The sequence below is a fragment of the Lathamus discolor genome, chromosome 4 (genome assembly GCF_037157495.1).
Source record: "Lathamus discolor isolate bLatDis1 chromosome 4, bLatDis1.hap1, whole genome shotgun sequence".
NCBI classification, from domain to species: domain Eukaryota; kingdom Metazoa; phylum Chordata; class Aves; order Psittaciformes; family Psittacidae; genus Lathamus; species Lathamus discolor.
The window spans coordinates 98,881,066-99,124,858 of NC_088887.1; the positions used below are offsets into that span (position 1 = coordinate 98,881,066).

The following is a 243,793-nucleotide window of genomic DNA, read 5'->3' on the forward strand; positions in this document are numbered from 1 at the left end:
ACAGGAACAGAGTTTTATTTTTGATGCTAAAGATGCTCCCCAGGCTTCTGGCTTGAAGCATGTTGGCAAGGTCTACCAACCTGCGTGCTACAGGGGTGCCAGTAGAGAAGATAAAAATTCATGAAGTGGCTAAGTGGAAAAGGCTCTGTTTTAAGAGGAAATAAAGAAGCTGGTCTAGAAGAATAACTTCAGCTCTGCTGGTGACTGCGTTTTTGCTGCATTAAAAACAAAAAAAAAAAAAACAAAAAAACCCAGATTTAAGAGATTTTAGACATTATTTCCAGCTATCAGGAAAATAACACTGTAAATGCAAAGACTTTACTGAATGTGAATGGGACAGGTGGCAGAAGGAGGTAGAAGAGGGACAAAAGGGAGAAATAGATGTAGAAGTGAATATGATGTTTTCTTGTCCTGGGCGCAGAAGGCTCCATGCATAAGCACCCACATGAACACGTATTGAAGCAAAAAGCTTTTCTCCAGCTCTGGCAAACCCAACACCTGATGCAGTCCACAGTGCCTTTGTGCTTCTCCACAGACACCAATGGCCCATAATTTGGGATGGAAGAGCTGTAGTTCTTTGAACCATGTTATTTAACTATTGCATGACTCCACTTAAAGAAAAACTCAGCCTGGAGGAGCACACAGCCTCACAGTCCTAACCCCATACCTTGTAGTATTTCACTGCATTATTCATGAGTAACAACCTCCTGCAGTGTGGTCAAGAACAGAGCTGTACAGGCAACACTGGCATGTGCCATGACGATGCAGCAAGGCTTCAGCACCAAGGGCCTTTGAAAAATCTTTAAGAGGTGAAGTGACACTTTGTTGATGGACAAAACTGGTGGTAAAAAGAATAGGAGGAGTTCTAGGAAGCAAGATAACCATGAAGGTGATGAATTAAAGCTCATTTAACCTGATAGGAATTTGATCCCCCATATCTGACTATTTTTTCCTTTCCCAGAAACTAGAGATTTTTCATTTCTGTTATTAATTGTGACTCTTTTACCACTTGAGTGAAAATTACATTGACTTTATACACAAGACCCCAGAAACCCTGTGTGTCATGCAACTCTAGCAGAGCAGGGCAGAAATCCTCCAATAACACTAAGCACATTAAGAACTGAGTTTTTACTGAATAAAACGTGAGAATGAATAATGTGGTCAGCACAGTATTCCTTGTGTTATTAATTTGACAGTAATTTTAATTAACTTAATGCTGCCCTAAATTTTCCTTTTCCTTATTCTGCAGAATCTCAGGGTCGAAATTCCAAAGGGCATTATAAGGGTTTCAGAGAAATCACCAGGTACTGGTGCAGGAGAAGAGGAGACTGCTGGGCTTGTTGGGAATGTAAGGCACAGGCAACTGTGCAGGAGAGCGGAGGACAGACTTTGGTACCTTGATCTTCCAAAACCATCAGCAACGAAACAACACACAAGGCTGGCAGGGGAAGCGATTGAGCTGATTTATTCCATGAGCTGAGGTCAGCTGAGGTAGATTGGGAGGATGTGAAGTGCCCTGTGAGCCTGTGCTTAAGGAGTGTTGCTGATGGAGATGTATGTCATTGGAGTCACACAATGATTATTGTTCCAATGAAAACTTACACTTCTGAACCCAGTTCAGTGGCTGATTCATCACAGAGTCCAGAAAGCTGCCAGGTGCCAGCAGGCAGCATGAGGCGCATTCTTTGTGAGGAGGATCTCCAGAAGAAAGCATGCTCCAGCAGCAAGGGCCATCATTAATACAATGGCATCCTGCCAGTTGCTTGGATGTGAGTGTCCTGCTGATGCTGCCTCTGAGATCTCAACAATGCCACGATCTGACAGGTTTCTTCTCCCAAACAATTTGCCCACAGGGCTGCAATTGTCCTCCTGCAGCTGGCACTGGCAGCTTTGTGTGCTTACATCCAGGCACTAAAGATCTGCTGAAAGGAACATTTTTCACTTTCTCTCCAGGCACAGATGCATTCCAGAAGGAGACATTCAGGAACTCCCCTTTGATCTATGTATTTATTTGGCAGGGCTTCAGATATAGTGGGCTAGAACCAGTCCACCCTTATACAAAGGGCAAGAGCCTGATTGCCTTAAAGCCATGGAGGTCCAAGGTAGTTCCAAGGTTGTCAGTCATGGACAAAAGCACTCAGGGGAGAAGGGACCATGCAGACTTACACTGCATACTTCAGCTATTCTAGCAGCTAGATCTTGTATGGCCAGTAAATCTGGGTACACAAAATTTCTCTCTGTGGTCCTTCACATTTTTTGTGGATTTTCTGTGGCAAGCACAGTGTGCTGCATTGCAGACCTGCTTTCTAGCAAACTTCACCCATTTCCTCAAAGTTTGCATTGGTAAGCTGAGTAGCTATGCTGCTGGCTGGCTGCCAAACAGCTCTTTTCATTGCACCTACAAAACAGGATCGTCCTAAATAGGAGCTGTCACTGACACCCAGAAAATTACTTTTGTCCAGAAAACAGCACATTCATCTCTTTGAGGAGCCAGCCTCAGGCCCATGGAGCACAATTCCAGCATCCTCATGCACATCTGCATCAGTGGGTTTTGATTCCCAGCCTTCTTCCTTCCAGCATCACAACAAGGGAAGTTGATCCTCATCTGCAGTCAGATGGTGGGTCTCCTTCACTGCGAAGGAGAAAAGACACCACAGTGCTCTCCTTCTTTCCCTTCAACAATGTATACAACCCTCTGCAACAGAGATAGCCTGGCAAGAAGTTGCTTTCCCAAGGCTGGTTGATACTTCTATGAGGCAAGAGGGTACCAACATGCCTGGTCTCAGCCAGAAACTAGCAATAAACCTCTCACATTAATTCCTTGTATCAGTATGACTGATATATAACTTGCACAGTAGTAGGAAACATAAGGTTCAGAGCTAAGAGGTGTTTCACTTTGCTATTTCCTTTGCTATTTTCACCTTACCTTCTCAGGAACAGAAGAACCTTTCAGCTCTTGGTGGATTAATGATTTGTTCATTATCTCTTCGAGAACCTAAGAGGACACCTGATCTGCCACAGGAGAATGAGTGCTTCCCATATGGAGAAGGCATGACCTTCATCATGGGTTAAAGACCTATCAGAAGCAGGTGTGAAAGAGGCAACTGGGGAAGACTTAAATCTAAACCACATTCCATGAAGACCTCGAGAAAGGCTTAAATATGAGCATATTTAATCAGTCTTGAAATGCAAAGCGTGAGCTGGGCAAGCAAGCAAGACTGAGTGCAGAGTAAGCAGACACGATCTTGGAATAAATCAGCAAAATGTAATTTTCTTCCATTTTCTTAAGATAGTTTTACAAATCTGCATGACAAGACTGCTCTAGTTTATGTCCATCAACTAACTACTTCATTTGCTTTAACTGGAACGTGGCTTGACTTTTAGGGGATTTCGTTCAGTTTCCACCAGCAGAGGGACTGGTGTTTTGAGGGTATTCGTGCAAAGCCCCTGAGGTCTCTCCCAGGCAGCCAAGGGCACCACATTACATCTCCACCTGACTAGCCAATCTGGAGGACTTACCTCTGCTCCTGGCATTTGGTATTCCCCACTCCCAGTAAGTACCAGACACTTCTTCAGTAACTGGGTGGCATTCACAGTGAAACCGAAAGAGAGCAAAGGGCAGTTACCCAGCTAAGCTGCCAAGCACTGGTAGCTTCTGAAATCCAAGAGAGGCGTTAAGCCTAATCCTGACAGTCTCTCATACCATGAGTAGAGACAGGCTCCTCCTAAGCACAGTCTTAGGACAGGGAGGGGCTGACTTGAGATCTCAGGCACCTTTGGAAAACCTGGAGTGAGGCTGCTGCTCCTCTTCATCAACCTCAATTTTACCCTTTGGTTATCAAAGAACTGGCCTCCTGCCACTGAAATTAGCTTTTAATCCCTTCCTCCTCCTAGTAGAGCATCCACTTGCAGCTATATGGCCTGCAGTTCTGTGCAAAAAGCCCTCACATCCTGAAAGCAGACTTTCAAAATCTATAATGATGTATTTTAACTCACTAATGTTTAGGTTCACTCCAGTATTAACTCCAGCATAAACAAGAGAGGATCTACACACAGCACAGCTTTATGTATTTCAAACAACTCTATTTGCAGTTATAACAGCAGCGGTTTCCCTTAAAACAAATCATAGAATCATAGAATCATAGAATAGTTAGGGTTGGAAAGGACCTCAAGATCATCTAGTTCCAACCCCCCTGCCATGGGCAGGGACACCTCACAATAAAACATCTCACCCAAGGCTTCGTCCAACCTGGCCTTGAACACTGCCAGGGATGGAGCACTCACAACCTCCCTGGGCAACCCATTCCAGTGCCTCACCACTCTCACAGGAAAGAATTTCTTCCTTATATCCAAACTTCCCCTGTTTAAGTTTTAAACCATTACCCCTTGTCCTGTCACTACAGTCCCTGATGAAGAGTCCCTCCACAGCATCCCTATGGGCCCCCTTCAGGTACTGGAAGGCTGCTATGAGGTCTCCACGCAGCCTTCTCTTCTCCAGGCTGAACAGCCCCAACTTTCTCAGCCTATCTTCATACGGGAGGTGCCCCAGTCCCCTGGTCATCCTCGTGGCCCTCCTCTGGACTTGTTCCAACAGTTCCATGTCCTTTTTATGTTGAGGACACCAGAACTGCACACAATACTCCAGGTGAGGTCTCACAAGAGCACTTCTTTTAAAATTTATTCTTTACGTTTAGTTCCTTTTGCTAGAGGGTGGTGGATATTCCTTCTCTTCACTGCTTCCACGGGAAGGTGAATAGCTCCCTCAAGTGCCCCATTTATTCCTTCATCTATTGGAAAAGCAGAGCTGACACCTCCCTTAGGAACCCCTCTGCCTCTTTTACAATTCAAACTGCTTCTTATGACACAGCAGCTGGAATATGAATCAAAAAAAATACATAGCCCAGGAGAGAAATTACCATACAAGCTGAAGCCTTTCTCTCCCTCCCTCCTGTTTAAGTGCAATAGAAATGGGAGAAATGCTCATCCAAAAATCTGGAAGTTTGGAGAAGGAGGGGAAAAAAAAAAAAAAAAACACAAAACCAAAAAAGCCTAAGAACATGTTTAAAATAATTTCTTCATTGCAAGTAATTTTTCTGTATCTCATTTTATAAGCTTTCATTCAGCGAAAAGTGACATTACAGACATCAGTGGTGTGAGAATCCACACTTCAAGCTAACCTTTCTTTGTCTGGTAGGAAACACTGTTAAAATAGATATGATGAGCAATCAATACTGCTAAAAAAACCCAAAGCATTTGTCTCAATGAAACAGTATTCTTCGCTTCAAGCTGAATTTTCCACAAAGAATCCTTTCACCCACCAACCCTAGATGTTACTCAGGGCCATGTCCTGGCAGGTTTTGAATACCTCCAGGGATGGAGACTCAACAACCTCTCTGGGCAATTTACACGAGTGTCTGACCATGCTCACGGTAAAAGAGTCTTATGTTTAAACTTCATCCCTTTTACGGGAGACAGCATCGAAAGCCTTGCTAAAGTCAAGGTCTTACGCACCACTCCACCCCTCTTCTCTAAGCTAGTAATTTCATCACAGAAGGCAACATTTGGTCAGGCCTGATTTCTCAACCCTGTCCTCTCCATTTTGGAGGGTAAGAAGTGGTAAACAGCATGTTACAGCCACACCACTCAGCCTCAGAGCCAGAGAGAGGTCCCAGGCATGTTTCATTGACTGTGTGTATGTGGCCGTAGTTTAGGCAGGCTGTAGGGGAGTTTTCCTGGAGCAGGCATAGCTATGTGCTGTACTTGAATGCTGTTCAAATACTGCAAACAAGGGGACAAAACGTGTCTCTACTTTTTCAGCTGCTGCCTAGCAGCTGCATGAACCTGGAGCATTTGGTTCATTTTCACGATCACTCCCAGAATAGCCCATTTGATCAGTACGCATATGTGCATGAACATCTCTGTGTATGAGAAAAAATGTATAACCAAGAAAAGGCAGTTGCTGACAACTGCAATATGATCAGAAGCTCAGTCCTGAATTTAGTCAGGGATTCAGTTATTTGAACAAGACAAAAAGATGCAAAGAGGAAGGCAAGTGTCAAAACTTCACTGCTTCTGGCCTTAATCAGTTTGAACATTTATATTTGCTAACAGATTCAAAAATCATTTAGGCAGCGTTGTGTTTTGATTCACTCAGCGTCATCTCATCTCAATTCTAGTTTTGGGGGCAGAGACTCTTTTCACAGCCTTCTCCATTCCTTCAGAATGAACTTCTAGTTCCTGAAGGTGCCCAGGAGAGCTTGGCCATGCTACCCTGGCCTGCAGGGTGCATGGGACCTTTGTGCGCAGGAGGTGTGGGACCGCAGAACACAGGACCTGCAGGACAGCCACCTTTCCAGCAGGCTGGTGCAGCAAACAGAAGCGGTTCAATTGCACAAACCTCCTACAAGATGCAGGCTGGGACTGCCAAAACAGTTCTCCACAGCCTGGTTTCTATCTGCCAAATACTCTGTTACCTTTGCAGGCTGTAGTCAGATGAAAAGCAAGACAGATCTACTTATTCCAAGGAACCATTGCCATACAGTTGGTATTGGCTCATGCTCAGGGCAGGAGGTACCGCCCAAAGCTACTAGAAGCTCCACTTGGCCAAGTCCTTACTAACCAGCCACCACCAAGTCCTGCATCCCCTGCAGCTCTCGAAATGGGTAAAATTCCTCAGAATGGTCAAATACGGACTTGTCCAAATTAAAAGAGGACATGAAAAGTTGGTGAAGCTGGAAGAAAATTAACTCTGAAAATACATAACAGCTGCAAGTGAAGGTGTGTCTGTGTATCAGTCTAATGGGTGAGGTAATTATAAGGTGCTTGTGAATGTTAACACAAAGTCACACTGCTCCCAGCAGATTTGGGCTGACTTTACTCCTCAGTGTGCATGTCAACTGGTAAGACTCCTTCAATGCAGAAAACTACAGATTTGGTAAGAGAAGCTATTCTAACACTAATAATAACTGATGAAGTTGCATAATTACAGGCAAGGACTAGTAAAACCTGGATACTTTCAACTGACTTGCACTTTTTGGAGCAGTGAAAACGGGGAGACCTGCCAAGAAGCCACATTAGCCTCTGTGGAGTATGAGAATCACTGAGACAGCAAATGGGTAACACAGGTGAATGCAATATAGACTGTATAAAAGGGGAGGCAAACAGCTTTTGGACTGTTAGGTGATAGGAAATGATGTAATGTTCTCCCTGCCCCTTCTCCTGCTTGCATTCAACATGCCCACCTTCTGCTGCCAAGTGCACTACTTGAATGAGGGAAACCTGAGCCCTGCAGCCATGCTGTCCGGGGCACGTACGTGGCCAGAAAGAGCTGACAGCAGAGTGCTAGGGCAGAGCCATCCATCTGACAAGGTCACAGCTTCCCACACTGAAGGACAGCAGAGCAATGCAAGCTGGGAAAACAGGAAAGACTTTAGTAAAACATTTGGAGAATACAAGCCAAATACGACGCAGCTAAACCCAAAGGTCACCCAGCTGCAGTTCCAGCACACTCTCATCCATTTTTTCTGCACTATTTTTACATCACAATGGTGTTCTCTCCCTCTAAATCCTCTGTAATTAGGGAGTGCAGACTGAGTGTTTGAAGGCAGCAGTCTCAGAGGACTTGAAGGAATTTAATTCCTGCTGTCAAGAGACTGAAAATTTCAGGGATGGAATGGTTTTCCCTAAGAACAAGAAAGCATGTTCAAACAAGGAATATGCTTCAGCAGAGAAGCAAGACTGGCTCTGCTAAACCAAATCAAGCTGAGGACTCCTCATTGCCAACCCTGATTACTTTTTCAATCACTGCCTTTTCGGTTCAGACTGCTCTAACCAGCTTTCTACAAGACATATCTGACCTAGAGAAAGGTAACCCACAGAAGGGTCAATGTGAACCTATCGCTGACTTTTAATTATGAGCATAGACATAACCAGACAGAAGAGCAGTCTTCAGCCATGCCCATCCTGGAAAACAAAGCTAATGAAATTTCTTCTTGTCTTCAGGTGCACATACAGCCTCTCCCAGCTCTATGCTATCTACACATCTAATGAGCATACTCTCCCATCACAAATGGAAAACAACAGCTGCAGTAAGACCTCAGACAAGACTACTGCACAGCCTAGGTCTCTGGGTCCTTCCACACTGCAGTGAACTGCTATGCCCTTGACTCTAGGCCTGTTCAGCTGCTCTTGGTTTCCATCAAACCAAACTCCCTGGCTTGCATTGGAAAATACCGCACTGGACAGTGCCAGATGCCTCACAAAAGTTAGGCAATGCGACATCTACAGTTTCCCTTTTATCTATAAAGCCTATTACTCTGCTACAGAGGAAACTGGATGGTTTGATGCAAGTCGCCCAAGGCTATCAAAAGCCATCAGTACTTGTTTTCCAGCGTGTTTCACTGTGTTACTACATTCACATGCCATTAAAGCAGATCCAGGCTTTCCCTGAGCTGGGGGAGCATTTGTTTAATCACAGGATCAACGAGGTTGGAAAAACCCTGGGCTGATGGGGGTAGCAGCTCTTCAAGGGGGTGTCTTCTGTAAAGACACCACAACTACTTGGAGCAGCTACTCACTATGAAAGGAGGCCAGGCATACCCAATACCTGGTATGACTCCTTTTGGTGAAAAGATTTGGTATTGCCTAGTACAGCAAAGATCAGAAGTGTGGAAAACGAAAAGAGCTTTTTTAGTGCTGACTCACAGGACTGAGGGCCCCCAAGTCCAGGTTTTGTCCCTCAGGTATGCTGTTATTTTTTAGTGAACACAACTCCATCTTCTCCACAGCCTGAACTTCTCAAGTGCTGAGTGCACGGCTCACTCCCAAAGCTACTGACAGCTCTGCTGACCCAGACCTTCTGCAAGCAGCACTTAAACAGGTAACAAAGATAGTAGTAACAGAGATGGCTAGTGCAACAACAGCACATCACCCTTTCTCTTAAGCGATGCTCAAAACAAGAGGCAATACTGGCTCTTTTCCCCCAACTAATATATCTTTCCTGTTTAAATGTGCAATGAATAATGAGAAAACTTACTGCAGTACAAAGTAACACTGTTAGTGGTAAGTTGATAAACACTGTTCCCAAATTCATATATAGTATGCATATGCATACGTCTAGACACACATGCACATATATACATACACAGAGATGCATACATGTAGAACTACTGTCATGATCAGTCTCTCAGAATCTGGGTGAACTATAAAAGCATTGCAAATAGTTTCACACTATTTTCAGTGAAGTCTTTTATTCAGGCTGTACCCATTCAGATCCCTTCTCGTTTCCCTCCGCATGTTGCCCCTCAACATCTGCAGAAATCAGCCATCATTGCAAAGGAAAGGACAAACAGGTGAAGATTTCAAGCAGCAGCAGAAGCTGCAACAGGAGAAACTGTAGGAAACAGGAACACGAAGGCCCCTCACAGTGCTTTTGAACTTCAGAGCAGATGGAGACCAAATATCATTAGTCCAGAGCGTGATACAAGTTCAGAAGAAAGTGAGAGGGGAAAGAAAAAACAGAAGAACCCCATAACCCAAAACAACCCTCCCAAAACCTTACTGAATTCCCCTTAAGGAAACTCAATTACCAGAAATGGTGGAAAGTTCAATTCACACCACCTCAGGCTCTCCTCCCGCACTTTCAATTTCTGCTTTCCTAGAACCAATGAGCTAATCAGTGCCTGTGAAAACAAAAACAGTGTTCCAGAAGTTATCTGCCCTGCAGACACAAAAGACAATTCTGTATTAGGGATAAACCATCCCTATTGCTGTGTATCTATTGCTCACACACCATTCCCTGTCTCTGTAGACAGCTGTGGAGTTCCTTGTATTTTCCCACATGAAATTTGGAGTAAGGTAGAAACCAAAAACCAAGCAGTGGAACACCTGTGTATACATGCCCTTCATTAGGCTTCTTGCACTTCAACACACACTTGAAGAAAATCTTTCATTACATTTTAAGGATTGATTATGACGTACCATCTTACAAACTAATTATTTTAATTAACTAAAAGAAAAAAATGTGGTTTAGTTTGCAGGGTATTTCAGCTATTTGCCTCAAATGAACACACCTGATGTGCTATAGCAACTCCGGAGTTGCTTTGCCTCAGTTGTATCTACCTCCAACTAACAATACTTCAGATCCCAAATCACTGCTGACTGGGATAGCATGTATGTGAGGCATTATTCCTCATCCAGATCGAGTATTTTAACTAGGCATCCTTTAGTTGTTTTAACCAAATCAGAATACATCCACCAACAGGATCTGTATTAATGCTACTTAGAATTTTATTGTCTGCTTTTTCATGGAGGTCAATTATTTCACTGGAATATCAGTAGAAAGTGATTTAATAATACACTAAATAGAAACTGGGTCAGTAGATAACACAGGAAAAAAAAAAACCCAAACAAAATAATAACAGAATTAATCTTTTTAAATAATTACAGAGTAAGATCCAGCCTTAATGTCCACCCGAGGTATCTTCAAGCACACTGGCCACAATGTACCCCCAAGTCTAACACTGGAGATATCTATGGAACATGAAAACAGTCAATTTCTGAATTTGAAGGCTGGCAGCAGTTACAATATTATTACAAAAATGCACTTGCTTTTACGGCATCTCAAAACAGCTACAAAACTGCACCAATGACGACTGCATCAAAAGGCAGCAAGTCATCTACATACAAATTCCTTTTACTGTCATTAAAATCCCTGCTCCTTTGAAGCTCTTATCTGTAAGAAGCTGTTTACACATTTTTCATGTTTTGTTTACTTTCTTAGAAATCCTGCTTTTGGCCATATTGACTAATTTTAGTAAGTTTCCATTCTTACACATCTTTGATTATTAACATTGCAATACAGTATGGGTAAGGAAGTTTTTTATATGGCTCTAAGTTGATTAAGGCAGTTTCTACATCAGCTTCGGGCCCTTAAATTACCAACTACACACCAAATGGATCAACACTGCTTGGCTGCAACATACTTTGATTTAGGCAAAACACTAAAACACAGCACTGTGGTACCTAGGTAATTAAAGCAATCTCCGTATGCCTAATTAGTTTCAAGATACCTAACACAAATCAACCACTAATTCTGTTTCTTGAAGAAGTGAAATAACAAGAAATAAATGTTTCCAGACCCCCATCTTTGGAAAGGGGCATGCCTGCCACTTACACCACCTATATATGCCATCCTGGCCACAGTCCTTCATGTCGCTGTTCACACTCTTCCCACCCTATCTGTGACACCATATTCGGCCCCTTATGTGGATTTCTCTTTTCAAAGAAACTACATTTTTTCCAGCTGGGAAGTATCTGGATTACAAAGCCATAAGCATTGCTTAAGTAACTTAAAGCAACTCCCTGCCACTCTACAGATTGCTGCTGTACACTCTGCAGAAATTGGATGCAGCCACCCTCCTATCCCACACCTATTCTTCATCCTTAGTTAAAGGAATACTATGGGCTTTAGAATTACCCTAATGGCAAACCACTGCTTTCTGTCACATTACTTATGAATACATCCAAGAAAATCAGTATTTTACATTCCTCTCAAAGATGAAAACTATTTTGCTTTGTCTCCATCCCCTACTGAACTACACTTAACATTTCAAATAGGGTATAAAGGAAACACTGGTCTAACAGCACGATCTAGTTTTGCCTCCATTCCAGTCCAGTATCTGTACTCAATACCATCTCCATTTTTCATTTTTGACAACATCGAGCCACTTTTGTCTTACTGTTCCTACTGATTTTAGAGTTAGGCTGGTTAAAAAAAATCCTCTGTATGAACCTGGAACATTATCATTCCACACAGACTTTAAAAGTTAAAAAATACGATTAGAAGAAAACCCACAGGCTAGAAATGAATTATATTATCCAAATTATTCAGTGCTTAACAAATCTATTCAAACTGGTTACCTCTGCAAATCCATTCATGCCAATGAGTAAAAACAATTCCAAGCATACCCACAAGCCCAATTTGGCATGCTGGATCAACAGCACACAGTACTCAGTTATGTGATACCGCATAGGATTGAAAATAATCCTATTTAAATTCAGAGTGACCTTAATTTCTGATTTTTCTTAGTACTGCCAAAAGACTGCTGTAACACACAATGCTAGTTTAAAGTTTCTTCATTTATTACCCTAACTACCTCAAAACTGCCTATGATTGTTTCCCCACATTTCATACAATCCTTTTAAGTCCTTAGTTCATGTTTATACGATATCACATTTTGAAATCCCACCAGACACGTGTTCATTATTTCCTGATAAAACTACATTATCATTAGCCGAGAAAATAGCATCTTCAACAACAACAAAAAATCAACAGGCCTACAAAACACAAACAAAAAATGAGTAAGAGTAATTAACAGCATTTGGAAATTGAGTGGAAAATGGACCATCATCCAAGTTCTGTGTAATTACAAAATCAACAGCATTGTAAGGTGACAAAAATAAATATTGTTAGTAGAAGCACTATTTCCCAAAAAAATGTGATGTTTCTTGCATATTTGTTTGTGCAGAGATCAGTTACGGCCACTTCAGTAAGATGTTATATGCATGGTATCTGTCCAAGCTTCTCACCACAGTGAGAGTTCATGTGTTTTTAATCATGCAATGAAATTCAAGGAGGGAAAAAAAACAACATATATGCTATTGTAAATTGACTCCTAAGAAGCTTTTACATTGCTATCCTACATTATGGTTTAGTCCATGAGTACATGTAATTTATCAAAATGGTGACATATACAGAAAAAGACTATACAAGTTTTGGGAGACATTTTATTAGTGTACAATTTCATTAGCGATGTACAATAGACTATTTCATTCTCTATGTATTCCGTTTCCTTGAAGTTTGGTAAACACTTGTTCATATATAAAACTACACGATGCTTTTTTTGCAAGGACCAGAAATTGCGAAATTCTAAGTGCTACAGTATATTTTGTAGTGAATAAACACGTTGTCCAGAAGAGTTACCAGCCACTTCAGTGAAGCACTTCTAAAAATGTTTCTGATCAAGTTCAAATGCACCTGTTCATAAATAATGATTGGTGGGCTCATCTCCATTATATTGCTAAGGACAACTGTCTCCAACATAAAATACCGTTTCAATACATTTCTCCATATGGACAACTAGATAATCTAGTCATATTTACTTTTAACCAAATTTACAAGTAAAATAACTTCAGAATTTATTCAGAATAATTATTTTTCAACCAGAAGCTTTACTTCGGACAACGCAGAAATATATTGCAAGTGACATTCTGCAGCAGAAGCTGGAGGCTTGAAAACAACTAAGAAGGACTAAAAGATCAGCAATACACGCTTTTACAAGAACTCTGACCATTCTGAATGTTAACATCAAAAACAGGTACTTCAGTTTGTGCGCCTGTCAAACAGTCAAAACCTCCACAAGAAAATGAAAGCTATCCCACAGAACACAGTATTTCAGAGAACATGTTAGACACCAGCATGACATTCCTCATTTCAAATTGGCAGCTGAAATTTAACATCCACATGAGCTTGTTTTGCTAAGCTTACTATTTCGGAGAGTTTCACCACCTGAAAAACAGAAAATAAAGACTGACTTGAAAGCTATCCTAACTTGAATGAGCTGGACCAACCTTTTTAAACAAAGTAATGCCAGAGAATCACCAGCAAAATCCAGGGCGGGGGAATTATTACTTAGTCCAGTGCTTCTTAATCACTTTCAAATGAAAGATCAGTCAAGTCTATTAGAAAACATCTCAACAGTTATATAACGTCTGGTTCTCATTTACAACCCAGTATCTTGATGAAATAATACAAGTTTATGTGTCTTTATGTGAACTTTATGTACCACCCCATTTTCTTGGGAGGTGCTGGGGTACCCACTCACAAGAGATTCCATATATTTAAAAGGTAGTTCTCTTGAGTTCTTGTTGCAAACATTTCTGGATCTTATTTTGATAACTCACGGAGCCTCAACTTGTCTTGCGTAACAACTTAAAAAGTCTATGAATTATTTCCTGCTTAGAAATTTCTGGGGTATAATGGCTTCTGATAGCTTCTGACTACACAGTAGTTCTCCTTACAAAACATGTACTTACGAATTTGTAAAACATTTTCTTCAGGCCCCGATAATAACCAACACTGACATATGCTAAGCTACATTTAGTTAACTGAATGGAGTTTTAACTTCTTAATATTCTGCAACAGATGCTATGTTCTGAAAATATTCTTAACTAGCTAACTTACCATTTTTGCAGCTTCATCCAAGTCATCACACGCAAGGATTTTGAGGCCACTAGCTGTTATTAAAGCTTTGGCATCATCAACTCGTGTACCTTAGAAAGGGATAAAATACCACTTTTAATGAACAGGAAACTACTACCACCAGAGCATTCTCCTATTTTCTAGGAAGCCTGTTCCAAAAGTAAGTTAGTGAATAAACCAAAAAACAACAACTTCAGCAGTTATAAAAGCAAGAAATGTCTTTTTATTAACTTGCCAATCTCACCATCTAAATTCAAGGTTTGCCTTACTTACCCATAATCTTCAGATAACTGGCTGCACAATATATAAGCTCATTTGATAATATGGACAGAATATATTTAACATGTATTGAAGCACACTCACCTTGCAACCGTACCACAATAGGTATTTTTAGGTCCAAATCCTTTACTGCCATAACAATGCCTTGTGCTATCACATCACATCGCATAATGCCACCAAAAATATTTACCAGTATGGCCAGTACCTACAGAAACAATGATAATATTCACATTAAAAATGGCCACAGGCACATCAGATTAAAGTACCACTCAGCCTTTCAGTGTAAGGAAAAGTCGAACTTCTTAAGTGTAGCAAGGGCCTCTGCAAGACAGGGAACATTTCTGTTCTAGAGAACATCAGCAACAGAAGTGCAGTTCTGTCAAGTCACATACAGCAGAACTGTTACTTGCGGGAAAATGCCTGTCCCAGGAAACTTCCACATTGTCCTTCAATCCAGCATGTGTTGCAGGCACTCACCATTTCGCTTAATAGTGTTTATTCTTTGTACATGCTTGAAAAGGCATACACTCATTTTCTGTATAAAACCAACACTGTACATTATTAATTGTTTTTAGAATATTGTGCAGAGAGCTGATTGATTTTCTTCAAGCAAATCAGACAGATGAAACTCCAGCAAAGTTATTTAACAACTTAGTCTGTCGACTGTTTATCTCTCCATTTCTAACACTACTCCAGCAGAGGTACTTCCCACACTAGTACCTCCACATACTGAAGAAGACAGGCAAAAGAATGCAGAAAACTTATAAAACTCATGCGTGAGAAACTGATTACACAATTTAAAAGCTAGCATGCTTAGAGGTAAACTCTCTGAAATATGTTTCATTCGGGACGGAGCCTGAGGTTAAGGGAAAGTATCTTCCTACTGACGTAGCGGAAAGGAGCAGTAAAGAGATCATGGTCAATGGTGAGGGACTGAATAAAGGAGGAGCAAAAATGCACAGATAACACTGAAGGACAGAATAAACTTAACAAGACAAAATATTCATGTGCAATTGCTTAAGAAACAATATCTTGGTTCTCATTATCCTGCAATTAGACTAGCTCATCTATGCGAGATAGTTCTTGCTCCTGCTACTAATGGGTGGAAGCAACTTAGACTGGCACTCTAGAAAGCTATTCCAAACAATCCCTGAACTGAACCCAGAGCGGCAGCCAGAGTGCAGTCCATGAGACGACTGGTCTGCGCTGCTCTCTGACTTTCAGCAGCAGGAATCCCAGCTATAGTCACCAGGTTTTGATAAAACAGTGAGCACCTGAAGGAAGGGAGAAAGGGAAAGATATATTAACAAGTCTGTTTGGACACATTCTGTTCTTGCATCAGCAGAGAACTGGCATTGTAAGAACTTGTCCCAGATCAACAACTCCCATATTCTTCCTTGTTTCTTCTGTCTGTAATTCAGGTACTCTGTGCCTATGTCCCTCAGTTTCCCATCGGTTTGCTGAAAGAAGGTGAAGAAAGAACAAGCCTTATGAGGAGCAGCTGAGGGAACTGGGGTTGTTTAGCCTTGAAAAAGGAGGCTGAGGGGAGACCTTATCGCTCTCTACAACTACCTGAAAGGAGGTTGTAGCAAGGTGGGTGTGGGTCTTTTCTCCCAAGTAACAGGTGACAGGACAAAAGGAAACTGCCTCAAGTTGTACCACGGGAGGTTTAGACTAGATATTCAAAAAATTTCTTCACCAAAAGAGTTGTCAAGCACTGGAACAGGCTGCCCAGGAAAGTGGTGGGGTCACTATCCCTGGGGGTATTTAAAAAGAAATATATGTGATGCATAGGCACATGGGTTAGTGGTGGACTTGGCAGTGCTGGGTTCATGGTTGAACTCAATTATCTTAAAAGTCTTTTCCAACATATGTAATTCTATAACACCCATGGAGAGTGTGTCAGCCCCTGCATTTGGTAACAAAAATCTTTCCAATGGCAAAGAGACTAAGCTTCTCTGTAACATCACTCATCATTTGTTCCTGGCCCTTTCCAAAGATGAGCAAGTGGGGGATGAAATTCTGGTGCAAAAGTAGCATATCATTATCAGATCCTGCAAGTCACTCCTGCCTTTTTGAGTTACCATTTTTTCATATTTTTCTTTCTTTTTGAGAACTCTCAAACTACCATTCAGTCCCTACTGGGATAAGCATTTCTATGTAGACCAGCAATCCAGTCCTTGCATTGTCTTTTTGGGATGGTAAAGCTCTTCCTTAAGTTTCAACTACTTTATTATTTTAATAATATTCAAACACTTCTGATAAGCTTTCGATAGGATAAAACATTAATTTTGTAATGACCTTGGAAGGACATTATTTTATCTTACATTACATATAATTGTACCTTAGATACTTGTTTGTGCACAGCACAATGAATATTCATCTCTACAACTCTATGCACAAAACAGAACCAGCTGCAAAACAGGCCCAAAAGACAAAAAGAAAAAGAAAGGAGAAACCCAAGTGAATACTGCTTTCGGTTTAAACAGCAGGCAGGAGGAATTTCTCACTCAAAGATTTCTAAAAAGATTCAAATACAGCCATAACTTCAACCAGAGGATACAAAACTGCTTACTCAGTACACAGCCAAAGAATCTATTTTTTAAAAAAGGGGAAAAATTAAAAAATATTTTCAGGCCTTTTTCATTTGCACCAAAATTAAGCTAACATCTCACTTTCCTTTCCTTTTTTAATTTTATGCTCCTAAAAACATGTGCTCTGGAGAACATGCACTAATCATTGTCTTTCAAATCACAGCCTGGACCTTGATACGCCAACTCTTCCCTCACCTTTTTATCAGAGGTAATAAGCTTAAAGGCTTCTGTCACTTGCTGCACTGTAGCACCACCACCAACATCAAGGAAGTTTGCTGGAGTTCCGCCGTGAAGTTTAATTATATCCATTGTGGCCATAGCTAAACCAGCACCATTGACTATATAAGAATAAAGATAACATTTAGGAATTCAGTTTATAAATCCATTAGGTCATTTAAATTTCATTAATTAGAACATACCTAAGCAGCCTATGTTTCCATCCAATCCTATATAGTTGAGATCTGCTTTTGCAGCATCCCTGTCTCTTTGATCTTCCTGTGTCCAGTCCTGCATGTCAAAGATCTTCTTCTGACGATAGGCTGAATTACTGTCAAAGTTTATCTTTGCATCCATACACATCACTGAAAGGAAAAAAAACAAACCATCATTTAATGTTAAAATAATAGCTCAACTTCTACATAAACATGTTAAAGTACGTCAAGTCAAACTTGGCAGCTGGCTCACGCAGTCCAAACTTACACTTTTACTGGAAAGACAGACTTAGAACTGCATGTAAAGACACGATTCTCTTAAATTTACCCACAAAAACAGTTAAACCCTTTAACTGCAGGGAAGATAAATGAAGTTCTTGAGACACCTTAAAAGCAAAGAAGCTTACAATAAGCAGTTTGATAAATCTGGGTAATTTATGCTTCAATAATTAGCATTAAATTAATCCCTACAGAAGATCTCTGGTTTGGGTTTTTCTAATCCCTCTTAGTTTTCTGGTTTTAGATTAAATGTGTTTGTGCCTGTAAGCACACAGAAACAGAATGAAAAAACATCCAAAACTGAAGAAACGTTGTCAGAAGAATACACACAAAAGTAAATTTCACTTAGATATAGCAGGTGCTGTGGAAAACCTAGAGTATTCTTTACATCAGAACTAAGTTTCTGTCTGTACAATCGTAAGACTTCATCTCTATTCCTCACTACATATGATATAAAAATGACAAGGCATGAGAAACAGATGGGAGAGACTGCTCCATAACTGTTCATTTAAGCAGCATTATTTAAAACACAGCCTAACACAATAACAGTAGAGTAATAACAGTATAACAGTAGAGTAAATGTAAACTTTGATAAGGGAGCTATTTTCATATTCATGTTTAAATTTAAACCTGCTGTACTTGAGTTCAAGTACAAACATTCTCCATAGATTTGTTTTTTGGTGAGAGGGGAACTGGTTCTAATTGAATATTAACTATTCTGCAACTGGATGTGCTAAAAACATTATAAACATTACCACTTAAACACCTACAGTCTTTCAATACATCAAGTATCAAATTCCATCAGTCATTCTGATGCCTGAGTAGTAAAGGCAGGAGCTTTCTAGAAGGTGCTACTATTCTGGTTACTTTTTCAGTACCAACTTTGAATACACAATACAGCTCAAGCTTCACTTCAAGCCTTTTGAAAAGATCCAGCTTGCAAAAATGCTTTATGCTAGGTAGCCAAACACTCAAAAGTAGAAGATGTGTTATTTTTAAATAAATAAAAAAGAAAACTTAAAAGGAAGTTATTTAAACTTAAGATCCTACTTAGCAATTCAGGGCAGATACCTACTATGCTTAGATTTTCAAATGTATATGCTTTATTAAATTTGTGTTTGATCATGCCATGTTAACACTAAGTCCTTTTACTGTATATAGCCGAAGTTTTAGCAGTGCAAAGCAACTAAGATTTATAAAAAAATGTCAAGCTGGTACATGAAGAATATAAAGAAGAAAATTACCAACTCCTGATGAATCTTCCACCATAGGATTTATTTCTATCATGGTAGCATCGTATTTCAGAAAGAGATTATATAGTTTGATCATATTTTCAGCTGCTTCATCCACCAGATTAGGAGGAAATCCCATTTTTTGGGCAAGCTGAAAGTACAAGATCCATTATCAGTTAACTGATACTCAGAATTTGATTTAGTTACGAATTACACATGTTCCAGTTTAGCTACTATTACAGTGTCAAATGAATTTCTAAATGCAGACCCTCTCCTGTCCTCCTGGAAACAAAGTAACCCTTGGGTTTTAAGACATTGTTTTCAACACAAAACATCGCACCCTAAAAAGGGGCTAGCAAGAAGTCATTATCATATACCTTTACAAGCTACACAAATGCTAGATAAAGCACTGCCATGCAGAGTTGGATTTGCATTGTCTGTCACTTGAAAATACTTAAATACCTAGTTCAAATCCATTTCAAAATGTCAAAAGGGTTTAAGACAACTCAGCAGGTTGAATGCATGCACACTTTAAAAAAATGTAAAAGCAACCTCCCCCGCATCCTCCGTAATGTGTACTTGTCCACATTAACAATTACCCTAACAGTTTGCTCCTTTTTTATGCCTTCCACTATATCAATGGGCTCCTTAATTATTGCGTCAGGATTCTCTGCAGCAACATCTTCAATATTAACACCGCCCTGAGAACTGCCTATCAGCACAGGACCCTGGAACAAAAAGGAAAGGAGAAAAAAGCATAAGTACTTTTTATTACACAATCGGAATTTATTCTTCCCATAAGATACCTCATAGTAGCAAAATCTTCTTGTTAGCTGGAAAATGTGGGCATTTACTTCTCTGAGAATGTTACTATCTATTCAATACATCTATGTAATAACATAATTTTAATAACAACTATGTAATAACAACATTTTAATAACACTTCCCAAATTTTAAGGTGTATGTTTCATCCAATTTCTCTTAACAGGGAAAACTTTCCTTTGTATACACTGTGGTAACAATTAACACAGATATACTAGTTTTAAATTTTGATAGACAATTCAACTTAGCAATCATATGCATTTCATCTTCTAGGCTATCACCAGAAAAAAAACATCTCCCCTTTCTCCACTCACCACTACACAAACACACATCAGATGTCAGGCACTCATGTCATTCTGCCATAATCAAAGGACAAATCCAGTTCTGCAGACCTAGTGACAAGCTATTGCACACTACTCCTGTTCAACAGAACAACACTGAAAGTAAGTCATGGAGTTCTGACAAAACAGAACTCAATTATTCAGTAATAAAAGGAATTAAGAACCACTGTAGCAGGTTTGGCTTTGTTTGGTTAAAAAAAAAAAAAAATGCTATCTCAATAAAAACCTCAAAGACTCACTACTGGAACCTAAAAATCTCTCCCCATGGGAACAGTCCTCCAGTTTATAGTAAAGATACTTGTATCATCTCAACTTGCTGTCCCTCATCACCACCCGCACATGGATTATGACAGATGGTGTACTAAGGCAGCATTTCCTACCAGCACAGGTCTTTAACATTAAAAAGCCTTATTAACAGTTAACAATTAATTACAGAAAGCATGACATTGGTTCAGAGAACACGCTCAGTAACCACACCACTCTTATCACCATCCTTCCAAATGAAACATATAGATGGTAAATTATTCTACGTCTAATAGCAAGGTTCAACACAATAAACATTTCTGGATATTCATTTCCTGAACCATCAGAAAGCTACAAAACGTTATAAAAATAACTCATCATTCCATAGATTTGACCAAAGTGAATAATTTTGCTTAAAACATAAGAAATCTTGCTCCTACTGGCAAATAACACCCAAGAAATCAAGTTCCACTTTCAACAGATTATTTTACAGACTCTTTTCCCTTTAAAGGAAGAAAACAGTGTGTTACTCAACCTTCACACTTTCTTCTTTTGAAAGCCATTTCCTCATCATAAGCATCCTAGACAAGATACAGCAATTACAAGCACATCTAAAAACATGACTTCAAAAGGCAGCAGTAAAACCAAAGCACATCCCTATCAAAAGACAATAAATAACCCACACGCTTATGCTCAATATAAACTAATAAGATTGGGGTTTTTTATGCGAGATCAAGAACAAGTCAGGAAAATATGTTTCCCTTCTTTATCTGATTTTCTTAAATCAGTTACAGCAAATTCTGTTTCCATTAAGGATGCTTACTGCTTACACAATTTTAAGATCATAAAATCCAGCCATTTACAGTATTTTAATGCCACCTTGTGGTAAGTCTGGGGTGTGTACTGTAACCATTGGATCTTCTGTGCAATATTACAGAGTAGAATCATAGAATCATAGAATGGTTTGGGTTGGAAAGGGCCTCAAGATCATCAGGTTCCAACCCCCCTGCCATGGGCAGGGACACCTCACACTAAACCATCCCACACAAGGCTTCATCCAAACTAGCCTTGAACACCGCCAGGGATGGAACACTCACAACCTCCCCGGGCAACCGATTCCAGTGTCTCACCACCCTCACAGGAAAGAATTTCCTCCTTATATCCAATTAAACTTCCCCTGTTGAAGTTTTAACTAGTTACCCCTTGTCCTGTCACTACAGACCCTGATGAAGAGTCCCTCCCCAGCATCCCTATAGGCCCCCTTCAGATCCTGGAAGGCTGCTATGAGGTCCCCACGCAGCCTTCTCTTCTCCAGGCTGAACAGCCCCAACTTCTCAGCATGTCTTCATACGGGAGGTGCTCCAGTCCCCTGATCATCCTCGTGGCCCCCCTCTGGACTTGTTCCAGCAGTTCCATGTCCTTTTTCTGTTGACACCAGAACTGCACACAATACTCCAGGTGAGGTCCCACGAGAGCAGAGCAGAGGGGCAGGATCACCTCCTTTGACCCCCTGGTCACGCTCCTTTTGATGCAGCCCAGGGTACGATTGGCTTTCTGGGCTGCGAGCGCACACTGCCGGCTCATGTTCGTTTTCTCATCGACCAGCACCCCCAAGTCCTTCTCTGCAGGGCAGCTCTGAATCTCTTCTTTGCCCAGTCTGCAGCTGTGCCTGGGATTGCTCCCACCCAGGTGTAGGACCTTGCACTTGGCATGGTTGAACTTCATAAGACTGGCATCAGCCCACCCCTTACAAGTATGTCAAGGTCCCTCTGGATGGCATCCCTTCCCTCCAGCGTATCAACCGGACCACACAGCTTGGTGTCATCGGCAAACTTGCTGAGGGCGCACTCAATCCCACTGTCCATGTCAGCGACGAAGATGTTAAACAAGACCGGTCCCAACACCGATCCCTGAGGGACACCACTCGTTACCAGTCTCCAGCCGGACATCGAGCCATTGACCACAACTCTTTGTGTGTGGCCATCCAGCCAGTTCTTTATCCACCGAGTGGTCCATCCATCAAATTGATATCTCTCCAATTTAGAGAGAAGGATGTCGTGTGGGACAGTGTCAAACGCTTGGTACAAGTCCAGGCAGATGACGTCAACTGCTTTACCCTTATCCATCAATTCTGTAGCCCCATCATAGAAGGCCACCAAATTGGTCAGGCACGATTTCCCCTTAGTGAAGCCATGCTGGCTGTCACCAAGCACCTTGTTGTCTTTCATGTGCCTTAGCATGCCTTCCAGGAGAATGTGCTCCAAGGTGAGACTGACTGGTCTGTAATTCCCTGAGTCATCCATTTTCCCCTTCTTGAAAATGGGGGTTATATTTCCCTTTTTCCAGTTGTCGGGAACTTCACCTGACTGCCATGATTTTTCAAATACGATGGCCAGTGGCTTAGCAACTTCATTCGCCAACTCCTTCAGGACCCGCGGATGGATTCCATCAGGTCCCACGGACTTGTGTGCGTTCAGATTTTGAAGATGGTCTCGAACCAGATCCTCTCCTACAGTGGGCCCAAGGTCTTCATTCTCACAGTCCCTGCATCTACTTTCTAAGAACTGGGTGGTGCAGTCAGAGCCTTTGCCAGTGAAGACCGAGGCAAAGAAGTCATTCAGAACCTCGGCCTTCTCCAAATCCAGGGTAGCCAGTTCTCCCGAAAGCTTCCTCAGGGGGCCTATTTTGTCCCTAGTCTGGTTTTTGTTTGCTACGTACCTGTAGAATCCCTTCCTATTATCCTTAACATCCCTGGCTAGGTTTAATTCTCTGGGCCTTAGCCTTCCTAACCTGGTCCCTAGCTTCCCGGACAACATCCCTTTACTCTACCCAGGCCACCTGTCCTTGCTTCCATTTTTTATAAGCCTCTTTTTTCCTTTGAATTTTCCTCAGCAGCTCCTTATCCATCCAAGGAGGTCTCCTGGCCCTCCTGCTGCACTTCCTTCTAGTTGGGATGCAGCACTCCTGAGCTTGTAGCAGGTGATCCTTGAATATCAGCCAACAGTCTTGGGCCCCCCTGCCCTCCAGGGCTATATCCCATGGAACCTTACTAAGCAGGCTCCTGAAGAGGCACAACAGAATATAAGTGCCTAAGTCACATAACTGTACTAAAACACAACACAACTGATATTTTCCTGTCACAAAGTACACTACAGAGAAGGAAAGAGGAACAAATACAAAATTTAACTCTTAATTTTGCATCAAAAAATAAAAATGAAAGACTAGTTTCCTCATTACTCCACAGAAAATTATTTCATACTGATGCTGGAGATACTCCTCTAATCACCAAGAATAGCACCTGTGCAAGCTCTTAAGCATTGGAAAGACCAAACTCAGTTTTTGTTAAGCTTCAGAAAATAAAGTTCCAAGATCTGCTTTACTTTGGCTTTACTAAAGTTACCAATTTGTTCTTTGTGCTCCATAACAGAACACTAGTCTGTCAGAAAACACACTCACATTTCAGTAACTGGGTTTGAATTGTAGCCTAAAAAACTACACACCCACACATACAGAACATACACATGGAGTAAACTACAGCTTTCGTCTTCCTGAGAGTTCTGAAAACCGACCTCTAGGCCCAAATCTCTTACCAGTTCCTGAAGAGTACTGGCATATGAAAGCTATCAGCACTCTCAAAATTGAGGGACACATTTGTGCACCTCTGGGAACCTCCACATACTGGAGAAAAAGAATGTCCAATTTATCCAGGACCACTGGCTCTTCTAAAAGGCTTTTACTTATGCTCCTGACATGCTTAAATAGTGTGTACATGTACGTGCACACACATACTTGTCCTTTTAAACTAAATTCTAGTATGAGCATCTGATAGGTAAGTGCAAACTCAAACAAAAATTAAAATAAACCCCTCGTTCCACCCACCTCCCCTTCAGCTATATGACTCTGAACTTCAGCTGGAGCTACTTATAGTCAAATATTATTCCTTAGCTTTAAATTGTATCATTACATCTTTAAAGCATTTAAACACTGAGGCAATCATGTTGTTAGAGAAACAAAATTTAGCTTATGCACATTCCTGATTTTCAACAGCAAGTGACTAGTACAGTAAACTGTTTTGGTATTTGTGGTTTTTATTTCAGCTATAACAACTAGTTTACATCTATTTCTAATATTACTCACTTGAAAAGACCTTTCCATTGTTATTGCAAAATAGTATTCTCTCCTGGGATATCTGCGCTCACAGATAAATACTTGATTGCATATCCTGCCTTTTTCTCCTGTCTGCTTGGTAAACAACTTCTTTCCAATCATTTTGGAGGAGATGTCTTTTGCTTCTTCTGGACTAGAATAAAAGAAGCTCAGAATGTGACAAACTGCTGTGAAAAAAAACAGAAGTAGCATTTAAAAAAAAAAAAAATCTTACCTAATTTTTGTTACTTTGAGGTTAATAATTAAAACACTGATTTTAAACTAAGCAATAGGTTCAATTGATAATATGAAACTTTCAAGTTTTCCTACTTGGCTGGACAATTTAGAAACAACTTACGAAAAAACTATTTTCACTCCTCCTTTGAGGCCACCTTCAAACGTTCCTTTTCCTCTACCACCAGCTAAAACCTGCGCTTTTACCACCAGATCCTTTGAACCTAGAATGAAAGAAAACCCAAAATTTGTCATCTGTGACTACGAAAACAAATTGCTCCAGGTAGAACAATAAAGGCCACTTTCATTTTATCACCCCTTTTCCACACTCCCTTCCCTCCTTCCCATCCTGTCCCCCCGATTCAAAACACAGGTGTGTGAACCAAAGATGCTATTGTAACTCACACAGGTTTTTCCAAAAGTCTCAAACCACCCACCAATTTCAGCTTTAGGATGTTCTGTGAACAAGCCTTGGTGAGCTAGTGTCCTGGTTGGTCCAAGAATGTTGATGTTTTGATATATCTTTAAACCATGTTTAAATCACAAATGATTAAGCACCCAGTAACAACTGGTTAGTATCTCACAGACTATTAATAAGATGCCACTGAGTATCTGACATACTAAAATTCAAGATTTTTCTCAATTAAATACTCTGTAACTGTAACCACTATCTTCTCAGCAATGATATGTAACTGTGGCACTTACCCAAGTCAACTTGCAGGTCCATTATGGCTTCCATTCTGCAGTGCACTGATGCATAAGCTTGAGTGCTTTGCAGAAGTCAGAGGCCTAAGCATATCTGCTATTTTTCCCAGAGTAGGCAGAGTAAGCCCTTTAGTTAGCTTCAACTGTTTAAAAATCCGTAACAAAATATCATTCTAAGCAGGGAAGACTATGCGTTTGGGTTTAAAAAGTAGAGGGTATCATCAAAAAAGACCAGGATGTTCAAGACATAAAGCAATGAAGTAAGTTCAGTTCATCAGGTCATTTAAGGTGATAAAGGAAGAAAAACAAAGACCTGAGTAGTTACTCAAGTTCAATTACAATGAATACGCTGCAAACAGCAACTAGACTGCAAGATGCTAAGAGTTGCCCCAGTCACTTTTGTGCGGCACATCCCATCTTTTCTCATGCCGCCATTAGCTGAACCATTCCGGTCTCTTTGAGCAAAGGAAGAACCTGCTGTTCTCTTGGATATGAAAAGGCAACCACAGGAAAGCCTAAGAAAACCACAGTACTCCAGCAAAACTAGCAACTATGCATACTGAAGGTTATGGCAGATACAAATATGTTATTTCCTATTTTGACCTGCATCCTTCCTGGCCAGATAAATTAAACTTGCATAATATCACAAGCTAGGGTGGCTATAAGCAAAGAGAATGTTCAAGTTACTACTCCCAACCAGCTACTTGTACATTTTCCTTCTTGGCTATCTACCTAACAACAGATCTCTGAATTCACAACTGATACAAAATCTGTCGACACAAGAAGCATGAAAGTTATAAACATGCAAGTATATGTTGACTTACTATTTAACAACTATTTATATATAGTCTATTATCTAATATTTAATTCAGTTCCTGAAGACAACTCTTTCTTGTGGCTACTAGGTACCAGCAATCGAGTAAGTCAACATGGTTTATAGAAGATTAACTTTTACGCAATTACTTTGAGTACACAGCTTGCTTTAGAAAACACTAAGCCTCATGTGTGAATAAGATTATCAATAGTAGCTTCCTGGGTAAATGAAGCCACATACTCCAACACAGGAGCTTAAAAACAAAGTTCCATCCATTTGAAAACAATTTACCTTGGGCATACACACAAACACAAAATGTGGAGAAGCATGACTTCCTAGTGTTAGCATAAAGAAAGAGAGCAAAATATTTTATTATCTGAGTTAGGGAAAAAAAAATAAAATAACACCCCTTTCTCCCTGACAATCTACCTAGGTTTTTTCGCAGGGCTCTGAAGTAACTCAAATATTTAAGATTTAAAATATTCACAGCATTATTTCATTATTTTGAGCTTTCTATGGAAGTCTGGTATCTGACAGTGATTCAGAACAGATATATTTAGTAATCAAGACTAAGAGATTTAATTTACAGTACACTAGGAAGCTCAGAAGAGAGGGTCCCGTTTCTCCACCTTACTTTACATCTCCTACACTAAATCCAGAAAGTAAAAGCTATTTCTACAGAGAAATTTTCAAGAAGGCTGTAAAATTCACCCACAGGCACCTTCTTTGTAGATTTTACTTCTCCTGGCAATAAAAACCAGTATCTAAACAAGTCAGAACCAGATGTCAACTAAAGCTCTGTTAAGATCTCAACTGGAACATGACATTTAGCTCTGCGCACGATTATAAAAGTAATTTACGATGGGAAAGACTGGTTACCAGGATTATCGCTGAAATTAAGACCTTCCCATACAGGAAGGGACTAAAAGAGCTTGGTGCTTCTTTAAATCTATCAAAAGAGAACAAAGCAAGAAAATGATCCTGGTCTTTAGCCATACCTAGTGAGGCACAGAGCAAGAACACTCCACTACATCTACACCATACACTCAATTTCCTGTTCTACACCAGCCAAAAGCAAAAGCCACCTACCAAGAAAAGTCAGCTCTAAAAAGGGGCACTATCTCTTTTACACAGAAGATAGTGAAGCCTGCCAGAATACATGAAGGAAGAATGCAAGAGGCAAAAGTAATTGGGCAGAGTTGTTCCCTCTGATATTCCTAAGGCAACAATTATTAAAATGCCAGCAAGAAACGACAGGTATGGCCTGCAGAAAATAGCCAGGCTAACACTTTTCCCTTAACAGGATGTCCTTTTGCCAGTATAAAAGGCAAAATACTGGGCTAAATAAATCGTTGCCCTCATCACATACAGTATTTCTTAAGAATTTAACTATTATGCATGAATAAGCTTTGGCAAAACATACAGACTGAAAAAAAGGTGTGAAAAACAATCTCAACCTTTTTTGCAATCAGTTTTGGTCACAACAAAGTCATTGCAACAGAATGGAGCAATTTTGGCATTAAATGAGCATGATAGTAATGACTTGTAATTTGTTTTCCTACAGCACTGCAAGCAAACTAGCAGCTTGATTGCATAAACATGTAACACTTTAAGAACTATTTGGCCAGCCATGCTTACAAATAATTAAGCTGCACAGACGTACCTGAAACTAAATTCAAAATAAGATGTCCCAAGAAAACCTTAACTTAACCCATGCAGAAAGGTTATTGTTCAATAAACTTCATTTGTTTTTCCCTACAGCTCCTATTTAAAGTTACCCTGAAACTAAAGAGCAGAAATTTTTGCTCACACACCTCATCTGCAGCCACAGCACTACCACAGAGAACTGCTGATACACAGTAATCCAAGAAAAAGATTTGGAAACCAGCAGCTAACATTTTTCTACTCAGTATCAACAGTTGTGCCCTTCTGGTTTGCTTACACTGTTCTGAAATACTGCTGGGCTTCTCTTTCAATGAGAAATAGTAGTTTCTGCCCTAGAGCAGGTACTCGCATACAAAGTCAGGACAGTTTGCACCAGCCAACACTACACCATAACAGCAGTCCTACCCTGCCTCCTGTCCTCAGCTTTTCACTCCAGCCTCCTTTCTTGTGCCAGCATAAGCGTTTGCACGATCACACCCCTGGAGCCTATCAGAAGAGTGAAACTGCCGGCACAAGGCACTGAAGGAAAAAGCTAACCCAGTGGACAGTATTTTTGTGAGTCTGTACTGTGTGACAAGCACAGTGACAGGAACACTGACGGGAGCAGGACAGAAATCAGGACATTTGCTCTCGGCCACAGTAACAAATTGTAAAGCCTGAACACGGGGCACTAGAACTACATAGCAAACCTTTAGTACAGCTGTCTCAGGGAAACAAGCTATAGACCAATACACAAAGCTCAAAACAAGCATTTGTTAAGAGCTGCATTTCCATATTAATGGCAGTTAGCACTAAAAGCCTGTGGAAGTAAAAACAGTCTGAAAAGAACCAGGAAATGTTTAGAAAATTAAGAGTAGGTACCAATGAGAACAGGTGCCTGAAATCATCAGAACACTGAGTCAGCAACGAAAAAATTTACACAGTACTAACACTATAGGTTTCACCTTCATCATTTATTAACTAGACAGCAAAAGAATAACAGAGCCAGGAAACAGCCAGATCTTCATTTCTAGTAGGGCTGATATCACTTTATTGGAAGGAATAATTTCTGATTCCATAACCTAAGCCTTCAGGGTGGGAGAAAGGTCCCTTTCTCCTTAGATACTCTCATAGATAACACGTGCATGCATGGGTTATCTATGTAAATTACAATTTTATGATAACCTTAAGAAGCAAGGTTTATTGTTCCATTGTATCTTTGGAGTTTTCTACCTAAGTAGAAAGTTTCATGATTAGGGCAGACAAACTTTACGAAAATATTCTGCTTTGCAAATTTCCATTCTGACTTCTGATAAATATTGACTGCAGTGGCAGTACTGCTTTCCACATATCATAAACACCTTGATAATAATTGTGCAAGCCTAATGTGTTCTGACAAAGCAAACAACAGTAAAAGGCAGCGATGGTTAATAACATAGTGCCAATCAAATTCTCAACTACCATTCAACTGCAAACTTACCCTGGGAGAGAGATGGAGACCCATAACTTTTGCCTCAGTTACTCTATTTAAAAGCTTTTAGTTCCAGGAAGACTCTCCATTTAAAACACAAACCAATTTTTTTCTTGTTGCACAGATATAATAAAAACTCTAAGTTTAAACAATACAGTTGTATTTACTGGAATTAGGGAGGGGAAGAAAGATGAGCATGTAAGTAACAATGTACTATCAACAGAAGTCTCAACAAAGAGTGTGTCAACCTTAACTCTGCCAACACAGGCAGAGAATCTCTTCAGAGTATGCAGAGAATCTCTTTAGAGTATACAGTCTGTGTTTTGTTAGGTACAACTATTTAGAATTTAACTGACCATTACAGCAGATATTTTTTTAATGTAAGGCCTGCGGCACTTCTGTGCGTTTACCACCTTAGGTCGTCATCCGTATCCTACAGCATATGAATAAATGCTCTGGAGCTTCAGACTACAGATAACCTAAAAGACATCAGTTAACATAGTCTAGGAGATAATTGGAAAACAGGGAAAAGAGATAATGGCAAAACAACCAAAAACTGTTACGAAGAGAAAAACTTAAATGTGAGCTTTCAGTGTGACACAAAGGAAAAAAAATATAAACACAAAACAAATAAAAAAATAAAACCACCAGCTTAATCAGAGACTACCAAGGAAAGCGTGGCATACACAGGGAGGAAACCACCCCAGCTTTGGTGCTACAGAGCCTAAAATACCTGTTCTTTTGAAGAGCTAGTAAAGAAAAACCTATTACTTAACCTAAGAAAAACACTGCAGTGTTGTACTAAACTTTGGTTTCTGATTAAATCAAGCCTGAGATGAAAAAATCCATAAATCTACCCAAGTTTATTCTTTACTCCTTTTTTTTTTTTCTTTAACAGATACAGTTTGTATGCTTAGGCAATAAACAGAAAAACAAAGTAACAACACAGAAAAGAACCCAAAAGTCAGAAAAGAAACATCTGACAGAACTGTCTGCAGGCATAGAGCCAAGCCAATTACTTGACTCACTCTGTAGAAAGCATACCAAATGAGATCATTCTTTATAATCCACACTGATAAGGAGATGGACTAGATCTCTTAAACTGCAACACCAAAAGTAGCAGCAAATGCAAAAACTTTGATACAGAAAGCTGAAATGTTATGCACCCAGTTTCTCAACACCTCCTATTCTGAACAGCTTTTTATTTTACTGTAATTTGACAATCTGCCATGAGCATAAACCTGTGGGATTCACTATTTCAAAATCCTATAAAACTACCAGAATGCAAAACCTGCTTCAAGATAATAATCACTTCAGAAATCTTAGCTCTCAAATCATCATGTATAGAAGCATATGCTATAAAAGAAAAGCAGACTTTTCTATAGGCATACAATATGTGACTCTCTTCCACCCAACTGTTAACAGAGGGAGGCATCATGAAGCATCAAGTCTTCTGTTACAGCAATACATACACTTTCATAGGTGCTACCTTAACGAACAGCAGTACATTTCAAAGAGAGTGTTCTGCTGAGCTACCTGATATCACACTGACAAAGCATCTGTTCTTCAAGAAATAAGCCTTTAGGTTTATTAGTTGTGTTATTGACAACAAATTCATATCACATTCTAAACCAGCACCAGTCACAGTGCTAGCTGGAATACATGCATAGGCTGAGAGTACACCATACACTTACAGAGCCTACCGCCAAGACACACTGCTGCTGCTTCTTACCAACACTGTGGAACCGAATTTACTCAGCTCACTTTTTCATTTATGTAACACATGAAGAACCACATATTCCAAAGCCCACAAATAACCAAAAATATTGTTGGGGTGGGGTTTTTTTAAATCAATAAAAGTCTTTAAAAGACTTCAGATGCACATCTTCTCAGCTCTCAGTAGAATGCATTCTTTCAAGTGGTACAAGTAAGATCTATAGGTCATGAATGGAGACAGTGAACTACTGGAGAAAAAGTGAGCAGTGAGATTTACAGGAGGTCCAAACCTACTCTCAGAGCCTGAATTACTCAACAGTAGTTATTTTAAAAGGGTCATAGCTGCACGAATCAGCATACAGTAATAATTTACATAAAATGAGATGGAAGACTCTTTACAGAGAAAAGCTGCTTGGGCAAGTAACAAATTCCAGTGATGACTCTCAACAGCCACATATGGAAAGAAAAAGCTATATGCAAACCAATGCTGTAATAATTACAAAAGACAACCTTCCCATGACACAACAGAAAGGATTCTTAAAAAACAGAAGCAAAGAAATAATCATTTGCAGAATCCAGCTAGAACAGAAATCTGAGTTGAAAGCAGCCCTGTAAGAAATATGATAGCTGCAGCAGAAACCAGATTTCTAAAAAATATCAAGAATATATATACCTTTTTTTCCCCTTAAGACTCAAACCAGGTTTAAGTGAGCTGTCACCATGGCTAAGAAGTTGCTCATGGAATCTAATTTCATCTCAGTTTCCTTAACAAAAAATATTAGAAAAATGTTAGAGAACACTCCAAGCTCAAAAACTGTTTTTTACTCCACATACATTTCAAAATTACTCTACATGTAGGCAAACAATCTGCTCCCTTTAGGATATTTTAGTCTTTAGCAGAAAAAGTATTTAGTACAAGAAAACTGAGGGAGTGGAGAGGAAGCAACCTTTCTGGCTTCCAGACTATTTCATCTAACTTCAGACCTTAAGATAACTTTGGATAAAATTCTAACAAATTTCATCATTTTTGTTATTTAAAGAATATTTAGCGCACTATTCTCACTAGGCTGTAAGACAATCTACAACATTCCTATGCCTCAGCTTGATTCTACTACAACCAGCTACCTCACAGTGATAGTAATCATCAGCATGGTTAAGCTTTGGCTTTATTCATGCAACGGGCTTACACTGATTTCGCTACAGCCACAGCTAAACTACAATAATCTCTGTTAATAAGAGGGTTGTGTTTGCAAGGAATTGGATAAAAAGTTACCCATTTCTAACTGAAGCGAGGCATTTGCAAAAGGAAAGAAATTCAATGCCAAAACTCAAGTTTACAGAGAGCAGGTTTCTGACTAAAGGTTATCAGAAGCATGTGGATCACCACTAGGAAAACAGAGCAAACAGTGTTACCTACTGCCTTAGGGAGGGTTTAGACAAACATGTGAAAAAACAGTTTAACACCTAAAAAGAAGCAAAAGATTATCTACTGGCAACAGCTCTTACATAACAAAAATAAACAATGAGCAGGTGGACCAAAAAAAGTGAGATTTTTTTCATTATGCTAGAGATTGGGTTTGTTTTTAAAGTACCTACTAGAGGTACTAGTAAAAAAAAAAAGGGGGGGGGTGGCAAATGGTTACAATAACAAAGAAATCCAAAACACTGGAGCAAAGGATAATGTGTCACCATTCAGAATGAGTTCTGGACAATGTTTCAGCAATGCCTCAAAAATCAAGCTCCTTCACTGTGTTCTCCTTTCGGGAATTCATCCCTTCCTCTAGTACCAAAGAAAGCCACAGCACCATAGTCAAGTATATGGCTGAAACTGACAGCCTGGAATTTCTTTATTCCAGCTTATGAAGGAAGGCAAACTCATGTCCTTAACTTCATTTTTCTGATCCCCAATAACCTGCACAGGGTCACATACTCCTTTATCTGGAGGCATACCTACGACATCACATCACATGGATGAGACAGTTATAAGCCAGCAATCAGACACACCTGCTTTGCTACAGGAACCCTCTCTGAACAATACAAAGGAATCATGACCTTTGAGTTTCCCTGCTCGCTACTAAGAGCCACAGGCAAAGGCTGCCTCATTTGCCACAAAAGTAGTAGTTCTGTGCAACATATTAATGTAAGCAAAGGGGTATGTCCGATTTGTGAAGTTTAGATTACGCTACAATGCAACCTGAACACAAGGAGCAGGTCCGAATTTTAAAGCATTCCCAGAAGTATTTTAACACCTTTCTTTAATACTAATGAAGTTACAATTTTGTGTCAATTATTCTCTAGTGGGAACAAGAGAAAGAAGGCATGCAGGCAATACCTGAATTTCTGGGACATCATATCTGAAAGAAAAGCAGCTTTTCCATTCCTTTCTACATTACAAAGCAGCCTACCTTTTTTTTCTAGAGCAAGTTATCTTTTCCAGACTTGATTTCTTGCCTTGAAATACATATGAAGCTGAAATTAATCTTACAAAACCTGTAACCCTATGAATCACTACAACTGTAACCATTTGGAGGTGCAAGAGATTTAGGCATTTGCTTATGAGAATGGAGTACAAGTAATATCCTTTATTAAAGCTGTGTGACAACCCTACTCATTTTTTCCAGGGAAGGGGAGCTTTAAGCCAAAAAAAAAAAAAAACAAACAAACAAAAAAACAGTATTAATGGCTCTAACAACAGAAGCAACTTCTATATCACATCCTAATTAAAACAAAATTTTACTAAGACACACAGTAGGTAAAGTAGCAAATTAATAATAGGCAGTCAAGACCAAAATTAAAGCTCAACTCTGAATACAGTATTTAAGCACCAGGCAAAGGAGACTGGATTCTCTTCCATCAACAAGCCAGGAATTTAGCATATTAACTACAAGCCATTAAAGTTCTCCCCTCCTGCATGAGGCAGCTGCATTTTGCCAGAACAGCACATTCACAAAGGTATAGGATTTTACTTCCACAGCCTGAAGGCAAGTATGCTTTGCATCTTCTGTTCTATACGAAATCTTGGACTACAGAAACCTTACCTGCCACCACCACTGAAGCTCTTCATACAAGATCTCCTCTAAATTTGTTTGAGAGCAAAAAGACATCAGGATCTGTAGCAGAGTCTACTGCTCATCTCAAAGAGGTCTGTGCAGCTGTATTAGTCTAGGCTAACACAATTTATACCTGCCCCATTCCTTCTAAGTGAGACTCACAAGTTACTGGAAAAGTATCTGCAGCATTCAGGATATGGCAATGATAATGCTCAAAATACATGTTCACAGCCTTTAATGGAAGTAAGAACAAGTTCTTCCCCATTTCAGGGTCACAGTTTAGCTTTGTAAACAAGTCTGAATAAAGACACTCTCACAGTTAAGTAAAACTAGGTCACTTAACTGATTTCACTGTGTGAAAGCACACTGCTTGTTCTCTGAGCAATCCTAAGCATTAGAAAACATCAGATTAAGATAACGTCAGCTCCAAAGTAAATACTCAAATATACAAGAAAGTTGCTTCAGAGGAGAGGTTCTCTTTAAGAGATGTTCAGAACTCCAATAAATGTCTTACCAGGAAAGACAGGAAAAAGTAGTTACACCTTGTATCAATCCCATGCCTAAATTGTGTATGTTCTATACCTATTTCTTTTGCTATTTTGTAAGCTTCGTCTGGTGTCTTGGCAACTAGTCCATGTGGAACAGCAATGCCAGCCTCCTGCAACAGTCCCATGCTCATGTACTCGTGTAGCGACAGACTCCTCTGTTGCTGTTGTTGCACCTGAAATCCATGATTATTGAGTATTCCTGGACTTCCACCAAGTACCTGAAGGAAGAGAAAAACAGAAAACAGAAAAACAAAACGAACAAAGAACATGACTCTGTTGGGGAAAATTGCCATCTTAACTTAGGTTAAAAACCCTATATATTAAACAAGTACAGTTTAGTGTATTAATGAAAACACCTGAACACCTAATCCTAAACTTGTTGTACATTACCCTTCCACATTAGTCATTCATGTCAGGTTTGGTACTGGGGTTTGTGAGGGTTTACTAAGGCAGTGGGAAACAGCCAGTGAGGCTGCTAGCACTGACAGGATTAAAACACCCTTGCGTATTTAGCTACCATTTAAGTACTTAAAGGAATATATCTGTAGGGAAAAGAACCCTGAGGAATTTTGGAAGTATAAGAGAACAGAAAAAAAACACACAGAATAGGTAACTCAAAAGTTCTGGTAGACTGCCTCTGTCTGTCAAACTTGGGAAGCCTTGGGCAAGAGGGGCAGCAGAAACAAAAAGAAACTTGCATCCATTCTGGGGATTGGTTTGGGGTTTTTTGGTTGGTTGGTTGGTTGGTGGGGTTTTTTTTTTTAATATGTACCACTGGCACAAGTACCACAGAAATCAGTCTGTACTGGGACAGTTTTAACAGACTGGATGTTTAAGGTTTCATTTTAAATAAAGTAAGCATGCAGACAACACAAAAGCTTTACTATGACATTTCAAGCTAGCAAATCGACAGAGCCTATTTAGCCTCTAAAGCATTCTTTCTGCAAACAGGAGGCCCCTTCTTTGGCATGAAACCCAAGTGAGAAGTGCTGACTGCTGTAGCTGCTGCTCCTGGCACTGACTGACCAGTCGGGCCTTGAGGCTGTGCGTAACACGAGAGGGGAACTCGAAGCGACCTTCCCCCATGTGTGGAAGGAGAAGAGAGTCGTACGGAGCATATGTTACACACTTCAGCCTCCCTCGTTCTTTGGTTTGCACTGTTTTTCTGGTATTCTTCAGCCAAAAACATGACCATACCCATAAGCCATTCACAGGAAACAAGGGCAGAGACTGGGGAATTGCGAGCTGGAAGAAGAGTCTGCTGACACAGCCCTATTCATCCTACGAGTAAGGTGACAGCGGAGATGGCAACGTCGGGATTTCTAAGCCAAGTTAGGTAGGCGGAGTTTGAAAAGGAAGGAAAAGGGGACCACGCACTCAAGACCTGCCACAAGCAAAAACAGCGGCTAGCGTGGAACAGCACGTACACCAAAGGCAAGCGCCAGCCCCGCCGCCACGACAGGGCGAGGCAGGGCAGGACAGGACAGGACGGCGGCAGTGGGACGAGACGGCCGCTCCTCCCGCCATCGCTTCGCAGCCTAGGCCGGGCCCGACCCTGCCCACTCCGTCCCACCCCCGCTCCCGAGCGGCCGCTACCTTCGCCGTGGCGGTGCCCAGCGCGGCGCGGAAACCGCTGCCCCTCAGCCCAGCCGCCGCCCGCCTGCAGATCATGGAAGCCGCCATGGCTGAGCCCCTTCACTCTCAGGTGCCCCTCCCTAAGCGCATGCGCCACCACCGAGATGGGGTGGAGGGTACAGAGGGAATGGGGTGGAGCAGGAAACGATGGCGCGACTCCCCTTCCTCAATGACAAGCGCCGGCGGCGCAGGAGAGCAGCGACTCTATGGTCTCCGAGGGCCCCGCCCGTGCCCGATCGATTGTGCCGCCCCCTGCCGGGGCGGACTGAGGCAGGGCGGGCAGTTAAGCGGCTTCCCGATCTCTTGTTTTCCAACGACGTTGGTTTTAAAAAAGCGTTGTTTTCTGACAGGGCTCCTAAAACCAGTCTGTAATTCACCCACAGCCGTCCCACCCACGTCAGTTTCAGCTGGCACTGTGTGTGGCAGATGGGAGCAGAGGGTCCCTTCTGCCACCATCCTCCCCCCCCCCAGTTCTGCTTCAAAATGGAAAAAATATCAACATTTTTACTCAGATTTTTATTTCCTTTTTTAATTATCATTATTTCAGGGTGTCTTCACGCAACAACTCAGACACATCCATTATGAATTGAACTGAAGACCCAGTATTTCTGGGCATGCACTGGCGACCTGCCTTCCCTCCCCCTGTACCAGCCTGTTCTCCCCATGACACAAAGCCCACGTGTGCCTCACACAGCTCGAAGCTGTGTCTCTGCTGTCACAGTTTGGTATGTGTACATTCAACACGGTGGCCTTGAGTCACAGCGGTAATGAACCCAAGCAGGGGACAGTCGTCTCTGCAGAAACCAGGGAACAGGCCGTGTGACTCATGAACAAGGAAAGCTTCTTCCTCTAAAAAAAAAACAAAACACAGCAGGAAAAGGGTAGTGGCCTGGGCAACCGGAACGAGAACTGTCCTCTACCAATAATGAGGAAAAGTGCAGTTATTTCCGTACATCATGTGTGTCAAAGCTAGATCTGATGTGAAGGAAAGACATGCTGGAGCTGTAATTCTCCTGAGTTTTGTAACTGGAATTATCCAATAACCAGAGGGTTTGCATTTTTTTGTTCTGAAACTGAAAGTGCACTATCATAGCTTCTCCTTGGGCTAGTATTGCAAAAGAGTTACCATGGTTCAGTTACTTTGCTTCAGGTCTTCTGATTTCGTAGTGTTATCCCTACCCCTCAGCACAGTGCTTAGCTTAGCTCTGTACCTCTTACATTCAGTCATGCAAGGGAGGACTTCGTGTCACTGAACCAATAACCAGCTGCAACATTTTGACAGACCATCCAAAATTTTCTGGTACAGCTGACAAAAGACTTCCTTCTGCCAAAAAGGGCACTTACACTTTGTGCTGTTTCTCTCTTCTGTACACACAGTGGCTCTTTGCTAGTGTGTTGGTTTTGGCTGGGGTAGAGTTAATTTTCTTCACAGTAGCTGGTATGGGGCTGTGGTTTAGCTCTGTCCTGAACACAGTGTCCTGGGTTCACCTGTAGCAGTTATTTTTATCCTTCCTAGATGTTTTCATTATTGCTGACCAGTGCTTACACAGAGCCAAGGCCTTTTCTGCTCCTCTCCCTACAGTACCAGTGAGTAGGCTGGGTGTGCACAAGGAGTTGGGAGGGGACACAGCCGGGAACAGCTGACCCCAACTGACCCAAGTGATACGCTGTATGATATGGCATCATGCTTATCATATACAGCTGGTAGAAGAAGAAGGAAGCAGGGAGACATTCGGAATTAAGGTGTTTGTCTTCCCGTGTAACCATTATGTGTGATGGAGCCGTGCTTTCCTGGAGATGACTGAATACCTGCCTGACCATGGGAAGCGGTGAATGAATTCCTTGGTTTTCTTTGCTTGCATGCATGAATTTTGCTTTACCTCTTAAACTGTCTTAACCTAAGCCCATGAGTTATCTCAGTTTTACCCTTTTGATTCTCTCCCCCATCCCAGTACAGGGGGGAAATTAGAGAGAGGTTGCTTGGTCCTTAGTTGCCAACTGGGTTTAAAGCATGACAGTGCTTTTTTGGCGCCCAGCATGGAGCTCAAAGGGTTTGAGATAACAACAGATTTGGTTGGAATGTGCTAGAACGAATATATAGCCGTTACTGCTGTTTAGCTATTAATTGGCAGGCTCCTATGCTTGGCATGGGACTTAGTTGCCATACTGTATATAGACTACTGCTTGTTTGTGGCTGCTTATTGCTTTTGCTGCTTGCTGTACTGCTTATCATACTGTGCTGTGCCTGGGAACATTCTGATAACAGCAGTGGCCATGTGCCTGGGCTGGCTGATGGCCATGGCACCGCCACTGCTTCTGTACTGCGGAACTGGCTGGAACTCCAGTGTGAACTTGAGTCAAAGGGACAGTGAACTGTGGATGAGTCCACAGGTGTGGAACAAGTGTGCCTCAAAGTGGTGATGGCCGTGGATAAGTCCATGCCACAGAAGGTATATCCCTGGAGAGACTGTGGCTCATAGATAAGGCTCTACGTGGAAGGTTGGTTAAGTGTAAGATTCAATGTGAGGAAAAATATTTTGTTTACAAAAGTGACACTTCACACAGCTAACCTGTGGAGAACCTTGCCATGCATGCTGCAAATGATGGAAATCTATATAGGCTTGAGTAGAATCTTGTAGGTTTAAAAAAGAGAAACCAGAAGAGGGTTAGTAAATACACAGAAGTCACCTCTGCCTTAAGAAGTCACTGAGCCACAGATGGCTGGAGTAGTGAAAAGCCCTGCCATGATTTCTTGCTTATTCTAATCCAGACATCCACTCTGGACTGCCAGATACTGTCCTAGATGGATTTTTGTCCTCAGCAAATGGACACTTTTATATTCTTCTGTCTCAGTCTTCCCTGGGATTAAATACACCTGGAAGTTTCATAGAAGTTGGAGTACAATCCACCTCTGCCAGGCTATGACTTGTCCAAGGTCATTTAAACTGTTAATGGTAGCGCTACAGATAAAACAGAATTGTCTCACATATACTCATTCTGATGACTTAATCTTGTCTGTACACAGCAGAGCAAAGAGATAATTAACAACCAATGAAGACAGTAGAACTCTCCACAGGACAGCTGTAATTTGTCCTATTGCTCTTGCACACCATTATCCTCTATGAATCATTGTGAAGGCAGTGACCACTTTTGGGTTGACAGCATATCTTGATGACAGACAGTACTCTTAATGGAACCAGGCATGAATGATAATTCCATCACTGATATAAAAATGAATATTCCAGTATTTAAAAATACAGGAGTTCATGATAGTCAGTGAAGATTATAGGAAACAACATTTGGGGTTTTTGCTCAGCTAGGCACTTTCTGAAGTACAATATTAAAAGCAAGGATTTTCTGTTCTATGATAAGAAGCTATGTAATGTAGAAAATGTCATAGGTCTTGTAAATTCTTATATGAAAATGTAATGAAGAATTGTTTGGAGTTCATTGTGAAGCCAGGATTGTGCAGGATGATGCAGACTGTAAATTTATAATAAAGGTAGGGTCAGGGCATAGGCAAAGTTAAAGTAAGCTAATTTCTTCAGTATTTCCCTTCTGTCATTTGGAAACAACTCTTTCTTAAGTAGAATAATTTGTGGAAAGTCCAGTGTTTCAGCTACAAGTGAGCAGTCTTTATTTTTCTTTACTCAGTATCGTCCATAGCTTCATTGTTGGTCACTTCATCAAATCACTAAATACGCTGACAGACAGGCCAATGACACACTGGGGATGCTGTGAACTCTTGCCTACTTTTTATCCGCAAATAGAAGTTTTCTAGCAGTATACTATTTGACTGTGAGAGCCGTGGAAAAAGAAGAGACCAAGTTTAGATGCAAAGCCTGGAAAGGAAGTCAGGCCACATGAGACTTGACCACTGACCCCATCACATCAACCCTTCTTTCTTTTTCCTCCACTTCCCAAGAAGTTCAGACAGGAAGGTCAAATTAATTTCTTCTTCTGCAGTGAAATTTGGATAAATATTGTGGCACTGAACTATGAAATTGGTCTTTATCATCGTAATACACTGACTGCATCTTTAGGTCTGAATCCTATCTAAGCTTTGGAAATCAGATCAGAGGTACATAGCTCAGGGTTAGTGTTCAACAGCTTATTGTTCATGCTAAACTAAACTGTCTATTTGCAGGTAAGAATCAGTGCAAGATTACTACCACATAGGACCTACACAAGTACTAAAAATTAAAGGTATTACTTATTAGTGTTTTGTTGGGGATTTTAAAGAGTTGGAACAAAACCTGTTTTCTCACCCATCTTTCATTTTTCTTTATTACTATGAAAATGCATTTTGTAGACTTAAGGAAATTCCAGATGAACACATACAAAATTTCAAATCTGTTATAAACAGATAGGAAAAATTATTTTACAATTAATATTAATTATTAGTATGAAAGTGTATTTGCAATTGCAAAGAACAAATATCAAGGAAATTAAGTGAAAAATCTCAAATTATAAGGCGGCAAACTAAAGCAGAATAGTTGAATTGTCAAAAATGTAAAGATCACAAGAGTTGTTTGCCACATGTGTAGATGGGAGGGGGGGAAAGCCTGGATTTAGGGATCAAAAGATAATACATTTTTACATCTTGGCTTAACAAATTGCGTGACAACCTATTGAACAAGAAACTCTTGACAGCTATTCTGTGATGTTTTACACAAGTACTGATAAGAATATATAAAATACTCAGACATATCTTGCAAGGATCTGAGTTCTCAAATTTATGTGAGAGCAAAAACAGTCTGGTTTACTGTAAGTGGGCCAGACTTGATTGGATAAGCCTGTTTTCTCTAAAAAATCCAAAACACTCATTGCACAACATCCTAGTAGAAGATACAGCTACCAACTTCATGCAAGACTCAGTTTATAAGCATGTTGGTATTTATTCCTGTTGAATCAGGAAAATTTAGTGATTCAATCTAAATCATAGAGCCTAAAAAAATTGCATTTGGTTTCTCTCCTTGTTTTGCCTAAAGCAGCTACTCTTTACATTTGGACTGAATATCAAAAAAAAACAACCAAAAATTAAACGTGTGCTTAACATTTGCATTGGCACTTCCAAGTGTAAATCTTCGCACCCTTATTAGTATATGTATCTTTAGTGTAACGTCATACAAGCTTTAGGAGAAAAAAAAGTCTCAGTCATGGAATCAGAATCAAAGAATCAAAGAATTATAGAATCATAGAATAGTTAGGGTTGAAAAGGACCTTAAGATCATGTAGTTCCAACCCCCCTGCCATGGGCAAGGTCACCTCGCACTAAACAATGTCACCCAAGACTCCATCCAACTATCCCATAGGAAAAAGCTGTAGTTTATCAACCTTTCCTAATTACCACCTTTCCTACTGTTGAAAGTGGCATAGCTAGAGTGATGCTCTAGCTATATTTACCTGGTCAATGCAGAACCACAGCTGCATAAAGCATCATCATAAAAAAGATTCTGGCACATGACTGAAGTCAAGTATCAATAGTACAGCCTAGCACGGAAAGGGGACAAGAGCTTCTGTCTTAGAGAAGAGGGTGCAGCATCCTACCATGGCAAAAAAGGCCAGGATTTTCACCCAGAAATGCAGAGACTATAACCTCTCTTTCCATCATTGCACCTCAGAGGCAGCAGATGCCAGCTCATTAGATCGTGTCTTGACTTTACTATGGTTTTGACTGAACAGTCATTTCTGGTGACTTAACTCCCTTGCTGATACTGAACATGACAACAGCAGATAGTCCTGATTTCTCAGCTGTGAGGCAAAACTACCTCCCAATTCTATCTGACAGCATCTTAAGGAAAAGTAAGAAGGTAATTTAAGCTGAAGGGACTGGAATATGCCATGTGAGGGGAAATACTCAGGTTGTAACAGCAAGCCTTTAAAAAGCTCCGTGCACAAAATGGCACGTGGATTTACTGACACTAATTTGAATATATTTTCATCCTTTGATCACTGACCATCTTTTTACTCCTGAAAGGCCTTTTTTTCTCAAACCTAAATTATATTCTTCCAATGTATCTCCTAGAAAGAAATGAATAGGTTTTGCTGAAATTACCATCAAAAGTTGATACACAAAGATGACATGCTGGAAATTTATGGCATTAATATTTATGCTTTAGTATATTTGCAAAAACTAAACCGAAGGAATCAGAAACTGCTAAGCAACTTCAACTATAGCTGGTATCTCCACAGGAAATACAAATCATCCACACATACTTAGATTTCTGTAGCACTGTATGTGCCAGGAGATCCCAAAGGACTTTACAGCTCCAGGTCTCTCTAATTTTGCAAGCTTTGTCATCCTTTCTTGGCTTTAAGGACATGAGTGGTCTTTAAATTAGCCTAATTTCTGATACTAATTTCTATCAAGCAGTAACATTACAGCAAGAGATGATTTATGGCAAGAGATCTGATGATTTAATGGAAGCATAAGTATCACAGAAATATTTCTGCTAAAATAGAAGTGAGGAAACAGTTAACAATGTTAAATTTTAGATTTTCAGTATTAGGATTCAGGGTAACAACCAGCTGCTTGAATGCAAGTGAGGGAAAATCCATCTTCCAAACTCACGTTTCAGTCCGCCTGCCAGCAGGACTTCAATGCCATGCACTGCTGTCCTGCATGACAGCTTTGCAATGCAAAATATTTAAACTTAATCCTTATATCTTCCAGTTCATACTTGTGCTAAGCAAATGTGAATATGCAGTAAATTCCACAGCCAGGGAACCACGTGTGAGATTCTCAGAAAGATGAATGTTTTCTGGTTGTGTAGTTGCTTTTCAAGCAGCTTTTGTACATTGTGTTCTTTCCTGGTCTTGTTTCTCTCTGTGTTCTTCTTAAGGAATGGCTGTATAGTCATTTTAATCTGACATAAATCTGGCCTATTCATAACATGGTTAGTCCTGTCACTCTTGTTCCCAGATGCTCTTACTTGCTGCCTCCTTTGTGCCAATTCAATCACTCACGTACTTGAGCTGTAAATGGTATCAGGGAACCCATCCTGCCAATAAATTAGATCTTTTCCCAGTTTGCTGAGTCAGGTTTGGCTTTGTGCTGTTTAATCTGATCTAATTCTGTCCCATCCCCTCCCTGTGCTGCCTACAGCACCCTAGAAAACAAATCCATGAAAAAAAAGTGGGGCATTTTTTGAAGCTGGATGAGTTTACTCATCCAGTTCACTGCACAGTCACTTCAATAGCAGCAGCAGTATGAGTAACCTTGGGCCTGAAAAGTAGATGCCTCTGCTTCCATAGCAGCCTGGACACATGCTGGTTTGAATACACTGCTTTAGCTGTTCACCTCACAGAAGTACTTTTCTTCAGTATGTGTCTGTTCACTATCAAACTCATAAATACTGGCCTATACTTAGTTCATAGTCTGTGCAAAACCTAGTGTATGCCTAAATAATTCCTAAAGTGAAACAGAAGAGATTCAGTCAACAAAATGCATTTTCATTTTATTTTCATAAGTATTCTTTACATTAATGACCACAAAAGTAAGATGAAAAAACCCTGAAACTATTAAATACAAACATCTGTATAAAAGCATTATTTGAAAATCTTCCTTACAAAAAACCCCCAACAAACCTATTTTCAAGTCCTGTGTGTACTTCACATCCTTGTGATCAATAGGATGGTAGAGAGAAAGGGAAAACCTTAGCCTACTGAAAAGTGTTAGTTGTTCATAAAAATGGGTTTATATTCTACATGATTATATATTTGTAACAAATTGTATACTGCTACCATTTTAACAAGCATAATGACTGCATATTTACAGTCATAAATATTTTTGTATTTAAAAAGATGGGTAGAATGACTGGCCACCCTCAGACTCGTTTGTAGGTGCCATTTGGTACAAGGTACCGGAAAATGGCATACACAGAAAGCAGAATGTTTTCATTGTTCGGATAAACAGTCTCACAGTGTTTTAATGCATTCAACCAGAATGAGTTTAGTGGGTGAGAAGCCTTTGATAAGGCTTTCGTAGGATCACTGACATCTTAAAATGTAAATACAGAAGTGACATAACTGACTGATGCTTAACCTGGAGATAAGGTACTCCAGCTGTACAGCAGGGCAGATATAAAGGAACAAGCTCGGTTTACAAAAAAATCAGTTGGGCAATTTGCCCAAGATTCTGTTTATTTACTGATGTCAGTAATTCAGGGTGTGGGCTGACACTGCAGCTAAAGAGTGCAGCCAACTACCACCAAAGGGCAGCCTTGCTCCCAGCCTGCCCATGCATGGCCTCCTGCTTCCTTCATGCCCACACTGGGACTCGTCTGATGCCGCACTGAGCCCATTCAGGCAGAAAAATAATCCCACAAAATAAGTACTGATTAATCTTCAGCCAGTTTGGCCCCGTGGCTTTCATAAGGAAATGAAAACAGCCGTACATGCACATTTTAAAATCTTACAAAAGAAGAACCTCTATTTGAAAGTCCTGCAAAGGAGTAATAGTTCATACCTGCATTGTGATCAACAGGCTGGGGAAGGTCTGACAAACTTTACAGTTGTTGCAAGGAACATGAAAGTTTGTACCTTGTATTCTACGTATTTGTGTAATTAAAATAAATGTGAAAACGAAGGGATTATTTGGTGGCTGAAATTTGGTTTCTTGTCAGTCAGGAACTGTCATTCTGCCTCTGGAGCTCTGCTTAGCCAGGGTTGTAGCTTCTTTAACAGTTTCAGAGGGGACTCCCCGGTACCAGACTCTACCCGCAGATACTGCGGGCTAACTCAAGAAGGGGCACTTCTTAAGAGGAACACATTCACAGTCAGAGACCCAGCGGCACCCTGACCTCCAAGGAACTGAGCTGCGTCTTCTCCGGCTCTAGCTGCCCCTCATTCGCACAAACGCTTTTCCAGACCTCAGGGGCCGGTCCGTGCGTTCCGAGGACGAGCCCGCCTGGCGCAGGGCCCTGCTCCGCTCACAGCGCAGCCTCCCTGGGCACAGCGCCCCCTAGCGCCCCGGCTCTGATCGTTCGCTCCCCCGCGGCAGGCCCGGCCCTCAGTGCCCCGCGGGGCGCGGGCTCCCCCCAGCGGCTCCGCCGCCGTCCCCTCCCCAGGCACCGGCCACCCAGAACCGGACGCTGCCCGGTTGGCGGAGCCGCGCCCCGCCCGCCGGGCCTGAGCGGGGAGGAGCCTCCCGAGCGCCCACGGCTACCACGGGCGAGCCGGCGCGGCCGCCGAGGCCAGGAGTCGGCGTGGGGGTGGTGATCACCAGCGCCGCGCAGCCCGGCTGCGTCCTCCTGGGCAAGAGAAAAAGCCGGCACCTATGAGCTCCCCGGAGGCCACCCGGAGTTCGGGTAGGAGCCCCGAGCTCCCGTCGCACGCGCTCCGCGTGGCCCCGCCGGTAGGCGGCCGGGCCGTGCCGGGCCGGGCCTTTCTTTTCCCGCAGGGAGAGCCTGGCCGAGTGCGCGGCCCGGTAAACGCTGGAGGCGGCGGCGCTGCGGCTGCGGAACGTGCGCTCCGCCTCCGCCGTCAACGCGCTCTGCAGCGGCGCGCCACCAGCACGTCACAGTCCTCATGAAGGGCGAGGCGGAGCCGGGCGCCGAGCCGCGCAACCGCGAGCCCGAGAAGAGCGAGGGTGAGGGGCGGCACCGGGGGGCGAGCCCGTTGTAGCAAAGCACGGCTCGGAGCGCGGTCTGCGGTTGGCCTGCGTGGGCACCCGCTGTGAGCGACCGAGGGCAGGGGGGGGCTGCAGGCACCTTTATTCCGCAGAGCTCAGCAAACGCTCCCTTATGGTAGGGTCAAGACTTAGGAAAGTAACGGATTTAAAGTAACCGTGTTGGTAATTTCTGTGCAGTCTACCCAGACTTGCAGAGGCGGAACCGTTACATCACAGAATAGTTCGGGTTGGAAGGGACCTTAAAGCTCATCCAGTTCCAACCCCCCCTGCCCTGGGCAGGGTCACCTTCCACTAGACCAGGTTGTTCCAAGCCCCATCCAACCTGGCCTTGGACACTGCCAGGGATGGGGCAGCCACAGCTTCTCCTGTTCCAGTGCCTCACCACTCTACCAGTGAAGAATTTCCTCCTTACATCTAAGCTAAATTCTAAATCTCCCCTCTGCCAGTTTAAAGCCTTTCCTCCTTATCATATCTCTACATGCCCTTCTAAAAGGTCCCTCTCTAGATTATTTGTAGGCCCCGTTTAGTCATTGGAAGCTGCTCTAAAGTCTCCCTGGAGCTTTCTCTTCTCCAGGCTGAACAAGCCAAACTCTCTCAACCTGTCTCCATAGGAGAGGTGCTCCAGCCCTGAATATCTTCATGGCCCTCCTCTATACTCGCTCCAGCAGGTCCACATACTTCTTATGTTGGGGACCGCAGAGCTGGAAACAATACTGCAGGTGGGGTCTCAGGACAGCAGAGGGAGAGCCACCTCCCTTGACCTGCTGGTCACACTCCTTTTGAATCAGTCCAGGATATTGTTGGTTTTCTGTGTTACAAGTGCACATTATTTCATTCTCTGGCTTTTGCTTTTTTTTACCTTTTTTTTTTTATTTTTTCCCTGCAGGTTGGGAATGGGTTAAGTGGGATGAATTTCCTCCAGCAGATGAGCTGTTCTGGGCCTTACTCTGTTTAACAGAGCAAGGTTACAATCCCTTTACAGAAGAGCTTGATCATCTGAAGGGGTACGTGGGAAGTCACCAACTGGGGTAAAAAATAATGGCACATGATGTAACAAGCAAAATGAAAGACCTGCTTTTTGGTGTAAAAGAGAAAAGGACACCTCATGTTCTCTCTGCCCATCTGAATATACCACCCTTTCCAAAGCCAAAAAGTTGCCAGATGTTTCAGTGCTTTGACCGTATTTCATGTGACAATTGTCTCTCATTCTGCAGCTATTTCTAGCTGTTGTGGTTAACAGTGAATGTTTTATATAAATCTCAGAGTGTTTTATTTGGTTAATCTTTATATGGATGAGCAGCAGAAGTCAGAGAAACATACTCCCTTGGTAACAGTTGCAGCATCAGGCTCAAGAGAACTTTTATAAGACAGTGTCCTGCTTTTTATGTAAAACTTCCTTGTGTATCATGCTGCTTTCCTTATAATTGTAAATACATAAATAAATAATTATAAATCCTGGACCAATTTTTAAACTTAGCCGTGTCTTGTAGCTTCAGTTAAGATACTGTCATGAACAAAAGTCATGTTCTACAGACAATGGCCTCATTCTGCAGACAGCAGTATATACTTGAAAGAGTACTACAAACATGAAAAGCATTGTCAACATTAATGATGAAAGGTTTATTGCAGGGGGTGAAAATTCCCCTGTGCTTCTTGCCACCCTCTTTCCTCAGAGTTGTTTGCAGCCTCAGTTACATTAAAATTTACCTGAAGAAGTGTTCCAGATCTCTACGGTTGATCTTAATTTCTGATCAGGTTACTAAACTCTTAATAGTTCAATTAGAACTATTAGAACTGGAGAGGTGCCTAAAGCGTTCTGCTAGGCTGAACACAAATAGGCTGACACAAATAACATTGCACAAACCAATCTTGATTGATGGGTGTAGCTCTACAGTAGACAGCCATACTTTGGGGCTAAAGAGGGTTGCAGGTGCTAAATAGCACAGGAGGTGTAATTCTGTATGGCTACTGGATTTGACAGAATTGTTCATTTTCAATTTGATGTGATGAAATGATTGAACGTAGGCAATGAAATGGTATACAAAAATTTGTGCAAAACCAATGATTTTCATTTTTCTAGCATCTGTAACCAGATTTGATTCTTTTCCAGCTGTAGTTCACTAGAACATCAGCAGTTCATTTTAGGATATGACTTTAAAAAAAAAGAAAAAAATCACTAATTGCCTCATTTTTTTCTCTTTGGGTTTCTTTTAAAACACAGGTTTTGTCTGTTTCCAACATAACTGTTGTACAAAATGTTCTGAGATACCTTTAATTTCTTTTGAATAAAACGTAAGCACAATATTAAAGATTAAAATTGTCTAAAATTATGAAGTGACTTGTCAGTTCTTAAAATAAATGAGCTTGAATGGTTTAGAGCTCAGAGATGGCTCTTTTTCCTAAGAAGCAGACAGAGTGACACGAGGTGTAAGGATGCTGCTTAATTACTGCAAGCCTCCTGCTTAGAATGTGAAGTATTAACTACATGCTACTTAGGACATATTCTTTCTCTGAAGTGAATAAAGAAGATAATGTTATAAAGCAGTTTTGAAATGGCAAATATCACTGAAAATTCCTTTACCGCTGTATCGTTATAGAAAGCTTATTGTTTTCTATTCAAAAGTGGAGGTTTTCTTCTTGAAAGCAACTTTATGTACACTGAAAATTATTCCATTCAGCTGTCAACAAAGAGGCTGTAGGAAGAGTTGACAGATGTCCTGCCCATCTGTCTCAAAGAATAAAGGGGGGAAAAATGAAAAAGATATTACAATTATTTAAGATGATCTAGTGCAATTTTAAATTTTAGAAGGCATCTAGCTCCTGATGGGGAAACAGGGGTCACTGTAGAATGGTTTGTCATGCAATAAATATTTTGATACGATTAATGGTTATATTCATTCTATCTGTTGTAAATACACAAGCAGTTACTGAAATGAGGACATGAACAGTATCACCATATGTCAGGGCTTCTGCATCCTTTCTAAGTGGACTAATGAAACAACTACAGTGCACTACTGCAATCAGCTGTCAGCAATCCCTAACTTAAGTAACTTGGTTTGTATGTATCATGCATTTGTACTAATTTTTTTCCCCAGGAAGTTTGATTCTCAGTAATTTTTAGCTGCTAAGGCTCAGTGTTTTCAACTAAATGTTATGTTTACTTTGATTTTTGGTACATTTGCTAAATAGGAAAATCTACTGGGTACACATTTAAGCCACTGAATAACAAAACACAAAAAAACTTTATAGTTTGCTTAACTTACTGTAATAGACAAAATTCACCTAAAATAGCATTATGGTTATCCAGTATTAAGATAAATACTCCTGAAAAGCATATGGTTTGGAGCACGGATGTAAAGAAACTCATCAGGATGCATCTTATACCCAGAGTCTGATTTTATGCTAAGTGAACTGTGGGCAGAGTTGTTGTCTTACCTGTTTCTTAGGTGTAACACATTGGTCCCATTTGGTCACTTTTAATCCTTCAACAGACTAACAAGCAACCGAGGAGAAAGAAAAAAAGTGTTCATTGCTTCTGTTCATCCTTATGTCTGGAAACAATCACCCACCTCCACAGTGAATCACATGATAAAGCCATGTAAGAGTTTTTGGTAGACTGTACATTACACTTCCCATCACTATTAATTATCTCTATTTGTATTTCATGCCAAGAAAAGTATGTTTTTACAAATGAGAAGACAGACTAGTGAGCTGTGGCTATGTCGTAAGATGTGTTGAGAGAGGGGCACTTAGGGAAGACAATACTAATTCCACGGTACAAAGCATTGAGAAGCTGCATTTTGCAATACTGTGTATGATTCTGGTCACACATGTTTAAGAAAAAACAATGTGAACTAGAACAGGGGTAGCCAAGATTAACTAGAATGATTGAGATGGGGCAGATGTATTTGAGTTAACATGAATTAAAAATTCATGTTAATACAGTCCTCTATGAAGACATTGGGAATAAACTCCAAAGAGGAAAACAGGATACTAAACAAAAGTCAAAATATATATTTATATGAAAAACTTCAGACTGCAGAACAGAAGTGAAATTTTAGTAATTCTAAAAATACTTCCAAAAGGAACAGCTCAGACAAAAGCTCCCAATTTCTCTTAAAACAAAAAAGCACTGCACCATATTATGCAACTGAACCTGACTGAAGTCCTTTTCATGTCTACATCCTTATGGGATTTGTATGTATGCTGGTCATATGTGGCAGCATTACTGACAGCAATACTTCGAAGATTCTCCGAACAAATGACGAAGTACCTGATTTATCAGATACTTCCTGTGAGGAATCTACAAAATGGCAGCGTGGAGTAAATTTGTCATCTGTCCTTCAGGAAGCCTCACTGCAGGGCAGAAACCTGTAATTGCCATGAGCAACAGTTCACATTAGTTTTTGATCTTACCAGAGATTTACTTAAGAGAAAAGTAGCCATCGTAAAATAACTCCTTGAGTGAAACAGACCAAGGAAAGCAAAGCCAAGTGCCTTTGGAAACATGAAAGAACATTGTTGCTGAGGCAGGAAATGCAACTGCTGGAGTAAACAAATCAGCAGGTTCAAAGAACTGAAAAATTATAGACAAGAATCTATGAGTACTTTGAACTGGAAGGAGCTGAACCTGCAGTGTGCCCCAAAGCATGTCATCTCCAGGGGCCCAGGATGCTTAACCAGAAGCCTTGCAAATGGATGGGCAGTCTACATGGCTGCCTCAGGGTCTTCCCAGTTATGCATGTACCTGGCAAAGCTCAGCTGAAAAGGGCAGGCTCTCAGATCCTGATGACTCAGCTGCTTCTAATACTGACTTGGCATTTTGCAAAGGGGAAAAATGAGCACAAGCTTCTGCAACTCCAATCAGAATTCAACCACATACTGGGATAAAATGTGATAAGTACTGAAGTTACACAGTAACTCATCGAAGATTTAAGTTTGCAAAAAGAAACGCAAAGTTACATCAAAGCTCAGTTTATTTATGACAAATCATTATATATTACAATAATTACAAACTTTTTCCTTACACCTTATTCCCATGTTTTTTGTTCTCAGCTCAAAAACATGGATTTAGGCAGTGACAAAAAAAGGTATTAAAATTATAAATGTCATGTCTCATTTCTGTGCCATAGAAAAGTCTATCATCAAAAGAGTAAAGTTAATAACAAACATACATGGGGATTCCCCTTACACCTTTTTTCCCAGGAACTTTTGTCATCTAATGTATAGTAAATATATATATATACACCGTGTCTCTTGCAAACATACACATTCACACATTTACGTAATCGCTGGAAATGTGACATCTCTCCTCCAGCAGAAAGCTCCCAGTCATTTTACTTGAGTATCTAATGCAAAAAAAAATTCTGAAGTCCATGGTTTATAAATTAGTCACCCTATTTCCGAGACAGCTGTTTTCTCCCTACACAGGGCCACCAGTGTAATAAAAGGATATTGTGTCTTATGATGAACAGCACCCAACCTACCTTTACCACAGGAAAGGTCTACTAGGGATACTGTCCCTCTTGTACCTAGTCTGAGTCACTACTGCTGCTTGAGGAGTCTGTTGACATAACTTCTACATCATCTTCATTCTCTTTATTGTGTCCTGGAGGCTCCAACATGAAGTCATTACTATGATTAGGAGGTAGCATGTTCATTGACATATCACTTGACTGCCAAGGATACTGAGGAGCCAGCACATCTGGAAAAAAGGGGCATTATCAAACACTCAGCTTTGTGTATCAACAAACACAACAAGACAGCTCAGCCAGAACTCCAGTTTTAAAATTAATCTTAAAATCCTTCCTGAATCCTGGACAGCTGAAATCCTCCATCACTGCAAAAGCCTACACTACCTGAGAGGCCCATTTATGTAGATGGCTCTTGATCTCTCATTACTCCTATTCAAAAGTGTATATGCATACAGAGCTTTTCACCTTCAAAGCACAGTTTGAACTGCCTTAACATTCACAACCACTGGCAGTAATGAAAATGATCACCCTCTGTCAGTATGAAAAAATAGATGAAAACATTGGATTAAAAAAACCCTAAAACCTTAAGGTAGACTATGGAAATTCAAAGTAAAAGGTTTTATCCAAATTTCACTGTAAATACTTTGGTGTGCCATATTTGCTGTTGGAAAAACAATAACCAGGAGCAAAACCAGGGCCTCAGAGATACTTGAAGTGGGAATGGCCCACTGTCCCCCAGCCAGGCCAGCTTCAGTTACCTTTGACTTCTCTCCCCTCTCGCTGTTTCTTCTCTTCTACAACTCGCAAAACCATTACGCACTGTATTCCCTACCAACCCACCCTCCTCCCACACTTCTTAATCTCTCCCTTCCTTGCCCCCCCCCCAAACAGTTCCCATTTCAAAGCTGCACTATGCATCTATATGCCATTTCTTCTCCCTTCCTTTTAATTTATGCTCCTACTGCTGTGCTTCAAATCTTCTCCACTTACTATCAGGCACCACAGCTAAGACTATCATAGAGAAGAAACCAGCTGTCTCCCACTTACATCAAGAATTAAAAATAATTGGGTAGTCAGAAGTGAACAAAAACCAAAGCACATGTCATTCTGAGTACAGAAAAAATGTACTCTCTAAGCAGGGGGGTCATCTATGGGAGATGTATTCTCACTCAGGTGCTATCTAACTCAGAAGCACTGTCTCCTCACACATAGTAGCTTCTGATCTTCAAGTTCTCCACATATGAACTACAGTTACAGTTCCCTAATATGAGATGCATTACCTAGCTGTACAAATCTGACCCACCAGCAGATACCAGGGCAGAATGCAGCCTTTGTGCTAGTTCTGTGCCAGCTTTAGGAAGGCCAACAACAGTACAAGGTGGTCTCATCCCACCTTTGGTGAAGTTAAACAACTTTATTTGAACCAGCTGAGAATAAAAGCCAGTGTTCTACATTCTGTGGCCATACTTCAATGCTGGAACCAGTCCATTACTAAACCAGGCTGAATGTATGTGCTAAGCAGCCTCCAAGTTTTGAGGCTACCAAGCAGCACAGTGGCTGGCTTGCACACTCACTAAGGACTCAGTAACCTGGTATCTCCCTGCAAAAGTCTCTAGAAGGGCTAAATCCCATAATGAGCATTCTCAGGACATGCCTCCACACACCAACAGATGCAGGATCCCTATACAAAATGCCAAAAAGTAGGGCAAAAGAAAGTAGGGCAGCCTCTACATTCTTTTAAATGAAGTTTTGATGTTTCCCTTTTACCTGTTAGTCTAGTAATTAAGAGGATTTCCCCTGATATAGGAGATACAGATTCAATTAACAACTTTACTTAGGTGTATAAGTCTTCAGCTTCTCAAGGAAATGTCCTGAAGAGTGGGCTTTCGGTTCTTACACAGACACAACTCAAAAGTAAAAGGAGCAAATATGCATCCTCTAAGGCAGAGGAGCCAGCCCGAATGGCCTCTACTGAAACTTAAGCAAATAAATGCTCAAACTCCGTGAGGAAGACACAACCTTAACTCGTACTCTGACCATGTTTGAGAAGAACAGAAAAGGTAGTACATGGGCCCATCCTCAGCATTTTCCTAGTGGGTTGCTATAGACAGATGTCAGGGTCCCACTCCTATTAGCTCACTGACCCATTTTATCCAAGGCCAGAGGTTTAGAAAGCAAGATGGTGCAGAACTTCAAGGCACTTCCTAAGAGGTGATAATAGGAAGATTAGAGAGATAATGAGAAGCACTAAATCCAAGTTTACTATTTCTCCAATAGAGTCATAGTACAGAGGCTTTTAATGTATTTAGTACAATTTTTGAAAACAAGCTTTCCAGACCACCTGAAAGTGGCTTAATAGTCAGGTAAGAACTGTTACAGATCTATGAAACTAAACTAAGAAACATCCACAATTTAGTCTAACCATGGTAGATTAATGCTGCACAGGTACAGAACCACTAGATTCTTGATTCAGTTACTATATTTTAGTGCTAAATTCTATTTTAGCATGTATCAATGAATCCCACTACAGTCAATGGAAGTGCCCATTTCACTAAGCAATTAAGGTAATGCACTATAAAGCTCAATTCCTACACTCAAGGTACTACCTCACAAGCTGTCTTTCGCAACATCTTTTCAATCCAGAACTTCTAAGCAAAGAGTCTTGCTATATGCGGCACAGACTTAAAGGAAATTAGCGGGTGACAATGAACTTTTCTTCCAAATACAGCTTTCACAATCCCATACTTTGTCATCACTACTAAGAAAAGATTGCTTTGAAAATGTTGCTTTCTAATGCCATTTAATATCACTTAATTTACAGCAATTTAAGTGAACTGAAGGGTAATTCAGTGACTTTTGCTTACAGTTAGTTGTAGTGTCTGCAGTATGATTTAGCATGAAGTAAAATTTATGCAATTTCTAAATGTTAACTCTATTTACTACATGATCGCTGCTAGGGAACAACACTGGCCATAATTTTCATTATTTTTACTCTGATTTGCCTTTGCAAATGTATAATTGCTATGACTGTACAAGGAATAAGGAAAAGCAAACAAAACAGTTTCTCTCACCTGGCAGTCTGCCCGCAGCAAGTGCATCCCCTGGTAAGTGTCCATTAACTCCATTGGTGGATGGGTTGTTCATCTGACCCAAGAGACCACTCCTCATTTCCAGATCTGTAGGATATGGCCTACGTGGGTCTCCTTTAAAACAAAAAAAGGAATGTTTTTAAATATTTAGCAACTGTCTTGCAGACATTAACTTCTTCTTCAGTGCCTAGTTTCCTGACCAAAGAAACCATACTCTGATTGCTTAGATCAGCAATGAGCATCACATCTGTTTTGTTAAAATCCAAGTCTGTGCCTTTCACTTAGACTTTCTTTGTTCATTCAGACCTGGCAGATAAGTACATTAAAAAGCCACAACAATAAAAAAACAAAAACAAAACATCCAAAAATCCCCATGTTTAGAGGATATCTTTGCTCTCCCTGCTACTTCAAAGCTAAACAGCAAGGGCAGGAATTGGAAAAAAAAAAAAAAACAAAAAAACAAAAAACCCTCACTTTCTCATTTTGGACAAGAAGGATAGTTCTTAAAATTGAAACCCGACATGATGGAAGCCCTGCTTCTGACTCTACTGATCTACTAACATTCTCTGAAAAGAGTATTATAAGGGGCAGGAGGGAAAATAACTAAGCACATGGAAAAGCCTTCACCATACTTGGTTCTAACTTACAACTGGGGCCAACATTCCAGGGAAAAAAGCAAACAAAGAGCAGAGGAGGACAGTCAGTTAATGGAATGTGAAGTTTTGTAGCCTGTTGAAGATGTACATAATAAAGTCTACAGGACTTTGGATATCTATTTTTCATTGAAAATATAAGCTAGAAGGGGTGAAAACAATGTTATTCCAATAAACCCCAGTGTTTATCACTGTATAAAAGCATTGTAAGAAAAGGTACTGAACACGCTTCATTATAAAAAAATCTGCTGCCATAAACATGATGGTTACCTGGTACCCATGTGAGAGGGGCACACACAGCATTGCTAGCACTGATCCTATGGGCATATTTAATTATTTCTTCAGAGGAAATGGCACCTGGAAGAATGGAAGAGAAGTTACTATATTCACAAGAGGCTGCATCATTCAATTATTTCAGAATACTGGGCATTAATAGCTAGAATACTGGAATGTAATTTTGTCGAACATTAAGAGCATGTTTCAAATGCAGTGACTACTTAGAGGATTCACAGACTATGCAAGGCCAACCTTTACAGTGAACTGACTTTACAGCCACAAATTCACTACACCTTCAATGGCAACAAATCTTTAACGCTGTGAAAAACACAAACCAATCTCGTAAGCAGTGTACTTGACAAGCACAATTTGTAAGAAACTTTTAGCGCCTGCTTTATTATGGAATTTTCTGTAGTAAAGAATTTTTTTGTTGGTTTAATAATTGTAGGGCATACATGTAGCAGCCCTTCTAAATATGTGCATGTATTACAGTAACATAAGCTTAATGAAATTCCTTGGGGTTTTTTTTTTTATATAAAAGAGGTGTAACAAGATGATAAAAGACACGTAAAAAAAACCCAACCAAACCCAAACATTAAGAAAATGCCTCCCCCCCCCCAAAAAAAAAAAAAAGAAGTAAGTTTCACTTGGTAAGTGCCATAATGTCAGAAATTGTTACAGGTACAAACCAGTACGAATAGCTAGCCAGTCTTTCAAATACAGTGCATACATACAAAAAGCATTCTCTTCCTTTCCTCAGCAGACTTGCTGAGGCAACTTGGTGAGAGGCAGCTGGGTAACCAGGTAGACTATTATCAGTCCAAGAAGAGTATTGAGACAGTTGAATTCAAGTTTAATATTAAAGACATGTTTGCCACAAAAAAAAAAAAATACTAATTCCTGCCTTTATTCTGTTTATAGGTTCATAATGAAATGGAAATTTGCTTACACACAAAGCATTTGTAATAGTAGATGAAAATAAATATCACTAACTCAAGCTCACGAGCAACTTTCTTTACAACTGCATTTACGTAGTACGTATAATCATGGATACCCACCTTTTCTTGCTTTTTCAATTGATTTCAGCTTTTCCTTTGCTTGATAAACAGCTGTTGCCTAGTTGTAAAAAAAAGAATAATAATAAAAAATGAAACAAACCAAACCTTCAAAGCATCTTTAACTTGTAAACTACACAAAGTCAGCTTCATGAATAAACCCTTGCATTTAATTGCATTTTAACAAAGAAACTGTTCAGTGAACATTTTCAAAATATACAGAAATAAAGTAGGTTTGGAAGAAAATTAGCATTATAAAACAAAACTGAATACCATGATAACTAAAAAGTATTTGACTACTGAAAAATAAAGACAAACCACTAAGCTTTTATGAAGTTTTAAATATTTAAATCTTCTCAAACACAACACCACTTCCTCCACAGCCACCTTTTCAAAAGTAGATGCTCAAAAGCAAACACATCATTATGAACTTACCAGTATGTGCTCTGCTTCTTTTAGTTGTTTCTGCAGCTGCTGAATATCATTATCCCTCTTTTCTACTACCTTTTCTAAAAGCTGCATTTCATGATGGATTTTCCCCTGATCAACTGCCAACTTCATTAGCTCTTGAAACTCTCCATCTCTCTGAATCAGCAGTTCCAGGATCTATTGAACAAGAGTTTTGCAGAACTTTTAATTTAGCTGGAGTAACAATACACCCTCAATCATGCTGTAAAGAAGAGCCACTGACATTCATAGAGTATTTCTGTTTGAATGAAAATGAAACAAAATTTCTTCCCTCTGTTTGCAAAAGCAGCCTAAGAAGCATACATCAAAATGAACAAACAAACAAGCAAACAACATGAGGACCAAGAATGCCTTTGTAGTGGGGCCAAAACCTAATAATCACCATTAGCTATGCTCAGCACGGACAAGAATAGAGGGAGAAAGAGGCTGGTAGTGGGGATATAGAAGCATTGTGCTTACACAAAGAAATACAGTTTAGAAAGTTAGCTTACCTGGCTCTCCTCTCCTGGTTGTGGAAGCTTCTGGTTTCTTGAAATTGCCAAAATTTCAATTAGCTCCCTGAAAGGAAATCTCAAAATTGGTGTTTGCGTAATTTTCTACATCATTATCTGTAAATCACAAGTCATCCCCAAATTGTCAGTGTACTGATATTACAAAACTATGCATGGACTTGAGTATTTTATAGTACAGTGTTGGCAAGGATTTCTCAGCTAAGAGTAATTCTATGAATAGTCTCATGATTGAAGCACATCTTTGTTCTTAGAGCTCACGAAGCACTTGTACATTTATACTCAATAAATGTGCTGAGTTCCTGCCAAACTACATAAGACAAACAGAAGCTGAAAGAAGAAACAGCACAATAAGCCACATTCATATCCTACTTATACTGCCTTTGTCTGTTGTAAGAGGGTGTAAAAATTGTCCTCACCATTTTGCTTCCCTACTTTTGCTCCATTTTTTTCCAAACAGAGCAAGTTTCAAACTTGGGCTTAGAGCAATTAAGTCTACACTTTCAAGCACTCAAAGAGTTTGCTATGAAACTACTTTTGCTACAAGTATTTCTACAATAGTGTATTAGTTGTATATCAAACACATAGAAATACAATTAAAAAAAAACTAATAATCTTCAGGTGCTTGGTTAGAAGTGCTTCTCAAACAAACCTCTTGATCACACTTCCAGGTACCCATTTACTTCACCACCATTCTGAAAAGCCATCAAGAACCTTGGAGGGAACTTACTAAGCAACAAGCCCACGATATAAAAAGGCATTTCTGTAAATTCAGCAAACTTATTTGGCTTCTAATGGCATGAGTAATTGTCTATCTGAGGACACTGTCCTTGGAACAGATTCTCTGTTTGTGTCAGTGCAAACAGCTGAGTGGGATGTATGACTCATTCAGCAGTGGGGCCAGAACCTTACAATGAAAATAGGTGCTTTTTAGAATGTCTGAAAATGCCCCTCACCAATAAAGCTCTGAGTAACTTCTTGGTCTATGTCTCCTGGTCACTCCTAAACACTAAAATGATTTTACACAACTAGAAAATAAAGAAAGTTGTCATTACCACTAAAGCTTTATTCTACCTTACCAACCACTGAGCAGTAGCAAACAAAATGTTACGAGTAGATCAGCTACCACCACCAAAGCTGGTGGCATTGAGGGCTGTAATTCTGCTATGTGTTAGCCTGAAAACACACAGACACAGATTCAAAACTATGCAAAGGCTACAGACTGTTGCTTAATGTTTGCCCATACCAGCAAACCAGTATCACGACTGGGAAAGGCCTAGATCCACAGTGCTGCAACAGTTTGCTGGTCAATAGGCAGATTCACTAAATGTTTTTGAGGAGTGCTCCAGATTCATTATTGTAGATGGCCCAAATGGTCTACACGGTCCCAAGGTTAAAAAGAAAACCAGGAAAAAACCCCACAAAAACCACAACAAATAAAGAGCAATGGGATTTTGATTTATTTCTATCTCCACAAACACGTGTTCTCTAGCAACCTGTATGTCACAGTAAAACCTAAACCTCAAAATAAAACCTAGTAACAAAAATCAAGATCAACTGACCAATGTATTTTCCTTGTTGTACCGGGGGTAATCACAAAAGAGTGAGCCAGCCGCATAAACAGCATGGGTTATTCCACGTCAAAAAGTTTTCCTAAGCTCCTGCTCTCTCGAGAGGAGGGAAATGACAAGGAACCAGTTTACCCGCGCACATGGTGGCCAGCCAGGGTGAGGGTCATGGGACCAGCCCCAAAGAGCACGGAAAAAGTATCTGAGAATTGCTATCACTCCAAAGGCAGACGCTGCAGCCTACTTTAACACTAATACTGGCAATGGCCAGAACGGCTTGAGTCATGCAACACCATCTACAGATTTCTGAGTTAAACGTAATTTTTAGTGACTAATAAAAAGCCTAAAATCTAAGGGGGAAGGGGAGGGAGATGTGTGTATGCATTTCCCAGGAAACGCAGGTTGCCAAGCAAGAAAGCAAATTAGGTGGTAGAATGCTCTAAGGATAACAGCATGCTCTCCTGCTCTAAGAATGAGAACTAAGGCACCTCTGGGGTCAAGGCTGCGCAGGGGAGCGCAGGCCGGACCAACTCTCTCCCCTTCCGTAGGAGCCGGCCCGAGGACGGCCGGAGAGCCGGGAAACGCGCGCATACGGGCCTGCCCCGGCTACCGCCCCGCCCACCAGCGAGAAGTCGGGTCGGGTCAGGCCGGGCCGGGCCGATGCGATGCGAATTCTACCCGATCCCCTCGCAGCCCACCCCCAGGGACACCCGCTCCTCCAACCACCCTCAGCGCAAGCTCCGCGCACGTTCAGCGCCGAGCTCCGTCACCCCACCCCCGGCGCCCAGCCGCCACCCTGGGCCCTCCCATCCGAGCACCGGCGGCAGAGCGCGGTACCTGGCCAAGAGCTCGAGATCCTCCAGCGCCGCCAGGAGCTGCTCCCGGGTGCTGCTGCGCTCCCCTCCGCCACCCGCGGCCGCCGGAGCCGAGGCCGCCGCCGCCGCCATTACGACCCCTGTCGCGGAGCCGGCCCAGAACCACTTCCCAGCACCGGCGCCGGGCCCGCGAGGGCGCCAGGCAGGGCAGTGCCCCCGTGCGGCGAGACTGCGAGCGGCAGCCGGGCGGCGGGCGCATGCGCAGGGCGGCCCGGCTGTTGCAGGGGGGTTCCTCCCTCTGCCCGGGCGGGACGGGCAAAGGCTGCCCTGAGGCGCCGGAGGAGGAGAGGGGGGCGGCAGTGGGGCAGGGGACGTGTCTGTCGCCGAGCCGTGGGTGTGAGGGAAAGGGGGTCACGTCTCCCTCAGTGAGGCCAGATGCGTTCTTGCAGAAACCCCTCCTGGAGCCGGGTCGTTACGCAGCAGGAGTCCGCGCTTGTGCTGTTCTCAATGCATTTCCAGTCCCCGGATTTCAACAGAAGAGCCTCTAAATGGGATTCAGATGTACGCTAAAAACACAGAAAACAAACGGCAGAAAAAAGGGCTTGCGACTGAATTGAGTCTGAAGTTTTTTAACTCAAATTTTGACAGCCGTGATAGACCAATGTCCCTTAGGTGCTTTTTATCAAATGGAAGATGAACCAATGGCTAAAGAAAGTTAGTGAAAATGTAACAAAACCCCAGAGCTTTAAATGAGCACCAGTAGCTGTGACCTGCGCTGTCTCTCACACTGGTGGCAGGAGCCATGACCTGCTTGACACACTGATGCTGTGCGTGCAGACATGTCCAGCTGTGGAGGCTAAAGGCAGCTTTGCATCCACTACAGAGGCCTGCACATGGTGATGGGGCAGGTAACAGATGCAAATCCTGCCAGAGTTTCAGCTTCAGCTAAAAAATGCCATGTTTCTCTTGTTAATGTTGCTGTCTATGGGCTGGCGCTGTAAACAGGCCTCTAACCCTGGGTGGGGTCACAGAAAAGCCAGTGGAATTTTTTATGTTCGTGGAGGTTTCAGTAATGTGAAGAGACTCGGAGAGAAGCCAGGGTGAGGTCAGATGAGGGTGCACACAGTGAAAGCTAAGCTGGGGCCAGGGTTTATAACCAGGGCAATCACTTCCACAAAGGGGCAGTGAGTCCCCAGACCCCATGTCCTGCTGCCAGCAGACAGCAATTCTCTCCTGATTAGAGCAAGCACTAGATGAATGGTAACACCCCGGGTGTGATGGTATTTACCCTGATTATCTTTTTACCCTCTGCAAAGTATGTCCCTGAGAAATTTAGACTTATTAAAATAAAAAATTAAAAAAAAAAAACAGGCAAGAAACTCATTAGCTGGCGATTCTTTTAATTGTGGTTTAAAGAAATGGTTCAGCGCAATGAGATTTATAGTAAAGCAATGAGATTTGGCAACCCTGAAGAGAAGATAACTCTGCCAACAGGAGTTACTTAAAATTCATTTACAACAACCCTCAGCGTTCTGATTGTAGATAGTTTGGGAATTCTCTTTACATAGCAGATAACATATAATCAAATAATTCTGCCCTTTAAATAACATTTGGTTGCTTTTTTGTTTCTTTTTCCCCTATGTTTCCCTGATTTCGTTCAAAGAAAGATGTAATTGGTGATGCTGTTTGGTTGTGCATCCAGTTCACTGATTTGTAAGTGTCTGTATGGGTGCATAAACAGAAAGAAATAGCAACTTTGAAAACAAAGTAATCCTTCGGTTATATCATTTTCTTCCTCATATCCATGTTGACATCTGAATTATTTAGACCTGCAAGTACTTATGATATATTTTGGGGCCGTAATACTAGTTTTGCTAGAGCTAAAATCTTGTGGTGTTAATAGCACACCCAGACTTGACTGGCCAAGGAGTGAATATCGGATGTGGAAGGGTCCTGTAGGCTGATTTTTCCCTCTTACTGTGCCCAGGGGCCTGTTCCCTCCCTTCTTAGTGACAGCAGTACTGCTACCACCCAACTAGGCCAATACTGCCAGTCCTTCACTGGAGCAGCCACCCTTCTCTCCCCACTCGTCAAAGTGCTGCCCCTCTTCCAATCAATCTGCTTGGTACTGCCCAGTCATAGAATCACAGAATCATGGAATCACAGAATGGTTTGAATTGGAAAGCACCTTAAAGAACATCCAGTTCCAACCCCCCTGCCATGGGCAGGGACACCTTCCACTAGACCAGGTTGCTCAAAGCCCTATCCAGCCTGGTCTAGAACATTTCCAGGGATGGGGCATCCACAGCTTCTCTGGGCAACCTGTGCCTGTGTCTCACCACCCTCACAATAAAGAACTTCTTCCATTCATCTAGTCTGAATCTATGTTTTTTAGTTTAAAAACATTGTCCCTTGTCCTGTCACTACAGGCCCTCACAAGAAGTCTGTCATCTTTCTTTTAAGCCCCCCTTTAAGTACTGAAAGCCTGTTACAAGGTCTCCCTGAAGCCTTCTCTTCTCCAGGCTGAGCAAGCCCAGCTCTCTCAGCCTGTCTTCATAGGAGAGGTGCTGCATCCCTCTGAGCATCTTCTTGGCCTCCCCTGGACCCTCTCCAACAGGTCCATGTCCCTCTTGTGTTCTGGACTCCAGAGCTGAACACAGTACTCCAGGTGGGGTTTACCAGAGCAGAGTAGAGGGTGAGAATCACCTCCCTCGACCTGTTTGCCACGTTTCTTTTGATTTAGTCCAGGATATTGGGTTTCTGGGCTGCAAGTGCATACTGCCGGCTCATGTTGAGCTTCTTGCCAGCCAACACCCCCAAGTCCTTCTCCTGAGGGCTTCTCTCAGTCCAGTCTCCACCAGCCTTTATTTGTGCTTGGGACTGCCACAACTCAGGTGTGGGACTTTGCATTTGAACTCTCCTCCTTGTCAAACTCCCCTCCCCTTACCATGGGAATGCAGCAGTGGCTGGGAAGTGCAAGTCAATAGGCAGAGACTTCTGCTCTGGCCTCTTTGTGGGAGGACAGGGTGAGACCAGAGACAGAGGGAATGCCAAGTACTCTCTGCCAAGATGCAGAAAGTCATTCAGACTGTCAGAGGGGTCATCTCCTTTGGGACAAAGGGAAAAGCTGGGTGAAATGGGCTCATGCCCCACAGTTGCCCTGTGGGTCCATTGCTTTAAGACTGAGAGAATAATTGCTGAATAGACTTCTGAGATTTGCTCAGACAAAACAACAGAGCCTCTGTTTCCCCGGTGTTGGTTCCTCTGTTTCCTCAGTTCTTAGTACTTTTGGCCTTCTTTCCCCTGAGTAAACTTTTTTCATACTTCTATTGGTTTGAAGCCAGATCTGCTTCTTTAAAGCTCATGCCCCTCCTGAATAACTAAGTTCTCAGTAGTCTGAGAACATTTTAGTTGTGCGGCCATGAATGTATCTTTCTGTCCGCAGTGATACTATTAGATGTTTCAGAGCTCTTTCAGATTCTTTTCAATGGCATACTGAATGTGTTAGTAAGAACCTGCTAACACAAGCAAAAGAAGCTTATTATATCATGTTCATTTGAGTCTTGTCTCTTCCAGAATGGCTCTTAATGTGATGATCTGCAAAACAAAATGATTCCTTTAGACAGATCCATGAGCAGCTGAGCTAATAGTTTACCAACACTGAGAAGCTGAGATGTTGCTGACTCCTCATCTCCCAACCACAGATTTTCACTGTCCTTTCGCTCCTCATTGGTGTTTGCCATGTGCTTCTGTGAGACACTTCAACTCAATAACAAGACTGAGGAATATTTAATTTGGGAGGGGATGTTCATTTTCTTTTGGGTTAGTGAGTGAAACCTAGCCTCATCATATTGAACTTCAGCGTGTAGTTTTATGTTACAACTAATTTAGGATGACTGCTGGCTAGTGCTGAAAAGTGCAGTCTACTCCATCTCTCTCCCGCCATGTATCTCGTTCCCTCTTACATGAGGTCCAGTGATTGTGAGACTGCAGAATGAACCATGTGAGCAAACGAGTTCAATGGAAAACTATCATTTTTGGACTTGATTTCTGTCAGATGAGCTCATTGAAGTACTTAACTTCGGGGCTGCCATTGCTAGGTCACTAGACACAAGGGAATATGTGGCCAGGGAAGGGAGCTAGGGATGCTACTTTTAGTCCTAGCTAAGTGAAATTCAGGCCTAGGATTCCTCTGGTGCAAAGCCTTTCCTTCCAGTACGCTATTGTGGTTTCTTAACTCCTGGTGTGCCTACCTTACTTTTCATGTACAAGAAGATCACTCTGGAACTTGGGAGTTGAGTTGTAGATAATCTTATATAAGAAGCCCAAAGCAGGTATATTTTCAGTTGCTATCTTTTCCAGGCTACAGTGCTTTTCAACTGTCTTTTATTTATACATTCCAGATGCTAAACATCAAGAGTTCAGTTGGTAAGTGTTCAGTAAGCCACACCTTAAAATACTAATGGAAAACAATGACTACAGAAGATACGTAACTCCCAAAGGCTCTCAGGTGTCTGGCCACGTGTAATAAAATATTGCAAACAGTATAAATGAAAAGGCAGGAGGATAAGCAAGGAGAGCAAGTAGGGGAAAGGACAGAATAAATACTCGTTTCCACTTCCCCTAGATAATGTATAAATAAAATCCTTTCTGTCAAATATCAACTAGAGTGTAAATCAAACAGCTTGGAAGGATGCCACAGCTGTACTTCGGCTTGTGGAGATGAGAATAATCATCCCTTATTTGTCAGGCTGTCTTTACACCATTAATATTTTTAAATGTCCCTGATAAATCCTCCATTTCTTATTGCTATTTAAAAAGAAATCTTTGTTTCCCTGCTCACTTATGTTAGATAGCTATTTTAGACAAATGAGATGAGAAAGAAAAAAAAAGTGGTTTTGCTTAGCTGGTGTAATTCTAGAATAGGTTAAAGATGAGGTAAAAATAGATAATACTATAAGACAAAGCTTATTTTTTTTTTTTTTTTGTGGAATGTAGAAGGGGTGTGAAACACTACTACATACAGCCAAACCCAGAGTTTGGTAGGCCATTCCAAACTGTTCCAGCACAAAATTAGATCTGCTTTGAGCTATATTAAACCTGAGTTACACTAGTGTAAATTTGGGCACAGAGCCCTCAAGAGAGGAAGTCACCCAGGCAGAAAGCAGTCGTGGTTTTCAGTCTGCTGGAGGGCTTCTTGGGACCAGTGCTGCTTATGAAGTAGGAGGTGTTGAGTGGGAGAAAGAATCAAAACTGGCCCTGGATAGTGAGGGGAAGGAAAGAAAAAAAGGAGAAAAAAAAACCACCAAAGAATGTCCTTTGAAAAGGGAGAGCTTGTTTGACAGCTTGGCCACTAGAGATACTCACAATCCTGCCAAATGTTCCCAGGAATAAAGGAAAATTTGGGGGCAGTTAAATATGAGTTCTTTCCCCTCACCAAGCTAAAAGTTGACACTGACTACTTCATGAAATTAAACATCCAATTAGGGATAATGAGACTCCAGGGGTAACCCCCCAACATATATTAATTTTGAGTCTTCACTAAGTTAAACTTGTTTATTTGGAAAAGAAAAATCTTATTTTCCTTGCGGCTCCTGCTGTAACCCCTTAACCAAACACTACTGGGACACCCACACAAGCTTTTATAGAAGCCAGGCTGAAATTTAGAGTTGTTTACTTCCCCTCACAAAAAAAATCCAAGGGCAGCAATGACAGCCGCCATCCCTGCTCTCCCACATGCTGAATTCCAGCTAGACTGATAGAAGCTGTCATTTACTGGGGATAAATCTTTTCCCACACCTCCCTCACCCTTTTATTGTGGCCCATTGCCTGCTAAAGATAAAGCTGTTACCTCTTCTCATTTAGATTAGGTCACCTGTCTTTTAACTGGGTGAGTTCATCTTCTCACCTCCAAGATGCACAAAGATTTTCACCTGCTTCACAGTAATGCACCTTCCAGACAGGTTTTCAAATACCTGCAACTGACATCAGCTTCTGCCCGTGGAATTCAGAAAGAGCAGAACACAGGCCAGAAATAGATGCAGCTGACTTAAATTAGCTGCAAGGACTCAGGTCTAGGGTGAAGATAAAAAGGAAGATTTATTTAGAAACATACAAGAGCAAAAATTATTAAAAAAAGGGTTTCTCTCCAAGCAATTGGAGATGCGTAGAAGTAAAACTTCTTGTGAAAGATGAGTCTTGGGAGAAGTGAGACAAGCTTTTATTGGCAGCTGAGGAAACAGTATGATAAACTATTCCAAAAACAATTACAGAATGACTTGTACTCAGCAGCCAAGCAGGATCCCATGGGAGATTCTGAAATCTAACAAAGTATTGACAGTGCTGGTTCCATGTGCAAATGAGGGGAGAGTTCATAGCTATTAAGCCTGGGAAAGACTATTATGATCAGTAGTAGTCTATCCTGTCTGAAGTGGGCCTTCACAATTACATTCATGGATTCTCTACTTCAGGACTGTGTCATTTCTTTGGACATTAACGTATCAGGCAGAAAAAAAACCCACTCTTCATTGAAGTGCTGGCAGATTTTTAATGTCTTTAGATGTCTGTAGATGATGGGGGGGAGTTGCTATTTGTGTTGGGGATAGGCTGGAGAGTATGGAACTCTGGGGACAGGTGATCGGTCAACAGAGGGTTTGTGGGTCAGGGTTAAAAGGAGAACAGTGATGGGAGACATTACTGTGGGGATCTGTTAAAGACCACCTGATCAAGAGGACTCTGTGAATGAAGTGCGCTATAGACAAATAGGAACAGCCTCACGCTCACAGGCCCTTGTCTTCATGGGGGACTTCAACAACACTGATATCTGTTGGAAGGATGGTACGGCCCAGCACAAGCAATCCAGGAGGTTCCTTGATTGTGTGGGACAGCTTCCTTCTTCAAGTAACAGAGGAGCCAACAAGGAGAGGTGCCATGCTTGACCTCATGCTCACCAACAGGGAAGGGCTGGTTGGAAATGTGACGCTCCAGGGCAGCCTTGGTTGCAGATGGTTGAACTTGAGATCCTCAGGACAGTGAGAAGAGCGTGCAGCAAGCTCACTGCCCTAGACTTCAAGAGAGCAGACTTCGGCCTCTTTAGGAACCTGCTTAGTAAGGTTCCATGGGATATAGCCCTAGAGGGCAGGGGGGCCCAAGACTGTTGGTTGATATTCAAGGTTCACCTGCTACAAGCTCGGGAGTGTTGTGTCCCAGCTAGAAGGAAGTGCAGCAGGAGGGCCAGGAGACCTCCTTGGGTGGATAAGGAGCTGCTGAGGAAACTTTGAAGGAAAAAAGAGGCTTAGAAAAGGTGGAAGCAAGGACAGGCTTTCTTCTGGGAAGAATACAGGGATGTTGTCTGTAAAGCTAGGGACAGTTAGGAAAGCTAAGGCCCAGTTAGAATTAAACTTGGCTAGGGATGTTAAGGATAACAGGAAGGGATTCCATAGGTACATTGCAAATAAAAGACACACTAGGGACAATGTGAGCCCTTTCCAGTAGCTATCAGGAGAACTGGCTACCCTGGATTTGGAGAAGGCTGAGGTTCTTCATGACTTCTTTGCCTCAGTCTTCACTGGCAACTGCTCTGACCACACTACCCAAGTCTTGGAAGGCAGACGCAGGGACTGTGAGAATGAAGACCCTAGGCCCACTGTAGGAGAGGATCTGGTTTGAGATCATCTTAAGAACCTGAAGGTGCACAAGTCCATGGGTCCTGAAGGAGCTGGGAAATGAAGTTGCTAAGCCACTGGCCATCATATTTGAAAAATAATGGTAGTCAGGTGAAGTTCCCGACGACTGGAAAAAGGGAAATATAACCCCCATTTTCAAGAAGGGGAAAATGGGTGACCCAGGGAATTACAGACCAGTCAGTCTCACCTCTGTGCCTGGCAAAAACTTGAGCACATTCTCCTGGAAGGCATGCTAAGGCACATGAAAAACAACAAGGTGCTTGGTGACAGCCAGCATGGCTTCACTAAGGGGAAATCCTGCCTGACCTATCTGATGGCCTTCTATGATGGGGCTACGGAACTGATGGACAGCGGTAAAGCAGTTGATGTCATCTACCTGGACTTGTGCAAAGCATTTGACACTGTCCCACACCACATCCTTGTCTCTAAATTAGAGAGACATCAATTTGATGGATGAACCACTCAGTGGATAAAGAACTGGCTGGATGGCTGCACACAAAGAGTTGTGGTCAATGGCTCGATGTCCGGCTGGAGACCAGTAACGAGTGGTGTCCCTCAGGGATCGTTGTTGGGACCGGTCTTGTTCAACACCTTTGTCAGTGACATGGACAGTGGGATTGAGTGCACCCTTGGCAAGTTTGCCAATGACACCAAGCTGTGTGGTTTGGTTGATACACTGGAGGGAAGGGATGCCATCCAGAGGGACCTTGACACGCTTGTGAGGTGGGCTGATGCCAACCTTATGAAGTTCAACCATGACAAGTGCCAGCTCCAGCACCTGGGTCTGAGCAATCCCAGGCACAGCTACAGGATGGGCAGAGAAGAGATTCAGAGCAGCCCTGTGGAGAAGGACTTGGGGGTGTTGGTCGATGAGAAAATGAACATGAGCTGGCTTCAGTGTGCACTCACAGCCCAGAAAGCCAACTGTATCCTGGGCTGCATCAAAAGGAGCGTGACCAGCAGGTCGAAGGAGTTGATCCTGCCCCTCTAATCTGCTCTTGTGAGACCTCACCTGGAGTATTGTGTGCAGTTCTGGTGTCCTCAACATAAAAAGGACATGGAACTGCTGGAACAAGTCCAGAGGGGGGCCACGAGGATGATCAGGGGACTGGAGCACCTCCCGTATGAAGATAGGCTGAGAAAGCTGGGGCTGTTCAGCCTGGAGAACAGAAGGCTGCGTGGAGACCTCATAGCAGCCTTCCAGGGTTTGATGGGGGCCCATAAGGATGCTGGGGAGGGACTCTTCATTAGGGACTATAGTGATAGGACAAGGGGTAACGGGTTAAAACTTAAACAGGGGAAGTTTAGATTGGATATAAGAAAGAAGTTCTTTCCTGTAAGAGTGGTGAGGCACTGGAATGGGTTGCCCAAGGAAGTTGTGAATGCTCCATCCCTGGTGTTGGTCAAGGCCAGGTTGGACAGAGCCTTGGGTGAGATGGTTTAGTGTGAGGTGTCCCTGCCCATGGCAGAGGGTTGGAACTAGGTGATCTTAAGGTCCTTTCCAACCCTAACTGTTCTATGATTATATGTGTTGCTGAAGGGTTGGTGGTAGGGCCAGTTGAGGTGTTATTTCCATAGTTTCGATCATCCACAAACTTAGATACTGAAAACCCATTGAACTGTCATTCTTCATTCGTGACTTACTTGAGTGCTTGCAGGTGGCCAACAGAGACCTTTAGAGAGTCACCTCATCTGCTTCTGAAACGGATGAAGCCATTCAGCAGCATTGCCAATGCAGAATCAAAGACTGCCTTTCAAATTCACACCACCCGTCCCTCCAGAAGACAAATCCTAACTACAGTTCACATTTACTGGTGTATGTCTCCTTTTTAGCTCAAACTGCAATACAGTATTGACATGAGGTCATGAAAAGCTATGTAGTCTTACCATGCCACCTTGTGCTAGATAGGTGGCAGGCAACAAAAAAATATGCTAAGAGTTCATACATAATTAAAATAAATGTATCATAGAATTATAGAATAGATCACACAAGACCAATAGATATAGTATCACTGATATCTAGGGCATTTTGAAATCCTGAATGTTTTTCCTGTTTAATCTAAGCTTCTAGTGGAAAGTGTCCCTGCCCGTGGCAGGGGTGTTGGAACTAGATGATCTTTAAGGTCCCTTTCAACACAAACCATTCTGTGATTCTATGATATAAATTATCTCTCGTGTCTCGTAAGAACACAGAATCTTGCTCAGGTCCAAGATGTTAATCAGAATTTCATATGTTATGTATATGGCAACACTGGCATTGGAAAATCCTGTGTTAAGAGCCACTTTGTAGGCATGAACTTGGGCACATAAAGCATATATGCAAAATGTCCTGTGGAATACAGGATATGAAAAGTAACCAGCACAATCTGTCACATTAACAGACCCTGAAAAATGTCATGACAGGAGAATAATTTACATGTCATTGTTTCCTAAACCTCACCAAAGTCCTTTCATAATCCCTCACCTGCCCTGCCTGCAGTAAGAAATATATACTCATTTACAATAGGAGGGAAGATAGCCAGGCTGGGATCAGAAGTAATTCTTGTCGCCAGGTGCTTCATAAATCACACTTAGGTAATCTGGTAATAAAGATGGTAATGGAAATGATGCTGTGGCAGTGAGTTATAGGCATTTGCAGGTGGTGTGACAAGGGGTTCACCCCAGGAACCCTCTTACTCTGTTGTCTGCTTCTTCCCCCACAGTATCCCTTGTGCTTCTAATTCTCCTTTGCCTCTGATTTTGTTCTGGTTACTCAGGCCTGAGTCATACACCTTGAAATAACAGTCACCCTCATTTCCAAATTCAAGCTTCAAAGACGCATGAGCAATTATGGTACTTCAAGAAATTAAGGTTCAATTTTGCCAAGGGTTGACTTTGTGAAGTGCTGAGCAATTTTGCCCTCAGTTCAATAACTTGTCTCTCCCTGTGTTTAGCTTTAAGTTTTGGACTTGGTTGCTTGCAATTAAGCACATGTTTAAGCTGTTTGGTAGATTGTGGTCTGAGTATACAGTGCCTGGCAGATTCCAGTCGTGCAGGACAGAGTACTCAGGGATGTGTTTGTGCTAGGGCTGCACAAGTACATTTATTCTAGATGCTGATAATTCTGCCAAATGCTTCTATAGACCGTGCCTTCCAAGCCCTGACATTTTGTCCTGTAAAATATATATAAAGTGTATATATTTTATATATATAGGGCATAATTCCACTGCTCCTGGAGCATCTCCACAAGCATGGGATTGTATCCAGCACAGATTCAGGAAGGATACTTATAGAGTTGTGGGCAGTTGAATGAACTTACTGGGTGGCTTCTTATATGACCACTCCACTGTCACAGAATAGTATCCTTCCACATTCGCCCAACAGCTCAAACTCCCTATACTACCAGTATGGGTTAGATATTAGTGCTGGAGAGGGCACTATATGGTACTCTCCCCACCAGCACTGACTGTACTTTTCTGTTACTTGCAGCTGCAAGCAAAATCAAAGGATCTGATGGAGTATGTCTAAACTTCAGAAGTCAGGAGTACTTCCACAATAGTCCCAAGTCCAGGCACATACATCTCTCTGGTATGTCAGGGTGATGCATAGATGTGCACCAGCCTATCCTTTTGCCTAACCCACTTCTTCACCCCTTTGTTTCATGGGAAATAAGCTCAGAACAAAAGACAACCATGACACATTCTTCCAGACCCCCAAGCAAGCAACACATGTCAGTTATTCCAGACCTATGGCATTATGCATGTAGCCACATGTCCTGTGGTGTTTTAGGGACTTCAGTTGTTCTCTTTCTGTTAAGTCTCACCACCCATTTTGGAATACAGTTTTCAAAATACACTTTTCATGAAGCATAGGTATTTCATAAACAAGGTTGCTTTTGTTTTTGTGAAAAGGCTGTCCCATCCCTATGGGATTTCTCCTTCTCTGGCTATCTGATGTCCTCTGCTCATTAGGACCCACATAAAACTCCTGTCTAGTGAATTCAGACCTGCCTTTGGTTCTGTCATCCTCCTAGACAAACAGCTGCCTCTGTCTCACCGAAACACACAATCCGGGTACCAAGGTGCAGCCTCACTGGAGAGGACCATGCCAGACTCTGTAGAAATAAAATCCTAAATCCATAACCCTCCTTCTCACCCAGCTCTTCTTCCTGGCCTGAACATAGGTGCCAAGAAAACAAGAAATGTGGAATTAGAAGGACAGAATAGTGTTTTTCTAAACAGTAGCCTAATACTACAGAGTTGGTAAAAAAGAGGAGTACTCAGTACTTAAGGCTTTTAAGATTATTCATGCAAGGAAATGATATAGAAATTCTGTCTGACATAAGCAGTTAGAAGAAGGTTCTGCCCGTAAAACTTAAAAATCTTTAAACTTGAAAAAATTTGCAGAGACTTTTGTTTTGCCTTTTCACATTATTTTAGTGCCTGTTGCAGACCTCGTACAAGTATTTGCTGTTAATCCTATGTGCCCGATTACCTCAAGGCTTGTTTTTATCAAAACAAAAAGCTGTGGTTTGTTTCAACATCTGAACATCAGCAGCAGGTTAGCCATGCAATGTCCCCAGTTTCAGACTGACCTCTGGCAATCCTGCTTCCTGGTGGAATAACAACACCATGTGTTAACTTCCTAACACCTGACATGCACTCGTATTCCAGAAGTAACAGTATGTAGGAAGGGAATCTAACCTTCAGTCAAACCCATTGTCTTTATCTTTCGGAGAGATGACAAATTTCTGTTAGCAGAAGTGGAATTGAAACAAGTCCTTTCCAACTAGAAGTTTCACACATTTTCAGGAATATGCTAACCAAAGTTTGCTGAAAATAAAATGGCAAGTGATGCGGAAGCTAAAGTAACTTCACGTGCTATATTCAAAGCCAGACTGTGAATGGATTTCTTGAAATACCAAATTCTAACTGTAAAAAACCTGTCAGAATGCATCACGTATGAACACAGAAAGACATTATGGACCATAGGGAGATGAATATCTGTGATGAGAAAAACAACCCAACTGGCATGTAGGGAAGTGCTTGAAGCTTCCTTTGTTATGACTACAGTAAAAATACACATGTATTTTCTTAGAATAACAAAGCATTCATTCTCTTTCCTGCTTGGAGCTGTTGGGCATTTACAGTGTGTTATTAGCAACTGTACAAATGTCTTGTGTCTTGAAAAATCAAAGGCATTAGTGAGTAAGGAGAATTAATACCTTCCCTATAGCCTGGTCCTGGATTTCCTTATGTGTTTTGCTTCAAGGACTTACTGGATAAAAAACCCCATAATCTATGCTGGAATCAAGGACTGGTGCTCAGGACCTCCGTCTCTCAAGGGAGCACCTTGAGAGCTGAGAGTACAGAGTTGGGCTTCCTATTATTGCTTGTGCTTTTCCTGGCTTTGTGATCCTTTGGTGCTTTTTTGTCCAGTAGTCTCTACGGTGAGAAGGAAGGCTCATGCATCTTAGCCTTCTAGCTCTGGTCTAAGAAGTTCCCGTTTGAGAAGCGGGAGTTGCAGGTTTGAACACTGTCCCTCCGAGGAGAACCCTGATCTCTTTTCTCCTTGGGTGGATATTCAAACCATTGCATGTTTCTCCTCAGAGGCCATTTTTCAGCACGACACATTTGTTCCCAGGGCAAGAGCTAGTTACCTAAATCTAGAGGTGATTGAAAAGAAAGAAGGTTCAAAATATGTTCTGGTGTCACACATGCAGAAGTCTAAGACTGAGAAGTGGAAGAATCTCAGCTCTCCTCTGCCTTCTCATTTCCTACTGGTTGGTTTTGTTACTAGGAAAAGGATGCACCACAGACTAACTCCCTCTGTGCCTGGAAGGGGAGAGAGATGCCTAAATGAAGCTCATGAATCACAGTCTTTGAGTACCTGCCTAGAGATAAAAAACTCAGCTTGAGTCCCTTGTGAATCTTTTCCTTTTGTTCCTAGTGTCTGAGCCTGAAAACATGCCTACCATGCATATGAATAAACTAAAAGGTTGTTAAAAGGGCAAAATATCTTTATTTCCTTTCTTTATGACATCAGCTAAATGTTTGTGCCCCTTCCCTTGCATAAGACGCACTTGTGCAGTGGTCCGATTCAGAAAACAGATTCCTGAGGAAACAAACCACTTTCTGACAGGTCTTTTTTTTCTCTAGCTACATTAGCTCCCTGAGCTCGCTCAGTCTTCTGGTTCCATGGCACCGACGCCATACAAAACACAAGGCCAAAACGTGCCGGAAAGGAAGAAATGTGTGAGTGAGGAAGGAGGGGAATCAGGCAGCAGTAGCCCAAATATAGAGCAGCTTATGCTGTGTTGGAATCGTACTCTGAGGTACAGTTTGGGCTGTTATGTGCCCAGCGGGTTGCTATCATCCATACCTCCTGTAAAATAAATCTGTTTGAACTGCACACAGGGTCCCAAAATAGATTAGATATCACCCACTGTAGGGGGTTGTGATTAAAAAGAAAAGGAAAAAAAAGACTTGGCAGGGAGCAAGGCCCAAGGGTGGGTTTCATGTGATGCTGAATGCAATTTAGCAGCTTGCTGCTGCTGAAAGGGGGCTGATCATCTTCTTTTCTCCTGCATTTCCTCCCCCACAGGCACATGCCATTAATGCCTGCCTTGCAGCAACTCCAGCATTTATCTTTCACTTATTTTAAGAGCGTGTCTGTTTGTCTTGCTAACCACATCAGAAAACAGAGCCAGCAAAAGAGTGAGTGGTCTGCTGGGTTTAGGAGTTGAGTCAGCTTTCTTGCTCACCTGCGTTGGTCAGATGAGCACCACACGGAGCAATGCCAGGGAAGGGGCAGGAGGCCCGGCTGGGAGCAGGAGGGTGCCGGGGGAGGCAGGAGTAGTATCGCAGCATGCTGGCAACACCAAGCTGCTAGGTTGGCTCAGTTTCCTATCGCCCCAGATCTTCTTGGACTTTGCTATCCAAAGCACATTATTAAACGCATGCAACTCCTGCGTCAGAGCCCTGCCAGCCTTTTAGTGCTATATATTATGGGCCAAATGAGTTTGCAGATCCTTGCAGATTCAAGAACCAGCTTTGTTCTTGGCTCTTGCTGGCAGCTTGGGTAAGTTGTGGAACAGTGGTGCAATGTGCTTCCCCTCCAGGAAATTCTGCTTACTAAGGGAGCAGTCTAATTCCCTTCTTGAAGCTTTTGGAGAATCTGTATCACCAGCCTCCTGGAGGGGAATTGCAGTAATCCAGATGCTAGGCAACAATAGTAGGAAACGCTGTGATGAAGCCTGCTTTCAGTAGGGAAGTATGTCTCCTAAATGACAGAATACCTACTTGAGAACTTCCCCTCTTTGAGCAGCAGTCTAGCGACTCCTTTGTTAAGAGGAGTTAACATTTTGTTCGCTGTCAGGTCACTTTTTACAGGCCCTTGTTAGAATGGGCCCAGCCTCTCTCTGCTGGCATTTATAAGCCAAGAGATTCACAGATCTGTTTCGTAGGTCACAGCTCTGGCCCTTCCCTGTTCCACAAACAAAAGTGATTTCAGTTGGCCAATAGTCAAGCAGTAAAGGGAGCTCTTTTGCCCCTGAGGAGCAGGAGGATCCCATTTTGAGTGATTACAATCTACAAAATCATCCACATTCATTGGACAGAGAAACCATTAACTCTGTCCCTGACCCCCAGGCACCCAGGCAATAGGATCTACTCAGAGCAGTTTGAGTCCCACTGTGAGTTGGTAGAAGCTGTGGTGGAAACGTGGGAACCTTTCTTCTCCTCCCACACAAGTTAAAACATGAGCTTTCCAACATCCTTCACACTGAAGTCGATTTGCCTCAGTGAAAATTCCTCTGTGCTGTACATCTGCTGAATTCCTCCCTGCAGCATCTGTTGCTGAGCTATTGTTGAGTATGTAATGGAGCCATAGGAACCCTGGACTACAGATTATTCCTCACAGAATCATTCCATTTCTGTGTTTTTATGCTGCCAATATCTGTAAAGAGGATGTGTGCACTTACTGACAGAATTTGGGAAGTTTCAGTAACACTGCTACGGATTTCTAAAGAGGAGGTGTCCTGAGTTTTTCGGCAGGGTTGAAAGAAGCAGGCCTGAGTCACCAGTGGTGCAGCAGAGCTTCCGTGTCTTCATTTGGCATAGTGGCTGCATTTTCTGCTTTTCCACACTCATGCCACAGTGTGCATGGCCTTTGCACCCCACTGCAGGTTCTAGTTGTGCAAAAGAAATGATTTGTTGTGGCTGCAGTCAGTGCCTGGTGTGGAGCCTGCTTTCTGAGAACACACTTGCCTTAGGCTTCCTGCATGAGTCTTCGGATATGTTTAGCATTAAAATGTGGTTAACTCGGTTTCTAGCCCAGCTGAACTTTTACAATTAAGAAAGACATTCTGCAGTGAAATCAGCCTTTTTTGTTTGTTTATTTTTAGCGTCAGTGCAAATTACAGTGATGCAGTCATGCTCTGAGCATATGTGTGCTCTGAGCGTATGTGTGCTCTTGGGCGTCTGTCCTCCCTTTGCAAATAACTCCTGGCCATTCTGAGCCCAGTTTCACTTAACAGCTAGCAGTTTCAAACATACTGGGTCCCTACATATTTCATGAAAGAAGACACTTGAATATAGCAGAGGGAAAGTCTACAGCCTTATACGGAAGAAAATGTATACAACCAGCTCAAGCCAGGTTAGGCATAAAAGAATCTACACAGGAGAGCAATATGCTATGTCCCAGCCTCATGAAAAGTTTTAATCAGAGGTGGCACCACCAGAGAATCCCACCATCAGACGAAAATGAGCCAGAAACCAGGTTTCATTTGCTGTGTCACATATGGAAATACGCGATTACTTAGGAGAGTAAAAAACAAATACTCATTTTGTCTCCCTGCCTTCTTGCTTTTCTTCTTTGCTGCAGGCCTGTAATATAGAACCAGGTCCTGTGTCACCAGGAAGTGGGGTTGATAGCTATGCATACAAGGCTTAATTTTAAGAGAATGTTCATGGCAGGGGGGTTGGAACTAGATGATTTTAAGGTCCTTTCCAACCCTAACTATTCTATGGTTCTATGATTCTATGAAATGTATCCTTTGAATTTGAAGACGGAACATTTTACTTCCCGTGGTCTTGTATGTCTTTTCCTTAACCCCATGTTTGTTAGGTCTTAGCAGGTCACTGCGTGTTTGGTATGTCCATTACTGAAACTATAAAATAAGTGAATTAAAAGGCTTTATTGGAGAAAAGCACAATAAAACCATGCTAGATTTAAAATACTGGTAGGCTCCTAGCTACTTTCAACAATCCACACATCTCCTGTCTTGTGGTGAAGGCCTCATCTTCCCAAAACTGAATGGTCCATACTATGAATTTTCTGAATCGAGGCATAGCAAAGTGCAAACAGAAATATAATATAAATTTCAGTTGCCAAAAGAAATGAACTAAACGTTTTAATGTGCATTCCTGGTGGCTTTTACTGTCTCTCTTTGTCTCAGCCACAGTGTATAAATAGCCACCAGATCTTCTCAAGTATTTGGAAGTCTGTGGCTTCACAGAACAAATACATATGAGTATGCAGAGACTGATGTTGTAATAATTACTAATCATATTGTAGTTTTGCATATATAGTACAACATACGCTATACCTTCATTATTATGAGTTATTCTGTTGACTTTGGCACATTTATTCATGTTAGTAGACAAATGCACTGTCCTCCCTATACTGGTGAAGTAAACAGTGCATGTGCCCTGGAACTAGAATTTGAGTGTCCAGACTATTAAACTAGAAGAAGGATCCCTGGTAAGAAGGATCTTCCGACACTTGATCTAGGGTGTGCAGACTTTCCCCACACAGTTCCTAGATGCAATATGGTAATCAGCCAGCAATCAGCCACCCTGTTCGGGGAGATAAGATAGTTTAACAGAATGGGTACTCACAGTGGGACTCAGGGGGATCATAAGCACATTTAATTTACTAGCATAGGCATACACTTACTATCTTGCAGTTTGTCCTGGGCTGAGCAGCAGCAGTCATTTTTCTCCTTCTTAGGAGCTAGTACAGTGCTGTGTTTTGATCTTTTGGCCTGGGAACAGTGCTGATAACGCCGATGTTTTCAGTTTCTGCTCGAATGTTTGGTCTGGCCAAAGACTTTCTGAGCCTCATGCTCTGCTAGGAAGGAGGGGAAGCTGGGAGGAAGCAGAGACAGGACACCTGACCCAAACTGACCAAAGAGGTATTCCATACCACAGCACGTCATGCCCAGGATGTAACTGAGAGTTACCCGGAAGGGTTGGGATTGCAGGACTGGATGAGGTATCGGTCAGTGCTCTGCTGGGGGGAGTGGGGCGAGTTATTGGTCAGCTGGTGTTGAGTTGTTGTATTCTTTCCTCTTGTTATTTCCTTTATCATTGTTATCATTGGTGGTAGCAGTAGTGATCTGTGTTATACCTTAGTTACTAAACTGTTCTTTTCTCAACCCGTGGGAGTTGCATTCTTTTCAGTTCTCCATCCCTCCAGGAGCAGGGGGAGGGCAAGAAGTGGGGGAGTGAGTGAACGAGGTTTGTGGTTGGGTTTAAACCATGACACAGTTGCTAACATGGATACAGCTAATGTGAATTTGTGAATATAGGAAGACTCTCCTTTGAAGTCTGACTGATTATTTGCTGCTTTTGCTTATCCATTTTGTTCTTTTAAAGGCTTTTTTAACATCAGTTCCTCATTCACCCTTGAAGCCCAGCCCATTTCCACAGCTCACCCTTAAAGTAGGGTAGACTACTTATGCTCCCCTAAGTAGCAGCAATGTCAGCAAGTATTGCAGAAGCAATGCAGAGCTGGAAAGAAAGACCTGAACTCATCTTTGGCAGGCTTAAAAACCTGTCATTTCTCAGTGTAAGACCAAGCCTGTGTAAGAGAGCATTAGCTCAGAACGCATTTTACATTAAAATTCAAACACTGTCATAGGAAAAAGATGCTTTTCTTCTTTTTTCTTTTTCTTTTTTCTTCTTTTTTTCCCCAAAGGAAAACATTCCAGTGCATGTTTTGATCATTGTTTGTTCTGCTTCTTACAGAAGTCTGTGAGGAAAGAGTCAAAATAAGAAAATATTGTTTGAACAAGGCAAAACTTGAGTAATTGAGAAGTCAATATATGCTTTTTATTAGTCATAGATGTATATTAGTCAACAGTTTCAAACATGTTACAACCTGCTGTTCAGTCCTTAATTACTTTCTATTCCTTATCCTTATTGCTACTTTTTTATACTGTCAAAGCATCTGGAGGCCCAGTCCTGACGGAGGACTAAGGTCATCATTTTGCTCACACAAAGAACTTAGGCTTGGTGGGTTTATCTTTCTTCCAAAATGTTTGTTCAACTATAGGTATTACTCAAATGATGCAATACTATGAATGTATATTTATGATTATCATGAACAGATGGTCTTGAATCAGCCCACTGTGTTTTGTTGTTTTAATAAATGACATGCTTTAATTAACAAAAATCTCAGCCAGACATTTACCTATCAATTTTCCATAGGCTTCCTTTGCCCTTTTACTTGTAACAGGAGCTATTTCACATTTAGGTGTGCAGAATATATATATTAACACAACTTTTTGTTGGTAATTTTGAAGCCACCTGTGAATCAAGTGCTTACAGGCAAATAATTATTCTCTTGGTGTACTGATATGATCATGAAAAGAGCTGACGTTGTCAGCATTCCTTGCTTTGCTGTAAGTATCATTCCCATTTTACAGAGGAGGGCAGTAAGAAACAGTTTAGTCCCTAAGTTTTGAAAGCTGTTATCAAGCAACTTGCACCCTCTGGGTGAGTCTAAAGTGGTGGGACAGAGACTTTTCAGTTCCTAAAAGGTACCCTGACCATGTTATAACTGCGTAAGGGAATAAGATTCTGATGTACAGTTTTTGCTCCTTCCTGCATCATGGTTTCCACTGGAAAGAAATTCGCATATATGGGAAAAGAAGGCTCTAGTGTCCTCCAACTGGTATCCACTTGGACAGGCACAGGATCATGACAGGAGTGAGGGCAATGAAGGGGAACGACAGAGGAGGGACACATCCCCGCAGTACCCCACACATTGCTGAAAAACTTCCATTAAGGCTGGCATCCAGATAAAAGAACTTCCAGGCAAATATGGCGCTAGGGCACATTTTTTTGATTGGGGGTTTTGGTCTTATTCCAGGATCATTCCTTCCCTCATTTCTGTTTGTTTGCTGCTACAGAACCAATGTGGATACTATGATATTACATATTCATATTACAGTTGCAAAATAATACTCTCCTTTTTAGAAAGCAACTTTTGATAGCAAATCTGAGAAAGCAGCAAATTTCCTTCCTATGGTCGGTTCATCTATAACCTCTCTCTACAGCCACATTTTCCTGTCCCTGATACTCACGTACAGATCACAGGAGGTTTTTTTCTGTTTGTATTTCCTTTATTACTCTTCATCTATGACAAGCATTTCAGTTTCCCTGCAGCAGACTGGCATTTGTTCTGGGATGTTTCAAGGGGAGCTAATTTACATCAGGAAATTGCTTCAAGGTGATCCATCTGGGACAGTCAAAAAGCCTGCATACTTTGTATGTGCTATGTAGATGCATTTTGTTATTTGTTTTGTACTTCACACATCACCTCTGGCTCACAAGCATCTTCCCACCATGACCAGTCTTTGTCCTTTTCATAGCAAGTGGGCAACAAACACATGGTTGCCAATTGTGGCATCCCAAAACAACGGGGAGAGAAGAGTCCATCCCAGCTTTATCAACAGCTGGAGACTAAAGAGGACTCCCATGGGTCAAGGCTGTCTTCTAGCACTGAGGAAGAGTACTAAGGGACAGAAACAGGTCCCTTTGTTTCTGGAGATACTGTGAAAGGACTGCTCAGAATATCCTTCCCTCCTGCACAAGGTTACTTTTTTTTGTGCCATGTCCCAAGTTGGAAATGCAGAATGCTTCATTTACCACTCAGCACCAAGTCAATGGGCGCCATGCAAGAACTTCAAATGGATTAAATAAAAGCAGTTCCAGCAGGGAATTTACGGACACATCCTACTTTGTTGACTGACACTAGTCAGATTCAGAGCTACATATGTTCCTAGTCACAGGTGAAACAAAACACTGTATTTCTGCAAAGGTCCATTTCCCGCTCCCTGTCCATCTTTGATCTCAGCCAGAGAGGGAAAAAAAATGGGATTGCTTCAAAGTGGGAAGTAGCATGTACTTGAAGTACACTGCCACATTTCCAACCACCCCATGGCATGGCTGTCATTACACAGCAGATGAGGCTTCTCTTCTCTTTCCTCCCTCTCCCCTCCATCCAACCCCTTTTTTGATCAGTTGAACTGATCAGGCCAACAAAAGCAGTCCTCCAAAGAGGCTACACAGCACTAACAAACATATGCACTGAATCTGCTAATGCCATGGCTCACGTAGACAGAGATCTCCATTCTTTGTGCCCCTGCATCTTTCTCCAGAAACATCAGTAAGCTTGTCATCTTACACTGCCCCTCAGGTATTCCATTACATTCCTTAAAACTACCTTTTTCAGAAACTCTGACAACAGTTGTAGCTGTCTGTATGCTGTAGACTGTCATGCAGGTCTGTCATGATCATAGACTCACAGAATCAACCAGGTTGGAAAAAACCTTTAGGATCAAGTCCAGCCGTTACCACATGACTGCCAAGTCCACCAGTAAATCTTGTCACTAAGGGCCTCATCTACGTGGTTTTTGATACCTGAGTTGTTGTCTGGCTTGTCTGTTCTGTTGTCTTCAGTTTGAAGTTTAACTGCTCAGTCCTGAGAGGTAGGGATCTTCTGTCTTGTGTCTGCACAGCACACAGCACTGTGGTGTCCTGTGTCCATCGCTTCAGGTTTCTAAAAAATGCGTGCAATCTGATTGATCCTGATTGCTCTTCTCCATTTTTAATGCTTAATCATATTTTGTGTAATCCTACTCCCCCTGCCTAAATAAGTATGAAATTATACTCACACCAGAAAAATCCGTAGGGATAGGAAACAAAAACTACTTCCTTGACTTCTCTTTAATTTTTGGGACTGTAGTGTGTCTCCTCAAGGGCTCCTACACAGGCCTTTTGTGTCCTGCGTCTATGGCAGTGTTACAGCCACACTGTAACAGGCTACTCAAACCCACCATCCCTACAGATTTCTACTGCTTCACCCCAAAACAGGCAGCCTCTGCCTGTAGCACATTCAGGGAGTGGAATTTCCCAGCCAGATTTGCCTTTCCTGTATCTCTCCCCAAGCAGAAAACAGCCAGCTTGAGACAGTATTGAGAGCATAGCCTTGCTAATGTGCTGATGCTTCCTGAGGCAGATACGAACCTGATAGATGAACGCCGTGGTTATAACCACAGTGTTAAAAAAAGGCTGTGTGTCACTGAGTATTTGGTGGTTGCTCTGTGGTGAAAAGAAAGCTGTCTGAAACAGTGCAGTTCAGGATGTGCTTTAGTAACAGTGCAAGTATATACCCAAACAATGTGTTAGATTAGAAAAATACACAAACTGTTGTGTGACAATAATGCAAAAGAATCTTGTAAAGGTACTAATGCCTCTATGGAGAGAGAAAAATAGGGCATACTGGAGTATGGATGGGCAAGCCATATGTGCAGGGTTACTGGTTTGGTGGAGTTATGAGAAATGGCATCCTGAAAACTGTCTTTTCAGCATCTGTTCTTTCTTTATGCTGTTGTGTGAATGCACTCCCAAAGCACTGGACAGACTGAACACAACTTGCCATCACTCATAAAATATTGCTGTTCAGGCCATGAGGATGTGCTGCCCTTGCAGAGCCCATCCTCACTCAACCTCCTCCAGAGTGACACATGGCTCCCCAGAGGAGATGGACAGCTGCGAGGGAAGCTCATGTTTGTGGGGGCTGTGGAAGTGGCTAGGATTAACTGTCCTACAGGAGGGTCTGCCTGAAGACTGTTCCCAGAGCCTTTTGTGGACAGCAAGTTCATGTCCCCAGGCACCTTAAGGCAATGTGGGAGAATTTACAGCAAAGCAAAGGGTCTCAGGGGATCTGGTTCCTGGAAACTACCAGTTCGACTGGATCCCCACTCCATGAATCTGTAAAATTTGTCCTTTCTAAAGCCACATTTCATACTGTAAACAAAAAATGCTTCCCTATGTGACACTTCCCATTTCAGCCCCATGTTTCATAGCTAAGGCATCACGAGGTCATTTTTACTACCTTGCTGGTGGCTCAGTGTCCCTCTTCACCTACTCCCTACTTAAAAGGTACCATAATCACTCCCACCTCCCATTCTCCATAGAGACACACCAGTGTACCCCAATTTTTCCACTAGGATCTCAGTTCCCTTCCTGTGCCAGGGGCATTCTGTCCATACCATTTTCCCTTGCCAGCTACCCTCCTACCCAGTGAAAAGATTTTGTCTTCCTCTCATTTTTCCTGAGGCCATGGTTTAGCTGACCCTAATTTTCTTACGCTAAAGACTTCATGCTCTTCTCTTCTTTTCAATCCAGGCTCCCCCCACCTTCTTCCCTCCCTACCTCCTGGGATGGGTTGATACCTATTCCCCCACTGTTGTTGTGGGGTTTTTCTTTTGTCTGGGAGAAGAATTATTCAGAGTGTGGGTGTGTTCCAGCTGTATTGAAAGGATAAACAGAGAGGATGGATGGGCACTGTTATCTTGGAAGGTGTTAATGGATTTTTAGTTCACTATACACTTAGAGAAGTGCCTGAGACTGCAGTTCTGATAAACACAGGGGAAAGGCTCTGAACCCTCTTCACTCTTTCTTCTTTCTTCATTATTAAATATTTACTAAAATCAAGAGGTTTCTCCCAATCCACTCGTGCCAAGAATACTTCCTGAAACTCAAGAAATAAATAGGAAGTGTTCAGAAGTTACTGCTTTAAAGAAGACAGAGGTACCATGAAGCTGAGTGGAGGGCTCAAATACTCAGTCCATAACCCATACAAAACACAGGGTGCAGCAAATATGATAATGTAATGTATTCAAAGATGTCTTCACACTAAAGAACATCTTTTTAGGCCTCCTAAACCAAAACAAGCCGGCAGCCCCCATGCATACTGAGAAAAGCATAATATGCCAAAACATGTCTACCCACTATTTTTTCTTTTATAATACTTACCACTTTCCTCTTAATTTGGGTTTAAAACTAGCATGAAAATTGCCTTAACCTCCACACTCACAGTCTCACTAAATCGTCTATTTCTCTTTCTCTTTTTCCTCTGGTTTATTTATTTTTGGCTCCTTCTCCTTCACTCCTGGTTTGTATTTATTTGTGTTTGTTCTTGTTTTTCAAATATGAGACCTGCTTCTATTGTCTTTCCTCAGGCAATTCTTTATTGAAAGCAAATGGCAGTCTTACTGGAGAAAAGGCAACAGAAATGATCCATGGTTTTCATATTAGGATCTTGCTTCTGTGGCAAGTTGCATGCTGGTAGAGATATTTACCAATATACAAGTAGGCTCAAATTTGATCACAGTTGACTGGCTAAATACTATGTTTCCATTTACAATCTATGTCAGGAATTTATTGCTCATAAAGTTTTCTATTTTTAATCTATTTCTAAATGGTTTCCACTCAAAAGGGCCCGTAGTATTTTAGGGATCTAATTCTTGTGCTATGAATTATTGAAGACTGAAGGAAAACTAACTGGTGTGCTGGCAAGGTACATACATTGAACCATGCCTTTGACTAATGATGGCTTCTTATAAATCATCTGAGTGATGCAATTTGTGCAGAACCCTCTGTATTCTGCTGTCACTTCCAGAAATGGCCAGGTGTTTCTTGCCATGTAGATTCTGGTAATTTTAACAGGGGATTGCAAGATCCTTTTTTAGGGGAGTGAAGATGGATGATTTATCTCTAAGGCAGTCAAGACTCATAACTGCACATCTTCGTTCCATGGGAATATTGCTCTTGACTTCAGTAACTACAGAACAAAGTCACAGGCAGGATGACAGATCTTCTTTGTTTGTCTAAGGCTCCCCAGAGCAGATAGTTGAGATTTTTTCTTAGACTGAGACTACAGTTTTCTCTCTGGGTCTTCGTGTTTCTTTACAAGTTGCCATTACTTTTATTTTTTCCTGCGTAATTTATCTCCCTAGTGAGAGTCTGAGCCATCCTGAACAAGTAGGTAGTCACCTTGCCACAGCTTGGTTTACCCTGTGCTGGTGCACTCAATGCTGCATTATACTGGATACAGAGAAGTTCTTACCAACAGACCACAGGGATTTCCTGTGGAAATATTTCTTCCATGTCTTTCAGCTTCTTCAGTGTTTGATTTCTGTAATCACTACTCCAACAACAAGCCTCAAAAATATAAAGGAAACTTGATTTATTATCTCTGTAGCTTTAAATAATCTTGGAGAGAAAAATATTGGGGAGAGATCGCTTTTATTTCATTTTTTTTTTTTTCCCTCTATAACCAGGCAAAAGTTGAGGCTTGCTGGGGAGTAAACATCTTTCCACAAATCCACTGGGATTTGAGAAGGTGATCTTGCAAACGTTATTGAAGGAAGTTTTAAAACAGGTTTAAATTACTGCCAGATACCTGTTTTTTTTGGCCCAGAGAGAATACTTACAAGCAGTATGCTACAGCCCACTCCACATTCTGTTGTCGTTATAACCATGGTTTTAACTTCTCTCCTCTTCTTGAAATTGTGAGCAATACTGGGAAGTCTGAGCTGTATGATGTGAACAAGCCACTGTCTGGGGATGCATGCTTATTGCTCTACTAGAATTACCATATCACAAAGGAAACCTCCATCATGCCAAGCATTCCTTGGGAAATCTTTCCTCGTTCCTATTAAACCAGGTGATCTTTTTGAACTTACAAATGTTTTAAAATATATATATTTAAAAGATATAAAAGGGGCTGGGCTATTACACAAGTCTGTAAATTGAGTAGAAAGGGAACTAAATGTCCTAGCATCTTCATCTTACCTCAGATGCAAAGGTAGGGATACTCCTGACTACTGGTGGATCCCATCCCCTCTTACCAGTATTCTCCCTTAGCCCCTCTTAATTTATGTTGTTGTTCCTGTTGTCTTTCCAGCGTGCCCTGTCTATCAAGAGAATAAAGGAGAAAAAGAATGTATGAACACAGAGATCTCAGCATTTGGGCCATTTTACACCTCCACCACCTCCAACATGTTCATTACCGGGCTGACAGTGTCAGTTGTTCAGGCATCAAGAGCAAGGTTTTGTATTACATCTGAATCAAAGTAACTGTGCGCTGCTGCTGCTGCAAAGAGCCCTTTCACTGCTCTTTCCCCTTTCTGCCCCACCAGCTAGCTCCGGCTGCTTCCCTGGAGGCAACTCTAGGGATTGTGCAGCTAAAGAAGTGAGTTAGCGGCTCAGAGCTGATCCAATGCAAGCTCATGAACCAAGCCAGTGCAGTAACAAAGAGAAGCATTTTACTCTTGGATCCAGCTTATCGTGACCACACCAAGGAAACAACTCATAGGAAACAACTGGGGTGCAAGCAATAGGGGTAGCAGATACATGCAGTTGTCCAAAATCAGGTGTAACATGAAGCTTTTGAAGATATCAGGTGATGCTTTAAACATGCACATCCCGGTGCAGCCTCTGACTCCTGCTGTTTGGGAAGGTTTGTCCTAGGTGTGGCAGAGAGCTAACAGAGAAATTGACCCTTCAGTGCAAACCACATTGAAACCTGTTTAAACAAGATAGAGCCTTTCATGCTTTCTATTGTGTAACTCATGCAGCTTTGCAGAAGTTTATACTAAAACCCACCAGTTGCTAGGTAGAATTAATCTTACAGCATCAGGCTGGAAAGGTGAGTTCCTTACTTTTTTTGTTTTTTAACCAAATGCTGGTAAGCATAGAAGAGATTTAAAAATCAACAAAGCCAACAAATGCTTTAGGGAACAACAAAGAAACAAAAAAGACCTTGACAAACAGAAATTTTGACAAATTTGGCAAACAAGAATTTTGCTTCAATCCCACCGCTGACATTCCACCCCCCCTGCTTGCTTCAAACCCCCAAACGAACAGCAAGGATGCTGTCTGAATGGTTTGTACTACAAGACTGCCTATGGCACAAGGCTAGTTAGCTTGTGTCACACAGCAGTGTGCACGCTCACACACAGGGACAATCACAGGTCCAGACAAAGACATGAGAACACAGCAATATACAGAAAACTGGGGAGGAAAGGAGTGAAAACAACGGTGCAGAACAATGTTAAGATGATTGGACTAGTGAGGTGAGCAGCCTATTGCTTCAGCCTTAGCAGAGCAATCATTTTACTTGCCTGATGGGGCACAGAAGGCTGCATCCCGAGTCGCAGGACTGCGGAGGAACAGTAGCAGTAGGGTCTCACAAATGTAGGGGTCCATCCAGCAGACTCAGTGCTTCAGGCATGGCCTCGTCTTCTCCTCTCTATAGACATCATTTGTGCCAAGGAAGAGCAATGGTATAGCATTAAGTGCAAATATGTGAGATCCTAGTGATCTGTCTGGGAACCATGAGATAAGGGCAACTTTACAAATCTGTGGTGACCCAGCTGCCACAGAGGTGATTCTTCTTTTGAGCTATGAACACACATAACTTCAGCAATGTTATTGTTTTTGACGAACACAACAGCTCCTTCCATGTGAGGGTGACCCAGGGACAAAGAAAGGAAAGTTTGCACCAGTAATGATCTGCCGTGAGATCTCATGACCAACATGGATGGGGCCACTTGCCAGCTGGGGAAGGCCTGGGAGGCCAAATGAGGAAGTTTGTGTTTGATGCAGCACAAAAGGAGAGAAAAGGACAGGTACAAAAAACTCCTGAGGCTTAAACAGAAATTTGAGACTATGACACTCTATGCTAGGATATATTGCAATGGAGTAAGGTGAATTTGTCCTTAACCTCTTAAAGCAGGTGTCCTGGCGTAAATGAACCAGCAGTGCTGGAAGTCTTGGGTGCTAACGGACAAAGCAAGAAGGAATGATAATATCAGCTCAATAAAGCCTAAAAGACAAAATATATTAGCAGTGCGGATTTAATGTATAAAAAGGTGGAAAATTTAATTTGTTGGGCCAGTAAGGAGAAGGCAGCTGCTACAATACTAGAGGACAAGGGCTTGCACACATTTTTTATTTCTGTGAATGGAAATGGGAGAAGGAAAAGAACTTGAAGGAAAAGAGCTTGAGGAAAAAGAGAGGGAGCCTTCAAAGACTACTCCATGCCCTTAACTTCCCTGAGAATTTTTTCTTTCTGTATCTGATTTGGATTATAAAATCCCTGGGGCAGCAGTAGTCTTTAATTCGAGTCTTCCTCAGTGCTGGCCAAATCACTGATGCTTAATGAGCAAATACAATGTCAATAAATTAATATAAAGGTTGCCTTCTTGCAGTCTGGCGCTTTATAGATGACACCCAGTTAGAACTGAAGTAAAAACATTTGTATTGAACCTGAGCACAGCATCAGCTTTAAGAGGAGCACATGAGTCTTTTCGCTGCTTTCAAATGAGGAAGGGTTTAGCTCATGTTGCAAACAATTCTTTGAAATTAAGACTGTGCAACTGAGTTCTGTACACACAGGTACATTTCTGCATATTGCATATGGTAATTTCCTACCAAACTACAGACCCAGCCAGCCAAGCTGCTGTGGACCCTGGGGTTCCATGTGGGTGCAGGAGACGGTCATGCAAAGCAGTTTGCTAGATTATGGCATAATTCATTGCTGTGGTGCCACTTAAGCACTCTAATGGGCTTTCAGCAGGGATGACTGAGGTGCAGGGAGGCACAAGCCAAGTTGAAATAGATTTGTCAAGCTTATTTCATGCTTTGTTATTGTAGCTACATTTTAGACAGATTGTGAAAATGACATTATTTTTTTTAAGATTTAGATTACGATACTGCCTAGAGACTAATAAAAATTGGGGATTCTGCTGTAATGGTTGGGTCCCAAAATATGCAAGTCTGCAATCTGAACCATCTGCAAGCTAAAGAATCACAAAGATTTATGTATTGTGGGCAGTTCTGGTGTCCTCAACATAAAAAGGACATGGAACTGTTGGAACAAGTCCAGAGGAGGGCCACGAGGATGATCAGGGGACTGGAGCACCTCCCGTATGAAGATAGGCTGAGGAAGTTGGGGCTGTTCAGCCTGGAGAAGAGAAGGCTGCGTGGAGACCTCATAGCAGCCTTCCAGTACCTGAAGGGGGGATATAGGGATGCTGGGGAGGGGCTCTTCATCACGGACTGTAGTGACAGGACAAGGGGTAACGGGTTAAAACTTAAACAGGGGAAGTTTAGATTGGATATAAGGAAGAAGTTCTGTATTGTGAGGGTGGTGAGGCACTGGAATGGGTTGCCCAGGGGGGTTGTGAATGCTCCATCCCTGGCGGTACTCAAGGCCAGGTTGGACAAAGCCTTGGGTGGGATGGTTTAGTGTGAGGTGTCCCTGCCCATGGCAGGGGGGTTGGAACTAGATGATCTTAAGGTCCTTTCCAATTGATTTCATATGCCTTTTGATGTGTTTTCTTTCCTATCCTGTTTACAATAGTAAGTGCCATCTTTTCCCTTCTGCTCTAGCCATCAGGAATTTCTGTTGTTCTTTTTGAGTTGTTACAGGAAAGGTAGATTTGGAGGTGGTGGGAAGTTTAAATCGGGACAAAGGTAAAAAAATGCTGCCATGGCCATTTCCCTCCCATCTAACCAAAACAACAATCTGGAAAAAATTTCCCAGATCAATTCATCAAGCAATGGGGAAAAGAAAAATCCTTTTGCTGATAAAGTGGCATTCCCAGCACAGAGTTCTGTCACTGGAACTGTACAGGTAAAACTGGGAGTCTTACCTGTGTATTAACGTATCTTAAGATTGTCTACTCTCAGAACAATTCCTTGTGAATGAATTCAGGGATCGCACAAAAGGGACAGCACAACAGCAAGGGGGTTTGGAGCCATTTGGGTAGCAATCTGGTAGGTGAGACTTCTCCAGGTGGAGCTGTGGGGGCTGTGCAGAGAAGAAGTGGGGTGGAAGGCAGAACAGGGCAGAGAGGAAGAGCCAGCCATGGTGTGAAAAGCCTTCAAAGGATGTAAATGGATTTCAACTTCTAGATAAGAAGACAAGCTGAAGAAATGTCTGTCACAGAAACAATTTTTGCTTGTCTGCTCTCTCTCCTTGCCCAAGAAATTAGAATTATATATATAGTTAGACAGATATATTTATATATATATATATACACATGAAAATGGGAAGAGGGGTTGAAGGAAAAGCAAGACACACCGTAGCAAAATGTCATGCAGTTAACAAGAAATGATGAGTAGAGGAAACAATTAAAACATACCGTGACACCATATGGAACTTACCACATTCAGTTGCATTTAAAAGCTTTCTAAAAGAAACTTTAAAAACAAATACATCCTCCTCACCTCAAAATAGTGTCCTTTGTTGGAAGACAATATCATTACTTACCTACCCCTTGCCCCCTGCAGTTTTACATGTTTGAATCCACAGATTGTCTAGTACAGGCATTAGAAACGCATGATCCCAGTGTAAGAGACAGCATGTAGGCTGATTTTGAATTGTAGATGGGCAAGCAGAGATATGGCTTGGAGCATTGTGGCATTTTAAGAGAGACATGAGAAACAGAAAGTGACTCCCAGTCCTGATGGATGCAATAGCCATTTTCACTCAGGGTAAACAAGGAATCAATGAGATGCCTCGTTTTTAGTGTCAGCTGAAACAACGGAAAACCTCTGCCCAAGGACACAAAACACACAGATCTAAACAGCGTAGGTCATCTGTTCCTGGGAGGGGTCTGAGATCAATGGGGCAGGGGACTGCAGGAGATGAAGCCTTGTCCATGAAAGAAAAGGAGCAGAAACACAAGAGAGAATGAGGAAGTCATACGGATATAGACTGAGATGCACCTACCTGCCTGAGAAAAACTGAGGCTGTGGTTTTGAGAGATGTGGGAGCCTGGTTTAACACTTGCATCTAGGTCTTTGCACTTCACCGTCCTCCCCATTCTTGGCCTTGCAGGACCACTGTTCACACTGGTGCTGGCCTCTAAACTCACGCAACTCATTAACCCAGCAGAAAACTAACCCAGAAAAACTTAGATATGCACTGGCCATACAGGTAGTACAGTATCCCACTGTGTGCGATTGCTTATGGAAGGAGGGGAGTACAAAGAGTGAGATGAGGGGGAAGGTGAAAGGCAAGACGAGGAAGAAGATAAGGCAAGATTTCCTTTCAAAGGAACAGAGCCATCCGATCGGCCCAGCTGCCTGTGAAACCACAGCTTGAAAGCAAGCACGTAGAAGCAAAGTGCAGTCTAGAAGTAAGCTGAGATGTTCTCTTGATGCTTTATTCTTATTCCGTTCTCTAATAGAAAGAACCCCAGATATCCTAAATTCTAGCTAACCAAAAGGCCAGGAGTGGCAGCCCCATAAGGGTGCTGCTCTACTCCAGCTGTGGTAAGCCATCATGACTTGTAAACATGATTCAAGAAGCAGACAGAGTATATTTGATCTGGACAGATAAGAGTGTACACTTCCTAGGGAAAGAGTTACATATACTTTGACATAGCTAATAAAATGCCATTCCTCAGCCTTGACTGTCTCCTGCACACCCATCCTTCTGTGAGGAATATCTGAAGATGTCATTAAGGACAACAAAGCAAAGCAAGCCTCTGAACTGCAGCCTGTGTATGCTAAATAGTGCCCTGAATAAACCATGCGCCTGCACACATTCCCACTGAAATGGGAGCAGAGGTGTCACCTGGTGATTATCTCAAACTGGGAGTGGGACAACAAAGTCCAACTTATAAAAAAATGTTAAAATCCATGGCAGTATCCTGGGAAACTACAGTTTATGATAGCCTTATTAATGCACTTTGTGATTTTCATGTAGAACGCTCAAATACTTTATTTGAAAGCTCCTACTAAAGCAAAACCTGCAGGATCACACCAAATACAGTCAAAAATTGCCTACAGAAATCTGTGTATCCTTTCTTCCTTGGCACCCATGACTTTTTATACTTCAGTGAAATACCTCTAAATGATTCAGTTAACCTCTGTTGAATTTTAAGGTAGTTAAAACTGAATTCTTGGAATACCCGGGGCAATTTGCAGTCTTGGGTACAAGCTATACCCTCAGCTGTTTTATCTTGAGATCACATAAAATTATCATGGTTTGCTTTGTGGATTTTATATCTTTATGAGAAAAAAAAATATCCTTAAATTACCCATAGATCCTCAGGTGAAAATACTTTATGATGATAGCATGAACCAGGTTAACTTCTGTCAACCATTTTAGGTCAACAATTTCAATGGACACAGATGACCAGGCACAGCGTAAGGACAATGCAGTTGTGGTGCCATGTCAGGCTCTAGTGAGAAAGACCACATTCTGCCCAAGTCAGCAGGAGAGGCCCAGCTGAGCTCAAGGACTGCCATTTGCTTGCCAGGTATCTTACTAAGAGCAACAGAAACACTACTCTGACAGGCTCTTGCCAGGAAATCAACTCTCCCATGTGAGTCATCAAAATGAAATCCTTCTCAGAGCAGGCTATAACTATATAGATATTAGAACAAAAATCTTCCCTGTGAGGCTGGTGAGGCCCTGGCACAGGTTGCCCAGAGAAGCTGTGGCTGTCTCACCCCTGGAAGTCTTTAAGACCAGGTTGGATGTGGCTTTGAGCAACCTGGTCTAGTGGAAGTTGTCCCTGCCCATGGCAGGTTGGAACTGTATGATCTTTAAGGTCACTTCGAACCATAACCAGTCTGTGAGTCTATTACTTTATTCTATAACTTTATTCTGTGACTTTGCCTTCATGCTGCTGATACAGAATTTTTGGGATTATCTTTCCAACCATAATACCCATAAATTCAAACACAAGTCAACTTACAGTGGCAATAAGAGAAATGCAGACAGGGCACTGGGTGAACCAAACCGCTTTTGCCACCCGTATTCTCCGGTGACAGTGCACCCCTATGCGAGGCTGCAACCCTACAGCCTGGCCAGCAGTGTGCCAGGGCCCGCCACGCCAGCGCCGGGCCGGGACCGAGGAGCGGGCTTGCCCCGAAGGCCATGCAGCGAGCGAGGGCCGGGGCTGGGGGTACGGGCCCCCGGGGCTCTCCGCTGAGGCCGCCGCAGACGATGCCGCCCGGGGGCACTGCAGGGCACCGACAGAGGTGCGCCCTGCAGCCTGGCAGGGCCCCGCCGGCGGCATCGCCTTGCCGAGGGGCAGCTGCAGCGGAGACCCACGCAGCCGCACGCCCCTCCGCTCACCACACCGCGGCGGGCTGGACCGCGAGGGCGGAGGGCGAGGCTCCACCGCCCCCAGCTCCCTCCTTGCCGCCCGCCCTGCCAGGCGCCGCCTTCTCCTCCTCCTCCGCTGCCTGACAAGGGGACGGGGGCGGCAGCCTCGGCGAGGCGGCTGCGGGGGGGGTGACAAGGCAGGAGGCAGCTCCCGAAGCTCCGCGGGTCCGGGCTCCTTGTCGTCGTCCTTCTCCTGTGTGCGGGGCACTGCGGAGCGGCCATGGTGAAGGTGTCGTTCAACTCCGCGTTGGCGCAGAAGGAGGCGGTGAAGAAGGAGGAAGAGAACAGCCAGGTGCTGATTCTGCCGCCGGACGCCAAGGTGAGGAGGGCAGCGGGGGACCGAGCCGCTGCGGCCGGGCGGGCTGCGCGGGGGCGGCAGGGGCTGTGCTCCGCTCCGCTCCGTTCCGTTTCGTTCGGCGGCGAGGTGCTGTCGGGCGGAGGGGAAGGCGCCGAGCACGATTTAATTCTTCATGTGCTCCTTCCCCCTGCGGCGATAACCCGCGGGCGGGCGGGCGGGCGGGCAGGGGAAGGCTGCGCAGCGGTGAGCCCCGCCGCCCCTCTCGCCTCACGCTTTTAAAATGGCTGACAGGAGAACGAGCTTTAAAGCTCCGCTTCTCCCTACTTTGGGCATTTTTGTGGAGGCTTGGGTTTTATGCTCCTTTTTTTTAGCCCGACAGCGCTTGGGCCGCATCCAACTCGACTTTTAATGCCGCTTTCGTCTCCTCTGCGGAGTCCCGTGTGCGGAGCCGCGAGTGTTGGCGACCACAGGGGCCGGCCCGGCGAGGGGCTGCCGGGGCTGGCACTGCCAAGCCTGCTGCTCTCCCGGTCCCGCAGCCTGTCCCCGGCCGCCGGCTGCAGTGGGGAGATCGAGTTGGCCCTTGGGGGTGTTTGGGTCGGTCAAGGAAGTTGGTTTGTGTGGAGAAGGCGGATCGCGTTTGGTCTTCACACCGCGTTGAAACCCCTGCAACCGCACGGATAAAAGTCCGGCAAGCGGCGGCTAGCGAGCTTCAGGGCAGGGAGCGCTTGGCGAGGACCAAGGTGGAGGTTTGGCCGTGCTTGTGCCGCAGCGTGTTTGCGGAGCCCCGTGGTTGTGTCACAGCGAACTTCGCCTTGGAACTTGGGCTGGCTTAACTAAAGGAACAAAGAGCTGCTTCCCCCCGCCCCAAAACAGCACCCAAACTCCAGCCGCTGTCGCCTTCCCTCCGCGGCTCCAAACGGCAACAAAGAACAAACCAGCAACGGCTTTTAAAGTTTTTGAAGTGCAAAACTGCTCAGAATAGAATGGTTTTGGGTTGCAATTTCTGTGCTCCCGTAATCAAAACCAGTTTTTAATTAGGAGTAGCGTAATTTTCTCAAAGCGCTTTGAAAAGAGAATGAAAACTTGAGAAACGGCCAGCTGCGCAGAAACAGCGTGCCTTGCTGTTTTCATTTGCTTTCACAGTCTTTTGTGCACCAGGCCTCTGAATTGCCAGATTGGATCTGCAGAATGTGCTTATTAATTTCCTATGTCTTTGTGATGAACTTCTGCCTGGGAATACAATATCTGTGGAGTTTTTAGCATGAAGTTGTGTTCCCAGTGGGGGTTTGCTGTGATTTTGATGGGGCCACGTTCTTCACCTACAGAATCTGTCATCATTTCAAAGCGCAGGAGGACCACAAGATATTTCCTAGTCACATTTTCCTGGTATAGCAAGTGGTTAAATTTTACACTTCTGCTGGATGTACTGCACCTATAAAACTCTGACCAAAATATTTAAGTCCTTAGAACACTGTGCCACAACAAATGAGACGGTATCATTACTGAAATTGCTTTCAATTGTGGGAAGTCCGTTAGGTGATCTGTGTGCTTGTTACTAGGGGGAGTGCCATTCTGTAGAAGGTAATGGGTTCCCCCAGCCCAGTTTGAGCTGCGGAGTTACTTTCTGACACCAGGTTTGGTGATCCGTTTGACACCAGACACATAAGCATGACACAAACTAAAGTCCCAGAAAGCACGCTTTATGTGCTGCCTTGGAATCTGCATCTGCTCTGATGATGTTTATTTCCAGATAGCCTACCAATTTTGGCTTGTCGTTCCTACTGCTAAACAAACAAAATATATCTGGCAAATTGTTCACTGGGGAGCAGATCCTCGTGACCCTGTCCAGAGACTGACGGAAGCGTGTTATTTGACTATTATTTCCTGAACGCAGAGCTGAGGACAAGATACAGGATCTTCCTTCACTTTGCCCAGGTCTTAGTACTGTTTTCCTTGCCTGGAAATGAGACTTGCAAACATTTATTAACTTGGTCAAAAGGTGGTGTGGTCCCACAGTAGCTACTTAAGAGCTCTTGCGCTGTTATCAGGGGATGAACATGCTTGAATAAGGCTTAAAACAGTCCTGAAATATCATTCTAGGAGCAGATGCTCTGTACAGATGAAAGTTCTAAAAGCAGATGAACACGCTCTTAAGGGACATTGAGCCTTTGACATTCTTCTCGACACATTTTCATCTTTCCTCAGCAGAACAGCAGACCTACACCTACCAGTGTGCAAAATTCTCTTGAATAAGCTTTTTTGGGGCTTGCATGCTTTAGAGCACAAATACAAGCAGATCAGAGCACAGTAGCATGATCTGTAGTTTTAGTAGATAAGACTGTGCAGTCCATGCAGGATTAAACAATATTTAAATGAGTCGTGTCATGTAGCTACAGAGGTATTTGGATCTTTGAGTCTAGGACTTTATTCCCAGATCTCAGACAAAAAATAACTGAGGGGCATTTTAAAACTTGATACCTTTGAGGTAAGTACAAGATATGCACTTACTCTAGTATGAATGCGTTAGAAATTAATCTTTTCCTTCCCCTCCACAACGAACTTCTACGCCTATGCAGTTCTTTGGAAGGAAGGAGAAAATAAACCACATCCGAAAAATGCATTATTCATATGACTTCATTGCTGGAAAACCCTGAGCTTCAAGTGAGGTTTGAAGGCAATATGAGAGCATGTATAGAACAGTGAATTCTGGTAGACTAAAAAAAGGCCACATCTCCGAAGGAGGATATAATGGACATGTGTTTTTCCCCTCACCAGTATCTTTACAGACATTATTTCTCTAGGTCAATAAATAGATCTGGAGCTCAAGGGAAACATGAAAAAATGAAAAATGATTCAACCTTTGACAAAGCTTGCTTTCATGAAGAAAGGTGTTCTGGACTGAAGTCAGCAGAAAACATGAAGAACTGAAGAGGAGCAGAATTGCATGTTCAGAATTTTATTATCAAGAAATTCCAAAGATTTGAGTGAGAGATATTGGTAAACCAGTTTATATTTAATGAATAAAGCCTAATACTCTGAAATGTCCAGAGAATAAGCAGGGTGGGATGAGCTTTGGGCTTGTTCTTTGACAGTCTCATTCTGCTGCTTTTCCCAGCACAGTGTCATGAAGACTGCCACTTTGTCTGCCATCACAGGATTACTCTCAAGTAGATAATCTTCCTAGGGCTTATTAAAGAGTGTTTGCAGCCAAAATATGCTGATAATGTGGTATAGAGATAATCTGATCTCACCAAAAATTGCCCATACTGTCTGATGCAGACAGTAACAGAAAACTAATTGGGGAATGGAGGAGAGGAAGATGCGAGACAAGTAGGGGATGTATCATGGGAACAGCAGCTTAAAAAAAGCTTTTGCAGAAGGGAATGATCTTATGCACTGGAGTGTGCTACTTAAAAAGGAGTTTAAAAATCAAGAGTGCTAATCCTGTCTGCATAAATCACCTGTCAGTACTACTGTGTGTTGTGAAAGTAGCTTCATCCTTACTGTAGGCAACGTTACAACTCTGCTGCTGCTGTTGGGATGATACTTCTATGCCATAATTCTTGGCCAAAATGCGGAATACTCTTAGTGACGGTTCTTAGGCCACATTTAGTTTTCCACTTTGCACATTACCCATATAATGGGGTATTTTATAAGCCAGTTTCTCAACAAACAATGTGTGGTATTTTAACATTTCTCCCTACAATAGATCTTTGGAGAGCTAAAGCTGGTTCTGAGCATAGTTGAAGTCTTCAGACATTTTGCAGTCAATTCAATAGTTTAAGATCTCCCCAAAATTCTTTGGGCCTTCAGTACCTCTCAGGCAGTTGCTTTCCTCTGCTGGGGGAGGTGACAACCTTTTATTTCTTTCTTTATTTTTTTGGGTGCTCAGCATATCTTTACCAAGTACAGCTTTATGTGCGGAAGCTGAGGGTTCACACGTGTATCACAGCTGACCTTTGGATAGCTATATCTGCGGGGAGTTCAATGTGAAAGTGTAAATGTTAAGAATTTTAGAAGCAGCAGCTTTCTGCATTTATTCTCTATGAGAACATACTCTACAGTGTAAAATTAATATTTTTCTTTGTTTTTTAGTTTAGCTTAATCTTTTCTAAAGTGTACTAAAATAGGTACTTTTTAATACAGAGTAAGAGGATCCACATGGGAAATACTGTTGAACAACTAGTGAATACAATTTTTCAATGTTGAAAAACCTTTAGATTTTGTGTAACTGATGTTAGATATTTCTGAAATAAAGGTGTTGGCTTTACAATTGCCATACTCAGTGTGTGTAAATATGTCTAAATACTATATAACATATGCTATATGTTAGTAGGTACACTAGTAAATAATTTGCTTACTGTCTTGCTGTCCATAAAGCAGGTTTTCCTACTTCCCATGACATGACTGTAGATAGAATTTTGGGGTTGATTGGTTTGGTTTTGGTTTCTTGGAGGAACTTCCTTATTCCCTGTATAGCCTTCTTCCAATGACATTTTCTATAGGCCCTTCACCAGTCACCATTGGGAAAGAGCAGTCTTCAGTTTCCTGTGCTTTCCATGATGCAACTAGGTCATTAAACCAACCAGCTTCTGCTTTCTGTCAGACCACTCTGGCTTAAGGCATGATTATTTAGAAAAGGAGCAGAAGTCAAAAATCCTAGCAAACTGAATTCTCTTCCCTTTCTCCTCCCTGACTGTGTTAAGATTTTAATGAAAAGCTACCAAACCTCAGATGAAACCCCTCCAGTTTCAGGCTCAAATGGCACACAGGATTCTGTTACTTACCTGTGTGTATGGATTCCTGCAAGCATAAATTCAGGGAAATTGAGTTAGAAAACAAAGTTTGTGTCAGGAGTTGTTCATAAGAAACTTTTGCTAAGGAAAGAAGCTTTGTGGCTGATGTCATCCTTTTCATGGGAAATCTGTGCTACTGGTTAAGTAGTACAGCTTCCTGAAAATAGGATTGCTGTGGTCTTGAGTCGTTTGGCTCCTGAAGCTATTCTGTAGAGGCTGCCAGCAACTGAGAGAACAATAATAAAACTCCAAGGTCCTCAAAAGTTTGTGGTGCTCCTCTGGAAATCTCTCACTATTTTGAAGTGAGTTTTGCAATTTGGAGTTTGAAGTTCGAAAGTTCGAAAATTGATTTGGAAGAACTTGTGTCATCCCCATCCCCCCAGGAATGGAAATGAACCCATGGGACAGAGGAATTCTGTCAGTGGTCCTTATTTTGCTTCCTTTTCTGTTTCTCTCACTTCCTGACCTGAATAACGAACACAAAGCTTTGGTTGGCAAGTACAGCTATTTCCCAGAAGAATTATATTTAATATTTCAAACAGGATGTATTCTACCAGACCCTTGTGATAACTGCTTCGTCAGTTGTTTCTATCATTTATCGTTTTGGCTGTCTGCGCAAGAGCTTATGGCTGTATGTTAGAGCTTATGTGAATTCAGTGCAGAGATGAACACAGTGCAAATACTTTATGCAGTTCTAAATAGTGTATCTTTTCAGATGAAGAAATTTATTCTTAGCTGAGGCCCCTTGCCCTAAAAATGTATTTGGAGACCTTTTTTTTGCTTAACATTGTCCTGTGGAAAAATCTGTAATTAGATGAAGCTTTATATAGTGCAGTATCTAGAAAAACTATCCTGTAATGTATTGCTATAGTTAATGCCATAAATAGTTCCCTTACAGCCACTCTTGTCTTTCTGTGCTGTAATACTCTCTTCTTTCTGATGAGCTTCAAGAAACTAGCTTGGGTATTGATATTGCCAAGTGGTATGTAGAACAGTGCTTAAACAGAGGCTGTTGGAACCAAAAGCTCTGTTCAGTGGGAAAAGCTGAAGTTAAATTAGTTCATTTCTGAATATGCGGATCAAGATGAAATGCTTAGCTTTCCTGTAAAAACAAACATTTGAAAGAAAATGTTCTTGGAAACAACCGTATTTTCAAAGGAAATGGTTTAGACTCCTTCCTTTATAATGACCATTTAATCCAACATATGAATGTCTATTTCAAGAAAAGTTTAATTTCAAAACATAATGTGTATGTGTATTTTTTCTGCTAAGCATTTTATTGAACTGTTTGCAGTTGCAAACAATCTTAATGGTTTTGTTTTAATAGACTTAAATCAGTTTTCCTTGTTATTTGCATGGAGTTTTCCCTTTTTTTCTAAGCAATTAAATTAGCATTTCTTTCTCGGCAGTTTTATGCATTTTTATGGTAATGGTTGTTTGAGGAGGGTATAAGAGTAGTAAACACACTTACCTCCAGTAATGTTTTCAGTTAACTCTTCTGCAGTTGTGACTTTGGAGTATTTGTCAGCATTATACATATTTTCTATGCAGTAGCCACTAGGTACAGGCACCAAATAGCATACATACAAAGAATATAGTTCTCTCTGTGACACTCAGGAGGTATCTTTGAAAGTAAGTATTGCATTTTAAGTCCAAGTAATTTTAAATGTCTTTATTCTGTGCTTCCAAAAACATTATGATGTATTTAAAACATAAGAACTACATCCGGGATAAGTAATGGTGTGTTCTGATAGCTATTGCATAGACTCCTTTTTTTCTCTTCCCTCCCCTCTTTCATGCTATGATTGACAAAGGTTGGCATTAGCTGGTTTTAGTCTTCTGATCCATATGAATAATACAACATCAATTTTCTTCCTATTTATGTACTGCTTTTTATCCTCAGTGGAAATTACTTTGAGTCTACAGATGAAAAGCATGCTAATTTATAAAACTCAGATATCTGTCCTAATTTTACAGATGTGGGAAACCAAAGGAATGAGATAATTAATAAGATTGAGCTCTGCAATGAAGTCAGAAATGGTTTTGCAGCAGACATCACGTGGCCCAGAGTTTGGACCACGATGGACACAGAGAGAGACACAAACTCCTAGCTTCATCTGCTAGCAGAGGTTCTTTGTGCAACAGCCCTACAAAATCCACCCTGAAAAAACACCCAGCAAAGTAATATTTGCACAACAGTTATATAGAGGTTGTGGAAAAATAAGTTGGTGTCTTGTTTGCCCTTTCCCTGTAGTGTCAGTTTGTGTGTGTTCATAAATATTTTTAAAAGTTTATATATTTTTCAGTTTATAATATATATTATTTTATATATATATATTTACCCACACACAAAAATAAAACCCACAGGCATTTTAAGAACAGAGCTCCCTGAATGCAAATCCTTCAGTAATTTGTGGTTGTCTTCCTCCCAGGGTTCAGCATGCTTTTAATGGTGGCTTTCTGCTGTTTTGAGAGCAGAATGAGAGAGTAGGATGACTGTGGAAAAAGTACGCTGGGAAGATCATAACTGGGAGGGGGCAGTGATCTCCGGGGTAGACCCTACATGGTTGCTAAATCATAAAGATCCCTTCATTTTAAAAGTCTGAGTAGAAACCCCTTATATTTACATGTTTGAAAATGCAGTACCCTTTGCTGGGCAGGAGGCTGAACGTAACTTTCCGAGGCTGCTGCATACTGTGGTGAGTTGTCTCGCCTAAGGTTTGCAGGTTTGGGAAGCTCTCTTGGTGAGGTGTTTGAACGCTGGCCAGGGTCTGTGTTTCTGCAGGGTGTGGTGCAGCTAGGTGCTGGTACTGGAGTGTGTGCTCTGTGTCAGGCTTGGAATAGTCTAATTGCAGTGAAGTCCTTCAGATTGTTACAACACTTTGTTCTAGAAAGAGGGTGTAATTAAATGTAAGCCTTGCAAGGTCAGCTCTTCTGTGCTGATATTTGTAAGTGCTACAATTAATCGTTTGCATGTAGAATGGTTTCCAGTGAGAGAATTCTTCTTGCTGTACAGCTGCTACATATCTTAATTCACTAATATATGTATTAACAAGGTATGTTTGTTTGAGGACAGGGCTGTCACTTAGAGGAACCCCAGCAGGCTACAGTAATGGGATGGAACAAAACCTCATGAATTTCAGAAATAACAAATGCGAAGTCCTGTACCTGGGGGCAGCCTCACCCATTCTGTCAGGACCTGGCTGAAAGGCACAGGGTTCCTGGTGGGCAGTCAGCTGGACACGAGTCACTGCCATCACTGATCACTGCAAGCTTTACAATCCAAAAAAATAAGATACTGACAAACTGGTGTGATTCCAGCTGGAGCCACCACAGTGGTCAGGGCTGGAGCATAAGCCCTGTCAGGAATAGCCGAGGGAGTGGGGCTTGTTCAGCCTGGAGATGAGACAGCTGCGGGTGGACTTCGCAGCAGCTTCCCAGCACCCGGGGAGAGGTGGCTGAAAAGGCAGTGGCCATAAATTGGGAAATCAGAGCTTCTAACTGGTTATAAGCAACATATTTTTCAATTTGAGGAGAACTGAATGCTGAGCAGGTTACCCAGAGGAGCTTTGAAGTGTCAGTACTTGGGAGGTTTTCAAAACTTGACTGGACAAGAGCCCTGAGCAACCTGGACAGACTTCAGAGTCAATCCTCCTTTTGAGCAAAAGGCTGGACTAGAGACCTCCCAAGTGGCTTCTGTGATGCTAGATTCTACTTTTGCGAGAAACTGAGACACGGTGTTTCAAACTTGCTGGAGATGACATACCATCTGTGGCTGAACTGGGAATAGAGTTATTAAATTCTGAGGCTCAGTGGTGCATATGTGCATGCTAATGAGATCTCTTGGGTGAAAGAGCCAACACCGCTTGGGAAAATAGCCTTGAGAGAAATCTAGGTTAAATCCACTTAGCGTTCCGTCATACTGATGCCTGAGATTCAGGCAGTCGTAGGAAGAAAACGGAGACATTGCAGACACAAGAAGCAAGCAGGAAAAGGAAGAGACAGGAACTGGAACAATCAAGGTCAAAAAGATAATTTAGTATTGATCCATTTTAAGTGGAATAGGAACCTTCTAAGTTCCTATTTTCAAACATTGATCTAATTCAGGATAAAATTGAGAGAAAGATGGCATTTAAAGTTACAGATTTATTTTGTGTAGGTTTTTTAAATATGATAGAATCGTAAGTCAAAGAGTGCAGGTGGAGAAAAGGGTTTATTTTGGCAATGTGTAAAAATAAAGCATTTTTCAAATATGGTCATTTTAATGAAATGCCATGTTTGACAGGCTGTAACCGTGAAGGGTGTAGTGATATTGTTTTCTGAAAGCCAAATGTATTCTGAAAAATGTCCCATATAACCTCTTAGGTTGGGGTTTCATGTGAAAAAATAAACACTCTTCAGGCACCTCTTACCAGATAATCTAACCCTTTCATCTGAATGTTTTAGTCTATGACTTGCAAACTGTTGTACCAGAACACTTCTCTTTTTTTAAAACACTTGAGAATAATAGGTGTGAAATGCAGAACAAATTTCTGTCATTCTAATATATGAAAATATAGGTATATTCATCAACATTTATATACTCTATAAAAAACCTGACTTCCACCACCTCTTCACCAGCCAAGTTTATGAAAACTTTTTGTATCCAGTGCAGTACAGAGGCAATTGCAGATCTCTGTGACTGTCAGCAGCACAGGAACTTCTGAATTCAACCTCCAGACGTTTAAAGGCAACGCGTTTTCCAAGTGTTGCAGGTTTTGTTGAGGTTCCATGTTGGGGGCAAGGTGGGAGGGAGAAGGCAGAAGAATCATAAAGCTCCAAACCAAAGGAAATAGAGGATGTGTGGAGCTTTATTATCTATCTAGCGCAGACCCAGCATCCTGGATATTTTTTGTTATTTATTTTTAATGAAGCAAGTGGTTATGGTTATTTATTTATCATCTTCCTGTATTAATGTTAATTAAAAGCTGTAGATGTGTGTCACAGAATGGCTATGATCGTAAGGGACCTTTGGAGATCATCTGGGCCACCTACCCTGCTTGGGCAGGGCCACCTGCAGCTGTTTGCCAATGATACGTCCAGTCGGATTTGGAGTATCTCCAGAGACTCCACAACCTCCTGGAATAACCTGTGCCAGTGCTTGGCCACACTGTAAAAAGGTATTTCTTCATGTACAGAAGAAATTGAAAGTGGTATTAAGATCTTGTTGTGCTAATTGCAGTACAGAAAAAGAGGAGAGCCGTCCTTGGCCCTGAGTGTTCACAGTGAAAACACAGGACATGAGGCACAGGAGTGCTGACTGGTCGGGCAGGGTCAAGGTATAGAGCACTTCTATGGCCATAGTCCAGCTCCTTGTCCCAAGACTGAACCACAGTGATGCGGTAATGGTTTATCTTGTAGCAGTAATGAAGGGAGGAAATGGAAATAAGGTGTGCCTGGTGCTCTGTGAATGGCAGAGACTGGTGAAAGATACAGGGGGCATAGAGGCAGGGTAAGAAGGAAATTATAGGAAGACTTGAAACCAGTGGGTTCGGTGGTGAGAGAAGGGAGTTGGTGGGTCTTGGAACTAGACAGAGAAAAGAGGAACATTTTCCAGAACACAGTTTGAAGACAACAGTAAAATACAGCGTTTAGTTAGTTGTACAGTTAATGTAGACTGCCTGGGATGGAAATATAGCCAAAACCTGTGCATGTGAATTACCTGAAGAAAGTCCTTACTGGTCTACAAAGACAGGGCTTTCAGGCCATTTAAATAAGTGTATTCAGTTTTGGGTTTTATTTTTAGCCTTGCTTTCTAGTCCACGTAAGACCACAGCTAAGAATAAAAATAACCATTCTTAACAATACTGCTCCCAAATTTAACTGAAGTGGCAGACTAAATAGTTACAAGTTTCTTCCTTCTTTATCCATCCTCTTTAATTGTTGGCTGCTATCAAGTTTCATAATGACTTCTCTCAGAAGTGGAAGGCACTGATTAGGTAGATCAGGATTACTCACATCAGTTAAGAGTTGCAGGATTACTCTTCCAAAACATTCTTCTTTTATTGTCCCTCTCTCACATAGCTGTGGGTGAACTGCTGATTCACATGCTTTACGTTCACTTTACGGTTATAATTTTTGTTAACTTCCTGACAAGAAATTGAACTCTTCATGTTCCACCATGTTTCTCTCTAGTTTTATTTCCTGCTCCCCTTTCCTTGCCTGTCTTCTGATTTTTCTTCTCCCTTTACCTCCATCTTACCCAATAAATGCAGCTACCTTCTGATCCACCAGCAGATTCCCTTTTTAAGATGATCCTGAGCTGGCTGCTTATATAAATATTTCTATTCTGTGATGGTTATGACATTGAACAATGAAAGGAGTCATTTGACAGATTTGACAGATGCCTCATTTTTTAATAAAGCACCCCTGTTATTTGGCTAAAGGTAGCGTTCAACTAATATCAAAATGACCTTGCATTTTGAACTTTGGAAGAAAGCTCTTGGGGTGTATTTTCTTCTTGCTGCTGGATTTCTTAGTGCTGTACAACAGATATTGTATTTATAGTATTTATAGAACACATACAGATACTAGAAATACAGGAGGTTAATAGTGCCAACTGCCTAATAGATAATTTTAATTAATCTCCTTGGTTATGTAGGCTACATGACTACTGCAGGCAACACCAGAACTAAGGTCTGGTTTTCATGCAGTTTTTTAGGCAGAGCGCCTTTGGCCAGATGGACAAGTCCGTGTCCATCTTGAAGAACTGGCAGTGCTGCCACAGAAGGGTCACAGTGTTCAGATATCAACTACACATAAACAACTATAGCTTGTTTTCAGGCTTCGTCGTCTGAGTAGAAAGAATACATCAATCTGTGTGATAAGCTTTGATCTCTGAAGCACCTATTGTATATAAAGTCTGTTTTCCCAATTAGCAAGTTAAAAGATAATTGTACATAAAATTTAAATTTCATTTTATTAGGAAGCATAAAACTGCTGCGTGAGAGGCAGATCAGTATTATGGCCTTCCAGATTTGCAGCATCTGCCAAGTGAGGAGTCTTGCAAAAGCCTGCCTTAATTTCCCATCTGCAACAAGTAATAAATAGAACACCAGGCTTGGAGCAGTCTTAAGGCAGCAATACCATGGGAGGAATGCAGAGCTCTGTCTAAATTAAGTTAATTTTAAATTGACTGTCTTTTGGGAGGTTTTTCTACAGATGTCAGATTTACAAGTCAAAGCAGGCAAGCCTGACCAAGAGAATTCAGTTTATACAGCAATGGTCAGTATTTTATTTCAAGACTTTTTAGTGTCCCTCATTAAAAAACACATTTAGGGGGAGACATCAGTAACCTCCCTTCTCCCTACTCCACTAATTAAAGCTGCACTTGGTCAATATTTGCCTTCAGGAGGCTCAGTCTGCCCCACTGCACTCTGTCCATCCATGTGAGCTAACTGTCATGCAAAGGACCTCAGAAGAAAACTGTTGTGAACAGCTTAGAGCCAGTTCTATGCACACTGATTGTAAGATTTTATATGTGTGTGAATATATATATATGTACACACACACAGAGTAAATGTCCATAGTTATGCATCTGAGAATAACTGTGTGTATTATGCCTCAGACATTTTTAGTGATACTTGTGATAGTAATATTCTGCATCTAATTTTTCTGTGGATCAAAGACTGTGTATTGGTACTGAAAGATGCTTCCCCCTCCCAAAATTATTTTTATTGCTATTGTAGCTACTTTTAAATTGGGCCATTATTTTTTGCATAGGTGCATAATGGTCATGCAATATTTCTGGACTCCCCACAGCATAACCATCTTCTCTGGTTTAGGTGGATTCTTTCTTCATTGGTTCATATGTTGGTGTTTTTTTAAATCATTTTAATTGATGTGGCCTTAATTCCTGCAAAGGAACGAGGTCTGATAATCTCACCCATTTTCATATGAACGAGACATATGCCTTGTAAGTTTTTAGACTGCTTTTCTTTATAATGTTAAAGCAATTATATTCCACTATGTACAAAAAGCCACAAGGGGAAAATCTAAGTAATTACCAAGTCTAATTATACACATTTGTGGCTCAGTTTTGGAGCTTCTTGGAAGAATTTTGTGCTGTTACCCCAAACATGAATTTGGTCCTTTTTGAAATTCAGCATTTCCTTAAAGAAAAAAACAGTAGCATTGAAATTGAACAGTGAAAAGAGCAACAGAATACATGGCCAGTAGCTGTTAATAACTGCGAATGTTTGTAGGTTTAGGGAGCATTAACGTTTTTTCTTTCTTTTAATCCACTCATAAATATGTCTCTGCGATGATTTCTCTGTAGTTGAGAGGTGCTTCGGTAATGAGTTTGTGGTAGCATTTGTCTGCCTCCAGAATGGTTCTGGTAATAAGACAGAGTGCAGCTTTACATTAGTTACTGTGGTCACTGATGAAGGCGTCGTCATGGAAAACTGGAGTCATCTTGTACCTTCTTTGTGAGAAGAAGACAGATTTGAATCTTGCCAATCTCAAATAATGAGAATTTAGTACATTTTCTAGCTAAAGTAGTTCCTGCAGAGCTTGAAACTATTCAGGTTGAGAAATTCCAAGCCATTTAATTTTAACACTGTAGGATTTAGTGTACAAGTGGCAGAAAGATGCCTCTGTTTCATATCTTGTCCATGGGAAACAGGCTAATCAAGTGTTTTCCAGTTAGAACAATCAGCTCATCGAGGGAAACAAGCCAGTGTTGGGCTTGCATCCAGTTCCTCCTAAGGCATTTTGCATCAGAGAAGATTAGTTCTGTGGCATCATCTTAAGGTTGAGGATTCACCAGGGAGTTGGAAGTACACAGCGTAGGGATGAAGCAGAAAAGGAGAAAGAAAAGGACCGGAACATCAATAATGAGTTATTACTGCTCACAAAAGTAGTGAAGGATATTTTTAGAGGTCAGTTTTGACCTCAAGTACATTATGCTTTCTTTTGTCAGATACCTCTGGCAGCGGAAGGCTGACCTAGAGAAAAATTAGTCACCAAGGCTGCAATATCATGTTGTACTCTGGCTTCAGAAGCCATTGCTGCTATCTGGGAACAAAGTGCAGTGGGAACTATGTGGGGAGAGGTGCTAATTCAGCACTGTCCCTCTTGGTAGGGATCCTCTTTCACTTGATGTATTTTCTTTCAGAACATGAGTCACCTGGAAGGAGGGTGAGCATCCATCACGCTTCTCTTGCAATGCGGATGGTCCTTTATATAGCGAGGGATGAATTAGTCTTTTGGGTCAGTTCAGCCCAAACTAAGCCGTCATGGCAGCAATACAGCAGCTTAGCCATCTTAGCCACAGGACAGCTACTAATATGAGTATAATTTAGCTTCAGTAGGGTATTTATAATAATTTAATTTAAGGTGGTTTTAAACTGCTTTATAATGTACTTAGTTTTCAAATTCAGAAGAGGAAATCAATTCTGTTTTCAGTGTTACTTAATGCATATGATTCCTCTACAGTGAGATGCAAGACCTTCATGCATCCACCTAAGAAGGGTCAGAGGGACCTTGACACGCTTGTGAGGTGGGCTGATGCCAACCTTATGAAGTTCAACCACGACAAGTGCAAGGTCCTACACCTGGGTCGGAGCAATCCCAGGCACGGCTACAGACTGGGCAAAGAAGAGATTCAGAGCGGCCCTGCAGAGAAGGACTTGGGGGTGTTGCTCGATGAGAAAATGAACATGAGCCGGCTTCAGTGTGCGCTCGCAGCCCAGAAAGCCAACCGTATCCTGGGCTGCATCAAAAGGAGTGTGACCAGCAGGTCAAAGGAGGTGATCCTGCCCCTCTGCTCTGCTCTCGTGAGACCTCACCTGGAGTATTGTGTGCAGTTCTGGTGTCCTCAACATAAAAAGGACATGGAACTGTTGGAACAAGTGCAGAGGAGGGCCACGAGGATGATCAGGGGACTGGAGCACCTCCCGTATGAAGACAGGCTGAAGAAGTTGGGGCTGTTCAGCATGGAGAAGAGAAGTCTGCGTGGAGACCTCATAGCAGCCTTCCAGTACCTGAAGGGGGGCTATAGGGATGCTGGGGAGGGACTCTTCGTCAGGGACTGTAGTGACAGGACAAGGGGTAATGGGTTAAAACTTAAACAGGGGAAGTTGAAATTGGCTATAAGGAGGAAGTTCTTTCCTGTTAGGGTGGTGAGGCACTGGAATGGGTTGCCCAGGGGGGTTGCGAGTGCTCCATCCCTGGCAGTGTTCAAGGCCAGGTTGGATGAAGCCTTGTGTGGGATGGTTTAGTGTGAGGTGTCCCTGCCTATGGTAGGGGGGTTGGAACTGGATGATCTTGAGGTCCTTTCCAACCCTAACTATTCTATGATTCTGTGATTCTAAGAAAGAGGCTAAACTGGGCTTGAACTCTTGCTCTAAATTTGGTGTGCTGTTTTCAGTAGGCTATGGACAAACAAATGCAATAGGCAACTGCAAATACAAAATAGCTTAACATGCTACCACTAGGGATGCCTTCAGAAATAATAATGATTAAATTTAGCTGCTGTTAGAGGATAAGAAAGTTGTATTAAACCTGTTGTTTACCTCTGTCGCTTCATATATCAAACCAAAATTCTTTAGGGTGTAATACTCATAAACTTCTTCAGGTTCCTCCAGCATGGTAAAAGTTACTGTCCTTTTACTGATTATTTTTGTGGCCTATGCAAACTTAATTTGCCATTAATCCCCATTACCAGGTAGGTGTTCACACTGCGTGTGCCTTCTGCACTGTTTTCCGGATGCCTGTTTTGTTAGTCTTTCTGAACTTAGAAAATGATCTAAAACTGGAAGAGGCAATTATTGCACTAATGGATGATTCTGCTTGGAGTGTAAAAAGAGGGGGGTGTAAAAGCTGCACTGGGAAAGAATAAAGATACTCTATATTCTTCACTAGGGAATATTTTGGCATTCTATCCCAAAGCCAGCTTGCTATCCTTTTTTTGTGACATTAACTTACAACAGTTTAAATGACATTATTTAAACCAGTTTCAATCTGGTGTCCTTTATGCTCTGAAATGTCTGGGGAAATAGTTACCTAATGATACAGGGCCACATAAAAATAAAAATCCTTGTTTTACCTGGTTTAGATTTATAATTGAGATGATTTATGAAAGAATCCACAGTGAATCTTAACCTGACCTGAAAGTTAATTAGATTACCATGGGTATTATGTCCTATTCTGAGTCTTTGCAAACAGCCAGGTTAAAAACCATGCAGCCAGTAATCCTGCGATTCTTTACACTGAATTCCTTAAATAATTAGTAATGTAAAAGCTTTTAAAAGCTGCTACTTGTCTTTTCAGTCTGCTTTTTCAGGCCATGGCAACTGTTTTCTAGCCACGCTCACTTTGTCTTGTAATGTATCACAGAAATGTTGGTTGGAAGGGGCTTCTGGAAGTCATCTGGTCCAACCTCCCCTTAGAAACAGGATGGTTGCCAAAGCAAGATCAGCCATGGCTTTGTCTAGTTGAGTCTTGAGAACCTCCAAAAATGGAGATTTCACAATCTAATTTACTGCAGTAGTTCACAAGGTAACGTAAAACAAAATCTGGGAAATATCTTCGCTTTGACTCTAAATATTTCCGAATCAGATTTTGGCACCAATCGCCTGGCAAAGAAGCTGCACTGCCACTTCTGTATGAAAGATAATTGCAGCGTACTGTAAGGGTGGGTTTCACATCACCTAGTTTTAGCTGCATATGAAGCAGGTACCTAGTTAAACAAGGAATTTCCCCCTGTAACCAGTTAAATCAGTCCCTGCAAAAGACTGCTTCTCCCTCTTGGGGATTGTTGGGATGAGTCTGTCTCAGGAAGCGCCTCTTTCTCCCTGCCATTTACAGGGCGGGTCCCCTAGCATTAGACTTGCTTAGATGGCTTCGGTGGGATGAGGGGAGTTCCTTCCAACTGGGCCAAGGCAGTGTGGGGACTACACCCACAACTTTGATCAAGTGTGAAATCATCCTCATTAGCAAATGCTGCAAACCCCCACCATGAGGGGAACATCATCTGACAGAACATCAGCTGGCAACCAGAGCTATCAGTGCTTCCTCAAGTGCTCTTCTCATGCTCTTCCCCCATTTTATGGTTTGGGTTTTTTTTGTTTATTTGGCCATAATGATTTTGCCCTGGTCATCACTCTACCTTACTGGTTTGGGGTTTTTTTTGTTACAAAGGGATAATGAATTACTTTGTATTTCCTTGGTTTCTGGTATTTCCCCAGGATTGTCATGGCTTGGAAGAGGGTGACTCAAAAAGATGGTTTGTTGGTTGATTTTTTTTATGGATGCAAGTTAAGCAAACACTTGGGGGAGGAAAGAGCATTGTAATGTGGCTGATAGAGGAAAGATTTTGCAAGCAGCCGTGTATTGCTTAGGATGCCTGTGGGGACTGCATGGTTATGCAAAGTAATGCCCCAAAGGGAAAACACCTTGTCGTTCCTTTAGCATAACATGAACAGCAGAAAGAGGCATGGCCAACAGTCTCAGAGCAGAAAGGTTCCTTAACAACAACTTACAAAGCATTTTTTTCATATCCACTCATATTATTCTCTTTTGTCCTCATGGAACAGCATAGGAAAGGATATGTTTTGCTCTCCTTATTACCTTTGATCTTTTGTTGGTTCTTCAGGTTCACTTAAATTGCATATACCAAGATAAAAAAGAATCTGACCTTTCTGAATGGGCTTCCTGGCTGTGCTGATGTTGCAGGAGGTTGACTGAGAACAGTTACTTTTCTGTAAAGTGGCTCACTGTGTGCTGTTAGGTATCTCAGGAGATTTTGTTATATTTTTCTCTTCCTTAAGACTGAAGTCTGCTGATTTAGTCAGTGACAATTGCATTAACAATTACTGTTAGTACAAGTTTTCCTAACAGGGGCTTTAAACTTTACCAAATAAAATGCGTTTCCAAGCAATTGTGATAATGTGCATACAGCCTTTTCTGATGGATCCAAGGTCTGTACTTGTTGGGCCTGAAGTATCTGGTGTCATACATGTCTTGGGAACAGTGTGCTGAAGGTCTCTCTCTGGTGCACTGCAGGACCCTGAGGATGCTGTGCCAGTTGGGCAGAGGAGGGCCTGGTGCTGGTGCATGTGCTTCGGATTGGCCTTTATGCTGGCTGGGGTGATCCTGGGTGGTGCCTATCTATACAAATATTTTGCATTCCAGGTAAGTCAAATACATTTCGTTATGGGAGGGTTGTCTTTTTCTCTGTTATGCCTTACATTTAGAAGAGGGAGGAGGAACAAAAGACTAAACCAAACAGCCTTTCTGCTTTTTTTTGTTTCCAAAAACTAAGCATTTCTAAAGGCAAAATATGTGGCCCACTCTGAAGTTAGCTATTAGCAGAGGAGGATGGAAGCAAAGCTGGCATATAAAAGGAAGCAGCACTTTTGGAAATCTTACTTTGCAGAGGAGGGATTATATCTCAGTAGGACTTGGGTTTAGGAACTGCAGCGCCGTCCCAGATTTTCACCTGCTCTCTCTGTGTTCCACAGTGATGAATACTGGAGGTGGATTAACCCCTTGAAGACCTCCTTGTCTGACCCCAGGTTTCCTAGACACATGCAGCACTGCTCATGCACAGGGAAGGGACTGCTTGTCAAAGAAGCGCAGTGATTCTCCTGCTTCCTAGCCTCCAGAGGGATACAAAATACAGGCCCTGTGGGGGACTTGGGAGAAGCTCAGTCAGCATGGTTAAACATGCTCTGTCAAGTCTAATCCACACTGACAAGATCGGACCTCTGACAAAATGTATTTTCAGTCTTTTAACAAGTGGCACTCCTGCAGTGGGAGCTCTTTGAAGACAGTGGTGCCAGGGAAGTGGAGCATTTACCTAGAATATGGGAGACGCGAGTTAAATGTTGTCTTCCTCAGGGAGAATTGTCATTGGGCAGCACTGGATATATGCTGGGCTGTTGCCCAAGTGGTGTGAGCAGACCCTCTCTCCTTCAGAAACTGCCAGGGTTGCAAGATTCACAGTCAGAAAGGGAGAGTATAAGTGAAACATGAATCCCTCTAGCCCTCTGGTTACTGCACGTAATTATAAGGTATAAATTCTGTGTTTTTGTCCCTGCTACTGGGATTATTCTTTCTCTCCCCATTTTAGTAGCTGCAAATGAGGAAGGCAGAGTGATTAAACATGAGAAATTCTAGCTGAACTTGCAGTTTATAGTCTTTGTCTGTCATGTTAACCTGATTCCCAGGGGAGCAGTAGTGTTGCAAGTGATGCTTAAACAGCATAGCATATTTTGGTGGATTAATAAGCTGAGAGTAGCTGAAGGCCCGTTGTAACACTAACTCATGTTCCATCCATTCCACCTGCAGTGCTCCACCTTTCACATCCCAGCTAGCTGAAATGGAAGGTGCCTTTTCATTCAGATTTATGTCAGATCTGAGTTGAAAGAAACGTTCAGGAATTTAGCTGAATTGCACTGAGGACGTGTTCCAATTTAAGACTTGAAATTGATGGCATGTGCATATACATAAGTTGTATGTTTCTAAAACTATTTGGCATATAAATTTGGGATATGACTTCCTCTGATTCAGGCCTTTAATTTATACTTCATTTAAGTAACCTGCCATGTGTACCATGACAAAATTGGTTGGTTTATTTTCTATTATTTGTTTGTCTTTTAAAACTGTTCAGAAATGTTTTAGAAACTGACTTCCAAAACTTTTGAAGCCTTGCAAAAACTTAAGCAACTTCACAGAATAATCAAGGTTGGAAGGAAACTTGCAGTCACCTGGTCCAACCCACTGCTGTGAGCATGACCAAATTAAGAGTTAGACTTGCTTTTTAAAGGTGATCTGGTTGATCAGTTTTGGTATTTTAAGCTGTAATTACTGACCACAGTTAAATAATAATTTAACAATAATGTGCATGTATATAGATGTAGGAACTTCACTGTCTTTCTAAAAATAAGATACAATGTGCCACAGCTAATGGATGCAAAACAGAAGTCTAGATTTTAAGAACCTGCTTTTGGGATCCTGTTTTCCTTGAATTCCAGGGAAGGGCTCCCTTTGGGTTCGGTACAATCAAGGTTTTACCCATGGTCCTATTATAGATAGCAACGGGCTCCTGCTCTGGTGTATAGGTCAAATTGAAGGGAAAACATTTCATCTAGGCTGACAGGTTTTTCTTCTCCACTGTGCTTTGAGAATATTAGTTTTAAACTTGTAGGCTGATGATGTTTTTGTTGCTGGGTTGTTTATTTTTAGCAGGGTGGCGTGTATTTCTGTGGAATAAAGTACATTGAAGACGGCTTAAGCTTACCCGAGTCTGGGGCAGAGGCTCAGAGTGCTCGCTACCACACAATTGAGCAAAATATTCAGATCCTGGAGGAGGAAGATGTTGAGTTTATCAGTGTGCCAGTCCCTGAGTTTGCTGATAGTGATCCTGCTGATATCGTCCATGACTTCCACCGGGTAAGAAATACTTCTGAAGAGCTTGAAAGGATTTAAAACTGGAAAAATGCTCCCCCTCAGTCATCCTGATAAATGTACTCCCTAATTATTGTGGTGGGGGAAAGCAGAGGGTGGAGGAGGCAGCAGAAACGTTTTGATCAGCAGCAGGCTGCAAGCAATTATTAACTGGGCATACAAAGTACAGCATTATACAGTCATCATGAGGGAGTCTGTAAAACACCATTTGCAAATACAATTCTGTTTTTAGAAAGGGAAAAAAATCTTAGAGCTGTTTCCTTTTGTTAGTACGAGGAAGTAAAGAAAATATAGTTTGTGCTGTGCTTAGTCCACCAAGCCAGAATTTGACCAGCTGCTGTGGTGCCAGTGGAGTTTGGAAAGGGCTGTCATGGCTTTGGCCTCAGCTTGCAGGGACTGATTGCCTCTGACAAGAGTAGGTTCAGGCACCCCCAGAGGTGCACTCTGAGCAGGGCTCAAAAAGCCCAAAGCAGCAGCAGAAAGGAAAGGAAGCAATGAGTTGTCTGACCTTGGAAGAGAGCTCTTTTCTCAGGTGCCTTAGGAAGCCTTGTGCACTACAGGCTACTGTGATTCCTAAAGGCACTGAACTAGGGTCTCAGAGCACTTTTAGCTGTTTCTTCCTTTTTTGGAGAAACAACATTGATAGGGATCATGGTAATGAATTTTTTTGCTAAGGCAGTTGACAGGCCTACAGCTCTTGGTATTGGCGAGAGCTGTAAAACATTTAGAAACCCTTCTTTTCTGTAGCAGCCTGATGGAAGCTGTCTGATAGCGATGAAATGTTATGCAGCTGGTTTTCAGGAAGCTGAATTTCTGTGAACATTTGAAGACTTCACTGAGCAGCTTTTTAAAGCAAGGCTGAAAAAGAATAGGGAAGTGTCCTATTTTTTTAATGCAAACCTCAGAGTTACGGTTTTCCAGGCAGAATGGGTTCTACCTATCAAATATTCATAACCAGATCTGGAAGAAAACATTGCATGCTTAAGCTTAAGTCATTTAATATTCCTGAATATATTTAGGGAGCTTCTGTTAAGAGTTAGAGGAAAGACTCTAAAGAGGAAAATCCAGGAAAAACAAGGGGGGCTGGGAAGTATCTAAGAAGTGGATAGGGACAACATTGGAAATTTACTTTTTGATTTAATGGGTTAAAGGCTCTGCTCTAAAGGTCAGTGCAAGGATCATTTGCCATAGGCACAGCACTTACTCCCATGTAATGAGATTAACTGCACTGATGATTGCTGTCCTGGTACTATTTTGACTGTTGGGATCTTGGTGCTCAGCATTTTATATACGTCTGCAGCCTCAGAGCTTTCAGCAGCTTGAGATAATGTTGTGTTTAGCAGGAACAGATGCAGTAAAACTCAGCTGAGTGAACAGAGCCATAGGATTCATCAGGGTAATTCTCCGAGCTTTTACATCTCTGTCCCTGTCTTTATAAAATAATGACAAATACTGCCGTTCAGGTACTATAATTATTCAGTTAGGAATAATCGTTAATGCTTCAAGCCAGTATTTTTGAAAATAAAAGGATTTTTGCTGTGTTATCTGTGACAGTATTTTATTTTCCCTTCATATTCTGTTCTTGCCAGCAGTATTTCCCCTTTCCAGTATAACAAAAATATAAAAGCATGGAGAATAGAGCAAAGTTTTTGCCCTGTTGTTCCAAAATGCAGGCACTAGGAATAAATCAATACTGTACTTGATTCTATAGCAGCTCAGCTACACCTTTGTAATTTCATTACTGTGGTGCATTTGAGCTACTTACCGCCTGCTGCCTTGCACAAATTCCTGTCATAGATTTAAACTCTCATCAGGCTGCCTTTTATTTCTGCGTTTACCTACCCTCGAATTGCGGTTGTTTGGACAGGTTTTGTAGTGAACAAAACAATAATCTGAAGAACAACACGAGGCAATAGCACTTTAGCAAAGTCTGCATGTGAATTTTCTGATGTTCTTGTAATTATGATTAAAATAAATACTTCCTCTACAGAGACTCACTGCCTACCTTGACCTTAGCCTGGATAAGTGCTATGTGATTCCTCTCAACACTTCTGTTGTTATGCCACCAAAAAATTTCCTGGAGCTGCTGATCAACATCAAGGTACGGTTAAATAGTAAGTGATTTGTTCTTAAGACAGGGGAAGAGGAGACGTTGTCCCCTCAGCTAACTCTGGCATTCACATGATGTGCATGTGTTAGTTAACTGATCACTAGAGATCTTTGCAAAGAGAGAAGAAAGTCTACAGTGCTCTTAGTTAATTAATTACCATTGTGAAGGAATTGTTAATTTGAACAAATGTGATTTTATTTTTCCATGCTACAAATTTAGCTGACAAAATCATGTGAATGCGGTGTACCTTGACTCTTTGATAGCCTTGTGTGTTTTTTACTTTGTAATCCATTGTGGCTAAAGCTTCCATGAAGCATGTATCTACTGGACTAAGACTGGTTAGCTGAGATGCTTGAAGTGGATATACTGGGAAATCCTTTTAACACGAGCATTGTTTGAGGTATGGGTCCTTAGGGCTGGCTCCTAATTTGACCTGATCTGGTGGCTTGAGGGTGTGAGGTTTATTGGCTCTGCTATGTGCACTCCGGGAAATGAGATCTGGCACACATCACACAAGGTGTGATGGGCTAGTGCTGCATCCAAGTTCATGAGGCTTCCACCAGCCTTGAGATTCCACCTTCCTGTTTCCAGGGAGGTTTTGTTGTAGTAATGACAATTTGGACTGTATGGTTAGCAAAACCAACTTACGATTCTGCAAGCACTTGACCATGGAAAGGACAGAGATACCACAATCGCTGAACAGCCCAACATGAGTTTTCAGTATCATGTAGTGGGAGCTCCTAATGACTTCCCAGCAGGGTTTGATGATTGAACACTACTGCTGGGCTCGTGGTGCTGGCTGGCTTGTCGCCGCCACAGGGACATGCTGTTCTGTTAGGAGGAGGAACTGGGTGAAACATAATGGCCTGTGAAATAGAGGAGGCCAAAGTAGAAAATCTAATGGGATTTCTTACTAATTTAATATAAATCATCTTTATCTTTCTTTTTAACTCTTACATATGTATGCTTTAATGCAGATTTGTATAGCATTTATTTTGGTTTCTTTATAGGACAGCAAAACACTCTTGGTGGTGAAGAGAGCTGATAAATTGTGTCTAAGATTTGGGGAAAGTGTTACAAATTTCATTTTACTGGGCTTTTATAACTTCAGAATTTTTATTATTGTCTTTGGGTTTGCATCTTCCAAAAAAGGCTTTGGAGTTAGGCCTCCAGAAACCATTTCAGCCATTTCTTAGGGGTTTGTATATATAAATGAATTTCACAAGTAAGTCCTCTGCTGCGTTTTCGCTGCCTATTTTGAGACTGGCTATTTAACTGCACTTTCATTTCACGTACACAAGGATGAGGTGGTGTCTGTAAAACTCAGTGACCCCATATCTTTTTATTTCGTGTATGCTGTTCTGTTTCCATTTTTAGTTCACACAAATTCCACTGTTAAAATCTGTTAATTTCCTACTTTGCTATTAGTACTAAATCAAATATGCTTGGTTTACAAGTAAGAGGATAACCAGGCTTCTTGCATTTAATTGGAAATCTGTGCAAAAGCGAACTGTTTTGATCATTGTCCCAGTCAGCGAGTGCCCTAATTTTATGAGACATCTGTTTAATTCTCATTGTATTAACAAAAAGCTATGGGCATTTGATGTCTCAGAAAATCAGGTTAAATATTTTGTAACTGAAATTTGGGAAACGGTTCTGCAAACGCACAAAGTGAGTAAATTTCTGCTCATTGTCCTGCGGCCACACTGGTTGCACAAGGAAAATATGTATGATATTAAAGTGCTTGTTTGATTAAAATGAGCTCTGAATACATGCAGAGGGCATTTTATGAAAGTGGAAGTGCTATGGGCTGTTTTGTTTCTTAGACTAAAATTCTGGCTTTCTTTTAAAGAACCATATTTCTATATATTGATACAGTTTGCTTGAATATGCAGACATTGAAAGGCCTCCTTTCCTTGGGAAGAAAAGCTGAAACCCAGGTCCAATATTTGTTCATCCACCTCCTTCCCATTGCTGAGCCAGCTGGCCAATTTTAACCGTATGTGATGCACTGAATGTCTCAAAGATGATGATATTTGTGGCTGTGCTGGATCCCAGTGCTCGGTAATTGCTTGTGCAGCAGCTGGGCAGAGGAGATTACCACATTGAGCTCTCCCTCTTCCTGCACCCCACGAGAAGGCCATATCCATGGAGTGGTCCAGGAGGTCCTGCAGTTTAGAGGGCACAAGCCCAGGAGTGTCCTCCCAAGCTGCCCCAAGGCTTCAGCAGCAGCAGTGCCCACTCTGTCAGTGCCCTGCCCTGCTGAAATTCGGGAGACCAGCAGTTAAGATACAGTAATTTACAGTGATTTAATTACCAGATATCTCGTGGGATAATTTGAGAGTGTGAAGTCTTCCAAGCTCTTACTAAAAAAACAAATTGCTGTTGTTTTCCTCATAGTACATGCTGAAGAAAATTTTCATAATTTAAAGTGAATTTTAGTCCTTCCTTTACTGAAGAGAACAGCACTCAGTTGGTAACTCTTCAGCATGTCACTTGGACTGAAAAGGCAGTCTTGTTTTGCAATGGAAATTTCAAGATGTTTATTGTCAATACAGGGATCTTTCACCACAGATGTTGACTTTGTTTCCATAGTAAGTGATCATTTTATTTTAAGGAAGCAAGCAACACCTTCTCTACTGCCATAAACAAGAATCACACTAACAGGATTTCTTAAATGAAGCAATATCTGAAAGATGTTGATGGCCATTTACCAGTGGCAGTATTGGGAAATCAGCTGACAGCCAAGTATGTGCATCTTTAGATGTGTGCAGCGAGGTGTGTACAGAGCTGGGTTCCTCCATCACTTCAGCCATGGCAGAATAAAACAGAAGTGGCTGTAAAAGGCTTGGGAAGCCTTCACAGCTCTTTCTTTTTTCAGCATGTTGCCTTAAAACACCTGATATACCACACTGTGACTTCCTAATACCTTTCCACAGGAACAGTTGTGGGAATCACCATAATAACTTATGGGTCTAGAGGGTTTTGGGTTTGGCTTGAGGGTTGTGATCCACATTGTTCATGGTATCACACGAGGCTTTCCAAACCCTGTAGGCTGCAGCTGGCATGCTTCATAGCAGCTCCATGTGGAGCATGTTTCTGCCAGCTCCTCTTTGGAAGCTCCGTTGGGATGTTGTTAATGAAGTGAAAACTGTGGATGGTAAGTGCAGCACTGATCTGGGGCAGGGGGTGCACCTGGAAGGAAACGTTTCTTCTCTACTGAACCCTGAAGTTAGTGTGGCAGGAGGGTGGTGGACGTGTGCATCAGTGGACAGGACACTTTGTGACCTTTTTGAATATAATCATTATTTATCTCTGTAGTGCAGTGCAGTCATGTACACATTTAGAGTAAAAATCCTGTGGGTAATATGTATTTTGGAAGAATTCTATGAAGATATGTCACAGCCGAGTTAAAGAACAAACACTTCTAAAGTTTTTCTTGTGTGCTCAGACCAGGAAAAGGCAGCTTTTGACAGAGCTGTTACATTTTTTTCAACAGGCTGGAACATACTTGCCTCAGTCCTACTTGATTCATGAGCAGATGATTGTTACTGATCGCATTGAAAACGTGGATCAGCTGGGATTCTTTATTTACCGCCTCTGTCGCGGCAAGGAAACCTATAAACTACAGCGCAAAGAAGCCATGAGAGGTAAGGTTCCTCCTTCCATCTTTGGAGTTGGCAGAAAGTTTAACAAATAGGCTTGATTGTGTTGAAAGAAATCACTCTTATTAAAGCAGGTGTTCCTTATGGCAGTAGCCAGCTCTGTGGGCTTAAGTACATCTGATATTTTCTGTGGAGCTATGGAAATAAGTCATTTTATTGTGCAGAAGTACTTAAGGCGCCATAACGTAGGAGCTGCTAAAATGTGTGCATGTGTGTGCATGGTTGTGTTTTCTGGGGTTCAGGCTTTTGTTGAGGCCTTTCTTTAATCTTGTTTCTTGACCCATCCACCCCAAAACAAAAAAACCCCAACAAACTCACTTTAATATAAGAGAAGCCATAGCCTTGTAGTCCAAGTTCAGAATTGTGACTTTTTACAAGGGCATGTAGTGATAGGACAAGGGGGAATGGCTTTAAACCAAAGAGGGTAGATAGGGAGAAAGTTCTTCACTATGAGGGTGGTAAGGCACTGGAACAGATTGCCCAGAGAAGCTGTGGATCCCTGGCAGTGTTCAAGGCCAGGCTGGACAGGGCTTTGAGCAACTGGGTCTAGTGGAAAGGGGGTTGGAACTAGATGGTCTTTAAGGTCCCTTCCAACCCAAACCATTCTGTGATTCTATGAATTGTAGATTCTTCTTGTCATTAAAGCCGTTTTTAAGTTAGTTTAGTTAGTGGTTTACTCCTTCACTGTTCCCTCACATCCCCACAAGCATTTTTGTAGGCACACAGAGGGGGAGACTGGGAACTGATATGGGTTCAAATTAGTCTGTGGGGGAGTTGGCAAGTTGGCTTTAACTAAAACCAGAACTGGGATTTGGGTCACTACACCGTCAGGGTTGCTGCCTGATGAGTGATTTTCTCCATATGAACATGTGCCTGTGTGCATTCCCTCTGAGCAGGGGATCAAAGAAGAGTAGTTCTGATTTCTGATGACATCATAGCAAATGTAAAACCATTGTGTCACTCACATGCCGTCATCCCCTCTTCTCTTTGCCCTTCATTGTTCTCCACTAACACAAACAGGAATTCAGAAGCGTGAAGCTGTCAACTGCCGAAAGATTCGACACTTTGAGAGCAGGTTTGCTATGGAAACACTCATCTGTGAGCAGTGATGAGCAATATTCCTGTTACCGGAGACTTGCAAACTACAGTATGACCCCACCCCTCGTGTTGTGTGCAGTGATTATTTTTTAAGATTTTCTGTTATGTAAGTAGAGGACAGGGCTTTACTGCTGAACACCTCCCGTACTCCTCATCTCGTGAGACATGGCCTATCAGGATGAGTTAGGATATTTTCCGTATTTCCAGGTATGGTGTTCTTCTTATATTTGAATAGCAATTGTATAAAGACTTAGTTGCTAGCGCCTTTCATGTGATGAATCTTGAATACTAGGAAGGAGAGGAAGTCTTTGAAATATCCACCAGTTTTTAATTCAGTAAAATTGAAAAGAATTATTAATGTACAAATGGACTGCAAGAGCTACTTCTAACTGTAATATTACCTGCTATATAGTTTGTTACAGCATATAGCCAGACCTGTATTTGACTCTCCCTAACAAAGTGCAATTTGTTTCATTTTTAAAATATTGGCATATTTACCTTTTTAGATTGATTTCTGACTTGATGTTTTAAAATGGCAAGTGTTTGCTGTAACAATCTTTTAGAAGATTAAGAAGTAACTTATGTTACTAACTTGTATATAATCCATGTATGTGCAATGGAAAATAAACCTTATAAACCTGTTTGTCTAAAAGTCTTGTGTTTTCTTTTGCTATTGCTGGTTTGTTTTGGTTTTGGTCTTTTTTAGAGGAGGGGACTACAATTAAATGTGAAAGCTAAAATTAAAGCTTTTACTTCCAGTGCTATTTTTAAAAGCGTGAAGATAAAACGGAATAGGCGATAGGGGTGGCTGAGAAATGAAACATGAATAGAGAAGCATGTTTTTTCAGTTTCTTCTTCATTTAAAGGCAGTACTGTGCTGCTTGCTGAAATTCTGGTTGGTATTTCCAAACTGCATACAATAACAGTGGAGATCCAGAGCTGACCTGAACATGTTAATGTCTGAAATCCCTGTCCTGAGTATTTGACAAATGACGTGCATAATGCAGAGTGTGCCACAAGTCAAGCCGACCCAGCTAAGAGCCAGGAGTGTTCACGACAGGCAGGACAACACCAAGCTGTGTGATGTGGTCAACACACTGGAGGGAAGATAATCCCATCCAGAGGAACCTTCACAAGCTTGAGAGGTGGGCCAAGGTAAACTTCATGGAGTTCAACAAGGCCACGTGCAAGATACCATAGCTTGGTTGGGGCAGTCTCAAGCACAAATAGAGGCTGGTGGAGACTGGACTGAGAACAGCCCTGAGAAGGACTTCTTGGAGTTGACAATAATCTCAACATGAGCCGGCAGTGTGCGCTTGCAGCCCAGAAAGCCCACCGTATCCTGGGCTGCATCAAAAGGAGCATGACCAGCAGGTCGAAGGAGGTGATCCTGCCCCTCTACTCTGCTCTCATGACACCTCACTTGGAGTATTGTGTGCAGTTCTGGTGTCGTCAATGTAAGAAGGACACGGAACTGTTGGAACAAGTCCAGAGGAGGCCACAAAGATGCTCAGAGAGTGGAACATCTCTCCTATGAAAATAGGCTGAGAGAGTTGGGCTTGTTCAGCCTGGAAAAGAGAAGGCTCCAAGAAGACCTTAGAGCAGCTTCCAGTACCTGAAGGGGACCTACACGAAATCTGGAGAGGGAAGGGGGACTGGGATAGAGGGTATATTTAGACATTAGGAAGAAACATTTTACTATGAGACACTCAACAGATTGCCCAGAGAAGCTGTGGCTGCCCCATCCCTGAAAGTCTACAAGGCCAAGTTGAACGGGGCTTTCAGCAACCTGGTCTAGTGGAAGGTGTCCCTGCCTATGGCAGGGGGGTGGAACTACATGGTCTTTAAGATCCCTTCCAACCCAAACCAAGAGTCTTCATTAGGAACTGTAGTGATAGGACAAGGGGTAATGGGTGGGTAATGGGTTAAAACTCACACAGGGGAAGTTTAGATTGGATATAAGGAGGAAATTCTTTACTGTTAGGGTGGTGAGGCACTGGAATGGGTTGCCCAGGGAGGTTGTGAATGCTCCATCCGTGGTGGTGTTCAAGGCCAGGTTGGAAGAAGCCTTGGGTGGGATGGTTTAGTGTGAGGTGTCCCTGCCCATTGCAGGGGGGTTGGAACTAGATGATCTTAAGGTTCTTTCCAAACCTAACTATTCTGATTCTATGATTCTTCCTTTCCCTTTGCTCAACCTCAGGGCATTCTTTTCAGCCCATGTTTTGAGCTTTGCCAGTTAGTCTGAAGCTACCTCAAATATCGCTGATAACATTCTGTATTTTGTCATTTGCACTTAAAAGTGCAATTCCTAAAGCAAATTTGATTTTTATTGATATGATGGGGATCCTTGTAATGGCCACTTCTGTGGAGAGGAGTTCAGGATAAGATGTATCATAGTACCTGCTGTTTTGAAGCTGGTTGCAAGGAAAATATTGGGTGAGAAAAAAAGGGAGTAGCATCCAAAACATGGCTGGAAAATCTCCCCCAAAATCTACCTCCAAACTTCAATGATATGGGAACTGACTTGACTTTCTGCCCAAATTTTGAGCATTGATTCATCAGGAAAGAAGCAATCTTCAATATAGTATTTGCATATTTGTTTGCAACCCCCCTGCTATTTAAACTGATTTTTAGATAATACTGCCCCATAGGTGTCTTCTGTCTTAGTTTAATTTAGTCAGGAACCTTTGGACTAATCTTACTTTTAATCTCTTATAGGATCTTAATACAGAAGGAGGATGCTTTACTGGGTTTGGAGCCATTATGCAGCTGTAAACATGCTGTCATCCTGCTTCCTGCTATTGTGAATGTTTGGATCGAGATAAAATAATTTGTTTTAAAGGAAGTTTCTTAAATACACAATACATTTTTTCCCCTTCATGTGCATTTGGCTTACAGTTTATTCTTAGTGTAGGTGCATTATATATAAAATTAAAAGTATAATTACTATTTTCTAAAAGCTGGACTTCTTTATTCTTGACGGTGCATGGCAGTAACAAACATCAAAGCCTCACATAGATACAGGTTAGATGCTCATGTATAATTTATATGGCTATACTTTGGACTAGATGTAAGCAAGCTGGAAAACCTGGGAAAGCTTCAGCTACAGACGTGCAGGATGTTGCAATTGTGTGCTTAAGGTCAAATGTATGTCAGGGCAGGGTTACGGGAGCATTCTCTGGAGCCCTGTGTGACATGAGAGTCGTGCTGAAGTACTTTTAAGCTGTTTCCCACTTTTTCATGAGCTGAAAAATGGAACTTACTAATTTTTAAGTAAGTCTTGCATTATCTTCAGCTTATTTTCAAACAAAGGTCAGTGAGAAGCTGTGATCTGTGGTGTGCCCTTTAACAGCGACACCAGCAGATGAGGTTGCCGAAGGGATGGCAGAGGGGGCAGAACTAGGTTTGTTCTCACAGACAGGAGGTTTATATGATCGCACTGTACACCTGGGTACCAAATAACTTCTGAGCCTGTTGGATGGGTGGTGGAAGGACATTTATTTCCCTCAGTAGTGCAGAAATAGAGAGAAACTCAGGTACACTGAGGGGAAGCTCCCAGTGCGCGCTTACATCTTACCAAATGCTAGGGCTAGGCGGTTTTTATGGGAAGATGAGCTAAAACACCCAGGGTGCAGGAAAGCTCCCATTGGAACTTGTGTCCTCTTAGACAATGCCAATGAACTATGGGACACAAATCCATGAACAAAAATAGCTCTGGGAGCTGCTTGGGCTTTTTCCCCTCTTAAAGAGTATAATAAACAAACCTAGCGGTGCCTTACTGAAGAAAACCACATTTCCAGCCCAGTGAATTCCAGAAAAGAGTCAGGATAAAAATGACCTCATTGGACAATTATCTGTGCAAATATTTCTGAAGCTCCTTTTAAGAAAGAAAATGAATCCTAATGCTGAGATGCACTTTTTCACTGAAGCAGCAAAATAAAAGCAGCGCCACTGTGCTTATTTGGTGTCAGGGGATGTGTTGCTCCCTTGTGGGCCTCAAGCAGCCTCTCATGTTTTGGTAGGTCTTTATGTGTAAGACTGTTGAGAGCAACCAATGTGTATGATCTGGGCTTGTAAAGCATGATAAAAGCCTCCAGTCTTCCCTCCTCCTCTTGCTGTCTTGCTGCTTTAGTAAAAAGCCACAGGGCAAGTTTTGTCATGAGGAAGATACTGAAGGCCTGTAAGACACAAAATGGAAGAGTTCGGTTACCTGGCACAAGGCCATCCTCTGGAAAGGTTTTGTTCCTACATGCTTTTGTTCCTACAAGTTGGGTGGGAGGGTGGAAGTCTGACACGTCTGTGTGAGCAGAATCTTGTGGTTTGGAAATGCAAGCAGAGCTGTACTCACATTGCTTGTTCTAGTTGCAGGAGGGTTATGTTATTGTTATGAAGGAAGCAACATGGAAGAGCCCATAGTACTGGTATCATACTATGATTTTTTCTGGAGTGCTAGACAAAAACGTTTTCACCTAGTTAGGATATTTCACTGCCATGGCTTGGTAAAGAGCGCTGCCATCTTAGGCGCAGTCTTAGCAGATAGAAAACCCCAAGATCATGGGGTGGTTCAGTTCAGCACAATGTCTGTGTCTGTGCACTGCAGACTATGGCTGCTAATTTTCAACTGGTTTTCAGGTTGTTGGTTAAGATTAATTTGATTCCTGAGCACTGCTTCCAGTAGAACATTTTCTGCTGCTTCTGGGCTTGGGAAATCTTGAAAGAGGAGGCATAGGGAGCCCACCAGCAGCAGGACAGGGTGTTTCCCGTGCTGAAGCCCGCTTCCTCATGTGGTGAGAGGAAGCAGAACCTTGGCCTGAGCAGGATAGGAAGGCAGGGATTGCAGCGGGGTCATTAATGTGGCCATGTAACTGCAAGCAACAAGAGGTTGTGGTTTGTTGACCTTTGTTTCAGTACCAGCTGGCAGTACCAACCGAAACAAACTGCCCTGCAGACAGGGCACAGGGAATGGTTATTTTTTTCTGCTGTAATTGCACTTGCACTGGGGGCTCATCTGGTCAATTGCACCAGTCAGGGGGTTTATTTTTAGTGGCCTGGTCCTCAGTGCTAGCACAAATCTAAGACACAACTCCAACCGCCATTTTCACTTACAAAGAACATGCAATGTCTAAGGTCTTTATACAGTTATAAGTAGTTATGATCTTCCTATAGACAGAGAAATACTATTATCCGAGGAAAAACAGAAAAAAAGTGATGCTCAAGTCTAAAAACTTTGATCAATATGAAACTTCTCTAAACTAATCTCAAGGGGAGAGCACCAGAAGGATCCGTGCAGTGGCCTGGGTTGAGGTTTTGCATATAGGTATCATATACATACAGATGTTTCTCCATCCAGCAACAAGTCACAGTGTCCTTTCAGATCCCAGCAGCAATTTGGTCAGACACTGGTAGAGATTCCTGCCTTAAACTGACCAGCATGGTACCTGAGACTCCAGCAGTGCACTACGTAATGCTCTGAGAAGAGAAAGTCACAGATGTGTGTAAATGTGGAGTTAAAATACTATTTTTATTAATAATGTGTATATATGGAGAGAGGCTTTGGATTGTTAGAGGAGGCGAGGCAACATCTAACATATCTCTCTGTTTAGAGAGAAATGGGTTGAGTTTTGTCATGGTCCCTATGGATTTTACAACACTGTAGAAATACTAACTTTTAGAAATTGTTTTATCCTTCCTATTTTGAACTGAGTCTTCATGTAGGATAAGAAATAGGATACTAGGAACCAGGCTCACCAACAAGGGGTACAACAAGATCCAGAAGAACTGGCTTTATCATAACTGTTATTGAAGTGGTAGAGGTCTATGATAACGTAGAAATAAGCAGCTAGTCTTGGTAGGCCATGAGGTGCACTTCAATCAAGCTTCCTCCTCACAAATATTTTAATGAAAACAAAAAAGTAGCAAGCTTCTATCACATCTGAGCAGTGAGAGTCAAAATAAAAAGGCTTGGGTTTATTTGCAGTGGAAGCATGACTCCAATTCCTACCGGCAACTGCCATGAAACTATAGCAACAGTTTAAAGTGAAAAAAAATCAAGATAACAAAATGACTTAAGATTGTGTAGCATCTGGAAACAATGAGTCAGGACAGCCTGACTGGGCAATGTTTCACAGACTGCCATCTGTCTATGACCTGCACTTTAAAAGCTGTTGCAGCAAGATGTTTAGAATAAAGATATTGTCAGGTCACATGAGACATTATTATTAATACTCTATTTGACCTTGCGGTATTTCCTTTGTTTCTTGTAAGAGCTGCTTTTCGTCTTTCCTTTGTCATTTTATTCCAAAAGCTCAAAGGCTCCATTTTAAAGAAAATGTTTCAAATAGGATTAAAATGTTCAAATCATCATAGCTAACAAGGGGGTTAGAGAGAGCGCGGTGATTTACATATGGTTTTACATGTGCATGTGCCTTTCTGTGGAAGTACATGCATACTCATTAGGTCATCTTATTGCAGTTTAGATGTAGCTACTACAACTGATGCTCCATAATGGAGGATTACAGGTTATTGTAGCTCGATTCATCTGCTGACTCCCTTTTTCTCCCTCCAGTTGTAACTTGAAGCATTCTGAGATTATATTTTGGTTGTTTGGGAGCCCTAAATACCCTGCTTGATGAAAAAACACATAAAATTTGATTTGAGAAGGAGCTTGGCACATCAACAATTTTAGAAAATTAGTATTTACACTGAGGCTGGTTGTCAGCTCTTTAAAAGGATATGATGTTCCCTGAGCACTAGTGCACAGAGGGTTATGAGAACAACACAGATTCTTTGCCTATCATTTGGATGATCTAGGGTCTGGCTCCAAATGCATGTTAAAGCAGCTGTGAGGGAAGCGACTCAGGAGGGTGTGTTTCCTTCTCGCTGACAGCTGGGAGGGTTTCCACTGGCTGGGACCAAGTTTTCTGAGATGTTTTGCTCTCATTTTAAATTCTTCCGTGCACATAAAGCCAGTGTGAGGACAAGACAACGGCCTCATCTGTTGCTTAGGGGTTAGCTTACGTTTCCAAGCTGGTAGATCTGCATTGCCATTCCACTGCAGACACCACGCAGCCCCAGGCTCCAAACCTTCCGCAGCATCTGGTATCATCTGACTACAAGAAGTGCTTAAATGTGCTTAGAACCAGGGCAAAGTTACTATCACAGTTTCACTAAAATCAAAAGGAATGTCTAAATCCCACTGTAGTCAGCAACTGAACCACTTAATTTTGAGTTTATGTACTTCGATTTGCCCATTTGTTCTGTATTCACTTTACTGTAATTGATTTAATTCTAATTATGAATCAGAAAAAGACTGTCCTCCTGTTTGAAAATAAGTTAATGAATATAAAGCATGAACAAATTAATAGTGTGTCCATCTTAAAAATACTTGGGAATTTTTATTGTTTACCATAGTTGTACTATTTATTTTTTTAATCCAGAGCTTTGACAGCCATCTCACTAAACCGAGTTTACAGATCAATAAATATGTGCATGTAGTAGAGAGTCCTTACATACATATATTTTTGCTTTTTCTAAGAAGTTCTCATAACAAGAATCTGAAAGTAAGTATCATAGTCGTTTTCAGCAGTGATCTGCCTTCTAAATATGGATATGTGATTGCAGGCTACAGGGTAGATTTGTTAAGGTCTGTGCATCAGGGCACCGGGGATTTTAATCTTGTCGGCTTAAAATCTAAAAGATGCCTCAAAGACTGGAGAATTTCTTATACTAAATTGTAATATTGTGTAATTGTAATGCACAGCAGTTTTTTAGAATCATAGAATAGTTAGGGTTGGAAAGGACCTTAAGATCATCGAGTTCCAAGCCCCCTGCCATGGGCAGGGACACCTCACACTAAACCATGTTACCCAAGACTCCGTCCTTGAACACTGCCAGGGATGGAGCACTCACAACCTCCCCGGGCAACCCATTCCAGTGTCTCACCACCCTTACAGTAAAGAACTTCCTCCTTATATCCAATCTAAACTTCCCCTATTGGAAGTTTTAACCCGTTACCCCTCATCCAAATGAGGAGTCCCTCCCCAGCATCCTTACAGGCCCCCTTCAGATACGGGAAGGCTGCTACGAGGTGTCCACACAGCTTCTTAGTAGCGCTCGGATGAATGTCGGGATTGAGATGGTCATAAAGGAGTTGCATTTCTGTCCTGCTCTGTATCTGCATAGTTATTTACTTGCACATACAGGTCTATGGTTCTTCACATGTCAAAGAAAAGATGTATCGACTGCCTCCAGCTTGTGGAGTGCCCGAAACACCAGAAATAGCTATGCTATCGCCTCCGGAGTGCCTGAATGACCCTGGAAAACCTCCCGGCGGCCGCCCCACAGCCGCTACCTCAGGGAGGGGAGGGGAGGGGAGGGGAGGGGAGGGGAGCCGAGCCGAGCCGAGCCGAGCCGAGCCGAGCCGAGCCGAGCCGAGCCGAGCCGAGCCGAGCCGAGGGGAGCGGAGCCGAGCGGAGCCGAGCCGAGCCGAGCCGAGCCGAGCCGAGCCGAGCCCCCCTCTCACGCTAGCGGTACGTGGAAGCTGCGGCTCCCATTGGCTAGCGCGAAGAAAGAAGCTGTTCATTGGCCGAGCGGCTGGCGCGGGTAGCTTCTCCTTCCGGGTTCTGAGGCCCGCGGGGCCGGTCTGTGTGCCGGGGGTGCGGCCGTCGCTCCTCCTCCTCGTCGGCGGGCGGGGCGGGGCGGGGCGGGGCGGGGCAGCGGCGGCCGGGCCGGAAGTGACGGCAGAGCTGCTGGCGGGGCCGCCGTTTGCCCGCAGTTTGGGCGAGCCGAGCCGGACCGTCGTTACTGCCGTCCGCGGCGGGCGCTTGTACGGCGGGGCGCTGAGGCCGCCATGCCGCCCAAGCCCCCCCGCAGGGCGGGCCACGCCGCCGCTAAGAGCCAGCGCGCCAGCCCCGACTGCGGCTCCGCGCCGCTCCCCGCACCCCGGTAAGCGCCGCCGGGGCCGTCCCGCGGGGGGCTGGGGGCTGCTGTGGTGGGGCGGGCCGGGGAAGCGGGCTTGCGCCGCCGCCGGAGGGGCTGCCGCGCTCCCGGTGCCCTACGGGGTGGGTTGTGCCTCTGCCCCGGCTCCTCGGCTGGGTGGGGCCCTGTCACCGGTGCCCTTCCGTAGTTCTGGGCCGGGTGTGTGTGTAGTCGGTGTGCTGCACGGAGATCTCGCTGGCCATGTCTGTTGCTTTCCCTAGGCTCGACATCGGCGAAGCGGACTTCGTTGGGCTCTGTGATGCTCTGAAAGTGCCTGAGGGCGTGAGGGAGAAAGCCTGGAAAACGTACGAGGGTTTATCGGCTGCGGATGGAGCTTTAGTGAGTACCTGCTGCTTGTAGCTCACCCCGCTGGTGTGATGTCTGTCCTGTGCGCGAGATAAAGTATTAAGCTAACTCTGGTGGGCAGGTGTCTCTCAACCGAGGCTTGTGCAGCATGACTGTGTTTTCGAAGTGCTGTTAGGCTGAAGCTGGATGTTGTGCATACCTATATGAATCGGTTTCTGTATATCTCCTTTTCTTTTTAAGGTTTTCTAATAAAGGTATGGACTCAAGATTTTTTTTTTGTGTACTAATAAATGACAATAGAAAACAATGCCATGTGATCAGCTAATTCTTCAAACCACAAGTTATTTAGAGTATGTCTGAGTCAGCGTTGTACTAGTCATCCTGTGTTTCTGTGCATTCCTTCCAGTTGTGTCCTTTATGAGGCTGCAGAAGGGGTCTGAAGAAGATTGTTGCAGATAAAGGGGTGTTTTCAGGTTACACACGCTTTTTGCTTGCATGTTAAGCTTTATGTACTTATCGTTCAGGTATTTCCATTCAAAGTTAGTCATTGGGCATGTGTAAACAGATTAAAATGTTATGTCCTTTTCTGATTTTTTTTTTTTTTGTTCCTTCTTAGTGTATCACTGCTGTTTCAACAAGCTTGCTTGGAGAACAGCTACAATGCAATTAAATCATGACTGGGGCTTTGTTATACAGACTGAATTAGAATGTAAGGTATCTTGGGTCTTATGCCTGCTGTGTGGGCTAGCGTTCATGTATTTGTTGTAACTTCTGCAACTTGACATGAGCTGCCACATCTGTACTGTCACTAGTAATACCTTGTTTGTGGTTTTCAGACCACAGCATGGGTATGTCTGCTTTTGATGCATCTGAATTTCACAGCACAATACAGTTTACAGTGTGGGAGAGAGACCGTGTACAACTTCTTAAGCAATGGATGCAGTTTCTGGCCATGGATCCAAGAGAATATTTACTTAAAAGCATAGTCGAGCTCCTCCCTATGAACTAAACCAGGAGTAGTTGGTTCTATTCAGTGAAAAAAGCAAGGCAGGTTTCAGTATAATTCTGGAAGTTTCACTTGCAGGTGAAATTTTGTTTTTCGGTGTCAGATAAGAGGCAGTATGTTTGAAGCCTTTCTTTTCAGCATCTGAAAATGACCTTCTTTACCTGCTCAGAACAAGGCAAGGACTAGATTTTCATTATGGAATATAACTAATATTTATTGTCTTGCAGTTAAGGCTTATGCTAAGAGCCTTTTATTGTACAGGGAAGAAGTCTCCATTATGTTGTGGTTGCATGAGGCTTCAAGCAACCTAGTTAGAAGGTGTCCCTGCCCATGGCGGGGGCAGGTTGGAGCTTATATGGTCTTTAAGGGATCTTCCGATCCAAACCATTCTACGATGATAAATCCAAAGCCTTTTCCTCAAACTTTCTGATGTATCAGCAAGGTGTTGAAATGAGGAAGATGATAAGCGTCTCCACAGGGAGCTGGCAGGCACTGGAATTGCTGCTTCTAGCTGAGACCAGCTCAGGCTTCACTCAAGTTTGAAGTAAAGCAAGTTAACAGCCTGGCTAATTGCTCCTTCTCTTTCCAAATGAAACTGTTATCACAGGGAGCCTGTCTTCTCAGGGTGACTCTGGTTCAGGTTGCAGGCACTCATGAGGAGGCCGTATTTAAATGCCCATTCCTTTCTCCCCTGTGGTGAAGGTAATATGCTGGAAAGGCTATCCCAGGGTTTGTCCTACAAGCACCAGCTGTGTGTGTTTTAATCAGCGTGGTTCAGTGCTAACCTGTTCAGTTCTGAACTGCAACAGAAGCTGCTTATGTAGCAGCTTTCTGTTCTTGAGCAAAAAAGGAAATAGCAGGACACCAGTTGAGACAAAATACCTGCCAGAACACTTCTGTTTAACCCCGTCGTTGGTTTGAACTTGGGGAAGCTTTAATCATCAGATCACTGATGGAAATAGAGGTAGCATCTAATGATTCCACTTTGAAGCCATTTACAGAGCATAAAGACCTGAAACCTTACTTTCCCTGGCCTTGTTCTTTGTGGTTGATCTCAGAACAGTGCCTGCCAAGCCTCTGAGGATGCAGAGGGGACTTGCAGCACTAGGAAGTGGTGTGGTCCAGACTTTAGGTATTGTAGTAACTGGCAGAGATTTAGGGTGCAAATGTGGGCTTGGGCCTAGTCTGAACACATGCTGTAGTCTTGCTCAATGAATATTTAGTGGCTTAAAGTGAAAACATCCATTAGTACTGTCCTTTTTGGCTAACTGAGGGTACGTGTAATCAAGTGCAAAGAGACTCTGCAAGCAAGGTATATGCAGCTTTAAAGTACAAAGTAATTATTTTTGGCACACACATGCAGAAAAGATTACTAGAATGTAGTGACCTATCTGCCTGAGTGTGCCTGCACCTTTAGCGAGAGACCTAAAGAGTCTTTGCTGACCAGGTGTGCATCAGTCAGGAGGAGAAGGAATCATAGAATGGTTTGGGTTGGAAGGGCCCTTAAGGATCATCTAGTTCCAAGCCCCTGCCAGCCACAGGGATGCCTTCCACTAGACCAGGTTGCTTAAAGCCCTGTCCAACCTGGGCTTGAACGCTTCCAGAGGTGGGGCAGTCATAACTTCTTTAGGTGACTTGTTCAAGTTGTTAGTATCCTCTGCTCCCTGGAATGAATCTTCTGTGCCAACACCTTCTGAAGCCACTGACACCACCAAAACTGGCTGGCTTCCTGCTATTTTCCTTCAGGAGGTCACACCTTTCCACGCGGGTATTTTCTTTTTGAATCTTTGTGCTGCTAATGATCCTACTTCTCTTTGAAATTTTACCTTCCTTATTTTGCTTAGCTCTGCACTGTAGCTTTTCTTACACTGCTCTCAAGTTATCTGTTTTGGCAGCAGTTTAAGTCAAGGCTGTGCAGCTGGGCCTGGAGTTCTTGAAACAGCTGAACCCCTGTGAGAAGTGTGGAGAATGTTGCACAGTCTTTATGGAAAATGAGGCTGACTTCTAGTTGGAAAAACTAGATCTGTGTGGAGGTCTAGTTGTTTGTTCAAAGCACTGCAGCTGTCTGTTAAATATGGTGGTGTTTTATTTCGTAGCTGGAGAACATTAAAGCTTTCCTCTGTGACAGCCAGAGTTTAATTACATTCTTGTACAAGGAAAACATAACTCTAAATCTCACAGATAAAACCCCAAACACTGGTTCCAGAAATGTTGGACTGAATCACCACTTTGTTGGTGTATGGTATGATGGAAGGTATCTGATGCATGACCAGAAAGATGTTTTATTTGTTAAATTCTTTTTATACCCAGTGAACTCCCACACAAGTTTATTGTAAACGTGGAAGTGTGTATATAAAAAAGAGCTTTTGTATTAGTGTCACACAAAGACCTTTGTTCTTTCTGTCATTTCTCTTGTGTACCAAACCAACCTACCCAGGTAAACAAAGTGTTTGTTTAGAGTTGCTCTTTTTACTGTTTTAATTTAAGTCTCTTACACACTGAAAGTTGATGGCTTAGCAGTTGGCTCTGATGCTTGCTTCTCTCATACTCTTTTAATTTTTATAACTGTCCTGAAATGTGTATCATGAATCAATGCCTGTAAACTCTGAATAAGTTTAGTGGAATTACTAATGTGCTTTGGTGAGCAGCATGTGGTTGTTGGTGTGAGAAAGACTAGGAGAGGTACAGGAAGCCATACTAAAACTGCTAGAACAAGTTCAGGGCATTTGTTATGTTCTGCTACTGTTTGTTTTGGTAAGGAACAACAAAATGAGAATCTGAACTATAATACTGGGTGATGTAAGCAGGAAAATGAAACTTGAGTGAATTGTTGCTTCATATATTTGAAAGAACCAATGTGAGGAACAGATGACATGATAACTGAATTGGAACCAAACTTCAAAGAAAATTAAGTGGTTTAGGAAATTGATAGAAATAAGAATCTGCCAAGGACCTTGAGGTATAGGGTCTGTTGTGCTTCAGCCTCATCAGTCCAACTTGCTATAGTATGTGGTGTGTGGGTAGGAGCTTCATTTTTGTTTACTGTTTATAGCGCTGTTTAGGAAATGTGGCCCACTGTTCTGCTCAGCTGTTCAGACTCATGAATTCCTGAGTAATTTTTACCACTGGCGGTGTTCAAGGCCAGGTTGGATGAAGCCTTGTGTTGGATGGTTTAGTGTGAGGTGTCCCTGTCCATGGCAGGGGGGTTGGAACTAGATGATCTTGAGGTCCTTTCCAACCCTAACTGTTCTATGATTCTGTGATTCTATGAAGTGCATGTCTAACCTGCAGTTAAAAGAATTCTGATGGTGAGAGATCTGCAGTCTGCATAGTTAGTCCTTTCTAGTTTAACTCTTACTGAAGTACTACATTAATCTGTTTCTGTGTTGTAATTCAAGCCAATGGTGATTATTCTGTACCCCATGGATGTGAGAATGCATTATCGCTGCTGTATTATTTTTTCCCCCCCAGAAATTCTCTAGCACCTGAAGATGTTTCTCTCATCTTCCCTTGTTTCTAATTTCTCATCTTACTTTCTGAAATTCTCTCCAACTGGTCACTTACACTAGTATGCAGTTGCTGCAGAGCACTTCATTTGCACGGGAGCTGAGCTGTGTTCTTAGTGAAGAAAACTCACAAGATGAACTATATGGTTTGAGTGGAGGAGTGAATGAGTTCTTAAATATAGCAAGGTTGCTCTATATAGATCAAGAAGTTAGTGATGAGCAGGTCAAATATTCCAAATCCATAAAATTTCACATTTAAATTAAGTCCATTTTGGTTGTAGTTTCTCATGAAAAAGAAAACACTGTAGTTGGTAAACCACCTCAACCGCGTGTTAAAAGGCATGCAGAGGTTTCTTGCTTTTGGCAGAAGCATGAAACACACATGAGCTAATGAAGTCTTTTCTGTGTAGAGCTTTGTCTCTTATTTATAGAACTGCAGCCAGACTGAACTTGAATCCACTGAAACTTTGGATGGATGAGCTAAATTACAGGTATTTTAGAATCTTCTATTATTAAACAAAAAACCAAAGAGCTATTGAAAGTCCCTTAGCAAATGTAAGTCATGACCATGGCCTCTTGCTGGCAGTAGTATGTGTATGCGCTTTAAAAGCATGGCTAACTGGTGTAGTTTCTTTTTTTACTTGTCTTCTGCTCATCCTGGGGAAAGATTGATGTTGCCCTCAGTCCTGCTTCATGCAAGAAAAGTGTAATGGGAAGTTTTCACATCAGAAGAACTGTTTTCATCAGTTCAATGCTTTTCACTGACTTATATTACTTTTAGCTAGTAGTATATTTAATCTGTTGAGAACTAATAGTAATCTTCCATTCCAGACAATGTTCAATAGAAAATTAAAACCTCTAACTGCTGAAAGATGGAGGATCTAACTGTCTTTATACAGAACTTCTTATATGTAGACAGTGAGTACAGTATTTGCTTTCAGATTTCTCTTTTCTAGGAATTTTTTCCTATGAATTTTAATTCTGATCAATTTTCTATTGTGAATGCTTCTTGATACTTTTCCCCTGCCATCTTACTCCCTTGTAGACATAAACATATCTGTTAATGTTTCCTGTACCATGTAGCTCATTCTCTATATTGATTAGGGTGTGGTAGCTGAGTTTCTAGTAAGCCAGTAAGTACCACATAATCCCCCTCAAAACTTGGGGTATTGGTATTTACGGTGTGACATCCTGTATCCCATTTAAATCAAAACCACATCTACATTTGCATATTTGTTGTGTACTTTTCTCTAGACCTTCTTTTATACAACATCATTTGAAGTTTCTATTCCTGGGTCACTTTTGTAGGCTGTCATCAAAACTTTTGTCAGTGTTAGCAGAATAATAAACATCTCTAACTGCATACTAGAACTGAGACTTCCCGTGACCATCTCCTCCTCTGACTGGTTTTAGCTCTGGAGAGCCTCTTAAGGCAGAGAATAGAAGTTTTTTTCTTTTAGTGCCTTTAGCATCTTGCAACAACATCTGGAAAGAAGGGAGGCAAGAATCCCATTTCACAGTAGTTCATTTTGAGCATTTTAAGCCTGTAACTCCTTCATGTTGTTTTCACTAGATTTAGGCAAACTGATGATCTGCTAAAATGGATAAAATAGTAGTAAGTCCAGAATAAGAAAGAAATATTTTGAAAGAGTTTTTAAGAGTTTTAGATCTTTTCCTGAAGAAAACTATGTTGATTTGACAGAACTGAACTATGTTACGCAAAGTTACGACATTGGTTCTGCAGAATCCTAAATAAAAGAAGAAAGAAAGCTATATAGACTATTAGATGCTAAATAATCTTTGAGTTAGTGATTGGTAGGCTTTGATTCTTGATGAGTTGAAACAAGGTCACTGGAAGTCATCTTACTGAAACTGACTAAGTGGTGGTGTATCAACAAAGATCTTGAGTCAGGCTGTGGTCAAGAAGAAAAACCTCAGAAATGAATTTCTGGCTGTGAATTTGTCTTGTGTTCATTCCCATGCCCTCCGTCCATCTGGGATGAATCAATCATCTGTCTTTGCCTGTAAACAAACTGTTAATTTGTGTTATAGGGTTGGCTCCCCTGGAGTTATGGCTCTAGCAAAACAGTTGAAGGGAATGATGCTGCTGCATTTTTCTTCTACACTCAGCTTTAATTCATTTGTGTAGGAAAGAACTTGAAAAACTTTCTTTCACCCCATCCTTGTGTGCGGCCATCCAGCCAGTTCTTTATCCACCGAGTGGTCCATCCATCAAATTGATATCTCTCCAATTTAGAGAGAAATCCTGCCTGACCAATTTGGTGGCCTTCTATGATGGGGCTACAGAACTGATGGAGAGGCGTAGAGCAGCTGATGTCATCTACCTGGACTTGTGCAAAGCGTTTGACACTGTCCCACACCACATCCTTGTCTCTAAATTGGAAAGACATCAATTTGATGGATGGACCACTCGGTGGATAAAGAACTGGCTGGATGGCCGCACACAAAGAGTTGTGGTCAATGGCTCGATGTCCGGCTGGAGACCAGTAACGAGTGGTGTCCCTCAGGGATCGGTGTTGGGACCGGTCTTGTTCAACACCTTTGTCAGTGACATGGACGGTGGGATTGAGTGCACCCTTGGCAAGTTTGCCAATGACACCAAGCTGTGTGGTTTGGTTGATACACTGGAGGGAAGGGATGCCATCCAGAGGGACCTTGACACGCTTGTGAGGTGGGCTGATGCCAACCTTATGAAGTTCAACCATGACAAGTGCAAGGTCCTACACATGGGTCGGAGCAATCCCAGGCACAGCTACAGGCTGGGCAGAGAAGAGATTCAGAGCGGCCCTGCAGAGAAGGACTTGGGGGTGCTGGTCGATGAGAAAATGAACATGAGGCAGCTTCACTGTGTGCTCGCAGCCCAGAAAGCCAACCGTATCCTGGGCTGCATCAAAAGGAGCATGATCAGCAGGTCGAAGGAGGTGATCCTGCCCCTCTACTCTGCTCTTGTGAGACCTCACCTGGAGTATTGTGTGCAGTTGTGGTGTCCTCAACATAAAAAGGACATGGAACTGCTGGAACAAGTCCAGAGGAGGGCCACGAGGATGATCAGGGGACTGGAGCGCCTCCCGTATGAAGACAGGCTGAGAAAGTTGGGGGTGTTCAGCCTGGAGAAGAGAAAGCTGCTTGGAGACCTCATAGCAGCCTTCCAGTATCTGAAGGGGGTGTATAGGGATGCTGGGGAGGAACTCTTCATCAGGGACTGTAGTGATAGGACAAGGGGTAATGGGCTGAAACTTAAACAGGGGAAGTTTAGATTGAATATAAGGAAGAAGTTCTTTCCTGTTAGGGTGGTGAGGCACTGCAATGGGTTGCCCAGGGAAGTTGTGAATAGTTCATGCCTGGTGGTGTTCAAGCCTTGGATGAGATGGTTTAGTGTGAGGTGTCCCTGCCTGTGGCAGGGGGTTGGAATGTAGATTATCTTAAGGTGCTTTCCAGCCCTAACTGTTCTAAGATTCTGTGATTCTGTTGTATGGTAGGAGAATGCCGGAAGGTGCTTGTTACTGTCACACTTTACTAAATGAAGAGATGAGTTTGTCGTTTAGCCCTGATAAGTGGTTGGGACTTAGCTGGAGAATAAAGTTCTCGAGTATCTATTGTCTGTCCTTGTAATGACTTTCTGTTTATTTTTCAAGGGTTTTCTCCTGATGCCTTAATCTTCAGTGTTTTGTTACAGTCAAATATAGTAACTTATAACAAAGTAAATCATGGCTTCTGCTTTGCATAAATGTTCTGTGGAACCCAACCTCCTATTTTAAAGCTTTGCTGAGCTGTATGGGTAAAATTGATCTTGCACTCTAGGAGTAAGAGTTGGAGTGCTTGGACTTTAATCTGAAATGTAATACTTGTAATGGTTTGCAGTAACCAAATAATTGGTTGCCATAGTCAAATATTTGCTGCAAGATACTTTGTTTTATCATTTCTAATCCTGTTTGGACTAATTAATGCTTTCCATATGTTACCCACTTTTATTGAATAATAAATATAGAACCTCTTTTCTCTTTCTAAAAGGCTTCTAACAAGAAGAAAAAGGAAACATGGGGAGTCTGTATCTTTATTGTAGCCATTGATCTGGATGAAATAACATTCACTTTCACAGAGCTTCTGAAAAGTATAGGCATGAAGTAAGTGAATTTAAGTGTGTGAATTTACTTTCAACAGTTAACTAGTCAACATTTTAAAGCATTGTGAATCTTTGTGCGTAGCAGGCTAGTTGATTTTAAAGTGAAGGTTACTCGTGGGAATTCTGAATGTTTTTGTAACTAGGAGGCTTTCTATCGCATTTTAGTTGAGGAAGCAATGATACTTGTTTGGTTCAGCTGAGATTGGCTGTGATTGTGTTGCACAGCTGATTATTGTTCTTGCTCAACCTAAAGTCTTCATCAGTTAAACTTGGTGGAAATTACATATAAAATATATTCCTTTCTTCCCCTTTGTTAAGATTTTCTGTAAGACATTTTTTCCAACACTAGGCTTAGGCTAAATCAAGAAGTGGAAAAAAATGTTAATCTTCAAATAGTTTGCCAGCATGTTGCTCTTTTTTCAAACATTTTAATACCAGACTAAATTTTGTACTTTTGTACATGCGTTTTGCTAGGAGATTTTTACTGTTACATTGTATATTCAGTAAGTTCATAACACAGGAATTAAGATTATAGGACAATACCTGCTTTTTAAGGTATATTTAGGTGGCAACAAGGTAAGCATACCTTGTGTTAGATTCATCTAAGGACAAAAATTTAGTGCTATCTGCCTAATAACTGTATTGAAAGCATATGCAGGAGCAGAGCCTGTCAATCCTCTGGGGCAGGAGGCTAAGGCAGAATACTGGGTGCGTTGTGGCAGTAGCCCCAGGCTTGGGCCAGAATATCCGTCTACTCAAGTCATCTGTTAAGATTAGACTTCTGCATGCCTCTTCTGCCTTGCATCATCTCCCAGAGCAGCAGTCAGGTTCTATATTTCTACTTAATCTTTTCAGTCTTGGCTGACTTGGAACCATGTGGATAAAATGTAATTGCATTTGTGCAGCGACTTTCATCATGTTCCACCTGAGTACAGACCAACTTGTGCTGCAAACTGAAAGAGACTTTTTCCCTCAGGGTTTCAAAGCATAAGCTATTACTCTGCTGGTTTTGATTTTAGCAATACTCAATTTCTTGTTAGCCGTGGGGTGTTTATCAGCTATAACGTCAAACTGGCAGAGATTTTTACCAGTCATCTTACTCTCTAGAACCACACAGATATATCTTTGAAAGCTTTTTCATTCCACAGTAAAAGAAATCCTAGATGAACTTCTGGCTGGGTTTATATTCTGTTTTTTAATCTGACAAAGGTAAAAAAAATCTGAATACTGTATTCTGATAAAGGATCAAAATATATTTGATATAGTTGCAATAGTCGAGTATATTTGATAGCTTCTTCATTAATTTTTAGCAACCCAAAAAGATTTTGGTTATGGATATTACAAGCTTAGCTTCTCTTGATGGCCATAATATTACATGGATGAGTAGGGAAAACTTTGGCCCACAGATAATAATATTTAGGAAGTGTGCAGATGTCATTGCCCTCAGTACCTGTTGCAAGACTTGAAATTCCATATAACTCAATGCAGTCATCTCAGTTTTTATTCCTGGGTGTCTCTTCAGCATGGATGGAGCCAAGGTTCATGTTGTTAGAGTAAGAACATTTCTGAAGTAGAACTTTTCGGTAGAACAGAAGGGTGGGAATGTCTGTGTTAGATATTTGTGCTTTTACTGGCAGAGCAAGGAAGAAAGTTGTGTCTAGTTAGCAAATTCTGACTTCCAGAGATAATACCTGTGCTAGCCAAGAAAATTTTCTTTCTGTAGTAGTCTGTATCGCAAGATGCCTCTGCTACCTATTTGAACAGTGTTCTTGCATCTGGAAGACGTCAAGGTTGGGCTGGAGGTAGACAAATAGTGTTTCCCGAGGCAAGGTTCTCGGTCACTGCTAGTTGTAGTAAGAATATGCTGCAGTTTTGTGAAGTAAAGCAATGGGTTTTGGTGGAGGTGGGTGGTTTTGGTGGTCGTGTTTTGGTTTTTTTTTCTGGTAAGAGTTACTTTGGACCATTCATTCTCAGAGTTATGACAATCTGTTGTATTTTTCCTTTTTCAGTGTATGCACGTTTTTCCAGTTTCTGAAAGAGGTGGATGTTAACATGGATACTGTAAGCACTAAAGTTGATAGCACTGTATCAAGGTTGAAAAAGAAGTATGATGTATTACTTGCACTATACCACAAGTTTGAAAGGTAATATGTGTTTTATTTTGAAATTGTGAATTCTTTATGGCTATCAACATTTAACATTTTAAATGTTAATGTAAGTACATTTAAGTACTTATTTTTCAAACTGTATATTAGAAGAGACCTTTTAAACTCTATGCACTAATATTTACAGAACAGTGAAGTGGAACTGTTTACATGCATTGAATAAACACATCTTACATTTTACTCTATTACAATGCTTTGTTAAACAATCCTCCTGTTGCAGTACAAACAATAGTTAAGAGTAGCATGACATTAAGCTTTCTTCAGAGACAAAGAGAATTGTTATACTATCTAATATTTCTTTTATTCAGTGGACTTTCTATTTTTACCTGCCCACCACTCCCCAAATCCTGATCAAAGAGTTTCTTTCTAAGGAGCTCTGGAAAGAAAAAAAGCACAAAGAAGATAGTTTCTCTGCCTCCTATCTGGAACTGAAGGCTGTTTGTTCCAGTATCTAGGAGTGTTGCAGAGCCTGCTCTATTAGCAGTTCTCTCCTGTAATCAAGGAAGATCTTCCCAAGTGTTTTAGCTGACCATACAATAAAAACAAGAAGTACATTCTCTTTGTACAGAATAAATTGAATGTGTGTATGGCAAAGTACTAAGAGCTTTCTATGTGGAACTTGAAAATCAGATGATTATCAAGTGGATGTTTTTTTTGAAATGCCATTACTCTGAGATGGTAGGTTGCTGTACTCTGTTTTAACTTGAAGACAGATGATAAAGACACTAGAGCCTTTTACAGGCAAGTAAGTGTTAGCACAGATGTGTATTGGCAAGATCTGATAGCCTCTGAGACAGTTTTTTAATTGGTCTGTGAAATTCTCCATAGCCTATACCAGTAGAAAACTGTTTCATATTAGTAAACATTGAAACATTATTCCTTGGTGCTTTTATTGTTTGATACCAGTTGCTTCAGAATGCTGTGGTATTTCTCACCTACAGAAATCAGAGTCACTGTAATGTTTTGCCTTTCAAACAACAAAAGGCTCTCAAATATCTCTTAAATGGCCTTTGAAAGGGGTAGCAGGCCACCCCTTGGTAGTTTATAGAATCAAAGCATAAATGTGATAGAAGTTTTTTGTCTTTTCAAAGTCCAGTCAGTCACATTCACTGTTGCCATGGGTGTAATGTTTATATCAGAGTATATTTGTAAAGTTTATTGTTGTCCTGAAGCTTATGGAGTTCTATGACAGTTTCAGGTTTTTGTTGGGTTTTTTTTACTAATTGCAAGTCTTTCTGGGCTCTTAAAGTGCCATTGCAGATTTCTGCTGGCATGTTTTTGGTTTTGTTCCTCCTCCAACTCTTTCACTTGCTTAATTTTTTGAAACTTAATTTGCAGTAAGTTTCTTTTTCAAACAGGATTTGAAAGGATTTTTTTTCTCCCATTCCAGGGAAAACCAGGGGTTTTGTTTTTAAACAAACTGAGTCTTTCTTGAAATGACATGTACCTAGAATAATTAGGAAGCAACACTGAATCACAGGGCTTGCACTGACACTGCAGAAATAGTGAAGATTTTAAAATGCTGTTTTATAGTGTCTGCACAGCTGTAGTACCTAACTTTGCTGTGTTTTACAAGCCGCTGAATAACAATGTACATACACATTTTGTCTTTTGGAAGAAAAAGAATATACCAAAGTAAAACTGTTTTGCTGTTGAAGCTTTGACCTGGGCAGCGGCATCATTTCAGCTCTGGCAGGGCTGTGGTTGTTCTGTTGTCAATGTGTTGTCCAAGAGTCAGCACTTTTTTTTTTTTTTTAAGCTAGGCTAATGTTCTGTGAGCCCCATGTTCTTACTGCATTGAAGCCAAAGATATGCCGTAGTTTGTTTTCAGAAAAGTGTTTTAAAATAAGAATTTATTTTTCTAGGACCTGTGGCCTGATTTATCTGGAACAGCCTAGTAGTGAGTAAGTTCGACTTTCCTAAATTGTGTTTAAGATAAGATGTAAAACATGTCAGCATTTTATCCTTTAATACATTAAGGCTGACCTATGTCATAGTACATCAAGGATTTAATTTAGATTTAGTGTAGACTTTGAATTTCAGTGAGATGAGGAGAGCCACAGAAGTGATAGACATTTGATTACTTCCTCCATGAAGGATTGCCATTCTATGATGGGTGTCTTGGTATGATGGAAATGGAACATTTGGAGAGTGAGGTTCCTAATTGTAGCATCAGATGAGTGGATGAATAGATGCCTTTGCAACTCCCAAATGAGCTTGAGTTCGTTCTGTGACTGGAGACAGGGCATTAGTCAAAGGCACAAGAGAGAAAACAGCTTGTAACAGTGAAGTGAATTATCTACATTCACTTTCTTTTCCATGGATGATACAGACATTTCCTAATTCTTGAATGGCTTTACAGAACTTCCTGTTCTTCAAATGTGTAGTTACATTTATGTAGGGAATGGAATGACATTACTAATAAACTTAACTGTATGGGAAATGTTGCATGTTGCCTTGAGTTGTTCCATAGACAGTTAATCTGTGTCTCTACAGGATTTCTGCTGAGCTCAATTCTGTATTAGTTCTGAAAAATTACTGGATTACTTTTTTGCTGGCAAAAGGTGAGTTTTAATTAAGAGTTATTTTAATGAATATTGTTGAAGTGAGTTTGTGAGTTTGTTTTACATGTCCAGCATGAGGTTAGCATCCTTATTACAAATATGCATAGTTACAGGCCCAGAATGTTTAAATTACGTGGCTTTCGTAACAGCCAAATTGCATGTGAAGGAGTATTACTGTTCTTTTCAACAGCATGTAGTTCCTGTATATGAATATATCCGTATTTAAGCTTTCTAAGGTATTTTGTTTTTTTTTTTTTTTTTTTTTTTGTTTTTTTACTTTAAAGATTGGTATTCTTTGAGTCTATTCCAAGGTGCTTTATATTCCGTCAGTATTTTCATAATGGGTGATTCCCTGGAAAGGTTGGCAGATTACAAGATAGTAAATCCCTGAAATTATGTCCTTTGAACCGTTCTTCCTTGAAAAGGCAGCGGTGCCAGTTAAAGCTGAGTGATGAAACCATTACAGTGTTTCATTAAGTCCTGTCTCATTGTTCTACTCCTACAAAAAGGAAAGAATCGTGTATCTTAATTGCTGCTTACTCCAGGCCTGTGTAAATTAACAAAGTGTATGCATCTCTGCCATGGAAATAGGTCTTGGATCAGCTAAGCTTCATGGAGCTTTTTCACTAGAATTCTCCAAGCATAAGCAGAAATCAAAACCCACAAAGCTTTTTTTTCTCAGCCTGCTTTTTTACTGAGAATAAGGAAAGCTAAAATTTACCAGCAAGTAGTTGAAGTCGGAGGGGCTCCTGGGTGATGCCTGGTAGTTCTGATTGATAGAAAATAGTTAGGAAAGCTTCATGAGGAAATAAAGCATAAGTAGTGGTCTGTAGATGTATTGAATCCCTGTTGGCATTCCAGATTTCTGTGGTGAACGCCATCCAGGGATGGCCCTGTATCTTCTCTGGCATATGAACCATAATTTGGGAACTGTTGGAATTACATAATTCTAAAAGTTCTAAAAGTTAAATATGTGTGACTTCTAAGTCATTTCATACATGCGACAGGCTGAACATACAGTGTGATAGCATGTTTTGACTTTCTCTTCACTATGTGCTGTCGGCTTCTTAGCAGCTTTCAGAAAGCTTGCATAAGGCCACAAGAAAGAAAGCAAGGAAAAATTGCTCAGAAATGAGAGGTACATATAGGTAAAGTAGTCTACACAGTTACTCCTCTGTAGTAAAATGAAAAACCAGGAGCAAGCACTGAAAGGTAGGGATTCTGTGCCCAGTAGGTATGTGTATGCTATCTCTAAAGCAGCAAACCTCTTAAGAAGCACAAGCTTGAAAATCAAAAGCCTTTAAAGAACACTGGCATCCTGTATGATGCTTTCTGAATTCTTATTATAGTGGTTTATTAAATAAACTTCTGAATATTAATTTTTTTCAAAATTACTTTTAAAATTAAGACAAACATCTCACAAAGGTTTTCTTTACATTTTTATACATTTACAGGTAAAGTGTTACAAGTGGAAGATGACCTGGTGATTTCTTTCCAGTTGCTGCTGTGTGTCTTAGATTATTTTATCAAACTGTCACCTCCTGCTATGCTCAAGGAACCATACAGTAAGCTTTTCTGGTTTTGTTCACTTAAGTAGAACATAAGTTAGTTAAATTTCTATTAGAATCATGCTAACATTCATAATTAACGTAATAAAACTTCTTAAGCTTATTAAAATGGATTTTTTTTATGTTTTAGTTCAATTTAGATGATAGTGAACTTGAATTAAACTATCTGAACACCACAGTGGTTTTAGTATAATTATGCTTTTTCTTTTTTTTTCTCCTATTCTTACCATCCCTTTGCTATATTCTCTCCCTGTAGAAGTTGTTCGGGGGCTTGTTAGAGCAGCAGTTTTACTTCGGTAAAAGAATTCAGGTTCTAGGTAGATAATGATTGAGAACTATTATTTAGTTTTCTTTTGAGTTACAAAATGCAAAGATAGTGCTATGACTCTTATTTCGTTGACGTGTAGCCACATGATGACAGCAGAAATGTATGAGATACTGAGTGATACAGATGTTTAGAAGAGTTCTGTGATGGATGGAAAACCTAATTGCAGTGGTAGCTGAAAATAGAACAGTAGAGATAAAATGCAGATAGCTTTACTTCTATTGCTTCCCTTTTGTTAGTAGGTGGTGTCTCTATTTTAAGGAAAATACAATGTCTCTTCACTACAGAATCTTCTATTCAGCAATAACTTTTTATACAGTCAGGTTTTATACCTAAAACCTGGAAATCCTGACTGAAAAGGGAAGCTAAGCATTTATGGTAACTTTCAAAGATAGAATTCTATTTTTGTTCAGTATATTCTTTTGCAAGCTATGGAATTCTTATTTTGAAGTATTTGGAGTCATAGTATGTAGAAAACAATTTTTTTATACTAATTAATTTATTCTCTGCTGGGTTTGGATGCAACACTAATACTTATAAGCACTGTATAACACTAAATCTGCTTGCTTTATTTCTTTGCTTCACAACTAAATATCCACTTGGGTTATAATTTAATAGAATAGATGATGTATTCATTGCTATATTCTTCAAATTCCCTTTTTGGGGGGCTGTTTATCTAACCTAGTAATTATTTGTTGCAGGTAAAGACAAATAACCTCACTTTAGTGCCAATACAGATAAAGGATGGGATAGGATGGGCTTGTGGCAAGCAAGTCTCTACCTCCATCCAGTACTATTTTGAATTTAAATTTGCTCTTCTTAGTAGGACAGACATATGCTACTGCTTATTTCAGATGTTATAAAGTAGATCTTTTTCAAAGAACACTGAATTGAAACTGCCTGGTTTTGCATTCTGTGTTCACACTGATTTATAGTTTTTAGTCAAAATATGAAGATTAGGAGCTCATTATTAGAAACAGTTCTGTGCACTGAATCTTGAAAGAAACTTGCCACTTTAGACTAAATTGTGAGTACGGGTATCACTGTCATAAGTGTAAAGCATTAGATTCTAGCTTGAAGCTGTGTGATATGTGCAGGTGCTGTGTAAATTCTCAAACAGTGCTTTATTCTTTCAGGAAATACAAGAATTTGAACAGTACATTTTGTTGACTAAGAGGCTTCACGTTGTGCCAAATGTTGTCAAGCTTTACAATCTGACTAAGGCTGAGGGAATTAAGATGTAACCACCCGAGCAGTGTAGTTTGGCAGGTTTTCTGAAAACAGTTATCAAATCACAGATACAAATTACAGATGAGAACAGCATGCTGACTATACTATGAAATCAACAATATTTAATGATATTAACCTATGTTATTAGTATAATTCACATCCTTCAAGCTGACAATATTGAAGCCATCTACTTTGAGCTTAACAGAATGAAGGTGAACTTGTTTCTTCCTACTCGTATTTGGGGAAAGGAGGAATTCCCTGCAGAACCATATTGCAGGTTCCCACCAACACTTAAGTCCTTGTAGAATCATAGAATCAACCAGGTTGGCACAGACCTTTAAGATCAAGTCCAACTGTTACCCCAGTTCCGCCAAGTTCACTACTAAACCATGTCGCTAAGGACCTCATCTACATGGTTTTTCAACACATCAACCACAGATTCCATCACTTTCCTGAGAAGCTTCGTGGACTTTATTAATCTTCAGACACATAGCATGAAGTTACTCTTTCAGCTGCTTGTTTTTACACTTCTGTAGAAATAGGAAAAATAGTTACTCCTCTGCAAAAAGGTAAGACTTCCCTAGCTTTGCAGAACAGATGCTTATGCAAAGATTCTTACAGAAAGTGCTATTGCATTCTGTGTTGGGTAGCTTTTTAAAAACAAAATGTCCAAATACTGATACAGGTGTTTAAAAAATAGTTTTAGTTTTGCATAGGTTTTCTGCAATGAAGGTTTCTTACCTAACAGCACAGATGTAAAGGGAAATACTTAAGAAGAGGATTTGAAAAATCAGATAAAAATTTTAGATATCTTAGGTTTAAAATTCTGGATCTCTTCTTCCTTAAATGCCTCTAACCTTGTGATGGTTCTGAATATCTTTCCAGAGTCTGCTGTGACTGCAGTGGCTGTTAATGGTTCAGCTCGGACTCCAAGAAGAGGTCAGAACAGGAGTACACGTACTTCAAAGCAAGTTGATACTGATACAAAAGTTATTGAAATCCTTTGTAAAGAGCATGATTGTAATTTAGATGAGGTAATGCCTGTGTTTTAAAGTCTCTTAAGTCTGTCTGCTAGGCCCCATCTGGAATATTAATTTATTTAAATGTTTTTTTAGAGTCTCAGTACTTGCGCTTGCTTACCTATTCCCTCAGGTTTAGTAGTGAAGGTATTCTACCATTCTGTAGCTTGTCTAGTAGGTAGGTAAAAAAACCCAAAACAAACAACAGCCAACCAAATGTAGAAACCCAATACAGAAAAACTCAAGCCCTTTGGTATGGGTGATAATTTTGCGAAGGAAACTGAACTGTGAAGAATGGAGTATGAAGTTAGAGGTTGATCAAAGCATGTAGCATGTGAACACAGGGCTGCTCTAGTAGGGTTTCACAGCTGCATGATATGAGAAGATGTACACAGCAAGTACGTTGCTTCTGTGTGAGTTCTTAAAGACCCCATTCCCCTTTCCTTTCTCTGATAAATCTATTCCTGTGTAAAAAGGACTAATTTCTGAATATCCAAGCAGATGGTGGAAGTGAAAATGTAAAAGGGCTGGGAAGAATGCAGTTCTTTCCCAGTTTAGTAACTTAAAGCAGTGCATAATTCATTGCTGGAACATGCTTACATATCACTGTTTTGGATATGTAAACAACTTAATTTTTGCTTTATAGAAAACAAAACAGTGCTTTACAGGAGTGTCTTATTTAGTTTGTTGATTTAAAGGTGTGAAAGCAGTGTGTGTGCGGCTGCCTCTGTCTATTGCTAATGTCATGTTTTTTCTTTTTTCCTTTTTTTTAGGTCAAAAATGTGTACTCCACAAGCTTCATTCCCTTCTTGAATTCTATTGGTATTGTAGCTTCAAGTGGGCTACCAGAGGTAATTGAAGGAATTTAAGACTGTTCAATAATAGTGCTTTACTTCATGCTGAATTGCTTAAGATTGCCTTTACACACTGATGAAGTTCTAATAGATTCTTCTAAAATAATCTAGAAAATATACTGGTTTTCAGGAATGTGGCTTAGCAGGGATTACAGTATTCATGGAGCATATTTAACTTATACATTTGAATTTTATAGATTAATTTCTTGAGGCTGAACCAGTGCTTTTGTTCAAAGCAAAACATGATATTGGAGTTGCATATCCATGATCTTGGTGAAGCCATTAATCTAAAATACAACTGTTAAAATATCATGTCTCTGAAGTCAGTCTATAAATGCATACAGTCTTAAATTACACCCCTGAATTTAAATATAATTGAGACATGTTACTGTAGTCATGTTGGTGAGAGATCCAAAAGATTAGGCCCATTTTCACAACCAGCAGAGTTTGGACTGCTGTGTTCATGCAGAATTACTTTCATCTTGCTGAGTTGTAGCCTGGATGCAGGAGACTACAACTGTATGCAATTGCATGTGAGAGTGTGCCTTAGAAGGTAACTTCTTGTAATGTATTTACTTCCATCATTCTTAAAAGAGTAGGTTTATCTGTGTGTCACCTATAGATACGGTAACCTGAAAATCTGAAGCTGTATAGGAGGTATTTGCAGCTTGCTTTTTCTTGGAGAAAGAAGGGAACTAATTTGGGTTCATACGCACTAGTTGCCTGTTTTCCAGAGCACAGAATCATTTAGCATGTTTGAGAGCTTAAGGAAGAAATAATTGAGGTGGCTGCTGCCTTCTGCAAGAGCACAGCAGCAGATTTGCAGTGGAGACTAGTATCTGGCCCTCATAAAAAAAAAAAAAAATTCCTGACTTCTGGTTAACATTAGGCACTCAAACCAAAATCCAAACTGAAAACCAGCAAACACTCCTGTGAAACGAAGTCATCTCAGTATGGGATCTAATCAACTAAGAAATGTTTAACAGAAGCTTAAAAACCCCAATAATATGTATATGAAATAATGGTCTGTGTTTTTTGTAGAAATAGGCATGTCTCTTAAGAATTACACCAGTACAGATATTAATATGAAATGGGGAAACTCTTATTCTCAGAACAAGAAGCTTTTGACTTTGGGCCTTGGCCTTCATCTCCAAACCAGCAGAAACAGGAACTGAGCCAATTGTTCTAAGGACAGTCATTTTACTTTTCCTGCTCCTATATACACCTCCTTTTTTTCTGGAGGGAAAGGTTTAAAGGCCTGGAAATGTTAGCTGGATTTGCAGGGCTCTGTCTCCCACTCTACTATTTTTAGCTTCTTTACAGTGCCAGGACCTACATTTCTTCAGAAAAGTGGCATGATCTTGGATTATTTTATCTTCTAAAGAAATTATCTTTGTTTGTATGTGGGAATGATAATTTTCCTCTGGGTATATTTTGGCTGTTGTGTAAGAAATGACTTTGTGAGCTCCAAAGTCATTCTCTTAGCATTTCAGCATTGTATTCATGAGGTGGGACTAGCTTATATTATTCAGTAAATTGTCAGACTTATTCCTGTAAAATAAAGTTGTTGGGGTTTTTTTTTTCCTCTAATATTTTTTGAGGTTGAAGTTATCTTGCAGCAGTATGAGGAGCTCTATCTCAAAAACAAGGATATAGATGCAAGATTATTTCTGGATCATGATGAAACTCTACAGCCAGATGTCATGGCACGGTAATATTTCTACTTATTGCTTTTGTTTTATAACAGAAAATGTGAGCTTACATTGTTTTCTTCCTTCTTGTGTTGTAAATGTAAATCTCTGTATCCTGTTGACCTCTTAAAATTTGTTGTTCTGCTAAGATATTTCTGGCATCACCAGCCTTGCTTTACGTTATCACTTAAAATAATTAGACAACATATGACTGGGACTCTAATTATTTGGTAGCTCTACTCTAATTCTCACTCACTCTGTGCAAGCCTGTGTTGTCCAGGGGAAGGAGGAGGCTGAGACCATGTCATTTTAGTTGATTGGATACGCCCAAGGCAGTGTTATGGCTCTAGGGCCAGCTGTCATGGAATGGCTTGGGGCTTAACTGTCCAGACTCTCCTTCCTAAAACCAGATGGTGGCATTTGGAAGCTGCCTGCTGGGAGTGGTCTTCAGCCCATTTTGACTTTCAGCCTGTACCCAGAAATTGTTTGGGGCATGGTAGTTTGCATGGGACAGAAGTGTGGCATGGGTGGTTTAGCAGATTAAAAAATTGAGTACCAGTACCCAGGCACATTCCTTAGTGCTATTGCGTAATAGAGATGTCATGGATCTTCTGGAGTGGGTCCAGAGGTGGGCCACAAAGGTGCTCAGAGGGCTGGGGCACCTACCCTATGAAGAAAGGATGAGAGAGTTGGGGTTGTTCAGCTTGGAGAAGAGAAGGCTCTGGGGAGACCTTGGAACAGCCTTTCAGTACTTAAAGCAGACTTAAAAGAAGAGGATGGACTTGTCAGTAGGGCTGGTAGTGATAGGATAAGGGGGGGTGGCTTTAAACTAAGAGAGGGTGGATTCAGACTAGACATAAGGAAGAAATATTTTATGATGGGAGTGATGAGACACTGAAACAGGTTACCTAGAGACATTGTAGATTCACGGTCAGGTTGGATGAGGCTTTGAGCAACCTGACCTAACTGAAGATGTCCCTGCTCATTGCAGGGGGTGTCAGACTAGATGACCTTTAAAGGCTCCTTCCAACCCAAATTATTCTATGATTCAGCTGGGGTTTTTTATTTTGCTTGGTTTGGGGTTTTTTTGTGCACTTAAATTCCAGTGTTTCCTGACAATTCAGTGTTCTGTAAGTTGATCTGAGGTCAGTGTAAGTCTGTGACTTTATCTGTGCTAGAAAAGTATATTCATTTAAAATCGGATTAAAATGGAGGTAATACCAGCTATACTTAAAATTTAAGCTGTTTATCAGCAAGATTAAAAAATTAAAAAGACGTTGAAAGGAAACTTTGGAGGTCTTCTAGTCCAACATCCTGCTTGAAGCAGATCTACTTGGGAATTGTTCTAAGAACTGGAGTGGTTCGGTATCTAGGTCTTCTAAAAATCTGTTTCACAGTTTTCGGATTAATAAGTCTTTAGAAAGCATTATTTTTTGGGTTACATTATTTCTTCTAAGCTTTTTTTTTCCAATTCTGTAGCTCACAGGTGGACAGGATGCCACTAAAACCCAATTCAGACGAGGAACATATTCTTACACTTCCACAGACTCCTGTTCGGTAAGAGTTTTTCTTTTAAGCTGTGTTCTTTTGTTTAATGGCCTAACTAGAAATATTCATCTTTAGAGTAGTTGTTTTAAAGTAACTGGGGTTTGGGGTTATGGTGTCTTTTTACTTTTATATAAACCAGAGTGCAGTCCTGCTCAGTAATAAGCAGTGAGCAGGTATTGAGGGGTGCTGAGTGCCCTCAATTCCTGGTACAGTTGTTAGAAAACAGAAAGCTTTTTACTGAGATGTCTAAGAAGTGCAAGTTGCCTGTAAAAAAGATTGTTGTATTTGTTCTTGTGAGACTGCAACTTTATACTTCCCTGGTAGTACTTATGCCTGCTGTATTTCTGTCTTCCTTTCCATCTTTACTTTAGCTCTGTATCTTTTGGCTTCCTTTCCTGATACCAGATTGTATATGCACAAACATTTTTCCCATGATCTTTATCTTCGTAGTATTGATTTTTCTGTAAGGAAAGATTAACCACTTTTCCCTTTTTGACAAAATCAGTTCTTAGAAATTCCTGGACACTCAAGAACCAACCAGCTGTGTCATTGCAGTGCCGTGTGCTGTGTGGACAAACAAAAAAGTCCATCCAGGCAGTAGTTTGTTCTTAAAAGCCGTTCTTAAGCTGTCAGGTTTAATAAAATCGACAGTTCTTGTTCCAAGCTTGTTATATAAATGCTTTTCAGTTTAGCATGCTGGAGAGATAAGAAGTTAAATATTGTACCCTAAATTATTACTTCAGTTTTCTCAATTGAGTAAAATTATTTTAGTTTTTATTAAAAATACTTCTACAGTGTGTATCTGCTTGTGGAAGAATCAATTAGACTTTGGGCTTGTGCATCCACTACAAATCTATTTAATGCCATCTGCAGAAACTGTGTTCTGGCCATCAGAGCAGTAACAAAGCTTTTCGGTTAGGCACCAAAAAGCTTCTTAAAAATAATAGAAGGAGGCATGCAGCTGAGATAGATACTGGTCAAGTTGTGAAATGAAAGAACTTTTAATCACCTGTGTCTGCAAAAGGCTTTGTATTTGATTGCCTTAGTGGTTCCTTTTAGTCTTATGCTTCAAATCTTTAGGTGCCAATGATGCTTTTTTAGGCATAAAGGCATCAGTTTGCCTTTCAGTTCCCAGACTGAATGTGTGATTTTGGGAACTAGACCATCTATAACATGCAGTATATTTAACAATAAAGTCCTTGATAACAAGTCCCATTTTTGGCAGATATAGGTAGCTATTGATACTTTTCAGGTATACTGGAAGTAAAACCCTCTAACATTGTGAAAGACACTTCATTAAAGTTTTTGGTATGGAAGGTCTATTAAGAAGGTCCAGGAGGACCAAATTTCTGCACTGATAAAACGTTTTGAAATGTGCTGAACCATCTTTGATTTTCAGAGGAGGTGGAGTGAGATATTTACATTTTCTCCATCGACACCTGGGCTTTTCTCTGAGCTTTCCAAAACTGATGCCATTTAAGACAGTTCAAGCACAGGCTTAGTAACACCAGCAGTGATTTGGGTTGTTTTTCATAAAGCCACAGAACTGTCACTAGATGGCAGTAAACCTTTGATCACTAGCATAGCCAGAAAGCCTGTCATTTACTCCCTGAATTAACTAGACCACTTTACAGCGTATGTTGAAAGTACTATACTTATTATTTTGAATCTTCTTATAATGTCATCTTTCTGGACTTAGTCACTTTGGATCTGGTCTAAAGCCCCCTGAAATTGATGAGAATCTAATAATTTTCATCAGTGGATTTGTATCTGGTCATTTATATAGAAAGCAGTAGATAAAATGGGTGTAAGTACTATTTCAGAGTATAATGAGAATGGGTCGTTTGGTTTTATTTTTTTTACACTGTTTTTCCTTGTTGCTTGTAGTGTTCTGGCAGAAGTCTGCATCCTTTTCCCCTCCCCTAATATTTTGAAACTTAAGAAGATTTTGTATTTAAGATCTGTCTAACCTAGCTACAGATAGAGCAGGTGGAATAAGGATTACAGAAATTGTAGCCTTTCTATTGGAAATGGAAGGAATTGAAGGTAAAGTAAGAATTTAAGTTTTAATGTGATTCGAGTTCAGATCTAGGGAGGGAGAAGGCTCTGTTATCTTCCTGTTGCCAGTAGGAATGTTGACAACTCTGCCTCTGAAAAATGTATTTTAAAGCATCTGTGTTAAAAAGGGCTGTATTTTTGAAGAGTCATAGAATCATTTGAGTTGGAAGGGACCTTTAAAGATCCCCTAATCAAACCCCACTGCAGTGAGTCCTTCTTGGCAGGTCTGCTCTCAATCCCTTCATCACTCAGCCTGTATTGATACCAGAGGGTGCCCTGACCCAGGTGCAGGACCTTGCATTTGGCCTTGTTGAACTTCATGATGTTCATGTGGGCCCACTTCTTGAGGCTGTTTGGGTCCCTCTGGATAGCAACCCAGTGGCGTGTCAACTGCTCCACTCAGCTTGGTGGGGTGTTGTGAAAGGCCTTACAGAGGTCCGGATAGACAATATCCATAGGACTTCCCTTGTTCACTGATGTAGTCAGCTCCATTATAGAAGCTCACCAGGTTAGTCAGGCGGGACTTTGACCTTGTTGAAGCCATGCTGGCTGTCTCAAATCACCTCCCTGTCCTCTATGTGCCTTAGCGTAGCTCATAGGAGGATCTGTTCCATGATCTTTCCAGGCACAGAGGTTGGGGCTGACAGGTTGCTACTTTCTTGTGACTGCCATATTTTAATACACCTTACTTATTACACTTTGGAACAGGTGACCTGAAACATAAAAGCTGTCTTCATTCACCAGGCTTTGTATTATTTTTGTACAAAAGCCAAAGAGGGTTTGGTTTCTCTTTGTTTTGTTGGGTTTTTTTTTGTTTTGGTTGGGTTTCTGGTTTTTGTTCCGGATTTTGTTGTGGTTTTTTTTTTTTTTTAATGTTTTGTTGGGGAGTTGCTTGATTTGGCCAAATGTTTTCACATAGAAAAATTATAATTCCATTCTTATTGCTTTTTAAAAGTGTGTGTTAGTGTTTATTACTTAATTTATGTCCTTTTGGTTATTTACTTGCAGATTATAATAATTCTAATAATTAAATGATTAGATAAAATTAGATAATTAGAATTTAATGGTTAACACAGTACAACATTTCCCAGCAGACTCTTTGACAACTGGAGTGAGAACTAAAATCATAGGTTTTTTGGGTTGCTTTTTGTTTGTAGAATTGCTGTTCAGTTTCTGGAAACTGTCAAGCCAACCTTAGTGTGTATTATGCATTTTATTGTATTTTTCCAGAGCTGCAATGAATAACATTCAGCAACTGAGTATGATTTTAAACTCGGCAGCTGATAAACCATCAGATACTCTCATCAAGTATTTCAATGTAAGTGACTAGAAGGAAGATTTGTGAAAGATTCTTGGGATTATCACTCAAGTGAAATACTCGCCTGTATATTGTGTGTTTTGGGGGACTTCCTTTTTAACAGCCGTTTTTTGAGGTATATTTTAATTGGGATGGTTTAAATATAGTTATTAATTTTGGAAAGCACTTCTAGCTAATTGTGTACTGCAGCATTATAAGTTCTTGAATCTTTTTGTTATTGCATGAAATACTAAGGTTTATGTATATAGATAAGTATCGCACTGAATACTAAGGTCTATTTATGTATGTTTGTTTATGTATGTATGATGGAAAAAGAAAGGGATATGGAAAGGGAGCTGAAGAAAAGGAGTATCTAATTAGGAGATCGCGTGTCCACATTCAGCAGCTTAAGCACATTTCTAACTTTAAAGTCGTCAGTGTCGATGGTACTAGTTGCATATTAATTGAGTTAGTTGCAGCTAGTTGCATATGACACATGAAGTAGTTTATACTGGAAGTGGGTGAACATACACAATGATTCTATCTTCTTAAATAATCCACTTTTATTTATGTGGATGAGCTGATTGAGAGATATTACAAAGTGAAGCAGGACTAATGCGCTTAAATCAATTAAGGTGTTTTTGCAGTAAAATGTACTTTCTTTGCATTTCTTTCCCCTGCCCGCCTTCTTGTATTTTTTTAGAATTGCACAGTGAACCCTAAGGATAGTATCCTGAAACGAGTGGAAAATTTTGACCACATCTTCAAAAAGAAATTTGCTGAAGCAGTTGGACAGGGATGTGCTGAAATTGGCGCCCAGGTAACTCACATTTTGGTTGAGTATTACTCATTTGAACTCTGTTGGTACTAGCTAATGTGGGACCTGACTTCCCGACTGTCCTCCTTCAGTGCATATCAGTAATGGTAAAAAGTAACAATATTCTTTTCAACTTGAGAAACAAACAGGTATTTTTTCCTAAACGGCTGCAAAGATAGTACCCAACAAATTATTTATAAGATATAAGGAGTGACAGGAAGCAGGTGGAAATACGTTGGAAATATTTCAATGAAGAATGAGAAAATTGTGGGGTAAAATAGTGAAACGCCTGTTTGTATTCTTTCATGGCTTTGTTCAGCTTTGTAAAAGAAGTATCAGGGGAGAACTTACCACCATGTTTCAGTGTTTAAAGTGTGGCTACAAAGAAGATGGAAGCTCTTTTTACAAGGAGTCCCATGGGAAAAATGAGGGGAAATGGGTGCAAGTTACTCCTGGGGTGATTCTGGTTGGACATCAGGGGAAAATTTTTCACAGTGAGAACAATCAGCCGTTGGAACAATCTGCCTGTGGAAGTGGTGGATTCCCCACCGTTGGCCACTTTAAAGATTCAGTGGGACAGGGTGCTGGGCCATCTAGTTCAGATCACGGTTTGCCAAGAGAGACTGAGGGACTGAACATGTTCTTAATTGCTTGAACATGAGGGTCTGCCTGTTATAGTCTGTTAAAATTTGAGTTTTTCCTGAGTTTCTTCTTTTTTTAACAGAGATACAAGCTTGGAGTTCGCCTGTATTACAGAGTAATGGAGTCAATGCTGAAGTCGGTAAGTTAAGTACTGGTAGCTTAGTACTGGCATTGCATTCACAAATACTAAGAAGATTCACAAGTCTGATTTTATTTATATATATTTCAGGAGGAAGAGCGCCTCTCAGTGCAGAATTTCAGGTATGTTCCCCTAACTTATTACCAAAGTCTGCTAGTTTTGTGTTAGAACAAGTATTAATAATTTTCTTTCTCCTTAGCAAACTTCTGAATGGTAACATCTTCCACACATCTCTTCTGGCATGTGCTGTTGAGGTTGTCATGGCTACATATGGCAGTAAGTTGAAGCTTAAATCCTAGATAGCATTGTTATTTATTGGTAATTATTGCCATTTGTTCTAATACATAAAATACAGCAAATATATAAAAAAAAGTGCTTACTGAAATTTCTGAGGTAGAAATCAGTCATTAAGTACAAAAAAGGAAGAAACATCAGAAGTGGAAGAATGTCGTAGTCTTGATAATTTTTGTCCATTTTCCCTGCAGGTAATGCTTCACAAAGTGATGGTACCAGTGCTGAAACAGACTTGTCTTTCCCATGGATTCTCAATGTATTTGATCTAAAAGCTTTTGACTTCTACAAGGTGATTGAAAGCTTTATTAGAGTGGAGCCAAGCCTAACAAGGGAAATGAAAAAGCATCTAGAGCGTTGTGAACATCGAATTATGGAGTCTCTTGCTTGGCAGTCTGTAAGTAATACTTCAAAGTAGTATTTGTCCTTGTATAATGTGCATATCTAGAAAAGGGAAATCCCACACAACTCTATAAAATAATTTGTGGTCTTGCTGAGATTTATTTGTGGCAAAAGAAATTACAAGAGCAGAACAAGATTAGTTTTGGCGTGTCTTCAGGTTTTGAAAAAAAGTATGTCAGAGAAAGAAGTCAACATAGCTCTGCTGATTTATGTGATTGTAAGCTAACATCATTTTACTAGTCTGACATGAATCATGAAGGTAATACCCTTAAAACAGCATTTTGTTACTAAAGGCAATAAATTCTATGCTTTTATGAAGTTTTATCCATATCCCACTTGGCAGTAGGGCTTTAGTTCTCTGCATCTGATATGTTTGTTAGTAGTACTTAAAATAATGATGTGCATTGTCCTTTGCACTTCAGTCACTTTGGTATTTTTTGGATGCCATTAAAATAAAATGCTGGCAGGTGGATTGTTTTTCTAGGCTGGATTGCAGAAAATCAAACTTTGTTTCTTTATATTGTGTGTTATTTATAAACCAAAAATGTGCTATTTATGCCACAGAACAGGACACTACAAACATGTGTCATTTTGACCAGAGACACATAAAACAACTGTTTAAAAACCCATCGCATATCCTACAGTTCTGGAAAGTTTAAAACCAATATGCCATAACTAATGGGACAGTTTAGTCGTGGATCAAGTTTCTTTTTTCAGGTTAATCTGCATATGATTTGTGTATGACTTCAGAGTGAAAAGTTAACAGTTTACTAGTATGGGTGATACTTCGCCAGGCTGTGCCATTAAACTCCTGGATTCAAGGAGCATTGTTGTACCCGAGCAGCAAGAGCCCCATCCATGTCCAGGTTTCTAGCTCAAGAGAAACATGCTGGCCTCAGGGTTATACGGAAGCAATTGCCGTGCTTCAAGCTGAATCTGGTGGACCACCTTGTACCAATGAGACCTTGCCACTAGATTTTCCTTGCTCGTGCCTCTCTAAATGCGCCCTGTTATGAAGGTGATCTTTCTATTGTGGGTGCCAAGGCTTGTAAATCCAGGTCCATGCTCATCACCATGACACTGTGTGTTTCCCAGGATTTCTGGTGCAGTGCTCTAGCTGCTGTACCAGAGTGTAGATTTTTCCCTATGTAAAACTTCTACGTGTTTGGTGTCTTGGGAAACACACATGGCCTCTCTGTTGCTGTATGAATTTGTCATTTTGGCATTCTTTGAATAAGAAAGCACTTGAGGCTGAGAACCTTTCTGCCAAAGCCTACAAAAGCAGGGAAGATGAGGCAGTATTTCAAGAGGCAGGCATTGTTTTAGGAAGCTTGAAGACATATAAAAAGTGCTTGTTTGAGAATTGCAACATTCAGAGGACAAAAGGCAGAGGTGCACATACCCAAGGCTGACTCTACAAGCAAGAAGTGGCTCCTGCTACATTCTGCAGACCAGTTTGCAGCCATCTTACTGATCAATAAGCCTCATCTACCAGATTCTATCCAGTAATTCAAGCACCACAGGCAGATAATGATTTGGGCTTGGGCTTTCAGACTGGAAAATCCCAAGCATTTTGTTTTCAAACATTACAGGTATAGTTGCAGACTTGTGTGAAACAACTTATAATGTCAACAAGCACAGGATTATTTCAGGTTTTCTGAGCGGTCCATTTGAACGTATTTTAATGCATTGAATCTTCTTGAGTTTTCAGAGGTGTATGTTTGGTATTGCTTGGGGTGGATTATATAGGTGATTTGAGTGTTAATACAATATTTGAGTTGGAAGGGACCTACAGCAATCATCTAGTGCCAGTAAGATACGTGGAGTGGAGCACAGTGGAGGGAATAAAAAGAAATGTGCAATACACGTATCCAGAGGTCCTTCTGCTTCCTTGAACTGGTTGTCATGGACAGTGTGCAGTCTGCAGTTGCCGTAGCTTTATCACTAGAGGGCACAGCAGGATTCCCTCAAAAGCTGGGGGAAGCTGTGGCAGCCAGCTGCAGGAAGCTGGAGCCTGTGTACAGACACCTTGTGATTCTGCATGAAGGCTTCCATTGCCCCTTCCAGCTACCCATGAGGGAAGGGCTGTGAGTTGTAAGCAGCAGACTACACAGTGCTGGCTCAGGAGACAAGAAGTAGTGAAACATTATCTGTGCTAAAATGTCTTGCTGGGTCTCTTGAGTCCCTGGAGTGAAGGACCTGAGCCTCATGCATTGTATGGCCGCACATATAAACCTAAAGCAATGAGTGCAGAAAATCCACCCAGTAGCTCATATTTAAATATTAGCTGGTTTAGTCTGACCAGTGTTATTTATTAGCAACCGGAAAAAATGCTTCTGAGGCTGACTTGCAAGACTGTTGGTCAGGTGTCGCAGAAAGGTTCAGCTAGTGAACAAAGTGCTGGTTTACCATATTCTCCTGCAGTTCATTACCTGGATATTGTCTCCATGTAATGGTGTATGAGGTTTGCGGAAGTGTCTGCTTAATTAGTAATTCCCTCAAGACGGGGGAGGCAGCTAGGGTGGCGTAGTTCATACCAGTAAATATCTTCTACCTCCAAACACTTGATAAAGGAGGAGGGAAAGGCTGGATGATTCCTGCTTTTAGTCATAAAGAATATCTCACCATAAGTGATTGCTTTGGGTTAATTTTAAACAACTTATCTGATAATCCAAAAAAGGTGGAATGTCAAAAAAGTTCAAGTGTTCTTAATGCGGTTACATAATGTTGTTGTTGGTTGCTTGTTTTTTTTTCTTTTTTTCTCAAGAAATGATAAAATGAAGAAAAATGAGGAAAAGCATGGAATAAATAGAACTAATTAAAAAAAAAATCTAGCTTGGTAAGTAAGGATAGAAACATTTGAAAAATACTATAAATACTTGCATAATGCAGCTCTGATTTCCCCAATTATTTTGCATGGCTTTGTTTAGTTCTTACCTTCCAAATGTACAGTGCAGTGTACATAAGCATTACAAGGCTTATCTGCTCTTTGAAAAGTCACATCTGTATTTATCCAGTCTTTATTCATTCTGCTGACTGCTTTAGGAAATAGGACTTCAATATGAAATTTAAAGGGAATGAGCAATTGAATACAGAATAGTTTGTATTTATTGTAGTTTTACTTGTCACAGAGCTTTCTGGGGGAAAACCAACTTGCATAGCTTCCCTGAAGAAAAAGTCTGAAGTGCATCCGACCTTTAGCTGACTTTGGAAGCTGTATCAAATGAATGTGAAGGATTCTGTTTCTTACTGGGATCTGGAGATAATAAATCACTCCTTCGGTAGTCATTATGAATATGTTTATTGCTTTTGCTTAGCTAGCTGATTGTCGCCTGTGCTTTAGGAAAGAGTGGAAGCTTTTCTAGGTCATCCTTTCTTTTAACAAAAAAAAGCATAGTGAGACAAGAGGTGGAAAAAAGTTGAAGGTTCTTCTCAATAATTCTTAATTTTGAAAAGGGGCAAGATGATTAAATCAAATTGGTTTTACTTAAAACTTTATTTGATTCTAAAGGGAAAAGCTCTATTTATCCACTCAAATATTATTTACCGGTAAGGTCATGATGCTTCCAGATGCAGATTTTGTGGAGATCAGTTTAGAATGTGTTAATAATGTTGCATAATTTTTATTGGCAAAATAGAAATATACCATACAATATTTTTTCTGTAGAACTCTTGTGCTTCATCTCACTACAGTATTTGGTGGCACTATTTTAATTTCATAACTTTAAAGGGGACTGAAATTAATTTATACTTAAAAATAAAGGTTCCTATAACCTGTGTTTTATTTTTATTATATAAATATGATTTAAACCCTGGCATAGTTAAAATTTGTTTCCTATGAAAGGGATAGCTTGTTGCCTGCTAGCCTGGGAGTTCATGCTCAGCCTTTTCCGTAATTCTCTCAAACTGATCTCTCTTCAGGCCAGCCAGAAAAGTAATTGTGAATATCTCAGTGAAGGTTGTACAAACGAATTCCAGAGTCTCTGAATTTCCCTTAGAGAAAGCCCTGTCAACTGCCATGTCACATATTTGACTAGTGTTGCTGCTTGCTGCAGTTCATTAGGAAGAAACAAGGAAGAAACAAGGTCTTCAGTGCAAGCAAATCAAAGTCTATAAATGTTCACAGGCTATTTTAGAAGTGAAATATCTGTAATATTAATTTGCTTCTAGGAACAACATGACTTAGGTGTTTGGGTTTGGTGGTTTTTTTGGTTTTTTTTTTTGTTTTCCTGTGTCATTCAAGAAAGTAAACACCTATGGAATATCCATCTTTGTTATCTGTGTCTGCAAAGCAATCCAGTCATATTTCCCTGCCTCTCAGCTTGCAGTCTGCTTACAAGATGTGAACAGGGAGGAACAGGCAAGGTATTCGATTTCTTTCATGCAGCTGCTTAGAGAATATGCTTCCTACACATGCCTTTGCACACAGTAGGTGAAGAGTGTTCTAAATCATTACATTTGGCATACTTGAAATAGTTTGGGTCACACTACAAAATACTTTCTTCAAGCCAGCCTTTGGTGGGCTGGTGGTGAAATGTATTAAGTCCTTTTGCTATGTCAAGTTTAAGCTGCCCTGTACTGGGGCAGTGGAAGAGTCTTGTTCTTCACTGGAGTTGCAGACCAACCACAACCTTGTCCAAAGGTAAAGTAATTCATGCTAGCCTGGTAGGGTAGGTTAGGAAAAGAAGCATGGTCATGCTTTCCTGGTTAGCTCTATAGAGGGTAAAATGTTCTGTTGTTAACTTGTTGACTCTTCCCTAGGAGTTCAAGCTGTATTCCTGGTAGGAGTGCAGTTTTAAAAGGTTATGTGGTAGCTTTTGCTGTTAACAGGGTCTTACCCCAGCTGGGTCACCTTCTACAACCCCAGAACAGATGTGAAGCTGCACTGTGGCAGGCTGAAGGAAGTTCCTTTGCAGCCTGATTTGGTCTGCTGGCTTCAGCTGCTTTTCTGGTGTTTATGTGTGAGGGACAAACAGATGTCGAACCAAAGAAATATATTGCAATACAGCTGTTCACACCATATTCATCTTTGGCTGTGTTGCTCTTTACACTTGCTATCTTAATTTGTGTTTTTTCAATGGAAGAAGGAACACCAGTATTGATACGTGTTGCGATTTGGAGTTTCAATGACTGATACAAGATCAGGATGGCTCTACAAGTTTACTTGTCTTAATGGTTAAAATATGATCAAAAGTAGGCAAGTGTGCTTTGCTTTATTTATAACTTGCTTCTTGTAGTATTGCCTTAACTGTACTCCATCATGCTTCTCCTTTATCAGCTCATTCTTCTCAGTGGTTTTTATTGTTAATTAAACATGTACAATAAAATCTGCAGTGCTGTTCTATCATGTATCATTGATTTTAACATAACACAATGTTTGCAGTGAGTATTAGTCAACTGTGTAGTTGATATTTATACTCATCCCACATGAGTATGGAGGTATGCTCATCCCACGGATACCTCATCCCACACCAAAGACTTCTGTTGGTTTTAAATTATACAGCACATTGTGCGGAAATGCCTTCCTGAGGAAAGCCATGTATTCCCAAAGAATACATTATTGCATTAATATGACAAACTCACTGAGCTGGAATAACAGCAGACCTACTTTGATCATGCAGTAACGAGAAAAATATTAAATAGGTATGTTTAAGATTTGCTTAGAAACTGTTAGGCAAACCCAGGTCAGGGTAAAGCAGTAAGAAGTTACAGGTAAACAAGTTCTGCTTCGTACTTTGGTATAGTACAAGTTTATGCAGCCTTCTAGTCTTTGATTGTACAAGAACACAGTTATTGTGGAGCTCAGCATACTTGAGTGCTTAGTGCCTGTTTTGGATGTGGAGTACAATTTCAAATTAGGTTTCTGTGCTCTTTGTAAGAAGAAATTAAGCATCTAGGAATGGGAGTTAGTAGATTTGCTTTTGGTATGTATCTTAGTGATGTTTCTTACTAGGTTTGTGTCTGAAGTCGTACACCTCTTCTGGAGGTGGATGTCTACATGCAGTTTGAAGTCCTCTTTGATTTTTGACATCTTAAGTAATTCCTTTTAAAACTGGAGTGAGAAAGTTCCTACTGTTAACATTTTCAGCAGTAGGTTACTGGATAAATACTGTTGTCAGAAGAATTACTATAAAACCTTGTTGATAGGCAGCCAAGTAAGGTTTGGCAGCAAGGTCCAGGTATTGGTGCTGCATCTGTGTACCACAAAGGACAATAGTTCTGGCTTGTATATTGCCCCACAGTCATCAGTGGTGTTTTGTTGGTAATGCATTCCCTCCTGGCACGTTTTGGTATTTGTCAGCATTCCTCCGGACAATGTTTAGGCAAGATTTGGGGCATGATGCAGCTCAGGGGCTATTTTCAACTGCTGGAATAGGTTAGAAGTGAAGAATGTTCGGCTGTGTGGGTGCAAGCTGTGCTTTGCCACTTGCCCTCAAGGCCTTAGGACAGGCCACGGCTCGTTGTGTTACCAGCTACAGACATAGTCGTGGGCTCAACCACGTGAGTGACTTCAGCGCTGGCAAATGAGTCATGCGTTCCATTGCTGTCTCTGCTTTAGGCTCCAAGAGTTGTACGTGTTACTGCACAGCAACCAGCTGCTCTTAGAAAAGCTAAAGAGTGTGTCAGACATACTCCTTTCATGCCTACTAAATTTTGCCTTTCCTTAGATATTGGAAAAACTAATTTGTGAATGATGGGCAGCCTTAGGCACAAAAAAATGCCCGGCATATCCAGAATGACAACATTTGCAAGTATGCTCACTGGCAGGGTATAAACTGCCTGGGAAAATTCACTATTATAAAGACAGGCACCTCAGGAACTACAGGCATTAGAGTGTTCTTGGAGACATCACCCATCCCCTGTGATTGTCTGGATTTTAGGTGCTTAGTATCCTGCCTCAGCTGGAGTTTACTATGGACAGTGTTTTCTAATGTGTAATCTTCTAGGGTTTTTCTTACAGGGGAAAAGCTGTGCTGAGAGTCACCAAACTATTCCATTTCATGTGCTCACCATGCTCCCTTCGAAAAAGTTACGTTGGAAGGGCGCAGCTTTAACCTTAAAGAAGGAACTGAGAATTGATTTGAGGTTTTCTGTCTGGACATACTAAATATACTTCTGCTTGCATCATGAGTGTGTTCTAGAAGCGTGTGTGATGGGAGAAGTCACTGCCACTACTGCTGCTTGGCGTGATAGTGCTAAAGGATCATATTGGTTCTGCTGCATGTGCATTTCATTGGATTTGTTTGGGGGTTTTTTTTTATATACAAAGGTTAGGAATTAGCTCTGACACTTAATTGTGACTTAGTTGTCACAGCTGTGGCTGGAAAGCCTTCTATGGTTTTGCCTTTAAAATACAAGGCACATTCTTACAATTCTGTAAGATGGCTGCTTTTTTGGTATTTGTAAGTATACCATATAGTATCTCATATATATATGTTTATATGCATTTTGGTTTGAGCATATACACAGACACTTTCTAATAAACACATGATAAAATGTGTTTCTTCCATGACTTTATGGTACTCCTGAAGAGTTGCCTTTTATAGAAATCATGCTGTGCTTTTTGAAGCTTGAAATTTTTATCTGCCTTAACAGCTGAAGGCAACTTGAAAAACCAGGAAGAATACCAAATGATAGCCTTCACTGTCTGCACCATCACGCTGAAAAATCTTCCTTGCCACTCCTGTTTATCATGAAGATGACTCAAGCTGTTATTCATGCTTGGGTGTACCCGAGCAAAGCCTCTAGGCTACTGGAAGAGAAACCAGAACACTTAAAGCCAAGGTCCTGTGTTTCCTGCTTTTGTCTGTGTTGGCAATGTGTTCACTTCTTGGTAGACACTCACCAAGTGCACTAAACACTCACTGGGGTTGTAAGGTATTGGTTATGTTAGCACAGTGTTAATGGATTTATTTGTTGCAGGTCTACCAAGTCAGCCCAACCCTTGAGATGCTATTTTGATTCAAGTATAAACATGACTAAAGGGCTTACCTAAGACACAGCAACTGTGCAGAGTTTTCATTCTATGAAATTTGGATGCCATTCTTGATTAAGGATTTAAGTTTTCCCCTGCTTCATCTACTGCTTTAAAGTATGGAGTTTCTCTTGTTAGGGGGATATGTCTCCAACATTGTTAGACTTCCACAATTTAGGTGTTGAGGCTCGCTGTATACTTGAGACAGAGCTTCACTTCCAGCAAGCAATTAATTTTGTTTATCTTAGGCATTTTATGATGGGATTATTCGTTTTCTGAAGGTACCTCTCTCCACTCTACTTTAGACAGCATCTGTCTTAATGACAAACCTAAACTAGATGTATAATGTTAAGGTTAGTAAAAGTGAATCGTCTGTGTAATACTGGGTTTCATAACTCTTTCCTCTTTCCTTCCAGATTAAGGGGGCATTAGCAGGAGGCAGTTATTGAATGATGCCTAGTTTTGCTTTAGGTGGCTACTTGTGCTGTGTATCTCACCTGTAGTCACTGGTGTGGTTTCTGTTCATGTGGATGTCATGTACTGTTACCAGTGTGGCTGTGGAAGCGGAGGATGTGTCATGATTTCTCTGGCTGTAGATTTACAGTTGTAATAGGGAGCTGGGGTTTATAGCCTGTGCACAGTGGAGCTTGCAGCTCTGTTGGTGCAACATAAAAATATCTTGCCTGTGCCTTGTCAAGCTCAAACTGCCAAATTGTATGCCCCTGGAAATGGGTTTTTGTCTCCCTGCTTGCTGCATTTTCTTTAATTTACTGTATGCATAAATGCATGTTTGTTTGTTTTTTGTTGTTGTTGTAGGCCAAATAAGTGCTTTTGTGCCTGCTTTTATACTGTAGAAATGCACAGCATTTCTGTTATATGTTTGTATCACTGAGTGTATGTCTTGCAGTAACTTTCCAGTAATAAAGATTCATTGTCAGGGATGAGGATACACTGTTTTACAGCTGTTGTATAGGCATAGTGCTCACCGTGCTCCAGAAGGGTAATCCCTCTAGGTTTTGTTAAAGCTTTTCATTTGGCTCGGATTGGGTTTGCTTGTCAGAATGGGTTTAGGCACAGGCTGGTGAGTGCCTGTGGTACAGCTGAGGGTTGTGCCACTAATGTCTGGACCTGTGTGCATGGTGTTCTCTTGAACCCCTGAGCAGAGGCTTCAGACTTACCCAGTTAGATTGTACTTAGTCTGAACCTGGCTTGGGTAAGTACCTGGACTGTGATCACCTTGTCCTTCCAGTTTGGGACCTAGCCCGCCCGGAGAAGAGCCTGTGTGTTGTATGCTCTATCTGTGCCTGATGTACCTTCCAGCTGCTCAGGGAACTCTCTGTACTTATCTGGACAGAAATAGCTGCTGGTGTTTTATTCTGTTGGTTTTTTTTTCTGCACTTACCCACCCACAGGAGCATGCGAGCATGCAGTGTATGTGTTAAAGTTTCTTTCACACACAAAAGGTGTTAAGTGGCTTAAGTAAAGAAGCAGATGGTTTTAAATTTGGTTTCATTGATGAAAGGTATTTTTGTTAGGGCTGAAAAGGCAGATACTGTGATACTTGCTTCACCATCTGTATTTTCATTTTTTAACATGTTTTGCTGTATACTTAACAAATTTCTCCATTAGGAAATATCTGCAATGTTACTGTTTTCATTACTTCATTATAGATGCTTCCCACTTTAGTCAAGTGTGGTTCTAATGTTGCATAATTACACAGAAGGGTGAAGACTTGCAACTAATGTCTGCGATTAAGTTGCTTTCATAAAGCAGCAATTTTTGCAGAATTCATCTGAAAAGCAGAAGAGTTATCATAGCCGTGGTTGTTTTTATGTGAGATAGACTTAATACCATTTTCAAGGGAATAACTCTGGATGCCTTCTGTTACTAGCATTGTTTTTACAGGGTTTTTTTTCTTATTTTCTTTAAGGCAGCAACTCACTCTATAAAAAAGGTGGAATTAGAGAAAATTTTAAAGCTGTGTGTATGGAAAAGTATTCTTTTATCTCTCCATAAAAAGATAGGGGCTTCTTGTTAGAGGCCTTCCTTTCTTGTTGCTTGTGGTTTGGTTCTCATGTTTAAGGTGCAGGAAACGTAGCCCTTCTCAGTGCAGGACAGCTTTCAGCTGTTACAGCTGGAGCAGACAGATTGCTTGTTAAATAGAAAAAAAGTAATCCAAAATCTCAGTTCTGGAATTTCTAATTTCCCAACATAGTGGTAGGTTTATAGAAAACCAGATGATGCGTGCAGGATGCCTTGTTTTAATTTTGTGATAAGTTTAGTTTTCATACAGGGAAAAATTGGGCTTGCTTTATAAGCAGTTGTATAAGAGGAACTAGAGTTGGGGGGAGGTGATGAATGAGAGAGTCTTCTATATCAAAGTGGAATTAGAGGAGTAGAACAAACTTCTCCATTCAACTTCTTGCAGAAGTATTAGGCTCTTCAAGCATGGCTTTCTGCATTTGCATTCACCTTAAATGAGCTCTTTTGAGTACGTTCTGAAAACATTGTAATTCAGTGATTGTCAGTTGTATTTATACAATTTTTTCAGCACTTTGATAATTAGATAACAAATGCAGTCAGGGCATTTACAGCTTCTATATTTAGAACCATTTTGATTTACAGTTTGCTTTAGCTTTTGAAAGGTATCCTCTTTCATTCTGTCAGTGATGCTCAAATGCCAGTAACCCTGAGGTATAAATGATAATAGTCTCGCAAAAAAGGGAACTTGTCAGGATTTACAGGTCCGCCCAGGTGCCAGAACTTTCTAATACTACATTTACTGCTGGAAAAGTATGAACAAATTATTCTTCATTGATAATATGCCCAGGAAGTAACTTGGAAGACTAAATAATGTTAGAGGATACCATGCTCAAGTGGGGTTTTCAAAATTATCAGTCTCAAAGTGAACTTCACTGTGTTCACTGTAATTTTAGCTCTTTATGTAATTCTGAAAAATCTCATCTTTGCTTGTTGAAAATACAAATGCAAATCACTTATTTATAAGAGGTGATAGAATCATAGAATAGTTAGGGTTGGAAAGGACCTTAAAATAATCTAGGTCCAACCCCCCTGCCATGGGCAGGGACACCTCACATTAAACAGTGCCAACCAAGCCTCTGTCCAACGTGGCTTTGAACACTGCCAGGGATGGAGCATTCACAACCTCTCTGGGCAACCCATTCCAGTGCCTCACCACCCTAACAGGAAAGAACTTCTTCCTTATATCCAGTCTAAACTTCCCCTGTTGAAGTTTTAACTCATTACCCCTTGTCCTGTCACTATAGTCCCTGACGAAGAGTCCCTCCCCAGCATCCTTATGGGCCCCCATCAAATCCTGGAAGGCTGCTATGAGGTCCCCACGCAGCCTTCTGTTCTCCAGGCTGAACAGCCCCAACTTCCTCAGCCTGTCTTCATACAGGAGGTGCTCCAGTCCCCTGATCATCCTCGTGGCCCTCCTCTGGACTTGTTCCAACAGTTCCATGTCCATTTTATGTTGAGGACACCAGAACTGCACACAATACTCCAGGTGAGGTCTCACAAGAGCAGAGCTGAGGGGCAGGATCACCTCCTTCGACCTGCTGGTCACGCTCCTTTTGATGCAGCCCAGGATACGGTTGGCTTTCTGGGCTGCGAGTGCACAGTGAAGCTGGCTCATGTTCATTTTCTCATCGACCAACACCCCCAAGTCCTTCTCCGCAGGGCTGCTCTGAATCTCTTCTCTGCCCAGTCTGTAGCTGTGCCTGGGATTGCTCCGACCCAAGTGTAGGACCTTGCACTTGTCATGGTTGAACTTCACAAGCCTGGCATCAGCCCACCTCACAAGCGTGTCAAGGTCCCTCTGGATGGCATTCCTTCCCTCCAGCATGTCAGCCGAACCACACAGCTTGGTGTCATCAGCAGACTTGCTGAGGGCGCACTCAATCCCACTGTCCATGTCACTGATAAAGATCGGTCCCAACACCGATCCCTGAGGGACACGACTCGTTACTGGTCTCCAGCCGGACATTGAGCCGTTGACCACACTCTTTGCGTGCTGCCATCCAGCCAGTTCTTTATCCACCAAGTGGTCCACTTATCAAATTGATGTCTCTCCAATTTAGAGACAAGGATGTCGTGGGACAGCACTTGAACGAGAGAAGGCCTTGCGTGCCTCTCCTACTGTTATTTTCTTCCCCAGGCATCCAGCTTTGGCCACTGTTGGAGGCAGTATTGCAGGTTAGCTGAATGTGTGGGGTCTGATCTAATACAGCCATTCCTATCTTCTGCCTGATCTGATGAGCTGTTCTGCAATCTTTGCGTTTCTGTAACTGAGGTTACTTTCATACGAAACACAAGTTTGTAGGTTGATTTCAGATAAGGGTATCTTTCCTACCTGAAGGTTTGTTGTTTGGGTTGTTTTTTTTTTTCCCAGCAGTTCTGGATGAAAAATACAAAGATGTGTTTGACTTTGTATTGGTATTTCTGTAGATGTCAAAGACTTACACTGAATGAAACAGATTGGCTTGCATTCTCTTCCTGAGAAAGACAAAATTTCAAGCTGAGAATAAAAGGTGTAAAATATGTTTTGCTTTTGAAGTGATGGTATGCCGAGGTAAATCAGAGGTGCTGATAGAAAGCTTGCTTGTTTTCCTTGTCTTCTGAAAGTGCTGGTTAAGTATCCAGTTAGCAATGGCTGGCCACCTTGGTTTAGATCAAGAAAATGCTTGCAATCAACTAAACTTTTGCTGCTTTTATTTTTATAAGCATGCCATATCTGCCCTCTGTTGATGAAGAAACCAGACTACAAAGAACAAATTTGTAGGTTCTGATCCTAAAACTGAACTTCTAACCCCCCTTGCATAAGCATATGAATAAAAGTAATGTACTTTCAGGAAGTACTGGGTGCAGCACATTCAGATGCTCAGGAGCTCTGACAACATAAGCCTTTTTTGAGATGCTTAGCTATGATTTAGGAGCAAACCTCCTCATCTAGATCTAAATTTTGGTATAAGCTATTACCAGGGAGGTGGTAGAGTTGGTATCAAAGGCAGGAGCAGACAGAAGGAGTGTCATTCCGTAAAAACATTGCTCCATCCACAGCTCTCCAGGATAATCTTGTTGCAGAACCAGAAAAGGTGGAGGAAACTTCATCCAGTCCTGAATAGCTGGTAGCTTGGCTTTAATATCAGCTTATTGTGGGAGGTACAGGTTCACTCCCCCTCTTCTGAATCAGTCAGATCAGGAATTTCTCAAGCAATGGGTAGATTCTCTAAATTACAGATGTTGCTTTTTTGACTGTGTTCTTTTGTTGTTGTTTGTTTATTGGGGTGGTTTGTTTGTTTTTCCCTCTGGAAAGAGTGAAGTATATTTAATAATAAAAAATATATGCTTCCTCCGACAGTTTTGAGATCTTGAGCTGTTAACTGGTTGGAAAGCTGTTGTACTCGGTTGCACTATGCCATCGCAAAAAGCAGAAGCTACTGCCCTGCAAAGTGGGTGCAAAGCAGAAAGAGCTACTCTTTGTGCTTCCCCAAGTTTTTTTTGCTAATATGCCAAGGAAAGTCTGGTTTAAAGGGGAGTACCCGTACATATGACTTTATCTGCTGTTTCTGCTTGTTAAGTGGGTGATTATTTTTTTTCTTCCTGAAGTTTCATAATCTGAGGAGTAGCTTCTCCTTACCGAGGTGGGGCTCTGGGGTGCTCACTGCTGTAATGCAGAAGCATTGCTGAGCAAGCTGTCGCTCAACCAGTTAACAGCTTTGACAAGCTTGGGAAGAGTGGTAGCCTAAGAAAAATAGCCCAGTAGTGACATTAAGGGCTTTAGTATCGAAGTTTTTGGAGGGAGTGTAATATTAAACAGGCTCTTTAAAGAGATGTATCAAGGCATCAGAGATGCATATCCGGCTTTTGGACTTTGTATGGAAAGTTACAGAATTTCTACTCCTGCTGGGGGTTCTGTGCATTTTTCTGAAGTCGGATGTGAATCAGAAGAGTTCAGGATTCCTAACTGCGATAACTGCCTGTCTTTATATATTACGCAGACTTATCTAAACTATCTTTGAAGCTTAAGTTCATACTATTTGAATTTTCCTGTCACAAGTTGTGTGGGTAAAGATTTCAAATTCTGTTAAATTTGAAATTCAGTCATTAGTTTCTAGCAGTCTCTGAGTAACTGAGTTTTCCAGTACGAATAGGCAATGTATAGTTGTTTTATAACAATTAAGCAAAAGCTTCACAAAGGGAAGTAAATTCAATCAGATAACATATGTACCCTGACAGCTCAATGTGCTTTTTCTCCAACATTAATGTGTGCTTCTATATACTGATCTGAAGTCAGAATGCCTCAGGTATATCTGTGTTGCAGCTGATCTCCCTAAATCTAAACTGCAGATTCATTTTAACTCACTTTATATTCTTGACTCCATTGTTTCTGGGGAGGAAAAACCAACACTTACTACTTACTTTCAGCTTTTAAATATTTATTTAATTTTACAGTGATGTAAAATTAATTTTAAGGAATATGTACAGAATGTTCTGTTAGCTGGGAAACATACATAGGAAGCTTTAAAGCACTTTTGTCTGCATATGCCTGTTTTTAACAGTGATATGCAGAGATTTCTGCTTTTACGTGGCTTTGACTTTTCAAAGTGTCTTGATTGACTTTGCCAGCACGTAGCCCCAGGTAATTTATTTGTATATGTTACGAAGTTTGCAAGAAAATAGCATTGAAATTTTAAATGCTCATGTAAAAAATACTTTGAGAACACAAAGATTGAGAGGAAGTTTCACTCTAAAAATCGCTGTATCTTGAATTTGTCTGGGAAACCAAATTGTTTCACCAGTTGTGAAATATTTCAGTTGATGCAGATGCTTATTTCTAGTTAGCAAAGGTCATGTTTTTCTGAGAAATTAGTACTTTGAGATTGAATTGCCTTGTTTGGAGGATGTTATTTTGCTCAAAAGTTCTGCTGAGTTGAAGAACTTTTCACAAAAGACTTCATTAAAGTGGTACTGTACCTAAAGCACTAACTACAGTCATCAGAGGTTATTTTGTTATAATTACACAGACATCTTGAGACAGAGGTGAGAAGAAAAACCAGTTTGTTTGAGTTGTTTCCAGATGCCCTAAACTACCAGAAGATTTAATTGCTTTATGGGGACCAGGCTTGTGGAGAGAGCATATATTTTGTTAGATGAACCTGGGAGAAACAAAGTTCTTGCAGCCCATTGATCGAAGCTTCCTATGAGTACAAGGGTCCCTAAGAAGGAAGGTGCAAGGAGAAAGGCAGGAGGGAGGTGTAAGATACAGGGAGAAGAGTAAACTCCTGAGCAGGCACAGTAGCTGCAGTGATATAATTAATATGCTGCCGTTTTCTTGAGCAACTGGATCCTGCAGTGTAAACCAGGCACTTTAACCCCCATCCTCAGTAACTTGGAAGCAAGTATATTATTAAAAATAAGCAACTGTTTTAACTTCAGGCACACCATACACCCCCACCCCCCCAACCTACTTTTTCATTTGTGTTTGACTTGACAGACAGTCCTTGGACTTCGGTTAACCTAATCCAAACCCAAGTTTGTTTCTAACGTACAGCCTGTCAGGACAGACCTCTGACATAAATTCTTAAAATACTTTTCCCGTGTACTGTTATGCTTAACACTTTTACAGTCTTATCATAAGTTTTTTCTGATGTGAGTGAAGTGTAACATTTACATATCAGAATATGTTTCCACAGCTGAAGAAATGTGCAGGCTTGTAATTCCAGTTTAGTCCCAGCAGTCTTTTAATACAGTTTATATTGTGGAGTCACTGTCAAGTATTTTCATTTTTATGGTCTGAAGGCTGTGTTGAATGAAGTTTTCTGAAACTGGCCTTTCAGAGAACCTGATGTCCCGCGGTCTGGTGGACCGGTTCTTTTTGATTGAATTCTGGATTGTATCTGATGTGAAGTAATAGACTATAGGGTCAAAACAGCAGTTTGAAACAGCGATGCACAAAGTGATGGGGTACATAGTCCTGACTGCAGTTACCACAGAACAGTTGATCCAGGTCTGTGTTCTCATAAGGGAGTAAAGTATTAAGGTAATGTTATAAGGCACAAAGCAGAAGCAGAATATCACCAAATGGACGAAAATCATTTTGAGTACCTTTTTCTTGCTTAATTTATTCCGACTTAATGTAAGGGGCTTATTCAAAGTCCGTAAGACCATAGTAGAGCAGGTCACGTTCAAGATGAGCGGAATGAAAAACCCGACGATTTCAATGAAGATAACAATCCGGGATAGGTAGGTTTTCCACGTGTCCTCCGAGAAGTTTTCAAAACATGTCCTTTGCTCAGTATTATTCCGGCGATTTGTGGACTGGAAAAAGCTCGCTGGTGTGCTGCCTGCTAACACAGTTATCCATACTGCAGCACAGACAATTTTTGCATTCCTTTTGGTTCGGAGAGTCTTGGATCGAAAAGGGTGTACTATAGCTAAAAAGCGATCTACGCTTATGCAAGTCAGAAATAAAATGCTCCCGTACATGTTTGTATAAAAGAGGGTGACAGAAATCTTGCACAGAATGTCTCCAAACGGCCAGTTTCTTGTTACGAAATAATAAATCCGGAAGGGTAATGTAAACACAAAAAGCAGATCTGATATTGCTAAATTAAGCATGTAAGTTGTAGTTTCATTTCGCACTTTTAACGTACAGGTAAAAATGTAGATAGCAACACAGTTTGCTATGAGGCCGAGAACAAACACCATACTAAAGATACAGCCATATAAAGTATATTTAAAGGAGTCCTCAGTGGAGCAATTAGAGCTTACCATTATAATGATATATTTCAGATTCCTGTGATTTGGAGGTTTCTCTGGTATTTTTATTGCAACTTTTGTAAAATCCCAGCGGAACTTGAAGATGTATTTGAGCTGTGTAACTGGCAAGTTTGTTGCGCTGTAAAGCTTCAGGGGAGAAACAGAAGCTGTGTAGCAGGGGAGTACATCTCCAGCAGTGATCACCAGGAGGTCACTCTTCTCTTCGAAGTGCTATTTGTAATCACATAGCCAGTCTTCAGAAGTCAAAAAACATATCATTTGTGGCTGCTGAGGTAATCCCAGCGGGTGCTTAATTCCATTTTCCCCCTCGATTCAATGAAGCCACTGTAGAACTTTCTCTGCCTTACTTTCGGCTGCAGATCGTGGTAGTGAAGTCTTGTCCATTCAAATTTCCTGGGCACGTACACTTTAGAGAACGATTTCCTGGATGCCGGCAAAGTGTCAGCACTTGCATTTCTCCCTCAGCCTTCTTTCTGTAAAACAAGCTTTCCAGCTCCTGGGAGCGCTTGCCTGCTCGCTCAGCCTGTGGGGCGGGAAGCAAGCTGCTTGCGAGGGCAGAAATGAAATTCCAGAGCGTGTTTGTTCCTGCAGAGCACGGCTCCTGCTTCCCGACAGCCTCTCGCCTGCCCAGCTCCTTCTGAGGAGGAGAGCAGGGAGCTCAGGCAATTTGTAGCATGACATCACAGGAAGAAGAGGTTGAACTGGCATGCTGAAGAGTGGTTTCAGTTCAGCTTGTTTGCCTTACTCTAATCTGATAATGCGTCTGCTGGGACTGTACCTTGCAGGCGTGCAACTGGTCACCAGCAGAGCGCTGCAGCTGCAGCCTCCGGTTAGCTTTTTCTATAGTCCCTGAAAGGTCCTTTGTCAGTGTTGCTGGAGTGTGAAAGCTTCATTACAAAATCTTTTTCTGCAGTTATAAGGAGACTTTTAAGTGTCTCAGTGCCTTAAAATTCCTGTTTATGTCTGGAGATAATGGTTATTGTGGGCTTTTATAGTTGATACTGGATTGAACTAATGTTACTGTTTTTGATAGATATCTTTGCTTGTGATAGATGACATTTTAAATCAGCAGAAATCAGCCCAATTCCCTCAATACACCAGTACAAACCTCAGGAGGGACAAAGTAACATCGATAGGTAATTAAATAATTTCACCAAAAAATTAGTGAAAGAGAGAGGCATACAGATTATTGTGGATTGCTCTTGGATATTCCCAGGACTGAGGTGTGTGGCTGTAGGAGGAGACATTTTTAACTTGTTCTGTATTAGAAGGCTTATCCCAGGCTTTATTTCCAATCAGAAAGATGGTTCTTTTTGCAGAATATACGCTTCAATGTTTTGTATGAATTTTGTGTTACAGAAAGAATTTTCTTCAATATGTAGGCACAGAATTAATATACCAAACTAAATACTGCACTATTCAATTGTTTCTGGTAATATATAGGAGACCAGTTGTTGCACATCCATGAAATACTCCCATTAGTCACTGATTAATGAGACAAAAACATGTTGTAACTAATTAAATTAAGTAAATATGAAAAAAGCAGCTCTTCTGGCCTGTAGGGGCAGATAGGAGATAAATCTCAGTTTAGAGAGACTCATCTACTTAACAGCAGCTTGGAGAGACTCACTTCTGGCATCAAACCCAGTCTATTTCTAATGTTTAGAATAACAAATCTCTTCATATCTGGCTGGGTGGTATGGTTCTTTTGAACTAGATTTTAATCAGTTGTACCTAAGCAAGGCTCTGGGCAAAACCTTTCTAGTCTGCTGTAGAGGAGAGTAAATAATAGCACTTCGCAGGGGCTTGGCATGGTTTTCTTTTTTAATGTAAAGTATGTCAAGCAAAATTCAGAAATATAAAAATGACTCTTGATTATTTTAGTTCAGGTTTTCTTGATAAGTTTTTTCTGTGAAACTCTTTCACCTTGAGTTTGAGGTGAAATTACGCTTTTTAAAATTCAATAGGGTATAACCACATGAAACCTTTTGAACTATATTTGAAATTCATACTTAATTGTAAAATATAGTGCATTTCCACTTCTAAGTCAGCAAGAACCGAAAATGTGAGCTTGGCAGAGTCTCTTGTGTGTCCAGCTCAACTTGTGCCTTAGCATAAAGTTGTCTTACCTGGCTTTCCTCACAAAAGCAGCAGTCACATGTTGCTAAATTTTGTGTCTATTCCCAGCAGGCTTGCTTGGCGAAAGGGCAGTTTCCCCGCAAGTGTCCAGGAGTTCTGCAATGGGCTGTGGGACCTCTGAGCTCAGTTTTCCTGCTCTGTCTTTGTTTGCGCAGGATAACTGTGTGGGGCAGAATCACTTACTGGAATGAAAATCCCTGAAGTGCAAAAATCTGACATTAAATGTCAAAACCTCAAGCCATAATTCACACTAAGAGAGGGAAGCTAATGGAAATGAGTATGTCTCTCTTGCTCACTAAATTTGATTTTCCGTTTGGGTGAAGGTGTTGGTGCACAGGCGCAAGGTGGTATCTCTTTAGAGGAAAAAAACACCTTCAGCATTAGTAACATAATAAATTCTTACAGTGCTTCCAAAGCCAGGGAATGCACTGTTAAATGAAGGTTGTCAGATGCACAAAATACTGTATGTAACTCCTTTATTTTGTAGCCAATGTTACTGCTTTTAGAAACATCACTGTATCATTGGTAGTTTTGTCCTCACTTCAGTTACTGTTGCAGTGAAGACAACCCTGGCAGGACAGTATTTTCTTTGCCCTAAGTGTTGTTATTTGTCCAGCTGTCTTCATGGGGTATAGCATTTTTCGTCTGTTTTACTGGAGTTTCTCTTTGAGCATGTGTGTGTACAGGAAGGATTTTATTATGGTTGAGCTGTAGGGCTGAAAGCCAGGAAGTCTGTTTCTGCCTGTGCCACAGATTTGCTCCTCCAGCCCTGGCAAAGTTTTCTATGATTCTATGCTTTTTTAGCGTCCCTCTGTGTAAGAGCTCGTTCATTTCTTCAATGGGATATGAGGCCATCTTAATTGTTAAATATGTTTTGGAGTCCATGGGTCATAGAATCATAGAACAGTGCGGGTTGACAAGCACCTTTGGATAGAGAGCTCCTTATTAAATGTGCTACTGAGATAATTACAGTAGCTAGTGAATAGCAATAAAATGTAGGAAGGTTAAAATTTTGTATGTTTGTTACATCCTGCCAAGCAAAAGGATTGCTTGAGAGACTTGATTCAACACTGTATGTCTACGGGGAAGTAGGTGCAGAGAAAGCAGGGCTGGGAACTTTGACCTTCTCAGCTACCTTTCAGGAGCTGCCTGCTCAGACAGACATACGTCACTGTAAGACTGCTTCTGGTAAGTGGTTTACTGCCTTCTTAAAATGCAGTGATGGTGTCCACCTACAGAAGACAGCGTGAAGTAGTTAGCGCACTGAAAATTCCCCTTTTCCCCCCTTCAAAATTTTCCAGTGTAGTAGGGAAGTCTTTAAATGAGCATTTAAAGACTTATTTTCACCTAGCCAGGCTAATCCTGCATAGTCAGTTAAAGACTCCTGCATGTCCGTATGGTTAGCTTAATGCAAAGGGAACTGTGCATACAAATTACAAGTAAAAGAAAACTGTATTTTCTGCTGAAGGTTTGACTGACCTTCTAGAACAGGTTTTCATGATTAGTTTTAATTTTAATAGCCATGCTCTTATACATAACTGCCAAAAATCTTTCAGATATTAAAAAAAGGCAGGAGAAGCTAAAGTATTTGGGCTCTGAGTCTGTTAGGTTCTTTAAGTTAAAATAGTTTTTCTGTGTGTGTAATTGCTTAAAAAGAGAAAAGGAAGCTCAGAATAAAACAAGAATTCTCCATTCATGTGCATTTGGAATCTTTCTCTTTTTTTCTTTGGAGTTGTTTCCATTTCCTTTATAGGAAACGCAACTGCTCCTCTCCTGCTTGCCGAAAGAGGAAACAATTTCTCTCCTTTTGTATAAATTAAGGCTGCTAGAGTCCTTTTTTTTCTTTTTTTTTTCTTTTTTCTTTTCCTACTTTTGGAATGTTGGAGAAGAGCGCTTTTCAATCCTGAATGTATGTAGGGTAAAGGCATTTTGTTGTTGCAGTCTCTCTAAATAACTTGAGAACAGTGGATTGCTTTGGGTCTTTGCTCTTAAAAATATGTGCGATGAACATGGCAATCACACTTTAGGAGGTGCCACTTCTAGTCAAATTCTAGTTCTGAAACACTGCTTCACAGTATTTGTTTTATGTCTCTCTGTGTGTAAGCAGTTTCTCTGAACCAATTCAGTTAGTTATATGAAGTCCCTTTCTTCCTGTTTCCTATACTGTCCTTTATATACCTGTTCTCATAAAGAGAAGTGAACTACAGAAAACATGTTTTACTTAAGGAATACTGTGCAAAAGCTGATATGGGCAGAAAGGAAAATCAGTATGTGTGATTAGTAATTTTTAATCAGCTAAGAGGCAAATAAGTGTATTCTGTTGCTTTCCTAGCTGGAACCCTCTCCTTTGAAGTGGAATTTCAGGTCCAAAGTGCTGCTGTTGGGACCGTGTTCAGTTGTTGCGGTATCCGTTAGTGTGGTATAATCCTTTGGAATACTTACAAGACTACTTGAGGCTTTATAAATACCCTATCTTTTGGGAGAACTTCTTAAGAGAATGAGAAAATGGGAGAATCTTTAAAAATACTAATGATTTGACATTCTTTTTCTTGTTTCATTTTGATTTTGTGTAGAAGTTTTCCTGGAGCAGGCTTTCAGGAGAAGCTTTCCATGCCCAGTGATGGAGAAAAGTTCCAGAACTGTGTCCTGGCATTTATCATAAAAGTTCTGAAGATATTTTTAGAATATTTCATTTGAGAAAATATTATATATACCCTCTGCTTTAATTTTGGAGCTTGTTCTTGGCATTATTTGGTTTTATTGTCCACCATAATTGGGACAGAAATTGAAAATAGGAGATTGAGTTTTTTAGAGCACAGTACTGCAAGTTTGAAAATAACTTCTTTTTCATGGCACTGATAGAAATGGGCAGTGTCTAACGGTAAAAAGAAACTTTGCTATCTCCAATGTTCAGTTAATGCCAATGAACACGTTAAGCTTACCTGGAATATGTAAACAGTATCATAGAATATGCAGATTGGTTGTTTGCATTGTAAGCGCACATAGGAAGTTACAGCAGTGTTTTAGGCCACTTACGGATGACTGATAAATATTTTCATGAAGGTTCTTGAGTTGTACTTTTCAGGTAACTCATGGAAAGTCCCAACAGCTACTCATGTTATGTTTTCAGTGCTTATGTTCTCAAACGTTTTGATGTGCAAAGTAAACTTCTCTGAGAAAGTGCTTATAGAGATATCTAGTAGGAACAAGCAGTAATTGGATAAGATATTCTCAACATGTCCGTTTGTTATCTGATATATTTAAAATGTTGGTCCCCACTTCGCTCTAATATATACAGCAAGAGCAGTTAAGAAGTGCCATACACCTACCCCTCTCTGCAGCCTCTACTTTAGAATCTTCATTTTCTGTAGTTACTAACAGTGTGTGTGTATGTCTGATAGGGGCTGCTGATTTAAGCTGCTGGGCCTTTACATAGTCTTACTTTAAGGGAGAACTTTGGACGAAGAACAAACCCACCATTTCCATTGCATCTTTGGAGTAATTTAATGAGCCCACTTGGCAAGGTGGGAAACTTGAAACACAAATGGCTCTGCCTCTGTGTAGTACAGTATTTCTCAGAGACCATATAGTGTATGTAATAGATGTTGTACAGGTGATTGTTAGGGACAGTGACGTTAAGAATAGGCAGTTTATAACAGGTATCCAGATACATCCTGAGGTGATGTTTGGAGTTGCACTTTCTAGATAAACTTCTTTATGTATACTGCAGTATATTCCTTGGAGAAAAGGCAGCATGGCATTGTGCATTAGAACTGTATTTTAGACATCAGGTGATTATGACATGTAAATAAAAGTAGTAGATCTTAACAGTAGGCTAGTAGAGGTTAGATAACATGAAATCTTTTTGCGCTTTAATGTATGGATTGAGTGGTTTAAAAGCGATGGGCTAAAAAAGCAAAGTAAAGGATCATGAAGACAAAAAGCCTGTTCAGAAGGAAGGAAAATGGAAAGAGGATTAGTAAACTATCTTAGCAACATGATCTTCAATGGGTAGGAATAGGACGAAAGGAATTCTGAAAATATCAGGGGATGCCTTAATTAGAACAAAATACTGAGCTCTTGAAGATTTACTTGCATTTTTTGAACTTTAAAAATAGGTGTTTGTTCAGTCACTCTACAGAGCTGATTGAAATCATGTCAGTATTTCAAATTGCTCTCCACCTTATAAGCAGGAAATAATTTAAATGGCTTTCCCTTACACTGTGGCAAATTCTGGCTCTACTCAAAGTTACACTTTCAAAATCATAAAATTAGAAATTCAAAGTTTAATTGGAGTTGGCAGAATTTTGCTAAATATTCTATGACTAAACTTTGCTCAAAATACTGTGCAAGTGCAAAACATGACTGTTTATGAAGGGAAAAAAATATTGGCTGCCATAGTAAGCAAATACTAGGAGTGGTAGGAAAGAAATGGAAGAAGCTTCATAAATTATTTAAAGCTCTTCCAGACATACAGGATGAAATGAGTTGCAGGAACAGAATTTTGAGAGAGGTGTTTGTAATTTGTTTCGTTCTAAGGTAATTACTTTTTATTTTGTAGATCTGTAAAGCTTTTATTCTCTGGCTCGGTTTGAGGTAGCCTGGTTCCATGTCAGGATTTCTGGTGTTTATCCATGTAGTTCCTGAGGATGTATTTCATTTTCATGCCAAATTACTTTCAACCACAGCATCAAGTGCTTGCAGCCTTGTGCAGTTTTGGCCAAATGGATGCCTCTGACTTTGCACAAGACGATTTTAACCTCTACTTGTCAGAGACAGCACAAAGCCTGCAGTCATACTCTTGTCCTCTGTTTTATAAAGGATAACATTATGAAGTCATTGAAAGAATTTGCCATAGTCAGTCAATAAGATTTATATGAATTCATGTAGGGAAGAAATAAAACCCAGCAAAATACAAACTGTGGTATTAATTTGGTCTCCTTCAAAAAAATGCAATGTAAGAAGTTAGGAAAAAAACCTGTTTCATAAGAGTTGTTCAAGCTGGTAAGCTAATTAGTATAGATAAATACTGATACAAAAATGCTTGTCAGGGGAGAAATATTGCCAAAGAGCGAACTTGGACTCGATTAATGTGAAGAGCTATTACTTTCTAAATGTGTAAGTCAGCAAATAACCTGTTTAGATTTTCCATCGTAAGATCATTTAAATGATTATTTAGTGTATCAGTACTGGCAAATAGCAATTGCAAGTATTTCAGCTGACTTCCCCCCACAACTGCTCTTTCCTTCCAGCCCATATCCTGAGGTTTTAGGAAACAGACTCAGTACTTTATGGACTTTTTTTATTACATTGTTAACTATGTTTAGCAGTTGTAATTTCTATGCGGGAATCAGCCAACACCTAGGAGGCAAGATAGGAAACATCAAGGCTTTGGAGGAGGGACAACGGGTGTGCTTCTCATGTAGATTTTAATTTTTTTACTGAAATCTTGGAAGGAATGGAGTGAGGCTCTCAAATGCAGAAGACAGTGTATATTCGAAAAGGAAAAGCCGTTTTTCCAGTAACTAAGCTTCTGTAGAAGTCCGAAGGTTGGTTGAAAGGATATTTGCCACAAGTAAACCATTTTCACTTGGATCTCTGTTTCCTGGAAAGGGCAGGTTGTTTGCCTGGGAGATGTTGGTCTCTGAGATGAATAGAGGTGATAAAGGATGACAGCTTTGTAAGGCAAATATCTCATCTGGATTCCATTAAAGATTCTCTGAGTTTTGTTATTGACTCAAGGGTGGTGGATGCTTTGGGCCAACTGTCTCTAGTACCGATAGTGCTTTCCATTTTCCTTGTCAAGTTACAGTCTAAAGACTGATGTCAACCAATCTACAGAGTTAGAAAATAGCAGACAAATATGCTACAGGTACTTTGTGTCACCTGCAGTTTAAACACAGAATAGAGTCAGAGAGATAAATCCACATTCTTTGAGAATGTAATTTGTTGGTCTGACTTTAGAAATGCCTTAATTTTCAGCTTCTTATTCCACTGGAAGGCAATGGTAAAACTTGTCTTGGTTTTAATGTGACTTAGTCATTGGTTTATATGCTTCAGAATACCTACAGAAAATGCCCACTGAATGACAAATGAGGAACTTGTTAGATACTTCAGTTAAAAAAGAAAAATAGGAAAGTCTGCGTAGCAGAACTACTGGATTGTTGCATCTGAGATGAGGTGCCTTGTATGAGCTTTTCTTAAACAGGGATGTTTACATGTAAGGCTCCTGTCTGCTGTTTTGCTACACTTGTGGGTGCCCATTGGGCTGTAATAGTTTATATATTTGCTTTGGTCTCTATGAGAGCATTAGAGCAGTGTATTTGTAGTGAAGTCAGTGGAGCTGCCTGCAACAGATAGCACACAAACCAAAAGCAGAAACAGGCATTTTTCTCTACAGTGAAAGTGAAGACAGCAGAGTCAAATTGTATCCAAAGCAAATTACCTACTTTAAATTTCTTGGGTAGTTCCATGTGTTCTTTGTCCATCTTCCTCTGAGGTATCAAAACACTGGAATGTATAGATGAACAGAACAATATAAATGTGTATAAAATCACAGACTGATTTGTGTTGGAAGGGACCTTAAAGGCCACCTAGTTCCAACTTCCCTGCCATGGGCAGGAGCACCTTGTGCTAGACCAGGTTGCTCAAAGCCCTAAGTCAGTGTGAAAATGGCATGTTTCCTTACCAGAAGCAATGTGTTAAAATTTCAAGGTCAGCTTGTGTTTTTAAGTCTTCCTTTTATTCTCTATATTTTCTGAGGCAGGTTTTCCTTATTAAAATGCAACAGAAATCTACGGTAGCTATGATTTTTAGTTCCATTGGAATTTTACTACTTTTAAGATAATCCTTTCAGAACTCACCTCTGTAGTAGAGTTGAGGTTTTTTTGGTTTTGGTGGGGTTTTTTTGTTCTTTGGGTTTTTTTTTTAAGTGAACCTTTTTTTGTGTCTCACAACTTTTCTTTAAAATGATTTTCTATTTCTGGTGGGAGGGAGGAAGGTGTTTGGTGGAGAGCTGTATAACTGGTATTGGAAACTATTTAATCCATCTGACCATCCTCTGCGTCTGCACTGTCCTTCCTGCACAGTCCATCAATCAAAGTGTGCTTTTAGTTGCTTTTGCTGTATCTGTGCTACCTGTGCTCAAGGTGTAGATGTAGCAGAAGTCTTCATGCCTGCAAAAGGTTTTACTCCACTTCTATATAGTTTGAGCATGCCAAGTTTCAGTATTACACTCTGTGCTGATGGCAGGAAATGCTCAAAGTAGAAAGTATGTGAAAGGTAGGTTTAGGAGAAATGGCTACGCTGCAGTTCAGGTTTGGTTTTCTACTGCAAATGAGAGGAGAAGCTGTAAAATTCAACAGACTTCAAATTGCATCATTCACAGAATCACAGAATCACAGAATCCCAAGGGTTGGAAGGGACCTAAAAAGATCATCTAGTCCAACCCCCCTGCAAGAGCAGGGTAACCTACAGTACATCACACAGGAACTTGTCCAGGCGGGCCTTGAATATCTCCAGTGTAGGAGACTCCACAACCCCCCTGGGCAGCCTGTTCCAGTGCTCTGTCACTCTTACAGTAAAGAAGTTCTTCCTGATGTTAATGTGGAACTTCCTATGTTCCAGTTTACACCCATTGCCCCTTGTCCTATCACTGGATATCACTGAAAAAAGCCTAGCTCCATCATCCTGACACCTACCCTTCACATATTTGTAAACATTGATGAGGTCACCCCTCAGTCTCCTCTTTTGCAAGCTAAAGAGACCCAGCTCCCTCAGCCTCTCCTCATAAGGGAGATGTTCCACTCCCTTAATCATCTTTGTGGCTCTGCGCTGGACTCCTTCAAGCAATTCCCTGTCCTTCTTGAACAGAGGGGCCCAGAACTGGACGCAATATTCCAGATGCGGCCTCACCAAGGCTGAGTAGAGGGGGAGGAGAACCTCTCTTGACCTACTAACCACTCCCTTTCTAATGCACCCTAAGATGCCATTTGCCTTCTTGGCCACAAGAGCACATTGCTGGCTCATGGTCATCCTCCTATCCACCAGGACCCCCAGGTCCCTTTCCCCTTCACTACTTTCCAGCAGGTCAACCCCCAACCTGTACTGGTACATGGGGTTGTTCTTCCCCAGATGCAAGACTCTACACTTGCCCTTGTTAAATTTCATCAAGTTTCTCCCCGCCCAACTCTCCAGCCTGTCCAGGTCTCGCTGAATGGCAGCACAGTCCTCTGGTGTGTCAGCCACTCCTCCCAGTTTTGTGTCATCAGCAAACTTGCTGAGGGTGCACTCAGTTCCCTCATCCAGGTCATTGATGAAAATATTAAACAGCACCGGTCCCAGCACCGACCCCTGAGGAACTCCACTAGTCACAGACCTCCAGCTAGATTCTGCGCCATTGACCACAACTCTCTGCCTTCTTCCTTTCAACCAGTTCTCGATCCACCTCACTACTTGATCGTCAAGCCCACACTTCCTCAGCTTATCTATGAGGATGCTGTGGGAGACAGTATCAAATGCCTTACTGAAATCAAGAAAAACCACATCTACTGCTCTACCATCATCCCTCCACCTAGTCACTTCCTCATAGAAGGCTATAAGGTTGGTCATACATGACTTCCCCCTCATAAAACCATGTTGGCTGTTCTTAATGACCCCCTCATCCTTGATATGCCTAGTGATGGAGTCAAGAATAAGTTGTTCCATCATCTTTCCAGGGATGGAGGTAAGGCTGACCGGTCTATAATTACCCGGGTCCTCCTTCTTGCCCTTCTTATAGATTGGTGTGACCTTTGCCATCCGCCAATCCTCAGGCACCTCGCCCATTTCCCACGACTTACCAAAGATGATGGAAAGTGGCCTAGCAATGACCTCCGCCAGCTCCCTCAGCACCCGTGGGTGCATTCCATCCGGACCCATCGATTTACAGATGTCCAGTTTGCATAGCTGATCCCTAACCCAATCCTCATCTACCAAAGCAAACTCCTCCTTTGTCCTGACTCCTTCTGGGGCTATAGAAATCCGGGGCCCTCGGGGAGAGTCTGCAGGAGTAAAGACAGAGGCAAAGAAGGCATTCAGCACCTCTGCCTTCTTTATATCCTCTGTCTCCAGGGTACCCACTTCGTTCAGCAGTGGGCCTATATTGCCTCTTGTTTTAGTTTTATTTGCTATGTATTTGAAGAAGCCCTTTCTATTGTCTTTAACCCGACTAGCAAGATTGAGTTCCAAGGAGGCCTTAGCTGTCCTAATTGCCTCCCTACATCCTCTAACAACTGTCCTATATTCCTCCCAAGCGGCCAGCCCCTCCTTCCATAATCCATAGATTCTCCTTTTCCACTTGAGTTTGCCCAGCAGCTCCTTGTTTAACCACGCCGGTCTCCTAGATCCCTTACTTGACTTCCTACTCATTGGGACGCTCCGATCCTGAGCTTGGAAGAAGCGGTCCTTGAATGCTAACCAACTATCTTGAGCCCCTTTACCGCCTAGTACACTTTCCCATGAGACTTCCCTTAGCAGTTGACTGAAGAGGCCAAAGTTGGCCCTTCGGAAATCCAGAACTGTGGCTTTGCTAGGTATTCTATTCCTCCCACACAGGATCCTAAACTCCACCATCTCATGGTCACTGCAGCCAAGGCTGCCATTGACCGTCACCACTTCGACCAAACCCTCCTTGTTGGCGAGTACTAAATCTAGCAGCGCTGCTCCCCTAGTTGGTACGTCCACCATTTGCATTAAGAAATTATCATCAATGCTCCATGTAATGTGTGACCTCTACACACATTGGAGTTTGAGAGGGAAACATTCTGGGGGGCTTCTATAAGCCTGGCAGTTTAAAATTCCCTGGAGGGAGAGGAAAGCTTCCAAGTCATGCCAACCTTGCTGCATTTGCTTAAGCCATAGAAATTAAGCAGTATGAAGTTTGACATGGTTATAGAATCATAGAATCATAGAATAGTTAGGGTTGAAAAGGACCTCAAGATCATCTAGTTCCAACCCCCCTGCCATGGGCAGGGACACCTCACACTAAATCATCCCACACAAGGCTTCATCCAACCTGGCCTTGAACACTGCCAGGGATGGAGCACTCATATATAACTTATATATAACTTCAGTAAAATGGAGTTCACGTATTTCAATCAAATCCTGCACAATGGTAGTTCATGGCATGATCAAGTTTTAAAATTAGTATGATGCCTTTTAAAACACTGATTAGTGAGTTTCTGTTCTGAATATGCAAATAAGATGCCATATCCTGATTGTAGTAATAGCAGAAAGTGTTTGAAGTGCTTTTTGTTGGAAAACATATTGGCGAATGTAAGGTTTCTGTGGGAATGTTTTGGTGAAATTACTTCCAAAAATGCTGACTGAATTTAAAAAAAAAAACCCCAAAACTTTAGAAGCTAATTCAGTTTTCTCAGATTTCAGGAAGTAAAACTAGGAGCTAGGCTTCAGTTCCCTCAAAATAGGATGTAAAACCCAGTGGTTTCACCAGAAACATTGAAAATTTGGGTTTGCTTCTTTTAAAAATGACCCAGAGTTTCTTGGACAAATAGAAAAGCACTTTGTCACTGAAGGATTTCACATTTTTCTTGTGTGAATTACAAATCTCCTGCTGTTTCATGAGACCAAGGGAAACATAGGTTTTGATTTTTTGGTAATGTAATGTACCTTGTCAGCCAAGGCAGTTTTACTGCTTTGCTGGTATGTGCTCTTCATGTATTACCTAATGCTACTGATACATTACTTCAGTCACACACATTCTCTTCTGTACATGTTGCAGTTTTTAATTATATGCCAATAGAAATAAACCCAAAAGAGAAGTGGCCAAGGAGCAAGTGTTGCACAGAGGAAAGAGAGAGCAAAGGTTGTGTGAATTTCATGAACACATCTACTCCCTACACTGAGGAGGATCTGAGCACCAAAAATCCCCCACCAAAGCATCAAAATTGTTCTCAAAATTCTGACATTCTTTTAGCCATCTGGTTGCCCTCATGGGTCTTGCAAGGAGCCTCGAAACCCAGTGCTGGCTTCAGGTTCCAGAATAGCTGAGCAGAGGGGCATGATTGGATGCTCAGTATGGGTCCATCACTGTAGCACAAGGCTCTTCCTGTAAGGAGGGGAGTTTTTGCGTCAGTGCTATTCAAATGTGAAGCAGGGGATCTGGTATGTGGTATTTCAGAAAAAAAAACCCCACCATGATCCTTGTCTTTCTATAACTGTTGATTTTAAGACTTGAAGATTAACATTGCTTTCCTAGATCCCTGTGAAGTTGTCCGAGTGGAAGTGTGCCGAGTTTTAAGCACAAGTTTGCATAGTTTCCCTGGGCATCAACAGGATCTAACTTGCTGTTGTACTCCAGCACTCAGGCACTTTTGTCCACAAACACTTTTTCTCTAAAGTCACTTATTTTTATCACAGAATCACAGAATCGGACCTAAAAAGATCATCTAGTCCAACCCCCCTGCAAGAGCAGGGTAACCTACAGTACATCACACAGGAACTTGTCCAGGCGGGCCTTGAATATCTCCAGTGTAGGAGACTCCACAACCCCCCTGGGCAACCTGTTCCAGTGCTCTGTCACTCTTACAGTAAAGAAGTTCTTCCTGATGTTAACGTGGAACTTCCTATGTTCCAGTTTACACCCATTGCCCCTTGTCCTATCACTGGATATCACTGAAAAAAGCCTAGCTCCATCATCCTGACACCTACCCTTTACATATTTGTAAACATTGATGAGGTCACCCCTCAGTCTCCTCTTCTCCAAGCTAAAGAGACCCAGCTCCCTCAGCCTCTCCTCATAAGGGAGATGTTCCACTCCCTTAATCATCTTTGTGGCTCTGCGCTGGACTCCTTCAAGCAATTCCCTGTCCTTCTTGAACAGAGGGGCCCAGAACTGGACGCAATATTCCAGATGCGGCCTCACCAAGGCTGAGTAGAGGGGGAGGAGAACCTCTCTTGACCTACTAACCACTCCCTTTCTAATGCACCCTAAGATGCCATTTGCCTTCTTGGCCGCAAGAGCACATTGCTGGCTCATGGTCATCCTCCTATCCACCAGGACCCCCAGGTCCCTTTCCCCTTCGCTACTTTCCAGCAGGTCAACCCCCAACCTGTACTGGTACATGGGGTTGTTCTTCCCCAGATGCAAGACTCTACACTTGCCCTTGTTAAATTTCATCAAGTTTCTCCCCGCCCAACTCTCCAGCCTGTCCAGGTCTCGCTGAATGGCAGCACAGTCCTCTGGTGTGTCAGCCACTCCTCCCAGTTTTGTGTCATCAGCAAACTTGCTGAGGGTGCACTCAGTTCCCTCATCCAGGTCATTGATGAAAATATTAAACAGCACCGGTCCCAGCACCGACCCCTGAGGAACTCCACTAGTCACAGACCTCCAGCTAGATTCTGCGCCATTGACCACAACTCTCTGCCTTCTTCCTTTCAACCAGTTCTCGATCCACCTCACTACTTGATCATCAAGCCCACACTACCTTAGCTTATCTATGAGGATGCTGTGGGAGACAGTATCAAATGCCTTACTGAAATCAAGAAAAACTACATCTACCGCTCTACCATCATCCCTCCACCTAGTCACTTCCTCATAGAAGGCTATAAGGTTGGTCATACATGACTTCCCCCTCATAAAACCATGTTGGCTGTTCTTAATGACCCCCTCATCCTTGATATGCCTAGTGATGGAGTCAAGAATAAGTTGTTCCATCACCTTTCCAGGGATGGAGGTATGCTCTACTCTTACAGTTTATGTAATTAAGACACCTAAGGGGAAAAAAAAAAAAAGGAAAAAGAGAATAGCTTGATCTAATTTTTAACAAGCTTGAAGAAAGTTAAAAATGAGAAGGGTAAATTGGCAACAAAAATCTTATGGTACCTGACTGTACTGCAGCTCTGCTGCATGTCTGTTACTTGTTAGTCAGATAATGACAGTGTGTCATTATTTCCAACCATTCTTCCTACTGTCCCCCAAACTGGCAACATGAAAGAAAAAAAGTAGCTCATTTTATATAAAGTAATAGCTAGGAATTGTCCTCTGTGACATCCAGTTATCATGGTATATTATACCATTGTATTTACGCAGACAAGCGTTTAGGCTTGACCTTATGGTGTAAACTGGAAACCCAAGTGTTTTAAAGCACTATAAATCAGTAATTTCTTGCATTATTTTCTTCTGAGTATCTAAGGAGGAAATGTTCTGCCTTCCAGCATGGTTTGCAGAGCCTGAGCTAGCCTTCACTGCTCAGTCTTCAAAAAAAGGGTTTTGGTGTGGCCAGGAGAGAAGGCACTGAGTATCTCATGTCTAACATTATTTTATGTAAAATAATACTGGCCTAAATTGGAGAGACGTTAGCTTGAGCTTCTTGAGCTTGTTCCTGAGGTCCAAGTGACCGTAGCTGTAGTTTACCACATAGACACACACACTTGGATCTTATATAAATCGTTTAGAATTTTTTGCCCCTTTTTAGTGCTTTTGCTGTTATTTGCTAGCTCAGCTGCTACTTTGGTGTTAGAAAAAAATTGAAGCAGATATGTTGCATTGTATTAAGGTTTCTTTAGTCTTTTTTAAGGATCCTTGAGTAACTCCATGGATACTCGACGTTTTAGTATAAGATGTTTCTGACTTCCGTCATTTACAAAGTGTTACTCATGTTTGACAATTAATTACATGTTTTCCATCTCAGACTGATGAAAACCTGATGCTGACATAATGATTTTAGACTTGTTTCTGGTATGGTTATACAAACTAACATTTCATAGCTAAGGAAGTCAACTAATGCTACAGATCAGTGAAGTTGCCCTCAAGAGGCATGAGTGGGAGTGAAGTGATAACCAGAAAAAAGCCAGAGCGGTAAGGAGATCAGCGCTTTGTTTTAGTAGAAAGCATTGTAATACCTGCCTCAGAGCTAGCTGCAAAAATTTGAGAGAGAATGGTAGAAAAAACCCTTAGTAAATGGTAAAATACTAGGTTTGTGGAATGATTATAAAGTAAGCATAAAAGGGGTGGAGCATCAAGGAAAACAGATGCTAGCATCTTAGAAGATGTTTGTTTCAGATCTGTTCTGACAAGTTAATGAGAAGTTTTGGGTGTTTTGAGTGATTCTTATGCTTCTCTGTATCACACAGTCAATATTATTTATTTTCAGTTTGGGAAGAATGTGTATTTTTAATGAGGACTAAATAATAGCCCAAGATTTCTCTTAATCTTTTCTTGTTAATCCGATTTCCAGCACACTACTCCTTACCTCTATTATACCATATTTTGTCTGCTTGTTAAATAACAGCTTGTAAAGCAGAAATGTTTAATGGGAGGCATCTTGTTAAATTCTGTCACATGAGTGCTCAGAAGTTCTGCATATGCTTTGAAAACTAAGCATAACACAGTGCCAGGTTTTGTCTGCCTTGAGCAAATACTAGGTATAGACCAAAGTAACTGGGCTTGAGATACTCAGTAGTGGTAGTCACAGAGGTATTGGCTCAAAGGAAGATCAAAACTCATCTCAAGGGATAGATTTATGCCCAAAATATAGCTGATAGTTTTGTTACAACTTTAGCTTTTTCTTTCTTCACTTTGTCATGTATAATTTTCTTCAGATTGAAATATTTTCTGAAAGTGTTTGTTAAATCCATCACATAAGAGAGTTTTCATGCTCATGCTGCCTTCCTTTGTTATGAAATATAGCATATTGCTTTTGGAACTTCAATTCCTTTGTCATATTTCTTCTTCCAGACTGTATGAAGCACGTTACAAGGTATGCCAGGTTGAATGTGGCTTTGAGCAACCTGGCCTAGTGGAAGGTGTCCCTGCCCATGGCAGCAACTAGATGATCTTTAAGGTCCCTTCCAACCCAAACCATTCTGTGATTCTAAGATATTTATAGTCCTTTTTGCTTTTAAATATCATAGCACATCTGCTCTTAATGATTTCAGAATGTGTACCATCCCCTAGCTAATACTACTTTTTCTGGAGACTTGGTCTTTTGGTACATGCAGCTCATCCACATCCTCCGCAGATTATCTGTTGTCTTTTTTCATTCAATGCATAATTTGTTGACTCCTTCATTATGTTGGTAAAAGATACTGTCCTGCTCTTTCAACAACTGCTATCTGTGAAGTTCCCTGGCACACTTACCACTTTTAGCTAGATTAAGAGAATTGGTGGTGGGATGTTGTACCTAAATTTGTCCAGCTAATGGAAAACTAGAAAGAACGTGAGACTTGAAACTGAATTACCGGCTTCAACCGAAAATTTTAAGAGGTACTTTGTTATCATGTCTCCACTTGTATTTGGAAAAGTAATTCCTGGAACTGCTGTTAATGGCTGTTCTGGGAACTCAGACTGTGTAAATCAATTAAAAATGAAACTGCTAGAAAGTGTGACGTGGTAATGTGGCAATCTGTTTGATTGTTGCAATAAAAATGGCATAAATAAATTCTTTGTACTGAGATAGACATTTTGTGACCCAAAATTTGCTCTAAAGAAAGTTCTTAGAATCATAGAAGAGTTAGGGTTGGAAAGGACCTCAAGATCATCTAGTTCCCCCCCCCGCCAATGGGCAGGGACATCTCACACTAAACCATCCCAACCAAGGCTTCACCCAACCTGGCCTTGAACACTGCCAGGGATGGAGCACTCACAACCTCCCTGGGCAACCCATTCCACCCTAACAGGAGAGAACTTCCTCCTTATATCCAATCCAAACTTCCCCTGTTTAAGTTTTAACCCGTTACCCCTTGTCCTGTCACTACAGTCCCTAATGAAGAGTCCCTCCCCAGCATCCCTATAGGTCTCCACGCAGCCCTCTCTTCTGCAGCCTAAACAGCCCCAACTTTCTCAGCCTTGAGAGCTGTTTTATTCCTTCCTGTAATAATTTTTCATATGTGGATATAAGTATAGAAGTGTTGTTCTTAATGCTGTGTGGTGTCAGTTAACGCGATGGTCCTTAAAGCATCTCTTCATTACTTCCTTTTCTGAAAAAGTCTTAACGCTCTGTAGTGTTTTCACAGTTTAAGGTTGATAAAATTCTCAACCTCAGGATTTCTGGTAGAACATTTTGTTGCTGACTGGTGTCATTTCCAACAGTCAAATGGTTCACACTGGGTGGGTTTTAGTTTGTCTTGTACATGTTTTCTTGTGCAGAGGGGAGGGAAAATTGGTATTGGTTCAGTTTCTCTTTGGGACTTTTGGATTTTGCCCAAAAATCTTGGTGTAAGCTTTGCGCAAGAATTATGTTGCAACCTAGTTACACAGGGGAGCTACCTCAGATATTGATTGGTTTTGTAGTACCACTGCCAGTGCAGAACCCACATCCATCCAGAAGAGGCTTGTAGCAATTGCTTTGCGGGGAAAAAAACAAACCGTATGAGGCATATGAGCCTACAATTCTATTTGCTTGCATAATGTTAAGCAAAAAATACATAGTAAGCATTATTGCATTATGTAATGCTTTGTGGATCTATGCATGCAGTTGTCTTTGAAGCTAAGTCAGTTTTCCACTCTCACCTTTTGTAGCAGTTACTTCCACAGCTGAACACTTGGGCTGTGTGATAAAGTAGTTGGTTTTGGCTTTCAGTCTTACTACTTGATAACTAGTTTGGTGACTGATCCACGGGCTACTATAGTGGCATAATAACTCTGTTCTATATTTTTGGCTAATAATTCTTTAAGCTTTGACTTCTGAGTGTTGATTTGGGGTTTGCAGAATTAGTTACACTAACTAAATATATATTTAAAGTAATGGTAACATTAGAGCCCTTGTAAAAAATGTAAATTAAGGTAATTTTCCTCTATTTATTATTTTTGCTCTTATCATCATTGACTACTATAGCTATTTTATCATCCAGTCATTGAAACTCATGAGATCTTTTTGCAATCATTTTATTTTTCCTAAGACTGAATAATTTCGTGCTTCTGGCAGCCTTATCTTTCCTGTCCTTTCCACATTTCCTTGTCACTTGTGAATGTTAAACAGAGCAGTCTCAGCAAAAAACATGAAGACTTCACTGATAACCTCTCTTCACTGTGAAAACTGACCTTATTCATACTTTCAATGTCTGCCATTTAGCTAGTAACTGCATTCTTATCTGCCCCTTGGCAGCACTGTCTTTAAAGACCCTTACCTGAAGGACCCTGTCAGAGCTTCTGATTGGAAGATACGAAGACCTTCTGCAGGATCACCTATTCAAAGATGTGTTGGCCGCTTTAGAGAAGAAATCTGGTGATCTGTGAGGCATGACTTCCCTTTCTCTGCCATCATACTACCACTGAAAGATGGTTTCTCATGTCACCACCCATTTCTGTCTCTTCATTCATGCAAACACTTGTATTGCCCTGACATAAACTGCATAGGGAAGCTGCTCTGAATGCAAAACTAAGGCCTACGCTGCCAAATATGTAAAGCAACAAAACGCCTCCAACTAAATAAAAATGGCAACAAAACCTCAGTTTCCTGGACCAGATCTCCAACTCTGCTGACACAAGAAGGATTGGGGATGGAGAGAGGGAGGGTGCAGGTGGTGAAGAAGTTTGGGACTGTGTCTTTTGGTGGACTTCTGGCTTGTACTGACTTAAGAGTGTTTGTGAAGTTGAGGCTTTAATGTGCTGAATTCCTAAGTTACTCAGCAACCTGGCTCTCCTTCTCTGACTGGAGAGATTTGAAATCCTTGTTCACTCAGCCTTCAAATAGCTTTTGATGAGAAATCTCAGTTTCTACCGTTAGAGATATTTGATTTCATATTAATAAGTATCTGTATTCACTAGAGACTGCCTAACTCAGTTCCACATTTCCACAATGGGTCCTATATGCCAGACCAGAGCAGTTATTTTTTTTTTTCTGGTACAATAATTCTATTAAAAAAGAAATAATTAAAATAGGCAAAATTGGAATATTGAGAGAACTGAATATGAAAATTCCAAACAGGCTTGAGGCTAGGTCAGCTGCTCACATATTTTGCATCAAGGACTTCAAATAATCAAGGTTTTCATGGTTTGTAGGCGCATTAGTGCGTGCTTGTTATTTCCTCCATAGTTTATGACTTGCTAAGCCTCTTGTTCGAGCCTGTCAAAATATCACTCTCAAATGATGAGAACTAATTAACAGTCACTGTTTCTTTTATGCCTTTTTTCACCTCTGTGTAGAAAGCATTTAGATAAAAGTCGATCCTCACAAAGCTTGGTGACAGTATTACTTAAATACTGGGGATGAGCAAGGTAGGAATAGGACTTGTAGTAAGCATACATTTGCTCTAAGGAGATAAAAGTAGATCTGTTGGTATTCTTGGATGAATTAAATCATTAACACAGCAGTTAATGGGTTTTTTTAGTAGAGTTTTGTAAGCACAAGCCTTAATAGGAACCTAATTTATCTAGCACAACTCGTGTGTATGAAATTAAAATACGGTCCTTATCTTACTGGTTTTTTTAGATGGTAAAAATGATTTAACTTTAGACTATGAAGTATCTTTTGCTTTAGCAGTCCTAAATTATTTCAGAACTCTCAATACCAGTTGTCACGTGAAGCTTCTGAAAATACAGTTGCAAGCAAAAGTCAGCTTTCTGGGCATGCAGTGCTGCCATGGGAAAGAAGGGTGGAAGTAGCTCACACCAATCCACTCCTTGCACTTCCATTCCAGAGCTCTCAATTCTAAATAAGTTATGTTTTGCCTTGCAAAATCACAGCCATCTTTAGCATATTATGAAGAACATTTCTTAATGCTATGTGTTGTGTTGACTGATACAATAATTGGAGCTGGTGTTGATTATTTAAAAAGGAAGCAAACAGTCCCAAGGGGGCTTGGCATTGAAATAGATGCATAGTTTAGTGATAAACACAGCATTGAAAGTTACTGTGGACAAGTAATTAAAACCTGAAAATTTGATTAAGAAATTACTATAAAGAATAAAACCATAAGTTTTATGTACTGCAGACTGTCAAGTAGCAGTGCTGAGAGTGTGGCTGCTCCGGGCCTTCCTCTGTGGCCAGCGAGTACACCCAAATCCCAGCGTAGCTGTTCCCCAGGTTTGAGGATTTAGGTCTTTTGTTTAATCATTTCATGGATACCAAAGTCCAGTTGAACATGTTGGGACAGAGTTGATGTGACAGTCAGGAAGCTGGGAAGCACCTGTGTGTCCTGCAGTGTTGCCATAGCCAAATAAAGCTTAGTCAACAAGAAATTCAGCTTGTTTTGTCCATAAAAGGAGTTTTCAGGCTGGGGTGAAACCACCACAGATACTTCCGTGCTGCCCAAGCATCCTGTAGAGATTCACTTAACAAAGCCCCGCTTAATTCACTGGATTAAACATTGCTGATTTATAGTTAGCTCTGGGTAGTAGGAGGACGACTGAGTCACATTTCAGTCTTACTCTTCATTCTGATGCCAGTGGCTGTTTGACCCTGAGAAATTTCAGGCCTTAATTGCTTTCTCCTATTTTGCACTAATAAAATGGGGCTTCTCTAGCCACTGCAGGGAAGTTTTAGATGAAAAGCATCATTTCATTTAGTAAAATTTATTCTGTTGCTGCATCTAGTAACATTAATCGCATACTGAGCGTTAAAGCAAAAACTGTAGAACTCCTTTCATGTGAAGGGAATTCATTGAAGGTGACCTGTTCACCTGAAGTGCTGCTTGAAAGCTTTAAAAAGTAATATCAAATTTGTAAAAGCTAGTGTGAATAATACCGCTTTAGAAAAAAGCTGCTGATAAGCAATCCTGTTCAATAAAGCTGAGCCCAGGGTTAAAGTTCTTCTGTGACTATTACTTTAGCGGTCTGGTAATTGTCTCATTAATGATACTATATTTTGCTCATTTGAGCGAGAGATACGTTGAATGCCAAATAGCGGGACTGAATTTGAACAGTCTTTGCCCTGATAAGCTCGAAAACTGCAAGCTGCAGAACGTGTTTCAGATTCACTAATTTGAAGGCTTTTTCATGTTTAAATATAAAGAAAGGAGGCAGGGTTGTAATCCCCTCACTTCTGCAGGTTAGGTGGTAGATGCCTGTGAGAAAACTCACCTCTGTGTACTTCTATATTTATGGGGTTTTTTTTTGAGGCACCCCATTTATCTTGCCTCATTTTTAACCATAGTGTCAATGAGTATTTGTGGGAACCAAAAACAATGTATTGGGCTTGCTGTGTCTTGCTACTCGGTCTCTGTAAGTAGATGTTTCTACACAAAGAATATCTTGGTAACTAATTCATGTAACTGATGGAAAGCAGCAGTAGGTGTCTTCAGCTCCTGTAGGGTAAAGTTTCACATGCCAGCCAGCTGATTGAACAGATTGTTCTCATCAGTAAATATAGGACAGCTCATACTCCTCCTTTTACTGCTTTGCTCCCAACCTTCATGGTGTTGCTGCCCTGTCTTTTCTTAGTGTTTGTTCAGCTCTGCTTGTGATTCTTTGCAGAACTGCCTTAAATCTGGTTTTGTTTTTTGTGTTTACTTTCTGCTGGCTTAGTGCATCCAGTTGACATACGTAGAGGCTGACTGATTGTCCAGGCTGGGGAGTAGAAGAGGAGGAGTGGAGATGATGCAAAAGTAGGCAAGTCCTTTCCATAGGTAGCAAGCTGCTGTGTCCCCCTCTCCTCATCTAATGAAATCTACACCTTGTGTAGGGAAAATTGGAGCAGGGTTGAGAGAGGACCTGAGACTGCTGGTCTCAAGTGCTGATTTCAAAAATAGTGACTTTTGCTTCTGCTTCTTGACCTGTCATTCCCCTTTATCAACCCTTTTTCCTCCTACTGGTGCTTCGTTGAAAACAGTACTTTTCTACTCGTTAATGCCTAAAATGTGAAATGATTCACTCTTAGTCAAGGAATCAAGCTGTTTTAGCAATGGCATAGTGATTACTTTGGAAAAGAACTTGGATTCTTCAGAGCATAGTGAAATGCTGGTGGGAGTAAGAGCAAGGAAGAGGCTAAGTGGCTGGAAGAATTAGAAATGGAGAAGGTAATGTCTCTGCATTTCTAGCAAGGGCAGTGCTGAAAGAAACAAATGAGAAGAACATCCACTCTTAAATTATAAGGGAAGACTTTGCAAACCAGCCCAAGAGCTGATCTGGCTGAGAAATGCTGGCAAAATAACTGTGTGGTTATGAATCATTGACTGATGTTTTTCTGCTGTGAATGGAACAGCTCCAACAGTATTGCCAAAATCATAGTTTAGAAGTTACACAATGTAAGAAATCGTAGATCTCAAGTCACTCTTGTCTTATTGCTCTGAATGTTTACTTGATGCACTGCAGGAAAGTGCTCTTTTTTTTTTGGAACGAAGGCTAAATAGAGCAAGTCTTAACACTAGTTTTAATTCTAGTAAATCCAGCCTAGTTTCACTAGGCCTTTTCTTACTGCCTTAGGTGATGCAGCTAGCTTTGCATGTGTGCTGTGCGCCTGTTTCTTATTGTAGCTACAGGTTTGTCATCTGTGCCACCATATTTTAATATTACTAACATGTAGGATCGATCAGATAGACCTTGGACAATCAGGCAATGAATTGAGTGCAAAGTGTTGAGATCATTTGGGGAAAAATGTTGTTGCCCACTTCATTCCCAGTCTTACGGGTACTGTTTTCCCACCAAGGCTGCAAACATTTGCTAATCATATGTTCTTTTGCTTCTGGAGTTGCGGTGGTGCACTGTTGGAAGGCAGTGTTGTGCTCAACGCTATTGTGCTCCCATGTAAAGAAAATAAAAACGAGTAGCCAGCAACACTGTATTTCCAAAATTAATTATATAGATGATGATGAAGAAATGTTTTCCCATGCTGTCTTGCTGTCTCAGCATAATTCTACTCTGTGCATGACACACGAGCAGCAAAAGCCTGAGATTTTGTTTCTGCAAGACCTGCTGTTTATTACTAACATCAGCAGTAGTACTTATGTGGCTTCAGCCAGAACCTCCTCCATTCCACTTGCATCCTCCCTGCATTGCCTCCTACTTCAGGCTCTTAATAGGTTCAGACTTACTCCAGCTAAAGTACTGATAATTGACCTAAAATCCAAATGGGTTTTGGTTTTGGGCATGGGGGCAGAATCTTAAGGTATCCAGAATGACTAACTCTTGCCAGAGGTAGCTCTGGAACATGACACTACAGAGGTTGAAATAGACCCCAGTGCAGTGACTTATGACCTATATTATCGTATGTAAAATACTGGGTAGGTTGTTGTACCAGGAATGGAATGACACTAAGTACAGCAGTAACTTTTATTCACTGAGAGGTTGGTGGTTTTTTTGCTTTCTTTATTTTGTTCGGGTTTTGTTTCGTTTTTTGAAAATGTGACCTTTTATGTATTTTCTTCTATTGCTTGCTGTTTTTTTCAGGAATGGCTATTTAATAGAAAGTAATAAGAGCCTCTAGAGTGCAGCTGTGTCTCAGTTCTGCAGTTAGCCTGTATCTAATGGGCTGCTGTTGAAACAGAAAAAGTGGTATATTTAATACTTAATATTTGTCAGTTAAATAGTTAAAATTTACCTGGCAAAATGTGAGTGCTCTGAAGTATTTCAGAAGATTAATGTTCTGTTTAGGACCACAATTTTGGGGTTGTTTTTAGAGAAGAAGGAACAAAATCCATCCGGGGTGGTTGTCTATTCTCAGTATAATCAAAAGTTACTGTTCTTTTTGTAGGGGTCACCTCTGTTTGATCTTATCAAGCAGTCCAAAGAACGAGAAGGACAAACTGAACAGCCTGAGCCCACTTCCACTCTCAATCTGCCTCTCCAGCATAATCACACTGCAGCAGACCTGTAAGTGACATGTTAATATCACCCTTAATATTTAACTCCACTTGTATTCTGTTTTTCTACTTGTTAGGCTTAGTCCTTAGGCTTGGTACATGTTGGAGTGTTGTATTTGCTGCTGCTTATTATACATGTAAATTTAACTATATCTAATTCTGAAATATTTTTTCCAAGCCGTGTCAAACTTGTAATTGCGAACTGTTATCTTAATTGCTCAGGAATAAGTCCCTTTATCAAGTATTTAATCAATAACTTGAAGTTTTAATTCCTGATATGGGAATAGCAGGTTAGAGGAGAAATTCATTTCTTAATGGGGGAAGAGTTCCTGCAAGTATTATTCATGTGAGATTATTCCTATATCCTGTGATGCTAAGTGCCTAATACGTGGTGTATCTCCAGCTATCTTTCTCCTGTGAGATCTCCTAAGAAGAAAGGACCTCCTCTAAGTGGTACTTCCACTTCAGATGCTCAGCCAGGTGTTACCCCTCAAACACAGAAGCCACAGAAATCTACCTCCCTCTCTCTGTTCTACAAAAAAGGTTTGTTGCTTCTGTAGGAGCCCAAACTGCAAAGTTATCTCTTGTTAGTTTTCCTTTTGGGGTTTTGGAGCTCAACATTTTTAAATGATTATAGTAGAATCTGTAATAAACACTGTGCAAACCCTCAGGTGCCTCTGGAAGAAATAGTAAAACGGTGCCAGCAGGTCAGTGCTTGCACTCTGCACACTGTGAGTTCCAACTGAAAACCTCTCTGCTGACTGTAAGAATGGCCATATGGGCTCAGGTGGAGGCTTCTTCTATCATAGCATTCTCTTTCCAACAGTGACCATAAATAGATGTCATGGGAAGCTTAAGATGGTGTATGGTGCTTCCCCTGAATGCTTTCCCAAGCTTTAACTTTTGCCAGCTTAGGGATTTTCCTGCGTCTTTTCCAGTGTGTCTGCTTAGTGACTCTCAGGAGATTCATGTTCCAGATGCTTCAGACTCTTTTTGAAGGGGCCTAGACACAGTGTGCACAGCATTGTTTAGTGTGGGCTTCTGTGTGTCCACTGCCTATCGTATAAAGAATCTTTTCCATATATTTTGATTGAGACTGGCATCTACTAACTTCATTTGATGGCTTAGAGTTTCTGTAGTGGGAAATGATGAACATTCAGTTGCTGTCCATCCTCCATCATGTTCCTTTTGTTTTGTTTGCCACTCTTATTACAATTTCAGTTTATTTTATTTCTCTGTTTTTGAAGTGTATCTACTGGCCTATCTCCGACTGCATACCCTGTTCTTTCGGCTTCTTTCTGACCATCCTGACCTGGAACCCTTGATCTGGACCCTCTTCCAGCACACACTGCAAAATGAGTATGAGCTTATGAGAGACAGGCACTTGGACCAGGTAACATTAACAGGAAAGTTTTGAAGCTGAACAAAATGTTGCTTATACATTCTTTAGCCATTAGAAATAATAACCTGAGCTTTTATTTCTCTATTGATCTCTCAAAGGAGAAATTAATTTAGAGTGAAGTCTAACATCAGGTTTTTTAAGTACTGACAGTGACTTACTCTGGGATCTTCAGCTGCCATTTGCAGCTGTGTTCAAAATAATGAAGACACAACAAGTTTTATAAGAATTTGCATAAGAAAATACCGATTTTCTTTGGGAAGACAATGTGTGGCTGATAAAAGCTTTGTTATTCAAGCCTAAAATTGCAGCATATAAAATGAGTTTGAGAAGCTATTACCAGCTCCAGTTGACTGTCATACAAAACTAGAGGAAACAGTAGTTGACTTATATATTCTGGAAGGTCTTATGAAGCAGAGCTGCATGCTGGTTTACAGAGCACAATCAGTAACTGAAATTCATCAACTGATTACTTGAAGAAGCTGCATTGATTTTCTGCATTTCCAGTTGTCTTGTCTTGTTTCTTTTATAGATCATGATGTGTTCCATGTATGGCATATGCAAAGTAAAGAATGTAGATCTTAGATTTAAAACAATTGTTTCGGCCTACAAGGAGCTTCCCAACGCAAATCAAGAGGTATGGAAATATTTTAATGTTATCCCTCTGTAAAAATGTTATCAACTAATTATTTATCTTTGTCTAAAGCAAGATAAAACTGTGCCTGAACATCAAAAGAAGACTTCTGCTTCACTGCATCTCCATTTTGTGGAGGAGAAAACTGGCTCTAAATGTTTCTTTAAACATCTCGCACTAATAGTTTGGTAACTGTCCTTGGAAAGCAAACTTCATTCCACTTTTTTACTTAGAGATACTAAGTAATGGTTTATGGTTCTGTTTGGAGACTAGAACAAAGATTCAGGTCTAGAGCTAATAGGATTTTCAAATGCAACCCAAGTGCCTTTAACAGGTACCATCCATGGAGCGTTAAGAGGAGAGAAGCAGACAACTTTCGGTAGAAGCTTTCAATAGAAGTATGGTTAGATATCAAACAGGTGTGTATGTATTAAAGTTGCAGGCTTAATTGTAACATTAAGAAGTTCCTTTCTTCGTAAGGGCCTTACAATTTTGCATGAAACAGTAACTAAATTAATAGGAAAAAATCTCACTGAACAGTCAATTGAACTGTAGCATCCTTTAGTAGCAGAATTTCTCATAGAGTATTTGTGCATCTTGCCTAAACTGCAGACTTTTGTCTCTAAGCCTTAAGAACTATTTTATCATCAGGACAGTAATGATTTTTTTTTAGCCTTCCAAAGTGTGCACAGTAGTAACAGTTGAAAATAAATGGAACTTAAATATGGATAATGTTATCAATGTGTTATCACAAAGGTGCTGTGCCAGTTAATTAAGTAGATGCTTCTATTGGTGTTCATACATGTTTGGAAAAACAATTAAGAACAGTTCTAAGCAATGGTTACAGTGGCTTGCATACACTACACATGCCATCCCATCTTAGCTCTTGTCTGACACAGACTTTATGTATGGTTTTACGAGTTTGTTTTTCATCCCTTGTTTTAAAACTGTGCGTGATTTTCTCACCCTATGCAGACCTTCAAGCGTGTTCTCATCAGGGAAGAACAGTATGACTCCATTATAGTTTTTTACAACTCAGTCTTTATGCAGAAGCTGAAAATGAACATTTTGCAGTATGCCTCCAACAGGGTAAGCTGTTGTGTTTAGAGTTCATTATTTAACAGAATAGGAACATGGGAACATAATTGAAAATAAAACCTTACAATTATTTTATTCCTTTTATAGCCTCCCACTCTGTCACCTATCCCACACATTCCTCGCAGCCCTTACCAGTTTTCCAACTCTCCTCGACGTGTCCCTGCTGGCAATAACATCTACATCTCGCCCTTGAAGAGCCCATACAAATTCTCTGATGGGTTTCAGTCACCCACAAAGATGACTCCAAGGTCTAGGTAGGTTGTTGACAGGCATTTCTTTGACTATATTAAAGGTATTTGGGGCATTTTACTGAAAGAAAATTAGAAGACCTTTTGTTTGTTTGTCAGTAGCCTGTGGTTGTTACATCTTTTCTGTTTAAAAGTTCGCATCCTGTATTTGGCATCTTTATTCATCCTCGAGCACTTTTATGTTTCAGTTTAGTCAGTGTGCTCAAAGAGGTTTTTTGTTCGGTTTTTTTCTCTTTCGACAGTCATATGGAAGCAGGGTTTTCTGACCTAGTTGTTTAAATGTTGGCTTTGACTCTGGGTCACACTCCTGAAATACAGAGCTGAGCTTTGTACGCTTGTTTAATACTTTTATGGAATAAAATGGTTCAGAGTATTTAATTGACTGAGCAGAACATTTCAAACTGTTGGTCATTAGTTCTAGAAGAAGAAGATGACAGCAAATGTCCCAGTTTCCTGTGGGCTTTTCAAGCTAGGATCAAGTGAGTCCCCTTGCACCTAGCCCACTGTGTACACAAGTTAAAATATTACTGTGTAGTTTGTGTTGAAGTCCTGCATGGTTTTGATTAGCAAACACCTAAAGGTAAAGATGAAAGGATGGTTATCTGGATACCCAGCACTGAAGCGTCTTCCTGCTGATAAGGAATGAACTGCGGGGGCCTCTGATTCTTTCAAGCCACAGTTTCTTTTCTGTCTTTGTGGTTGATTTGGTAATTCCACGTTCTCTGGTTTGAATAGAAACATTGAACAGTCTCAATACAGTAAAGCACAGTATGGGTTTGCACTGTTAGTGCAGAGAAGAAGAGACTTTGTTAATGTCCTATGCGAAGCTGTGCAAATCAGTTCTATCATTGTTAAATGCATCTTACGCTTAAACACTTCTCTTCTTCATTTGGCAGAATTCTGGTGTCAATCGGTGAATCATTTGGGGTGAGTTTTAACATTTTGAATGTTTGATCTTGAATATGTGTAACTTTTGGAGGAATGGGCTGGCTTGCCGACACCTGTAGAACTGGCTATGGAGTGTCTCTAAGTTAATGTAATGTCTTATGGAACCTGAAAGCACAAAGATCATGGGGGTGTTCTGTTAACTCCTTTCAAAAATCCAGTTTCCAATGCTTCACTTTGAATTTGCATTTTAGTTTAGTTGCTCCGAAGAAGATAAGAGTTCTCAAACTGCAGAGTTGTAGAACTCCTACTTTGTCGTAGTGGATAATCTGGAAAGTTTGAGTCGTTTCAGGATTTATTGGCATTTTTTTTTTTCACTTTTTTTTTTTTGGTCATTTTAGACTTCTGAAAAGTTTCAAAAAATAAACCAGATGGTGTGCAACAGTGACTACCACCTGAAGCGCAGTGCAGAAGTAAGCGCTGCTCCTAAGCCACTGAAGAGGCTGCGCTTTGATATAGAAGGGCAAGATGAAGCAGATGGAAGGTGAGAGATTGTCCTTGGCTTTTCAGTATCTTATGTGTATTTGGTTCTCGGGCCCTCCATCCTAACTCCTTCCTGACATCCTGACTTCTGTTAATCTGTGATGAACTTCAGTAAGTGAATGAGAGATGGTAGCTTTATACTTGTCAATTAGTCACTTTGATGTCAGAAGCAAGGATTTGTTCAGTGCCTGCACATCCAGCATCCCAGTGTTACAGCTGAGTGCTAAACCCTGATGTTTAGTCAGTCTTTTAAAAAATAAACCCCCTCTACTCTGCTCTTGTGAGACCTCACCTGGAGTATTGTGTGCAGTTCTGGTGTGCTCAACATAAAAAGGACATGGAACTGCTGGAACAAGTCCAGAGGAGGGCCACGAGGATGATCAGGGGACTGGAGCACCTCCCGTATGAAGACAGGCTGAGGAAGTTGGGACTGTTCAGCCTGGAGAAGAGAAGGCTGTGTGGAGACCTAATAGCAGCCTTCCAGTATCTGAAGGGGGTCTATAGGGATGCTGGGGAGGGACTCTTCATTAGGGGCTGTAGTGACAGGACAAGGGGTAATGGGTTAAAACTTAAACAGGGGAAGTTTAGATTGGATATAAGGAGGAAATTCTTTCCTGTTAGGGTGGTGAGGCACTGGAATGGGTTGCCCAGGGAAGTTGTGAGTGCTCCATCCCTGGCGGTGTTCAAGGCCAGGTTGGACAGAGCCTTGGGTGGGATGGTTTAGTGTGAGGTGTCCCTGCCCATGGCAGAGGGGTTGGAACTTGATGATCTTAAGGTCCTTTCTAACCCTAACTGTACTATGATTCTATGACTTTTTTAGACAGGTGAGATATCAGGTAGCTCTTGAGTTCAGTGTAGGCAAGAAAAAGAGTTTGCATCTTTGTAAGAGAAGGCAATAGCACTGAAATGAGCTAACCTTGATTTAGTTACTTTATGAAGATAAAAAGTTGGGGTTTTTTTCAACTTCCACTTACTATATGCTTTCTGTCTGCAGCAAACACTTACCACAGGAGTCCAAGTTCCAACAGAAGCTTGCAGAAATGAGTGAGTATGACTTTTTTTCATTAACTGTTCAGCAGTGAGTTCCTTGGATAAATCAGTTTGTGCCCACTCAGGTAAAGACACTGCTCTCATAAAGACACGGATGTCATTTTGGTGATTTTAGTTATTTGTACTTGCTTCATTTAATCTTGAGAATGCAGATTATAAAATGGAAATCCTCAAAAATCATCTTGCGGATGGTAAATGGCGCAGCAGCATAGAAAATGCTGTATTACATGGGAGTAAGACACATTCTTCCTGAACACTCGAATTCTTGAACTATGGATTAAACTCTTGCCAAGGCTTTCCTATTTTTTGTAATGATAGACCCTTAGCTGAGAGCTTGCAGGTAGGAAGAAATCAGTAGTAACTGCAGCAGTGTTTAGTTGACCAGACCACCAAAAATGCAATTATAGTAAAGGAAAATTATATACACAGGGAAATAGTAATTTCATATGTTGCTTTTCTGTCCTTTATGCTAAAATACTCAAGACTGCTTTTTCTTTCACTGTGGATCAGCATTTCCGTCTGATTTTATGGGGTCACTCCTCTGTTTTTCAAATGAAACTCAAATCTAGCTCATGAAAAGCAAAATGGGCCCCATCCCTGCATCTAAGCTGTATTTTCCACTCCCAAGAAGGAACGCGCTTGGTCTGACCTGGCATTCTTGCTCTCTGGTGGAATCTGAGCTCTGTAGCTGAGTAGATTCACTCATCAGATACTCTTACCTAGCAAGTGTCTGCTCATCAAGCTTGGGTATGTGCATGGATTCAGGCACCTCTGGTTTATTTTAGGGCAGGGGAAATGTTTCGGTGTTCATTTGTGGCAGAGGTAAAGAAGGAATGTTCTGTCTCATGTCCAGTCGATGATTAATGCGCATTACTGACGAGGAAAAAAGGGCATTTCCCGGGCAGGCTGGCCCTGGGATGTGGGCACTGCTTGGCCCAGAGCATCTGCCTGGCCACAGGACACGATGCAGTCCATCTCCTACCTGGAGGATGGAAGCAGACAAAGGGAGGGTACAGAAGCAATGAGAACTTGAGTGAAGAGGTGGAATGAATTTAAGACATGTGAGATGGAGCAAGAACTCAGAAGCATGTGTTTATTTTCAACGGAGGGACTTGTTTTATTCAGAACAATGTACTTCTGTTCCTTGTGTCATTATTGAATTTTGCAGTAAATAATCACATCCAAAGTATTTCTGAAGAAAGCATTTAATCTTCTGTTTGGTTTGGTTTGGCTTTTTTTAGCATCTACTCGAACAAGAATGCAAAAGCAGAAACTGAATGACGGAAATGATACCTCAGCGAGTGAAGAAAAGTGAGAATCTTCTCAGGACCAGGGGCTGCACTGTAGGCCCTCTTAGATTGTTTCTGTTTTACAGCCTTCGTTAATTAAGTTGCTTTTTTAGTTGCTTTTTATTCCGAAGTGCTAGTTGAAAGCATTTGGACTTTTCAAATTTTTTATCTGTTTTTCATGATACTTTTGGCCGTATGATGTAGCATATATACAATGTACGCCTCTGAGTTTAATTTATATATTTTTGTGAAGGTCTTACAAACAAACTTGGAAGGTGTCTTAGTTTTCCTATTGCGACATTACTGATCTAAGCCAATTCAGTCCACTTGGACTGAATTTCTCTGTCTAAAGACAAGATGTTAGCTAGAATGATTTGAAATGCACTATTTTTTTTTCTTAGATTTCATTTTTGTATCCTCATTACTTGCAAATTTTGAACATGAGGGGCCAGATACTGCAAAGATTTCTGTCTCTGTATATAATGAGCACATCAGATTCCCATTAACTTAAACTGCACAGCAGTCACGAGACCTTGCAGAGTCGGGGCCTCACCTCAGACATACAACCTGAATGCGGAGTGAACTCATTGTGTAGCTGTACTACTGAAACCAGTACTTAGTATTTGTGTCATTTCAGAGGGCAGTTATGCTGTCCATCAGTTTGAAGTTCATGGAATATGGAACCCACAGAGAATATTCCCAGGAGCTGAAGCTTCTTCCCCTACGCGGAATACTTGATGTGCGCTTTCTTTTGGAAAATCTCAAAGATTCCCACCTGGCACATGAGGCTTCAAAATTCTAATGATGCAGAATTTTCTTGATTTCTTCAGATTTTCACCTACCCATCACCAAGCTGAACAAGCTTGAGAAACAGGCACCAAACCTCTTCCCTGTAGCTGAAAGCTGAGTGTCTCCAAGTGGGGTTCCAGGTAAGAGTAGCCTGGTCTCTAAAAGCACAGGGTATCCTCTCTCATCAGCCTTGCTGCAGCATCTGCACAAAAGCCAAACTTGATGAGCCCATGCTGAGAAAACCAGTCTGCCTTGTTTTACTGAAAAGGCAGAGTTTAACAGGCAACTTCTTGTTGGAACTAGCAAAAAATCCCCCAAACAACCCCACACCTTTTTTCATCTGAAGTATTTGTAAGTTACTGATTCAGATACTGGAATTTTTCTTGCAGTGACAAAGTGTTTGCAAAATAGGGAAGGGAAGCACATGTTTGACTTCCAGTGGATTAAAATATGAATAAGTAAATGAAGTTTTGCTTCAGAATTACCCATTTTAATGAAATTTAGCTTTTGCAGCTACTTAAATTACAAGAGCTACAGTAGAAGCGTATGCTATTCATTACACAAACATTTTAAACCAGCATCCTCTCTGGCTAGCTTATTTAGAGATTGTTTAGCTGATCCTAGAATAGTTACAGCAGCACATTGGAAAGATCAGTTCTTTTACTGAATGGAAGCTAATCCTAGAGCTACTAACAATTCTACCAGCAGCACACTGATTTGTCAATGAACTTTAAAATAGAACTGAGTTCTTATTTTAGTCTCAATACGGCTTCAACGTCCTTCCTGAAAGATGTAACAGTGTTTAGAGTACCTTATGTTTATTTTCTCACTTTTTGCAGTTTTACAGAATATGTGTTAACATTGTGGTACACTGACCATAACCTACAGCAGCTGAAGTTCTCCCATGACCCTTTGGCTGTATTACTTCTTTACTGTGACAGTGTATTTTTTGTTCAAACAGACAGGACGCTTTGCATCAAATGTAAGAGAATATTTTATACAACTAATCAGTTTGTCTCCTTTCAAGATAAATAAAATAGCTTTTAAAGGATTTATAGTTTGCAATTTTCTTTTATTTAGGTGAGAATGTGACGACATGTGGTAATGAAGTATGGTAATGGCATGGGCCTACACAAAAGCTGGAGACGGGCTTTTTTCAAGGGCATGTAGGCATAGGCCAGGTTGGATGGGGCTTCGAGCAACCTGGTCTAGTGGAAGGTGTCCCTGTCCATGGCGGGGGGATTGGAACTAGGTGATCATTATTGTCCCTTCCAACCCAAACCATTCTGTGATTGTGTGATACTGTGTTGTCCTCCTGCATCACACTTGACTGTGATTCTGCAGCTGGTACAAGCAGAGGTCACTCCATCTCCAGTGACTGATTTTGTCTTGTTGCAGAAGTCCAAATACTTACATTGTTGGGCTTGTAGTTACCTTCAGAAGTTTCTGAAGGTATTCTCAAAGTCTCGTTCTCACCAGGCCTTTTGTTCTAGGGTCGCTGTTGGTAACGCTTTGCACAGACGCAGGCTGGCACTGTGTTCTGGGTCACCCTTGCCGAGGTGCCTGAGGCAGTCCTTCAAAGAAGCTGGTGTCCCATCATTTCACCACCCTGCTTTTCATAATCCATTCTTTCACTCAGACTGCTGGAAATAGGCCAGGATGTCAAAGCTCCAGCGTAAGCCACCCTGCCCTTCTGGGCTGGATGTCTGGCCGCGGGCAGGTCGGTCCTACAGGCTCCCCGGCTTGCCTTATTGGAGTCCATAGGTGCCTGTGACTCATGGCTCTGCTGAGCCTGCAGTGCTATTTATAGCATCAGCACTCAGGATACTGTGTGGAGTACAAAGTGCACAGGCTCATGGGCCAGTCCCTGCCCCCTTCTACAAACACGTTTTCAGAATCTTATTTTTAAGCAGATACATCTGCAAATAAATGTGTATTGAAACTACCAGATTTGGAAACATCCACAGTGTTGGAGAGTGCCTTTCTTATAGCAAGACCTTGTATTCAAAATGGCCCAGAATACTGAAATGGTATGCTGGGAAAAAAAGAAAATGAGGATTCAGAGCAGAGGAAGGGGATAGAAAATGTGACAGGCAATTTAGGTAACGGTAAGGCAATGGTGAGGACTGCACTGCTGGTCAAACTCTTCCTCTGTTTGCTGTGGAGAAACATATATTTGTGGAGATCTGTCTCCACCTGAGCCCTGTACGTAAAATGTGCGAGGTGAATTGGCTTTGCTAGTGTAGCCACCTCAAGTGGGATGAGCTGACTCTGAGCCTCCTCAGTTGCCATTATACACCTTGATCTCCTCCTGCCATCCCCCATTTCCAAATGCTGTTTGTTTTTACATGTCACAGGAACTTTTTTCCCTGCATTTGGCTTGCAAGTGAAGAATTCTGTGCTCACGCAGTGCGAGTCCGGAGAGGCTGTCATAAATAGCAAGTTCCTCACAGGCACTGGAGCCAGACATAGGCAATGTATAAAACGTGTGTTTTGAAGTACAGGAGTGGCTGCAGGAAGATACCTGTGTCAGATGTGGAACGGCTCTGGGATACTGGTGCAAAGAACAAGCTGAAATACTTTTAAGGTGTAACAGATAAGCTGGTCATAATGTACCTTTGCTTCAGAAACAATTATTGGTGTTTTGAAGACAGTTCTATTACTCACTAAGTCACCAGGCCATTAATTGCTTTGAAAGGTAGAAACACACGCAAATGCTCCAGCTGTATTTTGCGGACTCAGTTTTCTTTCTGCTTCAGATGCTTTATCCAGTGGCAGTTATTTCTAGAGGAACACAAATATTATCTCTGGTTTGTTTCTTTTTCTCCCCACTACTACGTGACCAGCTCATTTTACACACGTCAGACTCCCACTCACAGTTTTTTAAGTATTATGGCATTTTTATTAATGGCCTATTAAAACCAGGCAAGTTTATAAAGAAACAAGAAATCAAAACATATTTCTGCATCATTAGATGGTAGCCAATGAGTCCTGTCTCTGTGGGGTAAAGAAATGCTTTGGAAAGCCCATGGCAATTGTTTAGATCATGTAAACCCAGCAGTTCACACAACTGTTGAGCACTGTAACAGAATTCTACTGGAGGGTACTGGTTGCGATGCAGTGCTGACTCTCGGGTTCGGTTACTCAAGAGAACCATTAAATGACCCTATCACTGCCTGTAACTTCCTTTTCTTTCAAATTCCATTTGATTCAGGAAGTTATGCAACTGGTTCCCTTTCCACAAAGTGGAACATCCCTCTTTTTAAACCTCAGGTACAATTTTTGGCTGTGGTGTCCTAAACCAGAACAATACTTGCATATTTAAACAACTCGTTACATATTTAACCTGGAAGATGCACAAACACGAGTCTGTTGCAGACCATCTCACAATGGTAAAATGCATCCCTAATTTCTCCTACAAGGACCCATGATTTGGTTCCAAGCACATTTATATGCACACATCCATGTTTAACCACCTGAGCCAGGGTGTTCTTTTAAACATTGACCTTTAAGTGCCAAGGAAAGTGCATGCAGTGAAAGTTTAAAAAATTAATAAGTTAATGTCCCTATCAATGTACTGCTGTCACACCCAGGCTGGATGATACACACTGCATGAATAAAAGCCAACACTGACCCACTGCATCTTTAGAGTCATCCTCATTCTGTCCAGAGATACTTGTTCTCAAAATTACAGGCTTTCTCAATTACTCTGAAACTGCAGTGAGGTTTTGATGTGTACAAGTAGGTTGGAAATTATGAGCAGGAAGGAAATACATTGAAAAAAACCCACGGTAGCACTACTGGCTATATTAAGCCAAACACACCTTGCTAAGAAAGCATGCAATTTGCAGTACAGTAGTTGAACTACTGGTTTTGAACTTGAGCCAGCTTGAGAGAGTGTCCTTGCTCACCTCTGCTGTCACTCCGTGGAGTGGTGCCTCTATGAAACTACTGAGCAGAGAATGTTTTTAATCAGACTTCAGGTTAAAAACAACCATTTCACAGTTACAGGTTTGGTTCTTTAAGCAAAACAACAGAAACCTGAAACAGAGACCTTTTGTAGTCTTTTGTAGCTGCGTGGAGACCTCATAGCAGCCTTCCAGTACCTGAAGGGGGCCTATAGGGATGCTGGGGAGGGACTCTTCATCAGGGACTGTAGTGACAGGACAAGGGGTAATGGGTTAAAACTTAAACAGGGAAGTTTAGATTGGATATGAGGAGGAAATTCTTTCCTGTGAGGGTGGTGAGGCACTGGAATGGGTTGCCCAGGGAGGTTGTGAGTGCTCCATCCCTGGCAGTGTTCAAGGCCAGGTCGGATGAAGCCTTGTGTGGGATGGTTTAGTGTGAGGTGTCCCTGCCCATGGCAGGGGGGTTGGAACTAGATGATCTTAAGGTCCTTTCCAACCCTAACTATTCTATGATTCTATATATTGGGAAGGCCAGAGTGATGGCAAGGCCTTTGCAAGGGGAATGGGTGCCCAGCTGGTTCCATTTCCTGGTGAGGTTAACTGTATACCAGTGCAATGCCAGTACAAGCTGGTAGCTGCAGGCTGGGCTGTGGCCGTCCACCTTCTTTCTGTGTTGTTGCTACAGGTAAGAAAATGCTGGCAGGCGAATCTGGCAGTTCTTGAGTGCTGAAAGGGGCAGATTTACTTCACTTCAGCCATCCCTAGCCTAACCAAAACACCTGGAATTGCCCAGCCTTGGCTTAGGTAGAATTGCCTTGTGCCTATGCTATATATTATATGCTGGGCTATAGCATATACGGTTTACAGCAAGGTTGTGCCCTGCCATGGTACTGTTCCACTGTATGGGCCTGAGTCAAGTGCTATTCAGCAGCACCTTATCAAAGCTGATCTCCAGGGAAGTTCTGGTTTTGATGAAACTGCATTATTTGCTGGAAAGTTTTCAACCAGTTCTGTTTGAATACAAAATACTGACACAGCTGCTGAAGTACGGACTTGTGCTGCTGGAGGAAGTTGTACTAACCCCTGAGGGGGTGGCAGACACTCGTTAGCAGGAGATGATCCAGTATATGCCCAGTGAAAGTCTGAGGTAAAAGTCTCAAACAAGTAATTTTTTACCGCAGCGTTTTCCAAAATAATTTGCTTATGGCCCCCTTCCTAAGTAAATTCTGCTGTTTGGATGCCTCACCCTTCCACTCACACCCGCAGGGACTGACGTGAAGAGAGGCACTACTCGCTACTCATCTTGTCTGAGGACATACTTCTCCTTTTCCACCTCAAAGAACAGGATTGTTTGAGAAGAGATCCTCCAATATAATAAAGAACAGATATTTCTACTTTAGAAATGAGGAAATGAGGCTGCAGTCATTTAAGGGAATTAGGTTCTTAGAAACCACATTTAAAGATTAGAAAAAGTCCTCGAACAATTCTGTGGCACAGCAAGGATCTGATGGAAGGTCACAAGATGAAGTATATCAGTGTACTGAGCCTGGTCACCCAGCTTTTTACCTTCTCCATTTGTAAAATGCCTCAAAAGGCTCTTAAGGCCACTTCATCAGTCAAAATATAAGATAAATAATTTCTTGAGGGTCAATTCACAGTTACCTGGTAGAAAAATTCACGTAAATGCTTCATGAGCTCAGCGTCTTCTGTAACAGGGCAGACCTCCCTCTGTGCAACACGGGGTGGGGGTGTCAACTCACTCTAGTCTGTTAGAAATTAAGCGTCTACTCTGCCTTAGCCATCTGGTCCCCTCGATGAGCAGTCCTGAGAGAGGCAAGTCCAGAGGGCAGCTCTTCTCACCTAGAACAGGCCTGTAAGTTAAGTGGTATGGTACCTCCCAGCACTGAACAAAGGAGAACCTGAACCAATGTATTTGGGCAATGTGTCCTTATTGCCACATGGAAAATAATGTTAGTTTCACTCTTACGATTTAATTGTAAGACCCATTTTATCACTTCAAAACTCTCTTTTCCCCCATCTTTCTTAAGGTGGTTTAGCTGGGGATAGATAGTAAAGCAGGAAAACAAACCTCAAGTGGAACTTCCCTTTCCTTGACATTTTGTTTGGATTTCTTTTGGTAACAAGCAAACAGGTGGTCTTCTCAGTACCGAAACACACAGGACAATAATTCATGTCCAGCCAAATACTGTGGATGCTTCATGGCCCACTGGGGTGCCAGGGAACATGCTTGGTGTAGTGGAAAGGAAGATGTTTTTCATTCTGTCTGTAACAATGGACACAAGTGCCAGGAACTTAAAACTTGTAATGTCCAGCTGAAGCTCTTCATGGCTTATGTATTTACACTCCAAATACATAGCAAGTGAGACACATCCTCCTACCAATCAGAAAGCCTCTTATCCTAAACAATTTATATTCATCATATGTTCAGAAAAACAAATTTGTATCTATCTTCACCATATGATAAACCAGGCAAGCAGCAGCCCATTATGGCATATTAACATAATTTGGTGAGAAAAACAGACTATGACAGCTTTAGCAGCAAACACGTCAGTGTCCAAATGCAGGTTGTTTAAAGAAAAAAAAAACTCAGACAAGATAATGACAGCTTAGTTTGCTTGACTCTGAGTGGGAGAGGGTAGTTACTGCATTACATTTTTGTTGTTAAATTCTGACTGTTGGCAATGAACTCTCAGCACACATCTATAATGTAACCACCTTTACAAAATCTGTGTTAGTGGATTTTTACACGTTTCCTAAGCTGATGGACACTGAGTCTTTCTTTCCAAACTTTTGCACCTTCTGACCATGGATCCGAAGGAGATGTCTTTCCAGGAGGGAAAAGGATATGCTCCTCAGCTTGGTGGTAGTCAGACCTCAGTTTCGGAATGCTCCCACTCTGCTTGCTTTGCTAATGAAGTTTTTCAGGAGGTCGTGGTCCATTTCAGCAAAGCCTTGAGTTTGTGTAACAACAGTTAAATGGTTTATGCAAAATCTGAAGCAAAATTCTTCCAAGTCCTAGGAACAAATTGAGGTAATCTGTAACATGAATGACTGAGAGCAAAATTGGTTTTTTTGTCAGTTTAGATCTGTCATTTAATTAGCAGAGAATAACCCAGACTGTTCACATTACCAATCCCTTTTCTCATCAATTTGATTGGATCATAAATGATAGGATGAAATTTGTTCATACAAGCTACTCAATAACCCCCCTCAATAACCAAGAAAACAGGATTAACCACCTGAATTGACCCTAGAACTCCCATCACATTTAATGAGCTCATTAGAAAAGTTATTAATAAGTGAAACCATCAACTTTCCCCGCATACATCTACTAGAGCATCAGTGGCTCCTTTCTTTTCCTCCCTGCACTGAATACAGTAGCTGTCCTGTGAAAAAGAGCAGATATCCTAGTCTTGCTGAAGATAAAAGTAAAATATGGTGTAACATTTGATGATGCTTACTGAACACAAACAGGATGGTAGGATACAAATGTCTTTCTTGGTGAACCCAGGAACTGTCCCCCTATCTAGAAACTGGGACTCCTAGATGGTGAAAATGATTCTGTCTTGTCCTCGTCTTGCTGCAGCAGGATGTTCAGATACGCAGCACAGAACAGATACAAGCTGTTAAGCCATACAACCATGACTTCACACAGTAAATTTTGCCCGCTCAAGACTCCTTATAACAGTGGCAGTCCTCCTTTCCATGCACTGGGTTAATCCCCATTATCTGGTTCCTATGCAACAGCCTGCTGCCTTCTGCAACAAGCAGAGCTGGAGTCAGCAGCAAGGCAAGTCTAAATTGGAAGTATGATCCATGACCTATAAATTTTTCAAGGGTTACAGCAAAAAGAGGTCTCTTAATCCATGTTATTTTTATTCTATTTTAACTACACAGACATTGCAACCAGGGATTAATACTACAAAGACATTTAGCAGAAAACCTGTGTATTTCCCTTTAAAACCTCTTCCTTAGATTGTTTCAAGTCTATTGCTCATGTCAAGATGTAACTAAAGCTTTAACAGACCAAGCAGCACAAAATATCCTTCAAAAAGAAAGAAGATAGCAGCAATGCAGAGAAGTAAATTGTATCTCCTCAAAGAGTACTGGAAAAGCAAGAAAGGGAAGGTGAGTAAAGAAGAAATTAAAAACTTGCAAGAAATAAAAAAACAAAGTAAAAGATCAAAGACATTGCTTAAGTTTCAGCAGACACCTGAAATGCTACTGCCGCACCTGAGCTGCTTTACAGTCAATGTGCAAACTTCTACAGTAAATGAATATAACACCAGATGCCTTTGCTGCTGCTGATCTGTGAAGAAGACCACAGATACTACAGAATCCTGGTCACTAATTTCGCAGTTTCAAGAAATACTGGGGTTTAATTCTGTTGTATAGAGATGATTAAATTTTCTACAGTGCTGTATAAGAAATATGCTTTAAAATACCTTGTAATGTTCACATTTAATGAACAATTAACTCTATCTTTTCAAACTTCAAAAATATTAGGCCATTTTCATAATCCTTCTTTGGGCCGTTTTTTTACTGAAGTGCAGATACACTGCACATGGTTCTCAAACCAGTTTTTACTATATTAATGTAATACCACTGTAAGATCCCAGCTTACTTCATGATTCCTTAGACAGAGACTATCCAATGTCTTTGTTAAAGAAGTCTTTGCTGCACTTCTCTGAAGCAGTTTTACTACAGCCCTGCCTGAGCTGTGGCTGTAGGAAGGAGGGCAACAGGGCACTTTTGTGCCTTGCTGCCATGTGCCAAACTTGTAAGTTTGGCACATGCTACACCCGGGGCAGATGAACCAATTCATCATCTGATGATTGTGTTAAAATGTTACATGTTTTGAAACAATACTAGGTGTACAGAATAAAACACTGAATCATAGAAGGAAGAGGAGGGTAACACACATTTAGTTATCCAGCCAATCCCTTTTATTGTGCTTCAGCCATTATAAACTCTAGTACTTTGTCCTGGCTAGTTCTATTACTTCACAATACACCTAAATGTATCTTTAACTACTTTTAAACTACCTTACATGACACAGGTCAACCAAAGGTACTTCTGCTTTGAAGACATTCAAAACCGTTGAAAAGCTTGCAAGAGGAGAAACTCCAGAGTAAACTTTGAATGAAAACTGCCATTAGGAGGTTCAAACCACCATGTCTCGCCTTCCTGTCCAGTCTTTCTTTGTACTCTGGGCTTCTACCACCACAACACACTGAAAGTACAGTTTCTCTTTGCCTCAGCTGTTCATGCCTTCCTGATACCTTGGTTACAACTGCCTTGTAACCAGCAGCTGAAAATCTTATTATCTACTAATCTCTACGAAACTCATTGACTTCCAGACTCCTGTTTGCAACTCCTACACAAATTCATCTCATCTAGTACGCTGCCTACACACTGACTACTGCAATGTTTTAAACTCAGTTTTTGCTTCAGTCCCTTCTTTCTACTTGCTTCCTGTACCTGGAACTGTTTATCAAGCCATTGTATTATACTTCTAGCCTTTCCTCCTTTAAAACTTCACCCTACATTTCACAGCCAGGCAAAAGCAAAAAATCTAAGTATGTTTAAAAAACATTGTTACCAGCTACAAATTTTGGCTCTTCTAATAGATAATCTTGTGTTTGTAAAGCAGGAGAAATGTTGAACAGAAAGACCTGGATTGTTAACTACAATACTCAGTTATAAAAAAGGTTACTAAGCCTAGAATACATATGCAGACTTCTTAAATTATAAAACCCACCATACCATTATTTCCACAATCAGCACAACACTAAGAAGTTGAGAAATGTAGAACAACTTTGAAAGTCTTTGTCTGTTTACAAAAACAGTGCTTGCAGTACTGCTGATAACAGGTTGAGTGCTAGTGAAACATTCCAGAGCCAAGGGCAGACCAGATGACAGGATACGGGGAGAGCAATAACAATAGGTAATTTGTTGAATGTCAGCACGATTCATTGTAAACAACATGGCAAAAGTGGATTTTTTTCTTTATATAAGCACAAGTGTAAATAGGGAAGGGCTTTACAAGTAAATTCTCCCACTGCCTGTAAAAGGTGATACCAGAATGACTGTACCAGATGCCTGCAGACAAAATGATTCGGCGGCGAACTCAGGAAGCGAACAGGCAATGCAAATCCAAAGGTGGAGAAGTCAATGGCAGTGAGAAATTTGCATGCCATGCCACACCAGATGACAAGGCAGGAAGCACATTAAGAATCCTGACTCACAAGTGCAGGCCAAAAGGCCAGGAAAAAAACACTAGTGGCTGCATTTTTTTCTAATAGCTTAAAAATGGGGGAAACAAACATCTGGGAAGCCAGAAAGGGCAATTGCAGTAATTGTGCCTCATCAGTGAAATGCTAACACAGTTTCATTTCTCAGAAAACAACTGTTTGCTGAAGAGAAGTTCTCCTTACCTGAGCTTCGTATTTGACAGCTGCAGAAAGAAGAGCAATGGCATTCTCTTCACAAATGCCTTGTTTGATCGTTTGCTGGCAAAGCTTTTTCAGTCTGTTTTCTCTATACAGTGTTGCCAAATCTAGCAGTCCTGTGAAAATTCATACAACTTTAACTATCCTGGTGCAAAACTTACTAATTTATTTTCAAATTAATTAGTTACGCTGTTGTTATAGGCTGAATTAATCGAAGACTTACTCTATTATTTTTTCCCCTAAATGAAGTGTTCATTTTTAAAGGTCCTCAAAAGACACCAAAAAGGGACCTTTTTATTACTCTGTAAGTGTTCTGTCACCTTGTTCACTGTATTGTATCTCACTGTAGGTATCGATTAATGACTTCCAGGGAACAGCTCCCTTTTCATTCATGGTCAAATCACCACAGCTACTCAAACTGAAGAGTTTTAGGGGTTTAGTGCCTTTTTAAGTAGAAAAAAAAAAAAAAAGTTCTTAATATGAGTTCTTTTTGAATATTTTGCATTTTTTATTTCATTGCATTCCCACCACTCATTCTCCTTGGGCATGTTTCCTGCTACTGCATTCCTTCTTCCTGACATCTGACAAACTCAAGATTTAAGTGCTGACAAAACTAAAATTAACAAGCCCTGCTTTCCTCATCCTGTTATGACACTTTTCAGAAACCATAACCTAGGGTTATTTCCATTTATGGCAGATACCTATTGCATCTTCAGGAGGGAGCCTAATGTTGTCTGTATACAGGTATTCCAGGAAGGCTCGGTAAACAGGATAGGAAAATTCACTCATTTCTATAATTTCATCGTCATTATTCAGTATGGAACGAAAATGTTCACACCTACAAAACATGAACAAAGATTGTATGGTGTGAGAGTTAAGCTTGAAATATGAGCTGCAGAAAGAAGTTAGTGAAAAAAACATCAGTCATAACACACTAAATACACAACTATAAATTCTAGGTACCTGATTTCTTAGTTTGAGCATGTTTATTTTTTTAAGCCTTATAAGGCTTGTAAGCTTTATAAATATATAATTCAGAATATTCCTTTATTTCTGTTATTAATATTTTATGGTAGGCTCCATTTCTACTTCCAGTATCCTTAAGGATGGTCCGTGTGGTTTTGATGTAATTTTCTTAAATATGTTATACATTAACTGTGAATTTTATTACCTGACTCATAGCAGATAAAGCTTACAATTAATTTAGACAATTCTTGCATTTCAACCTGTTTTCTCCGACATGACCTAGTGAGGAATGAAATTATTAATATTCTAGATAATATTTATTCCAGTCTCAAAAGTCCATACACAATTTAGACTTAACCATTATACTTACGGATTAAAAAAATATTTAAGGTTAAGATATTCTCATCCAGATCTTTCAGCACCGTTTTCTTCTAAGTCTGAATACTTTTGTGACAGACAAGATAGAAACAAGGAAAAAGCCTTGCCTTTGACAGCTGTACTCTGCAACTTAGAGTTCACAGAACTTACCACTCCCTAAGAAAACTCCTGTAACATTTGCATTGTTTGCAACACTTTGCCAATGTAAATGAACACCATCACCTCAGTTAGCTTTTCCTACAAGAGCCACAGCTTAACTGGACTCTTTTGTACTACACTACTTACTTTCGAACTCTCCTGCATCAGAATGTGCTTTTCTTTTACTAAAACTCTGATGTAAAAGGTAGGTTAGTTTCCTTTTAACATCTCTGGGACAAGTCTACATTGGAAAGACAGCATTACTCAAATACAAATAAAAAGAAATTCTTTATCATTTAATTTAACTTCTTCATATTTGATCTTATTTTTTTCTTTTTTTTTTTAAGAACTTTATCTCAGTATTACATTTTTTTAATAAATAAACCTCAAGTCAAATTCATAAAAAATTGAAAACTCATTATCTAGATTCTGCCACATCTTTTACCGCATTGTGGCGTTGGAAGAGGCAGAGCAAACCCAACTGCTTTGTCTCCCAGTAGTGGTGACCATGCTATCCCATCCAGCTGTGGAGCAGACATTGGGAGTGGTCTGTTGTCCCAGTGGGACCACACAAAAGTAGAAAGTCAGAGAGAAGGTGGTGCCATTGCACTCTCAAAAAATAAATGAGTAAATAAATAAAAATCAGTTGGTACTTATCCTTAAGCCTGCAAAACACCTTAGAGTGACTCATCCTTTGGAGTGCTGCTCTCCATCTCTCAGGAAAGATGGACCAGACACCTCATTTTGGCTGGTTAAATGCAGAGTAGGCACATCCCACCCAGATACTCAAATGTATCTGTTTCTGCAGACATATGTTGCTTGCCCAGCCCCTCAGTGAGCTAGGTGTTGCCCAGCCATTTCACCACCATGGCAAGGTAATAACCCCCAACAGTATGATCTAGTTCAACAGCAGGCAGAGAAAAAGATGGAGAAAAGTTTTCATGAGTAGTAAAGAAATAGCTGGATAATGAAAAGGAACTTTAACCAGCACTACATTCATTACAATGCTCTGGAATAGGCTGAATGCTGCAAAATAGCATTTTAAATACATTATCCTCTGATCCAGCTGCATCATGAGACTACAAGGCTTAAAGAAAATACTAATTCTGTAGACTGTGCCTGAATATTATTTTGACAATGCCTACATTTAAATCCATTTCACAATTAGACTCACATTTTCTTCCCACAATGCCTTATAATGTGAGAAAAGTAGAGCAGGCAAAAAGAAACAAGGAAAGCTACATGTAGTCTGATTATCAGGAAAAAGAACCCTAGAAACATTTTGGGGATACACAAGATTTGAAGTGGTATCTGATGAAGTGGTATCTGACAGATGTCATTGCAATCAAAGACAGTGGACTACAGCTATGAGTGTAATGTACAAGCAATGATACCAGTAAAGGGAAGAAAACAGTAATGAATGTAAGTGCCATAGTAAAAGGAGAGCAGAAAAGAGAGGGGAAAAAAAAAAAGCTGTAAAACAAACGAACAGAAAAAAGCCAGCTTAAAATTCAAATTCACTGATAAACAAGCAGGATAAGAAGTCTGATAAAAAAAGGAAAATTTGAAAAAGCTGAAAAGCACCTACAGAAGTTGCTGAAACAACTGAAGGGTCCTGTTGAAGGAAAGAAAGGCAAGAATAGACACAAACCCCTCAAATCATCCCAGTGGAGGAAGCTAAGCACATGAAGGAGGATAAACCGATTCAAACTACTGGGAAGGCAGCAGAAAGAAGCGAGCCTTTTCCTCAGCAGAAAAAAGGTTATTAGAAATCAGGGTCAAGGCCATTTAGGTAGCATGAAAGAGAATACATGTTGGACAGAGGGAAGTGATGAAAAGGCTGGTAGTAAGCAGCACATTTAGAAATTCCAAGCAGCAAGGAAATGAGGAATAGAGAATAACAGTGAAAGAACAGCAGGTGAATCCCATGACTGAGGGAAAAGGGAGTTTGCAAGAGAATGTCAAGAATTTTGAGCAGTAGTTACTCAGCACAGTAGACTATACTATCCAGTTTAGTTTGTATTTAACTATAGAGTTTGTGCCTTACCTGATTTTGAGAAGAACTTTATGAACATGAATGTATTTTCCATCCACTAGAAACTTCAGGTCTGCAGTTTCTGGGTTGTCAAATTCCTTCTTTAGTGACTGGGCCACTGTTAGATGGTCATCAGGCTCTAGAATAAAAAGGTGGATTAATAGTAAATAGTAAGTAATACAAGTATCTCTCATGATAACATCCTGGATATCTGTCAGCAATTAACACTCTTGATAAATACACTTCTGTAAGGTTAGTAATAAAACCCAGCAGACTATGTGTTCAGTGTGAACCCTCAGAAAAGCAAATAAAGGGTAGATTTCTTCAAGCCTTACTATGTCTCTGTTAAAAAAAAAAAAGTCCAATTCCTCTAAATCACCTATAAAAGATCAGAAAAAGAAAATTAACACAGTCTCAGAAGTTTAATGCTGCATCTAATAGCAAATGCTATCAGGCATCACTGGGTAAATTATTCTAAATGAAAAATTATAGTTATTCTAAGATACCTAAAAGGTCACCTGCCCAGTACACTATCCCCGATCGTAAGTCCCAACAGTTACAAGTCTATTAAAAAAGTGTTTTCCCTAGACTTAGAGTGTTAGAAGCACTCCATGTGAATGTCTGCATATTCCTGTTCATGTCAAAGGTATTTCCCACTGTGCGTGACCCTTGCATTATAAAGCTACCAGATATCCTTGAAAAGCCATCTGCATCTGCATAAAAATTCTGATTTCCTGACTGTTTCCATCATATTTAGTAGCTCAGAGAACTATTTTCTTTTACAGTACTAAAGAATAAGCCACCCCCCAAACCTCATTCTCAACCCAGAAAACATTTTGCCTTCTTACCATATAAATACACAGTATTGCTTTATTTGTGGGTCAGTAATAAGCTGTTCCCTACAGAAAATTACATAAATGCTAGGTCCTACAACCTACCAAGCTAGAAGAAAGAGTAATATTTTACTGGAAATGGAAAGACCTTCACCATAAGCTCTAGAAAAAAAATAACACTTGGATAGTGTTAACCTTTGTTAAGCACAATTACTTTTCATTTCATTTAAATGATGTCACTTATGTTCAGGTTTACCCAATTTGGGCAATAATCGTCAAAGTGCACCAGGTGACAGGTAAAAAGATTGGGGAGAATCCAATGTAATGATAATAAAAAAATCCTTCTCATATAATAATACTCTAAAATACTTTGTTAGTTCTTATTTTGTATAGCGTGGTTTATTTCTTCAGACCTCTTCTATTTGAATAAGTAACAATTTTAACAACCAATGCAAAGCTGAAGCTCTTCTTCAAAGCTAACTGGCAATTCATATATCCACCAATACACATCTCCAGATGACGACTTCTACAACCAGCAGAGGTAAACTGAATATAGTGGAGTTCAGTTAGGAAATTCTTGGAGGGAAAACAGGTGCTTTTATTTGTTACAGCAGCTAAGGCGGAACCAAAGGAAGGAAATGAAAAGACAATTCACACTGGCAAGGCACAAAGCCAAGAAAGCTCCTTAGTAGTCAGTGCTAAGAATTGTACTGGAAACATAAGAACTGCCACAAAGAATGAATGGATGTTGAAGCGCCCAAATACAACCAAGGGAGAAGGGCTGTAAGCATGGCAGATGTCCATAGCACTTAGTTCAGCAGATGTTAAGATCCTAGGATGCAGCTGCCTGAGGATCTCACCACATGCAGATCCAGAGACAAACAACAGCGAGTCAGTCCTGACAACTCGCCAAGCTGGGACAGGATGAAGAGACCAGTCACCCTCAGCTTCTAAAGCATGCAAAAAGGCATATCCAAAACCAGCACAGAGTCATCTAACAAAAAAGAAAATCAAGGACACATGATAATGGCTGATCGACAGCATCTTTTACCCAGTGTCACCACAAGGAACCCTGCTAAGATCACGTGAATACACATTTTAGTGCTGGGATGCTGGACAGACCATTTGGCATGTATGAGAATGTGGGTTTGAAAGTGCATCTGAAATTAGTTTTGTTTAAAAATAAAACAATCTTTTCCACCTGTAAGATTTTACTTTGTGCTTTGCTACCATGTTGCCACAAAGTCGCAACATTATTTCCAGAGGGACCAAGAATTCCATGTCAGAACCCCCAAAATACAAAGAGCTGCTACAGTCAAAAATGACTTCCAAGGTGTGAAAGAGTGCAAGGAGGCTGGGTGTACAGTTCACAGTAAAAGATGTGTTGGGAAATAGCTATGGATATAGTCTTAACCACACTGCATTAGAGAGAGTGAATATCTCTGAGTATTAATGAGCAACATGCTCATTAATAAATGGGTTACTTGGAAGTCTTCAGCACAAAGGTGATAATTACAGGAATAATCATATATAATCCCAATCAGGACTCTTTTAGCTGACCTAAACCAGCATTTCTGACTGAAATTATCATTTGTAAAAGAAGATAAGAAAAGATGAATTTGCAGAAATGAGCACTGTAAAACCTAACAGACACTTTCAGTCTCAAACAGTTGTCTTCCCTGTGAGGAATGAAAAAGAGGCAGTTTATACTTTTTACTTTGTTCCACTCTCTTTTGTAAAATTCCTCAATATTCTCTGCACTAAACTGAGAAGAAAAGGCGAGAGAAAAGTGGAGAAGAAATTCCAATACCATGAATTAATATTTTAACTGTGCAAGAATAAATGGAAGATGATTCTATGAAGAGCCCCAGAACCCAGCTACTGTACATAAGAAGATACATATATTAATAATGTCCCATTCATAAAATAATCATCTCCTATGGAAGAAAACTCTGAATGTACTACAGATACTTTTATGTAGAACTTAACTGACAAACACATATTTACATGGAATGAACCACCCCATTGCCTGGGATTTTAGTGCAGTAACACAATTTACATCTCATTAGTAGTAGGTGAATATTAGGAATATTAAAAATTTCCCCAGTAATTAAGCATGTCTCCTACAGTTCTGAAAAAGGCACCCTAGAAAGCACAACTGCCTGTTGTGGTTTAAACCTAACCACAAACCTCTTTCACTCACTCCCCCTCCTTCTTGCCCTCCCCCTGCTCCTGGAGGGACGGAGAGGAGAATCGAAAAGAATGCAACTCCCACGGGTTGAGATAAGAACAGTTTAGTAACTAAGGTATAACACAGATCACTAGTGCTACCACCAATAATAATAATGATAAAGCAAATAACAAGGGAAGAGAATACAACACCTCAGCACCAGCCAACAGATAACTTGCCCCACTCCCCCCAGCTGAGTACCGACCGATACCTCATCCAACCCTGCAGTCAACTAGCCCTTCCGGGTAACTCTCCGTTACCTCCCGGGCATGACGTGCTGTGGTATGGAATACCTCTTTGGCTAGTTTGGGTCAGGTGTCCTGTCTCTGCTTCCTCCCGGCCTCCCCTAGTCCCCAGCAGAGCATGAGACTCGCAAAGTCCTTGGCCAGAATAAACATTACTTAACAACAATTAAAAACAATCGGTGTTATCAGCTCTCTGCCCAGGCTGGAAGTCAAAACACAGAGCTTGCACCAGTTACTAAGAAGGAGCAAAACGGCTCCTGGTAAACCCAGGACACTGCCTCACCTAGAGAAAACAGGGGTCTCTGGACTGTGCCCTGTGCAAATTTTGTCAAAGCACTTTCCTGAGAACAGCATTCCCCATTTAATCCTTGAGTCTCTCAAAGGCGAAATATGAGTACTGTTAACAGAATCTCCTTACCTTGGCATCCAGAAAGCACCAAGGGAGCAAAGAGTGTTCTACAATTGTCAGACAAAAGCATGCAGCAACATAATAGCAATTACATAGGCAGAAGTGGAAAAGAAGCACGATGGACTCAGTACAGCTCAAATCACACATTAACAAGTTGCTGCATTTTAGCTTTTAGTGTATGCTCCCGGATGACACCTACAGACAACCCCAAGAGTCTGATCTTTGATTAGTTCGCCCAAGCCAGTTACTTTATTAGCGACGAATATGGAACTGCATTTGTAGCTGAAGAATGAGGTCTGTGTTAGATAATGCTACATACTTAGATCTTTCTAGCCAAGGCCAGCAAGACAGACCTTAATGTTGGCCAAATATCTAAGATCCAGCAACCTGTCTCTTCAGAAGCCCGTGTCAGGATCACTTGTGATAAGGCTCTTAAGTGCCTGTGGCCAATTCTGAACATTGGAATTTGGATCCCTCAGTTCTCAGTAGTATACTTAAGGGCATCAAAGAAAGCTTAAGGGTTCATAAACATTCTGCATGGCTCCTCAAGTCTCCAATTCAAGCTCAGCTTCTCCACCTGTGACCATTTTACAGTAACATTCAGTGGCTGCAAACCAAAAACACCTCCCCAAGCCCAAGGTATTTCCCCACAGAAATAAAACACATCAATAAAACAGACAATCAATTAGCACTGCCATCAGGCCTTCGCAGTTTTTACAATTCCATATTACCATTTACACATATGTAATATACGATTATGATTATGCTTCCCAGTATAAAATTTTGCAAGAAACTAAGTTTAAGCTTCAAATACATGCAATTGCTTTATGCACTAATGTTTGTATTTAGAAGACATTGAAACAAGAAATATTTAAGCTCACCTACTGATAGAAGACGCCACATAACGGCCGGGGTAGCAAAGCAAGCAAACACATCATCAGTGCAGGCAAAGTGCGTGAGGTGGGGAAGGATCACAGACTGCCCACGGCACTGGCCCCACATGTACACTTGGCCACTCTGGGTCTTGGCAGCTGACGTGTGAGCAGAGTGGCAGGCAGCAATCTCTATAACTCTGAATTTACAAGCAAACAAATTAAAAAAGCAAGTCATTCTCATAAGAACAAAATGCAGTGAAGAAGCTCACCACCTCCTGTCTTTCTCTAGTGCAAAATGTATTTGCAAGCATGCATGCACTTCCAATTGCAAGAATGTTTTCCAACGGTACATAGCAAAATTAAAAGGGCCATCAATATTTTTTCAAATAGTGTGCACTGAGAAAGTGAGAAAGCATCTTGGGAGGAAGGAGACATTGTTGCAGCAGAGCAGCATTGTCTGCTGCAGCACATGCCCTACTGACCCCCTTGGCTCCCTCAGACATAGCTATGATGAGTTTAAAGTCTCTAAATGTCATCAGTGGTGCTGGGCAGTGAGATGAATGGTTGCAATAAGCTGCAGAAAAGATGCATCTTCTTGGAGAAGATGAAGAAGGAAATGAGGAATTTTTTAAAAACAAAAAAAGCAAACAAACAGGTATTTGCATTTTGGCTATAATTGAAAATTAATGAAAAAACATTTTCCTGTTTGCTTATTGGTAACAGTTATAAAACAAAAACTTAAACATACTTCGAATTAAAATACTGAAGTGTCATTACTCATACAATTATCATTACTTAAGTTTAATGGACTTTTATTTTGAAAATTTAAAATCAGAACCCAACAGCAGTAAAATCTTTTCCTAAGTGTATTTTAGCTAGGTTAGGCTATCTCACTAATCCTAATGCTGATTTGGGATTCCAAAACTCCCACAGGGGATTACACAATGCACTGGTTTGCAGTCTGAACTACTGCTTATTTACTTGTTTTCCCAGCTGCCTGGGGCTGGGAAACAACTTGTTTAAAGCTGTATGTACAAATCTTGCAGGCTTTAGTGAGGTAATATCCTCACTGACACTACGAATGCATATTCTGGCCAGCAAAAGTGAAAGGCAGCATACAATACCTTTCAATACATACATGTATTGAAATGTGGTAACAATTTAACTGCAGCTGAAGTGTCTAGAAAAAAATCAGTTACAGTTTAAGCAAAGCACAAACACATGAAGAAATATATTCAAAACACACAAAGAAAAGCTCAACGCCAGGCCATGTCTCATCACCAGAGAGGAGTTGCTTCTTCCTTACAATAACTGACACAAGTTTAAAAGGGACATCTCACTTTTCTTATTATTCACAATATGAGGCCAAAATCAAGACCTCAGTAGTAAGGAACAGATTCAAATTTCTCGCCACATGTATGCATGGCTTTACATCAGCAATAGAAATAACTGCCCCACTAGCCATCAAGGTCTTACAGGAAAATATTTAACTTGTACAAATGTAAGCATGATTTCCAGGCAGCAATACAAAGAGCGAGCTCCTCCCTTTTGCTCTGTCTTGGGTTATGAGCCAGATTTAAGAGCAGAAATAACACTTAACTGCAGATGTCCACTCTTCAGTTTTTCTGTGTGCACTTCTTGTCAAAAGTAGCATATTAAACTACAATTTTTATGTACAGACAATAAAGTCTTTATTGCTGACTTCTTTATTGCTGAAATTACACCACTGAAGAGAAACTGCAATTAAGGCCTATACAGTACAGTATGAGCCAAAGCAGAAAATAACACATTCAGTCTCAGAACATTAAGTTTCTCTTTCACAGGGATGGTTATGGGGCAGACTTTCAGTGAAAATTCCATTCACATTTAGCAGAACTATTGTAAAACATGATAGGTTATTTTTTCCAAAAAATACATTAAAAATGACATAATTTTCTGTAGCTCTTCTGAGAGTTTACCAACTGATATCTGACTGCAAGACTGTAAGTATTACCTGTCCTTATCCACAGCAACTGTTATAGGGTAAGACTGGTTACTTTTGTTCCCAGTACCTAACTGGCCATATGAATTGGCCCCCCAGGCATAAATCTGACCTTCATCTGTTAGCACTAATGTATGTGCATAGCCACAGGCAACCTGTAAAGAATAATAAAAAGAAAAATCTCATTTTTATGTAACAGTAAGTTAATACAGATAGACATATGCTATGCTGTACATTAATTGATTCTATACTAGTGTAAAAAATTACAAAAACTACAGATACAGACAAGTTTATTAAAAAGGGGAGCAAAGTAGATGAGGTGACTTTGAGGAAAAATGTGTAATGAGGAACCCTGCCAGATGATCTCAAGAGTACAGCAGAAGAATAGAAATTGAGATACAAGGAAAGATATATGACAAATATGAACAGTATGAAGAAAAAAATGCAGAAAAAGGCAGATTGTCTTCCACTGACCTTGCTCTATGGGCAACTGCTCCAAAGTGAATAGCTTACCACTGTAAAAATAGGCAAGGTCTTCCTATCTGCTCCTCCCCTGCCTAACTGCCAGCGGCACAAAACTGCCCCCTCCCTGTGCTCACCAGATATTTTGTAAATAAGTGTAGCAGCCACCCAAGATCAAGACTAACCAAGGAATCATACCAACTGTTGACCAAAAGCAGTTGAAGACAATTTGTTCAGACTCCAAACACCAGTTAGGCACTGTGGTTGGAGTACAATTCTGAAAATGATATTCAGTCTGCCAGAAAGACAAAATGCTAAACTGCAACATCATCTCAAAAAAGAAGGCGTTAATTAAAGATGGGGCAGCCTATGAAGACTTATTTACTAAAATAACAGGATTTTTGGTTTTTTAATTTTTACATGAAAAAAGGAAAGAAAAAACATATCTAATGGCCTAGTCCTATGTACGTAAAATCCTGAACTCACAGAGAATAACAGCAAAATTCCCAACGAACTCCACAAGATCTCAGTTTCTCCCCTACTAAGAGAGTTCCATTTTAAGATACACGTTTTTATTCTTATGAACAGTGCTTCAAACAAAGAGATAAAGGACTATCTCCTTCAAACATAGCATATGTCTTAGTATATATTCAATTGCTCCCAAAGAGTTTGACAAGGAGTGTCACACACATACCCGCTGTACACGAATGTCTTGCAAAGCTGCTATTCGGCATGGCGTTGGCTGATTGCCACTGCTGCCTAGTCCAAGCTGGCCATTACCATTGTAACCCCAGACATACACCTTAAAAACAGAGACAGGGATTTCAACTGTCTATGTTATTCTGCACCACAAGTTTTGGATGCTGTTTCTGTTTAAAATACCACCTGCATGCTCATCTAAAATTCTAGATTTCCATATTCATGTTGCTCTTTAAGAGTTGGATTATGTAAGACTACAATGTTTTAATATGTAGAGTAGAAAATAAGTGATTCATATGGGTGTTTCCCAGCACAGAGCAAATTCAGCACAAATACTTCTCTTTTCCCAAGAGCTAAATTCTCATTCAAAAATCCTCTAAAAGAAAATACACCACCCTAAATCAAGTACAAACTGTGAGCTATGCACAACAGTTTCAGTGGGCTGTTACTAGCTTTATGATGAACATAACAAAAAGTGAAAATACTGAGCTCTGATAATTTCAGTGACATATGTTCTACTGCAAACAATCAATAGCTATTTAGGTATAAACTGAAATGCTTTGAGTGAGGGAGCTAGAGAGGATGTAGGAGGCCCAAAATCTTCAGTTCATATAACGTAAAACAACAAGAATGCTACAACCCTCTTAGTATCTTTGCAATGAGGGTAAAATGCATGAGAGGAATTCAAGGGGTATTGCAGTAGAACAAGTGTATGAAATGAACTTTTATTCTCTCTGTTTTCTTGAAGACAAACTGTGCATATATAAGCACTGAAAATTAAAATAGCATTCACTGGTTATTCTCACACTCTCGATACTCAAGATTCTAGTATTGAAAATAATTTATTTTTCTATGAATGCAGCAGTGGGATAACATATTAATCAGCACTTTCATTTTTTGCTAGAATAAACCAGCTCTTAAAATCAGTGAATCGGTGATGCACACTTACGTATTTTCATATGAGAAAATGAAGCTATCATGAAATGCTAACTGTACATATAGATTCAATATGATTTAATCCCCAAATTTATAAAAGTCTCCTAACCTCCACAATACTGTTTTTAAATTTAAAATTTGATATTTGAATTCCTTCAACTCAAAGCCAACTTCAATAGCTGACACAAAGTAACAGCTGCTAAATTTTATGAGTAATCTCATACACCAAAAAGCCATAAATTAAATGTCAGTGAACAATTTTCCCTATTTCACTCTACCTCCTTTCTAAATGAGAAACCATAATCAGCATGGATAGGAAAGTGTGCTGAAGTATGTCAGAATGTGCAGAACAATTTATGACAAAGGTTTTTACAAGCAGTATAAGGAGGTAGATTTGAAGGAGTCTGGAAAGGTACACTTCTTTTCTGAGTAGTAGTTCATTACTAGAACGATCTAATTCCATGATATTACATCATACAAAATTAAGTCAGAAAGTTCACTTAAAATTTCTTACCTCTCCATTTTCCACCACAGCCATAGAGCACATTTGTCCACAAGCTATATTAACTACTATTTTGTTTTGTAGGCAGCTGGTAACTCTTCGAGGAATTGGTTGATTAGCTGTTGAACCTGATCCAACTTGTCCTGAGTTATTATAACCCCATGTGTATACCTGTTGTAAGAAAATTGTCATAAAAGATTACCATATAACAGTTCAAAGTACATATTCAAGAGAGAAAAGTTATATGCATAAAAAAAAAAAAATGCATTTTGAGTTCAAGTGGACGTATTCTTTTAAAGACCTAGGAAGATACATAGGTTTACAATTTACTCGTTTCCATCAAAAATATGCCATTCATAATATTTATATATTCTATTTTGTTCCTCCAACCAAACGTAAGAGGCAACATGACAACTGAGTTAATACGGGAAGAATTCACTGCTATTTTTCCAGAATCCAAAGTAAAACAGCTAACTGGACACAAATGGCATCTCAAAGTAAATGACAGAAAACTTTTTACTTTGGTAGGTAGCAATCCTTACACGAATGTGATTTATATTTATGTCAGCTTTAACTCCACTAAGCATTTACAGTTTAGTATAGCATAGAAAGGAATTGGCTGCCCTCTACAAACACATTATGATTTGTTATTACAAGCAGATGTGGCATAAAAGTCAATGTTCTGCATACACTTAAAGCAGCTAGACCCTAACAGGTTTTCTATTTTTATCAAACATTTGTGTTGCATTAGCAATGCGTTAGCATTGTCAGGGTAACAAGAAGCAAGGTCTAATGCTCTAAGTGCAGAATATTTTCCTGTTTCTCACATATGTGAATTTCATTAAGAGAAAAAGAGATATTTATTCCAGCTATTCTCACCTCTCCATCAGATGTTAACACCATAGAATGATGAGAGCCACAGGCAACTTCAATGACTTTCTTGTTCACCAAGTTAGTAGAGACTTGACATGGAATGAAACCATGATTTGTTGTACCATTGCCCAACTGACTATAAGCATTATGACCCCATGTATACACTTCTCCTTCTATAATAAAAATGTAAAAAGATGTTTTAAAATCTGTTTTTCCAATGAGTACACAATATAAAATTACAAACTGAGAAGTCAAAGTCAATAACAATATGCCTATTTAACTGTGTGTACATATATGTGTGTGTATATATATGTATGTGTATGCCCTCTGGGGCTCTTAATCCCAGGGACATACCAATACTACCTTCACATAGCGTTCACCACAAATCTGACAGGATAGTATCACGAGAATCTTAGTAAAGGAAATCATATAGCTAAAAGAAAGGAAATAGTTCAATACAGAAGAGAAAAGGATAAATGACAGTCAGGAGTCCCTATTTCCATTTCTTTGTAACTGGCAAGCAATCAGAATTTCTTGTCTGCCCTGGCACTTTCTCACTTGGGAAAATTCAAGTAACAAGCTTTCATTCCTTTAAAATACACATGAGGATGCTTGTAAGAATAAAAACATAATAGTGTTTACTTATTATTTAAATATAGTATTTATGTTCTGTATTTTGAGAAACATGCTAGTAAAATTAAGAATGCATGAAATGTCTAACTCTGTTAGACTGATGGTCAACCTAGTGCAAAATTCTGTCTCCAACTAGCAGTAGAAAAAAGCTGCTGTTTAAGGCAAACATGAGCCTAGTCACTTTTTGCACTTCCCAAGCATTTACAATCACGAGAGTACAGATATTACCAGGTACTTTTGATTCTCTTTTTTGTACACATCTTGACCCTTTATGCATGAAGCTAACACCTTTTCGTACTCCCTTTCTTTCATTTGTTTTAAATGGAGTGTCCTCTACTTACAGTGGTGCAGGACTTGATGAATAGCTGTCTTATATTCATCTTGTCCATCACAATCATCATCATAATTTTCTGAACCTAGATTATACTCTTATTGCAGGGGCTAGGTTTGACATACAACTCCATCAGATTTCTAAAAAGATCACCAAACTCCTCAATCCCTATGAAAGGTTCCCTACTGCAAAGGCAAAATGTGCTCACTGAACCAGTATTTCTTTGCAATAACAGGTTAAATCTAATTACTTTTTCCTGTCAAAAGCAAAAAACCTTCCCTTCTTTTCACCGACATGAGAATACAAATTCCAGTAAACAGATGAAACAGCCACATAGAAACACACAACATAAACTGGAGATGATAGTAACTAACACAAGGATTGTGAAATATGTAATGGCTGCCTGAAAGGTAGGTTAAAAGAGGCTGAATGGAAGTTATTTGTGGGATGGAGTTATGAGTAAAAATCATGAAGGATCAGGTTTGGATGTGTTCTTTTGCAATACTTCATCATCCGGGTAAGGACTGAGTGTGTCAGTGAGGTCTGCCAGCAAGAAAGCTCATAAGAATACAGATACATCTATAAAAAGCATCTAGAATGGTCTACTCTTAAGACTACAAAAAATAGTGGAATATAATTGAATATAAATAGTAGTCACACCTGTACAACACAATTCCCCTCACCTAGTTTTGGTCATCTAATCTAGACTATTCAAAAAGATTTCTTCTCATTAACAGAGAAAGAGACAAATGTTAACATAATCAGTCAGGCTCTAACAGAACATCACTGGGAACTCAGTATTAGTTGTCTTCCAGAATAATGTACTTAATTATGAAGATAGGGCCACTAGTACGATGTTGATAATAGAGTGTCAATGAGACAACACAAAACAAAAGGTTAAGAGGTAACATAACTGGTCTTGCATCCAAAAGTAGGTACAGGAGGGAAAAGATGCATTTTAGCTAAAGGACGCCATTGGCACATATGGGTATAATGTAGCCACTACAGCATTTCAAAAGCAATCAGAAGTTCCAAACTTAACTGCAAAGCAAAGAAAACTTCCAAAATTAGCAAAAAGAACAAAGCAGAGCTTGAAAAACTTTTGAAAAGAACTACCTATGGACAGAGCTAGCTGACATGTTGTATTCACCAATGTAAATATGTTGGACTTGACAGCCAGGAATGTCTATCCAATTTCTCTCTCTTATGTTACCAGCACAGTCCTTCCCCATCTGCTGGACTAATTAAAGTGGACTATCTGAAATACAGAAATATATATTCAGATCATACTTTACCTTCTGTAGCAAGAACCACATGAGGGCCACTTCCATAACTCAGACAGGCTATCTTTTTGCCACACAGAGAATCTAACCTCCTTGGTTCAATAGTACTCTGCATATCACCTGTTCCCAAACACCCACTGCAGTTCATGCCAAGCACAAAAACCTGTTAGAAAAGAATAACAGAATCATAATTTAAGGTGGAATGGAGGATGTCCTCCAAAGGACATCTAGTCCAACTCCTTGCTCAACAAAGGTTTAAATAGATCAGATGACTCAAGACCATGGGCAGTCAATCATGTCTCCAAGGAAAGACCTCACAACCCCACCAAAATTTAACCACTCACATGGTAAATTCTTTTTTCCACTGCCTCTCATCCTGTCACTATGCACCTTCCAGAATGTCTGACTCCATCTTCTGTTTATCCTCTGATTGTGGTAGGAAGCCATTAATTTGAATTGGAAATGTTTTGCTAGCAATCAGACATTTTAGCATGCAACTTTTTCCAGTTATACTATCATAGTACTGGCTTTCAGAGTAACTTTATGCATAAATAAGTATGTCATGTTCATATATACTCTTGGATGATTACCTCATCATTTTCAGTTGCATACAACACCTCATTACCAGCACTGCCAAATACACAGGCTTGACGAATTAACTTGAGCTCTTCTTGAGAACAGAGAGAAAAAATCGGCCATTTCCCAACATCCAGCATCTTCAGGGCTGACAGTAGTGTTGCTTCCAAGACCTGATATTATAAAAAATTACATCAAATACCTAGACAGAGATAAAAACATATGTTTGGACAGTAAAAAGATTTTTTTTTTTTTTTTTTTTTTTTTTAGAAAAAGAGAGAGAAACACCATTCCCTTTTTCAAGCTCAAACTAGTATTTTAATTCTAGAACTATACTTGGGAAGCCATTAAAATAAATGAATACATTGTGATCTAGAAAGAAAGGACCTATATGCATGGAGAAAAGTACCATATAAGAAGTTAAATGATGAAGTCATATTTTCAATGTATCCATACAACATGACTGATAACTTATAGAATTCAGTGTACAGGATTCTAATACAGAGTGCAAAGTACACATTAAAAACTTGAAATTAATGTGCGTCTTCTTCCTTAGGTGCTAAAATTACTGTTAAAAGAAGAAACCAAAATAAAGTCTTCCCAAGAACATACTTATTTTTTAAAAATACACACTTTTTTCACACAGTGAAAATGGAAACTTGAGAAAATGTTTCCTTTCTCCTTTACTTTTGAAACTGTGTTTCAACAATAATTGAATCTTTGGGAACTTCCTGAGAATATTTGCATTTTATGTAAGTAGACATGTAATAAAAGAAAAAAGATAATTATACATTTCCCAGCTTATCCAAGGACCAATGACAAGTTTCTAATTAAAGAAAAGAATAATGGGTCTCTTCAGTTATTATAACTAGTCAAGCTAATGTCTAAATCTCATGCAGCATTTCTACTGGTTTAGTATATCATAAATCAGAAAAAAAATGTTGCAGTATCAAAATTTAATAGCAAAATTTTCATGGAGCACGCATCCAATTATCTTTTCTGAAATTAAAACAGGATCTGAATGTGAAAAAAAAAATAGCAGCATTACTTGCCAGATCAGAAGGTAAGTGCAGGACAGTAAAGTAAGAATAGGTTCTGCCTATCACAGGCATTACATAGTTCACCGTGTAACACTGAGGACTGCATCATTAGTTTATTTCTAGCAAGTACCAGACTTACAAAATGGTCTGCTAACAGAGCGTAATTTTTTCTGCTTCTGAAACAAAGATGTGAATAAATTCTAGCTTGGAGTCTGAAGCATGTTATGTCAGTAGTAAGGATACTGCTTTTTTTGATTAGTACCACTTACTACAAAAAAATGTACACAGATACATAGATAATGTTTTAAACTTCAGACTAACCCTAAATTAATCCCAAATTAAAATTTTTACACAAATAGCAGTTAATCACACATTTCTTTATATATAATTCTGAGGAACAGAAAGGAGGGTTGGTCATCACTAAATAAAAGTTGCGGTTTTGATCACACCAGTTCTTTCCCCATCATCCACACACCAAGTAACTGACCAATGTCAGCCAAATTTGCAAGTGAAAGGGAAGTAAGATTCCGCTGACACAATCTATTTGGCAGTAGACAGCTGGACAATCAGATACGTATGTTATGAAATAAGTCAGGAAGCAAGTAGGTCAAAGCTAGTCCTAGCATATACTGCCTTCTATGACACATAGCAGGGTTATGAGAGACAAAAGACCTGAATCTGTATGGAATCAGGCTTCCTTCATCTGCTGTTTGTAGAACAATATGGTTTATATCAATAGGTTAGCATTAATTTCATGGAGGATTTTAGGCACTTCTAAAATATGATAATGAATACTGAAAGCATCACAGACTGCTCTTCCAATTGCATCAACAAAACTGCATTCCACTTTTGCTCAAGACTCAAGAAGCCTGAGGTTCAAAAGGACAGTCAGGGTGCCCTTCAGTTGTACAGATTCCCTTAGTGGAATAACATACTGGGTCTAAAATGTGGGCTTTAAATTCCAAGTGCACATTGGGTCAGAAGCCATTCATCTTGAAAAGGAAAGTTTTTCTCTGTAACTTCCTACAAAGCATTCGTGTTCTACTCTCATAATTAACATGTTAAAAAAAAACCCAAACCCAAACTGCAACATTTCTCAACACTAAAATACTACACTGAAAGAAAAAAACCAAACTACCATTATTAAAAGCAACCAAGAAAACACTATTTTTTTTTTTTTAACAAAAGAAATAACCACAAACTTTATCAGACTGAAAAACTTCCATAACTTACATCCAGTCTCTGGAGCTATTAGTTACATTCAGCTCTGTAACAGATATGCTCTCACCTTTCAAGATTTTCTTCTCTCACACTTCTCCATTATATTTTGTCAAAAAAAAAAAAAAAAAAATATAAATAAAACCACAAACATTGGACTATCAGCCTGACAATATTTATGTCCCATAAGTGAACAGTTCCCTCATTATATTACACAAACTCATTAAAGACAGAGACCAGAATCTGAGATTTCATCTGGCCCACCCACCCCACAGATGTCTCAGTTACACCTCAAGAAACTTCTTCACTTCATCTGACCTCAGCAATCAGTTTGAAAGCTGGTCATTCAGTTTTATTTGTCATACAGATCACCTTAAAAGGCATCATCATTAAGCTTAAAATCTGAATGATGTTTCATTAAGTTTTACATGCAAAGCGTTCAAAGAAAACAGAAAAATGAGAGGAAGATTTTGCCTCAAATTATGCTACAGAAGTTACTTCTAACAAGTTTATGTTATTGAAACAGTAGGCTGCAACATCTAAATTTAGAAATTAATACTAAGGTAAATCAGCCTTGTAAGCCAAAGGAGCAATTCAACCCAACTGAAACTAACATATTGTTCTTCTAATTTTATATGGATCGCATAAGCAACATTTCTTTTTCTAGTATAATTTTTCTACCTATAGCTTTGGTTTTCTGCTTATCTTGACAGCTACTAGCATGTAGTAACCTACTGCCAAATGGAACAAAGCTTATTCCTTTTGTATACAGCAGTACAGAATTCTCAATACAAAATCAAACTCTGACCTTGACACTGATTCCTTGAGAAGGAGGAGACTCATCCTCCATAAGGATTTGTGCTTGTGTCCCCCTGCAGAGAGAGAACTGTAGTTAAAATTACCATATCGCTGCAACAATACTTTAGGAACTATACACAATATTAAAATCAGAACTAGTTGCTTCTGTGGGGTGAGAAAACAATAAACACAAAGCTCACTCAATTTTGGTTTTGTATTAAACTGTACAGTTATCAGTTAAGACTGCTCTTCTGTTTTCTTACCTCAAATAATAATTCTTGGGCAAAACATTTTTCTTTATTTTTTTTTTAAACTAACCAGACTGTGATTGGAAAGGAAGAAGTTTTATTAAACACAATACTCCAATGTCTTCTTATTGCAGTAAAAATAAATTTAGAATCTTGCTGACATAATTTTAAAAGATATTTATTTCAGAAAAGAAAGCAGCACACTGGTTGGAGCTTTCTGTTTCTGGCTTAAACCTTCAAATGCTTTTCTTACAGTTCCATTCTGAAAACTGATGTTAGTAAAACATTTGGGTCTTTTCAGGTTTACTGAGAATTGTTAAAATATTCACTCTGCTTCAGAAAATACTGCCAACCTTGTAAATTACTTGAATAATTTCTAGAATGTGCATTATCAATAGAAACAGATTTTCGGATCAGATGTACAATTAAGAATCTGGACAGCATATTCTGGCAGTCTGAGTTTAGGTCTTGGAATCTGAAAGTTCTAACCCTGGTTTTGGTTCAACTATGGCAGGTCTTTGGGTAAGGCAAATACATTTCTATGGTATAGATAAGATTGAGTTAAGGAACACAAATACTAGTTCTAATAGCCAAGTTCTACTAGCAGTTTAAGACTATTTAATCCTAAATATTTAAACAGGTTCACTGACTCATTCAAATGTAAACATTCTTGTAGAGTCTCTCTAGGAACTTGGCAGGCAAACAAAAATTTTCAGAACTCACTCAGCATTTCCTCCCACTTAATTTGAACATTTATGAATTTCATCTGCTGAATCAAAGGTCTGTCTGGAGCTTCTTCCTCAAGGACTCTAACCACAGGCTTAGCAAAGATCAAGAAGAAAGAGTCACAGAAAAGAGGGATTTGCTGACACCTTTAGGAAAGGAATCTAACCTGATATTCAGGATTTGCCAGCAGTTTCCCACAAGAATAGCCATTAAATGATGCTAACTTATCAAAGGGATCTTGCACAGGAGGAGAGACCAGTAATATTGTCAACATTTATTCCTACTGAACAGGTCACATCCCCTGACTAGGAAGACTGGTTTCAAAATGATCTTCCTTCTTTGTATGTACAGTGAAATGTCAGTGCTGACAACTGACAGAACTCAGCTCGTCATTCATTATTACATTGATGCAGCCTTTTCCATTACCAAGAAACTTCAGACCTTGAGAAACAGTAAATGGTTGCTTGAAAAACTGCCAACTCCAACTCAGGTATAGCCTTCTCCCCTTCTTGCTTCTTGACATTAGACTGTGACTTCCCAGCTCCTGATGCAAGCTGTACTGGTTGTCTACCAATTGCAAAAGCAAATCTGCATGCAATTTAAAGGTTAGATCAAAGAAATTCTGAAAGACTGGAGTATTTACAGTCTGAAAGACTGCCATCCTTGACCATGCAAGGTAGGTAACTGTTACAAAAATTTCTAATTGAAAAGATCTAAGACAGCTTTATTGTCTCAATCTCCACAGAGACAAAACTTCAGCCAAAAACATTTTGTCAGACGCCACCTCTCTCTTGGCATGACATCCAACTCCACCTGTTGGCTCCAGGGATGGACCTTCAGCATAACCCTACTGAAGTTTTCAGAGGTTCATCTATGTGCAGTTTTCTGTATTGGAGCTAAATGCTTGAAACCTATTTGCAAAGGCCTTTATTTCAGTAACATCATCACCCTCAAAAATAAATGGGTTATCAAGAACAAAAGCTATGAAAGCTAAGATGCAAGCAACACACAGAAGAAAACATAAGCAAATTAAAAGCAAGGAAGATAGTGGGAATATTGTTCTGTTACCCATACTTAGCACTATGCTTCAATACCACTGTGATAAAGAGCAAATGCATCAGGAAAAACTTTCTGAAAGAGGTGAGAAGGCAGGAAAGAAAACAGAGGGCATGATTTTTCAATTCTCTGATGGTTTAAAATAAGTGTTAAGGTCTGGTGTGAAATTTGTGCCCTAAGTGACAAAACTGTTCTGAAAAAATCGTATGTAGATTCTTGGGACACCTTCCCCCAACCTTCAAAAAAACCCACTGTGGGGTTTTGGGACAGCAAAACAATTTGACTAATTTGATTTTTAGAAAATCATCTATGACTTTCAAAAGTAATGGTAAGACACACTGCTCATACTAAATTTCTTTTTCTCCTATTCCTATTTATTTCTCCTATTCCTTCTTTTCCCTTTTGAACTGATGTCTATCATTGTTACTGATGTAGAACAGTGTATGGTTTACCAGCAAGCAATGAGTGGAAGTGACTGAAAAAATGCATCATCACAGAGAAAATGTTTATAGCAGAATTAAAAAAGAATCTCAAATTCTTTTCTCATTCTATAAACCCTACAGTCACCCTGAAAAAATAATTTCAAAGCTTTGGCTATCCATTTATATGACTGACACAAACCAGTAGATTGGAATAAAACTACTAACAGCTATCAAAAGAAACTATATAACAAACTAATGAAAGCCAGAAATACAAAGGCTAGAAAAGAATAATTAAGTTTATACCAAAATTATACCTCTAATAGACTTACTGAAATGTCAAGGTCAGCAGCTACAAAAGCCTGACAAGATATTGATAAAAAATATTTTGACTTAAAAATATTTACACTTCTTACACACAAGCACAAAAATACCTTTGGAAGGCAATCAAGTGTTTCAGATCATGGAAACAGAGCAACAACTACCTTTAGTGCTGCAAAGCATTATAGGAGGAAGCTGGAGTCATTTGCACATAATTAGTGGCTTACTTCTGCAGCAGAAGGAAAAAAAAAAAAAAAAAGGCACATTATCTCCAGACCTTGAAGGGTATTAAAATAATCAAACACTTTTTTAGACAGTCTCTTGGGAACAGGATGTCATTCCTGCATCTAAATGTAAGCTAATGTAATCTAATGTAACCCAACTCTAACCTGAGCTGCTGAAGAAAAACATTTTTTGCATTTTTTAATGTGTCTGATCCCAGATTTTCAAAAAATTAACTTGAAAAGCTCTTTCTCTTTGCTGAATTGTTAGACAAACTCTAAACACACTCAGGTTCCTGTAATCCATGCATACACACAAACATAATAAAATACAACTGATGCAATTGTTAGCTCTTTCTGATTTTAAATGCTACATAAAATTCAATTTACCATCAAATTTATTTGGTTGAATTGAAACTTATACTACTCCTTCATTTGACCTTCTGACATGAGAATTCAAGGAACCAGCTTTAGGGAGACAAAAGTATTCCAAAGATCTGGTCTTAAAAGAACATTATTAAAAATATCAACCATGTAATAGAGCAAAATAAGTCCAAATAATGCAATAAATACGTCAAAGACTGAGCTATTATATTTTTATAAACTTCCAGAATCCCACCTGCATGTGGGAACCTGACTGGACATCAGTTCAATTCCATAGGAACGGTACGTTTGGGAAGAATCCTTCTGCTATTATATAATCCTAAATACTATACTGCATTAACAGATAACCAGCATGCAAATGCACTCATTTTGTTATGCCCCCTCTAAGTTGATCTGACCTAGCCTACGTTATCAGCAGTCTGCAGTTACGTGATGCAGCCAAACACTGAGCCATGCATCAGGTCTAGCTGTTGGATCTTTGAACTCAGTCTGCTCTAGCTAGAAAGAAATATTCACAGCTTGTACAAGTTCTAACCTTTAATCACTTCCTTAGATGTCCAACGAAGGTCATTCTAGCCTCATTTGCACTAAATCCTTAATTTATAAAATGTATCTTCTAAAACATTCTAAGCCTTAGTAAAAGTACTAAACATAAGCATTACTAAGGCACATCTGGGTTTTTTTTTCTACATTCCTTGCTTGCTTCAGTTTAGCCCAGCACATAGAAGATGTGGTCCATGATAAGGGCTCTTGCCTACAGCTGAGAGCACTACGTGATGGGTCACCAAAAGAAGAGGTTTTTCAAGATGATGTCATGCATGGTTCCAGCATGAATCTGGCTGTAGCTATGTGTCCCTGTAACATTAAGCACTTGCCAGAGCACCTCCCATGAAGCCAGCATGCAATGCCTAGGCAGGTGGGAGGATGGTGCAATCCTTCCCTGACGCAATTCAGAATTTGTCTAGGTATCTACGTCAAACACATATATCAATATGGACCTAAAAATAAGAAAATAGATAAATAAATAATCATACACATACAACACATATTCTATACCCAGACTGAGAAATATGGTAGTTTAAACTTTTATAGTTATAGTTGTCTGCATAAAAAGATACTTTATGTTAAGAAGCAAGAGATACAATAGTAAATAGAATATGAAAGAAAAGTTAGCCCACTTCCTCTGTGAGCAGATGCGTGTAACTCTCTATTGGAGGATTTCTTTAACAGTCTTCTGATACTGGAACTGCCCAATGATTAGTGGCAAGAGCACTGGATTAGATGTAATACATAGAGGTTTCCCAACTCTTAAAAAAACAGTTAAGAGACAAAATATTAATCTTTATGGTATAAGTTTAAGCATCCAATATCAAATCTACCCACTGCAACAGCCTCATCCAAACTGCAACAAATCATATGCATAATGCTGCCAAGGTTATTTTACCTCAACCTTATCACTCGGTCTTACTTCTACTTTTTACTTACATGGTTAAAGAAGCTTTAAAAACCAATTGCCTCTAACTAACTCAGAATTACTTTTGTCAATTCCCACCTTAGAACTGTGTTTTGTCTCTTATACTTTTCTTTGCTTTTCCATCCCTTTTCTAGCTTTTATTCCTAAAATCCTTTTTCATCAGGGTAAAAGTTATTTTTAATAGATCTTTTCTTTTTTTTTTTTTTTTTAATATAAATTCACAATAGATTCTAGGTTTGGCATAAAACAATTCCATTCCTTCTTTCCTTTTAGGGCCCTTAGGACTCCTGTACAAACATACATCACTAATCCTCTTGATTTCTTAAAGTTTGCCTTTGTAAAATTGAGCATCTCAATCCTGTCTCCATTTAGCCCTCTATTTTATTCCTATTTATTTAATTTAATTAAAAATGTGATTTAAGACCACAAGCTGACTTATAAACCAGGTCACCTCAGAATTTTTCACACTGCTTACTGAGAGTAAATCTAAAGCAATTCAACACTTATTTAGTAAGCTTACAGCAACTGTGTGTAAGAACAACTGGATTGCTACAAGCCCTTACCATATGATGCTGTTATCTGTATCTACAGAAGAAACCCACTTGTGACATAATTCCTCTCAGTAATCAATATTCCCATCTGAATCCAACTCTTTGCGTTCTTTCCTCAAAGCAACGATACACTTGGACTCTTTTTTTACCCATACAATCTTTTCCTGTTACTTTACAGTCCATCACATAATTCGTATCCCCTGTAACTCTGTCACATCTATTTCTCATATTGGACAGGATCAGCTCTCCTGCCGCACATTTAGCAGGGTCATCGTTCTTTGTGTTTCGTTTACCCCACGTCTGCTTCCACATCCTTCAACATTAGTTTAGCCCAAACGGTTCCTGATGGCGCACAAACACAATCTACAGCCAACCGTGTTCACCACTACCGTAAACCTCATCTCCACAAGGGAACAGAACGCAACCCTCCCATCTCCCTGACATGAACAGCCTTTGTTTTCCCAAGTACTCCTTCCCTGCTACCAGCCGTTCACAAACCGGCTGCCTGGTAAACACGACCCAGGGGAGCACACTGCACACAGCACAGGCCTCGGCCCGACGGCCTCGGCCCGACTCCCTCGGCCCCCGCAGCCGCGGCAGGGTGTCTCTACGGCAGCCGGGGAACGCAAAGCCACGACCCTCACAGAGCCGAGCTCCGACTGGAAACCAACACAGCCCCCGGGCCCGCCACACCCACAGCCGACGTGGCGGCGCGGGGCGGGGCGGCGCGGGGCGGGCACATCCGCCGGAGCGCGGAGTAACGGTCCGGCTGGCCGCAGGAGCGCCTCAGCTGCCGCGGCCGCGGGAGCCGCCGGGCCTTGCTGCGGGCCGGCGGGGCTGGGGGGTTTAGTGGCAGCGGCGCGACCCCCCCTCTCCGTAGCTTACCTTCCCTTCCCCGCAGGCGGCGGCGGCGGCTCCTCCCTCCGCTGAGACAAGGGAAGATGCCGTCGCGCTCAGGCGCCTCCTCAGCCGCGAAGGGAGGGAAGGAGGAGGGAAGGGGGTTAGCGCCTCCCAGGGATCCACCTACTGCAGCGGGAGCCTGGAGAGCGGCGGGCGCTGTCCGCCGAGCGCAGCGGGGATACGGCTGTAGGGAAGGCGGCCCCACGGGGCCTGGCCCTGGCTGCACAGTGTCTTGCTACCAGAGCGCTGCTCTCCTGCTGAGCTGAGGCGAAGAGAGAAACCCTTCTGTAACTGCTCTGCCAAGGCCCCTTTTGGTGGTGTGGCTGCCTCGGCAGACTTGGAGGCTCAGGGCGTGCGCGGCATTTGAGGCAGATAACACCGCTTTCTGCCAAGCCTCAAGCTGTTGCCTAGGCCTAAATATGCATGAGGACATTGCATACAGAGAGACACATGGTCCAAGGCGACTGTTAGGGAAATGTTAAGTATTGCTGTGCTGTTTTCATTGTGCGATCATTTTGTTTCTTGCCAAGAGAAGTGAGTGGATATAGATATTTCTCTATTTCTCCTTAGATTTATGTTTAAAATTAAGTGCTTCCAAAGAAGATAGACTGGAAAAATTCCCCTAAAAGGAACAACCTGGCTTTTTTGCTTGGTTATGTCTCTTACCTTGAGTGTGGTAATTCCTTGCTGCCTTACTGTGGTATACATTCATAGAATCACAGACTGGTTTGAGTCAGAAGGGATCTTAAAGATCATCTACTTCCAATCCCCTGCCATGGGCAGGGATATCTTCCACTAGACCAGGTTGCTTCAAGCCCCATCCAGCTTGGCCTTGAACACTTTCTGGGACGGGGCATCCACAATTTCTCTGGGCAACTTGTGCCAGTGCCTCATCACCCTCATATTGAAGAACTTCATACTAATACCTAATCTAAATCTCCTTTCTGTCAGTTTAAAGCCATTCCCCCTTGGCCTATCACTACATGCCCTTGTAAAAAGTCCCTCTTCGGCTTTCTCGTGGGCCCTCTTTAGGTACCAGAAGGCTGTTATAAAGTCTCCCCTGACCCTTCTTTAGGCTGAGCAACCCTAACTCTCTCAGCCTGTCTCCATAGGAGAGGTGCTCCAGCCCTCTGAGCATCTTTGTGGCCTCCTCTGGACTCACTTGAGCAGGTCCACATACCACTTGTGCTGGGT

At 40.9% G+C, this 243,793-nt stretch overlaps 7 protein-coding genes across 18 annotated transcripts; 3 read left to right on the plus strand and 4 right to left on the minus strand.

The window, feature by feature from the left end:
- Positions 1 to 12,772: 12,772 nt before the first annotated feature.
- SUCLA2 (succinate-CoA ligase ADP-forming subunit beta) lies at positions 12,773 to 36,587 on the minus strand. Its single transcript, XM_065678239.1, has 11 exons — positions 36,406 to 36,587; positions 34,844 to 35,027; positions 24,986 to 25,085; positions 24,619 to 24,781; positions 19,675 to 19,803; positions 19,088 to 19,226; positions 17,553 to 17,714; positions 17,329 to 17,471; positions 14,624 to 14,744; positions 14,243 to 14,331; positions 12,773 to 13,567 (listed from the first exon to the last, which is right to left on the minus strand). The coding sequence occupies exons 1-11, from the start codon at positions 36,490 to 36,492 to the stop codon at positions 13,493 to 13,495; spliced, it is 1,392 nt and encodes a 463-aa protein (XP_065534311.1). The 5' UTR covers positions 36,493 to 36,587; the 3' UTR covers positions 12,773 to 13,492.
- NUDT15 (nudix hydrolase 15) lies at positions 36,491 to 48,398 on the plus strand. The gene is given in 6 exon segments (XM_065677155.1): positions 36,491 to 36,762; positions 45,449 to 45,712; positions 45,714 to 45,755; positions 45,848 to 45,943; positions 45,945 to 46,036; positions 46,965 to 48,398. Coding segments are annotated over 6 exon segments (912 nt in total). The 3' UTR covers positions 47,111 to 48,398.
- Positions 48,399 to 51,036: 2,638 nt separating this feature from the next.
- MED4 (mediator complex subunit 4) lies at positions 51,037 to 60,209 on the minus strand. Its single transcript, XM_065678240.1, has 7 exons — positions 60,008 to 60,209; positions 57,585 to 57,651; positions 57,061 to 57,231; positions 56,629 to 56,686; positions 55,565 to 55,651; positions 54,624 to 54,755; positions 51,037 to 51,782 (listed from the first exon to the last, which is right to left on the minus strand). The coding sequence occupies exons 1-7, from the start codon at positions 60,115 to 60,117 to the stop codon at positions 51,610 to 51,612; spliced, it is 798 nt and encodes a 265-aa protein (XP_065534312.1). The 5' UTR covers positions 60,118 to 60,209; the 3' UTR covers positions 51,037 to 51,609.
- A 32,698-nt stretch (positions 60,210 to 92,907) lies between these two features.
- Positions 92,908 to 120,990, plus strand: ITM2B (integral membrane protein 2B). Of its 2 annotated transcripts, none has more exons than XM_065678242.1 (6): positions 92,908 to 93,237; positions 111,060 to 111,188; positions 113,247 to 113,450; positions 115,456 to 115,566; positions 119,075 to 119,225; positions 120,261 to 120,990. In XM_065678242.1, the coding sequence occupies exons 1-6, from the start codon at positions 93,139 to 93,141 to the stop codon at positions 120,347 to 120,349; spliced, it is 783 nt and encodes a 260-aa protein (XP_065534314.1). In that variant the 5' UTR covers positions 92,908 to 93,138; the 3' UTR covers positions 120,350 to 120,990. The 2 variants fall into 2 exon arrangements, with proteins under 2 accessions (XP_065534314.1, XP_065534313.1); XM_065678241.1 differs by having other exon boundaries at positions 92,917 to 93,237; positions 113,244 to 113,450.
- Positions 120,991 to 129,045: 8,055 nt separating this feature from the next.
- Positions 129,046 to 206,358, plus strand: RB1 (RB transcriptional corepressor 1). 4 transcript variants are annotated; one of them, XM_065678244.1, is made up of 27 exons: positions 129,046 to 129,281; positions 129,536 to 129,653; positions 138,165 to 138,277; positions 140,286 to 140,420; positions 142,307 to 142,345; positions 142,938 to 143,005; positions 144,460 to 144,570; positions 147,014 to 147,162; positions 147,921 to 147,998; positions 149,603 to 149,712; positions 151,172 to 151,249; positions 154,529 to 154,616; positions 155,299 to 155,415; positions 156,137 to 156,193; positions 156,284 to 156,315; positions 156,393 to 156,469; positions 156,679 to 156,881; positions 198,434 to 198,552; positions 198,946 to 199,085; positions 199,790 to 199,935; positions 200,474 to 200,578; positions 201,551 to 201,664; positions 201,761 to 201,927; positions 202,818 to 202,848; positions 203,208 to 203,350; positions 204,344 to 204,393; positions 205,641 to 206,358. In XM_065678244.1, the coding sequence occupies exons 1-27, from the start codon at positions 129,187 to 129,189 to the stop codon at positions 205,712 to 205,714; spliced, it is 2,757 nt and encodes a 918-aa protein (XP_065534316.1). In that variant the 5' UTR covers positions 129,046 to 129,186; the 3' UTR covers positions 205,715 to 206,358. The 4 variants fall into 4 exon arrangements, with proteins under 4 accessions (XP_065534316.1, XP_065534318.1, XP_065534317.1 ...); XM_065678246.1 differs by lacking the exons at positions 198,434 to 198,552; positions 198,946 to 199,085; positions 199,790 to 199,935; ... (5 more) ...; positions 204,344 to 204,393; positions 205,641 to 206,358 and adding an exon at positions 192,911 to 193,205; XM_065678245.1 differs by lacking the exons at positions 198,434 to 198,552; positions 198,946 to 199,085; positions 199,790 to 199,935; ... (5 more) ...; positions 204,344 to 204,393; positions 205,641 to 206,358 and adding an exon at positions 160,018 to 160,422.
- On the minus strand, positions 171,306 to 173,862 carry LPAR6 (lysophosphatidic acid receptor 6). The gene has a single exon (XM_065678243.1). It carries the CDS (start codon positions 173,658 to 173,660, stop codon positions 172,638 to 172,640), a length of 1,023 nt encoding a protein of 340 aa, XP_065534315.1. The 5' UTR covers positions 173,661 to 173,862; the 3' UTR covers positions 171,306 to 172,637.
- A 2,845-nt stretch (positions 206,359 to 209,203) lies between the features above and the next one.
- Positions 209,204 to 242,661, minus strand: LOC136013823 (RCC1 and BTB domain-containing protein 2). Of its 8 annotated transcripts, none has more exons than XM_065678253.1 (14): positions 242,585 to 242,661; positions 239,234 to 239,298; positions 236,310 to 236,373; positions 235,572 to 235,595; positions 233,258 to 233,416; positions 232,680 to 232,830; positions 230,427 to 230,593; positions 229,560 to 229,718; positions 228,105 to 228,212; positions 226,961 to 227,103; positions 224,974 to 225,164; positions 220,388 to 220,514; positions 217,560 to 217,696; positions 216,790 to 216,974 (listed from the first exon to the last, which is right to left on the minus strand). In XM_065678253.1, the coding sequence occupies exons 5-14, from the start codon at positions 233,381 to 233,383 to the stop codon at positions 216,805 to 216,807; spliced, it is 1,479 nt and encodes a 492-aa protein (XP_065534325.1). In that variant the 5' UTR covers positions 233,384 to 233,416; positions 235,572 to 235,595; positions 236,310 to 236,373; positions 239,234 to 239,298; positions 242,585 to 242,661; the 3' UTR covers positions 216,790 to 216,804. The 8 variants fall into 8 exon arrangements, with proteins under 8 accessions (XP_065534328.1, XP_065534325.1, XP_065534322.1 ...); XM_065678250.1 differs by having other exon boundaries at positions 235,517 to 235,595; XM_065678255.1 differs by having other exon boundaries at positions 233,258 to 233,445; positions 235,517 to 235,595.
- Between the last annotated feature and the right edge of the window lie 1,132 nt (positions 242,662 to 243,793).

What these genes read in the sequence shown, in the direction of transcription:
- RB1 (XM_065678244.1), top strand. Translation starts at nt 129,187, where the DNA reads ATGCCGCCCAAGCCCCCCCGCAGGGCGGGCCACGCCGCCGCTAAGAGC. An exon ending in CTGAAAAGTATAGGCATGAA is followed by an intron (nt 138,278 to 140,285) that starts GTAAGTGAATTT and finishes TTCCTTTTTCAG; the next exon opens with TGTATGCACGTTTTTCCAGT. An exon ending in AGTCTCTTGCTTGGCAGTCT is followed by an intron (nt 156,882 to 198,433) that starts GTAAGTAATACT and finishes TTCTTTTTGTAG; the next exon opens with GGGTCACCTCTGTTTGATCT.
- ITM2B (XM_065678241.1), top strand. Translation starts at nt 93,139, where the DNA reads ATGGTGAAGGTGTCGTTCAACTCCGCGTTGGCGCAGAAGGAGGCGGTG. An exon ending in TTCTGCCGCCGGACGCCAAG is followed by an intron (nt 93,238 to 111,059) that starts GTGAGGAGGGCA and finishes GGTGCACTGCAG; the next exon opens with GACCCTGAGGATGCTGTGCC. An exon ending in AGCTGCTGATCAACATCAAG is followed by an intron (nt 115,567 to 119,074) that starts GTACGGTTAAAT and finishes TTTTTTCAACAG; the next exon opens with GCTGGAACATACTTGCCTCA.
- MED4 (XM_065678240.1), bottom strand. Translation starts at nt 60,117, where the DNA reads ATGGCGGCGGCGGCGGCCTCGGCTCCGGCGGCCGCGGGTGGCGGAGGG. An exon ending in AACCAGGAGAGGAGAGCCAG is followed by an intron (nt 57,232 to 57,584) that starts GTAAGCTAACTT and finishes CTTGTTCAATAG; the next exon opens with ATCCTGGAACTGCTGATTCA. An exon ending in CCCTCTCACATGGGTACCAG is followed by an intron (nt 54,756 to 55,564) that starts GTAACCATCATG and finishes TTTGTTTTAAAG; the next exon opens with GAGACCCACGTAGGCCATAT.
- LOC136013823 (XM_065678256.1), bottom strand. Translation starts at nt 236,351, where the DNA reads ATGGAGGATGAGTCTCCTCCTTCTCAAGGAATCAGTGTCAAG. An exon ending in TGTGGTTCTTGCTACAGAAG is followed by an intron (nt 230,594 to 232,679) that starts GTAAAGTATGAT and finishes TTTTTATTATAG; the next exon opens with AAGGAGAAGTGTATACATGG. An exon ending in CTGTGGTGGAAAATGGAGAG is followed by an intron (nt 228,213 to 229,559) that starts GTAAGAAATTTT and finishes TCTGTTTTTAAG; the next exon opens with GTGTATGTCTGGGGTTACAA.
- SUCLA2 (XM_065678239.1), bottom strand. Translation starts at nt 36,492, where the DNA reads ATGGCGGCTTCCATGATCTGCAGGCGGGCGGCGGCTGGGCTGAGGGGC. An exon ending in AAAAGGAGCAAACTGTTAGG is followed by an intron (nt 19,227 to 19,674) that starts GTAATTGTTAAT and finishes TTGTACTTTCAG; the next exon opens with CTTGCCCAAAAAATGGGATT. An exon ending in TTATTACCTCTGATAAAAAG is followed by an intron (nt 14,745 to 17,328) that starts GTGAGGGAAGAG and finishes TTGTTTCTGTAG; the next exon opens with GTACTGGCCATACTGGTAAA.
- LPAR6 (XM_065678243.1), bottom strand. Translation starts at nt 173,660, where the DNA reads ATGGTAAGCTCTAATTGCTCCACTGAGGACTCCTTTAAATATACTTTA.